Here is a 288,358-nt window from a genome sequence, read left to right on the forward strand (position 1 = left end):
AAAGCAAGAAAGTTTATTTGCAAACTTTATGTGTTCTAATTAAAGTTAAAGATCGAAGGAGAAAATTTAGGATTCACTTGGAGTCGGGATCCCAACGATCCTACGTTGGGGAGAAAATTATGAAGCGAATGAAAGCTGATCCTATTCGACAGGAGAAAGTAACTCATAGTTTGTTTGGGGGGGAGGGAAACTGAATCCGTAACCCATTCTATTTTTGCGACTAACAAAAACAGTATAGATAACACTTTGAAGTGTTTTGAAGCTTTTTCAGAAAAAGAATATGCGGATTTGTCCCAAAAATTATGGATGCTCAGATTATAGAGGAAGTGAAGAGCAGGAAAACTGAGGTCAGTGAAATTGATTTATTGATAGGCGCAGATGTCATTGGCAATTTGTTAACTGACTTGATCATTCTGGCAATTTGTTAACTGACTAATACCTAGAATTACCATCTGGTTTAACTCCAGTCAAAACAAAATTGGGTTGTGCGGTTATGGGTAAAGGAAATGGTACTGTTAGGCATAATTCCCTAATAAATCTTTCCCTACATTTAAAAAATGCTTCTTTGTAATCTTTATGGAAGCTTGAAGTTTTGGGTATTTCCGATACGACGGAAAATACGAAAGGCAAAAATGCTCATTGCGCCTATGATATTGATTTTCAGAATAAATTATCAGTTCACGCCGATGGTAGATATGAATTAAAGTTACGCTGGAAATGCGAATTTACCAATTTATCAGATAACAAGAGAATTGCTTTGATACATCATCAAAAAATGATTAAGAGAGCAAAGGAAAATAATTAAAATAATTCTCTGAAAGAATACCAAAAAGTATTTAGAGAGTGGGAAAATTTAAATATTATAGAAAGTGCCCCAGAAAAGGAATTAAACAATAGATGCCACTTTTTACCATACAGACCGGTTATTAAAAAGAATAGTGAAACCACTATGATAAGACCTGTTTTTTTTATACTTCTTCTCGTGAAAAGGGAAAACTATCTTTGAATCAGCATTTATTGAAAGGACCTAATTTAATAGAATTACTGGCTGATATTTTAGATACAATGAGATTTTTTCCTATTGGTCTGAGTGCAGACATAGAGGGATCATTCTGGCAATTAGAGATTTCTCCGAAGGATAGAGATTACTTGCGAGCTTCTACCCAAGTGATGAGGGAGAAATAGTGTATATCCAGGTATATCTGCAGGTTAGGTTTTGAAGTCGCCTGCAGCTCATATCTACTAGGCGCTTCTATTAAGCATCTCTTGGACAGTTGTTCATCTGATTTTGTAGATATGGCTGACAAATTGAACAATTCATTCTATGTAGGTAAATGTATTAAGGATGGCATATTTCGCAAGTGCACATCTGTGTAGCCACCGAGGGAGTGGCTTCTAGGTTGGACCAATGGGATCCAGTTATATTTCTGTTATGTCAAAATGACCTTTCGCGTGCTTAAAGATTTCAGCAAGATGGTTGAAAATATTTTGCCACGCAATTTTCTGTACAAAATAATTAAAGCATCGCCTATTTCTTATGAAAATTTTCATTGCGAAATTAGATCAAATATAAGCAATTGTGAGGATTTCACTACTTGATTGAAAGAATTTGAAATTAATACAAACACATACTGGATACTCCTCAAAAATATCCATGTGATATATTACTTAATAAGTGGTAAATAAGATGAAATATATGAAGAAAGAAATACGTGATAAACATCTGAGCCCAAATGCTATCTTAAGATAAAACCATGCATATGAGAAAAATATTTACACCAATTATATACGGAAATAGAAGTCAGCATATTTTATTGTAGTCTGTACGAAAAAGATGTTCTATAATAATAGTCAATGCAGAATTTATTCAAAGTGACCATTACTAATTTGCATTCGTATATATTTATTGTATTAAATATCACATTTAATAATAATTGTTACTTTTACATGCACTGTCTAAACAAGAAATACTCATCAAACAGAATTAATTTATCTTATCCACAACGAATGTATTCAATTTATTCACATATAACTTTTAGTGTTAATAATGGATATAATCAGATCATACACAATATGTATTCTTAATCTTACACTTTAAAATTCAAAAGAATGCAAACGCTGAAATAAGAAAACACTATATTCATTGTAACACTTCTAGTCCTTCTCAGTTCAATTAATACTCAGCTCAATAATAAATATATACATTTGAATTCTCTTAATCCACAGGTGTTAGTAAATCTGTAATACTCGAGACTAATTGTAGCTTGAGTCATTTTCTCGATGTAAAGAGCGATAATATGCCGTGAAATTTAGTCCAAATATTAATGAGTGATAAAAATCGCGAAAGTGAAATGTCAGCGATTCATTAAACTCAGAAAATGAAAGCACTACGAGATTTTCTACTATTACGCATTACATTTATAACTGCGAAACAAATGCAAATTAATATATAAGCAACATATACACTCACACCAATATGCACCAAGATTTAGTGTCACAAATTAGCTCAATAGAATCTCATTAGTCCATTTTCGAAAGCCCTCCCTCAGTGGCTACGCTGATGTGCACTTGTGAAATATGCTTACGGATGTTTACAATAAAGAGGAACAAGAGAATTTAACTCGAAAGGTCAAAAGTCTTGTTCCAGAGGCAGATTTAATTTTCGAGGATGGGAGAGCAATGTTGCTTCCAAATATACCACAAAGCATTCTGGGAACACACCTCTTCTAAGAATATTGTGGAATTTAGACAGTGATACATTAAGGTATAATATAAATGCAAATAATGATAACTTGTGATACTAAGGTAACTAAGAGACTAATTCTGTCTATTGTACAATTAATTTTTGATCCAATTGGAATACTTACACCTACAACTTTGCTTCCCAAACCTTTGTTACAAGAAACATGGAAACTGAAATTTTCTTGGGATGAGGTATTGCCTCATCCCAAGAAAGGCTCTATCTTTGTAAGTAAATTTTTCGTGTGGTTATCTGATATACTTTTTTGAAAAATGTGGCAATACCCCGATTCAATGAAACCTGTGCAACAGTTGAATTATGCATGCAAATATGCTTATGAAGGATGTATTTCCGCGAGAAGAATTGATTCGTGTAGTGTAAAAACTGCTCTCTTATGATGAAAATCTAGAGTGGCTCCTATTAAGAATTTGACGATTCCTAGATTGGAATTAATGTTTTGTTCCATTGGATCCCGATTATTATATTCTGTTTGTAAAGCTCTCAATGTTTTTGATATAAATGTAACTTTATGCTGTGATTCTACAGTCACATTATGGCGAATCAGAAATCCTGGTAATTGGTCGAACTTTGTAACCAATCGTGTTAAAGAAATTGCTACGTTGACAAAACCGGAATCATGGAGGCATGTGCCCGGTAATGTGAACTTTTCCGATGTGTTGCTCTGCTAAGAAAATGCTTAACTCGAATGGTATAAGGGACCTTATGTTAACGAAACTGACTTGAAAAAAAGGAAGGTAAAACTCAGTAATGTTTCTTTCTTTAATAATATTTCTTTCTTTAATAATATGTGAAATAAATGTTTTGTTTTTGAACTCGGTATTTAGTTTCAACAAGTATTTAGTTTCAACAACGGCAATAAGGTTGTAGAGACATAAGATATTTTTTGGAAGCAGGTAAGATGAAAAATTAGCAACGCCTTCACAGGAAATCGAACCGCGGACCTCTGGAATACACGCCCAACGAGCAGACCACCACACTACGAAGGTATGCCAAGAAGGTGGGAGAAATACCATATATACTCCCCCTTTTAAAGAGCAACTGGAGTAGCATGAAAATGGGGGTTCTGCGGCAGGAGGGTCAGAGGGTCAGGGGGCGTGGTCAATGACTTCACAGTGGAGTTATGGGAAGGGGCTGGCACCTGGGTATTCAAAAAAACCCCATGACTGTGAAACTGTGAAAGAGAGACCCTCGGGTGTCAGAAAGCTGAGGCTTTCGATAAAAGCCCATGTGTATGTGTGTGTGTGTGTGAAATTTTAATGAGTATTATGTTATTCTTTCCAATATTTTTAACAGTTATTTCTTTCCAGAAAAGCAGATATTTTGTTTCAGGGTTCGATCCTATATTTTGAATAATAGAACATTAAAAAAAAAGAAACTTCTAAAATAGATTATTTTCTTTTTCGTCCCTAGAGGACGCCATGAGCATCTTAAAAATAGATTATTTTCTTTTTTCGTCCCTAGAGGACGCCATGACCCCGTTGCCAATTTTAAAAAAATAACTTTAAATGAAAAGCAGGTCTACAACTCAACCAGCAGTCTACGAACAACTCAACTCCCCTCGTGACCACGCCTCCTAGTGTGATGACGTTACCTTTGTCCTCACCCTCTGTGTGACGTCATTGACCCTCTGACCCTCCTGCCGCAGAACCCCCATTTTCATGCTACTAACTGGGGATTTTAGGGGACCTAGTCGCCAAATCCTAGGTGAGGAGAATCATCATACACAACCCTTTTAGTTCGGGCGCCACTGTACAGACATTAGGTATTTTTTGGAAGCAGGAGAGATGAAAAATGTGCAACACCTTCGCCGGGAATCGAACCACGGATCTTTGGAATACGCGGCCAGCATGCAGACCACTACCCAAGTAGCATACGACTTTGCAAAGACGTTGCAAAGTGACGTGCAAGAGAGGCAAAGTGGTCGTGGTAACGTTTACGATGTCTTTACAACGTAGTGAAGACGCAAAATATTTGCCGTTGCATCTTGGCATTTTGTCGACGTCTCTGAAACATCATGATATGACTGCTTTTAAAAGTAGTCGTTTTAGCTTTTTTTTTTTTTTTTTTTTTTTTTTTTGGTTCATCAGCTTTACTTTTAGAATGAAAAGAGACTAAATCTGCCCTTTCAAGAGTCTGAAGTCCGCATAAGATTTACTTTTCAATGTTTCATTACTTGATTTCATCTAAATATATTAATCTAAGGTAGATTCATCTAATGAAATATAAATTTAATATAAACACTTTTCATTTATTAAATTTAATTAGTACTAAAAATACGTGCTAAATAATTGTTTAAAATTTTGTTAAAATAATTAATACTTAAAATATTTTTTATAAATATTATAGCAAAATATTTAAAAATGAAACAAATCTATAAAGTAAGTTATTAAGTTATGCATTTTATATATTTTAAAAAACCATATTTCCGAAATCAATGCAAATCACATGTGAGCAATTATTTCACTACTGAAATATGACTTTATTTGTTATTTTTGAAGTAAGGGCGAATTTATTTGAATTAATATGGTGACATAATACGAAAAATTTTACTATATGCAGTGAAAAAAGTACAATTTTCGCGACGATATGATTGTGCGTGAAGATATAATTCACGGATAAAAATGGGGTTATTTTATTCCGAGAAAACGTCCAATGTTAAAAGACGATGCATATCCATGCATATTTTAACGGCTGTCCAATATACACTGGTTATCATAAATTAAGGAAAAATCACGATTACTGAAAAAGTTACATGTAGAATTTTATGAAACTTATCCACAATATACAATATATAGTAAGGTATCAAATAACATAAAAATAAATTACCAGACAATTATGGTAGTATAGAAATTAGCACATGTATAAAATGAACAAATCGAAGGTATCAGTTTGCTATAGGAAAAGTACCTTCAATATGGAATATGGTCACCTCTAGAAGTAATACAGCACACACAGCAATGCGTGATGCTTTCAATTATACGGTCTATCAGTTCCATAGGAAGCGAGAGCCATTGCTCTTGCGAAGCAGTTGCAAGCGCAGCAAGGGTCTGAGGGGGCGGATTGAGAGCAGCTAGACGTCTCTCTAAAGCATCCCAAACGTGCTCGATAGGATTCAAGTCCGGGGATCGAGCTGGCCACTCCATGCGCATAATTGCTTCCTGTTGAAGATAATCATCTACAATGGGAGCCCTGTGTGGTCTTGCGCTATCTTTCTGTAACAGGAAAGCATCACCTATTGCCCTGGCACATGGGCGCACATAAGCATCAAGGATGTCATCTCTATAAACCGAAGCATTCACGGTTTACATTGGAAAGACATGGAGGCCTGTGCGTCCACCCAAAGAGATGCCACCTCAAACACAGACAGTGCCTCTTCCGTATGCAACTCTTTAACGGATGTTTTTTTGACAGATGATAACGGGTTCTAGGTTCTCTCCATATCAAATAACGCCTACTATCGCTTTCTAGACTAAACCTGGACTCATACGTAAAGAGAACAGCCCTCCACTGATCAGGCGACCAGTGGACATGTTGTCGTGCCTATTGCAAACGGTCCCTCGTATGGCGTGACGTAAACGGCACGCAGTGGCTTCAGCAAGGGAGGATCTAAGAAGAGTCGGAGTAGCGTTTCTATTCCTGCGTGCACATAATGTCCAATATCGGTCATCGGCGCTCGTCGTAGCAGTTGGCCGTCCTTGACGTAACTCCTAGATGACGAATCTGTGGTTTGAAATCGCCTCCAAAGTCTATGAACCACAGAAGGACTCACATTTAGCCATCTGGCCGCTTCTGTTTGACTTTATCCTGCCTCTAGTCTCCCAATGGCTTTCCATCGTAATTCTGCAGGCAAATGATGCCTGGAGGTCATTGTTACGATTTGGCTATCTCACATTTCTGATGTCACTATCACAGTAAAATATGTCGCTTGCTCTCAAACATGGACTTTTATTCTCCTCGCAGATGACGTATTCCGAGTGCCGCGCCACTAATTTGCGTATTGGAGTTTTACTCAGCTACTCTTACTTGGCAACATATTCAAATTTTACACGGTTTGGCTTATTTTTGAGGAAGTTATCGATATTTTGTGATTTTTCCTTAATTTATGATAACCAGTGTATATGACGGAAAACTCACCGACAGTTAGGAGAAGCCGAACGGAAAAATTAATGGAAAAAAAAAAAAAAAAAAAAAGAAATATTAACACTTTTCATAGAAAATAACAAAATTAATGGATTTGATAAATATCTAATAAATGTTGACATAAAAATTAGAGAAACTGTGAACAAAAATATTAAATTCATTACCTATAAAAATTCTCATGAACTGTTTGTTATGTTTTTACATTTTTGTACATCTACATGTATTCAAAAATCCTTGGTTTAGTCCTATACGGTACATTCGGGATTTGGCGACATTGACATTACATATATATGTTTTAGCGAGCCTGATAAATATTTTTTTGTAAATATAATCTTGTGAACATTGTTCATAATTCTGTTCAGTTGAAATAACTCTTCTAGGTCGTTTAAAAACATTCTATTAAATTATCAGAAGAACCGTCGAAAGGTTTAATGCATTCGTATAAATCGCAGAAAGTTACACTCCATTGCTCTTCAACCGATGACATTCCACGTACATTATTTACTGAATACTTATGTAGTTGCTTGCAAAGTTCTTTTTATAATAATTTGAACGGCAAAAAACAAAAGCAAGAACCAATTTTTTTCATTTATAACATCTTTATTATTCTTTTGTAGCGCTCGCTAACTCCTTGCTGATTTCAGCCCTGACAACCTTCAAAACTAAACTGAAACTGTATGTGAAGTGAAGTAGTAGTTTATCTAGTAGAAGTAATTGTAGTTATTATGACTAATAATAATTGTTGTCTACATCAATGCCCTACCAGTAACAAAGTTACGTTACTCTGAAAACATGGTGGAAGAGAAGATACGAATATCTACACAAATAACACTAATACAAATATATAAATTGAAATTATGTACACAAAGTAAAACATAGTTAAGTTTTAAATTAATATGAAAGAGTTATAAGCTCAAGAAGAGTCAATAACGTCATTGAAACGAACTGGAAGTTTTACTTGTGTTCCACAGCGCGTTGGTTTTTTAGGTAGTTCTAGTTGCTGACTTGGCACAGATGTTTGCTTACTTGGCACAGATGTATGATCACTTTCTGAAGTTGGAGACAAAAGTTCATTAGGTTGTAAACATAAGCTGGTTTTAACCTATCCACAGAGATACTAACTTGTTTATTTTTAATTGATAGAAGAAAATATTTCGGGGTTCTTTGCAGTACCAAAAAGGATCCTTCATATGAGGGCTCCAAAGCTTTTTTTACTCTGTCAACCCGCAGAAACACATGCGAGCATGTGTACAAATCTTTTGGGATGAAAATATTTTGTTTATACTTGGATTTGGATTGATAGAGCTTTAAGAGAACCATCTGATTTCGAAGATTACTTACAAAATTATCATTAGATATTGGAATGTTTGATTCTTCAAAAAATTCGCCAGGCAATTTAATAGTTTTGTCATAAACCATTTCAGCTATTGTATACTTACAGTCCTCATGTAGAGCAGCTCGCAAACCCATAAGAACTGTTGGTAATGTTTCGGTACAATGAAAAGAGTTATGACATCTAATAGCTGTTTTTAAGTACGGTGTAAACGTTAAATTTTCCCATTACTCTGAGGACGGTAAGAAGTTGTACGGTTTACTTTTACTCCTCATAGCGAGGCCAAATTTCGAAACAGATCTGAAATGAATGAAGTTCCTGTGTCAGTAATAAGACAAGAAGGTACACCAATGTTAATCATGTTATCCAATGTTCATGTTATCCAATGTTCAATCATGTTATCCAATGTTCAATCATGTTATCCAATGTTCAATCATGTTATCCAATGTTCATAAAAGGCTCTTGCTATACTTTCTGCTGTGATATTTTTGATAACGATTTGTGATATTTTGCACTTCCATCCAAGAGGTAAACCGATCAATACACGTCAAACAACAAGTGTATCTATTAGAAGGTGAATAAGGCTCAATTAAATCAATGTGCACGACACTAAATCTTTCGTCTGGGGCTTGATATTAAGAATATTCTGATTTTGTATGTTTAGTTACTTTATTTTTCTGACAATCGATACAAGTTTGGGCCCACTGTTTAACATCTTTTTTATATCCGGCCAAATGAATCTTTTAGTAATCTCTTTTACAGTACTTCGGATTCCAGGGTGAGCTAAACCATGAATTGCATTAAATATTTTCATTCGAAAAGTTTTAGGTATGAATGGTCTGATATTAGAAGTAGAGGTATCGCAATATAAGAGTTTTTCTGATGGTAATTAGTGCTGTTTAATATGCAATGATTTGGAATGTAATTTAAACTGTTTCAGTTCATCATCATTCATTTGTGCATCTGCTATCAGATCAAAATCAACAACAGGTGAATCGATGTCCTCAGTTTCTAGATAGGCTGTCTGCAACCACATTGTTTTGACCACTTATATGGCGTAGGTTAATAGAGAATTGTGAGATATATTATAGCTGCCTTAGTTGTTTGGGAGATGCTTTGTTATTATTTTGTTTAAAAGCAAATGTTAAGGGCTTATGATCCGTATAAATAGTAAAATCGCGGCCTTCAAGAAAATGTTTAAAATGTTAAACGAATAAATATATACCCAAAAGCTCGCGATCGTAAGCGCTATAATTTTTCTGGGCATCACTAAGCTTTTTTGAAAAAAATGCAATATGCTTCCATCCATTTGGTTCTTTTTGTTGAATGCCTGACCCAATAGCCAAATCGGATGCATCTGTGAGAAGTGCCAGAGGGTAATCCGAATTGGGGTAGGCCATCAACGCTACTTGAGCAATATCTTGTTTATTCACAACATTGTTCACAACTTTTACTGGTGTCATTATCCATAGTATTTTGCGTCGATCTTTTTTTGTAGATCCTTTCAAAAGTTCATGAAGAGGAGCCTGAGTTTCTGCGGCATTTTTTATGTAATTACGATAGAAATTGATCATTCCTAAGAAGGAACGAAGTTCGTGTATAGTTTGTGGCAATGGATATTCTATGATAGCTTTAGTTTTTTGAGGTAGACGTTTTGAGCCTTCAGCAGATATTTGATACCCCAAAAAGTCTATTACAGGTGCTCCCAAAACTGATTTGCTAATATTAATTCGGAGAGCATATTTATCTAAACACGGGAAAACTGTTTTAAGATGTAAATGATGTTCTTCCTCGCAAGAAGAGGCAATCAACACATCATACAAATATGGAAACACGAAGTCTAGGCCATACAAACTTCATTGATGAACCTCTGAAAGGTTGCGGGGCATTTTTGAGACCAAAACTCATGCCATTTAATTGGTAAAGACCAAAAGGTGTGATGATGGCAGTTTTTTCTTTATCTTCGTCTGCTACTGGAATGTGAAAATACGACTTAAAGAGATCAATTTTAGAAAATATAGTTTTATGAGTTAAAATATGTTGAAAATTTTGAATTCAAGGAATGGGATAATGATCAGGTACAGTTAAATCATTTAGTCTTCTGTAATCCCCACACGGGCAGAAAAAACCGTCTTTCTTTGTCACTATGTGTAGGGGATGTGGTGATGGCGATAAGGAGCGCGCCTTGCACCCTCCGATAAGTGTGGCAACCCTAGAAGAGAAGTCTCTTACGAGTAGCGAGCAGAGCAAAAACAGGCCGGCTGTCGGGAAATGTGCGCGAAGTTCCGAAATAAAGCTTAATTTTTATTGTGCACTATGTCTTGTTAATATTTATATTAATGCAGTAAGAACATAATGTGTGATATGGAATTCGAGGATTGATGGTAAAACATATAGGAAAACACTATAATGGTAACCCGGACTGTGTTAAATCAAGCCGTATGAACAGTTCTCAAGCACTTTCGGTTTTGACTACAAGCCATCACTCAAGATCTCCAAACCAGAAGTAATGGATTACATCGGTTTTCATCTTCCGGATCACAGATGAGTAGTAATTATAGATCATTTTATAATTCTGTTTTCTCCTTATCATTTAATTTCATTTTCATTAGTTAAAACTTTGCTTTTATTTTGGCTTAAAAACCTTGCACAATGTCTGATGTTCATGCCGTCCAAATTCCGGTTTATAACCGATCAGACCCATCTTTATGGTTTATTATGTGTGAAAGTACCTTTACTCTTGCCACCCCCAAACCTATCACAGAATCCATTACTAAATATAATTATGTAGTTGCTCATCTTCCTCCAGATATTGCATCACCAGTGAGGGATTTACTTATGAAACCAGACCCTATTGATCCATATACAAAGCTCAAAACTGAGTTAATAAATCGATCAGAAGAATCTTCTCAGCAAGAAATTCGCCAATTATTATCTGGAGAGGAATTAGGCTCTCGAAAACCTTCCGATTTGCTTAGAAATATGAAACGTCGAGCACAATCTTTAAATGTTCCTGACAACTTAATGTTAGAATTATTCCTTCAACGTTTGCCTTCGACTGCTCAGTCTATTTTGGCAGCGGTTTCCAATTTAACTGTAGATAAAGCTGCAGAAATTGCCGACAGAATTTTAGAAGTAAATCCAACCCCAGGGACTTGTGCCGTTTCTCGCACAGTCGATCAGTCTCTTCAGCATAAATTATTTAAACAAATAGAAAAATTAAACAAACGTATTGATCGCATTTCTCTTTCTCGTGGTCGCTCGCCAAATCGCGGAGATCGCAATAAGGAAAGAAGCAATTCCAAAATGAGAGATTATTCTGTTTGCTGGTATCATAGACGTTTTGGGAAAAAGTGTAGAGATGACAAATGTACAAAACCTTGTTCATGGCAGGGAAACGAAACCAGCAAAGAATAGAGGCGACTTATTCTTTGCCTCAAGTTTCACGTCGCCTGTTCGTTCGTGACCGTAGAACAAACCTTTCATTCTTGGTCGATACCGGCTCTGACGTGTCCTTACTTCCAGCAAATAATTCTCACAAACGGAATTCTCCCCAACAAACACTTTTCGCTGCTAATTCTTCCACTATTCATGTTTATGGTAAAAAAATACTTTCTTTGAATTTCAAATTAAGACGACAGTTTACATGGACTTTTCTGTTAGCAAATGTTAGTACACCCATTCTTGGAGCAGATTTTCTCCATTTCTTTGAATTGGTGCCAGATCTCAGACACAAATGTCTCAAAGATTTAAAAATGCAGTTTAAAACCGTCGGTTGCGTGAAAAATGCAGGTATTTATTCAGTAACAACTGTGTTTAGTGATACACCATATCACAAAATTTTAAAAAAATTTCCTTCAATTACTAAATTACCAGATCCTAACCAACCTGTTAAACACAACACCGTTCATCATATCATAACTAAAGGTCCACCTGTGGTTGCAAAACCTCGTCGGTTAGCTCCAGATCGCTTAAAAATAGCAAAACAAGAATTTCAAACTGTGATGCAATTGGGGCATTTGAGACCTTCGAGCAGCAATTACGCATCCCCACTTCACATGGTTCCAAAAAAGGGCAGTCTGGAATGGAGACCTGTAGGAGATTATCGAGCATTGAACGCTCAAACAATAAAAAACAAATACCCTATTCCATGCTTAGACGATTTTACTGCTGCATTGTACGGTACTAAAATTTCTAGTCATGTCGATTTGATTAAGGCATACCATCAAATACCAATTAACCCAGCTGACATCCACAAAACCCCCATATGCACACCATTCGGTTTATTCGAAAGCACCCGTATGCAATTCGGCTAATGCAATGCATCCGCGACTTTTCAACGTTTTATAGATGAAGTCACGCGGGATTTAGAAGGTGTTTACGCTTTCGTCGATGACTTGCTCATAGCCTCTAAAGATTCTGAGCAACATTTCAGGCATTTGAAAGCTTTATTTTCCAAACTTCAGGAATATGGACTTTGCATAAATGTTTCAAAATGCACCTTTGGTCAAACATCTATTGATTTCTTAGGTTTTCACCTTGGTGAAAACGGAATTGAACCTCTTCCTGACAAAGTCAAATGTATTTTAGATTTTCCTCAACCTACCACTCTCACTCAATGTTTAACTTTTACAGATGTTTCATACCTAAAGCAGCACATATTCTTTCCCTTTAATAGAATTGTTAGAAGGCTATATTAATAAAAAGAAATCTCGTTCGGGTGTTCAGGATTCATCCCCACAATTAAATTGGAACGAGAATGCTGAACAAGCCTTTATTGCTGCCAAAAATGCCATTGCTCAGGCTACCCTTTTGAGACACCCTATTCCCGGAGCCCAGCTAAGCGTCTGGGTAGATGCCTCAGACGTCGCAATAGGCGGCACACTTATGCAGTTGTCTCAACAAACATGGGAACCTATAGCATTTTTCTCTATGAAACTCGATAAAAGTCAACAGAAATGGTCCGCGTACGATAGGGAATTATTTTCAATTTATTCTGCAATTAAGAAATTCCAACACAAGTTAGAGGGCAGAAATTTTATAATTTATACGGATCTAAAACCATTAATATACGCTTTTAAACAGAACCCTCGTAAATGTTCACCTCGACAATTGCGCCATTTAGATTCTATTTCTCAGTACTCTACTGATATTAGGCATGTGCAAGGTTCAAAAAACGTTGTTGCTGACGCTCTTTCAAGAATCGAAATTGATTCCATAACAAAATCTCCATTTTTGGATTTTAAAAAATTTTCGGAAGCTTATCAGGTTCAGTGTTTCTCCTTACTTGCTTGGGGAACATTGAAGAACCTGACTCGGAACAGGGAGCTTACTAAAGCTGTGTCCAATAAAAGTGGGAAGTAGACAAGATACACAGGAAGTGTATACGAAACCCTTTTTTTTTTTCACTCTTTACAATAATTTCCGTACTTCGGAATACAGAGACCAACTACTTGTGGTCTGAACGTAAGAATATAAAAATATTAACTAAACTTTAACTTAAATTTGGCATAATAAACAAGGGCCTACGTGGAAGATTGGCCGTATATTAACAGGAAGCCGTATGTAGTACAGAGAACTGTTAACACTACAATACGTTTAAAATTATCCAGAGGATTAAACCTCTGGCCTGGAAGGCAACCAGCAACCGAGTAAAACTGCTAAGGCAAGCGGCCTGCTTCGACTAACTCCTTCCTCTCTCTTGCTTGGCAAAAAGCCACAATTTAAGTACTTGGCGTTCGCCAGACAAATTTGCATAAATAAGTTAAAGCTTTTAATTCTGGCCGGAAGTAGAAAATAAGAAGTGATAGAAAAGATTTAAAATAAAAATACACGTTAGTAAAACTTAAGATCCTTACATACTTCCCGCCAGAGTTAATTAGTTTGAAACTGAGGTCTAAAACGACCTTGTTGAAAACTTTTAGCTCTAGAATCTAACGCGAGGCCAATCTTTTACAAACATTTCTCACTAGAAACTAGAAATTAAAAAAAAAAAATTTGTTTTTACATTATCAGCTCCATGGACAATCTTTTCATCTGTACTGCATCTAAACAGGAGCTTTTAGTTCAAATCTGGTTCCTTCCAGAGATCTGGAAGGAAAACTAGTTTAATGAAATGTTACACAATTAAATGGCAAGTAACATGAATATTTATATTTCTCTTAACATTCTTATTTCATTCATGACTTAAATTTAATTATCTCTCCCCGTGCTCTCTGACATGTGTTGTAAAAGAAAACACCAAACACGAATGTGTTTATGTATACGTGTTCAACACTGCCGCCTACAATAAAAACACTAACGTGTTAAAAATTCAACATCACAAGACCTCGTAACACACCCTATCTTCATCTCTAAACCCTGAGGTACTATTCTGAAAGTGGCTAACTCTGAAGTGTAGCGTCAGAGAGCCTAACTATATTCATTCAACCTTTAACACATATTCACAATACTTTTTTTTTTTTTTCAGTCACACGAATAAGTTTAAAATTTTTGGCATTACTTTTACTTTTACCGTATCACAGTATTTCTTAACATTTAACATAACAGTTCACATTGTATATAAGAACATATTAACATGCCGTTAATTTTACGCATTTTAAAACATACATTAGTAGTACATTGTTAACTTCTATTCTTTTCCAAGCAAGTGCCAATTCTTCTACATTGAAATACTACATTTCAAAAAGTCTTTCAGACTAAAACTTCTTTCTTGCCAGAATGTTTTAAATAAAATTTATACAATAACTTTTACAATATTCAAGTATTTACACATTCCTATTATACATCAACTTTAGTTTTACACGCGAGTAATTGAAAAACATAATACCAAAATAGGTAACAACTCATTTCTCGCCTTTTTGGCGATAAAGGTAGACCTCACATGAGGTAAAACTTCTTGAAAACTGCCACTTGCAGTAAGAATGAAAGATTAACTTAAGTTTGCAAAATAACATAAAATTTTACTTATCTTTGTGATATTCGGACATTCCTTTCTCAGCCCAGTCATGGAAGGTAGCGAAGATTCTAGTTTGATTTATCCTCCTTCTTGTGCGGGCTCGCCCTTCAGTTCCTTCCTCTAGAAGCTTTCTTTTCCCTCCAGTTCGGTCACCCTTGAATACCTTCTTTTCCGCCTCTGCCTGCGTTCTTGGCCGTTTGATGGCAGCTGGTCTTGGCGGAACCGGGACACTTCTCTCTCGTTCCTGCTTGGACCTCGTTGCTGGCCGTTCAAATTTTCCTTGTATCTTTTCCTCCGCCGCTGGTGGCCCTTCCGCAGTTCGGCGACATTTACTGCGGAGAGTCCTGTCCGATCTTCCGTTTGGTAGCCGGGTTATAGTTGCCGTTATTTCTCCTGGCTCTCTTTGCATTCGTCGTACTTCTCCCTTCTTCATTCTGGGGGTGGTCGTGAGCTCTCTTTCCTGGACTGTGGAACGGCTTCTTTTTCTTGTTACCTTCAATTTTCCAACGGGGAAACTTTCTTTTCAATTGCTCCTGCCTCCTAATGGCTTGCTCTTGTACTTGTCGTTGTTCCACCTCTGGAGCTTCTGCCTGCCGTGACGGATCCTGCAAAAGATCTTTGAATATTTGCATTTTATTACGATCATAGTATGGTTTTATTTGATCAATGTTTGCGGAGCATGTTTCACCATTCCTGGCTTTTAACACCACTACAGCGTGAGTTATTTTTTCTATGACATATGGTCCTTCAAATCGTGGAAACAATTTGGCGGTTTTATCTTCTGGTGCTGAAGAAAGTGAATGCTTAATTTTTAATACTTCATCTCCTACTGTATAAGTTACTCCCCGTCGTTTCAAATCATAATAGAGCTTCTGTTTTCTTTGTGCTACTTCAGTGTTCTTTTTTGCTTCTTTAATTAATTTTTCTATATCACCCATTTTAAATTCTGGGGCTCTTTGTTGCACATAAAATAATTTATCTAACGGCGTTAAAATCTTTCTGCCTAAAAATAACTCAGCAGGAGTTTTGCCCGTTGTATCATGTTTTGCGGTCCTAAGGGCGAAAGCAAATTCATTGACATAGTTATCCCAGCTTTTATGAAAATTTTTAACATAACTACGGATAATTTTCACTATATTTCTATTGACCCGTTCCGCTGTATTTGATTGCGGCCTATACGGGACCATTTTTAAATGACGTATGCCCAGTTTTTGGCACATGTCTTCAAATATATTACTTACAAATTGAGGACCATTATCCGATGCAACTTTTAGGGGCGCCCCGTATTTTAAAATATATTTATTTAAAATAGAATCAGTAACGCGAAGGCTCGTTTTAAGGGAACAATTTCGGTCCACTTACTAAAATGATCAACCATAACAAGGAGATACCGACTTTTATTTAACTGACTTTTTGGGAAAGGGCCCAATAAATCGATGCCAATTATTTCATTTGGAAATTCGGATTTAATACTATTTAGAAACCCGGCCGGGCGGAAATTAATATAATTAACTGCTTGACATGTTGGGCAGGACTGGACATACGCCCTTGTTAACTTTTGCAGTTCAGGAAAATAGACTGCCTCGCGTACGCGTTGGATAGTTTTTCGAATACCAGCATGAGAAGCTAAAGGGCTGTCATGCAACTCCTGCAGGATATTTAATCTAAGACTAGCTGGGATAACAGGTCGAAATTCGTTGTTGGAATTTGTAGTTTTTGTATAAAATAATAGACCATCTATTAGTTCGTAATGGGCCGCCCTATTTCTTATCGCCACAGTATCTTGGTGGCTAAAATTTTCAGGATCCTTTAAATACTCATAAATGCTTCCAAACTCAGGATCCTTACCCAGTTCGGTTATTACAGTTTCTCGGGAATTTATTGTGCATGCTGTGAGCATTGCCACCTTTACAGTATTACCTTCTTCGTCTATTTTTATTCTGGATAGGGCATCTGCTACGATATTTTCCTTTCCGGGGGTATGCTTGATTACCAGATTATATTCTTGTAGCTTGAGTGCCCATCTTATTAACCTTGGGGATAAGTTTTTGCCTGAGTACAATCTAGTTACCGCCGCATGATCAGAATACACTGTTATTGGCGCTCTTCCAAAATAGACTCGGAACTTTTGCACTGCTAACAGAACTGCAAGTGCCTCTCTCTCAGTCGCGGAATACCGTATTTACGCGAATCTAATGCGCATCGTTTTTGGCCAAATGTAGTATTCAAAATTGGGGTGCGCATTAGATTCGATGGCTCATTATATTCGAGTGCAAAGTTCGCCGATGACGTCAACCAAATTTCTCGACTACATTTACCGTTACATTTATCGTTGACACATTATTGCATAGAGGATACAAACTGCAGAGTACGTAGTCACGAAATGGAGGCCAAACAGAGAAGAATGTCATATGACGCTACTTTCAAATGTAAAGAAATTCTTTATGCTGAAAAAAAAATGGCAATAGAAAGGCAGGGAGAGAGTTCAACGTAGCTGAGAGTAATGTTCGCTTGTGGCGGCAACAGAAATCGGCACTGTTTGCAACTAAAGCTAGTAGAAAGAAATTCATTGGCCCTCGCAAAGGAAGACACCCTAAAATTGAAGAAAAGTTTTGGAATTTGTACGTGAAAGGAGGAAGAATGTACAACCTGTGACTAGTGACACCATAAGAAATAAAGCAAAAGAGGAGGCTGAAGTTCTTGGAATACCGAAACAAGAGTTTAAGGCTAGCCGTGGATGGGTGGATCGGTTTATGAAGCGGATGGGTTTATCTCTAAGCCGCCGTACAACAATATGCCAAAAACTTCCTGCAGATTTTGAGGGAAAACTACTAACATTTCAGCGGTATGTCATCACACTTCGGAAGGAAAAGAATTTTTCAATGGGGCAAATTGGCAACGCTGACGAGACGGCAATTTGGTTTGATATGCCTCGTAACTACACCATTACGGAGAAGGGGACTAAGGAAGTTATCATCAAAACTTCGGGATGTGAAAAACAACGCGTAACAGTGATGCTGGCAATAACAGCAGATGGGTGAAAACTTCCCCCTTTCTTAATCTTCAAACGGAAAACATGCCCTAAAACCCCTAAGAATGAAAAGCTGTTCCCAGATGATGTCCTGATTCGAAACCAAGAGAAGGGGTGGATGACGGAATCATTAATGCTTGATTGGCTCCGAAATGTATGGAAACGCCGTCCCGGTGGGCTCTCTAATCCACCATCAATGCTTTGTCTGGACGCATTTCGTGGTCATCTCACCGACGACGTAAAAAAGAAGATGCACAGCCTAGGCAGTGATCTTGTTATCATTCCTGGAGGGATGACGTCTGTGTTACAACCCATGGACGTTAGTATAAATAAACCTTTTAAGGGGTACGTTCAGGCGGAGTACGAAAAATGGTTTTGTGAGCCAAACCGTGTATTGACCCCGACAGGAAAAATTAAGCGTGCTGCACCGCACATTGTTGCACACTGGGTTTCTGCTGCCTGGAAAAGTATCGAAGCACCAATGATTGTGAAATCTTTCAAGAAATGCTGCATTTCAAATTCATTGAATGGCAGTGACGATGACGTGCTCTGGAACGCCGAGGATGACGATGACGATGATGAGGAAAGAAGAAATGAATCTGCTTCTGACGAAGAGAGCTGCGAGGATTCCAGTGATGAAAACATTAGTGAATAAAGACGTTTACACTGATTGTAGAAACTGTCTGAAAAATCACTGATTGTAGAAACTGTTAGGTAGATAGAAATCTTACGATTTATTTCATGTTCATATTTTACGATAGGTACCGTATATACGGTAGTGCTAATTAACAATGATTGTTTCACATGACAATAGCCCACTAATAGGTTAATTCTATGTTCTGCTACTTTATGTATAAATCCATTGTTGTATAAAATATGGTATCTAAATTTAAATAAAATTATCATACCATTAATTGATAGTTTATATACAAATCCATTGTTGTATAAAATAAGATTAAATAAATTCCTCATATCATTGATGCGCATTACATTCACCGACAAACAATTTTTTTATTATTTAAAGTTATTTAAATGTTTATTATTTAAAATGGGGATGCGCATTAGATTCGATGGCGCATTAGATTCGCATAAATACGGTAATTTCTTTGTGTTTGATTTAAAGTTCGACTAAAAAATGCCACGGGCTGCTGATTTTGCGAAAGTACCGCTCCTACCGCATAATCCGAAGCATCCGCTGAAATTTCTAAATTCTCATCCTTTTCAGGAAATTTCAAAACAGGGGCTTGTGTTAATGCTTGCTTTAATTTTTAGAAAGCACTATTGGCTTCGGCCGTCCACGAGAATCTTGCCTTTTTCCTTTTTAATTTTAACAATGGTTCAGCAATAGCTGCAAAATCTTTTATAAAGGACCTATAATATGAACAAAGTCCTAGAAAAGAAGAGAGCTTCTTCGCCGTGTTTGGCGGCGGATACTTGTGCACAGCGATTATTTTTGATTCGTCTGTCTCGATTCCTTTCTGAGATATTTTGTCACCTAAATATTTTAATTCAGGGGCTGCAAATTTGCACTTTCCGACATTAACTTTTAGACCGGCCTCATTTAATAAAGAAAACACCTATCTTAAATCCTGTACATGTTGGTCCAGATTATCACTAGTAATAATGATATCGTCTAAATAGATAAATGTGGACTTTCCAAGAACAGGCCTTAACACAATGTCCATACATCGCTGAAATGTTGCCGGCGCCCCTGAAAGGCCAAACGGCATACGCAGGAATGCATAAGTGCCAGACTTGGTTACAAAAGCAGTCTTAGGCACGTCCTCCGGTCTAACCCCTATTTGAAAATAACCAGTCGTTAAGTCTAAAGTCGTCATATATTTGGTCGACGTTATGTTCCTTAGAATTTCTTCAATAATTGGTAACGGATATACCGGATATTTAGTTATGGAGTTTAATTTACGATAGTCAATCGCGAAACGCCACCTTTTTGGATGTGTTAATGGATAGTCATTATTTTTCTTACATAAAACCACCGGGCTAGCATAACTACTTGAGATGTGCGTTATGATCTTTTTACGTAGCATATCGCTAATGTGCCATTCTATAATTTTTTCTTTATTCTTATCATACCGGTATGCTTTGTGGCGAACTGGCATTGAATCTCCGGTGTCAATTCTATGGTTAGTAACTTGAGTAAATCCCGGAATATCACTAAATAACGAAGCAAATTCACTTACCACTTGTCGGATTCTTTGTTGCTCTTCATTAGGCAGGTGGTCAAGGTTTAACATCGGCGGTTCCGCCTTTTCTTCTCGAACTGGTTTCATCGTCAGCTTAAGGGACGCTTCATTAAAATCCAGCGTTGCTTCTGCCTCTGAACGAAAATCTATTCCTAAGATAATATGTGCTTGCAGATTCTTTACTATGAAAAACATAACCTTTACTTGTTCGTCCTTGATACGGACGTATAGCGGTAATTTACGTATGCACTTACATCTTTCTCATTGCGCAGCTAACACTGTCGTATTATCCGAATTATATATGCGGAATTTCCGAAAATACTTCCTAAAAAAATCTTCTGCTACATAGGAACACTGCGCGCCTGTATCCAGGATTGCGGTGGCTGGGATATTATTCACCAACACTTCAATCTTCGGAAGAGTCAAATTTTTCACCATTACTGTATTTAACTTGAAGGAAGAGGGGTTTTCTTGGCCTTCGGATTTCCGCACCCTCCCGTCAGCAGAAATCCGTTTTAGTTTAAATTATTTTTCATTTCTGTGCTTTCCTTCCTTTTCCACTGGCCTTGAGACTTTTTTCCTGGATTGCTATTGAACTGTCGACGTTCGCCGGCTGTTTTTGGATGCTCGGGTTTCCTTGCCCACTGATTCGCTTTGCTTCCGTAGCCGTGTGCTTGACTTTGCTGTGGTTTTGGCTCACCAAATTGGTTTCGTTGTTGATATTGGCGTCTTCTTTCAATGTCCGCCGTTCTTCTACTTTCAAACTGGATTGCTAGCTCAAATAATTTTTCCAGTGTAGTCAGATTCCTTAATTCAATAAAGTCTTGTACTTCGGGAAGTAACCTCGGCAAAATCACTTGAATTATCTCAGGATCCGGATGGTTTCCATACAAGAGTTTGAAGACGTGAATTTTTCTTAAAATAAAGCTTGAGAGATTTTCGATTCTTTGCTGATATATGCTGAAAAGTTCCGTTTCTAATTTCGCACGATCCCTTACGACAGGGAAGGCTTTTAGTAGGGCAGTCTTGAAATTTTCGTAAGTATAGGTGGGACTTCCTGCTTGACCCAAGAGACTTCTGCCTATACATTTGAACCAGTTAAGCGCTTGGCCCCTCAAAGCGCTGGTAGCTAAGGTCACTTTCTGGAACTCGTGCACGGGATACATCATGAAGTGGTCCTCCAATTTTTCCAAAAAACAGGTTACCGGTGAGTTTCCATTAAACGTTGCTTCTGGTTTCATCGCTGCGCGCATGGTCTGGACGATGTAACCAAATCCTTCCAGGGCGGCAGCTGGCATTTCTGGATTCTGAGCCGCTTCTGCAGGCAGCACAGGTTCTTCTTGAAACTCGGCCATGGTTATTCTTCTTCGTTGGGCGCCACTATCAGGTTCAGTGTTTCTCCTTACTTGCTTGGGGAACATTGAAGAACCTGAATCGGAACAGGGAGCTTACTAAAGCTGTGTCCAATAAAAGTGGGAAGTAGACAAGATACACAGGAAGGGTATACGAAACCCTTTATTTTTCATTCTTTACAATAATTTCCGTACTTCGGAATACAGAGACCAACTACTTGTGGTCTGAACGTAAGAATATAAAAATATTAACTAAACTTTAACTTAAATTTGGCATAATAAACAAGGGCCTACGTGGAAGATTGGCCGTATATTAACAGGAAGCCGTATGTAGTACAGAGAACTGTTAACACTACAATACGTTTAAAATTATCCAGAGGATTAAACCTCTGGCCTGGAAGGCAACCAGCAACCGAGTAAAACTGCTAAGGCAAGCGGCCTGCTTCGACTAACTCCTCCCTCTCTCTTGCTTGGCAAAAAGCCACAACTTAAGTACTTGGCGTTCGCAAGACAAATTTGCATAAATAAGTTTGTAAGGATCTTAAGTTTTACTAACGTTTATTTTATTTTAAATCTTTACTATCACTTCTTATTTTCTACTTCCGGCCAGAATTATAAGCGTGAAGGAGTTTATGCAAAGTTGTCTGGCGAACGCCAAGTATTTAAGTGTGGCCTTTTTGCCAAGAGAGAGAGAGGAAGCAGTGAGTTCGAAGCAGGCCGCTTACCTTAGAAGTTACGCAGTTGCTATTTGCCTTCCAGGCCAGAGGTTTTAATCCTCTTGATAAATTAAACGTATTGTAGTGTTCACAGTCTCTGTGCTACATACGCTTCCTGTTATTATAAGGCCAATCTTATTCTAAAGTTAAATTAGAGTTTAGTTTTATTTTTATACCTTTTACGTTAGACCCCGAGTGGAGGGTCATTGTATTCCGAAGTACGGAAGTCATTGTATATAAAGAAAAATTAAGGGTCTTGTATACCCTTCGTCTGTATCCTGTCTACTTACTACAATTAGTGAACATAGCTTTAGTAAGCTCTCTGTTCCTAGTCAGGTCATTGTATGTTTCCGAAGAAGGTTAGAAGAAACATAGAACCTGATAAGTTAAAGCTTTTAATTCTGGCCGGAAGTAGAAAATAAAAGTGATAGAAAAGATTTAAAATAAAAATAAACGTTAGTAAAACTTAAGATCCTTACAAGCTCAACAGCATGATCCGGAGGTACAAGACCTTCTGAAAAACAACACATCATCTTTGAAACTGGAATTTAAACCGTGCCAGTATTCTGATGGTAGTATTCTTTGTGACATACCAACGGACATTTCTCGTCCATTTGTTCCGAATTCCTTTCGCAGACTCACCTTTAATCATCTGCACAATCTGTCACATCCAGAAATTGCAGCTACTACGAAGCTTATTTGTTCTCGTTATGTATGGCCCGATATGAAACGTCATATCAAAAATTGGGTGAAATCCTGTGAATATTGCCAAAAATCAAGAATTACTAGGCATACTAAAGCACCACTGGGCACATTCTCTCTTCCTGATGCAAGTTTTTCAGAAATCCATATGGATATCGTTAGACCGTTACCTCCATGAGAAGGCAACGTGTACCTTTTGACTCTAATAGATAGATTCTCCAGATGGCCTGAAGCCATTCCCATCCCGGATATGAAAACGGAAACCATTTGCAGAGCCTACTTCAACTGTTGGATATCTCGTTTTGGCTGCCCATCGATCATAACAACAGACTAAGGTTCTCAAATAAGATCCGCAATTTTTGCAGAATTTACGCGCATTTTGGGTACGAACAGAATCACAACAACAGCCTATCATCCAATGTCTAACGGCATCGTTGAACGATTTCATCGACATTTAAAATCTTCTCTCAAGGCTCACGAGACCAATAACTGGACTGAAACACTACCAGTTGTTATACTTGGTATTCGGACAGCCGTAAAGGAAGATCTACAGTCATCTTGTGCTGAACTGGTGTACGGCACAACTCTCAAGCTGCCTAGTGATATGCTAACGTCATCTAAGATATCTCCGTATGACACTCAATTTATCACGAATCTTCGGCATAGAATGCAACAATCAAATCCAATAGCAACATCTGCATATTGACAAGAAAAGTGTTACGTAAGTGCTAACTTAGTCTTGTACGTATGTATACTTACGTGTCGATCGAGTAATGCCACCTCTGTGCCAACCATATACAGGTCCGCATAAAGTCCTTTCTAGAACGAACAAAACTTTTACAATTGATATTAACGGTCTGAAATCTACTGTGTCTATAGACCGTGTGAAACCAGCCTATTTGCTTTCGGACTCTAAATTGCCTGAACTGAAAACAAATAAAGACTTAAAGACAGTTCAGCAGAATAAATCTGCCAACGAACTCTCTAAGACACAAACTGTCACCAGATCGGGAAGACATGTTCACTTCCCTAAGAAACTTGCTTCTTACATAACAATTTAAAACATTTTTTTAAAATTCATATCGTAACATATTTTTTGTTATTTCATGTTTATTATATGTGTCAATACCTTGTTATATATTGAATTGCATTTTGATCTTTCCTAATTTTATATTCTATTTTTGCAATTATGAAAAAAATACCCGACAGTACGGATCCTCTGAGATATTTTCATAACCTGATGTCGTTCCTTTGAATGGCCATCAAAGGAACTGGGGGGAAACTCTGTGGTGATGGCGATAAGGAGCGCGCCTTGCGCCCTCCGATAAGTGTGGCAACCCTAGAGGAGAAGTCTCTTACGAGTAGCGAGCAGAGCAAAAACAAGCCGGCTGTCGGGGAGTGTGCGCGAAGTTCCGAAATAAAGCTTAATTTTTATTGTGCACTATGTCTTGTTAATATTTATATTAATGCAGTAAGAAGATAATCTGTGATATGGAATTCGAGGATTGATGGTAAAACATACAGGAAAACACTATAGGGACTCGCCCATTCTGAACTGGACGGACTAATGGTGTTATTTTCTAGCATATATTTGAATTCTCTTTTAGCTATTTCCAACCGTTTAGGGTCTAATTCTTTTGATTTACAATTTACAGGTTGTCCTTTAGTTATAATATGATGTTTCACATTATGCTTTACAGTAGAAATAAGAAATTGGGTTTTGATATACTAGGATACATAGCAAATAAATCAGAATATTTACATAAGCTGCCCGTTGTATTTACAGTTTCATTAATAGAGATGGATACGATGCCACCATAAATTGCAAAATTCGTCACACCATCAATTAACCTTTTATGCTTTATATCAATCAATAAATTGAACTTATTTAAAAAAAATCTGCACTTAATATGGGTTTACTAATTTTTGCTATAATAAATGGGAATTGAAATTCTCCGCGTAAACCAAGGTGGTGGTGTGGTGTGGTGTATTTAATTATGGCAAAGCACACTAGGGCTATCTGCCTAAGGGGAGGGATGCCTTTCGTGGAGGACTTTCTAAGGGAAACTGGCTCGTATACACGTTACACATGGGGAAAACCACGAAAACGCCCATGCAGCCAGCCCGTTCGCGGGATTCGAACCTCGGACCGAACTACCAGTGTTCAGCGACTTTACCGCTCGGCCGCTGGTGGGCCCCGCGTAAACCAAGATCAAGAATTAAAACTTCTGTACCAAAAGTATCGATTTCTGCATTATTTGCAGCATATAATTTATAGTCACTAATAAATTTGTGTTTATAAGTACGAGGAATAAGGCTTACCTCTGCTCCACTGTCAACCAGAAAATGTAAACCTGTTTTTTTGTCCGTGGTAAATAAGTGGAATTTAACGGCAATTTTCTTTATTTACAGCAGCAGAGTCTGCCACTAATTCTACTGCTGATTTTCGTTTCCTGGGGAGTTGTTCATCCATGCACAGGGGGCCCTTGCATCTATCAGGAAAACACTTTTCCCGAAAACGAAAGTGAAAATAACAGTACTTGCCAACGGCTCCGAGACTTACTTCGATCATTAGACGATCGACTGTTATTTCTTGAGCGAGGACGAGAATTCCTTGTGACAGTTAGTTTTTCGAGTTTATTATCCAAAGATGCAACTTGTCGTAATTCAGCACTAGCATCTGCTCATGGAGAAACAATATTTCTGGCCCGGTATAGTTCTTGTTTCGGTTGCATTTCGATGATACCATTAGAGCCATTTTTTCGGTATCTTCATCACTAACGATTAAATATTGCGCACAGAATCTGGCATTTTCTACAGAAATAGTGTTTTAAGAACTTTACCCGAAATGCCATTAGTAGCAAGATTTCGCATTTTTTTTTTTTTTTTTTTTTTTTTTTTTTTTTTTTTTTTGTACAACTTGACTAGGTTTACTATCTCCCAAGTCTATGCCTGTTAGCAGTCTTTGTAAGCGTTTGTTTTCACTTTCTTTAAAAGTGTTCAACAGACGTTCTTTAGAAGCAGTATATTTGGTTTTGCTATTGTCACTTATAATATCCCACAAACTTTCAACAAATTTTGCTTCCAATTGCGAAACTAAGTAGTTGAATTTAGTTTCCTCGGCAGTTATTCCACAAATAGAAAACTGTGCTTCTACTTGGTAAAACCATATCTCTGCCTTTTTAGCCCAAAAGGAAGATATTCTCACTGTGTGGTGTCTCTCTTCATGAGTCATAAATTCAAAGATCGTTTCGTTTCAGGAGTCAAGGTTGGGAGAGCATTAGAATTTCAAATCAAAACTTCAAGATTTCTTAGAACATAGAAATAACATTTATTAACGATAAACTTATATTACTTCCGCTTATAGCGGCCATGAAACATAATCAAGCATCAAATAAATATGACATGCGTCATTCTTCATGTTCAAGCGTCAAGTGGAATATTTTTCATCGGCGCGCATCAAGAGCGCCACCTATCTACCAAAAAGACGGAACATACTCCGCCCCGATGAACATTGGTTCATTACAACATTATTATAAAGATCTTCAATTTTAGATTTAAACAAGTTTTCCAAAAGTTCAACAGTATATCATATAAAATAAAAATGCATAATGACAAATTTAAATTGAATAACAACATTAAATCTAGCACAAAATTTTACAAATAAAACATACTTACAATCTCTAGAAGGAAAACAAAATAATGAAACTGCTAAATTACCATAATCCACAATTGTGGTCCATTCTCTGAATCTGAAACATAATTGAATTAATAATAACAATAAAGACACAAATTATGAATATACAATTAATGTTTTTTTAGAGTCTCATTCACTCAATGGTAAGCGGGAAAGTTTATGTATAGGACGCTTCATTTCGCCCAATAAATTTTTAGTTTCACAACACGAACTTTTCCATCAGCACCAGGATATAGTTCAATTACTCGTCCAAGTCGCCACTTTAATGGAGGCAAATTTTCGTCCTTTATCAAGACTAAGTCATTGAGGGCTAAATTTGGTTTATCCCTCAACCATTTGGAACGCCCTTGTAATTGTGAAAGATAATCTCTAGACCAACGTTTCCAAAAGCTCTGGAAAATTTGCTGTGTCAATTTCCATCTTTCAGCAGGGGTTAGCTTATTATTTGTAAGATCAGGTTCAGGAATTGCTGTTAATGTAGTCCCAATTAGGAAATGTCCAGCTGTTAAAGGATTAAAATCTTCAGGGTCAGATGAGATGGAAACTATTGGCCTGGAATTCATACACGCCTCGATTTGTGTAATTAAGGTGTGAAATTCTTCGTATGTCAGAACCTGGGTCCCAATAGTCCGCTTTAAGTGAATCTTCATTTGTTTCACTCCAGCCTTCCAAAGGCCTCCAAGGGCAGCAGGAGGATTGAAGATCCATTGAATATTTTCACCGCTCAGGTAGTTTTGAAATGCTTCTTCAGAGGAAAGTGTAGCTTTGTATCTTCTTAATTCTCAATCAGCCCCAACAAAGTTGGTTCCTCTATCGGAAGAGATTTTCTTGGGTTTTCCTCTGCGTGACACAACTCTTTTCAGAGATGCTAGGAATGCTTCAGTTGTTAGATCACAGACCACTTCTAGGTGAATGGCCTTTGTGGTGAAGCATATGTAAAGGGAAACGTAACATTTATATTTCGTTCCCCCTCTTCCTTTCCTAGCTTTAATTAAAAAGGGGCCTGCAAAATCTAGTCCTGTATTCGAGAATGTTCTATCTGGCAATACGCAAGAAGCAGGTAGGTCGCCCATTATCTGACTGGATGTGCTTGTTCGATTTTTAAAACATTTTATACATTTCCAAATTATTTTTCTTACAATTTCTCGGCCATAAACGATCCAATATTTCTGTCGCAGAGCAGATAATGTTAATGTGGCTCCTCCGTGAAGGTTCACTTCGTGAAAGTGTTTGACTATCAATTCAGTAACTTGGTGACTTTTGGGAAGAATGATTGGATACTTTGTGTTTTCTGAAAGATTCGAGTTACAGAGTCTACCACCGACTCTAAGGATTTCTTCTCTATCAAGAAAAGGATTTAATTTCAGGATTTTACTGCTGAGATTCAATTTCTTCCCTGCTTTCAAAAGTCTAATTTCTTCTCTAAATTCGGAATTTTGCATGATTTTAAAAATCAAATTGCTTGCCTTATCCAATTCTTGAACTGTTAAAAAACCCTTGAGTTTTAAAGATGTAGGTTTAATATTGTGGCAGAATCTTAAACACCATGCAGTTACGCGTTTCAATTTTTTCCAGGATGAAAACCTGGATGTCAATTCAAATTCAGCCTCTTGGCTAATAACAGAACATACAGTAGTGTGACGCTGTTCTACCTGTACCTCTTCCACCATAGGCTCGATCAAAGGATCAAAAGATGATGAAGGTAAAATTTTCTCTTTTAACCACACTGGTCCATTGAACCAAAGTTTATTTTCCACTAGATCAGAAGCTCTTAATCCACGTGAAACTATGTCAGCCGGATTGTCATTTCCCTTACAGTATTTCCATTGCGAAGGTGATACAACATCTTGTATTTCACGTACACGATTAGCAACAAAGGGTTTCCATTTATCAGCGGTACCCCTGATCCAGTGAAGAACAATTTTAGAGTCACTAAAACAAAATACATTATCTTCTTGGATATTAAATAATTTCCTTAAATATTTAACTATTCTTGCGGCAATAATGGCTCCCATAAGTTCTAAACGAGGCAAGGTTAATTTTTTAAGTGGGGATACACGGCTCTTTGAAAGAACAAAAGACGTACAGCAAGAATCAGGATCACGAAAATATGCAACAGTTCCATATCCCTTGCGGCTGGCGTCACAAAAGACAAAAAGCTCTATTTTATCGAAATTTACACATTCATCATTTAATATGTATTTTCTAGGAATACACAAGTTGAGAATAACTTCAATTTCAAAGTACCAAGTTTTAAATTTTTCACTCAAATAGCTGGGCAAAATTGTGTCCCAATCAATACCCAATTCCCATAACTCTTGTAATAAGAATTTTATTCTGATAACAAAAGGTGCAATGAATCCAACTGGGTCATAAATTTTTGCCACAATCTGTAATACCTTTCGCTTTGTAACGTGTTTCCAGTCAACTGGTTGTAAAAGTTCTTGTACATCTAATTTCAATGTGTCCTCATCCAAATATGGTCGGTACTATAAACAAACCATCATTTATCATTGAATTACTTCCTGTTTGTATATACCAGAAATGCTCCGCGCCAAGCAGAATATTTATGTTCTCATTAACGGGACTTGTATCCGAAAGTTCCAAGCCCTTTTTAGTCATAAATTCTTTAATGTTTTGACATGTTGATGGCGCCTGGAATTCTATTGATGATATTAATTCTATCCCTATAGCTTCTACAACAAGGCAGCGATCATCGTTTTTATTTTTTATTTTTAGACTATATACATCAAATTCTTGCGAGTTACCGCGCTGATTTCCAAACGAATAAATTGTTAGAAATTCTTTTCTAATGACTTGCAATTCTAAATCGCGCGCTAACTTGTGGGTGATGAAGTTTCGTTCACTACCTGAATCAATTAATAATCTTACGATTCTCGATTTATTTTTGCTTTGAGCAATAACAGAACATGTCTGTAAAAGCACACTATTTTCAGGTTTTAGAGTGTTACAGTGGGAAGTAGATACTAAAGTTTTATTTTGCGTATCTGCGGAGTTAACATCTTCCATTTCTTTCGATTTCAAACGGCAGAAAAGTTTATTATGATTTTTCTCGTTACAATGTTCGCATGGTTGTATTTTTGATCGACAAAACGCCCGCAAATGTGATCTCAGAAAGCATCAGTAACAGCGACCTTAATGTTTCAATTTGTTTCGTTTTTGTTCGTCGGAAAATTTCAAACATCCGGCAGATGTATGTTCGTTTGATTTGCAGAATATGCAAGACATTTTTACCGATGTGTTAAAAGCAGAAGCTTGTGATTTGACTTTATAATTTTTTAACCCTTGTTTAGGATTAACCCCTGTGTATTTATTACCTTTTGAGCTATTAATCAAATTACTTGCTTCTCGGCATTCAGTTTCTATTTTAATGAACTCTATTAATTCATTTACTTCTATATTTTAGTTAGATGTTCTTTTTCTATGGAGCTAAATCTTCAGGTAACAATTTAAGAATTATTGGGTTCAATAACTGTCCGTATGAACCGCTAGTAACATCTAAACTACTTAAATTTCTAACGCAGATTTGTAACTGATCGTAGAGCTTTCTTAACCCAAAAACATTTGAAGAACTTTTAACTGGTTCTAACTGCAACAACATCTGCATGAATTTTGATATAATAACATCTTTACGACCAAACCTCTCTTCTAAACTTTTAATGCATAGATCATAATTTTCTTCAGATAAAGCATAACCAGAAACACAATTATATGCTGAACCAGATAATAAACTTTTCAAATATGTAAACTTATCTATTTTAGATAAACTTGGATTAGAATGAATAGCATTATCATACGAATTAAAGAATTCGAGCCATTTACTGGGATCACCAGCAAATTTTTCAATATTTAATTTAGGTAACTTTACTGAAGCACTACTTGTAACAACATTATTACCATTCAGAGTACTACTAATACCATTACTAGTTGCAATTATACTTCTTTCAACAACTTCATTACTGTTAATTTTCTTTACTTTACTAACAATCTTAGCTTTAAACGTTATAATTTTTTCATCATACTCTTCACATACAAGTAGTTCGTTATCATATTCTTTTTCATCAATTATGAGAGCATCGATCTTTGAGTCAAGAGTTTTAAGTTTATCATGGTATTCAATTAACAATTCATATGATGAATTTAGATCTTCTACATGTTCTTTACTTAATGCTTCCGATTATAATTTCTCAAGTTTATTTAGAAGTGTAGTAACTTTACTACGTACAATAGCACGTTTCTTTTTCTCTTTTGCTAAATCATCCATTATGTTTCGTTTTCAAAGATCGATACCAAGAACAAATACTAAATCAAATTTCTTACCTTTCAAAAGGTAATTCCCCTTGTCGCGGGTTTCAGACACCAAAAAAATGTGTGGTGTCTCTCTTCATGAGTCATAAATTCAAAGATCTTTTCGTTTCAGGAGTCAAGGTTGGGAGAGCATTAGAATTTCAAATCAAAACTTCAAGATTTCTTAGAACATAGAAATAACATTTATTAACGATAAACTTATATTACTTCCGCTTATAGCGGCCATGAAACATAATCAAGCATCAAATAAATATGACATGCGTCATTCTTCATGTTCAAGCGTCAAGTGGAATATTTTTCATCGGCGCGCATCAACAGCGCCTATGGAAATTTCCTGTATGTTTTACCACCAATCCTCGAATTCCATATCACAGATTATGTTCTTACTGCATTAATATAATATTAACAAGACATAGTGCACAATAAAAATTAAGCTTTATTTAGGAACATCGCGCACACTGCCCGACAGCCTGCCTGTTTCGCTCTGCTCGCTACTCGTAAAAAATTTCTCCTCTAGGGTTGCCACACTTATCGGAGGGCGCAAGGCGCGCTCCTTATCGCCATCACCACAGAGTTTCCCCCCAGTTCCTTTAATGGCTATTCAAAGGAACGACATAGGTTATGAAATTATCTCAGAGGATCCGTACTGTCGGGTATTTTTTACATGATTACAAAATTAGAATATAAAATTAGAAAAGATCAAAATGCAATTCAATATATAACAAGGTATTGACACATATAATAAACATGAAATAACAAGAAATATGTTAAGATAAGAATTTAAAAAAAATGTTTTAAATTGTTATGTAAGAAGCAAGTTTCTTAGGGAAGTGAACATGTCTTCCCGATCTGGTGACAGTTTGTGTCTTAGAGAGTTCGTTTGCAGATTTATTCTGCTGAACTGTCTTTAAGTCTTTATTTGTTTTCAGTTCAGGCAAATTAGAGTCCGAAAGCAAATAGGCTGGTTTCACACGGTCTATAGACACAGTAGATTTCAGACCGTTAACATCAATTGTGAAAGTTTTGTTCGTTCTAGAAAGAACTTTATGCGGACCTGTATATGGTTGGCACAGAGGTGGCTTTACTCGATCGACACGTAAGTATACATGCGTGCACGACTTTAAGGTAGCACTTACGTAACATTTTTCTTGGCAATGTGCAGATGTTGCTATTGGATTCAACTGTTGCATTCTATGCCGAAGATTCGTGATAAATTGTGTGTCATACGGAAATATCTTAGATGACGTTATCATATCACTAGGCAGCTTGAGAGTTGTACCGTACACCAGTTCAGCACAAGATGACTGTAGATCTTCCTTTACGGCTGTCCGAATACCAAGCATAACAACTGGTAGTGTTTCAGTCCAGTTATTGGTCTCGTGAGCCTTGAGAGAAGATTTTAAATATCGATGAAATCGTTCAACAATGCCGTTGGACATTGGATGATAGGCTGTTGTTGTGATTCTGTTCGTACCCAAAATGCGCGTGAATTCTGCAAAAAGTGCGGATCTCATTTGAGAACCTTGGTCTGTTGTTATGATCGATGGGCAGCCAAAACGAGATATCCAACAGTTGAAGATGGCTCTGCAAATGGTTTCCGTTTTCATATCCGGGATGGGAATGGCTTGAGGCTATCTCTAGAATCTATCTATTAGAGTCAAAAGGTACACATTGCCTTCTGAAGGAGGTAACGGTCCGACGATATCCATATGGATTTCTGAAAAACGTGCATCAGGAACAGAGAATGTGCCCAGTGGTGCTTTAGTATGCCTAGTAATTTTCGATTTTTGGCAAGATTCACAGGATTTCACCCAATTTTTGATATGACGTTTCATATCGGGCCATACATAACGAGAACAAATAAGCTTCGTAGTAGCTGCAATTCCTGGATGTGACAGATTATGCAGATGATTAAAGATGAGTCTGCGAAAGGAATTCGGAACAAATGGACGAGGAATGTCTGTTGATATGTCACACAGAATATTACCATCAGAATATTGGCACGGTTTAAATTCCAGTTTCAAAGATGATGTGTTGTTTTTGAGAAGGTCTTGTACCTCCGGATCATGCCGTTGAGCTTCCGAAAATTTTTTAAAATCCAAAAATGGAGATTTTGTTATGGAATCAATTTCGATTCTTGAAAGAGCGTCAGCAACGACGTTTTTCGAACCTTGCACATGCCTAATATCAGTAGAGTACTGAGAAATAAAATCTAAATGGCGCAATTGTCGAGGTGAACATTTATGAGGGTTCTGTTTAAAAGCGTATATTAACGGTTTTTGATCCGTATAAATTATAAAATTTCTGCCCTCTAACATGTGTCGGAATTTCTTAATTGCAGAATAAATAGAAAATAATTCCCTATCGTACGCGGACCATTTCTGTTGACTTTTACTGAGTTTCATAGAGAAAAATGCTATAGGTTCCCATGTTTGTTGAGACAACTGCATAAGTGTGCCGCCGATTGCGACGTCTGAGGCATCTACCCAGATGCTTAGCTGGGCTTCGGGAATAGGGTGTCTCAAAAGGGTAGCCTGAGCAATGGTATTTTTGGCAGCAATAAAGGCTTGTTCAGCATTCTCGTTCCAATTTAATTGTGGGGATGAATCCTGAACACGAGAACGAGATTTCTTTTTATTAATATAGCCTTCTAACAATTTTATTAAAGGGCAAAGAATATGTGCTGCTTTAGATATGAAACATCTATAAAAGTTAAACATGCCTAAAAATCGGCGAAGCTGAGTGAGAGTGGTAGGTTGAAGAAAATCTAAAATACATTTGACTTTGTCAGGAAGAGGTTCAATTCCGTTTTCACTAAGGTGAAAACCTAAGAAATCAATAGATGTTTGACCAAAGGTGCATTTTGAAACATTTATGCAAAGTCCATATTCCTGAAGTTTGGAAAATAAAGCTTTCAAATGCCTGCAATGTTCCTCAGAATCTTTAGAGGCTATGAGCAAGTCATCGACAAAAGCGTAAACGCCTTCTAAATCCCGCGTGACTTCATCTATAAAACGTTGAAAAGTCGCAGATGCATTGCATAAGCCGAATTGCATACGGGTACTTTCGAATAAACCGAATGGTGTGCATATGGCGGTTTTGTGGATGTCGGCTGGGTTAATTGGTATTTGATGGTATGCCTTAATCAGGTCGACATGACTAAAAATTTTAGTACCGTGCAATGCAGCAGTAAAATCGGCTAAACATGGAATAGGGTATTTGTCTTTTATTGTTTGAGCGTTCAATGCTCGATAATCTCCTACAGGTCTCCATTCCAGACTTCCCTTTTTTGGAACCATGTGAAGTGGGGATGCATAATTGCTGCTCGAAGGTCTCAAATGCCCCAATTGCATCATAGTTTGAAATTCTTGTTTTGCTATTTTTAAGCGATCTGGAGCTAACCGACGAGGTTTTGCAACCACAGGTGGACCTTTAGTTATGATATAATGAACGGTGTTATGTTTAACAGGTTGGTTAGGATCTGGTAATCTAGTAACTGAAGGAAATTCTTTTAAAATTTTGTGATATGGTGTATCACTAAATATAGTTTTTACTGAATAAATGCTTGCATTTTTCACGCAACCGACGGTTTTAAAATGCGTTTTTAAATCTTTGAGACATTTGTTTCTGAGATCAGGCACCAATTCAAAGAAATGGAGAAAATCTGCTCCAAGAATGGGTGTACTAACATTTGCTATAAGAAAAGTCCATGTAAACTGTCGTCTTAATTTGAAATCCAAAGAAAGTGTTTTTTGACCATAAACATGAATAGTAGAAGAATTAGCAGCGAAAAGTGTTTGTTGGGACGAATTCCGTTTTCGAGAATTATTTGCTGGAAGTAAGGACACGTCAGAGCCGGTATCGACCAAGACTGAAAGGTTTGTTCTACGGTCACGAACGAACAGGCGACGTGAAACTTGAGGCAAAGAATAAGTCGCCTCTATTCTTTCCTGGTTTCGTTTCCCTGCCATGAACAAGGTTTTGTACATTTGTCATCTCTACACTTTTTCCCAAAACGTCTATGATACCAGCAAACAGAATAATCTCTCATTTTGGAATTGCTTCTTTCCTTATTGCGATCTCCGCGATTTGGCGAGCGACCACGAGAAAGAGAAATGCGATCAATACGTTTGTTTAATTTTTCTATTTGTTTAAATAATTTATGCTGAAGAGACTGATCGACTGTGCGAGAAACGGCACAAGTCCCTGGGGTTGGATTTACTTCTAAAATTCTGTCGGCAATTTCTGCAGCTTTATCTACAGTTAAATTGGAAACCGCTGCCAAAATAGACTGAACAGTCGAAGGCAAACGTTGAAGGAATAATTCTAACATTAAGTTATCAGGAACATTTAAAGATTCTGCTCGACGTTTCATATTTCTAAGCAAATCGGAAGGTTTTCGAGAACCTAATTCTTCTCCAGATAATAATTGGCGAATTTCTTGCTGAGAAGATTCTCCTGAACGATTTATTAACTCAGTTTTGAGCTTTGTATATGGATCAATAGGATCTGGTTTCATAAATAAATCCCGTACTATTGATGCAATATCTGGAGGAAGATGAGCAACTACATAAATATATTTAGTAATGGATTCTGTGATAGGTTTGGGGGTGGCAAGAGCAAAAGTACTTTCACACATAATAAACCATAAAGATGGGTCTGATCGGTTATAAACCGGAATTTGGACGGCATGAACATCAGACATTGTGCGAGGTTTTTAAGCCAAAATAAAAGCAAAAATTTTACTAAAGAAAATGAAATTAAATGATAAGTAGAAAACAGAATTATAAAATGATCTATAATTACTACTCATCTGTGATCCGGAGGACGAAAACCGATGTAATCCATTACTTCTGGTTTGGAGATCTTGAGTGATGGCTTGTATTCAAAACCGAAAGTGCTTGAGAACTGTTCATACGATTTAACACAGTCCAGGTTACCATTATGGAGATTTCCAGTTATGTTTTACCACCAATCCTCGAATTCCATATCACAGATTATGTTCTTACTGCATTAATATAATATTAACAAGACATAGTGCACAATAAAAATTAAGCTTTATTTAGGAACTTCGCGCACACTGCCCGACAGCCTGCCTGTTTCGCTCTGCTCGCTACTCGTAAGAAATTTCTCCTCTAGGGTTGCCACACTTATCGGAGGGCGCAAGGCGCGCTCCTTATCGCCATCACCACACGCGACCTATCTACCAAAAAGACGGAACACTCACACTTACCCGTGCTATTTCTTCTATAGTCGCGATTCTTCACTTTCTGACATCTTTATCAATAATTTCGAGGTCTCCAAGAATGCAGTTGCTTGCAAAATTCTTTTTATAATAATTTAAACGGGAAAAAAAAAAAAGAAAAAAAAGAAAAAAAAAAGAACCAATTTTTGGTGAATCTTCGGATTATGGTAACTTGGCTATTTTTGGCGACCAACCCTGCTACAGCAACCTGCTAGTTTTTTTAGGACGCCATTTGACAAAGTAAAGGCATATTTCCCCCCCCCCTCAACATTTTTTTCCAACAATCTGCTAGCCGAATTACGCTTATGCTAGAACTTTTATGGAACAAAAGTGCTTAATCATGACGAGGATTAGGTGCGAAATTGGGGGAAAGTGTAGAATCACCCACTGCTTATCGCGTTTTTAAGAATTGCATATACACAGTATCCATGTACACATCGACCTATTTTCACTTAAAAAGTCAAAGAAAATTGACAAAAATCCAATTCTTCTTACTCTTGTAAAAAGCGCCATACAAATAAGTGGGCGATTCAGCCCTTTAGCAGCGAAATTGTTTCTAAGTGCTTATTAGCTAAAATCCCGATTAGAATTTTCCGGAAAATGTCACATTACATGTCCCATGATGTCTCATTTCTCTGAGACAAAATAATCCGTGATTCGAACTGTGTACTTCTCAGATTACTGCTAAAGTCCTAGCTAGTAACCTTTATTGCCTTACCAAAATGTCGCCAAACTACCTGTTACAATATTTCAAAGATTAGCCCAATTTTTTCCATATATAACATCTTCATTATTCTTATATTTCTAACTCCTCGCTGATTTCAGCCATGACAACCTTCAAAACTAAACTGAATCTGTAGGTGAAGTGAAAGTAGTAGTTATTATCTAGTAGAAGTAGTTGTAGTTATTATGACCAATAATAATTGTTGCCTACACTTATATAAACGACCATCTCCAGGTTTTGCGCGCTTTGGCTAGCTGCCAAATTCGAAGTTGTTAACTACGCAGTCACTTGAGACTCCAGCAGTTGTTTCAAGTAATTTTGGAACCATCTGTAAGGCATTTGCAAAGACTGACTTCATCTTTGAAATTGAATCAAACAATGACTGATATAAATAATTTTGCTTATATTAAAAGTAAACGTAATGCACTGTCAATCAAAGAACGCATTGTGAATTTTCTCATTGTTCTGTCCCTATCTACTTACTTCAACTGCCTTCAGCGAGTGAGTTCCATTGCTGTGAGCTCCTGTCCTCTGAATTGGGGAGAAATCATCGTGAGAATGCGAATTTTGTGTTTATTTAGTTTGTGAATATGTGCACTATAAGAAATGCTACAATGCTAATCGTTAATATAATTTTCGTGAATTGCGTTGTGTTTTGGTGTTTTACGTGTTTGCGGTGATTGGAAAGTTACATGGTGGTGGTCTCCAATCTCTGTGGTTCCAGCGTGCAATATTTGGATACCCTGATCAGCTCTGTTTTTCGGTTATAACGTAATAAGTGCTATATCGTATATCATTCATATTAATCGATTATTGTGTTCCTATTAAAAGTTTGGTTCTCAGAATTAATTCATATAAAACCAAAAATAACATACAACGGTAAGGCACTTTCTAGTTTTGCTAAAAATGCAATCAATATAGAAGCAACAGCAATTCAAGCTGTTACAGTATGTTCATTATTTTCAAAATACAAAGAAATTATTGGACTGGTACCAGTACTTAATATGACTGCTGAAGATGAATTAGATATATGTATAGCAAGAAACAATACATTAAAATTAATAATAATGCACATTCTATAGTATGTTGTCCCTTGTATAGTATGCAGAAAAGGTTAATAATTTTAAACAGTGTATGAAATGTATGATAGAAAAAATAGTGTTAAGGAAACATTAGCATTTCTATAAAATCCCGATTGTCACATAATTTATAATTATGTGACATTTAATTGTGTAATATTAAAAAACACTAAATATTTTTATTGATTGTGTAAGGATTATGCTAATTTCATTAACAGTTAAATTTTTGATTAAACTTCTACCTTGTCAAATTCTTAACTTCAACTTGCTACTTCCGGCCAGAACGTAGTTTTAGAATCACGTCTGAATACATAATGAGGAGGAGTGGTATTTAACCCCGTAGTTCTACTTGTTGAATGAAATAGTTACCAGGTATTCTGTCTGCACGCGTCCGCCTTTTGAGGCTACTCTCGCGTAAGCTATTATTACGCTCGGCCGTACTTAGGCCGTTGATAGTTTCGCAGTCAATTAGCGTTAATGGGCCAACTCGGTTTGTTAGAACTTTTCATAGTATAGAGGGCGGTGTTGCGCCAAAAGAATTCTGTGTTTTTACACTATGTAACTGTGGTTCGCCGTTGCGATGTATCTGTATTACTGTGATATATTTTGGTGCTTTCATTAAATATAAATAAATGAAAGATATATTATATATTAATATAGATTAAAGATATTAATATAAATGAAAGATATCGTCATGTATTTTTGCATCCAAATCCAGATCAAATTTACCACTGATGCAAACTCGTCAAAACAAATTTAGCGTTCGAACAAGAATCGTCAAGTTATTACTCGCCTTTCGAACTACGCATTCGTATCGTTAATCGCTTCGTAACATGTGGTGCTGTCGCCGGGAATTATCGTAATGTTGGGGTGAGTAAATAGTTTTGTTGAAAATTTGCTTGAATAGAATATTTTGTAATTGTTGAAGTAGTAAAGTTGTTTGATGTTGTTGATCTTGTTTGGTAAAAATTTACAACTTTAGGTTTCGCATTTACTGAATATTTGCATTGGTATTTGCAAGTAAGAAAATGTTGTGCTTTCTTAGAATCAGAATTTGTTGTTAATGCTTGAAGTGTGATTTGTTGTTGAAAATTGCAGTTTGTTTTCTTAGAATTCTAGAATTAGAATTTATTGTTAAAGTATTTGAGGGGTAAAATTTGTTGCTAGAAACTGTGAAAATGGCTAAATTGTTAAAGCTTCGAACTAAGCGTGACACACATCGTGAACAAACTTTAAAGTTAGTAGAAAAAATAAACATATATTTGAATGAATCAGATATTGACATAGATGTATGTGATTCATATTTAGAACAGTTGAATAGTAAAATTGAAATTATTAACATACTAAATAGTGACATTGATGAATTGTTGAAAGAAGAACAAGAAATTAAGGATGAAATCAACACAGTAGATGAATATAAAGAAAAAATACCAGTTAAAGTAAAGTTGCAAAACAAAATTAAATCAATTGGAAAAGTTCCATATCAGTCAGGTGAAGAAACAGTAAATCCAGAAAATGTTCACGTAGAAAATAAAACTTTGCATTTAGAAAACAGAACTAAACTTCCTAAACTTTCGCTTCCTCGATTCTATGGTGAGCCTTCAGAATATTTAGATTTTTGGAATCAGTTTGAGAATTCTGTACATAATAATTCTAATTTAACTGAGGTTGATAAATTTTGCTATTTAAAGTCGTTATTAGGTGGTAAAGCCTTAGCTAGCATTAAAGAATTCTCAATTACTCCAGAGAATTATAAACAGGCTGTTAAATTAATTTCAGAAACATTTGGCCAAAAAGACATTTTAATAAATGCTCACTTATCAAATTTATTAAATCTGGCACCTGTAAAAAATGCTTCTAACATTCAGGCCCTTCGTAACCTTTATTTTGAAGCCCAAACTCAAATTAGATGTTTAGAGGAATTAAATGTCAAATCGGAAACATACACAACAATACTGACTAACGTAATACTAAAATATCTGCCAGGACAATTGACTCTTGAATTTTCTAAGCAAAATATAAATAATTGTCATGATTTACAGGAATTGATGAAGTTTTTACACAATGCTATTAGTGCAAGAGAAAAAGCATTCCGTATTAATTCTAATAAAGTATCTTCATATAATAATTTTCATTCTAACCAACACAAACAAAACAATTTTGGAAATCAGAAACGAAACTTCCCTCCGAGTCGCAATAATCCACACGCGTCAGTAACAGAATTTATGGCGAAAACTTCCCAAGTTTGTTTATTCTGCGGTCAAGGTCACTGTAAGACTGAATGTGAAAACATGAGTGTACAGCAAAAAAGGGACAAATTAATTAAGGAAAGGAGATGTCTGTTATGTTGTAACACAAACTGTTTTGTGAAAAAATGTGATGCTAAACAGTGTTCATTCTGCTTGGGTAGACACGCCAAAGCTATTTGTTTTAAATTTGAAAATTCTAGCAAGTGTAAATCTAATTCAAAAGCGGATGAAGAAAAACCAAAGGAAATGGAAATTCAGCCTACTAATCAGTTGTAAATGATAGGAATGTGATTTTATTGCAGTGTGTTAGGACAGAAAATTGTTGGTCGTAAATCGTCAGGTACAGTTATTGCAATGTTTGATAACGGTAGTGAGAAGAGTTTTATTAAAAGAAATGTATCTATGAAATTGGGATTAAAATGTCTAGGGTAAGAAACATTAAAGATTTATTCATTTGGAGCAAAGGATCCTAGGTTGCAAACATGTCGCAGAGTTGAAGTGAGATTGCGAAATATTTTAGATGGAAAAGAAGTCGTAATACAGGCGTTGGAAAGAGATGAAATTTCGAGGGCGGCGATTAATTTGACAAATGGGAGCACAAGAGCTGAAATGGAAGCCAAGGGATTATTAACTTTAACGTGGGGTTATAATCAAGCGTCAGATGATAATGAAATTTCCTTGTTAATAGGTATAGATTTTTATTGGAATTTGACAAAAGGTTTTGAAAGGTTAAGTACGTCATTGGTAGCTGTAAATACTGAACATGGATGGTCCTTGCAAGGAAATTGTGGTGATATGAGTAAAACGGCTGCTGTAAACTTAGTTTTAGGTGATCAAAGCACTGTATCAGCTGAACTCAGGCGTTTCTGGGAACTGGAAAGTTTAGGTATTGAAAAAGGAAGCGGAGTGTTTGACTTTAGTGGAACAGGAGATACTTGATGAATTTAATAATTCTGTTGGGTTCGTAGATGGAAGGTATTGTGTAAAGTTGCCGTGGAAACCAGGTATGCAGGAGAAATTAGCAAATAATAGAGAAGTGGCACGGAAACGTTTCGATGGTCTGGTTAGGAGATTTAGAAATGATATAGCTTTTTATGAGGATTACAAAAAAGTAATTGATGATTATCGTAAGGAAGGTATCGTTGAGAATTCGTCGTCAGATGCTGAAGTGTCATATTCTGAGCAGTCGTTCTACTTACCCCACCACGCTGTCATTCGCGAGGACAAATCTTCTAGTCGACTTCGAATCGTGTTTGATGGTTCTTCTCATGAAGGAGGACAACTTTCAATTAATGACTGTTTATTTAAAGGACTAAACTTGTATCCAAATCTATTTGAAATGATTTTAAAGTTTCGACAAAATACAATCGCCTTCACAGCGAATATAAAGCAAGCGTATCTACAAATTTTGATCGATCCTAGTGATAGAAAATTTACTAGATTTTTCTAGACTGATGATATTGGTTCTAATTCATATCAAGAAATGAACTTTAGTAGAGTTTTATTTGGACTAAAACCAAGCCCATATTTATTAGCTGCAACTCTGAAATATCATTTTGATAAAAGAAAACAAGAATTTTCTGATACTTGCAAATTACTATCAGAATGGTTTTATGTCGACGATTTGATTGGAGGCAAAGAAGACTTGCAAGCGGCTTTGAAAATTACGACTGAAAGTGTAGAAATTCTCAAAAGATGTGGCATGATATTACGAAAATGGAAAACCAATTCCATGAAACTGCGTAAGCTGTGGAAAGATGCTGAGTTCGACATCGATGAGGAAAAGAGCTCAAGTACGGGACTTGACTCATCATCCAAGGTGTTGGGTCTAGTTTGAGATCCAGATGCGGACAGTATATCTTTCAACGTGAAAGAATTATCAAAGTTTGTCAAGAATGGAACTGCTTCGAAAAGGTTTATTCTTCGAATAGTGGGTCGTATTTATGATCCTATCGGATTTCTTGGACCTTTCATCATAAAGCTGAAGTGCATTCTACAAGAACTGTGGAATCATGACATAGACTGGGATGACAAACTTCCATCGTCCCTGGATCACAAGTGGCAGTTGTGGTGCAGTGAAGAACACTTAGAAGATCTCCAGATTCCTAGATGTTATTTTTCAAATTTTAACTTTAAATTTATTTCATCTGAAATTCATTCTTTTTCAGATTCATCTCTTTTAGCCTATGGAACTGTGTTGTATTTAAGAGCTATATCTGAAGATGGGAGGATAAGTATCAGTTTTATTTGTTCTAAAAGTCGTGTAGCTCCTCTGAAAGGTCTTACATTACCAAGACTGGAATTAATGGGAGCTTTATTGTCCGCAAGATTAGTTCATCAAGTAAGTAAATGTCTTAAATTTAATACTTCTAGTTATTTTTGGACCGACTCTATGATTACGTTATGTTGGATTAAGGGACAAGCTAGTAAATACAAAACTTTCGTAAAAAATAGAATAGAAGAAATTCAATCTTTATCAGATACCAATAATTGGGCTCATTGCCCTGGTCAGGATAACCCTGCAGATATCTTGTCCAGAGGAATTTCTGCAGCAAATTTAGCTACAAACCATCTTCGATGGCAAGGTCCACCATGGCTAAGCCAATCACCTGAATACTGGCCTACTGAAAGAGAAAACTTAAAATCTACAGACGTAGACTTAGAGCTAAAAAACGAATTTGAAAGTACAGTGCAAAATAACTGTTTGGTAGAAAATTCGAAATTTATTTTAGATTTAAGGAAATATAGTTGTTTGTTAAAAGTACTAAGAGTAACTGCACTAGTTAAAAGGTTTGTTAATAAACTTCAAAAACGACAAACGATTGCAGGTCCCCTCACAGCAGAAGAACTTCAAAATGCTGAAATAGACTGGATAAAACATGAGCAAAATATAGAGTTGAACTTAGAATTACAGAACCTTAAAAATGGTAAGTCGATTTCTAAAAACTCTCCACTTTCAAATTTAGCCCCATTTCCCGACAGTTGTGGTGTATTGCGCATAAAAGGAAGATTAGAAGAAGGAGCATTTACAAAGGATGAAGCTCATCCTATGCTTCTTCCTAAGCAATCTAAATTTACAGAGTTAATTATTATTCGAGAACATAATAAAATTTTTCATGGTGGAGTTTCATTTACGCTAGCCAAAATTAGGTCTAGATTTTGGATTCCACGAGGTAGACAAATTATAAAAAGAGTATTAGGTAACTGCCTAATTTGTCGAAAGTATAAGTTGAAACCAGCTAAACAAATACCTAGTCAACTACCTAAAAGTAGAATTACTGAAAACCCTCCTTTTACTGTAACTGGCGTAGATTTCACTAGCCCAGTTTTAATAAAATCAGGAAAGGATACGCCTCAAAAGGCTTACATAACACTATTTACATGCAGTGTTACTAAAGCTGTGCACATAGAATTAATCACAAATATGTCAACAAAAAATTTTATTTTGTCATTAAGAAGATTTTTAGCTAAAAGAGGAAATTGTAAAGTTATCATTTCCGACAATGCTAAGAGCTTTAGAGCCACTAATGAAATTCCTAAAGAATTAGCAAAAATTATAATAGATTCAAAATTAAAATTTAATATCAATAAACGGCATAACTTGGCAATATATTGCGCCTCACGCGCCTTGGTGAGGTGGTTTTTATGAAAGGCTTATGAAAAGTATAAAGATCCTTTGAGAAAGATTCTCGGAAGGGCTCTTCTTAACTTTGAGGAAATGATGACTATTCTATCAGAAATTGAGTTAGTTTTAAATCATAGACCTCTTACTGAGTTAGTTTTAAATCATTGACCTCTTACTTATGTCCACAATGAAATAAAAGAGCCAGAAGCTCTTACACCTGCCCATTTTTTGTTTCCAGGGCAAGAAAATATTTCTTATCCTGTACATTTCGCCGACCTTTTCAGGAATGAACCATTGAACAGGCAGACTTTGACTAGAAGAAAACTGTATCAAACTAATATTTTGAAACAAATTTGGAAAAAGTGGAAGGAAAATTATCTCCTCGAATTACGGTCTGCGCATACTTTTCTCAATCCATCTCCTGAAAGGAATCTTAAAAAGGGTGAGGTTGTATTGCTGGAGGAGTCGACGAAATCAAAATTTTTATAGCCTATTGGAATTATAGAAGTTTATAAAGGTAGGGATGGGTATGTGCGTTCATGTTTGATTCGTACTTCTGAAGGACTTCATCGAAGACCCGTCCAATTGATCTATTCTTTTGAAGTTTAAAGTTATATATATATATATATTTGTGTCATGTACTGTATTAATTTGCAATGTAGTTTTTAGTATTGATTCGTCCATATTGATTTGTGATTATATCTAAATATATTATTGATGTGTAAATTTAGTGTGCTCTTAACAGAGCACAGGTGGGGGGTGTTAGAACTTTTCATAGTATAGAGGGCGCTGTTGCGCCAAAAGAATTCTTCTGTGTTTTTACATTATGTAACTGTGGCTCGCCGTTGCGATGTATCTGTATTACTGTGATATATTTTGGTGCTTTCATTAAATATAAATGAAAGATATCGTCATGTATTTTTGAATCCAAATCAAGATCAAATTTACCACTGATGCAAACTCGTCGAAACAAAATTAGCTTTCGAACAAGAATCGTCAAGTTATTACTCGCCTTTCGAACTACGCATTCGTATCGTTAATCGCTTCGTAACAAGGTTACAATCTTGATAGCTTCGGCTATATCTCTTTAGTTTAGATTAGTTTTAGTTTACTTCTTAGCCTCTTAAGTTGAAGCCCAAGTGTCGGCTTTTATTGTACATTCCAAGACGGAGTTCTGTTAAATCTTATCTGAATAATAAAGGGTTATTTACACTTCCATCTTGTTGTTTCTTGTTACACGAACTCAAGCGATTATTCGCTTATCAGTTATTAAGATTCTTCACGTTCAACCGTAACTTAACATTTACAAAGTGGAGAACTCTACAATTGCAAATTGGAGTTCTATTACTTTTCGTTTGGCATCCATTCTTTCAAACACTGTGTAATTCGTGTTTTTTTTTTTTTTTTTTTTTTTTTTTTTTTTAATATTGCCGTTATGTATTGTTACAAAATGTACAGGAGCGGTGAGATAGCTTCCCCGCAAAGCAGTTTTAGGGTTGCCATAAAATGGCAAGGGAAGGCAGGGTTTTCACATTTGGTGACAAAATTGGCGATATGCCATGGACTGATGGAGAACCTTCTGGAGCGAATTCTTACCGGTTTAGCCCAGAATGTTTCTCGAACACAAGTCGAAAGCTTATAAACCCTGCTGGTCCGCAGTCAGTTAGTATCGTGAGTGAGTGCCTCGTCGAGAGAGCGAGTTAGTGTGTTTGCCTTGCCTAGCGAGGTGATAGAGTGTGCCTCGTCTAGAGTGCGAGTTAGTTAGTATCGAGTTGGTGTCTCGTCTAGCGAGTCAATCCCTGCGGAGTTGATCGCGTTGACAGCCGGGCAGCGAGTGCCGAGTGGGTCGTCGAATGCACCAAAAGAGTCTCGTAGTATATCGCGGTTGTTGCATCGTCGAGAGAGCGTGTTGAGCTCCAGGAACGACCGAACCGAAAAGTCGGGAGCTGTGCTCTGTTGTAGCGTGGAGAGTCTCGAGAGTACGTGAAGTTCCGAGAACGACCAAGCAGAGTCGGGAGCTGTACTCTGGTGCTTTGCAGTGAAGCTGTCTCGACCGTTATAACCTGATAGTGTGAAGGCTGTCTCGCTGATTGTGTCAGCGTGTTTATAGTAGTTCTTCGACGACTGTAAAACGTGGAGCTGTCCTGACAATACGGCTAATAATGTGTGTTTCGATACTTTATCAAGTAGTGTCGTCATTATTCACTCCAAATCTACGAACGTGAAGGAAGAAAATAACATAACAGTATGTTTATTAGATTATCTCAATAAATGAATGTTGAAAATTAGGTCTTATTTTTTATTAAATTTAATTGCATTCTATTTTCTTCGCTTACTTTTTATGTACTTGTGATAACAAAGAAATCCATAATAAATAGAAACAAAAAAAAAAAGTTTCATCCTGTACTATTTAACGAAGAGTTTACTTTAACATACTTAGCTTGCTATCCTATACTATATTATTTAAATTATTTCTGTACAGTAACAAAAGGCTTGGCTTTGACTTATTTAATGCAGCCAGCCCGTTCGCGGTATTCGAACCTCGGACCGAACTACCAGTGTTCAGCGACTTCACCGCTCGGCCGCTGGTGGGCACAGTAACAAAAGAAAAATTATTGATTATTAAAAGTGCATGAAATAATCATTGTAATCTACCACTATTCTAAAATGTAGAAACTAAAAATAAGTAAATACATTAACATATGATAGAAAGAAATGGTATTTAACGAAGAGTTTACTTTAACATACTTAGCTTACTATCCTATACTATATTATTTAAATTATTTCTGTACAGTAACAAAAAGAAAATTATTGATTATAAAAAATGCATGAAATAATCATTGTAATCTACCACTATTCTAAAATGTCGAAACTAAAAATAAGTAAATACATTAACATATAATCGAAAGAAATGGTGTTAAGAAACATCAGCATTACTAGTAAATACTGCAATCCATAATTATTGCACTTTTAATTGTTTGCTATTTAAAGAACACAAATATTCTTTTATTAATTGGAAATTTTAGTTCTATTACCTTCCTTCTGCTATTTATGCTTTCAAACACTACTAGTTCATGTTTTTTCTTAAATAGTGCTGTCATGTATGTTGTTAAGTTATTATTTCATTTTTGATATGAATATGGGAAGATTTTTGGTTATTAGATTTAGGTATATTTTTGTATGAAATATTTTTTATCACATTTATTAACTGCTTTATACAGACGTTCATTTGCATATCTTGGAGATATAGAAGTTAATGGTTATATTTTTTACTGTGAAACGCGAATAAATTTACACTTGAGTTCAGGTAAAATACTGATTATGTTACTTTAAGAACCGCTTTCTAATTTATCATGACACGGGAAATTTTCAATGTCTCTGAGATTTAACAGAAATAAATGTGATAATGCTGTTATCAGAAACTCTCTTTTTTTTACCCACATATATATCTTTACTTTTAATTATGTCTGATTGAGTTTTATTTACTCAAAACTTACTATTAATATTACGTATATATATTTATAATAACCACTTTCATAATTACTCTCACTTAAGAAGAAAAAAATGATGAAATCTTAAATAACCTTAACTTAGAATTTGAAGTTATTTAAAAAATATAGTTTAAAGTACTGAAAATAATTGAGGCTATTATTAACTATGCATACTGTATAGGCTCCTATTTTCGCGAGCCCGTCGTAATCGCGAAAATTTAAGCCTCGCGAAATACTTTCTTTATCGCTTCAAATATTAATAAAAAATCAGAAATTTTTCACTTACCCAAAATTTAATGATTTATTGCACAGTTTACAAGCTTTTTCTTCTTATAACTATTTTTTGAATAATATACAACTATATTTCTCGAATATAAAACAATAAAAGTAATGGAAGGCAGCTCATTCACTTAGAATACTATTTATATCAGCTTCTTTGAAGCCATTCAAAATTATCTCATTTTTGGCTTCAATACCGTTAAATACGCGCAGAAGCCAAGAAGCGTGAATCGGTTTTAGTCGTCATATTCGCAAGTCCACAGATTCTTTTTCCTCTAGAAATTGAAGCTCATTAGAATAATACCACTCAATAAACTCATTCTTGAACAAACGCTTGAAATCGCCATTTAGACGGGAACGGGGGGACGAACTTTTCGAACAAAAGGAAGTTTCTTAAAATACTTTATACAAAAGAGATGTACTTTTGGAATTTTTCAACTTTACTAAGGTATTTTTGAAATTTTTCAACTTTCGGTTCTGTTCATATAAAATTCGCGAAATTTTCAACTCGCGAAATCACCGATATATTAATTTTCGCGAAAATTACGGCTCGCGAAAACAAGGGCCTTTACAGTATTTAGTCTAAAGAGAAAAAAATGTATTATCTTCTGGTTTTCAGGAAATGATAAAATATTTAAACTTTAGAAAAATACAAGGAATACAAAATTTTAAAAAAGAAGAAAAATATATTAATTATAAAGCTTATTTTTCTGCATAAATCAATATGTAACACTAGGACATAATAACGACATTTTCACAACTGTTGCAAAAAGGTGAAATTTTGCGAACATTTAGGCGTCGTTAAGACGTCGTGGTACGTGCTTTCACAACCAAAATATCACCTGCGAAAGACGCAATAACGACGTCTATGCGACAGAAACCTCATCTGCAAAGACGTAATAAAGACGTCTTTGCAACGGTTGCAAAAAAATAAGTTTGAAACGACATCCGCGACGAGTTTGCAACGTCGTTGCGACGTTGCCGTACTACTTGGGTACACCACGAAGGCAAGCTAAATAGGCAGGAGAAAGTGAAATACTGAGATAAAACTGTTTAAGCACGTCCATATACTATCGCCTTGCGTAACTAACCAAATTGTGAGGGCGAAAAGTACCATTTGTACGAAATCTCACGTTTATTCTCAGCTAGGAGTCGGATTCATTTTTTTAAAAATTGTTTCCCCCTAACGCACATTTTGTTTGATTGTAATAACTACATCAGTAAAGCTCTTTTACCCGAAACCCTGTTCATTCTCGTTCAAAATTTCACTCTCATTCTGTTTCCAGCATTCACTGTGTTCCCATCAGCGATACTCTAATCATTCATTTTTGAGCTGACAAAATTAAGATTTTTTCCTCAATGATCCCTTGAAATAGTGCATTATATTCCCGTGTGTATGAGACACTATGTAGTATACTTTGCATTACCTTATGTAGTACTACAGTATGTAATATAGTGCAGCTTACAATATTCTTTATTGCAGTAGTCTCAAACTGGTCTTCTGCAAATTGCACGTAGCCCCACCCCTAAAAAGAATTACGCAGCTCGCGAATACATTTCAATCATGTACTTAATGCAAAAATTTCGATATTTTAGTAATTTGAAATCCAAGTTTACAGCGTTTTCAAAATCATTAAAAACGAATATGAATAACGCACCAGAAAAATCTATAAATGAAACTAATTAATTTACAGTATGATATAAACTTTATTCAAAAATGAACTTTTGCGCGTACTTGCCAGTAGATAAATAAGCTCAGTTACAAATTTTTGCACTACTAATAATAATTGTGTAGAACAGCCCTTTTTCACAATCGAAAATTAATAGAAAAAGGACACAACTGATTCATGAGCATCTACGTTACAATCCGTGAAAAAGATCATTTCTAGTATTTTCTCTTTAAAGCTATAGACTTCTTTCAGTATCGAAACGCTATATGTCAAGCTGTAGTAAGACAAAGAAGTTTATAATTATTTACAAATAACATACGTATTTGGATTTGTGTGTCGAAGAAAAATCTATGACAGAACTAGACTAGGTTTTCATTATTTATTCTCAATACTTGAAATTAATATTAGCTTGAAAATTTAATATTTAATTGTCAGTATATATTAATTACACAATGTAACTAACAAAAATTATCTGTGTGTATCAAACTTTAGATTTCAGATGGAAATAAATATAAATTTGAATATTTTTCTTTGAGATATTATTATTGTTTTATAAGATATTTCTCCCGCCTTCTTGGCCTACCTTCGTGGTGTAGTGGTCAGCACGCTCTATGCGAATTCGAGTGGTCCGTGGTTCGATTCCCGGCGAGGGCATTGCTCATTTTTCATCTTTCCTGCTCCGAGATAACCTAATGTCTCTACAGTGGCGCCCGAATTAAAAAGTTGTGGATGATGATTCTCCACCCCCCGGATTTGGCGATTGGGTCCCCCAAAACCCTATTCGCCCTTAGGGAGAGTATATAAGGTATTTCTTCCGCCTTCTTGGCATACCTTAGTGGTCAGCACGCTCGACGTGAATTCGAGAGGTCCGTGGTTCGATTCTCGGCGAGAGCATTGCTCATTTTTCACCTCTACTGCTTCGAAATAACCTATACAACCTCTACAACTTGACAATAATGCCTCTACAACCTGACAATAAAAATACAGTCTTTGGATGAAGATACGATCATCTTTGACTGCGATGGAGACATTACAGTGTCTGTCCTTGCTGAGACAAGGTTCACAAGGATCTGTTGAGGCATCGCGGCCCATTCATCTTGTGGCATCAATTTCAGCTGCGAAATCGTTGTTGGCTGCTGATCACGTGCTACTAAACGTGTACCGAGAATGTCCCACACGTATTCTGTGGGATTTTAGGTCCGGGGATTTTGCAGGCCTACGCATGCATTGTATATCTTCACTTTCCAAAAGCCCTGCGACAGCTACTGCAGGATGAGGTGTAGCCTTGTCTTTCATGAAGAAGAATTCGGACCCACGACACCTCTAAGCAGAAGTATTCGATGCAAGAGAACCCCAGTACAACAGCGAATACCAGTGACTGAACCTTCTTGGAAGATGTGAGTGTTGGTACGGTACCATACACAATATCACCCTAAACGAGAACTCAGGCATCTTCAAAACGGTCCCTTTCAATGATGTTAAAGAGGTGTTTGCATGTTCCTTTCTCTTTCAAGATGTGTATACGTCCAGAATTGCTCGTCACACTCAATAGGCTTTTATCTGCAAACAGCACGCGACTCTACTCCTGTTGTTTTCAGTTCTAGTATTTCCAGCTCAATACGAACCGGCGTCTCCGGTGAGCAGGTTTATGGCACACACCATTCTGGTCGTAGTCCACATAGATCACGCTTGTTCAGCCTCCTGGCTACCGCAAAATGTTATATCAAACGTCCAGCAGTCTGTTATATGTCCTTTGCAATTTCTCCCGCTGTATGCCGCCTGTTTCTTCTGTCCTGTAGGAGAATAAACTGGTTATCCGCTGCCGTTGTTCCTTGTGGACGACCCACTGCTGAATGCTCAGACAGCTGTTTCTGCCGTTTGAAATGCTTTCCAGGTTCATGAAATGATCCTGTGAGCGATTCCAATCTCCTCCGCCTCACTTCGACCTTCTTCTGACTTCACAATGATACGACCTCGGTTAAAGAGTTGGCCTTGGTTAAAATCTCCCAGATGACGTCACCTGGATTCTAAGCTTGCCATATCATACGGCAGTAACAACTCGATGTAGTGAAAATCACTGTACCCGTGCAACAGCTTTCACCGAATTGCTGAGCTTATACCACCCAAGTGTTTCTTACCTTCCCGAAACTCCTTCTCTATGTCATGTGCTACATATGCTCAATTTCTACTATACCGGTTACAAGTCTATCACCTGATTTATCTTTCGGTCCATTCTGTTGCCTTGTTACGCTCTTATGCTATTTTCTCCCGTCTAGTCATTAACTTTTACACGCAAATGTACTTTTATGCGTTATACTTCAACGAACTTACATTTTTTATACTTCAACGAACCTACATTTTTTAACTTACAACACATAAATTCCAAAAGTATACCTCTTTTATTTTAAAATGTTAGGAATAAATTATGTTTAAGTCATATTCGTCACAGCTATTGTTTACTTTCACGCTTATGTGAATATTCACATAATTAAATTACATCTATTCGTTGCCCTGCGTTGGCAACAAGTTTTTGAAATTATTGTTCTTAGAATTCGACAAAAAAAAATTGCCTTTCAAAAATAGGTATTATGATGATAGTGAGTGTCATGAACGAAATTATACCATGTGTCCATTATAATAAGTAACTACATTAAATAAGTTCTTCAACTTATCTAATGATATTCTGAGCTACTGTATTTTATTTTGAAACAACATTATATAAAATTGAGACACCAGCGAGATTGGGAGTTCGCCAGTAGTTAAAAGACAGATAAGTGCATTTTTACTTCTTTGTACGAAGTAAAAAGGAAGTACTGTAATCGCGAAAAATTTCGGGTATCATATCTTAACAAAAATATCCATTTTGACCGCTATCGAATGCAATTTAACGATGTTTTTGCGTGACATCTGTACGTAAGGACAGAATAAAGGGCTCTTTTTTTCACCAAAAAATTTATAAAACTGATTTAAAAAAATTCTGAAGATATTTTTTTCTGTACGTACGTATGTATGTATCTCGCTCAAAAACGAGTAGTCTGAGAACGTTGAAATTTTGTATATAGGACTGCTATAACATGTAAATGTGCACCTCGTATTTTGGTTGCGATCGGCCGCACCAAAAGTACATAATATATATTATATATATCCACTCTGTTACTCGGCTCAGTGAGCTGTTTCTTTATTCTTATATGTTTGTAAATTGTGTATTTTTTTTCTTTAAAAATGATTGAATTATGTTGTTCTGGTTAAGGTTTTTATGCCTTTAGTTAACCTGCAGGCAACAATTATGGAATTATCAACATTTTAAAAGTTTTTAAGTGCGGCTAAGCCTAATTTTTGATTACCATGGCAGCCATGTTTGTTTACATTTGAAACTTAGCAAAATAACGACTTCGTTGCCAATCTAGAGAAACTAAACTTCGCCTGGAACTATCATTTAAGTTATTAACTTGTTTTTGCGTAGAAATTGTAAATTTAATTGTAAAAATTATATTTTTAATTGTTTTAACTGTACTTGGTGTTTTATGTTTTTCTATTACTTCCAATTTTTAATGAAAATATTTTGAATTTTTATGTATTTTTGCCTTGCCGCAAAGGGAGAACTGAATTAATTACTAGCGCATGCGCATTAGGTAAGCGGCGCTGAATCGTCTACGAAAAAGTGTTTCTTTTTTATATGTTTAATTTCTTTTATACATCGTTTTAGATTTATTATAGTGTAGTGATCTTGACAATAACTCAACGCTCTCAACTTGGAAAGAGTTGGAATACCTGAAACTAGAGCAACGGCTTTTGGGCTAGCGGTAAAGAATTCTACTCGTAAATAACCAACTCAAGATCGGGTCCCGATCATGCGATTCAGCCCTTTTTACCGGCGTTAATAAATGGCGACAGGAGCAAGCAACTACCGAGGTTTCGCCGAACCATGTGTTCGCTACATTGATGACCTGGACGTGATTCGAATACGCAACCTTCTGAATACACATGGGTCCCGGTCATGCGATGCAGCACTTCTCACCGGCGTTAATAGATGGCGACACGAGCAAGTAACTCCAAAGGCTTCACCGAACCACGTGATAGCTACACTGGAGATTCCTCCCTCCACTGAGGACAGATGACGAACTACGTCACACGCTCCATTCCACAACCTAACGGCGACACACATGCCAACAAACGAGCACCTCATATGCTTGAGCAAGAAGAGCCAACTATGTTCTCTTTATCCATACATAAAGATGATCTCTTACGAGTAGAAGGACGTCTTCAAAATTCAACTTTAGCATTTAACGTAAAACATCCTGTAATACTTCCTTCTCAATATAAATTTAGCGAAAGAAAGTCACATTACTTACCTTCATGCTCGTCCTTATTTATTATCCCATCTCATTAAGCAATTTTACTGGTTAAGTGGAGAGAAAAAAACTGATAGGTAGTTTTGTCAACCACCGCTTAATATGTCATCGATTTAAAGCTGCTTCAATTCGCAATAGATGGGTGACTTACTTGAACATCGTGTGATTTTGGAAGGACTTTTTTCGCATCTCGTGTTGACTATGCTGTCCTACTACCCTTAAATTCAATAAGGGTCGTGATTCTAAAGCAATGGAAGGTTATACAGCTCTGTTTGTTTGTTGTCAACTAAAGTTGTGCATAAAGAAGCAGTCAGTGATCTGACGGCAGACTCCTTTATTGCTGCATTAATAGGCTTCATTTCGCATCGCGGTGCACCACGGCACATTTACAGTGACAAAAGTGCCTATTTTGTGGGAGAATGCCAAAAACTAACGAACTAAATCAGATTTGGTCTTCTTTGTATACAACAGAATCAGTGTCACGAGAACTAACTCATTCATCTATTGAATGGCATTTTATACCGTTTGTTTCTTAACTTCGGAGGAATATAGGAAGCTGTCATTCGCTGAGCGAAATTTCATTTGAGAAGAGCACTAAAAGAGACTATCATTTAAGTTATTAACTTGTGAATATCATTAAGTTTACAGAATGAATTCCCTTTGACCTACGAAGACATGTCAACGCCACTTGCCCAAATCGAAGCTATTTTACATTCGCGTTCACAAACTTGCGTGAACGATTCCGATACTGACTCTGTTAATGTTTTAACGTCATCTCATTTTATTACAGGTGATACTTTGACTTTCATTCCAGTCACACATTCCCCTGCTCCCACAGTGAGTTCTAGGTGGGAGCTTATTCAGAACTTTCGATGTGGATTTAGGATCCGTTGGGAAAATGAATATTTGTCTACCTTTCCGCAGCGATTTAAATGGCAGCACGTTAAACCTAACCTAAAGATTGACACTGCGGTTCTTGTTTTCGAAGATGGATCTCCATCTTTAACATGTCCTATAGCGTAGGCTTGCCAGACGTCCCGTTGTCCTGGCCGGTTTATTTCTCGTTTCGGTAAAAATTAAATTTGATTTTATAGATGACCAAAAAAGTCTAAAAATAATAACCTGTTAAGTATTACTTAGGATAATTAATTTGTCGGTTATGTCTGTACTGTATGAAAGGTGAAAACTATAGAAAAGTGATGATCTCCCAATAAATAATATTGTCATCGTATTGTCTTGTCACGTCAATCGTGACCATGCGCGATGCGAGAAGCTTTCCGGACTCGGCGCTAGCCGCTTGCGATAGAGATAAGCCGATCAATTGTCAGTCCCTTTCGGTGGTGTCGTGTTAGTGAGCTAGCGCTGTTTTATTTATGCTTTAAGTTAAAATTTATGCGTTCTCTCTTAAAATGCCAAAACGGTCGTGTAAATTCACCGGGGATTTACAGAATGAATTCCCTTTTTTGAAGAAGGTATGTACGGCAATCAAGTTCAACACGATACAGTTAAATGTTCACATTGTAATTCTCAGTTTTCTGTTGCTCACAGTGGTCGATCCGATGTAAAAGATCATTTCCAATCGAGTGAACGCAAAAAAAGTTTAGCATGTGCTGCCGGCTCATCCAAACTGACCAGGTTTTCTTAAGACTGCGAGTTCTAATGATAAAAAGGCCGACCAGCGGCCGAGCGGTAAAGTCGCTGAACACTGGTAGTTCGGTCCGAGGTTCGAATCCCGCGAACGGGGTGGCTGCATGGGCGTTTTCGTGGTTTTCCCCATGTGTAACGTGTACGAGCCAGTTTCCCTTAGAAAGTCCTCCACGAAGGCATCCCTTCCCTTAGGCAGATAGCCCTAGTGTGCTTTGCCATAATTAAATACACCACACCATCTAACGATAAAACTTAGCAACGAAAGAGGCGACTTTTGCTAACCACACAGAAAACCATAGCCTAAGTTTCAATTTGAATTCTTGTTCATCAAAGCTAACTTCTAAATTTCTTTAACCTAAATTCTCACTCAGAAAAACGAAGTGTGAGGCAATAGTTTTAAATGCCATAGCTCCTTTAGCTCAAGAAGAGCTTAAAATCTTGACGAGTCAAACTACGCATCTGTAAGTATGGATGCATCAAACAGAAAGGATAAAAAACTTGTGTCAATTCTTGTGCGCTACTTTAATCCTAATTCAGAAGTGTTAAATTTCAAATCTGCAGCGGGTTAAACATCTAAAATTCTTACAAATTACTTATGCTCTGTCCTGCTGCAAAACGATTTGTACAACAAAGTAGTGAGCTTTTGTGGAGATAACTGGAATACTAAGTTCTGTGGTGTGAAAAGGGCAGGGCAAAACAGTGTTTTCTATCGACTCAAGAATAGCCTAGGACGGGAAATCAGTGGAATCGGATGTGGAGCACAGATTGTGCAAAACTGTGTTAGATAGTCTCCCAATCGATATTGATGCCTTACTGGCGAAGATTTCTAAATACGAGTACTTCCACATATACATAGTCCCTGTATATGTGGACATATGCACACAGTCCGCATATATTCCACATATACACAGTCCCTGTATATGTGGACATATACACACAGTCCACATATATTCCACATATACACAGTCCGTGTAACTAAAAGAATTTTGTGATTATACCGAGATACAGTACCGTACAGTCATTGAATACGGGAACACCCGGTTTTTGTCAACGATGCCCGAGCTGGACAGAATTTTACAGATTTTTGAAGGTCTGAAAGCGTTTTTTTTTTTTTTTTTTTAGACCAAGAAATGTGCCCATCAACAATAAAAAACCTGTTTACTGATTTAGCGGGCGAGCTGTACTTGTGGTTTGTCCACGAACAGCTTGCACTCTAATGTTGGTTTGTGATTGGCATATAAATGGGTACTTACGTATTATCGCAACCAGGTTGACGCGATTTGTAAGTTTGAGTAAAAAAGTATGAATAGAAAGAAATTGTACATTTATTAATTACAGATAATTTTTGTCATGACGTGATGACCACGCATGCGCAGTTTAGCCGAACGGTCTGCAACGCCTCTCTCTCATGAGACTTACTAGAGAAGAGTAGTCAGTAGGTAGTAGCGAAATAACGAAGGAAACGTGTTGTATGTCAGCTTAGATGCAAGATACGAAGTTATACTTGTGTGTTAATCGTTTTTACTTATTATTTTTATTTGTGTGTTAATAAAATTTTGTGCCGTTAAAATGGCTGTTTTATGCAACGCACACAATACGATACGTCTACGGTAGGAAGTAAATACATATCCAGAATCTACACGCCCAAGAAAAAGAAGGATATGACAGTGGTGTCAGAACAGGAGGATATGTCATTCTGCAAAGTTCACGGATAAATGCGTAAGTGAGTCTTCAGAAACGTAAGAAATTTGTTGAATTTATTTTGTGGTAAAGTGGAATTCAAGGTTACAAAAATGGCTGAAGAGCTAACGAAATCTTGTGGTGATGGCGATAAGGAGCGCGCCTTGCGCCCTCCGATAAGTGTGGCAACCCTAGAGGAGAAGTTTCTTACGAGTAGCGAGCAGAGCGAAACAGGCAGGCTGTCGGGCAGTGTGCGCGAAGTTCCTAAATAAAGCTTAATTTTTATTGTGCACTATGTCTTGTTAATATTATATTAATGCAGTAAGAACATAATCTGTGATATGGAATTCGAGGATTGGTGGTAAAAACATAACAGGAAATTTCCATAATGGTAACCCGGACTGTGTTAAATCGTATGAACAGTTCTCAAGCACTTTCGGTTTTGACTACAAGCCATCACTCAAGATCTCCAAACCAGAAGTAATGGATTACATCGGTTTTCATCCTCCGGATCACAGATGAGTAGTAATTATAGATCATTTTATAATTCTGTTTTCTACTTATCATTTAATTTAATTTTCTTTAGTTAAATTTTTGCTTTTATTTTGGCTTAAAAACCTTGCACAATGTCTGATGTTTATGCCGTCCAAATTCCGGTTTATAACCGATCAGACCCATCTTTATGGTTTATTATGTGTGAAAGTACTTTTGCTCTTGCCACCCCCAAACCTATCACAGAATCCATTACTAAATATAATTATGTAGTTGCTCATCTTCCTCCAGATACTGCATCAATAGTACGGGATTTACTTATGAAACCAGACCCTATTGATCCATATGCAAAGCTTAAAACTGAGTTAATAAATCGTTCAGGAGAATCTTCTCAGCAAGAAATTCGCCAATTATTATCTGGAGAAGAATTAGGTTCTCGAAAACCTTCCGATTTGCTAAGAAATATGAAACGTCGAGCAGAATCTTTCAATGTTCCTGATAACTTAATGTTAGAATTATTCCTTCAACGTTTGCCTTCGACTGTTCAGTCTATTTTGGCAGCGGTTTCCAATTTAACTGTAGATAAAGCTGCAGAAATTGCCGACAGAATTTTAGAAGTAAATCCAACCCCAGGGACTTGTGCCGTTTCTCGCACAGTCGATCAGTCTCTTCAGCATAAATTATTTAAACAAATAGAAACATTAAACAAACGTATTGATCGCATTTCTCTTTCTCGTGGTCGCTCGCCAAATCGCAGAGATCGCAATAAGGAAAGAAGCAATTCCCAAAGGAGAGATTATTCTGTTTGCTGGTATCATAGACGTTTTGGGAAAAAGTGTAGAGATGACAGATGTACAAAACCTTGTTCATGGCAGGGAAACGAAACCAGCAAAAATAGAGGCGACTTATTCTTTGCCTCAAGTTTCACGTCGCCTGTTCGTTCGTGACCGTAGAACAAACCTTTCATTCTTGGTCGATACCGGCTCTGACGTGTCCTTACTTCCAGCAAATAATTCTCAAAAACGGAATTCGTCCCAACAAACACTTTTCGCTGCTAATTCTTCTACTATTCATGTTTATGGTCCAAAAACACTTTCTTTGGATTTCAAATTAAGACGACAGTTTACATGGACTTTTCTTATAGCAAATGTTAGTACACCCATTCTTGGAGCAGATTTTCTCCATTTCTTTGAATTGGTGCCTGATCTCAGAAACAAATGTCTCAAAGATTTAAAAACGCATTTTAAAACCGTCGGTTGCGTGAAAAATGCAAGCATTTATTCAGTGAAAACTGTATTTAGTGATACACCATATCACAAAATTTTAAAAGAATTTCCTTCAGTTACTAGATTACCAGATCCTAACCAACCTGTTAAACATAACACCGTTCATTATATCATAACTAAAGGTCCACCTGTGGTTGCAAAACCTCGTCGGTTAGCTCCAGATCGCTTAAAAATAGCAAAACAAGAATTTCAAACTATGATGCAATTGGGGCATTTGAGACCTTCGAGCAGCAATTATGCATCCCCACTTCAATAGGTTCCAAAAAAGGGAAGTCTGGAATGGAGACCTGTAGGAGATTATCGAGCATTGAACGCTCAAACAATAAAAGACAAATACCCTATTCCATGTTTAGCCGATTTTACTGCTGCATTGCACGGTACTAAAATTTTTAGTCATGTCGACCTGATTAAGGCATACCATCAAATACCAATTAACCCAGCCGACATCCACAAAACCGCCATATGCACACCATTCGGTTTATTCGAAAGTATCCGTATGCAATTCGGCTTATGCAATGCATCTGCGACTTTTCAACGTTTTATAGATGAAGTCACGCGGGATTTAGAAGGCGTTTACGCTTTTGTCGATGACTTGCTCATAGCCTCTAAAGATTCTGAGGAACATTGCAGGCATTTGAAAGCTTTATTTTCCAAACTTCAGGAATATGGACTTTGCATAAATGTTTCAAAATGCACCTTTGGTCAAACGTCTATTGATTTCTTAGGTTTTCACCTTAGTGAAAACGGAATTGAACCTCTTCCTGACAAAGTCAAATGTATTTTAGATTTTCCTCAACCTACCACTCTCACTCAGCTTCGCCGATTTTTAGGCATGTATAACTTTTATAGATGTTTCATACCTAAAGCAGCACATATTCTTTCTCCTTTAATAAAATTGTTAGAAGGCTATATTAATAAAAAGAAATCTCGTTCTCGTGTTCAGGATTCATCCCCACAATTAAATTGGAACGAGAATGCTGAACAAGCCTTTATTGCTGCCAAAAATGCCATTGCTCAGGCTACACTTTTGAGACACCCTATTCCCGGAGCCCAGCTAAGCATCTGGATAGATGCCTCAGACGTCGCAATCGGCGGCACACTTATGCAGTTGTCTCAACAAACATGGGAACCTATAGCATTTTTCTCTATGAAACTCAGTAAAAGTCAACAGAAATGGTCCGCGTACGATAGGGAATTAATTTCTATTTATTCTGCAATTAAAAAATTCCGACACATGTTAGAGGGCAGAAATTTTATAATTTATACGGATCAAAAACCGTTAATATACGCTTTTAAACAGAACCCTCATAAATGTTCACCTCGACAATTGCGCCATTTAGATTTTATTTCTCAGTACTCTACTGATATTAGGCATGTGCAAGGTTCAAAAAACGTCGTTGCTGACGCTCTTTCAAGAATCGAAATTGATTCCATAACAAAATCTCCATTTTTGGATTTTAAAAAATTTTCGGAAGCTCAACGGCATGATCCGGAGGTACAAGACCTTCTCAAAAACAACACATCATCTTTGAAACTGGAATTTAAACCGTGCCAATATTCTGATGGTAATATTCTGTGTGACATATCAACAAACATTCCTCGTCCATTTGTTCCGAATTCCTTTCGCAGACTCATCTTTAATCATCTGCATAATCTGTCACATCCAGGAATTGCAGCTACTACGAAGCTTATTTGTTCTCGTTATGTATGGCCCGATATGAAACGTCATATCAAAAATTGGGTGAAATCCTGTGAATCTTGCCAAAAATCGAAAATTACTAGGCATACTAAAGCACCACTGGGCACATTCTCTCTTCCTGATGCACGTTTTTCAGAAATCCATATGGATATCGTCGGACCGTTACCTCCATCAGAAGGCAACGTGTACCTTTTTGAATCTAATAGATAGATTCTCCAGATGGCCTGAAGCCATTCCCATCCCGGATATGAAAACGGAAACCATTTGCAGAGCCATCTTCAACTGTTGGATATCTCGTTTTGGCTGCCCATCGATCATAACAACAGACCAAGGTTCTCAAATGAGATCCGCACTTTTTGCAGAATTCACGCGCATTTTGGGTACGAACAGAATCACAACAACAGCCTATCATCCAATGTCAAACGGCATTGTTGAACGATTTCATCGACATTTAAAATCTTCTCTCAAGGCTCACGAGACCAATAACTGGACTGAAACACTACCAGTTGTTATGCTTGGTATTCGGACAGCCGTAAAGGAAGATCTACAGTCATCTTGTGCTGAACTGGTGTACGGCACAACTCTCAAGCTGCCTAGCGATATGATAACGTCATCTAAGATATCTCCGTATGACACACAATTTATCACGAATCTTAGGCATAGAATGCAACAGTTGAATCCAATAGCAACATCTGCACATTGCCAAGAAAAATGTTACGTAAGTGCTACCTTAAAGTCGTGTACGCATGTATACTTACGTGTCGATCGAGTAAAGCCACCTCTGTGCCAACCATACACAGGTCCGCATAAAGTCCTTTCTAGAACGGACAAAACTTTCACAATAGATGTTAACGGTCTGAAATCTACTGTGTCTATAGACCGTGTGAAACCAGCCTATTTGCTTTCGGACTCTAATTTGCCTGAACTGAAAACAAATAAAGACTTAAAGACAGTTCAGCAGAATAAATCTGCAAACGAACTCTCTAAGACACAAACTGTCACCAGATCGGGAAGACATGTTCACTTCCCTAAGAAACTTGCTTCTTACATAACAATTTAAAACATTTTTTTAAAATTCATATCTTAACATATTTCTTGTTATTTCATGTTTATTATATGTGTCAATACCTTGTTATATATTGAATTTCATTTTGATTTTTTCTAATTTTATATTCTAATTTTGTAATCATGTAAAAATACCCGACAGTACGGATACTCTGAGATAATTTCATAACCTATGTCGTTCCTTTGAATAGCCATTAAAGGAACTGGGGGGAAACTCTGTGGTGATGGCGATAAGGAGCGCGCCTTGCGCCCTCCGATAAGTGTGGCAACCCTAGAGGAGAAGTTTCTTACGAGTAGCGAGCAGAGCGAAACAGGCAGGCTATCGGGCAGTGTGCGCGAAGTTCCTAAATAAAGCTTAATTTTTATTGTGCACTATGTCTTGTTAATATTATATTAATGCAGTAAGAACATAATCTGTGATATGGACTTCGAGGATTGGTGGTAAAAACATAACAGGAAATTTCCATAATCTAAGAAAGAACGGAAAGTTATATGTTCATTACTAAAGTAACAAATGCTATTGAATCATTAATTGCAGCCGGTAACCTTGAAGACCTTGAAGAATAACTGGAAAGTTTAAAAGTAAAAGCTATTTCTTTGAAAGCGTTAGACGAAAAAATGAAAACTTTGACTGATGTTAATGACATTGAAACCGAAATCGAAAGTGCCTTGGAATACGAAGAAAAAATTGCGAAATGGAGCTTTAGAGGTACAAAATTATTGAAAGAAAAAAGAAATAGCAATAATTCGCTAGTTTCTAATGGTTCTTCTAATGATAGTAACAATTTATCTATTTCTGGTGTCGATAAAAGTTCTGATTATAATGTTAAATTGCCGAAGATTATGATTGATAAATTTTATGGGAATGCTGAAATGTGGCAGACATTTTACAATTCTTTTGACACGGCAATAAATCAAAACGAAAAACTATCTAAAGTAGATAAGTTTAATTACTTGCTTAGCCTGTTAGGCGGTGCAGCTTTAAAAACAATAGAAGGCTTTTCTTTATCTCCAGAAAACTACGACGAAGCTTTTAAAATTCTCAAAGAGAGGTATGGTCGAAAAGATCTCCTTATTAATTCTTACATGCATAAACTTTTAAATTTACGGCGTGTCCGAAGTTCTAATGACATTAATTCTTTGAGGGAATTATATGATACCTGCAACGTACAAGTAAGGTCACTAAATTCGATAGGGGTCAAGACCGAATCGTATGGAAAGTTACTATACTCTTTGTTAATGAAATGCATACCTCAGGATATAACGCTTGATTTTGCTCGTCAAAACGCAGATGAGGAAACTTTTAATGTCGACAACCTTATGAAATTTCTGAAACGGGAAATTGAAAGTCGCGAACGAACTTCATTAAATTTATTTTATTCTAAGAGTCACGCTAATTCTCTTGGAAGGCATTCACAACCAAATGAAAAGCGAAACAACTTCCACACTCGGAATTCATTCAACGCCAACAAATTTGGCGCCAGCTATTCCCCTAATGTAAGCAAAATTGCAGTTGTTCGAACTTTCCCTTGCTTATTTTGCGAAAGCGAAAATCATGCTTCGGAAAAATGCGTTATGTCTCCGGAAGAAAGGAAAAAGAGTTTAAGGGCTTCTAATCGGTGCTTTCTTTGTTTCGAAAGGAATTGTAGAATAAAAAATTGCCCTTCTCAATTAAAATGTTCAAAATGTAATTCTAAGTATCATAATATATTGTTGCATGAAGATAAGGAAGGGGTTGCTAAAGAAGAAATTAAGAATAATTCTAACGCCGTAAATGCAAAGATTTTTTCTAAATATTTTACTGCGAATCAAGAGGTTAAAGAATTAATAGATGACTTGCCAACCGTTAAACTTATATGTGATGGTAAATTAATTAATGCAGTAGCAGATACAGGCACGCAATTAAACGTTGTCAAGACCGACATTGTACCAGAAAAATACCGTACGCCACATGGAAGTGTTATCCTCACGTCAGCTTTCGGGCAAGCTTTAAAAGCTCCTCTCATTAACCTACCTTTAGTAATATATTCTGAAAATGATAAATTTATGTCACCTATTTTTGTAACATGTGCAATGGTGGATAAGTTATGTAATGATTTACTCTTGTCGTTAAGTGCTTTTAATGAGTTAAGGGGAGATGATTAAAGAAAGTTTAATTTTGAATGTAAAAATGTGAACATTGCTACTGATAGTTTCGGTGAAATGCCTTTTCATGAAACTGAAAATTTTGACGAAATACTTAACCATGATAGGGAAAACCTAATTAATGAAAAATGTAATGAAACTGTTAAGAAGATAATAGAATGTTGTGCGCTTGTATATGAAGATATAGGTAAGGATGATTCCAAAGGTAGCACGGGACACGATCAATGTGTTTCGGATTCAGAACTGTTTCGAGTGCAACAAATCAATGACCCATCTTTAAAAACATGCTGGCAAAATGTTAAGAACGGAAGTAATAACTTTATTGTTATTGACAACTTTTTGTATCATAAAGTTCTAGGAGAAAGAGTTTACCAGTTAGTCGTTCCCAAAGAAAGAAGAAAACAAAGTTTGGACTTAGCTCATTCTAGCTTATGGGGAAGTCACCTGCGAACCAAGAAGACAGCCGAACGTTTGAGATATTCGTTCTATTGGCCTGAAATCAAGAAAGATGTAAATGAATACTGCAGTGCTTGTACTTCTTGTCAACTTCAAGCGAAAAAGCGTCCCTTTGATGAAGTTCCGATTACGCCAGTAACACGTCCTAAAGAACCATTCCAGGTAATTAATGTGGATATCCTAGGACCTGTAGAGCCGAGCTGTAGAGGTTACAAATATGTTCTTTGTGCTGTTGATCAATGTGCAAGGTGGCCCGAAGCGGTGCCATTGAAGAATTTGAATGCCAAAGCAACATGCGATGCATTGTTGCAAATCTTTTCACGCACAGGAATTCCTCAAATTGTTGCTTCAGATCAAGGAACTAATTTTACTGCTTCGTTGACTCAAGAGTTTTTGAAAAGAATCGGATCGTCCCCAAGGTTCTCGACTCCTTATCATCCAAGTTCAAATGGCCTGGTAGAAAGATTTAATCCTGTTTTAAAGGGAATGATACATCATACCGTTAGAGAACATTCGAAAGATTGGGAGAAACATCTACCGTATTTACTTTGGGCCTACCGAGAAGTTCCTAATGCTACGACTGGTGTTAGGCCGTTCCAAATGCTTTATGGAAGACGTCCTAATGGCCTGTTGTCTATTTTGAAATCGTTATGGACTAATGAAACTTCTGTTCCTCATGGACAGTTAAGTTCAGTTACCGATTATCTGAATGATTTGAAGACGAAATTGGAAAAAGCTGCTGAATACGCAGGACTTACAGATGTTGGAAAGCAACAAGCTTATGCATTCTACCGTAACCGAAAGTCTTGTCATAAAGAATTCAAGGAAGGTGACAGGGTCATAGTTTTAATCCCTGATAGCCAAAACAAAGTTTATGCCAGATGGACGGGACCTGCTACGATCATCAAAAAGCATACTGATTATAGTTACATAGTACAAATGCCTGACAATTCATCGAAGCACGTTCACGCAAACAAGATACGAGAGTTCAATACCGCTGTGAATAATGTCGGTGTGATATATGATACAGATATTGATTTCGGCGAAGTTGAAAACGTTTCAAGAATTGTTCCACGGAAAGCAAAAGAACACTATTCTAATGAGGAATGTGATTTTACACACCTTGAACCGCATAAGAAGAAAGAACTTATGAAAATTTTAAGAAGGCATAAGAACCTAAGAACTGGTATTCCGAAAATCGCCAATGTGGGAGAACACAGCATCAAACTGAAACCTGGAAGTATGCCAAGAAAGCAGAAACCGTATCGAATACCTGAAGTTCTAAGAAATGAAGTTGATCGTCAAATAGATAAGCTATTACAGCTAAAGCTAATCGTTGAATCAAAAAGTAAATATGTGCATCCAGTAGTTTGTGTGTCAACAAAAGAGAACGGTAATATTATGTGTAGACTAAAAGACTATGCTGAGGTTATTGATGACGTGACTTAAAATGACATGATTATATTCCCCAGTGAGTGAAGCATGACTGATGTTATGAACTATGAACTATAAGACATTTTGACTGTTTAGTTTGATTTTTTTTTTAGCTAACATGCTAATTTTTTTTTCTAACGTTAGGTAATGTGTTTATAGATTTAGCCAGGGTTTGCTAAAGCATTATGTTTAATTTTAAATGATTGATTTGTATTGTCTCGTTTATATGATAACTGCTTATATGATTATGATTATGTGAAGGATTTAAGTTTGAAAAGTTAATTGAATGTTACATCCTTTTAAATGAATAGGATTACTGAATTTATGTTGAAGTAATTTTAATTTAAAATGGTAAGAATTGGTTAATTAAGTTCGAAAATTTCATGAATGTTATTTTATTTTGTTTCAAGAAATGTTTATATATGTGGATTTGACAGGTCATTGAAAGACGCAATCAAATCTTTTCGAGGGGAGGTGTCATGACGTGATGACCACGCATGCGCAGTTTAGCCGAACGGTCTGCAACGCCCCTCTCTCATGAGACTTACTAGAGAAGAGTAGTTAGTAGGTAGTAGCGAAATAACGAAGGAAACGTGTTGTATGTCAGCTTAGATGCAAGATACGAAGTTATACTTGTGTGTTAATCGTTTTTACTTATTATTTTTATTTGTGTGTTAATAAAATTTTGTGCCGTTAAAATGGCTGTTTTATGCAACGCACACAATACGATACGTCTACGGTAGGAAGTAAATACATATCCAGAATCTACACGCCCAAGAAAAAGAAGGATATGACAATTTTTTATATTATTTTGTTTTAAAATATAAAATAGAATTAAACCCTTCCGGTTTCGAATTTGAATAAGTTGCAGAATTATTTTTTCGGCGGAAATCTTTTGGCTATTACTTTTAGCACTGATTGAAAACCGTCTTCGCCATTAACAGCTTGAGCTTGGCGCCATATAAATTCGATAAGGTATGAGTCAAGATGATGACGGGCTGTTTCTCTCTGTTTTTTGTTGCGCCATTTGGCTGAGCCCCACATGAGCTCTACATGTTGTGTGTGAACTCCCGTGTTGAGATCCACAAAGTTATATTTGTGATTAACAGTTCCATGCAGAAATCCAGCATTTTCGAACTCACTTGTATTGTATCCTTTCCAGCAATCCGAATAAATGATGCTTCCTTCCTTGATATTGTCGCAAATTTTTTCCATGAGGGTAACGGCGCTTCTGTTAGGTACAGTAAACAAAAAAGTCTCTTTCTTTTCTCGGCAAATTCCGCCGAAAACCCATTGCTGTGGTAGTACACGCCCAGTGTTATTTTTTCTTTTTACAAATAAACTTTCGTCTAAACACGTAGGGTTGCCGTAAGTAGGGTCGCCAAATTTGGCGATTTATGCGAATTTTGGCCTGGTTGCGTTAATACGTAAGTACCTATAAATGATATTCTCTAAAGAATTATCTACTTCTAATAAAACACATTATAATATATAAAAAGAAAACTTTATTAAATAAGATTAGTCATAAGAAACCTTACCGCATTCAACAAAACCATAACAAACTCTCTAGTTGCCAGATACATTTTTAACTGACTCTCTTACAATTTAAGAAAATATCAATTATGTCAAAATATTAAAACTTAAAATTATACTTTATAAACAAATACTATGAATTCCCCCTTATTTGTGTTTAAAGATATAATTTTAATCAGTCAGTCCTGTCCATACTTTAATAGTTCATCTTTCAATTTCACCCTAGGTAGATGCTTTTTTAAAATATCGGCTTCTTGATTTTGTGAACACATAAACTGAGGAATGATTTGATTCATTTCATATTGTTACGAATTTGGTATTTAAAAAGCTAATGTTAGTTCAATTATAAATTAAATGGTTTTATTTCCCGCGCAGTGCAGCGCGTGACGAATATTAAAAGAAGAAAGCTAAGCCGGAAAATTAAAAATACAAGAGCACGTGCATTTAACATTAAATAAATAAATATCTCTTTTTGATTTCGAGAAAGTACTAGAAAATTCTAGCGCGTGATTTTTAAATCTTATAAAAGGAGGAAAACATCTCAGTTAGTAGGAGTTACTTAGTTTGTTGTTGTTTAGAAAACTGCTCTTGTTGATTGTAGCGAATTCGCGGATTAGCTTTCTTCAGCTGTTTTGAGTAAAGTTCTATTGAACGTTTGAGTAGTTAAAAGATAACTACTGTGATATATTGTGATACTGCACGATTATTTGAGGACATTTAATCATATTTGTTGTGATAATAATAAATTTTTGTTCATTTTTCATCGGACTTGTGCATTCATTTTGTAACGAACCCGTACGCACGCAACAATATCCATTCTTTACAAAGAAATATTTTCTATTAATGTGCTTTGAACTACTACTTTGTTTTGGTTTTTTAATCCAATATATTAATGCTGGACAGTCTGTTTTAATTTCTATTGGTCAATTAGATCATCTTGACCCAATTCTTCAAGTAAAAAGATGTACCATTTAACTTCACATGCACATTCACAGAATGCTAAAGTTCAGCTTCCATTGTAGATAGAGTAACTATTCTTTGTTTGTTGCACTTCCAATTTATGAAATTTTTTCCTAATTTAATGAAATAACCTCCAAATGATTTTCCATCTTCAGTGTATACCAACTTGCATTTGATGTAGCATTTAATTTCCCTTTGCCTGAAGTATATACTAAATAAGCATTTTGTGTTTCTTCAATATATCTAAATATCCTCTTCACAGCTTTCCAGTGTTTCTCTCTGGGATCTTGATTATATCTTGACAAATTACTTATGGGAAAAGCTAAGTCTGGCCTTGTGCCTGTTGCTAAGAACATCAATGAACCTAATGCTTCTTGATACTTTGTCTTCGACACAGGTGGCGAAAATGCTATGTCATCAAGATTTTCACCAAATATTCCTTGTGTGTTGAAAGGTTTATATTCATCCATTCAAAAGTTTTTTAAGATTTTAGTTATACAGTTTTCTTGATTGAGTATAAGTTTTCCACATTCTTGCAGGATGTCTATTCCTAAAAATTTTTGTGTTTTAGTGACTTCTTGTAATGTGAACGATTTAAATAGTTCAGAGATGATGTCATTTATCTCAGAATTTGAATTTTCAATCACCATTAAGTCATCCACATATACTTCTATGATAAGATAAGTAAACTTATCTTTATAAATATAAACACACGATCTGACTTTAGTTAAATTCTTTTCCTTAAGAACTTTACATAATTCATCGTACCAGCATTTTCCTGACTGTGGTAATCCATATATACTTTGTTCGGATCTGATATGAATCCAGGTGGTTGTTCCATGTAAATTGGTTTATCCAAGTATCCATTTAAAAATTTAGTTTTTACATCGAAAAATCTTATTTTGTAGTTTTTGTAAACTTCAATCGATAACAATGTTCTAAAGGTTGCAAGTCTCATTACTGGGCTAAATCCATCTTCATAATCAATTCCTTTTCTTTGATTAAATCCGCTTGCTACTAGTCTTGCTTTGTAAAATTGTGTCTAAATTACCCTTTTCATCCCAGAATATCAAGCGGTTTTTAATAAGTTTCTTATCGATCGGCCTTTCAACTAATTCCCAGACTTCATTAGCCTCCACTGAACTTCTTCTATCATTGCATGTAGCCAGAATTCACTTTCAGCAGATTCTACAGCTTCATCCATACGTCTTAGGCAATTCTTCATTTGTATTGTACACTACATAATCTTTTAATTTTCCTGGGGGCTTCGTCATTCGCGCAGGTCTTTTCTGTATAGAAATTTCCTTGACTATCATTTCCAGGTTCTTCATTTACACTCATGTCCATAAGGATAATTCGGAGTCACGCGGAAATCGAAGTCTAAAATAAATATATCACCTGTAAAATCACTACACACATCTTCAAGAATCATATGCAAATTTCAGGAAGTAATCAGATGACACCGATGGTACGTCACAATGACGAGAGTGTAAGAGAGTGATATATAAGGAATACAGGCAAAGAAGTAAAATTGTTCGCAGGTGCTTTATAAGCATCTCAGTGCAATAACCAAATAGCTATGACACAAAAGACGCATTTGGATGACTTTTCGATTTTTCACGTGGTAGAATTATCGGCCGTCTGGAATGTGGGCGTACCCAACTGGAAGTATCAGACGAACTTGGAATTGCCCAGAGTGTCATCTCCAGGCTTTGGCAACGATTCCAAGATGATTGTAATGTGAGTAGACGTTACAGCACAAGTCGCCCCAGAGTTACAACGCCGAATGAGGACCAGTATTTGGCAGTTACTGCCAAAAGAAACGGGCGGAGCACAGCCTCAGACCTGTCTGGTCAGCTCTCCTCAGCCACTGGTACGACAATTTCAAGGCAGACCGTGTACAGACGCTTAGAGCAGGTTGGTCTATATGCTCATAGACCTGTCAGATGCGTTCCACTTACTGCAACTCACTGTCGCCTGCGGTTAGCCTGGAGCAGAGAGCATGCATTGTGGACAACGCAACAGTGGGCTTGTGCGATGTTTTCCGACGAGTCCAGGTTGAGCTTGCAGTCTGATTCTCGCCAGACTTTCATATGGAGAGCTTCAGATACCCGTTACCACTAAGAAAACATCATTGAACGACACCGTTACGGTGATGCAGGAGTGCTCGTTTGGGGTGGAATTATTCTTAGTTCCAGAACTGACCTGCGTGTTAAAATTGGAACCATGACAAGCCAAATCTATCGGGACGTCATTCTGGAACAGCATGTACGTTTGTTTCGGGGCGCCATGGGCGCACAATTTGTGTTTATGGATGACAACGCCCGTCCTCACCGTGCAAACATCGTAAGCGAATGCCTTCAATCGGAGGATATCACCCGTATGGACTGGCCAGCATGCTCACCGGACTTGAATCCAGTAGAGCACGTGTGGGACATGCTTGGCCGACGAGTTTCAGCTCGTCAACCTCCTCCTACATGTCTACCGGAACTTCGGAGAGCATTGCTTTTTGAGTGGTGTAATATTCCCCAAGATGAGATCGATAATTTGATACTCAGCAAGCCTAGGCGTTGTACGGACTGTATTGCATTGTCTGGGAGACATACAATGTATTAACAATCATACCAACCATGTAATATTGTTTTTTTTTTTTTTTTTTTTTTTTTTGTAAATAGGTTTTTTTTTTTGTAATTTGCTCCAGGGAGAAAAAATCGCTTTTTTTTTTTTAATAATATCAAATATATAGCATCTTTTTTTGATCTTTACCTTTTGTTTAATAAATAAGCTTTACAAATAAGTCAAATTTGTTTTGCTTCTAACTCTTCCTTTGCCTGATTTTGCATTATCCTTAATTTATGGACATGAGTGTATTTGTTGATACTCTGTTGGCTTTTCCAAAGAATTGTTATTTGTTGTATCCATCATCAGTGTTTGACGGTAAAATTTTCTCAGTTTCTTCATCTGTTGTATTATCTTCTCTATGGTATTTGTCAGTTATTTCTGAATTGTTTGTTCCTTATAAAAACTAATAAATTCTTCTAACATTTGATTTTTATCGAATTTTAAAGAATTTTCTTTTAGTAAAGGTGATCCAAGTTTTTGTTCATTGAATTTTACATCTCTCACTTCTTGAATTTTATTTAGTTCAGGGATATAAATTTTATGTGCTTTTCTCTTCATGCTATAGCCTATCATAATTCCTTTTTGAACTTTTAGATCCATCTAGAAAGATGTACAGAGAAGAGAAAACTTAGAAACGTTTTTAGAAAACCTCTTCTTATATGAACGTATGCTTTACATCCAAATCTTTTAAGATAAGTAATGTTAGGCTTGCGTCCTTTATATAGTATATATGGTGTACACTTTTTATCATTTATGTGACTCCTGTTATTCACATGTACAAGCTACTTTAACGCTTTCAGACCAAAATTTTGTCGGTAATTCTGCATCAATTATCATAGTTATAGCAGATTCAATTATAGTACTATTAAAACGTTCAGCTTTTCCATTACTTTCCGGAGTATAAGGGGTTGTAAGTTCATGTTTAATTCCCATTTTTTTTCAAAAAATTCTTTTATACTTTTAGCTAAAAACTCACTACCATTATCACTATGAATTCCTTTTAGCTTCTTTCCGGTTGTGTTTTTTCTTGGATGATAGGCTTGATTAGTTAGCTTGTTAAAAAATAAGAGCTTTCATCTATTGATTTCTCAATTGGTCCAACTAAATTCATGTGCCATAATTCTAAAATAGCTTCAGATTGCTTAAATTTCACACTTTTATAAGATGTTCGTGTCATTTTCCCTAATGTACAAGGTTCACAGTTGTTTTGAGAAATTTTAATATTTTCTAATGCAATGACCGATGAGGTTTTTTTTTTTCATTTCTATCAGCATTTGACAATTTATATGACCTAGTCTCTGATGCCATAGCACATCATTAACATAACTAATTTTAGCTTTTTCAACTATATTTCCTTCAACTTCAAATTTATTTCCTTTTCTGTTAACTATATATAGAATGTTTCCCTGTTTATTCAGCACTTCTGCTTTACTTTTGGTAAAAATTACTTTTAAATCATGATCTACAATTTTTGATACTGACAGCAGATTTTCACTTACATTCGGTACTTGCAGAATATTTTCTACTCTCAAGATGTTCTTATTTCTATCAGTTTGCATTTTAATGCTACCAATACCAACTGATTTGATCATAGCGCCTTTTTCAGCTGTCATTATTTGTCGTTCTTCATCTTTAAAATTAGTAAATACTTCTTTACTAGTTGCCATGTGAAATGTGGCTCATGAATCACTAATCCATTTAATTTTTCTATTCTCTTGTTCATTTATTTTACTCTTTCTATCATTTCTATCTTGATTAAGACATGAGCTTTCTATTTTCTTATATACTTCAGATAAGCATGTAGCTGATTCATATTCTCTTTCCTTGCTTGACATTCTATAAGTTTTATTTGTTAAATTTCTCTGCTTTCAATGTTCTTGTTTAATTTTCATTTTACATTCAGTTGATTTGTGGCCAAATTTTCCACAACTAAAGCTCTTTAGATTATTATTATTATTCCGACATTCTGTTATTAAATGTCCTATTTTTTCACAATTAAAGCATCTTCTTCCATATTTCGATTTTATCCAGTTTTCTTTTGCCTTAGAACTTACTTCTATTTCTTTTCCTCTTTGTTTATTTTTCCCTTCTGTTTCTTTCAAACCTTGTCTAACTGAAGCTAGATCTTTCTCTTTATTGCTTTTAATAATTTTAACATCAAATTCCAATTCCTTTCTAAGTCCTTCTAGTATGAAGTTAATTAATTCTTTATCTCTTATTTCATTCCCAAATTGAATACTTTTACTTTTCAGAATTACAGCTCTGTTCATATAATTATCTACCGATTCATTTTCAGTTAAGCTAGTTCTATTCTACATTTGATTTGAATATCTTCTGTTCTTGCCGCCATTTATTTTTTATTTCCTCCCATAACTTCTTTGCGTTCTTTTCATTCGCATATTTTAACGCTTATGGAGCTATCATAGTTGGATTCATTACATTTATTGCTTTCGCATTATTATCACCCCATATTTCCCAAGTTTTTATTTCATTTTCGAAATTAACATTATCTCTTTTATATGGTTTTCGTGATTCATCAGTTTCTATTCTACTTCTCCATATTTTCAAACTTCTTAATTCACTTTCGATTCTATTTGCCCATATAAGGTAATTTTCATCAGTTAATTTTTCGGTGCTACTTTGGTAGACAGTTGCACGGATTTTTGGCGATTTACGTTGGCGCGATTTTTACAATCGTCAGCCATCTTGAAAAACGCTGTTTTTACGCATAGTAAAGTATTCGAAACTTAAAAAAAAAAAAAAATAAATATCGTTAAAAGTAATGGATTAATTTTTTGTTGAAAATGTCATTTTTTAAGAAGGCAGGCAAGTGTAAATAAATACATTTACTATGAGTATAAAATACTAAAATAAGGCTATTATTACTTTCATATAGCAAAAAAGAAAATAAAAACACAGCTATAAAACATTGTGCCAACGTTTAATTAGATTAAAATATTACTGAAATTGAATATCGAATTAAAAACCATCCTACCTACATTTAAAAGAATTAGAATATTATTAAATTCAAATACTTTAAAATACGTTATATAAAATATAATTAACATTAAAACATATGTGACAATAATTATCTCAGCAATTTTTGAAAATAGTGTATTAATTTTTTTAACAAAAATTGAAGTATACAATTATAAAATAGAGTAATTTAACCTCTTGTTTATTGATAAGTACCACAAAAAAAATCGAAATCATAATTGAATCGGCTCTTTTAACCATCTTCATCTGTTATCCACATATCTCGCACTTCATTGAGGAAGCAGTTAGCGAAGTTTCTTCCAAAAATTTTAAATAAATTTCCTCTAACGCTATTAACAATTTATAAATAAATCTTTGATTAGGAAAGGCAGGTTGGCCAAAATAAGGTCTCAAAGGGTAATTTTTTTTATTCCAATACCAATAATTTTTGGTAATTACCAATAACAACATTCATCTTCGAAACAGAGATATCCATTCCATTTGAAATCTGACGAATTCAAAGAGATGAATAATAAAATTTTAAAATGGCGCGGTAATGCACAAATATTCAGTAACTAATCAGGGAGCTGATTACATCACGCATAGAATTAAAATTATTTAAATAATCATTCATAATAAAATCATTTTTAAAACAAATGCAAAATTAAATTGTATTTTAATATTTAACAGCCATAAATAATGTCTAAAACATTAGATTAAATTTATAGATAATAATAAAACCAATTACTTTTTAAGTAAGGTGACGTCATTGATTACATCATCAACAACATAAAATTATATAAAATATTATAAACAACAAAATTTTTATTTCAAATAAAAATGTAAAATTAAATTGACTTTTAATATTTAGAAGCCATAAATAATATTTAAAACACGGAAGTTATGCATAACGCATTATTTTTTTAATAAAATGACAACAAAGTATCGGTTACCATAAATAACTTATCCAGCAATGGGTTTACCATAAGTTGTATTACTCGCCAAAATCCGTGCAACCGTCTACCAAAGTAGCACCCTAGTCTAATTTATCTCTTAGAGAAATTGGCGATTTTGTTAGCCTAAAGAACATCAATGTTCTATATGAAAGTGCATCAACAGAGGGGACAAACCCGCTCTGCTACCAAATGTTGGTTTGTGATTGGCATATGATATCCTCTAAAGAATTATCTACTTCTAATAAAACACATTATAATAATATATAAAAAGAAAACTTTAGTAAATAAGATTAGTCATAAGAAACCTTACCGCATTCTACAAAACCGTAACAAACTCTCTAGATGCCAAATACATTTTTAACTCATACAGTTTACTCTTTTACAATTTAAGAAAATATCAATGTTGCCAAAATATTAAAACTTAAAATTATACTTTATAAACACATACCATCAGATTTATAAATACTTCCATATATACACAGTTCGTGTAACTAAACTAAAAGTATTTTGTGATTATACGGAGATACAGTACCGTAAACTCATTCAACACGGGAACACCTGAGCTGGAAAGAATTTTACGGATTTTTGAAGGTTGGAAAGCGTTTTTTTAGACCAAGAAATGTGCCCATCAACAATAAAAAAATTGTTTACTGATTTACCGGGCAAGCTGTACTTGTGGTTTGTCCATGGACAGCTTGCACTCTTTAACAAGGCCGTCCTGGTAATGGGAAAAGATAACACTACAGCTTTTGAGGTTGCTGAAGCTCATAAAGCTCTCAAACGAAACCTGACAGAAAGAAAGGCTTCAAACTTTATCCCTATGGGAGCAAAGAACATCTACAGGAATCTAGACGAGCAAGTCCGTAACACTGTGAAAGAAGAATTTGATGGCTTTTACGAAAGATGCAAAGCATACTTGGACCTCTGGGAGAATAGTTTTGGAAATGCTGAACAGTTTTCTTGGCTCAATCTGACTTCTGCTGAAATGATTAACAGCAGTCTTCTTGATGTACCCGATATGCAAATAAACACTGATCAGCTGTTGGGGAAAGTGCAGAATTGCCCACTGCTTGGCGCGTTTTTCAAAATCGCAAACTTGGCGCGTTATCGCGTCTTGTCTCCTGGATTTGCAAACCCTCCAAAAGACACTACGCAAGGAGCGACGTTTACAATGGCGAACAGATAAAATAAATATAAAATAAAAGTTGAAGCAAAATTTAAAACTGAAAATCCTTTAAAAACAGCATAATAATTTTAAAAAACAAACATGGTTGAGAAAACATAGTAAGCTTCAAAAACTTAAAATTGTTACAAAACCCTGAAGAATTAAAATTCATTCCCCTATAAAAAGATTGGGGAAAGTGCAGAATCCCCCACTGCTTGATGGGTTTTTAAGAATTTTACAAACTCGGTATCCATGTACACATCGACCTACTTTTACTTAAAAAAACATCCCAGAATTGCACAAAAATGGCATTGCGCACTCCCTTGACTTTATCCATGTACACAACGACCTATTTTCACTTAAAAAGCCAAAGAAAATTGACAAAAATCCAATTCTTCCTACTCTTGTGATATTAAGTGGGAACAAAAAAGTGGAAAACTGGAAATAAATAAAAAAAAAAAAAAAAAAAAAAAAAAAAAACTAATAACTTTAAAAACTAAAATCGCTTCAAAAACATAGTAAGTTTAAAGAACATAAAATCCTTACAAAACCCTGAAAAATTAATACTTTCACTTCCAAAAAATTTTAAAATATGAAAATCCAGTCCTTACAAAAACATAATTTTAAAAACTAAGAATCGTTTCAAAAACATAGTGAGTTTCAAATACTTAAAATCGTTACAAAACACTAAAAATTTAAAATACTTTCACTTACCTGAAAAGGGGCAATCCACTCCGCGCAGCCGATGAACGAAAAGTAACGAATTTTCAAAATGTTCTCGAATTAATATTTAAAATAACTGCACGTCTACCATCTATTATCGTCTACATCAATCAGAAATTCTAAATTTTAAAATACATACCGAACACGCGCGAAAATTTCCTAATTTTGCACCCAAAAGAAATTATCGCAGTTATCAATCTCGTAAAAAGCGCCAAATAAGTGGGCGATTCTGCACTTTAGGTTAGGTTAGGTTATTCAATTACGGCAAAGCCTCGAGGGCTATCTGCCTAAGAGGAGGGATGCCTTCATGGAGGACTTTCTAAGGGGCTCGTATACACGCGATTCTGCACTTTAGCCCAGCTGTTTCACAAAGTTGTGCTTGCTAAGGAGTATTTGCAGTCAAATAGGGAACACTGGAAGCAAGAAGAGTCTACCAGAACTGTGATTACCTCAAGTGAAGAAAAATGGCTCAGGCTGTTTGATCATTTCAAGGAGAATTACATAGCAGTCCCCAATCTGAAAAAGATTGTTGTGTAGGTCTTCTGCTTACCTGGGACATTAGCACCAGTTGCGAGAGTATTTTCTTTGATGAACAATGCATGGACTGATGATAGGGGTTTGATGAAGGAATCTACAATTAAAGGTCTGATGACATGTAAAATTAATATTGGATTAACTTGTGAAGATTTTTACAAGATTAAAACCAAAATAAGACTTTCTAAAAAAACGTCCTAGCCAATGAAAAGTACATGTAAATATTGTTCAAAAATTTTTTTCCCTCATTTAAAGTGTTTTTTCTTACTTAAGTAACTTTTAAATATTAGCATGTAAGAAACAAAATGTTTAAATTTATATGCTTGTGTTATTTATTATTTATTACCTATGGTTTAGGTTCCTATTAAGTAACCATTTATTCATAATATTGTGAATAAACAACCCTCTAACCAAACTCCAAAAACTCGCCAAGGGTGTGTACCTTTGAATACCCATGACGACGGGGGGCATTCCGGTGTCCCGGTTGAACATTTTTGAAATCTGGCAAGGGCATGTCATCGATGTTCATCGTGGCAAGAACAGTGTAGTTAGAGCAGCTACAGTCAGAACTAAGTCTAGTAAAAGTCTTCAAAAAGCCTACAAACATACTTTCAACTCTGCCATTTGTATCAGGACTGAAACTGATAGGGTGAGAGTATGTCTACTTTCATGCATCACATAATTAAATTACTTCTATTCGTTATCCTGCGTTAGGAACATACTTTTGAAGTTATCGTCCTTAGAATTTGATCAAAAAACAAACTGCCTTTCAAAAATAGTGTATCATGATGATACTGTGTGTCACGAACGAAATTATACTCTGTTCCCATTATAAAAAAAATAGCTATATTAAATAAGCACTTCAGCTGGTCTAATGATATTCTGAACTGCTAAATTTTATTTTGAACTATCAAACACAGCTAGGCTATAAATTTTTTTTCAACAAATGATAAACATACTTAACAAATGACTACCCGACCTAAAATAATATGATTTTTTTTTAGTCCAAAGGGGCAATTTTCCCAGATGGGCTATTAATTTTGTTTTGGTATTTTGCGTCGTCTGCTATAAAACGGCATTTCACTTTTCAAATTGTTGCCACCAAATATTAGAGCTCTGCATTATATATAAAGAAATTAAATAATGAAGAATCTGCATTAATGTATGTATGTTTCTCACATTGTGAGAAAGCAACGGTACCTAGAAACATCACATTTTGATTAACATAGTCATCCGCTCAAATATGCGCATCTGGAAACCCAAATTTGGAATTTGTTTTATAATCGATTTCATATTTTGTAAAAGTTTAACGAATTCTTTGTAAAAGTTCAATGATTTTGAAGTGAGCAATGGCAACACTGTACGAGGGAACAAAAAATATCTTCAGTGCACGAGACTGTATCAGAAATTCTAAAAATATGCTCCTTTTAAATAATTTGTGATATTGCTGTTGAACTGAATTTTATGGTTTAAGTGAAAAGAACATGATATTTAAAAAATAAAGGCAACACACAAAATGTTAAAAAAAGCCCCTTTGGGCTTAATATAAAATTTTCACATTATTTATTGGCTGCTATGAAAGCCCAATCTATACTACTTCTCAGATCTCTTGATTTTCGACAGTGCATTAACAACTCTGATAAACTTAAATGTAAATGTCAATACTCTTTACAGAACAGAATACATCATCTATTCTTTGGCTAATTTTTATGATACTGTGTGAGACATAAAGAATGCTATCATTACTGCAAGAAAGATAAAATTTCAGTTTTTATATATTTTCAAATAGATTTTTTAAAAAATTTATTGAAATATGCCTAAGATTCTAAACACAAATTTCTTCTACATAAGATGTTAATGAAATACAGAATATACAAAGAGAGAATATTTATTTATTTATTTAGAAACAACAACAAAAAAAAAAAAAAAAAAAAGTATTTTAGCTAAACTTTTTTTTTAAAAGAGAATACACAATTTATTAATAATAACTTAGCATTTTCAAAATAATTTTTTTAGCTTCATTGTCATAAATTTGGATACACAAGGAAAATCACTTTTTTAAACAATTAGCTTTTATCAAATATGCATTTTTTTATGAGTAACATTATAAAAATTAAATTTTTCCATCAGGTTTCATCTTAGAAATTTGTTTCAGAAAACATGGCTTAGAATACTATGAATATACAAATATATGGATAATAAAGAGACCACATAATATCTTTAACATTGTGAGAGAAAGTTACTTTAAAGAAAATACTTCAGGGCACAAACTATCTGTTACAAACAGAAAACTAAACAAACAAAAAGGGGGGAATTAAAAATATTTGTTTTATAAAAAAAGGAGGGCAGAAAAATAGAAGAAATGCACTATTAAATTAAAAATGGAAGAAATGCAGTATTAAATTAAATAGTCAATATAGTATTAAAGTAGTAAAATGAGAAGTACCTAAAAATATTATTAAATATGTATGCATATATATAATATTTTAATCTTTCAAAATGGCTAAAAATACAATTTGTAACTAATTCTTTTCAGCAGAACACACATGCGGTACATTTTTTAGGAATTAAATGCACTTTGTAAAGAACACAGAAATTCGAAAATTCGATCTCCCCCTCCCTCGAAAGAAAAGTGTTAAAATACTTTTTTTACCCTTTTTTATAGTTATTAAAATATACTATAAAGTACAAAGTCCGTAATCCAGACACATCGGGACTTTGGCGATTCCGCATTAAGGTTTTTTATCCGGATTATAGATCATCAATTTAAATCTGGTGAGATGGCATACAGAAATTATACAGTTAAAAATATGAAACCGTAATTTATGAAATAAAGAGCAATTATGATCTAAAGGGTATCAAGTTTTACACACACACACAAGCAAAAAAAAAAAAAAAGCTTAATATTTATTTGTTTACTTTATTAGACATTTCTTTCAATGCGCGCATGCATAATGTATGCACATTTTCTACGTGCTGCGTAAAGTTTGTGGCTTTGAGGTCCGGATTATAGATCATTCCGGATAATGAACGTCCGAATTACAGTCCGGGTAATGTACTGTATAATGATAATTAAATTATTTAAGTGCAAATCAAATGTAAATAAATCAATGAAATATTTTGTTGTTAACAGAAAAGTCAAGAAATGTCAATACCAGCATATATGCCTTAGATTTTGCACTATGTTTTTCTGATACAAGCTTTAGAAAGAATGTTTATAGTAAAAGGATGTAACATTTTAGCTTCAAGACCACCAATTTACAAGTAAAAATTATAGTTATTTTTAATAATGCTTGTAAAAGGATGATATCACTTCTTTAGCTTTAAGATCACCAATTTACATGCAAAAATTCATAATTATTTTTAATACACAGATGACTGATAAACAAGCTTTATAATATTACCTTTCAGTTATTAAAGATAAAATAATGGCACTTTCATTAACAACAGTTATAATAAAATTTATTCACAAATATTCTTTTTAGCACTAATTCTAAAACCTGAGATAAAAACCAAACACTATCTTTTACAAATCTCAGACTTACAAGAAAGAATTAATGCTGACTAGTTTATTTTTGACAAACTGAAATACCTGATGCATTGTTTCTCGACTGGCATTAGATGGACAATTCATTTCCATTATAATATTATTTTTAGTTTTTATAATTTTTAAACAACAAAACAGCAAAAATTTACTTTCAACACCTGCAGCATTGTCAAAGTCTGTTTTTATTTTTTTTGAAGAAGTGGAAGATTCAAACTCATTTTTTCTCTTATATCTTTTTGATATAGCTAATACTTCAGAAGAATCAGTCTCGGAAGCACTATCAAAATCTGCTTTAATTTTTTTTGAGGAATTGAAAGATTCATTTTCTCTTTTACATCCTTGTGATGCATTTAGTGCTTCTGTACAATCAGTTTCATTAATTATATTTTTAGAATTATAATTCCCACTTTCACCTGCAATTCTATTTTCACCAAGTTTCAGTACCAAATTTGAAGATGAAGTGCTTTCGGTGCCATCTACAGTGTGAATACTTCCATTTTCATTAAATATTTTCACCATGTCAGCATTATTTGTCACAGCAGTACTTTCCAAACAATCACTTCGTGACAGATTTACTAGAGGTATTGGAATATTTTTAGAAACCAGTTCATTTTTTAACTCCGGATTTCTTTGTTTAGATTCTTTCCTATAAGAATCAGGAAAGGGTACATTTGCAGAATCACTTGAGATCTTATGTATTTCAACATCTTGTTCATTTCTTACTTCACTGAAAGTTTCACAAACCAAAATATCTGGACTAGAATGAAGAAGAGGAGAATTAGAAGATGCATCAAGTTCACTCACATCTGACTGTTTCTGTCTTAGCATTTCCCTCCTTTTTCTTCTTTGATGTGACCAAGTATTTGTATTTGATTTCATCTCTAGAACAGCAACTTTTTCTGAATAATGAAGAACATTTAATTCAATCTGAAATGATAATAAATAAATGAATGAAGAATTATAATGAAAAACAAACAAGTTACATAGACAATGTTCAGTATAATGACCACTTGTAGCATCTATGCCACTGATTATCATATACAATGAAACAAAAAGTTCTCAAATGTAGACATACATTAAATTAGTTTAGTGTTAAGAGCTATTATTCAATACAAGACCCTTTTTCAATGGGATATAAGTGGTCATTAAAATGAGTATTAACTATATATCTCTATGTAATTTTAAGCAGTAACAAAATCACTCATTTTAGTAAACAAAATTCAATAACATTTTTAACTACACTTGTGTGCAACAATAATGCAACTTTTCTGATTTTGGCTATACTTCCGGAAAAGAATCCACTGGAAGACATAAAATTCACACTACAGAGGACCAATATAGTATTTAAAAGATGAGGAAAGTATACTATTAAAAAATTAATATGGCATACACAGTACGGAACGAATAGAAAAAGGCTTTATTGACAGAATGGTATTGGTACAAAAAACTGTATGGTCGAGAGGAAGTACAACAAACCAAAGAGCCTCAGTAAAGGATATGACCTCCCCTAACTCTGCAATGGATGCATTGCACTATCTATCAATACTCAACAGCAGATTATCTAATGTTCTTATTATTCAAGAAGCATCTATGTCAGTTGTTTGGTGTTCTCTGGAGGGTAAGATCATGTAGCTAGGTGTTACTAAATACTTACCTAAAATACCCCACACATATTTAACAAGATTTAAATCAGTGAAGCACATTAGCCAATCCATTCTGTGGAATCTTCCAAAATCTCATGCTAACAGCATGAGTTTTGTTTGCCTGTACATTATCATCCATAAAAACAAAGTCAGGTCCAATGGACCCCAGAAAATGGAGGATAACTTCATTACAGTAACAATCTCTGGTAAGTGAACCTCAGCCAAAAATGTGAAGCTCCGTCTGTCCATTATTCATAGTACCTTCCCATACAAGCACGTCCAGGGTCACCCCAAAGGTCTCTTTTCCTGATGTTAGTCAGATGAAAGGTGTCCCTACCAAGCTCGTGAAATAACACTTTTACCAATTCCTAACTCTTGGGCTACAGATATCAAACTATGACCTTTGTCAGGTTTGCCAATGATTCTACTATGTGTAAACGTGTCCTGGCATTTTATTGCTGCTATACTGCAGGTACAGCCTTACTTCCACTAGCAGTGGAATGCTTGGAAATGGACCTTTTTTTCTGTTTTTAAGTTACCTTGTACTGTGCCCTCTCACTCCCTGTGTTTTGCAGGCTCTGACATAATGGTGCTGTTATTTTCATAAGCATTATCTTTCTACTGAGTTGCCTTTTCACTGTACTGATCACAAAAAATCCTTTTCAACAATTTCATGGTTGCATGTTGAAAAATGAATTTGTTGCTTAAATTTTGCACACTAATGTATATACATTTAACAACAGTTGCTCTCAGCAATATATTTCCTTAGCCTCTTTTTTATTATCTATTATTTTTCTTTATTATTTCACAAGGGTTATAAGGTTTTATTTAATCAACTAGTGAGTTTTTTTATTTTGGCTTTTCAATAATTTTCTACTTTTATCAACTTCCAACAGCATGCAAATCCATTTAAAGAAGCATTTTTCAAGTGAAGACCAGTTTTGTAAATTAAAATGTTCTGTGAACCACCTCACTTTTGTTCCCTTCAAAAGCAATTTTTTTAGCATACATTCCTACCATCATACTTATATTTTAAAGTGCAATTAATTAAAATTTATTTAATTTTGTATAGTATGAATCAATTAAGTTAATAAAATAAGTGTTATACAGTCAAAAGTCGTTAATCCGGACACCCATAATCCGGACCTCAAAGCTACAAACTTTCTGCGCATGCCTCAACGCATAATATGATCACGCATGCGCGTAATACTTTTACGCATGCTCATAATACGTTTACGCATGCGCATTTAATGTATAACGGATGGTATAAGCTAAGCTAAAATTATCTAATTATCTATTTCAGTTAATGTTGCAGATTGCATTGTTCCTTAATCTTTCAATTGGACCAAGCTTATTATTTTTTGCAGACTGTTAGAGCAATTTTATAAAAGTAAGCTTGAACTTTTGATTATGTCAAATAGAATTTCGGATATATATTTACTAATATGTAAAGGATCTACAAAGCGAAAGTATGCTTCGAAGTCCATTAAACAAAAAGCGGGGGTAGGGGGGGACGTCGCGGTGCGCAATGAACTGTAAGTTGATCTGTCAGCACTATCCTTATCTTCAAGGCAGATGTTTTTATTTTATTCAGCTTATAATTTCCTTACTAAATGTAGTATTTCATCTCGACGTACTCAGTCTTTGATATGATTTAAATCAAATTCCTCGTCATTATAAATATCACGAATACACGTCAAATGGTTTCCTGGTTGCAATTTTCTAATTTCGACTATGCGTAATGTATGCTTTACGCATGCGCGCGTTCAAAAAAATTTTTAATAAAGTAAACAAATAAATATTACGTTTTTTTTTTTTTTTTTTTAATTTTGATACTTTTTAGATCGTGATTCCTCTTTATTTCATAAATTACGGTTTCATATTTTTAATTTTATAATTTCTGCATGCCATCTTACCAGATTTAAACTGATGATCTATAATCTGGAATCACCGAAGTCCCAACAAGTCCAGATTAAAGAATTTTGACTGTATTTGTTTTTAATAAGTCAATGCTATTAGAGTTTGGATAATCTTGATCTTATTAATTAAAAATTAAATAAATCTTAGGACTCACATTAATGACAAGGATAAGCCTGCCAATTCTTGCACAGCTGTTTTATGGTTGGATACATGCTATTAAGCTTAAGTCTGAGATCAGCACACGTCAATGTTGGTATTTTGTTTTTATTTGAGTTAATGATGAAAATCCTTTCTTGCACAGATACATTAAAGCAAACTGAATTATAATTTTAACTGGTAATAAGCTTCAGAAATTAACAATACTTTCTGCTTGGAACTTCATTTTACGTCTGTTGTCATCAGAGTTCAAATTAACTGTTCTGTTTCATTCAATGACAGCCTAGCAGCAATCAAGTGGTAAAGCCACAGACAGTGGTTGTTCAATGAATGCGTATCCGTCAGCATGCTCTTGAATGGGCCCTTGGTCTCCTATACAGACTGGTTGAAAACCTATCAGAAAGTGATTGGCAGGCTCTCAAGATATAATCAAAATTTTAAAGCCATTTAAAAGCAGTTAACCAAAAAAAGGTCATCTCAATACAAACAATATTTCAATGGTCTTAGCTGTCAATGAAAGCATAATTAGCATCTCTGTAAATTTATATATAAATATTATTTCAGAAATAGGGGAAAAAAATCTATCCGGCAAAAGAATAACAGAATTCAAATCCAGATTAAAAAATTGTTATAGGCATCCAGTATTTGCTAACACAGTGCTATTAGACCCACAGTTTAAGAAGCTGGCATTCTAATTTGCATGTGAATCTAGTTATGTGTGTGCCAAAAGGGGACTCAAAAGTGAGCTTTAAAAATTTTTAATATTAATAAAACAACATACAGTAGAGCCAAATGAATCCACACCAGTAATATCTACTGATACTGATAATGACTGAATCTGGAAAGACTTTGATTCAAGGGTGATCTCAAACTCCACTGTTTCCAGCATCATCACTACAAAGTAATACCTACAGGAATGCCTTCTTTCTAGGAATGAGTGTCCATTAAAATGGTGGCAAGCACAGGCAATACTGTACACTTTCAGGCTTGGATGAGAAATATTTATTGCTCATGGTTACCTCAGTGCCATTCAAAATAACTTTTCCAAAGTCAGGCCAAATACTAAGTGAAAAGCACTAAAGTTTTCTTTTTAAATATAACCCAGAGATTCCTTCATTATAAATTGTTGTTCCTCAAATGCTTAATTATTTTTGTAAGTTTTTAAAAATGTTTAATGTTGTTGTATGTTATTTAAAACAAACCAATTATTATGACTCAGCTGATTGCACATAATGTACTATTTACTTTTTATCATATTATAACGTGTCACTTATGTATCATATAATTATAGTCTACTTATAAATAGCCAACAAAAATAGATCTAAATATAAGTAACAAGATGAAAATAGTTCAAAGTACAGTAACATGCAAAGTTTGTATAATATGTACACTACATATATGCAAAGTAAGAACGAAGTCATATGTGGTGTGACTTGATGTGATGCTAAATGCCAGCATTTGTTTGTACCAAAAGTAATGAAAAACAATATGATTGTTAACAAATACTGATTCTTTTAGTAACGAATACATACAGGTATACATTTTCTTGTTACTTTACGAAGTCATATGTGGCACAACTCAAAGCAATGCTTTATACTATTACTTGATTGTATCAAAACTAATGAGTAATGATATGCCTCTAACAAGTACTGGTTTTTTAGTATTGAATACATACAGGTATACAATTTCTTGTTACTTGTACTATAACATGTAAAATTTGTATAATATGTATACTACATATATACAGTCAAAAGTATTTAATCCGGACCTCTGCGTTTACGCATGCGCATAATACCTTTATGCATGTGCATAATATGTTTACGCACGCGTGTTTAATGTATAACGAACGGTATAAGCTAAGCTAAAATTATCTAATTATCTATTTCAGGTCAATGTTGAAGATTGCGTTGTTCCTTAACCCCTTTGCGCCGACTGTCATGTCTACGTGCCAGCAACGAACACACTCACTTCCCGGCCGACACGCAGGCATGCCAGAGCATTTTCCCGTTCAGCCCTGACTGTCACGTATTTGTGCCAGTGTCCTGGAATGTTTTAAAAACTATAATTTTTGCCACAAGATGGCACTGTATGTCCATATGGTTTCAGATACATGTACATTAGACCTTCTACTCGAAATGAGAGAAGCATGACCCACATACACATGTTTTTGATTATATAAACAAAAGGGGAAATAAATGTTTCCGAATGGCATGATTTATGATGTCTCTTTAAATTCTCACGTGGTAGTTGTTTATTGTAAGTAGAGAAGTTTTCGCTAAAGTGTTCGGTATTTCAGTTTGCAGTTCAGTTTTTAGAAAATAATTAGATCTTGTTAGACGTGAATTCTTTCTGTTTTTACCGTTGCAATGTCGAAGCGTCGAAAATGTTTAACAGAACATGAAATAGCAGAAATGATGCAAAATATTTCAGATATTGATTCTGAAACAGATTCTGATAGTAGTGATAGTGATACTATGATATATTCTGATCCATTATATATTGAAGACATTTTCCAAAATTTTGTTCAGAAGAGACTGGTAAGAAAATAAGACGATGATGCTTCGTTTGTTCACATTCCCGGAAAAATCCTCCAAAACGGCAAATGAGTTATTATGAGTGCAAGGAATGTAACGTAGGACTGTGTGTAGATCCCTGTTTTCAAATTTTTCATTAGAAAAGAGAATTTTAACTAATATATTTAGTTTTCAGATGTATAATGTTAAAAGTCATAAAATGGTGAGTAATGAAAATAAAATGTGTAAAATATGCATTTAAACAAGAAATAAGTTAATTAAAGTATATATAAAAATATCTATAAAGCATAAGCCATTTAAATACTCTATAGAGCATTATTAAAGAATGCATTGATACTTTGGAAATTTCATGGATTTAAGCTTAAGAGCAAAAAAGCCCCCGGCCCTGGACAGACGCTCGCGTAAGACTCTGCCGGCCTCCGCGATAAGCGCGCGTTAGCGCTACCCAGCGCGAAGGGGTTAATCTTCGAATTGGATCTGGCTTATTATTTTTTTGCAGATTGTCAGAGCAATTTTATAAAAGTAAGCTTTAACTTTCGATTATGTAAAAAAGAATTTCCGATTCTGGAGCTGCCAAAGGATCTACAAAGCAAAAGCATGTTTTGATGTCCATCAAACAAAAAGTGGAATTGCTGCGAAAAATGGATAAAGGCATATCCTTTGTTTCTCTAACCATTCTGAAATCTGTTTATCAATTTCACGCTGCTCTGTGTGTGCGTGTGGGGGGGGGACGTCGCAGCAGACAATGAACTGGAAGTTGATCTGTCAGCACTATCTTTATCTTCAGGGCAGATGTTTTTATTTTATTCGGCTTATAATTCCTTACTAAATGTAGTATTTCATCTTGATGTACTCTGTCTTTGATATGAATTAAATCAAATTCGTCATTATAAATATCACGAATACACATCAAATAGTTTTCTGGTTGCAATTTTCTAATTTCGACTATGCGTAATGTATGCTTTATGCATGCGCGCGTTGAAAGAAATGTTTAATAAAGTAAACAAATAAATATAAAGTTTTTTTTTTGTAAATTTTGATACCCTTTACCCCCTTAGATCATGATTGCTCTTTATTTCATAAATTACGGTTTCATATTTTTAATTTTATAATTTCTGCATGCCATCTTACCAGATTTAAATTGATGATCCATAATCCGGAAAAATCTGTCACTGATGCTGCAAATCTATATTTTTTCATCAATATCAAGTGTTAAATCCCTCAAATTCCATGTTATTTTTAGATATTGCTTTAAGTTCTTCAACTTCCTCTATTTCATCATTTATTAAAAGACTGGAATGCTTAAATCAGTTCTCTGTTATTTTTTCTGAGATGCAGTTCCAAGATATGCAGTCACAAGTACATCAAGAAGGCTAGTCTTCCTTGGTAATTAATTTCCATTTATATACATATAATCTATGTTATAAAGGACTTGAACACTTATTTCACAGTGAAAATGTTCTTTCATCTCTCTAATAATCCCCTGATCACATGACTGAATTTTGGTTGTTGTAGTACTTGCTGGTAAATATGCAATTTCAATGTTTCTAAAAGAGACCTATATATTACGAGCTGTGCAGTTGCCAATAAAAAAAGGCTATCACTTAGTTCATAATCCTATTTCAAAAATCATTCATTAAAAATTACTTACATCATCCACATCTTTGAATTATACTTAGAATTTACCTGTAAACTCTTTAGTTCTTTGAGGTATCAAAGATTTTCTGTTTTTGTTTTCCCAGTTACTAATAGTCTTTTCTTCACCACATCTAATGACGCAGCATTCAATGTTTAATACTTCTTCAACTTCCAGTTTTAAATAAATATGTAATATGTTGAGGTAATGCACCATAAACTGGCTCATTGGCATTATAAATGTATTCAGGACAGCAATTCAATGATAGTTTAGGCCAGGCATCAGCAACTGTTTTTAGCTGTGAGTCAAAATCAACCAAAATGTGTGTATTGAGAAGATGTGTCAGGTCAGTGGTAGTTAAATTTTAGAATGGTCTTTCTTGATGAATAATAAGATACATTTTATTCAGAAAATAATTGCAATATGCTTTATACTTTATAAAAAGAAACATAACTGAATTAATTTTATTTTTCTCTTCAATATAAATGGACCGATTGATGCTGGACTTGTGATGTCAATTTAGTCAAGTCTGGCTTATAGTTAGTCGTCTTAAAAGAACACAAACATCTCAATTTTCATTGTTAAAATGCTCATGTTCTTACTTAAAATAAATTTCATACCTAAAAATGTATGTTCACATTAATAGGTTGAACCGAGTGAGAAAAAATGGCAAATTTTTGGAATCATGGATTGATGTTGCAAAACTCACTGATTTCTCTTTGAAATTATGTTAAAATTTTTATTTTTGCTTCTTTGTACGAAGTAAAAAATGTATTGCAATCACAAAAAATTCCATTTTTCAGATTTCAACGGAAATAACCATTTTGAGTAGATGTACCATGACATCTTTACGTACATTATTGCATAATTCAAAAAAGGTTCGCCCCAGAGTGTTCACATTTTGTATTTGGGACTTCTGACTACTTTCGGTGTGATGTCTATACTTACATTCTGACACGCATATCTCACATAACTCAAAAATGATTGGCCATAGAATGTTGAAATTTTGTATAAGGGACTGCTATAACATCTAGCTTTACACCTTTCCTTTTTATTGCAATCAACAGTGCTAAAAGGGAACTTTCAATTGGAAGTATGTATGTCTCTTCCATATTAAATTAATTTAAATGAAGTGCAGAAAAAAAAATCTGAAAGGTTTCAGATTTTAAATTACATCCAAATTTGCATTTTTTTAACATTTTGTGTGTTACTTTTATTTATTAAATATCATGTAATGAGCATATCTTTAGAATTTCCAATACACAGTTCCGCATATTGGTTTTTAAAAATATAAAAAAGGTTTCCCCCCCCCCGTAGTGTTGCCATTGCTTGCTTTTAAATCGTTGAGTTTGTTAATCAAAAATTCGTTAAAGTTTTACAAAACATGAAATCGATAATAAAACAAATTTCAAACTTGGGCTTTCAGATGCCCATATTTGCAGCAGGATTACGTCATTCAAAATTAGATGGCTCTAGGTAACGCTGTTTTATAACAATGCGAGAAACATACATACGTTTATGCAGATTCTTCATTATTTAATTTCTTCAAATATAATCAGGGCGATAGTATTTGGTGGCAACGATTTGAAAAGTCATACAGCCTTTTCAACTCAAAATGAAAACAATAGTCCATCAGGAACAAAGCTCCTTTGGACTAAAAAAAGATGCATAATAAGTGTACAAAGAAGTCATATGGTGTCCACATCAGATTAAAAAAAAAAAAACACGTTTCTTGCTGCAAATTTGTAATAAAAAAATTATTATTTATTTTCGGCTCATTTTTTATGTATTTTTTCAAACGCTCATTTCATATTTATGTTTTATAATTTATTTTAATATATTATATTTTATTTCCTGAACTCAAGTAGGCCACTTAAAATTTTAAAACAGGTCAACCACTGACCCATCGGTCATGGGTTGCCAAGGCCTGGTTTAGGCCATTCATTTTACAACCATTTTTTCGCAGCAGGTAAATCAGCATCTTTTTCTTCACTATGAATGCACCTATGAAGAGCATTTTCTCTTTTCTTTTAACTAAATCAGCTATCCGTTACAACAAAATCATCCAATTTTCATGGCTAATTCTTGAGCTTTCTGCCATATCTTTTTTCATGAACATATGCAAACCAAATCTTTAATTTTTTCTTAATACTGTGATCTTTTCTGCTAAACATCCATTTCATGTTTTCATTTTGATTTTACTTCATTTACAAAGAATATCTTCATGATACTTCAAATCCTGTATAAGAGGGATTGAGAAATATTTAACTCAACAGCAGTAGTTCATTGACTCATTTTTGGAAATTGCACTTTGTTAAACTATATAATCCAATCAATCTTTTTTAAACTTGGAAAGAAGTTCTTTTAAATCAAAATCAAATAAATTCTTTAAATCACAAAATGCTTGGCAACATGTCTTTGCCAATTGACAATTTCTATATTCCATTTTGATTTTGTTTAGCAATTTTATCTTTTATTTGGTGATTTTGCTTCAAATTAAATAACTCATTCTATAATATTATGATAACATTAGCCGATTTGTTGATCACAATAAGCAATGTATTTTCCATGTTTTCATATACAAATAGGTAGAGCTTTGGCAATTCAATAACAGTATTTGAATCATAACATTAATAATGATACTCAATGTGATATATAATACAAATTTTTGCAGCTTTATTCCATATCAGATTAAGTGTTACTTACTGCATTTTAATCACGGTAATTATAGGTATTTTAATCATTTTAAGTTTTAGAGAGTAATTAATTATTATTTAAGTATTTATAGGTATTTTAATAATTCTAAGTTTAAGAGAATGGCATTTGCTTATTGTGGCCAGTAGTTTGAAGATTCATTTAATGTTTTTTTTTTTCTTTTATCACAGCTTAAAACATTGTCAAATGGCAGATTTTTTTTTTTTTTTTTTTTTTTTTTTTTTTAAGATTTAGAATAGAATAATCATGCATTATGTATATTTTGTCAACTACAGAAAAACAAAAGATTTAAGGACAATGTTAAATATTTCATTTTTAAAGAATATTCTGTTTTCAAACTAGTGTAAAACATGAATGTTTTGTTTTACTAAAATATAACATTATATGAAATTACAAACTGGTAAGTATGAAATTAAAAGTCCTTAAAATACTAGGAATACCACAATTCTTATAATCAGGATAGGTTTCTTTTCTTCACTGTTAGATCTTAATAAACCAATTTGAGGCTAAATGATCAAGAAATTATTACATTTCTTTCTTTGAAAAAACGGGAATTGCTTCCAAGTTAGGATCCCCTGATTTAATAGTAACAAAATCTCTATCAGTGTACATAACTCTTTCATTAATAACTTACCTTTAAATTACTTAAAATTTGTTTTATTTTGTTAAATATTTTCTTCACTGAATACACCATTTCATTTGTTTCCGGTATTTTATAAACCAAAGGAGGCTTCTGCTTGGGTTTCGGCTTTTTAACCTAAAAATAAATAAGTAAAAGACTTTAGAACAAAACACCAAATAAACATAAAACTTCTTATGCTTAAAAAAAAAAAAAAAAAAAAAAAAAAAAAAAAAAAAAAAAAGAAAGAAAGAAAGAAAGAAAGAAAGAAAATATTTTAGTTTTGTAGATTTTATTTATTTAATTCATAATTTTAATAAGGCAAATGCCTTGTTCTAGCATGGTGAAACTTGTTTTACTTTGGAGGGAAGAAGGACTTTTTGGAACTTTACAGAAAAAGATATTTAATCAACAGTTCAGCTTTGTAAAATCAACAATTCAATTTACTATTAAACAATTTAATCAACAGTTCAGTTTACTATAAACAATGTAATCAACAGTTCAGCTTTCTAAGCTTTGTAAAAGCAAAAATATGATTTAAACATTTGCAACATATTTGAATGGTTATAATAGACTTCATTGTGTGTCTATTTTTTAATGCAATTCTTTAATTTTTAACTGCTTCTTCCTTTATTATCTTAACTGTTTGCTGAAATTAAAAAAAAAAAAAAAACCATATTTATAAAGTTCACATTTTACAATATTAGAATATTTTTAATGGGTTATTTAAATTTAAAAAACTATATTACTGTATGAAAAATGAGTGGATCTGCATATTAAATAAGTACAACAAATTCAAGTAAAAATATCTGTGTATCAATATTATTCATATAACATGCAAATGCACATTACGAGATTTCAGAACAGAATAACAGTATTATTTTTTTAATGAAATATTTTTTATCTGATACTTAAACCTGGTTGATTTCATTGAGAAAACAGAAAATTCAATCTTCATCATAAATGAAAATTTAGGAGGAAGGCAAAGAAAAAATAAAGATACTTCAGTTTTTTTTTTTTTTTTTCCCTCAGTTTTTACTGTATTATACACTTATATTACTATATAAATTGTAAATTACATTAACAGATATGAAAAATAAATATAACATGGTAGCCCAACAATTAATAGGCTGAACACTATTATATTACAGTAACTTACGTCTACTATCATTTCCTGTCATTGTTTATTTCTGATATAATAAAATGAATGCCATTTTTTTAATATGGCATTACAAAAAAATTAAACTTTTACAGGTTTGTATTATAAATTATATATCTCAAACAGCCTTAAATAATTTCAATATATTATCATCTCCCTTTAAAAAAATAGCTCCAATAGCTCAGTATACATGGAAGTTTCTTCAAAAAAAAATGTCACTGTGATTATTTGATGAGTTTTATTTTGACTTTATGATACACTAGTACAGTACAAAGTCTGAAATCCGGACGTCTACTATCCGGAATGATATAAAATCCAGACCTCAAAACCACCAACAACGTTTTTCTTGTAGGCATAATGCATGCGCAATTGATTCCCCTCCCCTCTGCACATAATAAACATCCACCGAGTCCCCATTCTTGATTTCACTTTAACACTAAATAAAATACCTAGTTGTTGAAGAAACAATCATTTTAGCATAAATTTGTATGACTAGTAATTTGGCTCCGTTGCTGCATATCTGCTTGGCACACATCTCAAATCGAAATATTCCACATAGATACATCGTTGATCTGAAGCCAACCTGGGCAAATCATTAGTTATTATACTTTTCTTTCATCACCACGTGTTTATCAAAACATGACAACTTGAGTAATGACTCATGTAGCGAAGCCTAAACAATTTTTTTATGTTAGTAATTGAATAATAAAGGAGTATGGTAACCTTGTATGTTTACTTTACGCTTGGCGATGATTACAGATTTAAGTTAAATGCACTAAAAATGTTGACGAGAAAAAATTTTCCAAAAATTTCTTTCCATATGCTAAAAATAGATTTTGATGATGATAATTATAGACCCAAAGATTATATTTAGGGTTATTTGAATCAAGAATAACCGATTTGTTTATTCATATAAACCCAGAACCAGTGCCAGGCTTGTATAGCCGCACCAAGTCGCAGAATTTAGAATGCATCAGGCAGTAAGATAGCTAGCTAGCGCCAGCCCTCAATAAGGCTTAAGTATATGTGGGAATTTATTTATTCATAACTCTGATACGCCTTAAGCATGTGCAAGAAATAGACATAAGTATAATAAATAATTAAACTAGTAATACAATTCAGGCTTAATTGTTTCAGTGAATGATAGAAGCAAGAGAAAATTTAATGGATCGCAAAACAAAGGTGAAATTTTCCAATCAATGGTTTTTAGAAGAAAAAGAAGTTTTTCATTGTAATGACAATGCTTCCTCAATCATCAATCAATGAATGGCGAAATCTGTAGTATGGTTCTAGATCCAGATAATACCGCTACCGATAGTGAAGAAAGTGACAGAGAAGGTACTGAAAACGAGAAAATTTTAATTGACAAGTTAGTCGGAATTCTCGAAAATTAGCAGTTACAGGACTTCAACAATGTAACTAAACAAGAGATTATGTCTGTCTACAGAATTGAAGAGAAAGCATTGTCACAAAAAACGAAGCAACTTAATCAACTTACATTGAAAGAAATGTTTAATAAGGTAAACAAATAAATATTAAGCTTTTTTTTTTTTTTTTCTTCTGTAAATTTTGATACCCTTTAGTTCATAAATACTTCATTATTTCATATTTTTAATTTTATAATTTTTACATGCCATCTTACTAGATTTAAAGATGATCTAATATCTGAAAAAATCCCAAATCCAGAATCACTGAAGCCCTGACAAGTCCAGATTTCGAACTTTGTACTGTATTTAATTTTTCAGTTCAAATGTGTTATTTTAGAGAACTAATAATAATACAGATTAATTCTTATTTTCAGAGAACAAACGATGCCAAATGAGCTACTAGTGAGGAAAAGGGGAAGAAATTTATTTTAAATAAAATATTTTTATAAAGAAATAAAACACATTCAGATGATCTGCAGCCCCTTACAATCCATCCCGCCAAAAATTTACCAAAAATTATTCATGAAACAATGAAAAATATTGCCAAAATCATTGCATGGCAACCCAAATATGCACACAGTACATGCAGTTTTCATGCTGAGTTTGTTTCATGCTCTTATGTTTCTACGGCAAAAACAGATCATTGTGTAGACTGGGAGTGGAAAAAGCAGGATTTCTAGAAAAGAGTATGTGTTTTATCACTGATATTTCTTTCTTTTTTGCTTTTGATTGATTGATTGCTCTTGTATGGAATTTTTAATGTGTCACTGTTCTGAAAATGACTGCTGCCTTTTATAAACAGTTTGGCAAACAATTAGCTGACAACGAGTTTGTGACTTTTTAGTAGGGATGTAGATAATCAAAAAGTACTACAAATAATAATAAACTTGCAATATGAGAACTTAATAATAAAAGAAAGAAAACAAAAGAAATTACAGCTGTTAAAAAATAATTTACAATTTCATACATTAAAAAATAATTTACAATTTCATACATTAAAAAAGAATTCATCACTAAGAATTAAAAAAATAGGAAAAATAAATAATTTGCTTCTTTCTTTGAATAAAGAGCAATGATACTTTCTGATCATCCAAAGCCCCACCAAAAAACTGCAAAATTGTTGGGAACTAATTTTTCACCAATTTAATGCACGAAAAGCAAAGAGCTATTTAAGAAAAAGAAAAAAAAGGGGGGGGGAATTCTTACCTTTTTGAGAAATCCTTTGTAATTTTTTTGTGCTATTGTTTCCCAATGTACACTGTGGAGGAAAAAAGAGGGAAGGACAGTTCTATATTTCTCATTCTACTGGGCCGATTGACAAAATTCAAATTGCATTTTTCATGTCTCAAAAGAGAGATTTAAGATATATATTAGATTTATATACAGCATTGTTCTAACATAGGTATTTTGACACATAGGTATTTTGAAATCCGGCGTTTTATGATATAACATACCAATTTTTTTCCATATTTCGATTCTACGACTAAAATTATGCCTAGATATTAAATTTTGTAAAATTTGGTGTGAAATTTACAGAGAAATTCAAAAATTTATCTTAATGCAATATTTTCAGTTTGTGACAAGAATAATTCACTCGGCGAACTTCTTAATATATGGCAACTAATTTTCCTTTCCCTTCCATTATGCTAGAGTGGAAAAAAAGACACCTCATTTCTATCTTTTTACATTGTGCATGAGCGGGAAAAAAAATCGCATTGCTCTAACTTAAATTTAAAACTAACAAATAATTTTAGCAGTGTCTAAACCATAGTTGATGTTTTACCACTTTCTACAAATATGCAAAATTTCAAAACTCGCCAATATATAAATTCATGTATATCTTCGGAAAACTATAATTTTTTGCAGAAATACTTAGAAATACAACTACTTTAAGACTTTAAGATGATGGTAAAATTTTTATAGATTATAATTCAAAATTATTTTTGAAAAATTTGTAAAAATTATTTAAAAATGAGTGAATTTTATTTGGAACGAACCTGAATTTCGAAATGTGAAAGGAAGAATCAAATTAATTTAATAAAAAAAGAGAGATTAATAAATATATACCAAACTCAATCAACACTGAGGAGCTAAAATTTTGAGAGCTAATTTTTTAAAAACTGCTTGTGCGATTTTTACAAAACTTGGTAGTTGACTCGTAATTTGAGTTGTAAAATTGAAATATGGAAAAAAATTGGCATGTTATTTCAGAAAAAGTCCGATTTTTATATCAAAATACCTATATTAGAACAACATTATATATAAATTCAATACATATCCTAAGTCGCCCTTTTGAGTCATGAAAAACGCAATTTGAATTTCGTCAATCGAACCAGTAGAATGGGATATATAGAATAGTACTTTTTTTTTTATTTATTTTAAATTTTGCAATTTTAACACTCCAGTGAATAATAAATAAAATTGATTAGCTGTAATAAATGAGGTACGACTATGTTTAAACTAATTTCTGAGCTGTATTCTAAAACTTTTTTTGCAGGTTTTTACATTGTATTTCCATAAAATTCAGTTGTTTAAGAATTACAACTTTACAGAATAAGCCTTTTTGCATTCTCTATTGCTGGACAAATACATTTCTGCAGTAATGTAGTGGATTGTTTTACCATCAAACTCCACATTCCCATTATGATTTGTTACAAGAAAACAAATGTACTCAATGCAAAAAAGAAACAAGGAACATTTTGTATCATAACTTCTGTTGAATTCAATTTTTGAGTTGTTTTAGAGTTAAATAGGCATGATGATTTCAAAACTGTCGATAGTTTTTTTCTACCACATCAAGTTTCTTCTCTACACCTTATGTGAATAAGACCACTCTCTGCTGTATCAGAATACAGGAATACAATCCTGTTGAATATTGAATTAACTCCAATGATGAAGATTTTGAAACTGAAGATGATTCTGTTCATAAGGAATTTGACCAGCATGAGTTTGAATGATTTGGCATGAGATTTGAGACTATGCAAAAAAGTTTTGGAGCTTTTAGCATCAAGACTATATGAGAAAAACTTGCTTGAAAAAGTTAGGTTATCCTATTTTTGATCAACAGAAAATGCATTTCTGTACTGCCGTAATGAACATGGTTTAATGAAATGGTTTATTGTAATAAACATTGTTTAATGAAAGAGTTGGGAATTTCAGCCTTTAAGGTAACTCAATGGCGACTCCTCTTCGATAGCAGAAACAGAGACTGTAGTGTGTCCTCCTGCACAATGGAAATTTATTTGGTAGGCCACTCAGTTTGTTTGTGTGAAGAATATGAAGAAATAAAGAGAGTTATTGATTTGTTTCAATATCACATGCATCAATGCATCATTTGTGTTGACCTCAAATGGTATGCTTCCACTTTGGCCAGCAACAGAGATATACCACATATCCCTGTTTTTTGTGTATGTGAGACAGCAGAGCTCATGAGAAGCAATGGGTGCAATCGGATTAGCTGCCAAGATCTGACCTGAAACCTGATGATTCAAATACTCTACATTAGCCACTTGTCGATAAAAAGAACATTACATTTCCAACTTTGCATATAAAACTGCATTTAATGAAGCAATTTGTTTTTGAAGCTCCTTAAAGATGAACATTTTTCATTGGAACAATGCCAAAACTTCAAAAGAATACTTATTAGCATTCAAAAACTCTGTCAAAGACTTTCTTGGAAATACACAGGTACAGAATTACAATGAAATTATCCTTTTGGATAACTTCAAAATGCTTGGTTGCAATATGAGCATTAAATTGCATCTGTTATTTAGGCATCTTCATAGCTTCCTGAAAAATCTTGGTGCGGTCAATAAGGAGCAGAGTGAGTGATTCCATCAAAATCTGAAGGTCATAGAGGCACTGTACCGAGGTAGATGAGATGTGCATATGATAGCTGACTACTGTTGGACTATCATACAAAAATGTCCATACACTCAAGACTCAAAACATTATGACCAGCCCTACATTTTGCGATGAACGCGCCTGGATGACGTGGAGGGCATGTGATCAGGTGGAAGTGGTATTTAACTGCTGCTGGAGAGTCTGAAGAATCATTCTTTCACTTACTTCTGTGTGTGATGGGAAAGGTTGTGAATCTAAGCAACTTTGGTAGAGGGCAGATTGTAATGGCTCGAAGGCTCAGAACAAGTATTTCCGAAACTGCACGACTCGTGGGTTGTTCGCAATCTACAGTTGTTAGTACATATGGAAAGTAGATGAATGACGGTGAAACCAGCAGATGACATGGTGTTGGACGTCCACACGCTATCAAAGAAAAAGGTCGTCGGAGACTGTCTTGCATGGTGAAGCAAAATCGGAGCCAGACAGTGGCTCAGCTGACAGCCGAATACAATGCAGGGCCAAGTAGAAAAGTATCGGAGCACACTGCTCAGCGAACACTGTTGGATATGGGGCTACGCAGCAAACGCCCCACTCGTGTGCCTTTGCTGACCAAGCATCATCGCCAACTGCGCCTGCGCTGGGCACAGAAACATTGCGACTGGTCCATGGATGAGTGGGAGAGAGTTGCCTGGTCAGATGAATCATGGTTTGTCATTCATCACGCTGATGGCCGTGTCAGGATACGCCTTCTTTCAGGCGAACAGTTGCTCCCTCAATGCACAGTAGGTCATACACAGGCAGGTGGTGGCGGTAGTATGCTCTGGGGGACGTTCTCTTGGGCGTCTCTGGGACCTGTGGTTATGGTAGAGCAGACCATGAATGCTACAGGGTATCTGAACATCATTGCGGACCAGTTGCACCCTTACATGGCCTCTGTTTTTCCAGCTGGAAATGGAATGTTCCAACAGGACAATGCCCCATGTCACAAGGCTACAATTGCGTTGGAGTGTTCCAGGAACATGATGCTGATTTCCAGTTAATGTCCTGGCCGCCTAACTCACCGGATCTGAATCCAATAGAACACATGTGCGATGTCATGGGACGGTAGCTCAGAGGTCAAAGACCACCAATTTGCAATATCTCAGATTTGCGTGACCGTTGCTACAACATCTGGTACAATCTGTCTCCGGCCATCTATCAAGGACTTGTGGCATCCATGCCAAGGTGGGTTGAAGCAGTGTTGCGCGCCAAAGGTGGCCCAACTCGTTATTGACAGGTGGTCATAATGTTTTGGCTCTTGAGTGTAGATCAAACACTAAGGGGGTGAAAGAAAAGAAAATTTGTCCCTTAATATGGATGCTTACCGATTGGTTTTAAAAAAAACTTTACTATTTGAATGAATAAAATTTAACTTGCAGTAGCTATATATAGCCTTTGCATGAATAATACTAATCTTTGTAAACAGCATATTTGGTAAGCTTTCCCTTTATTTGGTATTTCAGAATTATGCAGTTTATTTTGTAAGTTACATAAATTTTATTTGCATTATCAAGAAAGTACTTATTATTTTCACCCACTTATTTATTAGTCAAGAGGTTATTTCAATAATTAATTAACAGAACAAATTAAAAATACAGTTCTCACATGCATGTTTTGTATGACTTTGACATGATTGAAAAAAAACTGAGGTAAGTTTTGGATTCTGATGCCAGAAGTTAGTCGAAAAGAAGTGAGAGATCTGAGGGAATGACATTACTGTTCCCCGCGTAATGAGAAAATTAATGGTTGAAATTCAAAAGTGCAAATCTAAGTGTATCTACACAGATGTCTACTACCTGCATACATAGGTTGCTACATAAATACTTTTTGACGACATTGTAGGTGGCCACATAACTATATTGGTGACATGATGTATTGCCTCATGAACACTTTTTCACAATTTTTCAGCGAGGGGCAGATAATCACAAAGTACCAAAGTAACACTTATTGTTGCTTATTCATAAGACTATATCTTAGTCTTTTAAAGGATTTTTCTACTTTGATTGAAAGATAAATTACACAGTTTCCAAAAAAATAAAAATTTTACCATGCTGCACTTTTCAATCTTTATTTTTAATTCAACTCAAACATAACTCAAACAACAAAGTTAATTTTAAAAACTCTATTGTTCTTTTTCAACTCTTTCCAATATAAAAGAACATTAATAGAAAAATGTGAAAAGGATTAAAAAATTGTACCATCATATGAATAAAATTTAATAAAAAATGTATAAAAGGGCTTGCAATCTCTATTTTACTATAAATTTTTATCATAATCATTCAATTTTATTTTGGATGCTGATGACAGCATGCACAAGAAGATTTAAAAATTTTGCAACTGACCTATTATATAGCATCAAAAAACCCTTACTGCCAACAAAATAAAAATTTTATCATGCTGCATTTTTCATGAAAGATCTTTCTTTTTCTGCACTTGAATGATTATGATAAAATTTTATAGTAATATATAGATTGCCAGCCCTTTTATACATTTCTTATTAAATTTCATTCATATGATGGTAGTTGTTTGATCCTCTTCACATTTTTCTATTTATGTTGTTTTATGTTGGAAAGAGTAAAATTGAAGTTCTGTTTGGGTTGAATTAAAAATACAGATTGAATTCATGATATAAAATGAAAAATTATATATACAGTCAAAAGTCGTTAATCCGGACTCGTCGGGACTTCGGCGATTCCGGATTATCGATTTTTCCGGATTATAGATCATCAGTTTAAATCTCGAAAGATGGCATGCAGAAATTATAAAATTAAAAATATGAAACCGTAATTTATGAAATAAAGAACAATTATGATCTAAAGGGTATCAAAATTTGCAAAAAGGAAAAGCTTAATATTTATTTGTTTACTTTATTAAACATTTCTTTCAATGTAAGTTGTTTAAGTTTTGCTTCGTTTCATGTGATAATACTTTCTCTTTAATTCTATTAAACAGACATAATTTCTTGTTCAGTTACAAAGTTGCGCCGTTCAAGTCCTATAATTGCTGTGTCAAGAATACCGACTAATTTGTAAATCGAAATTTTTTTGTTTTCAATAACCTCTGTCACTTTTCTTCGCTATTGGAAGCGAATTATAATGACAAGGAACTTGTTTTAAATCATATCAAAGACGAAGCATATCGAGATGAAATACTACATTTGGTAAGGAATTATAAGCCAAATAAAATAAAAACATCTGCGCTGAAGATAAGGATAGTGCTGACAAATCAACTTCCAATTCATTACGCGCCCGCCGCCGAGCAGCGTGAAATTGATAAACAGATTTCGGATTTCAAAACATACTTTCGCTTTAGATCCTTTACATATTAACAAATATATATCGGAAATTCTATTTGATATAATCGAAAGTTTAAGCTTACTTTTATAAAATTGCTCTTACAGTCTGCAAAAAATAATAAGCCGGATGCAATTCGAAAATTAAGGAACAACGCAATCATCAACATTAACTGAAATAGATAATTATTTAGCTTATACGTCCATTATACATAAAATGCACGCGCGAAAATGTATTCTGCACTTGCGCACACTCATATGCGCAGTCGTAAAAGGTCTTACGCGCATGCGTGAACGCCTCTGCGCATGTGTCAACGCGGCACATGCGCAGAAAGTTTTTAGTTTTGATGTCCGGATTATAGATCATTCCGAATTATGGGTGTCCGAATTAACGACTTTTGACTGTATATATACAGTTATGATGTACTGGAGTAATTCGGTTTTATGGTACCATTGTTAAATGAAAGATTTGCATTGCCATTCAGGATCAATGTGAATTTATTACAGACTGAATTTCACTGAAATGAAAACAATCAAGCCTTCAAACAGAATTCTTTGAAACCAGGCTCAGAGGCATGAGAATAAGTGAGTCTGCATTAATCACCATACAATGATGTTTTAGAACAGACTAACAATAATTAATTAAAATATTCTGGTATGGATTACTAAATGCATTTTTAAATAAAATTTTAACAGCTGCAATCTGATTTAGAAAGGTAATTATTGCTAATAGCACTTTAGTGTGCTTAGGCATTTAATTTAATTATTGTTTTTTTAAACTTTGATTTGCTCTCAGAAGTTTCTTCAAATTTGTTGCATCAGAATTATGTAGTTTATTTTGTAAGTTATATGGATTTTAATTTGAATTATCAAGAGAGTTGTTATTATTTTCTCTCACTTATTTATTGGTCAAGAGCAGGGGTTCCCAACCGGTGTTACGCAAGAGAAAAATAAGTGGTATGCAAAGAAGCAAATTATTTTTACCTATTAAATTCAAAAATTAAAACCCAACATCCTGATTGAGTTTTTTCTCTAACACTTGTAAACTTATGCGATCTGAGCTTTATTCAAGAGTGGTGGTGGTACTAAAGGTTTCCAGTTTTTGTTTAGGTGGTACACATTAGTCAAAAGGTTGAGAACTGCTGGTCTAGAGGTTATTACAATAATTAATCAACAGAAAAAGTTAAAAATAGCTTTTTTTGGTTAAAATCTGATAAGTAGTTTGAAACAAAAAATATGAGCAACACACACAATTAAATGCTTCATTTATAAGGGCATGATTAATTTAAGATAAGAAAAATCCATCTACACCTGAAATCATATAATTTTTCATATGTCAATAATAAAATTTACAAGACAAGACTGCAAAAATAAAAAACTTGGATTCTTGCTGCTTGTTGATTAGGGATAATGGAAAAAATTATGTTGAAGCGAAGAAACTGAGTTTAAACAGTAATGTTAGATGACTCTGCATTAAAACTGTGCTCCAGTTAGGAATATGTATGCGGCTTTTGTGATCATTGACTACAAGTTTTATTGTACACACACTTAAGCTCATATTCAGGCACTCAGAAATTCCTATAGCATAAATTTGGAACATAATAAATTATAAAAATATAACTTTTTAATTAGTACAAAATTAACCTCAAATCTCAAACACTGAAACAAAAACAAATTTCATTAATTAAAATAAATTATCACAGAAAATGTTTAAAATTCTCACGGAACTATGTAGTTAACTTTTTGAACAAAGTGGAAAAATCCTTTAAACTATCATACGTATTATACAGTAATAGCTGGAACTAATGGGAACAGCAGTGGATTTCAAACATTAGAGAGCTAAGAGTGACACTTTTACACTCCTTTGGCAACTGTAATATTCAGTTTCAAAATGCAAAAGATCAAATTTTACTAACAGGTTTTCCTCATGGAATACTGAAGCATTGCCAAACAAATATTTTGTTAAAACTTGCTAAATCTGAGCACTTAATTAAAGACTATTCTTTAGTTGTTTTAATGGAACAAGATTACAGTAGTTAGAATTTTTTATTTCTATTACAATCAGAGCTTTAAAAAAGTACTCATCACAATGGCGAGTTTTGAATTGTTGGAAATAGAAACTTGCATTTCTCCTGTTCATGATTGCACTGAGCAGAAAAGGTGAACTATATAACTGTGCAGAAGGTTACAAATGAACAGTGAAAAATTAAGAACGAATGGTTTCGGAGATGAACAGACAGAGAGAGAAAGGGTAGTGTGTCTTCCCGATTCTGATGGTGTTTGCCAATGTGGCCAGCAGCTGTGATTCTTTCAAGTGTGGAGCAGAAATTTAAGTCCTCACAAGGAACAGCACAGTGAAAATAAGGAATATACTCAAGCATTCTGGATTATCTTTCTACATCACCAAGTACCTGCTTATATGAATGGACTGTTAAGCAGGATCAAATAATGTTGTACCAATCTAGTACATTCGTACATTATCTATCGTACAATTTCATTAATGTGTCATAGTCTGATACAATATGTTCATCTATGTTGTTAAAGTCACTGATTAAATCTATGTTAATTTCAACTTAGTGCAATTTATACTTCTGTATCAGAGAACCTTGACTGTACAACTACCACTATCCTACCACTACACATAACTCTCCAGGTTCTTTAAAAAACACAAATTTTTCAAAAACAGCATAAATAAACTAACAGTTTTCTTGTGAATACCAGTGTGAAAAAAACGAGTTTAGAATAATGAAACTGAGCTGTGCATAAAGAGGGTATAATTTGCAGAAGGACTTGGTATAATTTGTGGAAGGGGGGTCTCACAAACCTACAATATTCTAAACCTTTAAATCAAACTATAGTTAAAGAAATGTTTGAAAATGTAAAAAGTAATTTTTAAATACTTTTTATCTTTATTTTTCATACAAATTTATAATATATTTAATACATTACAATATTATTTCTCTATGAAAATGTAAAAAAGTTAATTACTTTCAGATTTTTTTTTCTTTTAATTTATTCAGGCTTTTTTTACATCCAGTAATATTTCATTATGAAATATTACTGGATGGAAGTAATTACTGGTCTACATCCAGTAATATTTCATTATGATTTGAAATCCACAAAACTCTCATCTGCACTACCTCAAGTCTGAACCAGAGAAGAATTTTGTGTTTTCACTGTTTTATTATACCAAATGTTTAAATTCCTACTTGTTTTCATATTTACATTAGGGCTCTCATAATGTAAGCATATAAAAATTACTTTAAACTATATTAGCAGTTACAAAATATATTAATTAATGCTTTAACTACTATCAGTTTACAATTTGTGCTTCTTGCCTTAACAAATAACGTATATAGATAACATAAATGCTTTCGGTAACTTAAATGCCATTGAACTTACATGTTTATTTTATTAGGAGATGGTTTTTAAGCATAATTCATCTAACAAATTTACATTCTTTATGCAATGAAAGTAATTAAATAACTGAAGAGCTTTTAAATAAAGTACGTAATATGCATAGTTATGCATCCTTTATGTAAAATGCATATAAATAAAAAAAATAATAAAAATAAAAATCTTTCACTTCAAAAATGAAAGACAAATATAATAAAATACCTTTACAAACTCGATGGATTTCAGGAAAGTCCAAGCAATACCCCAACGAATAGTATTCCCTTGACAGAATTCAGTTGTAGTAAATGTTACATCCTAAAAAACAAGCAATTTTTTTTTAAATTATCAAAAAATAAATAAAACAGTATATTTTATATTAGTTTTAGGACTTTATAAAAATATTTCAGTGGCCATAATTTTATATAATACAGAATGAAAAGTGAGAGGAAAAAAGTCAAGGTACAACTTAAACTTTTCAGACTTTCATACAAATAACATCGCAAGAAATTCAATACAAATATGAAAAATTGCATTTCACTTAAACAATTTTAATTGTGTATGAACAGGTTGCCCCTTCACCCCTCCCCCTCAAAAGTGCAAACAAAATTGGTAAACTTAATATCTCAGATATTAATTTTTATCCTAGATAATATATTAATTTTTATCTATCTTTTTATCTTTTTTAGTGCTGAAACATAAGCAAAACAAAAGATACACAAACTTACTTTCAAGAGTTTAATTTCTTTTTGTATTGCCAAGAAACTTTTCTTTTTACCAAACATTGAGGTGTATAAACTGTAATGAAGAAATTTGGTATTTACTTATTAAAACAAGGACTACTACTAAAAGAATACAGCTCTAATTATATATATATATAAGAATATGAATTGTATTATTTACTACTTAAATCCATTTAAATACCAAACTGAATATATTTTCCATACATATAAGCAATTTTGTAATTTCATTATGAATATGTAAACCACATATCAAAAATAGATAGTGAATAATGTCTACATTTCTCCAACTGCTGCTGAAATACATTGTGCTAAAAGTAATAATATACATAAAATATTTTTTCTTAACAAAAAAGTGACATTTTAATTCCTCATTTCTGGATAAATCCAAAATAAAACTAATATACATAAAATATTTTTTCTTAACAAAAAAGTGACATTTTAATTCCTCATTTCTGGACAAATCCAAAATAAAACTATTTTGAAACATTAAAAAATTATACAAAAGTAGATAAATTAAATCTAATATTTCCTTTTAGAAATAAGCATTGCAGTGATAAAACAAAAGTGTAACAGAGCTTTTCATAGGAATGATTACTTTGTAATCAAGACATATGACAACAGAAATGCCCTTAATTTAATTACACTAATGATGTAACTGTTAGTAAAAGTGTAAATTGGATTCATTACTCAAAACATAAAAAAGATGTGAAAATTATTAAGATGCTCAAATACTGACTATATTTAAATCACTTAATCTGTAACAATGATAAGCATAAAAAATAGTGATGTTTTTGCAACACGGAATGGCAAAAACACTTTGGCAGCTTATAAAGTCAAAACGGCGATAATTATTTCATTTCCGAATAAAAGATTAAAAAATATTTGATTCTAGGCATCAATATTTTTTCTGTACTCTATTTGACTTGTTCTTTTGCATCACACTTAGTTATCCAATTTCAAGTTTCTATACCTTTCAGTTCATATAAATTCAGGAAACCACTGTTTTCATTTACAGTTCATCTTGTTTTCCTTTAAATTTATTTTACATAGTTTGATGTAATAAATAAATCAAAGAAATCATTCTAATCACTATATAAAATTGTTTACTTTGCTAAAAGCAGATTATGAAGAGTGCACCAAAGAAAGCAATAAGTCAAGAGCTTCTATCTTAAAAACAGACAAAATAACATGCAGTGATTTTTATTTTTCCAGTTAAATGAAGTTTTAAAAAATTATTAATTTTTCTTTTCAAAACTTGGATTAAAAAAAAGACAAATTTTTTAACTGCTTTAAAAAAACAAAATATATAGAATATCAAAATAAATATTGAATAGATTCCTGAATGCAGCCATAATAATTCTAATGATGACATTAATGATGGTATTTACCAAATTCCATTTTATCCAAGGGAAAAATTAATAATCTTTTCAAGATTAATTAAAGTTATTGTTATAGACTCTTAAGTAACATTTTTAAAATGATTGTTAAAAAAGACATCAAACTTGAAGCAATTCAATTTTTTTATTGCTAAGGATCTTACGATCAAACTTAAAACTGAACGACTACAAAAATGTTATTGCAAAGGAAGTAAATATTACATTTCAGAGACTAAACTTTATCTATAGTTTAATGTGACAAATAATAAAAATTTCATTTAAATATGGAAAAACTAAAGCCAAAGTAATAAAAATAAAATTCTGAAGCATATAAAATTATTTTTATTTTGTTCATATGTAAAGAGGATTAAAATAATCAAACAATAACTTTTAACCCTTTCGTGGGCCATGGGAAGATTACTTCCCACCTACATGATCCTGGGAAATACACCTGTGGAAGTGCAAAACCCACTATAATATATTGGCTTTGGTATTATAACGTTGGGAACTCTAATTCCCACTTCAGTATTGTGCTACCATCTGTGTTAAATTGATTGAAAACAGAATTACCACATTTGTTTTGAAAGTTTGAACGTGTTGTGCGAGATCTTTTCCACTGAGACACCTGTTTTGATTTGACATTTGCATTGCTATACGATTCTGCTACAAATGTAAGTAAAGCACTGTTTTTATTATAATAATTTTCTCTTATTTTGTATATTTCTGCAAGAACTATCTAATACTGAATAATAAATAATGTGTGGAAAGTGAAAATGCTACTGCATTGTGTATAAAAGCCACATGCAATAGGTATGTTGGAAAAATTAGAATATTTTTGAAAATACATTTGAAAATATCTTTCAATTCTACTGAGAAAGAAAAGGATTATTTTGGCATGATTTTTACAGAGAAAATTTTACAGAATATTGTTGACGGAACTCATATGCAAAGCAGCCTAAGAAAAGGAAGAGATTGGGTCATACCACAAAAGACTTTATCCTGAACTGGAAAGAAATCACATCAGAAAAATTGAAAGCATGGTTAGGTATGCATATACTCATAGGTAAACATCAATTGCCTGAACTAAAAAACTACTGCAGCATAGACCCTATTCTCAATGTTCAATCAGTAGCAAGAATAATAACCACAAACACGTTTAAAAAAGTAACTGAGATTTTACATGTAAACGATAACAGTACAAATCCATGTGGGCAACTTGGGCATGATAAACTCGATAAAGTCAGACCAATCCTCTCACAGCTCAATGATTCCATACCTAAAATCTACGAACCTTCGTCAACATTATGAATAGATGAATGTATGATAGCTTTCAAAGGAAGAACTTCATTGAAGCAGTATATGCCAATGAAGCCTATAAAAAGAGGTTACAAGGTGTGGTGTTTAGCAGACTCTAAGACTGGATATATTCAAATATTTGAAATTTATTGTGGAAAAGAAACTTCTGATAATAAGGGTAAAATATTGAGCTTAGGGGAAACAAACTAAACTAACGGAAGATGTGAAACAGACAGGTAATGTTATAGCCTATGATAATTATTTGACATCTTTTAGGCTCACAGAAAGTCTACTTATAAGTGGTCTGTTTTTTGTGGGGACTGTGAGGCCGCAAAGGAAGGATCTTCCACCAATGCTGAAGGCTAATAACAAACTACAAAGAAGGGAATCAATGTTCCTAACTAAGGAAGGTGTTGCTGCAATAAAGTGGATGGACAAAAAGGCTGTTACATTGTTGACTACTGCACACAATTCAGTGATTATTACATCATGTAAATCGTACACAAAAGGATGATACTAAAACAGAAGTACCTTGCTCTAAAGCTGTTGCAGTATGTAATGATATCATGGGAGGGGTTGATTGCTTCGATCAAAGAAAAGAAAGATACCAAATAGGAAGAAGATTGTAGAATGGTGGCATCGTATTTTTGATTTTCTTATTGATCTTGGCATCGTAAATAGTTTTATACTGTGGCAAGTAAACAAGAGAAACAGAAGTTTAGACCAGCTAACATTCCGTATCGCATTAGCTCGTCAACTAATAGACGGATATTCCTCGAGAAAGGAAAGGCCATCCGGCTAGCTTCCAAGCAAAAAGGTGTGCAGTTCCGGATGATATACGCTTAGCCAAATTGGGAAATCATATGCCAAAGATGGTTTCCAACTATAGACGATGTAAGAAATGTAGCACAAAGGCCCAAGAAAAGAGGACCCGCTATATGTGTGCAGTATGTGATGTACCCTTGTGCATTACAATATGTTTCTCATCTTTTCACGGCAAATAATCGCCTTTAAATTGAATTTTCTCTGTGACCATAAAAGGTCCCGTGGGAAGTATACTTCCCACCACTAGAATTTAAATGTAAACAAAAAATTTGGCAAAATAAAATATATTTCCTTAAATGCTATTGTTTAGTTGATAATAAAACATAAAAAAAACGGGAGAAATTCAAAAGAGAAATAAATGGCCCTTGAAAGGGTTAACTACATCTCATGTTTATTACTAAATTAATATCAATTACTTCCTTTCCACTGAAAATGCAGGACAAAGCATATTTTATTGAAGAAGAGATGAAATTATGCTGACTTAAGCACACATCTCTTTTGTAATATCAAGTTAGGGAGATTTTTCTTCACAAATGCCTAGTTCAAAGAATCAAGGAGGTTTCAGCTTAAAAGGATCTCAAGAACTGCTTCTTGCATTTCAGAAATCCTTTTTTCATTTTAAGATTTGGATATCAATGAAAATTATAACAGATTTCTATTTAGCATTTAAATGAAGTATTAACTAAAGACTAGATATTAAGCAAAATTCTATAAAATTTTGAGGCTTACACAGATTTATGTGAATTTATTGTCTGATTTAATGGGGTTTTAATATGATCACCTACCCAGAAGACCAAATTGTGATAAAAATTATTTAAAAATATAATTCTTTCAGATCATATATTGTAAATTACAATAAATTAAAACGATTTTTAGCTATCATGATATAAAAAAATTTATAATCTTGGGCATTTTGTACTGATCCCTCTGCCACATACTTTATTCTGTTTGAATCAAAATCAAATAGTTAAATAAATAATTTTTTCAGAACTTTTTACAAGAATCTTTTGTGTTTTAATAAAGTCAAACTTTCATTTTGATTCTATTTAGGAATAATTTCCTATCTTCTCAATAAGTGGCTTCATGTACTTCTTGAAGCTTGCTGTCAGCATTCCAAGTTCTTCAACTAGCCATTTTTAAATTATGGATAACACCATATATAAAACAATTAAAGTATTCAAAATTCTAACAACTACATAAGTGATTTAGTAGTCAAAGTCATAATGCACTTATTTTTACATAAATATGATGTGTTAGGAGAAAAAATGAGAAGATGAAGAAAGGGGTATCTAAGACCTTAGATAATCCATAAAACAACAAAGAGTAGTAGCTCACCACAATGAGCATAAGCTGGTGGTTCGCTTCAGCTCTTCAGTCAGTCCTCAGAGATTGAATTCTTCAGAATCTTTAATATTCCATGCTACTTTAATATTTAGAATCTTTAATAATCAATCATCAATACTGATAACAGAGATTCTGCTTCCTGTTGTTCAAAAAGAACATGACAACAGTGCATTCTTTACCATCAAGATGGCCTAACATTTTCAGTTAACCTGCACAGGAAATGCTTACATACTGCAGGAAACGAGGACATTATATTTTCTTAACAGAAATCTCAAAAGATCAGGAAAAAGAAGGCAGGCAGATGAATACTTTGCTCAAAGATAGAAAAGTTTCATGATATTATTTTTAAGTGCAGTGGCAAATAGAAATGCAAATTTCTGATACACTACTAAATTATTAGGAAAAAAAATTACTAAATATCAAATATGCATTCAAGATTTATTTCTTTTTATTATATGAAATACACGTATAAATTTTTTATTCCAGTTAAATGAAAGTATTTAATGGTTTTAGTGAGCCCACATTCATAAACATAATATGCACACATTAAAAAAAAAGGTACCATATTCTGTCTTTGTAGACAAGACTATCCGAAATCAGTTTGCGTACAAAAGCAACTTCTCCTCCTTCTACCACAATTTCATCCTTTTTAGCTGTTTTAGCAACTGTTTCTTTAACATGAGCATTTTTCTTTCTGATTTCATTCACATCTTCAAAAAAGGGAGGATTGCAGAGACAGAAATCATAGATGTCATCATTTTCAGTTAAAACTTGATCCAATATACTGTTTTTTCTGACTTTTATAACTGTAAAATAAAACTGCATTTAAACATTACAAAAATAAAAATACAATTATTGAAATCTCTGAATTTAAATATGAAATATAATGAGGACAATAAAAACTTAATAGTTTTTAAATACAGTCATGGCTAAACCTTTAAACAATATGAATATCCTTGGGCACACATATTATTCAACTGAATGCCATTTCATAGCAAAACAAGGCTGGTTAACAGAATACTATGCCTTTGCAATGGAATCAGTCTTCAAAAATAATGAGTCTGTGTTTTTAATTTAGCACTCATTTAACAACACTTCAATATTGATTTTAACAACCGTATTCCTCTTCACAATATCGTTAAATAACAGGTGAAAAATTTAAGAAAATGTGCAATCATGTTTCTGTTTTAAAAATCCTCCAGAAAGACCATGAATTTCATATTTGAACCTATGTCAACCGTAAGAACTGTCACAACTAGCTGCTGAGAACTCTCATTTAAATTGCATCCCAAAATTTTTAAGTATGTATTATGTTAAAGTTTCATGTCATGTAACAGGGTCTAGAGCGATTAGCTACATTTCTTGAAAAATGAAGATAACAAAGCTTTAATAACTACAGCTTAATGCACTATGATATTCTGCAGCTCTGTTAAATTATAATGTTGCTACCATTATGACGAATACCACAATCTTTGGTTTCAAAAGGATATGGTAATGGTACACATATTGAGGATTTTAGTGGAACTCTTCCATGAAATATTCCCAGGTAGAATATTCTCATGATATAGGGGTGTTGAATGGTCTCCATAATCTTGACTTCAATACCTGTGATCTATGTGAAGAATGCAAAATATTCATTGCAAAATCTTGCCAATACATGAAACTTCGTATGCTCTGAAGTAAATTAATCAAATACTGTAAATGCAATGATTAAGGACATTATTAATTTAAAAATTAATTGAAGATATAAAGCTAATGTAATATTAATATCTTTACCAAAATGATTAACCCCATACAATTATTAACTACAGTTGGATGAAAAATACTAATTTTTGTTTTGTATATGAAGCAACAGAACTTATGCAGAACTGGATTTAAATCTCAAAAAATCACATTTCAGTTTGTTCAATTTCTTAAATAGTTCCTCATAATGAGGTCAATTTTTTTTATTTTTCATCTTTTATTTATGCTTAATGTAATAAATGCAAGTATTTAATCTGAAAAATTAATTGTAGTATTGCTTTTCTGCATTTTAAACATAAAAGTAATCGTATTTTAAACTTAAAAGTAATCGTATTTTAAACTTAAAAGTAATCGTATTTTAAACACAAAAGTAAACATAACAAAACATATATATTTATTAATATATATGTTAATAACAAACATATATATTTGTAAGAAGCAGAGCATTTCAATGAAATCTTTCCCCAAATGAGTGGAGGGGGAGAAAAGAAGCTACAGTCAAAAGTCGTTAATCTGGACTCGTCGGGACTTCGGCAATTCCGGATTATCGATTTTTCCGGATTATACATCATCAGTTTAAATCTGGTAAGATGGCATGCAGAAATTATAAAATTAAAAATATGAAACCATAATTTATGAAATAAAGAACAATTATGATTTAAAGGGTATCAAAATTTACAAAAAAAAAAAAAAAAAGCTTAATATTTATTTGTTTACTTTATTAAACATTTCTTTCAATGTAAGTTGTTTAAGTTACTTCGTTTTATGTGATAATACTTTCTCTTTAATTCTATAAACAGACATAATTTCTTCTTCAGTTACAAAGTTCCGCTGTTAAAGTCCTATAATTGCTGTGTCGAGAATACCGACTAATTTGTCAATCGAAATTTTTTCGGTCTCAATAACCTCTGTATCACTTTCTTCTTTATCGAAAGTAAAGTATAATGACAAGGAATTTGATTTAAATCATATCAAAGACGGAGTACATCAAGATGAAATACTACATTTAGTAAGGAATTATAAGCAAAATAAAATAAAAACATCTGCTCTGAAGATAAGGATAGTGCTGACAGATTAACTTCCAATTCATTGCACGCCACGGCGTTTCCCCCCCCCTGCCGCAGAGCAGCGTGAAATTGATAAACAGATTTCAGAATGGTTTGAAAAACGAAGTATATTCCTTTATCCATTTTTTGCAGCAATTCCACTTTTTGTTTAATGGACTTCTAAACATACTTTCGCTTTGTAGATCCTTTACATATTAGTAAATATATATCAGAAATTCTATTTGACATAATCGAAAGTTCAAGCTTACTTTTATAAAATTGCTCTAATAGTCTGCAAAAAATAATAAGCCGGATCCAATTCGAAGATTCAGGAACAACGCAAACTGCAACATTAACTGAATTAGATAATTTTAGCTTAGCTTATACCGTCCGTTATACATTAAACGCGCAAGCGTAAACGTATTACGCACACGCATATTCGCAGCCGTAAAAGTCTTACGCGCATGCGCAGAAAGTTTGTAGCTTTGAGGTCCGGATTATGGGTGTCCGAATTAACGACTTGTATTATCATTACTTTACACTGAAAGGTGATTTGTGTATTCCCATATTTTATATACTAAGTAAAAAATGTTTTCAAATTATACCAAACATCTCTTAAAATCTAAAATAATAGCAAGAGATACTACAGTACAAAGTCCGTAATTAGGACAAGTCGGGATTTCAGCGATTCCGGATTAGGGGTTTTTCCGGATTATAGATCATCAATTTAAATTTGGTAAGATGGCATGCAGAAATTATACAATTAAAAATATAAAACCGTAATTTGCGAAATAAAGAGCAATTATGATCTAACGGGTATCAAATTTTACAAAAAAAAAAAAAAATGCTTAATATTTATTTGTTTACTTTATTAAACATTTCTTTCAACGCACGCATGCGTAAAGCATATGTGCGTAATGTATGCGCATTCTCTACGTGCATGCATAAAGTTTGTGGCTTTGAGGTCCAGATTAGAGATCATTCTGAATAATGGACGTCCAGATTACAGACTTTGTACTGTATAAATGATAAATATATAATATAAAATAAAATGCCATACTATAAATGACAAATATATAAAATGCGTAAATAGAAATAATATTAGTAAAATCATCTTAAAGTTCATCTTCCAGATTTGAAAATAAGAAAAGAGCAAGCAACTCCATAATAGTACTGATAGTGAAGTGTTAAAATGTCAGGTATTCAGTAGAGGGAGATAAAAGTAGGTTTTCAGTAGGGTTTGTGGTGCACCAGGCAGAGGACAAAGAGCAGCTTTTAACATTTTATTTGTATCCATAAGATTGCTTGTCTGCTGTATCGGTCCCTAGTAAATCTCATGCTGAAAGTTAAAATTTTTTATGCTTTCTCTAATGTGAAAGTCTAGAAATTATATAGTATGTTTAGTAGCCTCCCATTTTCTGTTCTACCATACAATAACATTTTGTAAAAATTTGCCTTAATAGTATATGCTATGTAACAATTAACTATAACTTTCAGCTATTATTTCATAATAAATATTAAACAATACTTTTAACTTTTCTTTATGAAAGCAAAAATTCTCTATAGATTTCCTTCATTAAGATTTAAGTCTCCTGCAAAAGCATACAAAGAAAAAGTTCATAAAGTGGTCAACATCTATGAATACCGGAAGAATAAATTTATGTATACTGATTCCTTAAAATTCCATTCTATTTTTTCCTTCTTTTTTTCATCTTATTTATTACAATTTTGAAAGGTCTTTAAAAGCATCAAAATTAGATAATTAAATTAGAAAAGCAATTTTATGCACCAAATTTTTCCACTATCCTCTAAAATATCAACTTAACAACAAATCTAATAATTTACAATTCATTTTTATAAAACTCTGAGGTTTATAATAAAATGTTCATTTGTTTAAAAATAAAACTGCACTTTGTTCAAAGCTTGACTGGATGCAGAAAATTAAAGTTCATTGGGATTAAATCTGACTTATTGGTTAAGAAATGTTTACAAATATGAAACCATATTTCCGAGAAAATAACCTAAAAGAAATTTCATTTATTGCAAACTAGCATCTTACCTTTTATGAAAGATTGCAAATTATTAGCTTCAATGTTAGAATTTGCCCAGGCTATTGCTTCATCTGAACTTTCTGTTGCAAAAAATTTCCAGCTGTTTTTCTTTGCACCCAATAATGAGAATATTGCACATGGACCAGTTCCTAAAATAAAATTTATATGCTAAAACTCTGCAATATGTTACAATGAGACAAAATATTAAAAACTGAACAATAAATTCTATGCCTTAGAAAGCAACTGTAAATATCACAGGTTATCACAAAAATCATAAATGTAAAGTTAAAGGCATAATAAAACCTTTATTTTTGCATTACAATACAATGAACACTATTAACAGTCAAAACCATCAAAAATATCTTTAAGTCTGCTATCACATGTCTGTTTGGTTCAGAAGAACAACTATTTGGAATAATTTTTCTGCTTTGTCACAAGAGCCAATCACCACAGATCACTTTGTGGTTAACATGTAAAGGGAACACTGGTTCTCCATTACAAACAAGCTGATAGCTGATTGGTTGAAAATTAACAACTCTCAATTTTTTTTGAAAGGAAGGGGGAAAAAATTGTTCTTCTTTCTTTCAGTAGTAAACCAGGCAGAAAAAATTGTCCAAAACAGTTGTTCATATGAAACAAATGCATGTGCGATATGGGATTAGCACACTAAGTCTCATGCTGCTCATGGCTCATTTCCATGAGATCAATATCATCAACAGTGATCAACAACAATATATCAAACACGATCAATATCATCAACAGACTGGACTTGTAACCACAGCCACCAACCGGGCATTTTCTCATGTCACCTCAGAAATGCTTTGGCGAGTTTTTAGTGATTTTGAGAGTTCCCCGATGCTGGCACAATTTGAAAGTCAGAATTCTTGAAGCTAACACACAGAATATTTTATGCACTAGTGACAGCAAATTTGACTTCCATGAAACAGATCCAGGATTGAATCTCAAGGTCATTATCATCTCGAACTGACAAGTGAAATTTGTGTGTTGCTGTAGTTCTCACTGGTGCTAATAGATGGTGAAACAAGCAAACAGCTACATATCCAAAGCCACCGAGGCTTCTCATACTATGCGATCACTACAGTACAATCAAATAATGCTTCAAAATGAGACAAGCATGTTCCCATTGACAGACACTTGATCCATGTAAAAGTAACCTCACAACATCCTCATTATTATCTTAACCTAACTGCTGAAACGTTCTGCCCTATTTGGCATTTAGTTTGATCTTGTTTATAGCTTTAACTATTATACTTAAGGATCAATGGAGACTTGTACTTAAATGATTTATTTAAAGATGCCTATGCACCATACAATAAATATAAACATTTGGCAACTTCTTCTCCAAATAAGAAATAAATCCACAATAGCAGCTTACCACTAATGGTACTCCATTTGAAGCTACAATATTGTTCTAATGTATATTATTGTTTTTAAAGTATGATTTTACAACATTAAATTTGATAAACTTAAGTTTAATATTTACAGTAAGACTGCATGTTCCCATCTAAATATTGGATTAAGTATCATCTGTGGAAAATGAGCCTTTTTTTTTTTTTTTTGTGTGTGTGTGTGTGTGTAGGAGCATGGAAGTCTCTGACTAGAGTAATCAATAAATTTTCTCTAAATTTTTAATCACATCTTTTTGATATTTTTCTTTGTAGCATATTCATTGAATAAAATATACAAGTTCAAAATGGAAGTTTCCAATTCCCAGAAAAATTACTTTTGCCACAATTTCAAATTCTTCCTCATTAAACAATAGTATGTAGCCTACTGGTCATTGAAGTCTACAGCATCCATATTTTTTATTATAATCTAATATGATAGTCAGTTTGTTTATTTATTTATTTATTTATTTTTTTCACTAGCATTTTCAGTCGTCTTTGATCTTTTTCTTGCAGGATGTGAAATAGAAGATTCTTTTGTACTATATATCCAACAGCTAATTTTTTTAATTTGTTCAGGCAATCCTTTTTTATTGGTCATAATTGTTCCAGTTAGAATGCAGTTTGGCTTTAGAAGTTCTGCACCTAAAGTGGGGCTCGTATAAAATCTGTCAGTAAAAATATGATACCCTTTACCTTCAGGAACTGAATTTCGTAAATTTCGATAGAGTTGCATCACCATTCTGCTAATGAAATTAAGATTTGGTCTAATTAAGCCATCTGTTGTAATTTTACCATAATATGGAACAAATGCATATAAATAACTTGTCTTAGAATCTGCTAAAACATAAACTTGAAGCCCTAATTTTGTTGGTTTTTTAGGGTTAGACATGAGAAAGTTTTTTTTCTCTTTTGAACAAGATTATAGATTTGTCATTTGCCAAATTTTCATGAGGTATATAATTTTCTATAAATTTTTGGTTTAGCTAATCCAGAAAGTTGCTCACGCTTTCTATCCTTGTCCCCGTCTTTTGAGTGTTTGGTGAAATTGTTTCCAAATGTAGTGACCAAAATAGTTGGAAAAAACGTTTGTGTGAAAAAATGTTTCTAAAAAATGACATCTTCAAAGGAAATGCTTGAGACCAGTATGATTCCAAATTTTTGAAACAACAAGGCCCATATTTATGATGACACTAATAAAGGCTCTCATTTCACTCTCAGTTACATCTTTCAGATTTTGCCAAATGGAATATTTCAGTGTTTTTTCTGATATTATTTTTGCTGTGTATGTATTAGTTTCACTCCCTACTTTTTTTAACAGGAGCCAAAAACAACTTGAAAAATTCTAGAGCTGATGTGCAACTGGATGGAACTTAAGGCCCAACAACATTTTCACCAACTCAGAAATTTATGTTATGATGATAATTGTTTCCTTCAGCAACATTTGCCCATAATTTTATATCATTTCCAACAAACTGCCTATTATATGTAGAAATAGATGGTTGCTCATTGCTATCCTCATTAATCGCTTATAAGTCTTCTAAATTTCTTCTTCTTTTTACAATAATTTCTTCATCAGAATTGGTCTCGGTTTGAAAAGGAACCAAAAACAATAGCTCAAACGCTTTTGTAAAATTTATACAGTACAAAGACGTTAATGTGAACTCGTTGGGACTTCAGCGATTCTGGATTAGGGATTTTTCCGGATTATAGATCATCAATTTAAATCTGGTAAGATGGCAAGCAGAAATTATAAAATTAAAAATATGAAATCACAATTTATGAAATAAAGAGCAATTATGATCTAAAGGGTATCAAAATTTACAAAAAGCTCCACAAAGGAGTTTGTGTAAGAAATATGATGACAAGCCAAACTCAACATAGGAGTCCTAAGGCTTAATAAAACATTATTATCTGCAATAGCAGACTCATCCAATTGCATAGAAAATGAAGAGTTTTGGCAAATATCTATAAGTTTATTTTCAACATTAAATGCCATTTTTTTAATTCAACGCTTTACTGTGTTACCACTTAAAGGTAATGGGTGTTGTTGATTTAAGGGTTTGTTGATTTAAGGTGCAAGTTGATTTAAGGGTGCCCCTTGGATTTTTGCGAAGATGTTGTTTCATTTATTGCCAAATTGTTGTTCCATTTATCGCCAAGTTGTTGTTTCATTTATGGTAACCTGAGCAGTCGAATGCTATGGAAACCCTATTATGACAAAATTGGTTGCGCTGAATATGAATACTGTGAAAGTGGCGATGCCAGTATACAGATTCTAGTTCAGGTAATTTTAGGAAGTTTTTGGATGCTATTAAGGAATTTTGTTTAACTGAAGACACATAAATTCGTAAATAAGATAAATGGATATTTCCTTTGTACAGTGCTATGTAGTTTATTGAGATTATATATTTTTTGTTGGTGCTCCTTGACTCTTTAAGTGAATATAGATTGCTGTGTACATGGACAAAGTCAAGGGAGTGCACAATGACTAGTTTGTGCAATTCTCTGATGTTTTTTGAAGTGAAAATAGGCTGATGTATACGTGGATACCGAGTTTGTTTAATTCTTTGGTTTGTTATTTTGGATTTGTGTGACAAAAATGCTACAAAACCAAAATAATGAATGTCAAAGAATTGCACGAACTTGGTGTCCATGTACCGCCATAAATCACCAATTATTGCCAAGGGGCATTCGCAAATATATTTTTACCAGGTAATGATTTTAAAGCATGGGGTTTAGTAAACCCTTGCTAAATGCAGACTGGCGGAACACAATTTTTGCATATATGCAATGTAATTTTTCCTGCACGAGAATTTCGATTATACATGGTTATGATGCACAATGTTGACCACGCTGAAATAATACTTTTTAATAATGGTTAAAAATTCATTAATTAAAAAAATACACATTGCTTGGAACAGCAAAATCTGTCCTCCAGGATACAGTGCTGAAACCCTCCCAACACTGTATCCAAACATAGAGGTTTCATTCCTATCACCAAAAACCACTTGCTTAATCTAACCAATGGATCAAGGAATCATAAAAGCATTCAAAGCTAGGTATGTTTACATCTTTACAAAAAAGCACAAGATGAAAGAAAGCATAGCACACTAACGGCATTTTGGAAGCAATTCAACAGAAGACACTGTATAAAAATGATTAAACTCGCAGGGAAACAAGTGAATTTATCAACAATAAATGCTTGCTGGCATCAGCTCTGGCTAGAAGTTGTCAACAATTTTAAAGGATTTTCATTGACTGAAGATGAAGTTGAGGAAATTGTACAAATAGCAAAAGCAATAGGGAGTGAAGCATTTTCAAGTATGGAAGAAAGAAAAATAAAAGAGTTAGTTGATAATGATGATTATATAATGCCAAATGCAAAACTGGATGATCCAAAGCAGATGACGAAAGCAGAAACAGAAGACAAAGAGTCTTTAATGTACAAGAAGTTAAGCCAATTGTTAAGAAAGGCACAACTGTCTAATTTTTAATGAGACAATGACAAAAGAACAGGATACTTTATGAAAGGCATTGAGAAACTCTGCATTTCCGTGAAACATTTAAACAGTTTCTACAGTCACTGTCCCAAGGAAAAATTACAAGCTACTTTTAAAAATAATTTTATTATGTACCTACATATTAAACAGTAAAAGAAATTAACATTTGTTTCATTTTTACCTTTTCTTACTACAATATTTAGGCTTGTATAAATTATACATACTTTCTTAATCTGAACTATACTTAAACTATTTTTTCCACTATACCTAAACTATTAAGTTAATTTTGTGAAACAAAATTTTGCCATACACACAATGTGTTAATGACGTAACCCCGTTTCCCATTTGGCAAGGGTTTCCTGTATATCCCAATGCATTACTGTTGAGATAAATTCTAGTACAGATTGTGCAATTCTCTGATTATTTTAAGTTAAAACAGATCGCTGTGTACATGGATTCTTGTCAAATATTTCTGGTTAGAAACTTTACGTTTTTGCTATGCAAATTTTTTGTTTTTGTTTCAGATTTTTGGTGTAAATTGTGTATTAAAAACGTGGTTTTTTGCATGTGCTAAAAATGTGTTTTTGCAGACATTTTAGGCTTAAAGTTCGAAATGTAGGCAAAGAAATTTAGTAATATGGCGCCATGGAGTTTCTTGTTGCCAACCGAGGGCGTGTATAAGAGTAGTTCTGCCTTTTAATATTTTTATAGGACTTGATATGGACAGACTTATAATATAAACTAAACATAATACATTATGAAAAGAATTTTAAAAAAATTCCTGTCACATCATTTTTCCTGCATTAGAAATCATCAGTATTGTGGCCAGAATGAGAAAAGGATATTTAAGAAGTTTTAGATACTAAATATAATAGAAACATTATTACTGATCTCTCTTTTAACCATCAGTTTCTATTATCTGTCAATACTCAGAATGAACCAATGTAAACCAAAAAAACAAAAATAAGTAAATAATAATAATAATAACTTGAAATAAATTATATTGTTTCACAAAACATAACTATTTTGTTATTATACATAGTATAAAAAGCTTATCTATTGTTTTACGGAAAAATCTGAAGTTTACACACGAAAAATTTTCCATTACACATCACTGTGCATGTTAAATCACACATAACAAACATTTGGTAATGTTAAAATGCATATAGTATTCAGATAAGCTTTGTATTTTAATTATATAATGTTATCTTAATTGCAGATGTAGAAATAATAAGGGGGGGACTTTTTTGTTATATAGGAAGTATATTGTATAATTTTAGATACCTTTTATTGCATAGTTTTATACCTTTTTAGCTATTACAATAAGTAAAAATTACAGTATTATACTTTATTTATTTACAATTAAGGTGAAAGTGAAAGCATTTAAAAATATATATATCTGATAATTAACATGTGATTATTCGACAGTTTCAGATTTACTTTATAACATTTGTAGGTACTCTTCCGTTTCACTGGCGCAAATCTCACCAAGCAGACTTTATTTGCGACAACAAACAGTATAAACATAAAAAATGTTAACTAATGTTAGTTCTTAAGAATTTTTTATTTTGAAGGCATAAACATTTTAATATGTAAAATTTTGTATAAAGCCAATAAATAAAGACAAATTTGTAAAAAAACATTAATTTGAGAATTTACTTTGCTTTTATGGTTCAACAAGCTGATTCTCCGGTTAATATCACGTAACCCCAAGTGATTTCATCTCACGTAAACTACGCTACAAAAATCGAATTCTCTCAGTAATTATCTACATTAATTTCAAGTTAAATCTTAATTTGGAACACCAGTTTAAATGAAAGAATTATTTCAATTCGTATGAATAGCTTACTCAGAAATTATGTAAAACCCTACTGCTTTACTTCGCTAGTGCATTCTTGTTAAGAATGGATGAATTTAACCCTTGTCTTTGCCTTTTCTATATTTTCGCCTTCGAGTGAGTGGTGTGACTGCATGCTAATTGACTTAATTACCGTGAATGGCCTTAAGGCATAAAATTGAATTATCTGGTAAAAATTCTATGTAATTGTATGACAGTATTGAAAAAAAAATCGTTATAATAAGAAATAGCTGTGACTTGTTTTCAAAATAGGCCGTAAAAGGTTATCAGCGAGGATATTCCGTTTGGCATCAGTTGTACCATTATTGGTGACTTTATAGCCTGTGCCAGCAAAATGGAAAAGTACCCATTTGTACAGTAAAAAGTCGTTAATTCGGACACCCATAATCCAGACCTCAAAGCTACAAACTTTCTGCACATGCGTCGCATTGACACATGCATGTAAGACCTTTACGGCTGCGAATATGCGTGTGCACATGCGCAAAATTCGTTTACGCATGCGCGTTTAATGTATAACGAACGGTATAAGCTAAGCTAAAATTATCTAATTAAGTTAATGCTACAGATTGCGTTGTTCCTTAATCTTCGAATTGGATCTGGCTTATTACATTTTGCAGACTGTTAGAGCAATTTTATAAAAGTAAGCTTGAACTTTCGATTATGTCAAATTGAATTTCCGATATATATTTACTAATATGTAAAGGATCTACAAAGCGAAATTATGTTTCGAAGTCCATTAAACAGAAAGTGCAATTGCTGCAAAAAATGGATAAAGGCATATCCTTTGATCATCTATCATTCCGAAATATGTTTATCAATTTCACGCTGCTCAGCGGGGGGAGGGAAACGACGCGGCGCGCAATGAATTGGAAATTGATCTTACAGCACTATCCTTATCTTCAGGGCAGATGTTTTTATTTTATTTCTCTTATAATTTCTTACTAAATGTAGTATTTCATCTCGATGTACTCCGTCTTTGATATGATTTAAATCAAGTTCCTCGTCATTATAATTCGCTTTCGATAGTGAAGAAAGTGACACAGAGGTTATTGCAAACGAAAAAATTTCGATTGACAAATTAGTCGGCATTCTCAACACAGCAATTATAGGACTTGAACAGCGGAACTTTGTAACTAAACAAGAAATTATGTCTGTTTAATAGAATTAAAGAGAAAGTATTATCACATAAAAAATGAAGCAACTTAAACAACTTACATTGAAAGAAATGTTTAATAAAGTAAACAAATAAATATTAAGCTTTTTTTGGTTGATCTTTGGATTATGGTAACTTGGCGATTTTTTGGCGAAAATTTGGCGACCAACTCTGCTACAGCAACACCCTATTTTTTTTTTGCCGCCATTTTGTTTTCACGAAGTAGACATTTTTATTTTCTTTTTATTTACTCAACACTTTTTCCAACAACCTGCTAGCCGAATTACACTTATGCTAGAAATTTTATGGAACAAAACTGCTTAATCATGACAAATATTAACTGTAAAATTGGGAAAAAGTGCAGAATCGCAAACTCCTTGCCGCATTTTTCAAAATCGCACATACACAGTAACCATGTACACGTCGACTTATTTTTACTTAAAAAAAATCCCAGAATTGCACAAAAATGGCATTGCGCACACTCTTTATCCATCTGCACTGTTATTTTCTCATAAATTACAAAAATTTGCACGAAAATGCAGGAAAATTTTGTGAATCTTTAAACTCGGTAAAAAGCACATATATGAAATTACCTATCCAAGTATATACCCTATCCAAGGATGAACATTTCCACGTATAATATAAATAAAATATCCAAAAACTTTTACCTCTAAATTATCTATTATAAACGTCACCAACGAATTCATAACGAAACATTAAAAATGGTTACAAATACTTAGTGTCAAATATTTAAATTATTTCCATGCACGTTTACTTCCACCTAAACGTATACCAAATTGCTACAAACATATAATTCACAAAATAACTATCATTTAATTAAAATATAATTAAACCATGTACACGTCGACTTATTTTTACTTAAAAAAACATCCCAGAATTGCACAAAAATGGCATTGCGCACACTCTTCACTATATCCATGTACACTGCTATTTTCTCATAAATTAGAAAAATGTCACGAAAATGCATGAAAATTTTGTGAATCTTTAAATTCGGTAAAAAGGACATATATGAAATTACCTGATCGCGAAAAAGTATATACCCTTTCCAAGGATGGACATTTGCACGTATAAAATAAATAAAATATCCAAAAACTTTTACCTCTAAATTATCTATTATAAACGTCACCAACGAATTTATAACAAAACATTAAAAATGATTACAAATACTTAGTGTCAAATACTTAAATTCTTTCCATGCACATTTACTTCTACTCAAACGTATTCCAAAATACTACAAACATATAACTCTCAAAATCACGATCATTAAATTAAAATATAATTAAATTAAAAAACACTACTTAAAATATAACTAAGCACATACATTAAATTAATAAAAATTAGCTTACAATCCTAATTACTTTAAACTAAATCATTGCTAATAACAATTTTCCAATAATATCATATTAATTTATTTACTCCTTACATTTAGAACAATGCATAAAAATAATATCCTCAAATAATTAAAAATACTAACTTACCTAATCTTCTACAGAATCTTGAGTGCATGGCGGATCACAAAATGTCCATTTTCACCAGGTTTCTTGCACTGCCATTCAAACTATCTGTAATATCCTTCCTTTCACACAATCTCATTTCATTCCCACATATTGGACATTCATACTTATCCACAATTAAGCAATTCTTTTCAATTACACATAAACGTAATAAAAATTTTGGATTTACTTTATATATGGCCATGGGATCCCAATATTAAACAACACTGTTTCACAGAACATAGAAGGAAACTACTGCTATAAAGTACAGCAGATATTTTTACAAATATACCCCCTTTTCCGATTAAAGAACAGTGGTTCGTCCATTAATGTCACATGACATATCTCATGATCTCTCATTTCCCTCACACAAAATAATGCATAATCGGAACTGAGTACTTCTCACATTATTCCCAAAGTCCTAGGTAGTAACCTTTATCGCCTCCAAAATGTCGCCAAACTACGTGTTACCATATTCCATAGATCAGCCTTTTTTTTTTTTTTTTTTTTTTTTTTTTTTTTGTAAATTTTGAATCCCTTTAGATCATGATTGTTTTTTATTTCATAAATTACGGTTTCATATTTTTAATTTTATAATTTTTGCATGCCATCTTACCAGATTTAAACTGATGATCTATAATCCGGAAAAAACGATAATCCGGAATCGCCGAAGTCCCGACGTGTCCGGATTAACGACTTTTTACTGTATTTATTATTGAAGTGGCAATGCCATATTTGTATGATGTAAGAAATGGAACTACTCTGATATGCGCCCTCAAGTCGCCAAATATTTTTGGTGAGAAACTTCACGCTGCCATATTACTATCTAAATTTTTTGTCTACATTTTGAACTTTTAGCCTAAAATATCTCCAAAAACGTGGTTTTCGCACATGCAAAAACTACGTTTTGAACATACAATTTAGCTAAAAATCCAAAACAAAAACAAAAAAATTATATAGCAAAAACGTTAAGTTTCTAACCAAAAATATTTGACAAGAATCCATGTACACAGCGACATGTTTTAACTTAAAAAAACACCTACGAATTGCACAATGTAGGCAACGAATGAATCTACAAACTACGCAGACCTCGCATTAATAAATTAACATAACAATAAATTTCAAAGAATACCATGTACACAACAACCTGTTTAAACTTTAAAAAAATTCTACGAATTGCACAATTTAGGCAAGGAAGGAATCCACGATCTACGCACTCCTCGCTTTAATAAAATAACATAACAACAATAAATTTCAAATAAAACCATGTATACAGCGTTCTGTTTCAACTTTAAAAAACATCTACGAATTGTACAGTCTAGACACTAAACAACAAAATAAACTAAAATAAATTTCAAACAATTTAAAAAAACAACAATAACGACAGAAATTCATACTAAAGAACCAATGAACATAACATTCTACAAAATAAGAACAAGGATAAAATAAAATGCACTTACCATGAATTAATGCGTTTTCGAATAGCAGAAATATAAATTTCATACCGCCACATAATCACTATTTTATTTACATGACAGCCAGACACACTATCCAGAAAATTTATACTATGGTTCACAAATAAATAAAATCACAAATCCCTACTTCTATCATGCACTGCCATTAAAAATAATCTCCCAGACCCTCTTTCCACACTTCTAAATACCCACTACCCCTCAACAGGATAGCCACAATCATATTTCCTTTTGAAGAACTTGAATTCAACAACTACCATTTTATCTTTCCCTCCCATCTTCTCAGACACAGAGGCGAACCAACGAGCTCCAGCGAAAGATTTTTCAACGTCAACAGGGTTGCCATAGAACACGCAATCTCGCCAAAAACCAGCGCAGAACACATAGCCACATTTGGTGAAATTAGGGCGTATATTAGAGTTGTACCTAAGAAATTATTTAAAATGATAATTCTGAAGTTTTACCAGCTAGTAGTTATATGAAAATTTTGCCACTAAACAATTTGGTTGATCTTTACATTATGGTAACTTGGCGATTTTTTGGTGAAAATTTGGCGACCAACTCTCCTACAGCAACCCTCTATTTTTTTTTCCCGCCGCCATTTTGTCTTCACGAAGTAAAGACATGTTTCTTTTCTTTTTATCTACTGAACACTTCTTCCAACAATCTACTAGCCGAATTACACTTATGCTAGAAATTTTATCTAACAAAACTGCTTAATCATGACAAATATTCACTGCAAAATTGGGAAAAAGTGCACAATACCATACTCCTTACGCGTTTTTCAAAATAACACATACACATAAACCATGTACACGTTGACTTATTTTTACTTAAAAAAACATCCCAGAATTACACAAAAATGGCATTGCGCACACTCTTCACTATATCCATGTACACTGCTTTTTTCTCATAAATTAGAAAAATTTCACGAAAATACATGACAATTTTCTGAATCTTTAAACCCGGTAAAAAGAACATATATGGAATTACCTGATCGCGAAAAAGTATATACCCTTTCCAAATATGAAGATTTCCACATTTAAAATAAATAAAATATCCAAAAACTTTTACCTCTAAATCATCTATTATATTATAAACGTCACCAACGAATTCATACTGCAAGCATTACAAATACTTAGTGTCAAATATTTAAATTATTTCCATGCACGTTTACTTCCACTTAAACGTACACCGAATTGCTACAAACATATAATTCACAAAATAACTATCATTTAATTAAAATATAATTAAACCATGTACACATCGACTTATTTTTACTTAAATACCCTTTCCAAATATGAACATTTCCACGTATAAAATAAATAAAATATCCAAAAACTTTTACCTCTAAATTATCTATTATATTATAAACGTCACCAACGAATTCATACCGCAACCATTACAAATACTTAGTGTCAGATATTTAAATTATTTCCATGCACGTTTACTTCAACTAAAACGTATACCAAATTCCTACAAACATAAAATTCACAAAATAACTATCATTTAATTAAAATATAATTAAATTCAAAAACACTACTTAAAATATAAATGAGCACATACATTAAATTAATAAAAATTAGGGTTGATCTTTACAATATGGTAACTGGTAGTTTGGCGACATTTTGGAGGCGATAAAGGTTACTACCTGGCACTTTGGTAATAATGTGAGCAGTACTCAGTTCCGATTACGCATTATTTTGTGTGAGGGAAATGAGAGATCATGGGATATGTCATGTGATATTAATGGACGAATTACGGTTCCTTAATCGGAAAAGGGGGGAAATCGGGAAATAATCTGGAAATTTTGTATTTGGCTTTATTCTGTGTTGTGTGAAACAGTGTTCGTGAATTTTTGGATCCCATGGCCGTAACTAAAGTGAATTCCAAATGGGTATTTATGTATGTATTAATTTAATGTATGTGCTCATTTATATTTTAAGTAGTGTTTTTGAATTTAATTATATTTAATTAAATGATAGTTATTTTGTGAATTTTATGTTTGTAGGAATTTGGTATACGTTTTAGTTGAAGTAAACGTGCATGAAAATTATTTAAATATCTGACCCTAAGTATTTGTAATGGTTGCGGTATGAATTCGTTGGTGACGTGTATAATGTAATAGATGATTTAGAGGTAAAAGTTTTTGGATATTGTATTTATTTTATATGTGGAAATGTTCATTACTTTTTCGCGATCAGGTAATTTCATATATGTTCTTTTTACCGGGTTTAAAGATTGAGAAAATTGTCATGTATTTTCGTGAAATTTTTCTAATTTATGAGAAAAAAGCAGTGTACATGGATATAGTGAAGAGTGTGCGCAATGCCATTTTTGTGCAATTCTGGGATGTTTTTTTAAGTAAAAATAAGTCGGCTTGTACATGGTTTAGTGATATTTTAATTAAATGATAGTTATTTTGTGAATTTTATGTTTGTAGGAATTTGGTATACGTTTAAGTTGAAGTAAACGTGCATGGAAATAATTTAAATATTTGATACTAAGTATTTGTAATGCTTGCGGTATGAATTCGTTGGTGACGTGTATAATGTAATAGATGATTTAGAGGTAAAAGTTTTTGGATATTTTATTTATTTTATATGTGGAAATGTTCATATTTGGAAAGGGTAAATACTTTTTCGCGATCAGGTAATTTCATATATGTTCTTTTTACCGGGTTTAAAGATTGAGAAAATTGTCATGTATTTTCATGAAATTTTTCTAATTTATGAGAAAAAAGCAGTGTACATGGATATAGTGAAGAGTGTGCGCAATGCCATTTTTGTGCAATACTGGGATGTTTTTTTAAGTAAAAATAAGTCAGCGTGTACATGGTTTATGTGTATGTGTTATTTTGAAAAACGCGTAAGGAGTATGGTATTGTGCACTTTTTCCCAATTTTGCAGTGAATATTTGTCATAATTAAGCAGTTTTGTTAGATAAAATTTGTAGCATAAGTGTAATTCGGCTAGTAGATTGTTGGAAGAAGTGTTCAGTAGATAAAAAGAAAAGAAATATGTTTTTACTTCGTGAAGACAAAATGGCGGCGGGAAAAAAAAATAGAAAGTTGCAGTAGGAGAGTTGGTCGCCAAATTTTCGCCAAAAAAACGCCAAGTTACCATAATGTAAAGATCAACCAAAATTAGCTTACAATCCTAATTACTTTAAACTAAATCATTGCTAATAACAATTTTCCCAATAATACCAAATTACTTTACTTCCACCTTACATTTAGAACAATGCATAAAAATAATATCCTCAAATAATTAAAAATACTAACTTACCTAATCTTCTTCAGAATCTTGATTACGTGTCCGATAAACATTTCTTATTTCTGTTTCAGGATCTTTAAAATCATACTTATAGTTCACAGCAAGGTACCAGGTAAAACAAATAACTTAATAAAACATCTTTACTTCTATTTTGCAGAACCTTAAAGAAACACTTATTACTACCCCTTTCAATCCCACTAAATACCCATTTCGAATTCACTTTAGTTAGGGCCATGGGATCCAAAAATTAACGAACACTGTTTCACACAACACAGAATAAAGCCAAATACAAAATTTCCAGATTTCCCCCCTTTTCCGATTAAAGAATCGTAATTCGTCCAGTAATATCACATGACATATCCCATGATCTCTCATTTCCCTCACACAAAATAATGCGTAATCGGAACTGAGTACTGCTCACATTATTACCAAAGTCCCAGGTAGTAACCTTTATTGCCTCCAAAATTTCGCCAAACTACCAGTTACCATATTCTAAAGATCAGCTAAGAATTTTATTCAAATTATCTATCTCCGTAAGCTAAAAATAAAATTTACATTTTATTAAGAAGATAATCTGTTATTTTGTCAATTACTGCAAAATACTTTACAATATATTTAGTGATCATCAGTCTGAATAAGAAAAAGTGTGCGTCTCTACAGAAGACATTCCTTGTGATCAAACTGACTATTTTGTTAGAAAAGATAAAACAACAAAATGGAAGAAAGAACCCTTTCAAATTCAAAGATTCCTATAATATCATAAAAAAATTACCTGGCAATACACATATATCTAAAGATGTGGCTTCACCCATCAATGCATGAAAGCTAATACTGATGACACGATTGAAATGATTGCGAGATGCTTTAATATTTATGTAAAAAATATTTCAGGAAATTTTAAAAGAGACGCAAAACCTATGGAGAAAGAAGAGTTTCTTGCTTTTTTAGGACTCTTATACATAGCTGGATTGCACAAATCCTCCCGTGTAAATGTTAGAGAATTATGGGCGACTGATGGAACAGGACTGGATATTTTTCATAAAACAAATGAACTGTAAGCGTTTTCATTTCATTCTTCGTGCCAATTGATTCGATAATGTCGGAACACGGGATGACAGAAGAAAGTGATAAATTAGTTCCAATAAGAGATTTGTTTGAAAATTTTGTCGAGAATTGTCAGAAATTATATCATGTAGGGGAATACGTGACTTTGGACGAAAAGCTAGAACCTTTTCAAGGACGATGTTCCTTTTGGCAGTATATGCCTGAGAAACCTGCAAGATATGGTATAAAGATATTTACTGTGGTTGATTTTAGAACCTTCTATACTTTCAACATGGAAATTTACTCTGGTCAGCAGCCAGATGGGTCATACAAGAAAGTCAACAGTTCTTGTGAAAAAGCAAAGTGCATCCTAGCTCCATTATACAATTCTGGAAGAAATGTTTTTCAGAATTGTCATGTTTTGTTTGACACAGACAGTTGGTATACCGGTTATGAGTTGGCTAATTTCTTACAGAAAAATAAAATTTCTATCATTGGAACAATATGCAAGGATAAGAAGATTATCCCACCTGAATTTGTGTCAAATAAGAATAGAGAACAGCATTCAACTCTCTTGAGTTTTCAGAAGGATATAATGCTATTTTCTTATACGGCTGAAAAGAACAAATGTGTTAAACTTTGTCAACTATGCACAATGATGACCATACTGATGAAAGCACGAGAGATTTGAAGAAATCTGAAGTAATTACATTTTATAACATGACAAAAGGAGCAGTTGATATAGTCGACGAAATGAGTGGCACTTATTCTGTGACCCGAATATCAAATCGATGGGCATATTTTTTTCGCTATTAAATATTGCTGGCATAAATTCAAGGACCTTGCTTTTATCTACTAAAACTCAACCAGAGAAGTTCAGGAATAGGAGACATTTCTGATTTGGCCTTTGCAGTTTTAGATCCTCATTTGAAATCACAACAGAAACAGTAGGAATACAACGAAAATCCTCTTGAAGATTTGCAAACAAAGAAAAGAAAATTATGTTACTGGAGATGTTACATGTGCTCAAGAAAAAAAGACACAAAATCAAACACTGTATGTGTGAAGTGTAAAAAAAAAATATGTCAAGAACACTGTGAAATAGAAGCTTCATGTATAAACTACAAAATACCTAATTCTTCTTGAGCCTAATTGATTTGAAAATTAATTATATAACTCATTGTCCATGTAATAATTCTGCAGGATTTAGATTATAATTGCATTCAAAAATAAAAAACACAAATTTCTCAGAGAAATCAATGATTCCTAGTCATCTAGAAAATGTAAGTACTTTTATTCGTTATTAATTTTAAAATTAACATTATTTTTAAGCTATTTTATATAATAAATGTTGCAATTAATACATAATGCATTATTTTACTGAATTGTAATATGTTTCATTTGTATGCAATTTAATTGCGACGCGCGTTCTCGTGTTAAATAATACAGCGTGCGTCCTCCCGGGTTAACCATACACCGCTAAATGTCATTATCAACCTATTTATTTTACTTCTTTATGCTAAATATCTTATAACTTGACGGAAACGGGTTCTTTCCCGGAGCGCCAACGGGTTCTCTGCGGATGAAAACCCTCCCTATTAATAAAAATGTTACAAACATACATATATAGCACATACTTCTAATAATTCAAATTTGTACAGATATATCCAAATCTTACCAATGTCAACACCTTTGATTTCGGTACATCTCAGAGGTAGAAAAGCTAGTAAGTCTTCGATCCACAGTATATAATTAAGTCTTTGTGGTATTGTTGGTATAAGAAAACCAGAAGGAATTTCAACATTAAGATTAAAATCTTTTTTTAATAAAAGTTTAGTTACTAATCTCAGAGCATCGGGATCAGAAAAATCCACGTGAATTTTTCCCCTTTCATCTGGCACAGCATATTTTCGAAATTCGGGATATTCCAAGGCAATTTCACCAAAATTTGGACGATTTTTATATATATTACGTTCATGCATACGAGCATTAAACGCCATAATGCAGACCTCAAACGTAAACAAACACAAAATTTGCCGGAAATGATGGTTTTTGAAGTTGAGGTAGATGTTAGCAACTAGATGTTAGCTTATTTCCAGTTTTGGATGTAAAAAATTTTTGCCTTTATAATGAACTATAGAACTTTATAATGTGCCTTCTATAACTGTAGATTTCAGAATTCGAACTTTTAATCTTTAATTTATTGAAAAAATACATAAAAAGTTGTCTTTTTTTAATTTGCTAATAGGGAAAAGAGATTCAGTTAGTTTACAACTCATCTTTTGTATTTCATGTCCGTTAGTTTTAATTTTGTTTCTGGTAATTTTAAAATTTAGCTATACGATAAAAATATGGGTTTAAAAAAAATAACAATTGTTCCTTCAGAATATGAAAAATATGTAGCAAAAAATATTGATGAACACTTAGCTGCAGAGAAGGAATCCAAAAGACCAGAAATAAATATAGAAAATTTTTTATCTCTTATTAGTGAAGGTGCATTTAGTAAGTTTAATGAGAAGGGATTTAGATTTTTGCATTTCTCTCTGGATGAGCAAGCATTTTATTTAATTTTTTTTGATACGAATCGTTGTTTAATAGTTAATTTAATAAATTTTTTTTAGAAGTTGGTCACATTCATGAATTTTTGGAAAAAAGTGAACTTCATATGCATTCCACACCAATTGAATCTAGGGTAGGTTAAAATAAGTTTCTTCTATTTGGTAATAAACTCACTTGATGTCTACATTGTATTTCTGGTATAAACTAATTTTTAAACAAGTTTCTACTATTTTCTACATATTTTTTAATTGCTTAGATAGCAGCTTCCCAATTTAAATACAACGTTTTTATCATCGACACTAGAAGAAAGACTCTTTTATGATTAGGAAGACTATAAATTGCCTGTTGCATGTGCATTATTAACGAATTGCTATACTATTTTATGTATTGTTTTTCTCTAATGATTGCAATATGTGTTTATTTACTCTTCTTAATTATGAATAACCTTATTTGGCTCTTGTGTAGAATTGGGAGCCCCTTCGATTAGCGACAAATTTTTAAAAAATTTTGACTATGAAACCTCATTTCTGGTTACCATGATAGTTTTAACTTTGTTTTAGCTTCCTGATTTTTTTTTTAATGAAAATAGATTGATGTGTACCTGGACAAATTTAAGGCATTGCACAATGTCTAGTTTGGGCAATTTTGGGATGTTTTTTTAAGTGAAAAAAAGATCGATGTGTACATGGACACAGAGTTTGTGCAATTCTTTGATTTCTTATTTTGGTTTTGTGTAGCGTCCATCTTGAAATTGTGCCTTCCTGGCGCCGATCTTGGCGTCAAAAAAAAAAAAAAAAAGAAATGTCAATAAACAAGGGGCACCCAATTGTAAACTTTTACTTAATGCATGTAATCTATGAGTTACAAAGTTTCATAAATGCATACTTTTTCACACAAAAAAAATCATAATTTACAAAATAACTAAAATATGGAAAGGGAAGAAAAGAAGCAGAATCATCTTATAGAACTTTAATAGTATTATATTTATTGTTAATTTTGTCATGTTTGATTTTGCTGCAACACCAGTGCTTCATTAAGTCAGGTATCTTAAGTGCAATGTAAAAGTTGCATGGAAGCACGTTTGTTTTCAATTTATTTGACTTCAGATTAAATATATGAAGCAGATCCTGAAAAGTGCTTTAAAATGAATAAGTTTAATGGAAAATTGATGTTGAAGAAGTGACAGATTAATTCGTTAAGAGTTGGAAATTAATATGAAAATTGATGAAATTTAAAATGTTTTATATGCAGAGTCGGTAGTCAAAAACATTTTCTATAAAGAAGATAGCAAAAGGGTAAAAATATATTTACGGGTACCCTTTGGCGAAAATTGGCGGTACATGGATACCGAGTTTATGCAATTCTTTGACTTGTTATTTTGGCTTGAGTAGCGGTGATTGCCGCTACATAAGTTTTTTATTAAAAATTTCCTAAGATATATGAATTTACATTTTGGCATATTTATTATGAGCAATAATAATGAAAATGTGGTTCACACACTCTGTTAAAATTATTGGTAAAATCCTAGTTTACGGTGCAGCCTTGGCGCGATTTTAAAAATTATCGCTAACACCAAAAATTACCAAAAGAACATCTATGTATTATATATAGTGATAGTACACTATATACATAGTATATACTATGTATAACTATATATATTCTTTGAATACCCATTTACTACTTATCGTATATGTCCCATTTTTTACTGCTCATCATAAAAGTCGCCAAAAGTAGCCAAATCCCGTGTGCACCGCATACTAGGATTAAACCAAATTATTTGAAAGTATGAATGCTGACTTCTTTCCCTGCTTGTGAATAATGAAAAAAAGGAAAGGAAAATAGGTTGCTATAAATTAAGAAGTTCGCCAAGTAAATTATTGAAAAAAATCTGCCAAGATAAATTTTTAAATTTCTCACCAACACTTACAAAATTTAATTTCTAGGCATAATTTCTGTCATAGAATCAAAATGTTGAAAAACATTGCTACATTATTTCAGGAAAAGGTCCGATTTTGTGTCAAAAAACCTATATTAGGACAATGCTATATATAAATCTAATACAGTCAAAAGTCGTTAATTCGGACACCCATAATTCGGAATGATCTATAATCCGGACATCAAAACTAAAAACTTTCTGCGCATGCGCCGCATTGACACATGCGCAGAGGCGTTCACGCGTGCGCGTAAGACCTTTTACGACTGCGCATATGAGTGTGCGCAAGTGCAGAATACGTTTTCGCGTGCGCATTTTATGTACAATGGACATATAAGCTAAATAATTATCTATTTCAGTTAATGTTGATGATTGCGTTGTTCCTTAATTTTCGAATTGCATCCGGCTTATTATTTTTTGCAGACTGTAAGAGCAATTTTATAAAAATAAGCTTAAACTTTCGATTATATCAAATAGAATTTCCGATATATATTTGTTAATATGTAAAGGATCTAAAGCGAAAGTATGTTTTGAAATCCGAAATCTGTTTATCAATTTCACGCTGCTCGGCGGCGGGCGCGTAATGAATTGGAAGTTGGTTTGTCAGCACTATCCTTATCTTCAGCGCAGATGTTTTTATTTTATTTGGCTTATAATTCCTTACCAAATGTAGTATTTCATCTCGATATGCTCCGTCTTTGATATGATTTAAAACAAGTTCCTCGTCTTTATAATTCGCTTCCGATAGCGAAGAAAAGTGACAGAGGTTATTGAAAACAAAAAAATTTCGATTGACAAATTAGTCGGTGTTCTTGACACAGCAATTATAGGACTTGAACTGCGCAACTTTGTAACTGAACAAGAAATTATGTCTGTTTAATAGAATTAAAGAGAAAGTATTATCACATGAAACGAAGCAAAACTTAAACAACTTACATTGAAAGAAATGTTTAATAAAGTAAACAAATAAATATTAAGCTTTTTCTTTTTGCAAATTTTGATACCCTTTAGATCATAATTGTTCTTTATTTCATAAATTACGGTTTCATATTTTTAATTTTGGAATTTCTGCATGCCATCTTACGAGATTTAAACTGATGATCTATAATCCGGAAAAATCGATAATCCGGAATCGCCGAAGTCCCGACGAGTCCGGATTAACGACTTTTGACTGTATATATTCTAAGTTGCACTTCCGAGACGTGAAAAACGCAATTTGAATTTCGTCAATCGGCCCAGTAGAACAGGGGATGTAGAACTATCCCCCCTTTTTTTGCGTAGTGTACCTTCATTGAAAGCGGTTCATTGGTTCTCGTATGTTTGCTGCTTGCTGCATCGAATACGTTCATACTCCACGTTCTAGCAGTCGCGAAAATTCTTCATTCAATTTGCCAATTTTCTATTACTTGTGTTTTTGTAGTAAAAGTAGTTTGGTGTGCTATATATGTGATGCATGTGTGACACTTCCAAAGAAAGGAAACACTGAAGGCATTTTAAAAACATGCATGGAAGTTTTCATATATTTAAAAGTGAATTGCATAAATAAAAGTTAAAATTTAAATCACGGTTAATTGGACAACAATTAAAATTTTATTAAACCCAATACTATATCTAAGGCTGCAACAGTTGCATATTTTCGTGTCAGTCATGTGTTAGCAAAACATAAGAAAGCTTTTGCAGATGGAGAAAGGATACAAAAAGCGTTTCTGGAAGAAAATGATTCATTATTTGATTCATTCAAGAGCAAAAATAAAATTATCCATGCAATTAAAGACGTACAACTTTCAGGTAGAACTGTCACATGTCGTATAGAAATGATGAATTCTGATCTGATCAGATGTCTATTATGACTTCACAAAATATGTAGAGGAAGAAAAAATCCAATTTATAAAGTTGTATCAATGACAGCTGATAGGGCCCCATTAATGACTGGCACAGTCAAAGGGTTTTTAGCTATGTGTATCAGAGATGATGGCATACCTCATTTCCTTTCTAATCATTGCATTATTCACCAACAGGCTCTCTATCATAAAATTTTAAATATGCATCATGTTATGGGAATCTGCATGAAAATTGCAAACTCAATTCAAGGAAGAAGTCTTCAGAGAAGAATGTTTCAGGCCAAACAGGAAAAAAAAAAAAAACAAATCTGCTTATGGGGAATTGTTAAATCATGCAGATGTTCCTTGGTTAAGTGGGAGTGTATGTTTATAAAGTTTCAGAGACCTACTACAAGAGGTAAAAGATTTTTTGGAATCAAATCATAAAACAGATGTTGGAATTGGTAATGATGTTTGGTTGATGGATTTAGTTTTTGTTTTTTTATAGCGAGCAATCTTAATGAATTGATCTTACAATTGCAAGGAGAAAAAAAAATCAAACAATAGGAGAATTGATTAGATTTGTTAATACTTTCAAAAACAAGTTAATATCTTCCCAGTTGATGAAGAATGAACCTTTTTAAACCTATTTCTGGCAAGCTGTTTAAAAACAGAAGGACATTAAACAAAGATAAATACTATGATAAAATAATAAAACCACACTCTGAATCTGAGAGATGTTTTCAAGAATTTACTAGAGAATAACTTTTGGAATCTAATGGATGAAGTAAAAAGTCCTAATTTGAAAAAAAAAAAAAAAAAAAAAAAAGTTCCATTACATTTAACATCATTCTTTGGCTCTACCTGTGTAAATCTGCATTTTCAAAGATGAATATAATTAAGACAACATATCGTTCCCATCTCACAGACGACCACTTAGAACCAGTAAAAGATTAGCAGTTACTAATTATAACCCGAGATATTCAAGATTGGTGGACAGTATGCAGACTAAGTCTTCTACCAACTGTAACTATGAGAACTAACTTTAGATGAAAATGATTTATTTTTTAATGTACTTTGAATTGTTTGATAAGAAATGCATCATTTGAAATTATAATGTTTGTGGCTTATTATTATTATGTTTGTATCGTGCATTTTGCTTTAAACGCAGTTTTAAAAGTGTAAGTTTAGACCTTTACTGTAGTACCATACCTACACCACTGAGTGTACCGCAGCACCTTGAAAATATTTAGAAGCCCATACCCTAGAAGTCCGTCCACCTCTGCTGTAAATGTTGAGTATTTTTAAGAAGGGCACTTATTATGTATTATTATACCATAGGACATTATACAAAACATTAATTGTTTGAATGGAGTATATTAAATAATTTTTGAAAGAAAAATGTCTTAAGTCAGAAATAATGTTTCCTCTAGCAAGGAAACATTATTTCTTTATAACTTTAGATTGGTTCTAAAAACAAAATTAAGCTAATCCTCTCTATATATGTTATTTTCTATAAATTATCCCCAACAAAAAGGGGGAAAAAGTGAATTATTAATGATTGAATGTGAAGTTTTCAATCACCAAAAGTAAATTTGTAAATTTGCTTACAGAAATTTTTCAGCTATTTGGAATAATGGAAAGTCATAAAACAGCGGTGAATCACCATTTTTTTTAAACTTCTGGTCTATATTAATTAAGCTGCTATTTTTTTTTTTTTTTTTTTTACATCATGCCTATCTAAATTAACAAAACTGTTTAAAATAATTTGTGTCTTAATTTTTTCATAGCGTTATCTAAAAAAGAATTCAGAAGTTAAACCAGTATTTCAATGGCGACTTACAAATGTAGAACTATGTGAATTTACATGCTTTGTAATTGGCACATTCGCTAGATTTGGTGCACGGTTAAATGGGTGCTTTTGCACATATATTTCATTGCAGTTTTTTGTGGTCCTTAAAATAGAATTGTACTGATAAATATAATACATATATTCCACAAACTAAAGTGACAGTAAGAATTATGTCACAAATGATAAAATAATAAGCATAACTAATGAGTGAAATTCATTAAAGAACAGATACACACAGTTTACATTTTCCCGTAGAGAATCAAGAATTTAGAAGTTTTGAAAGTAGCAAAAATAGGGCTACATCATCATATATTACTCTTTCTTTCTTCCCCTGCCCCCCCTTTTTTTTTTCTTAATCTGCTACTTTGCATTTCAACTTCTATTTATAGCCAAGCAGATCCATATATATTTTTTTTCAGACATTTGAAGATGTTAAAGTTTAGAGACCTTCCTTGGAAGCTGCTGTTCTTTGATATTTGTGAGCTTATACACAGAGATGCTTTTTCTTTCTGCATAGAGTAGAATTGCAAAGTTATGCAGTTAAGTTAAAGTTATGCAGGACTAAAGTACTAAAGACAACTTCAAATGTGAAAAAAATAGTATTGCGTAAATTTTGCTATTCATATAACATTTGCCATTTTCTGTGACTTTTGTCTATCTTTTAGGTAACATTTCAATATCCCTTTTTTGGAGTAGTTTATTTTTACAGCACCTCTTAGGCTGCTATCACACATCCATTTGTTTCAGAAGAACAACTGTTTGGAACAACTTTTCTGCTTTGTCACAACAGCCAATCACCACAGATCACTTTGGGGTTAACATGTAAAGGAGAAACTGGTTTTCTATTACAAACAAGCTGATAGGTTGAAAACGAACAACTTGAAGTTTTTGCAAAAGGAAGGGAAAAAATCGCCCGTCTTTCTTTCAATAGTAAACTGGGCAGAAAAATTGTCTGAAACAGTTGTTTGGATGAAACAAATGCATGTGTGATATGGGCCTTATCACATATGCATTTGTGGCCTTATCACATATGTTCGTGTGCCTTATCACACATGCATGTGAGAGGGGCATGTGATATCTTACATGATGATAGATGATAAATGGTAGATTTTTACCAGCAAGTAAATGTCACCTACTTCACCAGAAAGGACTATATTTTTGGAAGTGTACTCTTGCACTCTTGAAACTGTACTCTTGCAAGTGTATACATGTCACAATGATTCTTGATGTTAGTTATTAATATCTTTAACATTTGTTCCTTGGTGTGTTGCTTTTATTACATTTGTTATATATTAGTTTTTTTTTTTTTTTTTTTTGCTCAATGGTTAAAAGCTATTTCAGTTTATCTGAATGATGTTAGGTGAAACATTAATGATTTGGTTGTTATTGGCAACAGTTCAAAATAAGCTTCACATACTGTATATGCATTTTTTTTTTTTTTTTTTTTTTTTTTTTTTTTTTTACACTTCCTGAAAGTAATAGTTTTACAAAAGGTAGATTAATCAAAATTTGCCAAAAGCTTTCCACACGTATAAAATGAGTTTGATAGAAATTAAAAATTTCTTGAAGGGAAATGAACTTTAAAATTATGAAAATGAAACAACTGTACCTTTTAAAAAATGTTGCATATATGAAGTGGAAATGACAGCTCTTTGATATATCAATTATATGCAACTTTTTTAATATCATCAGATATCTTGTATCATAAGAATAATGGAAACTCTTTAAAATCGATTGAAGTGCTTGTCAAATTTAATACTTTATTATGTCTTAATTTTTCTTCTAGAAATATATGTAGAAAAAGCACCACAATAAAACTGCTTTTTCTGTTACTCTTGTAGACATATATAAAAACAACAGTTTTATCCTAGATAAAATAAAATTTTACAAATTTCCAATGGTTTAATAAATTGAGAAATTTTTCTTGATTCAATTACTGTTCTATGATGATTGGCTATAAATGTGATATATGTTAAACACAGCACAAGAAAATTCTAGTAATGTCCTTTATTTGGATTTTTAAAATCTTGAAGGTTGTTTTGTTTCAAGTTTAATCTTGTTTCTACAACTTCTGTAATACAAATGAAGGGAAATAACGCATGGTTTCAAAAAAGTGTTTTTGAATTTGTAATGTCTAATCAAACTGTTCTTTTTGTATAGCTTTTAGCAGAATACTTTTCTTTGTAAATGTAATTTAATAAGATTTATTTGACTAACTTGTCACACACACACTTTTTTCCCCCTTTTGCTGAAATATTTTATACCTTGTAATATATTTTGATTTTCCAGTTATATAACAATTATCTTTAATTAAAAGCATGTTTTCTATTTTTTTTGGCAACAATCATTTAAAAACTGTTCTATGAATTACCAGTTATGACTCTTTTTAAATAACTTTTATCAAGCAGAGAAAAGCATAAATTGAACGTATTGTTTAATGCACTTTTCTTTCTCCATTTAAAAAAAAAAAGAAAATAATAGTATAAGACAAAACTTTTCTCTGATTCTAAAAGTCTTAATGAAAGAGTCAAAATCAGTAAAAACTTTAAGAATTATTGCATAATAATGACTGAAAGGTCATTCATTATTCGTATGCAGCAATAGTTAAACATTTAGAAAGAAATGGGATATTTTTTTCATGGGCTAATGATATAAATACAGAGCAGATATGAAAGATGTAAAAATAAACTTCAGAGCTTGCACTGAAGCATAAATTGTAGGGAATTTTATTCTGTCATGCTCACATGCTAAATTTAATAATAAATTATACATCAAAATATGTACTGTACATCTACTGTAGATGTTACCATGCTTCTCTTTTAGTGAAGTTTTGCATAATATTTTTTATCCATTTTACTGTTAATTTAATAAATAACAGTTCTACAGTTACATTACTGAAAAAGAGGAAAAAAATGACTTAATATGTTGATTCAGGAAAACAAGGAAATTTTTCTAAAGGTTTTACCATTATTGCTGGATTCTTTTACTACAGAAAACTTAAAATAAGGGAAGCATGATTGTAACACTAATCATAACTATTGCTGGATCATTCATAATAACACTCCTGTCATTAATACCATTCATACCATTAACATCCAAAACATTAACTGCTATGATTTTGAAAACTTATATACCTCACTTCCTCTAGAAGAAATCTATACCAGCCTACTTGATCTACCAAAACTTTTCCCTAATATACTCAATATCATGACTCTTGACAAATGGAAAACCTACCTAAAATGCACACTTTTTCATAACTACATCAAGTTTCAAAATCAACTTTTTAAACAAGTCAGAGGATTGCCAATGGGCTTACATTCCAGCACCTCGATCTGTAATATCTTTTTATTTGTCAAAGAATTTAACTTCCAAAAAAATCTACAACCACAAGAGTTAAATTACTACAAACACACCTACAGATTTATTGATGACCTTATTACAATTAATAATTTTGGTAAAATTGAAAACTCCGACATTTATCCGAATTGTCTTAAACTTAATAAAACTAATAATTCACAAAATAGCATAGACTTTCTAGATCTTCAAATCATTAACTACAAAAAAATTTTACTTTTTGACAAAACAAGGAACTTCAATTTCAATACTAACAAATTAATAAATTGAAACTCCAACATATCCAAAAAAGTAATTAACAATACTATAATTAATCAAATACAACGAATTAAAACTATATGCACAGATACAATAGATTTACAACGCGAAATTTTGATCCTTATCAAAATTCTCAAAAATAATCTAATTCCCTTTCAATTTATGAACCATTGCCTTAAAAGAGCAGGCGTTAAATACTCACTCTAAATCATTTAACTGATAGGGATATGATAATTTATTCCTAAACCTGAGAAGGCGGTATAAGTTGGATGACTGTCAGTTGAAAGATTTGTATATAGTGTAATTACTCAATTGTATATATTGTAAAAAGCTAATTGTCTTCAGACATATACTGTTACTATACTGTTACTAAAAAAATGGGCCTATTTCCTGCCTTTAGACTGTTTACTAGCTCTTGGACAGCGAAAATGCCTTTTTCCTTTCTTAAATTCTTAATCATTGCGACACGACAATTAGCCAGAAATTAATTAATTTCCATTCACTAGTATTTTTAAAAAAATCTTAACAGACGGTCTCTCTCAGATAAGAACTCCACAAAATACATCCCTCAAGAATTCCAAGTCCCACCCACTACCATAAATTTCTTCACCCAAGTCTTACCGACTGATATAATTCAAAGCCCCTACTGCCGCTAAGAATTTTCGGACACCCTACACTTCTGAGTCAGACACGAAGAGAACACATTGCCAACTCCCCCACTAGAAAGAATGTAAGTTACTTAATACCTTTCTGGCCTTTATATCTTCATGTACATTCACTGATCTTATTTATATTATTTTCTATTTTATTTTTATATTATTTTTATGTTCTCTTTGATTTGTTTTTACAAAGTTTGCATTATTTATCTTTTTTATAATCTTCTATGTTTATTTCAACTTTACTTTGATTTCGATTGCATAATGACAATTTCCAATGTTTAATTTCTACAAATAATATAGTACTCAAATACATAAAGATGATAGTGTCGGGGACGATTACTCGAGTTTTACAGGATTTCTCTACAGTAATTGAATTTTACTCCAAATTGAATTGACTAAAATGCTTCATGAGAATAAGTTCTTTGAGTAACAACTATTCCCGGAAATATTTGGCCTGACTAGAATTGCCGGTTTGGCTTTAACTTATAACTCGAGTAAAGACGAAACACTTTCATATTTACGTATTTTTATCAATTATTGATCATTGAACGGGAGTTGGTTTGTTCCCCTTGAAAAGTCAACTAATTTCCGATCAATGACAATAATTACATGTTTTAATTTTTACTTTTACAATTGTAATATTATTCTTCGTGATGATTTAACTCCAGTCCCCGTTAAAACATTATTAACATTTTGCTTTCAAATTACTTCAAAACATCTTTCAAAATATAACTTACCAGTATGGATGCACACTTTTAAAATAATTCTACTTTAATTAAACTTAGGAGATAATATAATCAATTAATCAATACTGTTTAGGAAATAAATTATTATATATATATATATATTTGGATTACTATCAGAAATGTGTTTTAACCCCTATTTTTAAAGAAGAAATTCTGTTTCTTTATCTAAACAATCTTCACTGTGTTAAGTTCCATCGGGATAAGGTTCCAAGCCATACCTTTAATTCTACTGATATATTTTTTGAAAAATGAGAAATGAAACCGGAATTGAAGCTGTTCCCTTGAATTGCATTTCACCTAAGTCCCATGATGTATCTCCTATGGATTACTATGCATTTGGACTTTTAAAACAAGCTCTTAAAAGCGGCATCCCAAAACATTAGATGGACTCTGTAAGATTGTGAAGGAGGACTGAACTAAAATCAACCTTGATGTTTAACTTAAAGGACTTTTATCTTGGAAATAAATATATAATATGATAGTTCAACAAAAGATCTATCGGATTGAACATTTTAGAAAATAAAATTCTAAGGTTTGTTTATATATAAATCTTTGCAAAATCATTACAAAAAGGTGTGAACAACCCTCTGTATATGGGAAAGTTGTATGATTTTATAGATATGCATTTATACCATCTAGTTAAAATAAATAATGTTCTGTATAAACATATTTTTAACAAAGCACATTTTTAACAAATTCATATCTACATGATATCACTTTATGAAGTTTCGTGTATTTTGTAATACTCATTCAGAAGTCAAACAACAAAAATCAGCGTTATGTTTTCAAATTTTCACAGTCACATTTGCTGTGAAAATTTGAAAATGTAACGCTGATTTTTGTTGTTTGACTTCTGAATTAGTATTTGTTTGGTGTGTTATTGTGTATTAATGATTTTGTAATGCTAGAATATTTAAATGTTGACCGAATTTAGAATTCTTATTTTATTTATTTATTTATTTTTATAGAATCCTGAATTAGAAGAGAGAATTCAGAAATTGAAAGCAGAACAAGCCAATGAAGAATACAAATCAATGGTAAAAGGTCTTTTTCCCCAACAGCAGAACAAAATTCCTTTATCTGAAGAGGGTTTGTAAATGTTGCTAATTATATATTTACAGTAATTTTGCATTAGAACAAACTGTTGAAAGGAATATTTGGTACTTTCTAATATTCACATCTATAGTTTCAACATATAGTGCAATGTGTTTTTAATGTATTTTTAGTATGCATGCAACAGTAGCTAACTCATGCATGTGTGTACCAAATACATATTTGGCTACCAAATATGTATTTGGCTACACATAGATTTACACTTGAAGCATTATTTTGCTGAACTGTTAACACTAGCTGTAGAAATTAAATTGTCAAGTATATAGATTTTTTTCTCCCTTGTAAAATTTCTATTTCTTAGAAAATGTCTCTTTATTATCATGTATGAACAAAATATTACTTATGAGCCCTAAAAATAACCAAACAAAACTAAAAAATAGCCAAAAAAACAATTACCAATGACTGCATATAAAAATGAGTACATATTATTGTATAATTTTCACCAATTACCAACCTTATGGGCTAAGGTAGTCAGAAAATACCGAACACTTTAATGAAATGAAGTATTTTGACAATGCTGCTTTATATCAGTGAAATGAAATATGACTCTAAAACTTGTGCATAACAGTGTTTAAAGTAAAATAGATTTTTGATGTTATGAACTGTTATTCTTAAAGTAAAAATTCACAATTTGATTCATTTCTCTTAACTTTTTCTTAATGTGAGGTTAAAGGTAGTAAGTTTGTTTGTTACTGCTTGGAAAAAAAACTCAGTAGTTTTTTTAATGAGGAAGATTTGCATTTAATTTAAGATCAAAATTTATTGTTGAATATTGTACTATATGATAAGAGAACTCTAATGTAGTATTTTGATTACACTACAAATTACTTTTCTGTCTTTGAAAATAAGTTAGCTAAATGAAATGAAGTTGACTTATGCTTTGAGCCAAAAGTAAATGCAGTTTATTCAAAAATATAAAAAAAAAATATACAAACCCAAATAGGTATAAATTTGTCAAAATTGTAGTTATGAAAATTGGTTCTAGTTATGTAGAAAGCAACGTGTAAGTACATAAAAATGTCATGTGGATTAATACTGGGAAAATGTTTCTGTATGCCTGATATTTTTCTATAACTACCACTTTGAAATATACTGTTATAAGATAGAACTGACTGTGTCTTTTGTAAGACAGTTATCAGTAAATTAACTCGAATTATCATCATTAGTTTATACTGTAATGCTGCGTTTAGAAAACATTTTATTAAATATTTGAGAGGAATGTCAATTTACCATGTTAAATACTGTGTTCAATATAATATAAGTAATTAACCCTCTGAGCGTCATGACCGGGTTTAGGCGGTCAAGACGGCCTACCTCGAAAGCGTTACGGACGCTTCTAGGCGGTCACTGGAAAAGTGTTCGAAAGCGTTACTGACGGTTCTAGGCGGTCAGTGGTGAAGACCTCGAAAGCGTTATGACCGCCTTAAAGCAGCCATGCAGATGTCTCCTGCCCCCCTTATTTCTGGAACCCTGGAGATCTCTAAATGACAGTTCTTAGTAGGAGGCAAAGAGGGTTGCTCTTTTTCGTTTTAGACCGATATGTTTAATCGCCAAGAAAACGCTTGAGCATGTAGTGGTTTATAAAAACAAACAAACGTGGACATTCTTCACGAAATAAAAAAGTAGCATGTAAGCATGTTTTTTCAATACTCTCTTTAAACAGATAACATTTTCATAAAATATCTTTTAGTTTTTAAATTGAATGTTCAGAAATATGCGAAATGCTCTTGAATTCAATTAAAAAATAGCATTAGGAAATATTTAAACAAATTTACTTTTGGATATATAGATACATAATTAAAATCGACAAGTTATAAATTTTAATTATTCGAGCGAAACGAAGCGCATTTAATTACTGCATTTAATTTAATACTGCATTTAATATGAATTATATATAATTACATGTAAAGAATAACATAATTAAGGAATAATTCAAATAAAAATTAGCCATCAACAGTAATTTATAATAAGCGTATTTTGAACGGGTTTATGAAGCATAATCTAATTTGATAGTAAAAATAATAATGGCGAATTATTTATTCATTTTGGAACAATATTCATGGCTTATACTGGTTTGATGAAGTTCTGTTCAAATTCATTTCAAATATTCCAAATCTTTTTATGTACATTGATTTCAATGCGATTTTTATTAGAAAAACATTCAATGAGTTTGATTTTCTTACATAATTGTAATTGCATTGTTCAACGCAAAATAACTACAAGCATAAAGGCAAAGATGTGTTAAAATTTCTGCATTTTGCTATATAAATTATTAAAATAACCAACCTACAGCCTAACAACTGTCCGAAATATAACCCGCAACTTTTCTAAAAGTAACAAATTTCAGTTAAAAAAACCGCAGTAAATAAATAAAACGAAATACTATTAAGAAAAGAAGCACGAAAATTTATTTTTTTATATTTGTTTTTAGTTCAAAGGGGCAATTTGCCCTGAAGGACTTTTAATTTCGCTTTGGCATTTTTCATTGAAAACTATAAACGGCGAATCACTTTTCAAATTGTTGCCACTAAATATTATCGCTCTGTATTATACTTAAAGAAATTAAATATTGAAGAATCTGCATGAATGTACGCATGTTTCTCGCATTGTGATAAAACAACGGTACCTAGAGCTATCAAAATTTAAATAACGTAATCTTGCATACAATATGGGCATGTGGAAGCCCTAATTTGAATTTGAAATTTGTTTTATTATCGATTTCATATTTTATAACACTTCAACGAATTTTTGATTAAAAAACTATACGATTTCAAAGCGAGTAATGTCAACACTGTACGAAAAAAATCCTATTTTTATCTCCAGCGCGAGAGACTCTAAGATACGGTCATTTTAAAATAATTTTGAGATATTGCTGTTGAACTGAACTTTATGGTTTGAGTACGTAGAACATGATATTTAATGAGGTAACACACAAAACGTTAAAAACGCTCCTTTGGACGTAGTTTAAAATCTGAAACCTTTCATATTTTTATTTATTAGTCCAAAGGGACGTATTAGTATTTAAAACAATAGTCCGTGAGAGATTATTGTTTTAAATACTAATACAGTTTTCGTTTTTGCGATTTTGCGTTGAATCACTAGAAACGGCGAATCACTTTTCAGACTGTTGCCACCAAATGTTATTAGTCCCGCATTACATTTGAAATAATTAAATAATGAAAATCTGCGTAAATGTATGCAAAATTCTCGTATTGTGATAAAAAAAAAGGTTTGAAAAAAGGCCATCCAAGTTTGAATGACGTAATCCTCCTACGAATATGGGCATGTGGAAGACCAAATTTGAAATTTGGAATTTGTTTTATTATCTATTTCATATTTCGTGAAACTTTAACGAATTTTTGAGCAACAATCTCAAAGATTTCAAACCAAGCAATAGCAACACTCTACGGGGGTGGAAACCTTTTTATCTCTAGCGCGCGGAATTGTGTACCGGATATTCTAAATATATGCTCATTTTAAAATTATCGACATTGCTATTGAACTGAATTTTATGGTGTAAGGGCAAAGAACATTGTATTTAATAAATAAAGGTAGCACACAAAACGTTAAAGAAATGTCCTTTTCGACGTTTTTTTTTTTTTTTTTTTTTTTTTTTTATTGTTTTTTGAATGTATGTTGTTGGCGAATGACGCACTAGTCGTGTATAATCTGAATATATAATAATTATTTGTGCTATTTTTTATTTGAAATGCATAGAATTCTCTAAAATAGTAGCATTCTTAGATTGAATATTGTCTAAGCAGGTGCAATGATATTTTAACTTCATTACCATATCAAATACATTTTCTTTTTAATTTAAAAACTTCGGTCTGAAGCACCTTTTTGAATCATAGTATGAGTTTTAATAAAATTTGTAGTAGTCCGAATTTTTAAAAGTATTTAGAATTACTGAAATAAAAAAACCTAACCTTTTTAGAATTTCTTTATCAAAGTATTACATCTTAGGCCAGCAAGACTTGATTAGTAAAATCTGGGAAAGGATCTATGATTGTTTAGTAAGAAGTAAAAAAAAAGTATTCTAGGTCTAAGCAGTAAAAAAAAAGCTTGTCCCTCTATAGAAAATTGTTACGTATGTTAGAAAAGATTTTGCAAGAAATTAATATTTTAGCTTAAACATGATTTTTTTTAAATTTAGTCTCTTGTTTTGGAGATAGTGTTCAAGCATTTTACCATAATTTTATTTTCACATGTGCAGAATTTTTATATTCTTTATTGATTGCTGTATTTTTAACTTCCATAGCATAAATTAAAGAAATACACATAACAACTTCAGCCATAAACAGATGACTTAAGAGAAATTTGTTTTGACATATTATGTGAAAGACTAAATAAATATTAAATGCTTTTGCATTTATGTTACATGACAGTAATTTGAAAACAATAACTGTAGATGCGCAAAAATCCTGTACTTATAACCTTCTGCATTTTTAAAGAAAGTACAAAATAGTTCAGAATAGCAGATGGCTTTCAGATCATTCAGTAATGTCGTCGTAAGTATATTCTCTTCACGTTTCGGAAGAACTGCAGTAGTTCAGATTTGTCGTAAAAGACTAATTACACCCCTGGGGATTGGCGTACTTAGGGAACGGAAAAACAAGCTTTGAAACATACTCATACAAAAGTCCTACCTTTTCTTCGACAGATAAATGACAGATGTGATATTTGAACACATGCTTTCAATCAGTTGTTTCCTTCTAACAAAGCGTCTTGCGCGGCTAGCAGGATCCTAGCAAAGTCTTGTAATAGTCTCTTGTTTTAAATATGCTGTGTTCGAACTCAGACTCAAAGACGGGCATTTAAAGATTTTATTAATGCTTTTTTTTACATTCGACGATTCAACATTTGTTTACAAAATAAACACATAAATAAACTTGCATAGCAGATCAAAATTATGTTGCTGTGGAAATGTTTCATCAACAGTTATTAGTAGTTATAACAGCATAACTAAATAAGCCCATTTCGAAATATGGATGATATTGCATTCATTATTTTTAATCTGAAACAATATCATGTTGTTATTACTAGATAAAATGGCTTAAAATAAGCTGACACATTATAAGAAAATTTTTTTAAATGAAAATTGGATTCACTTTCTTTCACATAATTTATGACCAGTTTTTCCAAAATATTTTAAAGCTTACTTTACTACATAATAGAAATGTCTCCACGTTCGTTGTTTTTAGTTAGTTAGCAATTTTAATTGGAGCTGTTATATAAGAAGACTATTTATCGTTGTTGTTGTGTTACAGTATTTATTTTATTCTATAATGCAAATTTTGATCAATTGGTTAATTTTATAATGTATAGAGGAACTTCAAAAAGAAAAAAAGTAATTTCCACCGTTATAATATGTCCTTAAATGGTTCCCCCAATAAAAACATAGTTAACTAAGTAGTATACTACATTATATTAATTAATTTACTAACCAAATAGCAAAAACATTTCAAATTCGAAATCCATCTTTTTACTAAGTACTTTTTGCAAAGTAACAAAAATTCTAATCCCTTTGCTGTTTAAATTAATGATAAACAAAAAATGTTGTTGTTTTTTTTTTTTTTACCATGAAATGCTAATTTTATGTTATTTGATAAAAACTGGGAAGTGCAAAATCAAAATCTGGCGAAATACATATATTTATGAATGAACACAGCACACAAACATTTCTTCACCCTAAGCACGAACACAAATAATATTTTAAACAGCTTAAAATGAATCCAATTTCAAGGTATTTAATTTGTGATAGATAATGACAGCTGAAAACATTTTCCAATATTACAAGATAAAATGAGGGTATTTCTCACATAGTTTCACAAATAAACTCACAAAATAAAGAACGCTTTTTTAAATTTTTAATTTGCAGTATGTTAGATGCTTTATTGAAGAATTTGCAATAATATCGTTCTGATTTTTATTTTATCCAAGATTGCCATTATTTTTTCCTGATGAGCAACTTGCTAATTATTAGTCCAATGTAGAGTCCTCCTTCTGTTTTCTCATAAAATCGACTTTGTAAATTTAGAGTTTAATTTAGCAAAACGTTTTCCACCTAAGTGGTAAAATGTCTTCGTAAATGATTCCCTAAAGAAATCTGCCTTGTATTTATGTTGCATTTAGGGATATTTTCAAAAACATACGCTGCTGATTGTTATTTTTAATAGGTGAACAAAAGAAATATTTTTTTAAGAAAGAATATAACTTAACTGCAGCGCTATATCTTATTCCTAGATAGCGAAGCTTGATTACAAACTCAATTTTTAAAATACATTTAATTATCTGTATGCTTTAAAAAATGCCTTGTCTGGTAATTGTAAATGCATAAATCACTTGTTTTTTAAAACTAAGTGATTCACTCTAAGTTGAATAATTACAAATAGCATAATGTGAACGATTAATGAAGCTAGAACCGCCAGTTTATTCTTATGTAATTAATAAAAATTTCATTGTTTCAGCATCCTAGTATCTTTCTTCTTCCATACTAAAGCTCACATTTAAGCTTTAGAAAATAATCATATTTCTTTCAATTACCATCCCTCAGTGGAAACTGATGAATAATAGTTTTCATGCATAACAAAGGTGTTTTACTGGGTATTCGGATAGAAAAAAAAAATTCTCGAATAATCTGAGTTGTTAATATATTTTTGGATAACATCCTGAGAGGAATTCATTAATAATAATAAAGCCATGAAACAGGTAAACTCAAAACGTCCTTGGAAGTATCAAAATCATGATCGATTCAGTTATTTAAATAACGCAAAGCTGCGAGGGCTCCATGCCTATGAGGAAGGATGCCTTCGCAGAGGACATTCTGAGAGAAACTAGCATATTATACAGGGGGAAAACCAAAAGAACCAACCATGCAGCCAGTCAGTTCGCTTGTGATCGAACCCAAAACAGGTCAAACTGCCAGTATTCAGAGGTGTATCTTAACCACTGATGAGGCTTGGATCACAATCATGAATCTTCAAACTTATTCATCTAGACGTGCTGTCAATTTACCTTACAAGGGCAGCCCCCCCCTCGAAAAAAAAGATCATTCCTTATATTCTCCTCCCTTAAGGACCGGGATTCGAACCACAGATCTTCCAATTTTACTAGCTGGATCTGCTACTACTTGCACCACCACAGGACGCAAGGTAAACCAGTAAGTCTTTATAAATGTACTAGCACGACAGCATTAATTATATGAATTGTTGGGCATTTTAACTTCAAAAATTAGATAGAATAGTATTTGAAAATGAATATTATGTTCAATTATTTTTAATTTTGTTTGTAAACTGATCGTTGCCTTTCCAATTCAAAAAAATTTCGAATCATATCTAGATGCTAGATATATCATTAAAACATTTACTTGATTTGGCCACCCACTTACCTTACACGTTGACCATTTAAATAGAGCACTACCAATTGGCACATTCGCATCTCTTTCTCGGAAACAAATATACCTCTGTAGTAGATTAATGTATAGGTAGCAGACATTCTGTCACTGTCAGCCGAGCGATAAAGTCACAAAATAGTCGCAGAATACCGAGTTCTGACTTAAGTTCGATTCTAGGAGAACGGGCTGGCTGCATGGGCGTTTTCATAGTTTTCCGCATATATAACATATATACGAGCAGTTTTTTTAAAAAATCCTGGGGCCCACCAGCGGCCGAGCGGTAAAGTCGGTGAACAACACTGGTAGTTTGGTCCGAGGTTTGAATCCCGCAAACGGGCTGGCTGCGTGGCTGTTTCCGTGGTTTTCACCATGTGTAATGTGTATACGAGCCAGTTTCCCTTAGAAAGTCCTCCACGAAGCCATCCCTCCCCTTAGGCAGACAGCCCTCGAGGCTTTGCCGTAATTAAATAACCTAACCTTTAAAAAGTTCTCCACGAAGAGACCCTCCTCTTAGGCAGACAGCTCTAGCATGCTTTGATGTAGTCAAATAAGCCAAAACATTCTGTTGGCGAAAAAGCAAGATTGCATTTATCGTGAATAATTTCTAATGCAAAAGTTATACTTGTTACTAAGGAAAGAATTTATTTTTGTGTAAAATTCAGATTGCCTGAATTTTAACAATTCTCAGAAACGAAACACAAATAACAAGAAACTAAAAAAATATTTATAATTAATTAGGATATATAAACGATGTAATCATTAAGCATATTTTTAGTAAGAAAGAATATTTTGTAATAAATAAATAAAAAATATATTTAATATTAAAGAATCCTCTATATATCTCTACAAAGTATAAAAATTACAAATATTTTTGAAGGTGCATGTGTATATGTACCTGATAAAAAGATTTACATTGTTTATTATTCTAGCGATATTTTTAACCAGATGCATATTTTCCGTGAGGCATTTTCCGGAGATTTTTTTCACCGATATACATTTTCAGGATATTTTCTTGGCATTCGTTTTACTCAAGTGGTTAGATTAAAGTGTTATTTTGTATGCTGTGAAACCTAACTAGAATTTATTTTCATTCCATAGTTGCTTCACATAAATTTTCGATTTCATGTAATATTCAGTTTCATAATGGCATTTTGAGATTTACTATACTTTTCAGTTTTTTTTTTATTAAATGTCGTCTACAACTACTTTCAATAAAATACTGATATATAACAGGGAAATATAACATACACGCGCACTCATGCTCACAAACATACATCACCATATGTATACACAGTGTTTTGTTCTGTGTGTTTACATATATATATATATAGTTTACATACAAAACCGTTTTAATAATTCCTACGAAAAATGTGATAAATTTTCACGAAATAAACTGCTTGCATTTTCTATAGTTTAACATATATGAAGATTTTAAAGTCTGAATTTAAATAATGATATTGTGTTTATATGTACTGTAATTACTGATGAAAGGATGTTTCTGAATTTAAAGCCAGGGTAGCTTAAATTACTAACAGACGGCAAATACACAACTTGAAATCAGTCTTTGGAAAAAGCAATAAATTTAGAATTTACGTCAGCTCCATTTCTTGTCATAGTTAACAAAAGGAACAAACTGAGAAAGATCAGAATTATAGATTGTCCTTGCACAAAGGTAATGGTCTCCCATACAAAGTAGAAAATGTACAAAGGCAGGGCTAAAGGGCTGCCTCATCAGCTCCTCGCCGCTGAAACCGGAAGAAGAGAGTGATGACGTAGATGGGTTCGCTTGCTGCTTTGAAAGAGTGCCTTATACCACCTTCGGTTTCATGAGTATTTGCTTGAAAATCAAAAGTTTTTGAACAACTGTTCGGTAAATAATATGAGGAAGAGATTTTATCTAATGAAATTACAATGTGTATGGATATATAGCTGACCTAGTAATGTAGCTATGGTCGATTTAATTAAACTATAGTACGCGTAAAATATAAGCCTTAAACTAATATTTAAAGTCGAATAGACATTAAATATGGTTAATTTTTTTCTACAATATTTTTTTAAATGTATGTAAATAGTAACTTATCGATAAAAAACATTTACAAATTTCTATATTTACGAATAATTCTTTTTGAGTTAAAATATCACAAGTTGGATTATAGAAATATCAAATAAAATTATGCAAACGTATTTTCAGAATATGTTCTTACAAACTCATCTGATTAAAAGCTAATGAATGCTAACAACAAATTTCATAATATATTAAATCCAAACAAAGTTATTTGTATTTCGGTATATATGGTTAAAACATAAATTTTCATTTTCCTTAATTTTCCATTTTCTCGATTAATTTTTAGGCCCGAAAGGGATGTTATTATGCCCGAATGGGATATTAGTCTCGATACGGCATTTTGAGTTTAATAACTGTAAATGGCGTATGCGTTTCAAATTGTTGCCACCAAACATTATCACACTGTATTATATTTAAAGAAATTAAATAATGAAGAATCTGCATGAATGTATACATGTTTCTCGAACTGTGAAAAAACAACTGTACATAGAGCCACCAAATTTTGAATAACATAATCCTCCACCTGAACATGGCCACCTGGAAGCTCGAATTTTGAATATCGTATTTGTTTTATTATCTATTTCATATTTTGTAAAAAGTTTAATGAATTTTTAAATAACAAGCTCAACGATCACAAAGCAAGCAGTAGCAACACTGTACGGAGTAAACCATTTTTATCTCCAGCGCGCGAGACTGTCTGTCGGAAATTTTAAAGAAAAATGTTTTTAAATATTTTGAGATTTTGCTGTTGAATCGAATTTTATGTGTAGGAGGCGAAAAGAAAGGGATGTTTGATAAATAAAGTAAACATCAAAACGTTAATAATAAAAAGGCAAAAAAAATTTGTAAAGCCAACTCAGTAAGAAAACTGAACATTGATATGATGAACTGATTAAATACTGGACCCCCACCTTTGCACTTAAACCATAAAATTCAATTCAACAGAAATATCGCAAAAGGGTTTTAAAAATGAGCATCTCTTTAGAATTTCCGATTCAGATTCTCACGCGCTGGAGATAATTTTTTTTTGGGGGGGGGGATACAGTGTTGCCACTGCTCGCATGGAAATCGTTGAGTTTGTTAATCAAAAATTCATCAAAGTGTTACAAAATATGAAATCGATAATAAACAAATTCCAAATTAGGGCTTACAGATGCCCATATTCGGTGGAGGATTACGTTATTCAAAATGTGATGTCTCTAGGTACTGTCATTTTATCACAATGTGAGAAACATGCATACATTCATGCAAATTCTTCATTATTTAATTTCTTTAAATATAATGCAGGGCTGGCAATAATTTGAAAAGTGATACCGCGTTTATAGTGATTCAACGCAGAATACCAAAACGAAATTAATAGCCCTTTGGGCTTAAAATAATAATAATAATAAAAATAAAAACAGAAAATGTATGCTTGCTATGCTGCCATTCTTTCGTCTACTGAAGATTTCTGTACGGAAATTGTTGAAATATCACGTTTGTTTGTTTCGTATTATGGTACGCATTACCGCAGGTAGCAACGGCACAGGGTTCCATTTTTTTCAATAATTTCCTGTTACAAACACTAATTCATTTAAAAAATATCCTCAGATATAATTTTCAATTCAAAGAAACCTCTTTCAAAGAAATAAGAAGTAAAGATTTAAGCTTTCGCACTGTGAAGCTCTGGTCAGTAGACGAGGCGACGAACCCAGCGACGTCACACTGCTTCCCAACTGGGTTTGTGTCGGCATCGTTCCCCCTCAAACGGATGACCTAGCCCTTCTTTTTCTTTAGCCCTGGTACAAAGGTGGTAAGCTTTTAGTTCAGTACCCCCTGGAGGTATATTTACGTTGAAGTCAACTTGAAGATTCCGCTATTAGGTGTTTTCTTTGAAATGGGTAATATCTTTTTCAGCACATAACCAGAAATAAGAGTTTATGTTTTCATTACTTAATCTTCAAAGCTGTATAATTTGGAGCATCTGCTCGGAAAATTGTTAACTTATTTTTCATCATTTATGAAAAGAATACACACCTGCGTAAATGTCTTGGAGAAATAATATCGTTAACAATTTTGCTACAAAGAATTTTTTTTTTTTTTTGGTTTCTATTAACATCTCGATAATGCACGTAGTATCTAAATACTTGCATTGTAACTATTATATAGTTAATTACAAGGAAATTGCGTTGTAACTCAAACTGTAAAATTCAGTTCAACAGCAATATCTCAAATTACATATCTTTAGAATTTCCGATACAGAGCCTCGCGCTGGAGATAATTTTTCCCCCGTACAGTGTTGCTATTGCTCGCTTTAAAATAGTTTCGTTTTTTTAATCAAAAATTTGTTGAAGGGTTACAAAATCTGAAATCGATAATAAAATAAATTTCAAATTCAAATTAGGGCTTCCACGTGCCCATATTCTATGGAAAATTATGTTATTCAAATTTGGGTGGATCTAGGTACCGTTGTTTTATCACAATGCGTGAAACATACGTACATTTATTGAGATTCTTCATTATTTAGTTTCTTTAAATATAAGACAGAGCGATAATACATGGTGGCAACGATTTCAAAAGTGATTCAGCCTCTTAGCAAAATGCCAAAACGAAATTAATAGTCCTTCAGAGCCAACCTGCACTTTTGGACTTTAAAAAAAAAAAAAAAAAACGACCGAATGATGTAAAATGCACAATTTAAGGGAAATTTCCTTGCGTGACAAGGTATTCCAGATTACCTCAGCTTAAAGGTAATAATTTTATCAGATTTTAAATAATGAGAAAAGGGAATTTAGACTCCCAGGTATATGATATACCGATGAGACAAATAATATGTACGTATGTCCAATCTGTAACAGAACTGCTATAGGCAACTATTAAGTTGCATTATACATAAAGTTTTGCTTAATTTAATAACATATATAGTGAGACATCAGATAAATAAACAGCTAATGAGCAATATATCGAACAACTAAGCAGTGAAGAAAATCACGTCGTATCATATGCTCCTTTTTTAGAAGGCGGCTGAAAAACCGGCAAAAATATTTTGTAATTACATTAAAATTGCATAATTGAAACGGCGATAACCGAAGAATCGAATTATCGCAGTTAATTTTATATACAGTTTTAATTTAGCTGTATTAAAATTTTTAATACTTATAAATTTCATTACATTATAAGGTATTTCTCCCGCCTTCGTGGTGTGGTGGTCTGCACGCTCAGCGCATAATTGAGAGGTCCGGGGTTCGATTCCCGGCAAAGGCGTTGCATATTTTTCATCACTCCTGCTTTCCAAAAATTACCTAATTTCTCTACAGTGGCGCCCGAACTAAAAGGGTGTTGGATGATGATTCTCCTTCCCCTGGATTAGGTGACCTAAAAACCCAGTTGCCAAATCCCACCTTCTTGGTATGCCTTCGTGGTGTGGTAGTCTGCACGCTCAGCGCATAATTGAAAGGTCCATGGTTCGCTTCCCGGCATTGCTTATTTTTCATTTTTGCTGCTTCCAAAATACCTAATGTCTCTAGAACGTAAAAAATAACAAAATTGTGTTTATGATTTCTCATTCATGAATAAGTTTTTTGATAAAATTATTCAAGCTAATTTGTTTTAAGTGCATTCTGCACTCTGATTTATCCCAGTTTGGAAAGTGTGTCTAGAAGCAAAATATTGTTTGCATTTTATTCTCCTTCGAAAAAAGTTTCAACACTTCAAATGTATTTACTGCCTTTTTTTATGTCATACTTTCTCTGTGTATGTATATCGTACTTCCTCGGTCCTACTTTTATATCGCACTTTATCGGAAGCTCATTTGATTTAACTGTAAGCGATGAAAAATACGAAGGTTATCTGCCTAAAGAGCGTAATGCTTTCGTGAAGGATTCTGTAAGGAAACCTACCTCACATTTGTACTCCCTATGGAGAAATCCACAAATGCAACCAGGCATTTGCCATGATTCTGGCCCAGGTCGAAAACTCAAATTCTTTGGGCTTATCCAATCGGCCATCAGAAGGCCCAGTTTTATAGAAAATTACTTGAATCAAGTCATTGAGAATTTAGTAATTTGTTGTTACATAATATCTGCTAAATAACTTAAAGATGACATAGATTTAAAATTCTAACATAGTACAGCGGTAATATCTCTGAACACTAGTACTTCGAGCCAGTGTCTAGTTCTGGCGAACAGGCTGACTCCATGGAGGCTTTCATGGTTTTCCTTATGTGTTGACGTCAGTGCCAACCAGTTTTCCTTAAGCAGTTCTCCACGAAAGCATGCCTTCATTAGGCAGATAATACTTACGAATACTTGTTTTGCCGCAATCAAATAAATAAAACTAAACCTAAAACACTTATGTGTTTTTGCCACCTTTTAAAGGACGTTTTACACACAACATCCTCCTGTAACAGCAATGAGATAATTTTACTTGATCGCATATTTCATATTGATATATTTTACCCGTTCCAATATTCAAAAGGATAATTATAACACTATTTTGGCTGATTATAGAGTTAGAAATAGATTATAGAACAGATGGACATAGATGATAGAACTCGATCTTTACACAGAGCTTGTATCATTAATACATTGTAGTTGAACTGACTGCTTATATTATATACAGGTAGATAACATAAATTTAACCAAATTAAAATAACATACCAAATTTATGAGTAAAAACATTACTTTAGAATGAATATTACACAAATATTTTTCAGAAAAACAATTTAAGGTGGAAATATTGTGCGATATGCATTCTAAAACAATATTTTCCTCCTTAAATTGTATTTCTGAAAACCGTAACTGGTTTTATATGTAATATTTTATAAAAGGATTTAAAGAAAATTTAATCAGTTATTCTTTAAAATTTCAACTTTCCTTGAAAAGAAAATGTATTTAATGTGTTTCTTCTCAAGGTATGCTATTTAGATTATTTCTTGACTTCCTTGTAGAATATTTACAAACAAATAAAGCTGATACATTTGAGATCATTTGATATTCAAACCATATATTTATTTATTTTGAAACATCTTAAAAAATCTGATGCGGACACCACATGACTTCCTTGTACGACAAATAAATGAAACACAATTTTTGCTAAACTTCATTTAAACCTATTTCGTTTGAAAATGAGATATGATCTTCCATTTCAAAATGCCCCTTTGGCACTGCCGAAAGCAATAAAAAAGGGAGGTGCACAATTAGATGTTATACAGATGCCCCATGCAGAAACTTTCAACATTCTACGGTTAACCGTTTTTGAGTTATGCGATATACATGCATACATACGTACAGACATACGTTGCGCTAAAACTAGTCATAAGTCCCAAACATAAAATTTCAACATTTTATGTTAAGTTATGCGTCATACGTACGTGTAAACGTCATGATGGAATTATTCAAAATGGAAATTTCCTTTGAAATAGGAAAATCGAAATGTTTCGCGATTACAATACTTTATTTATTTCTCACAAGTCAAAACGGTGTCATCAATAACTAACTACTAATAAATTTATGATGCAATCTAAAGAATCATTTAAATCTAACACTTTAAACTGGAATAAACTTATAATATTTGAAAATTAAATATAAACATAATACTAAAATAAGTTGCGAATAATTTGTATTCGAAAAATTGGAACACGAGAGAAACAAATTCTCACAAATTCCCTTTGCATATTAAAAAGTATTTCCTCAGAAAATAAGGATAAAAAAAATGCAAGATTAATTTTTCACCATTATCGAAGCAATTCCTTAAAGAAACTGAAAATTTAAAGCATTTTACGTAGTTTCTCTTACTGATGTATATTGACTAACTTTCTGTATTCGGCACACATCTTGATTTAAGGTACGAGTAATATATAGCATATGTGTTAGTGTGCAAATTATAAAGTAGCCAAACAGGGGATAAAATACTATTTTAGCAACCAGTCTCGTGACGAAGATACCATAGGGAGAAAAACTAATTTCACTCGCTAAATTCAACAGAGGGGAGAATTAGCTTAATTATATCCACATGGTAAGGGGGGCCCGCTTTTGAAGCAGTTTGAGTAAAAATGCTTGCCGCTTTTGCGACAGTCCTGGTAAGAAAACACGATTATTTTTACGTCGTTTTCTGAAAAAACCCGTAACGCTCGGGGGGTTAAAACAATTTCTACCAAACAAACAAAACTATATAAATACACTTTCTGAATTTTGTTAGAAAATCGTGCTAATAGAATCAGGTTTTGTTACAGATATCATAGATACTGAAAGATTATAAGTACAGATATCAGTATTGACTATTGAGCGTGTTATTGCAAGATATGAATATAGTGTATTTTTGAGCTTTGAAAAGGAGGAATGTTAGAAAACTGCATTTATATTGCTAAAAAAATATACTTTGCGATATAAAAAAACACATATATGTGTTTTATATGTCAAGTCAGTTTGAGGATCATGATAGGAATGTTTTCAGTTTTCATATAAGTCAAAGAATCAATTTCTGAGAGAAAGTTTTGACCTGACTATAACGTTATCATGACACAAATTTCTACATTTAAAAAATTTTAGGGCACTTTTCTGCATATCCATTTTTCCAGATTTTTATTATAATTGATTGATTATTTCATACATTTAATTTTATCTTTGCTAGAATTATATGAAAAGTATTCTGTAAAATAGTTTTGTTTTTATGTCTGAATAACAATTTCTACATGCAAATTATACAATTGATGGTCGCTATACTGCCTGGTGTAGAAAATCTTCAATTAATAAAAATATGTTAAATCCATTTTTGTTTTAAGCCTCTTGTTAGAGCATGCTATTTCTTTAGGATATCAAGGATCATTATAATGAGCATCATATTGAAATGATGTTTATACTATCTGGAAACTATAAGGAAATGTTGGACATTTCCAACAGTCATTTTGTTAAGTGTTATACATGCTATCAAGTTGCTTCAAAATGTTTTTATACATTTTTTCCAAAAATAAAAACCATTGATTTTTTCCAACAAGTTAGAAATTTCTTCAGTGTATGTGAAGTGTTGATTTTGATAAATTTACCTTTCAGAGCAGGAGTTTTCAGAATTGAAGTACTAGAACAATAAGCATTATACATCGAAAGAAAAACTGTGCATGTGCTATGTAATGATGTATTAAAATGTCATTCACTTAAATAAAATTGTTAATCTCAGGTTTTGATAACAGTGCAATAATTTGATTGGTTTATAAATGTAAGTATGTACCAGGTTAAAAAATACTATATGATACTTATGCAGTTATATGTTAGGCTTTTATATTACTGCTCCATGCCTGATGGATGTTTTTTAGAAATACATATTCTCATCTATAAAATTTTTACAATGTTGTCAATTTAAATTCTCAACCATGAAATTTAATTTTATCATGACTGCTCAAGAATCTGTACTTTTCCTATTGTTTGATAAAATTACCTAACTTGGAATAAATTGAATGAAAATTCTTTTTATTCACTGTCCTAATTATCAGTAGAACAAAAGATCTTCATGTATGTCAGTATGTGCCATATATTCTGGCACATATAGCATGCACTTTTAATACAAAAAAATAGATCGAAATTTACGGATGTGCATTATTTGCCAGATATAAAAAAGTGATAGATTTAAAAATAAGGAAAAGATGAGCGTACAAAAATTTGATTTCTACGTGTACCTAAATACTGTTACTGGTGATTATTCTAGGGCCCAGTTCGCAACACTTTCTTCTAGGATAGGCCATTCTGTTCCTTCTTTCCGAAAAGCACATTCATTTCTTTGCCATATTAATTATTGTGATATAAATTTTTTCAGTACTCTTCTGTTATCGGGACCGGATTCAGATATGTATGTATGGATGCACATTTGAATGTATATATGTGTATGTGTACATTCACATATATATGTGCATATATATATATATATATATATATATGCACATATATACATGTATATATGAGTACATACATCCATACAAACATGTATACATATCTACATATCTGAATTTAGTTCTGATAACAGAAGAGTACCTTTTTTTCCATTAACATGTAGAGCTTTCACCAATGCTAAACATACTTGCTGCAGCAGGATTTCCGTTTTCGTGTGCAAATTGAATGAATTTGCATTTGAAACCAGCACTATGTTTGTTTCATTTAGCAGGAGCAATATTTACTGCTAAAAAGAACCCTATATCAACTGCATTTCAGCTAAAGCAAATGCAATTTATTAAAGTCTTCAATGAACACGTCGAAGTCACGTCTTCAAATGAATACAGAAAGAGAAAACATTGATTCCTAATTCCATGAATTATTCGGGTCTTAAGTACATTTGCATCACAAATTACTTCCCCCTTTTCTTGAAATCATAGAATAACATTTTTGTGCACAGCTGCATTGAATAAAACCCACCCTCTTTGCGGAATTATTTATTTCCTGAAGCATTTTCCACACACACATATTGTTTCCTTTATCGTTTATTAGTTCAGTATACCATTGTTAAAAAGCATGGGAAAAATCTTTGTATGAATGACCTCAAAAGATAACATCATTGCACATTTATGAATATACCTAAAAATTAAAAACATTTAGTGTGAAATTACAGGTGTGCATTATGCGCCAGTATGCGTTGTACACTGGAATATATGGTAATTGTCCATTTTTGATAAAGTTATAACTTTTTCAATATCATCTATTTATTTCCTGTGTATCTCTGCAATGATTACTCTGACAGCAGTGTATTTTAAGGCCCGTCCACACGACTACGCTCGAAACGTAGTTGACGAACGCGCTTTTACGTTACCAGCAAAAAAGCGTCCAAACGAGTACGCTTGTGAAGAGTGCATTTAACCAATAGAATTTTTTTGCACAAAAATCACATGGCACTTTAATAAAGTTTCAACAGAGCTGTGTCTTGTTGTGCTTCTATATGTTTGTGGCAAGTTGCCCGAACCAGATGATTTTTTTATAGCTGAAACTTTACTTCATTAAGCAGAGGCAAAACCACAAAAAAATGACGAGAATGGTTCTGAAAGATTTATTTAGAGCAACCTGTTCAAAGAGATTTTTTTTTTTCTTTACTGCCTCGTTTGCAAAAGGAATATCTAGAATTATTAAATTCCTACTATTATTCGTACTATTCCTACTCCACTCTCCGTATATCTTGTTCAAATTTTCAGTCGTTAATAAAATACTTTTTTTTTTTCATCCACTCAAGTTCAAATACAATTTTTAAACTTGTAATGAATGACACTTGATGTTAATACAGCTTTTTCACATATTAAAATTTTTAATTTTAAAAAATTCTGTTTGTATTTTTAATTTTTTTTTTTTTAATTTTTCTTTGTGGACCTAAGTAGTAATTGATTTAATTTTTTTGTATATTACTTATTTTTTAATTACTTCAGGATGAGTATCGACCAATTAGACAGATTTGCAAATTCTATATTGTATGAAAATTAGGATTTATAAAATTGGTTTGAAATACAGTATATAAAGAAAATTAAATTACTTAATTCTCTTAATTCTCTTTATATACACCATCCATCATATAATAAAACCAACTTCATATTTTTCAAAATCCCCCTCCCTTGGTCTTTTGTTTTTCTTTTTATTTATTTTTGAATTTAAAATGAATTTCAAACTTTGGGCAGTTTATGAGAAATTATGTGCATGATAAAATATGCAATAAAGTAAAAGTAAAGAGATAATTTATACAGTCAAAAGTCATTAATTCGGACACCCATAATCCGGACCTCAAAGCCACAAACTTTCTGCGCATGCGTCGCATTGACGTAAGACCTGTACGGCTGCGAATATGCACGTGCGCATGCGCATAATATGTTTATACATGCGCGTTTAATGTATAACAGACGGTATAAGCTAAGCTAAAATTATCTAAATCAGTTAATGTTGCAGATTGCATTGTTCCTTAATCTTCGAATTGAATCTGGCTTATTATTTTTTGCAGACTGTTAGAGCAATTTTATAAAAGTAAGCTTGAACTTTCGATTACGTCAAATAGAATTTCCGATATATGTTTACTAATATATAAAGGATCTACAAAGCAAAAGTATGTTTCGAAGTCCATTAAACAAAAAGTTTAATTGCTGCAAAAAATTTATAAAGGTTTGTTTCTCTAACCATTCCGAAACACCTGTTTATTAATTTCACGCTGCTCTGCGGCGGGGGGAGGGGAAACGCTGTGGCGCGCAATAAATTGGAAGTTGATCTGTCAGCACTATCCTTATCTTCAGGGCAGATGTTTTTATTTTATTTGGCTTATAATTCTTTACTAAATGTAGTATTTCATCTCCATGTACTCATACTCTGTCTTTGATATGATTTAAATCAAATTCCTCATCATTATAATTCGCTTCCGATAGTGAAGAGGTTATTGAAAACGAAAAAATTTCGCTTAACAAATTAGTCGGTATTCTCGACACAGCAATTATAGGACTTGAACAGCGGAACTTTGTAACTGAACAAGAAATTATGTCTGTTTATAGAATTAAAGAGAAAGTATTATCACATAAAACGAAACAACGTACATTGAAAGAAATGTTTAATAAAGTAGACACATAAATATTAAGCTTTCTTTTTTGTAAATTTTGATACCCTTTAGATCATAATTGTTCTTTATTTCATAAATTACGGTTTCATATTTTTAATTTTATAAATTCTGTATGCCATCTTACCAGATTTAAACTGATGATCTATAATCCGGAAAAATCGATAATCTGTAATCACCGAAGTCCCGACGAGTCCGGATTAACGACTTTGGACTGTGGATGTTGTATGATAAAGAAATGCAGATATATTATTACATAAGGGTTTCTATTTGCAATGCACATTTTTAAACTAAATTAAAAACAATAATAATAATGAATAAAATAAGAAATTAAAACAATAATAATAATAATAGGTGAAATAAGAATATAATGATTCATAATTAAACATAAGAAACACGTTTCAAAATGAGAAAAGCTAACTGAATTATATACTGTCTATGGGTGAGGTTCGAACTTGCCACCTTTTCATTTGCAAAGCAGCGCGCTGACCACTCAGCTATCTGTGATAGCAATGGTTGTGAAAAATAATGTAACAAGTAGAAGTCGCTGCAAAGGTAATTTAATTAAACTTCAATAAATTATTGCTGTATGACACAAGTTGTAACTTTCCTCCAAAATTTCGTAATTGTATTTTATTGATTACTCTTTCACAGTCAACTTTATTTTAGAAGTTGTTATATTGCTGAAGTTAGTTTCTGGTGTATTTATTATTGGATATTTATATAGCTTTTTATTATGTATGATATAGCCAATGTTTATTATAATTAAGGAGAATTTTGTAAGGCAGAAACTTTGATTTCGTAGAAACTGTAATTTATTTAGGTTTTATTATGGTGTTATAAACAGGTGAAGCATATGGATATACTGGTCAGATCATTGCTTTATAAATATACAGTTTTCCCCTTTAATGAGAATTTGAAATTTATACCACTATATATGGTTTGAGAAATCTGAAGAAGGCGTGAACAATGCTGATTATGTTATTGCTGTATATAGTTATGATATTTCTAAGCAAAAACTCATCTCTTTGTGGTTCTGACACCATATTGAAACAGGTAAGCAAGAAGGTTTTCTGATTATGACACGTGATAAGAACTCGGTCGGCTATTGGCTGTTCGTTCACGTTACAGACATAAAAGCTGAACAGGAGCGAACTCACTTTTACGTCTTCTGCATCACGCGAAGTTACGCTGGCGACAAAAACGTTGCATCAACTACGTCGCGAGCGCACTCTTGTGGACAGGCCTTTAAGTCAGACTTCTTACAATATTTACTATATTAATTCTTACAATAGTTACTATATTTAACTGATTATAGACAGTTTAAAAAATGTTTAGCCTTTTCTTTAACTAATTTTTTATAGTCAAATTCTAGTAATGTAGTTTAGTGCCTAAAATGTGAGATCAAGATATCTGTTAAAATGAATGGCAACTCATTACACACATATATTTGATATTTAATGATAAATAATCAAATTTATATATATATTGCTCATTCATAGATTTTCTCCATTAATTGGCATATTTTCAAATTTAGTGTAAAGGGTTGTATACAGGGTGTTCCCAAAACATTGACCTAGAGTCTTATTCCTTAAATATGATCGTAGACATATAATATAAATTACAGAGATACATAAAAAAAGGTACTGAATTATGTGAAATCAATTTAAATTTTCAAGGAATTAAATTTAAAGAAATACAAAATTTACAATTTTATATGGCCCTTGTACAGAAAAATTCTCAGTTAGCAAAATGTGACCCGTATGCTAATAAGGTCATGAAAAAAAGTCATCATTTTATCACAAAAAACTGCAGAGATATGAAATTACATAATTGCTGACTTGAACCATGTTTTTATGCCTGGATATGATTTCTGGAAGCAAAATTTTATAAATTTGTAAATAAAATTACAAGATAAGAGCCATATTTTATATGCTTATGATGAATATCTGCATCCCATCATCTGCAAACTAGCTGTAAGCATTTACATTTTAATTTATAATCAACCCCTCACCAACTTTGTATAAATACAAGGTAGTATTCAAAAGTTCTTGGACTAAGTCTGTAGCGTAAAAAAATATTATGAATTAAATTGCAGAAACACATCCTCCTTCGGAATAAGACCCTTGTGCAATAACACACTTTTGCCAGCACCTGTAAAGTTCATCGAAGTATTCATCCATTTTTGGCCTTGTCCTTCAATTCAGCTTGCGATGCACATTTAACTTCGTCTGAAATTGACTATCCTGCAAGCATTTTGCCAGTTCAGAAAATAGGAAGAAATCACAGGGTGCGAGATCAGGTGAGTAAGGAGGCTGAAGCAAAACAGTTGTTTTCGTTTTTGCAAGAAAGTCATTAATGAGTAGGGATTGGTGAGCAGGAGCGTTGTCATGCAACAACAGTACCCATAACTGCTCAGCCCACATTTTTGGTCTTTTCTTCCAGATTGACTCCTGCAAACAATGCAGGATTTTCACATAGAGATCTTTGTTCACAGTGCTTCCTTCAGGGATAAATTACAGATGCATAATGACCTGGATCTTGAAGAATACCTTTAGCATGATCTTTCCTATTAGAGCGATCTTGGCAGAATTTCTGCTTCCGTGGAGATTGTGAAGATTTCCATGTTGCTGATGCTCTCTTGGTTTGCGGGTCCTACAAAAAACACCATTTTTCGTCTTCAGTAACAATTCTGCCAAGTAGGGAAGAATCTTAGTCAACAGCTGAGATTAAGTATCCTGCCCTTCCATTTGCATTCCCTTCTGGTCTACGTTTAACATGCGGGGAACGATGTGTTGCCACACCCTATGCATGGTTAGATCCTTAGTCAGTATCCACTGACATGTGGCCTCTGGTATCCCAGCTGATTGTACTGTTTGGCAAATTGTTTGTTGCCTGTTCGCACGTACCGCTGCAGACACCTTTTTGATGTTTTAATCGGTGTGCAAAGTCACGGGACGGCCACAGCGTTCGTCATCTTTGGCACTTTTCTTGGCTTCTCTGAAGTGACGATGCCACTCAAAATCTTGCATTCTTGATAACATTTCATTTCCGTACGCATGCTTCAACATTTCGAAAGTCTCCATACCACTCTTTCCCAAGCGAACACAAAATTCGATATTGATTCTCTGCTCAACTGACGCCATTTCCTTCTATCGCCGGTTACTAAATTCACCTGCCTACAAAAAAAGATGTCGCTGTGAGCTTTCGACCACATGATTTGGAATAAACCACTTTTGGAAAAGGGGGAGAATGTAGTAACACAAAAACGTTCTCGTAGTCGCACTACTGCAAAAAATTTTTACATTATAGACTCAGTCTGGGAACTTTTGAGTCCTACAACATATATCTCTGTGAATTTTTCTGTAATACTTCAAGATAATATTAAGCTTTATGCCCATATAATATACAGTCAAAAGTCTTTAATCCGAACTCGTCGGGACTTCGGCGATTCCGGATTATAGATCATCAGTTTAAATCTGGTAAGATGGCATGCAGAAATTATAAAATTAAAAATATGAAACCGTAATTTATGAAATAAAGAGCAATTATGATATAAGGGGATAAAGGGTATCAAAATTTACAAAAAAAGAAAGCTTTATATTTATTTGTTTACTTTATTAAACATTTCTTTCAACACATGCATGCGTAAAGCATGCATTACACATAGTCGAAATTAGAAAATTGCAACCAGAAAACTATTTGATGTGTATTCGTGATATTTATAATGACGAGGAATTTGATTTAAATCATATCAAAAACAGAGTGCATCGAGATGAAATGCTACATTTAGTAAGGAATTATAAGCCAAATAAAATAGAAAAATCTGAACTGAAGATAAGGATTGTGCTGACAAATCAACTTCCAGTTCATTGCGTGCCGCGACGTTCCCCCCCCCCCCCCAACAGAGCAGCGTGAAATTGATAAACAGATTTCGGAATGGTTAGAGAAACAAAGAATATGCCTTTATCCATTTTTTGCAGCAATTCCACTTTTTGTTTGATGGACATCGAAACATACTTTCGCTTTGTAGATCCTTTACATATTAGTAAATATATATCGGAAATTCTATTTGACATAATCGAAAGTTCAAGCTTACTTTTATAAAATTGCTCTAACAGTCTGCAAAAAATAATAAGTCGGATACAATTCGAAGATTAAGGAACAACGCAATCTGCAACGTTAACTGAAATAGATAATTAGATAATTTTAGCCTAGCTTATACCGTCCATTATACATTAAACGTTCATGCGTAAACGTGTTGTGCACATGCGCACATGCATATGCGCATGCATAAAAGTATTATGCGCATGCATGAATGCCTGTGCATTGAAGCATGCGCAGAAAGTTTGTAGCTTTGAGGTCCGAATTAACGACTTTTGGCTGTATTAAACGAAGGGGCACTTTATTTGTCTACCTATCACAAAGAAAACTCATTTTGGATGAAAGCACATTTCACTACTGAAAATCACTTTGGGCCTTAAGGGGTAGATATATACATTCACCAAAAAGTGTGTTTTTGTTCTTAATAATTTTTTGGAAGAATTATATGTATTGCACATTAAATATTGATTCAGTTTTGAAAATACCTGGAATACTATAAAATAACAGAAGAGGAAGTATAATAGAGTTACAAATTTTGCATTAAGTTGGCTATTTTTAGTAGAATTGTAATTAAATTGTTATGTTTCCTCATGCAACACAGTGCGAGACAGATATTTGAGAGAAAGCTATGTACATTTAACATTTAATAAATATATATCTCTTTAATTTGTATTGAAATTGAAAAATTTAATTGACTACTGTGTTAGCTCTAACCGTAATTACATCCTCTTATTGCTTTCCAGAAATCTGGAGAAGTGGAAAATGCTACAGTTGTCTCGCTCAGTTGATTGAAAGCTATTTAAAGCTGGAGAGAGACATCTTAGCTCAGTTGTTTAGTTAACTGCTGCTGCTATTGTTGTGAATTCGCGCTGAGATCGGATAAGCTTTCTCTTTAAATTTGCTGTGAATTGCGTTCTATTTAACATGTTTTCGTACTACCGATTGTTACTGCTTTATATTATGAACACTTGTACGACTATCAGGAAAATTCCAGCTATCTGTTATACGAGGGTTGGCACTTTAATAGTGGCAACTATTTATTTACAAGGAATACAAAAGTGACTCATGTCACCATGTTTTACAGTCCTTCAATATAGTCGCCAGCATTATGTACAACCCGTTTCCAACGATGTGGAAGTCGCAGAACCTGTTTTGTTGATAGTTTAAATGGACCGGTCTACTGCCGCAAGAATCTCAGGAATTTGAAGAAAGAGTTTTTGCCATTCAAGAACAAATCAAGGACAGTGTTTCTGCTGCTATCACCAAAGATGTTGACACCTTAAAGAAATACATAGCGACAACAGGAAACAAGTTGTATGATTTAAATTTTTACCTGTGCCTTTTCATTCCTCTTTGAAGCTATCCACCTATGATAGTAAGACCTCCTCTCAAGTTTATAAGACAGTTTTCCATAGTAGCGGACACAAATGGATGAGATTCTCGGGCTAAGGCCTGTCATCTCACCGCTTCTGTGAGAGCAGTTGCAGCGGATATCCTTCAGACTCTTCCCGGAAACCAAAGGCTAGATTTTGAAGCTCTATCCAGCGTGGTGGAGCTATGCTTAGGGGAGATATGTTTAAAAAACTACAGCAGGTTTCAATTAAAACCTCGCCAACAAAAGCCCATGGAAACACTCCAGGAGCCCAACACGGATGTTGAAAGGCTGTCTCATCTCACCTTTTCGGTGTGACTGACAGAAATGAGGGAAATCCTGACCCCGCAGACCTCATTCCGGCATCCGGGATCTGGAACTACAAAAAGCTCTGCAAATGGCTTAAAAAAGGCATTTGCAGAGGGACTTAAAAGAGCACTTTTAAGCACTTAAAAGAGCACTTTTCGAGGCAGCCCAGCAAGCAACTCGTAGAGACCACCACCCAATCAGAGCTGCGCAAGTCCACAAGCTAGTGGATCAAGTGATGGCTCATTTAGATTATTCATCCAGGCAAGTCAATGCTTTGGTAAAGAGTAGGAGTGAGAACAAATTGGCTCTAAAGTGTTGGATATGTAGTATACACACAGCAGAATTGCAGAACACCCAGGGCACGGGTGGGGGGGGGGGGAAATACTTTTCAGACAAGTCAATGCCTTAAGATGGAAGAGGAGTGAAAAGAAACCAACCCTAAAGTGCTGGAACTGTGATGTTGAAGGCCACATATGGAGGAACTGCAGAACACCCTAGGGCATGGAAAAATAAGGCCATTCCCCAACAACAATGCAGGAAATAAATTAATGGCCATAATGCTAAGAGGAATTTGAAGGATAACAAGAAGACCAATTTCTAAGCGCTTCAGATTTCTGCAGTGAGCGGCAGCAATAATATACTCTTCATCATGGGGCATACCAATGGAGTTCCTTATAATATGGTGATCATTACAAAAGTGAATGTTACCATCACTCAGATTTACCTCAATAGTGTAAACATAAACTCATTTGAACACCATTCTGTGTTACACTCCAGACTGCATCTAGTGATAAAATCGACATAAATGGAAAGTTAAACGTAACTGTCACGTTTGGAAGTACTGCCTACTATCACACGTCATATCTGGCAGATATTACAGATCCTTTTATGCTCGGATTGGGCTTTCTAAGAAAATACTAGTTTTCCTTGGATTTAAAAATGACGAACTGCTTTCAGCCTCTGAGGACATAACTATCCATCATCAGAAGGGATCCTGACCTGGAAATGCCGACATCTTGTCTGGTAGACCCTGCTCAGAAAGCTGCTGATATCGAAATATAGGGTTGAAGAGAAACATGAACTGCTGAGTGCAGTAACACAACATATTACAAAATCAACATCGGCTGATCGAGACCCATGGTGACAAGGAAATCAGGAAAGACTAGCTGGAAAACAGTGACATTAAACCCATGAATGAATAATAATTGAATTAATGGAGTATTCAAACAGAAAAATCTACCTGGCAGGACATATCGATATATAGTCCGACGACAAAACAATAATGGGCTCTCTGGGACTCGCTCCATATTTGAAACGGCATATTGTACCGGAAATTTGAATCAGATGATGGAAAGATTTATGGCAGCTGACACTTCCAAGATCCCGCATTCTGGACGTCCTTAAAAAACTACATAGCAGCCCTACTGGAGGCCACTTTGGAAAAATGAAGACCTTGCAGAGAGTTAGTGAGCACTGGAGGAAGGCAAAGGATGACATGCAAAAGTGAAGTTGACCTTGTGATGCCTGTGCAGGTCAGAAAGAAACGAAGAAACAGGAAAAAAGGAAAGCTGCAATGTTACAGTGTAGGAGCACATTTTGAATGTATCGCATTTAACATCCTGGTACCTGTGCCATGAACTACTGAGGCAACAAATGCATCCTCATTTTCATAGATTACTTCACCAAGTGGCCTGAAGCGTATCCTATTCCTCATCAAGAAGCTGTCACAGTAGCAGAGGTAATGATACAGCTCTGGATTTCCAGATTTGGAGTGTCTCTTTAGTTACATTCTGATCGAGGAAGAAATTTTGCATCAGCTGTAATTAAAGAACTTTGCAAACAACTCAGAATTGACAAAACCTAAATGACACCTTTACATCCTCAGTCTGATGGCATGGGAGAGAGATTTAATCGAATCATCCGTAGAAACCTCTCATTGGTAGTTTCCAGAAACCATCAGGACTGGGACAAGAAGTTACCACTGTTTGTACTGGCTTAGTGCAGTGCTGTCCACAAGACTACCGGCTATTCCTTATTTCAGATGCTCTTCAGTCATGCCTTTCTTTTGGCTTATGATCTCTTGTTTGGTTCACCCTCCAGACGTGCCTTCATCCTCTGAGGAATACATCCAAGATCTCCTCATCCAATTGATACACAATTTTGCACAAGAGCAAATCAATTTACCAATGGAGAAGATAAAGACTCGATATAACACGAGAGCTACTGGACATCGATTCAACGAAGGAGACAAGTTGTGGTTATGGAATCCTCCTTCGATGAAAAGGACTCAGTCCTAGACTACAGTCACCTTGGGATGGTCCTTACACAGTCCTAAAGAGGCTGAATGACGTTGTAGTTCAGATCCGCAAGTCATCGAATTCTAAGCCCAAAGTCGTACATTATAACAGGCTATCTCTTTGCTATGGCCATAGTACATAGTGTATATAATATAAATACCATAGACTATGGTCCTTTTCATTTCTAAATTTGTAAATTTTTGCACTTATTTATTGATTTAGTATTTGATTTGCTTTATGATACGTATTGCATTTATTTTTTATTTTGTTTGTTATTGTACTGTATTGCATTATTACATTGATGCCTTAGTTATAAGTATGGCTTTCTGCCCAGGGATTGTACTGCCCGAGATGTGCAGTCCTTGGGAAGGGGGCAGTGTTACAAATTTGTATTTAGTTAGCTATTTTAAGTAGAATTATAATTAAAATAGTTGTATTCCTCGTGCAATGCGGAGTGAGACAGATATTTAAGAGAAAACTATGTCGAAAAAGTAAAAAGGCAGGAGCACATGCATTTAACATTTAATAAATAGGTATCTCTTTAATTTGTATTGAAATTAAATAAATGTAATTGACTACTATGTTAGCTGTAACCATAATTAAATCCTTTTATTGCTTTCCAGAAATCTTGAGAAGCGGAAACTGCAAGGACTATTTCACACGGCGTTTGAAAGCTATTTAAAGCTGGAGAGAGACAGCTCAGTTATTTAGTTAACTTCTGTTGTCATTGTTGTGAATTCGTGATGAGATTGGATTAGCTTTCTCTTTAAATGTGCTGTGCATTGCGCTCTATATAACGTATTTGTGTTGTGATTATTATCGACCGATACTGTGAACACTTGCACAAATATCTCAGGAAAATTTTAGTGTTTTTTTATATTTCTTATGATAGGAATAAATATTATTAACTTTTTATCAAACCTTTTGAATTCAATCTATTACGAACCCTTATGTACGACACACAAGGCACGTTAAATATTGATTCAATTTCGCAAAGACCTGGAATACTATAAGATAATGGAAGAGGGAGTATAATAAATAGATATATGCTTGGATAGTAATGTATCACATTATTTATGAAGTATATTTCAAAGAAAGTGTTAGATCTCATTACGTCTCACATTCTAAAGCAAGCTAATGTCAATAGAAAAATATAATTTACACTCATATAAGTCTGATCAGAAATTTTATTTATGAGGCTATTATGAATATTTATTGTGTCATGGGGAAATCACATTTTTTTAAAATTATTCAATCAGTACTTATACCATCACTAAAAAGCTTAATGTCTTCTAATGTTCAGACTGCAGAAATTTATTTAAAAGATCTAAAATTAATATGTATGCATACTGTTTTTATTGTATTCTTTCTTATGTACAGGGTGATTTATGATCATGGGACAAACTTGGAGGGGTGGTTGAGCATACTAAAACATGCATTTTGTGTATAGGAATGTAGGGTCTAAAGAAGTAAAATGACATGGAAGGCAAAATGAGTTTATTTGCAAAGTTAACACAAAGCACTTCTTTGCAGCAATACAGTATTCACAAGAAATATTGAAAAGAATGATCACCAACAATAATACAAACTACAGCTGTGACTGGCTGGCAATGGAGTGGGTAGAGGGCGGTAGTGAGCCGAGTAAACCACGATCCTATTGCATCAGTGGAAAAATTACTTGGATGCCGATTTTGCAGGGTGATGAATTGGGTGGGGTGGACCAGTCCAGTGGCCGCCCTGTTCGCCAGATTTATCCAGCGTGTATTTCTTTTTATGGAGGCATATGAAGAGCATTATTTACGAGACTCCTGCTGACTCACTGTAGGACCTCCTTGCACGAATATCTATTGCGGCTGCAAGCATACGCGAATTGCCTAACATTCTTCAAAATGTTCGATGAACTCTTCTACAATGCTATCAAGCATGTATTACTGCTTGTGGTTGCAATTTTTAATATTTTTGGTGAATATTGTATTACTGCAAAGAAGCAATTTACATTGATTTTGTAAATGATCTAATTTTTCCTCCTGTGTCATTTTTTGCGTTCATGCCTTAATGTGTCACTTTAGACCCTGCATTCCTGTACAAAAAATACATGTTTTATAGTATGCTTAACCACTGCTGCAAGTTTGTCCCATGATCATAGAATCACCCTGTGTAATGTATTCCCCTTTTCTCTTAAATTTCAGTAATTTGATTGTTAAACTTCTTTAACTTTAGTAAGTTATTTTAACATCAGTTTTAATTTAAACTAATTTTTTGTACATTGAATTAAAATCACTTTCAAATTTAATTATTAAATAGTGGAATTCTGATTTTTTTTTTTTTTTTTTTTTTTTTTTTTGGAGGGGAGGGGAGGCTGTTTATTCCAAAAAATTCCTGAGTTTGTTCCTGAACAGTGTTTCATGAAAAACTCGTACTTAAAAATTAACTGTAGTTTAAAATTTTCAGTTTCATGCATGTTTAGTATTACTTTTGTTAAGCACTTGTTTCCTTCTTTTACAGTGAAATCTGTGACTTCTCAGGTTACTGCTGTTATAAATTTTGTTCTATCTGTTGGAGGCAGTTTCATATTTGCTTTTAAGGCAGTTGAATATGCATTACCAGAACAAAATATTCCTGCTGTAAGTATAATTTTTCAAAGCATGTATGCAAATATATATTAAAATTATTGAAAGATTATTATTATAAAGACACAATTAGTTGTTAATATCTTAACTGCTATTTTGATATTTTGTAACGTTTAAAAATATGGATGTTTTCAAACATTTATGATTATTTTTGTTGTTGTCATGGTGTTTTTCAATGAAATCTTTCTTTTAATGTACTGAATTAATGACATTCAAAAATTATTATGTATGTAAAATTTAATGTATATCCATCTCTACAACTGACAAGAAACTTATTTTTGTGGCTTTGCAGTTTTTATGTATCTGTTTATAAGTTGTGTGCTGACAATGGCTAAATGAATAAAACCATGAAATAAAACTATAGTCAACTTAAATTCTATTCCCAGCAGTTAAAAAAAAAAAAAAAAAAAAAAAAAAAAACAGTATAAAAGTAGGGACTCTTATATTAGTTAAAGAGCATAAACTACCTCCATGCACTTCGATAGTAGGCTGAATCTATGATACCATCCCTGGAATGTTAAAAGAACTAATTTTAAAAAAATAAAGAATAATTTAACAACTTAAACCCAACGTAGCCTAAACTTATGGCACCATTGCTGAAAGAAAGAGTTTTGCTATGTCCCTCCTTTTCTGTAACTGGCATTGATTCATGCGGATCCTTTTATATAAAATGTAAGAACCGACGAAGAGGTAGTTTAAATAAGATATATGTTGTCATATTTGTGTGCTTAGTTATTCGAGTGATACATCCTGATTTTGTTACAGATCTAACATCGCAGGCTGTAACTGCAACATTAAAAAGATTTTTTGTGCAATGTGGCTTTAGCTAGACTATATATTTGGATAACACCACCAAGTTTGTTGGAGTCAACTCCATCACGGAAAAGCTGTTAAACCTTGTCAAAAGTTCACCTAGTCTGTCGTCATACTTATATTGTTTAGTCTTTCATCGTATTCTGAATCAATCATTTGAAAGTTCAGTCCACCTCGATCTTCTAATTTCGGTTTTATTTATGAGGCCAGAAAGAAATCCTTTAAACATCATATAAAATGAGCAATCGGAAACTCAGAATTAACTGTTGAAGAATTTTTACTGTCATAAATCAAATTGCATTTTAAAAAGTAGACCTTTGTTACTTTTGTCTTAAATTGCTAATGACTTCGAAACTTTGGCCCTTGGTCATTTTTTAATCAGAAGACCCCTTAATACTCTGCCTGAAACTTGCATTTCAGAAATTCCAGAAAATAGACTTTCCCACTGGCAGAAAATTATCAAAATTAACCAAATAATGTGGAAGAAATGGCCCAAAGACTATCTAAATAATCTTCATTAGAAAAGTAAATGGTTCTTTGAAAAGTACAACATAAAAAAGGTTACCCTGTGCACTTGGATAGCAGGCCGAATCTATTATACCATCCCTGGAAGCATTGATAAAATCTGTATTGTTGTTATCAAAATCCCTCAAGGACTGATAAAACATGGAATATCTAATATGTATATTCTGCCTACAAACGACTGAAGTAGTGTAATTGTATTATAATTCTTTGTATTAATATTGCATGTTTCTTCTTTAGAAAAATTCAGTTTGTTGAATAGATATATTGCATTTAATTGTTTAGAATTGATATGTATCTAACTTGAATGTTCATAAATTGTGTATATTAGTTTTGAAATTAGTATTTCACCGTCAGGCAGGATATTGGTGCCTGACGGTCTCTCCTAAGCGAAAACTTTCCCTTTTATCAACATTGCCTAACAATGAATCATGTAACACGTAATGTACCTCATGAGTGGACTGTTGAGCTAGAGTGAAATCCCTTAAGCATAATATAAATTGATCTAGTTGCATGAATTTCTTTTTTCTTTTTACAATACAAATGTCTTTAGTAGAGTCTTTTGAAACATTTAGTATTAGTTTGTTGTTTTACTTCTAAATGAATATTTAGTAGCTCACTAATGTCTGAGTAGTAAGACTGTTGAACACTGGTAGTTCAACTTAGGTTCAAATCCTGGCAGATAAGAGTTTTTTTTTTTTTTTTAATTTTTATTTTATATATATATATATATATATATATATATATATATATATATATATTTCCCCATATGTAGCATAAATATAAACCAGCTTCCTTTAAAAATTCCTTATTCTTTGCCATAATCCAATCTGAACTGTTAGGCTGTTATATTATATTGTGTTGCATGACTTGGCAAGTGCTTGCAGTTGCACAATACATATTTTTGTCTTTCTCATAATCTAATGGACAGCCAGTGTGTTGTTATTTGTAACACGCGTTATCATGTAACACGTAATGTACCAATGTAGTTTTCTTTTGATATTGGTATTTTGATCAGCTGATCTTTGTTTTGCTTCTGAATGGCTGCTTATTGTGTGGTTAGATGATGAATTTGAAAAGAAATTAGTTTCGTTGTTTCGTAGTTGCAAATCTTATGAGTGGTAACTACGACATAAACCTATGTCATAGACGTTCCACATTTTGAGACATAAAATCTCAAATTTACATTTCAAATTCTAACTGTGTATTGCTTAGCAAACTGAGCAATTTAAAAGTAATAAAAGTGTTCTTTAACAATTAAAATATTTTTCCATAATACTTTATCTAATTCGTTTAATATAAAATATAATGATTTTATAATTACCAACCATGATTACCTGAGATAATTGGGTACCTGATATAAACATATACTCCAACTACTACGGATTCTCCGCAGTTTCTACAGAAATTCATGATAAACTATGAGCTACGAAAAGTATGGAAAAAACTACAGATTTTACAGAAACAGAGTAGGAGAACCAGTACGCAAAACGGAACCAACTAATTCATCCAATGATTGGCTGAATACTCGTGTCATCATATATCACGTGTTGAGTGCATTGCTGATTTTGAAGAATAGCCAATTGTAGTAACTCCAACCGTTAATGACTGGTCGATAGTCCCCACCACAACATCTGGTCTTACAGGTTCGTTGCTACTGCGTGATTAGCTTGCCTTCGGCTCCATTGCTTGTATTACAGCGAGAGCTTAGTGAGTGTCTTGTGAACTGGGATTCAGGTGGAAGTTTTTTAATAATGCTACATTGGATGAAAGAGCCAAAATTTTCAAAGCAGAAATTTAAAGATTCATATTCTTTAGAATTTCCATGCATTAAAGCATCCGTAATTTCTGTGAATCACACACACTGCAGTGTATGCAACAAAGACTTCTCAGTTGCACATGGCGGTAAAGATGACTGTAAACGGCATGTTTTTTCTCAAAAACATATAGAACTTGCCACTGTAAAATTTAAAGAAATAACGAATTTCTTAATAAAAGATGACAAAACAGGTCCTATAGAAGCCCAATGCTATTTTGTTCGATTTTTAATTGAACACAATCTACTGCTTTCTGTTTTGGATCATTCCAAAGAGCTTTTCAAAGCAATGTTTCCGGATTCTGCCATAGCAAAATAATTTAGCTGCGGTCATACCAAAACTGCCGTTATTGTGAAAACGCTTGCAGAAAGTACTGTTGCTGATATTATAAAATCAGTGTGCAATGCATCGTTTTCTCTAAATACTGATGGAAGTAATGATAACAAACTGTATCCATTGATTATAACATATTTCAATAAAGAAAAGGAAGTGATAATTACGTCATTGATTTCTATTTTAGAGAGCACGAATAATACCGGAGAAGGTATTTTTAATTATATAAATGAAAATTTTAAAAGCAAAAGTTTAGAATGGAAAAATTGCTTATCATTTTCTTCAGATAATGCTAGTAATATGATTGGAAAGTTTAAAGGTGTAGCATCATTTATCAAAATGCATCAACCAAGTATAATAATCCGAGGTTGTCCATCCCACCTTTTCCATATAGCTGTGAAAAATGCTACTGAAAAATTAATTGGCTCAGAAATCAAAATGTTGTTAATAGATATATATTTTTATTTGGAGAAAAGTTCGAAACGGAAGCATAGCTTCAAAGTTGCTGAACAAATTTTGGGACAGAACACAAAATCTCATAAAATTTTGGAATATTGCAGTACGAGATGGTTGTCTCTTTTAGAATCTATAACAAGGATTTTAGAACAGTGGGATGCCGTGATAAATTTTTTTGGAGATCAACCAGATAACAGTGAGAATGAAGGAAAGAGATTGCAGAACATTAAAAAAATGTTACAATCACCTTCCACCAAATTGTACTTGTTATTTTTGAAAATACTTTGCCTTTGTTTATAACAGTAAATATTAATTTGCAACAACAAGCTCCTTATATACATAAATTGAGAAGAGAACTTGTTGAAATTTTAATGAATTTATTTGTTAGATTTGTAAAACCATCAATAATTTCTAAAGAAAATGAAGATTTTACTCTAACATCTCTTTCATTTCAAAAGTATAGTAAACAAAAAGAAAATTAAAATTTAGTGATTGGTGCAGAAACAAGACTATATTTTAAAAACGCCAAATTGAATGAAAGTGAAGTAAAATCATTTTTCAGTTCTGTGCGAGCTTTTTTTGTAACTGCATGTTCATATATAACAGATAAATTTCCACTAAGTGATCCATTTCTAAAACATGCTGAAGTTGTTGACATCAACTTGAGGACTGAAGTTTCACTTTCATCTGTTCTTTACTTGATGAATACTTTTCCATCCATTATTGATGAAAAATATCTTAATCAAGTGGAAATTGAATTTTCCATGTATCAAGTAGATGATTTGAAAGAAATTGTAGATTTGCATATTGATATAGCATGGGAAGAAGTTGCTAAATTAAAAAATATCAACGGGTGTATTAAATACAAAGTATTGCCTACTGTAATGCTTGTTTTCTTAATAATACCTCATTCAAATACAGCTTACGAAAGAATTTTTTCTATTGTTAAAAAAAATCAGACGGAATTTCGACCAAATTTAGGTCCTAAAACTCTCGAAGCAGTTTTGATTGAAAAAATAAGTATGCAGGCAAATGAAGAACTGTGTAATAAAAAAAACATTCTCAAAATCAGAACTTAAGCTTGCTAAGCATGCTAAATATAAATCTTTGCATTCGTAAATTATAAGTATTTTTTAAATACTAATATGTATAACTCTTGGTTATTTAAATTTTATTTCCCTGCGGATATCAAATCCAGAATAAAGATGTATGATTTATGAATTCTGATTTTTTCTGATTAGTAGTGATTTAAAATACTTTCTTTTTTCATCTACAATCAAAAGTCGTTAATTCGGACACCCATAATCCGGAATGATCTATAATCCGGACCTCGAAGCTACAAACTTTCTGCGCATGCGTCTCATTGACGCATCCGCGTAAGACCTTTACGGCTGCAAATATGCATGCGCAAAATATGTTTACGAATGCGCGTTTAATGTATAACGGACGGTATAAGCTAAGCTAAAATTATCTAATTCAGTTAATGTTGCAGAATGAGTTGTTCTTTAATCTTCGAATTGGATCCGACTTATTATTTTTTGCAGACTGTTAGAGCAATTTTATAAAAGTAAGCTTGAACTTTTGATTATGTCAAATAGAATTTCTGATATGTCAAGGATCTACAAAGCGAAAGTATGTTTCAAAGTCCATTAAAGTGGAATTGCTGCAAAAAATGGATAAAGTATAATGGATTTGTTTATCTAACCAATCCAAAATCTGTTGATCAATTTCACGCTGCTCTGGGGGGGGGACGTCGCGGCGCGCAATAAACTGGAAGTTGATCTGTCAGCACTTTTCCTTATCTTCAGGGCAGATGTTTTTATTTTATTTGGCTCATAATTCCTTACTAAATGTAGTATTTCATCTCGATTTACTCCGTCTTTGATATGATTTAAATCAAATTTCTCGTCATTATAATTTGCTTCCGATAGCAAAGAAAGTGACCTTCTTCGAAAACAAAAGAATTTCGATTGACAAATTAGTCGGTATTCTCGACACAGCAATTATAGGACTTGAACAGCGGAACTTTGTAACTGAACAAGAAATTATGTATTTTTATAGAATTAAAGAGAAAGTATTATCATATAAAAAACGAAGCAACTTAAACAACTTATATTAATAGAAATTTTTAATAAAGTAAACAAATAAATATTAAACTTTTTTTTTTTTTTTTTTTTTTTTTGTAAATTTTGATACCTTTTAGATCATAATTGTTCTTTATTTCATAAATTACGGTTTTATATTTTTAATTTTATAATTTCTGCCTGCCATCTTACCAGATTTAAAGTGACGATCTATAATCCGGAATCGCCGAAGTCCCGACGAGTCCGGATTAACGGCTTTTGACTGTAATATTAGATTTAGTGATATACATGTGTGAGGAGTTAAATGAAAATTTCTAGTTAAATGTGCGTATACTTTACAAGTACATATTATTTGTAATTATTCAGTTTTATATGTATATGGATTTTAAATGTAACAAAATTTATTACAATTATTAATTAAAATTAATGAATGGTTAATTACAACATGCGTTACGCACGCATTTTCAAAGTTGTGAAAATGTTGTTCGCGTGTTGACTATTGACAAGTTCTGCTGCAGGTTGGAGTCTATGTATAAATCATCTCAAATAAACTCCATTAATGGAAACTAAATTTTGTTATACCAGTTTTTCTTTCCACAAAGATTTTGGATTGCTCATTTAAAATTCTAAAAATAAAGAGTGAACTATTTTATTACTATTTATTTCATATTGCATTAATAGAGACTAGATTTTAAATTATAGTAGTTTTTCTTCTACAAGGATTTTGAGATTGTTCATTTAAAATTTTAAAATTAAATGGAGTAAACTATTTTATTCGTAAATAAAATTTGTTTCCTTCTATTAAACAATAATTCATGCAAGATTTTATTTCATGATAAAAAAAAAATATTCATGAAAATGTGAATTCAATGAATTCAATAAAATTTTTGGAAATTAATGAATTTTGTCGATTTTCTTCTATGCATTTTAAGTTTTGGGGGGAGACAAAGCCCGTTATGCCCCCTTTTCTTTTCTTTCTTTTTCTTTTTGATAAAGCCCATTACTCTTTTTTGTGACATTCCTATTATTCCCAGCATCTGCACCATCATCCGAGTTTTTGATCAACAAAAGATTTGCAACAGAAATATCAAAATGTTACACTAAATATTAAATAGCTTTCCTTGAGGCTTCAAGATTTAGCTAATTATCACATTACACATTTCCATTTCATCATCATCCTTAGCTTCATTTTCATTACTGCAATTTTTACTGTTTTTCATCCAAGATGCGAATGATTCCTCATTGCTAAAAATTTGAAAATACCATCTTGAGCACATCTTTTTATCCTTTGAAACATGTCTTTAAATTCATTGTCAGTTGTTGTCTGATTGGTAATATTACTTTTGTCTTTAATATATGTAAATCACATTTTTATAATAATGAACAAAAGGAAAGCTGTTAAATGACCCCTCACTGATTAGAAAAGATGGTTTCCTAATGTTATTAATTTTTCCAATGATTTCTCTGAACTGTTGTCAGTTCAATTAAACCTTGCTGATTAACATTTTCAACATTTTTGTAATTTAATAAAGACTTTTATAATGTCATTTATTAGATGCCTTAGTACAGGATCATTTTAATTTTAAGTTAAAAGATAAGTTGGAAGTTTTTGTGAGTACTGACGTAGTATGTCATCTACCACTTTTGCTATGATATCTGAATCCAACTATAAATTTCCAAAAGAATTTTATCCGTTCTGGAGACAGCATAAACACTCAAACTGGATCATGCTAAAGCGTTTTGAAACTAAATATTCTACACAATACATCATTTTCTCTAATTTCGAATACCTTACTCATAGACTCCAACTATTACAGGTTCTCCGTAGTTGCTATGAAAATGCATGAAAAACTACGATGAAAAGTATGGAAAAAACTACGGATTTCATAGAAACAGGGTAGGAAAACCAGTACACAAAACGGAACCAACTGATTCATCTGATGATTGGTTAAATACTCATGTCATGTTGAGTGCGTTGCTGGTTTTAAGAATAGCCAATCATAGATCAGTAACTCCAACCATTGATCACTTGTCAACAATAGTTCTCCGCACTCCCAGGTTCATTGCTGCTGTACAAGGCTTGTTTATCCTGCCTCAGCTCCATTGTTTAGTAGTGTCTGTCGTGTGAGCTGTGATTCAGCTGAAAGTGTGTGTTTTTTTTTTTTTTTTTTTAATTATGCTATCTCCATAGAAGAAGCTAAAATTTAAAGATTCATATTCTTCAGAATTTCCATACATTAAAGCATCCGAAATTTCTGCGCGTCATGCACATTGCAGTGTGTGCATCAAAAACTACTGTCATGCATGGCAGAAAGGATGACTATAAACGTCATTTTTTTTCCTCAAAATCATGAAGAACTTGGCACTGTAGAAAATAAAGAAATAATTAATTTCTTTATAAAAAATGATGAAACAGATGCTATAAAAGCTGAATGCTATTTTGTTCGATTTTTAATTGAATATAATCTACCAATTCCAAACAGCTTTTCAAAGCAAAGTTTTTGGATTCTGACATACCTCCTCCCCCCAAAAAATATATATTAGCTGTGGCCATGTCAAAACTGCTGCTATTCTGAAAACGCTTGCAGAAAGTACTGGTGCCGATATTATAAAATCAGTGTACAATACATCATTTTCTCTAAATACTGATAAGAATAACAAACTGTACCCTTTGATCATAACATATTATAATAAAGAAAAGGCAGCGATAATTACTTCATTGATTTCTATTTTAGAATGCACGAATAACACCAGAGAAGTTATTTTTAATTGTACATGTACTTTGCTTTTAAATGAAAACTTTAAAAGCAAAGGTTTAGAATGGAAAAATTGCTTATCATTTTCTTCAGATAATGCTAGTAATATAATGGAAAAATTTAAAGGTGTAGCGTACTTTATCAAAATGCATCAACCAAATATAATCATCCAAGGTTGTCCATGCCCTTTCTTGCATATAACTGAAAAAAAATCTGCTGAAAAATTAATTGCCTCAGGAATTGAAATGTTGTTAATAGATATATATTTTTATTTGGAGAAAAATTTGAAATCGAAGCACAGCTTCTAATTTGCTCAACAAATTTTGGGACAGAATGCAAATTCTCGTAAAATTTTGAAATACTGCAGTACGAAATGGTTGTCTGTTTTAGACTCTATAACCAGGATTCTGGAACAGTGGGATATTCTGATTAATTTTTTTTTTTTTTTTTTGTTGATCAGATAACGTGAGAATGAAGGAAAGAGATTGCAAAACATTTAAAAAATGTTAGAGTCACCTACCACCAAATTGTACTTATTATTTTTGAAAAATACTTTGCCTTTGCTTATAACATTAAATATTAATTTGCAACAACAAGCTCCTTATATGCATAAATTGAAAAGAAAACTTGTTGACTTTTAGTGAATTTATTTGTTAGATTCGTAAGTTAATTTCTAAAGAAAATGAAGCTGTTACTCTAACATCTATTCCATTTCAGAAGTGTAGTATACAAAAAGAGAATGAAAGTTTAGTGATTGGTATAGAAACAAGATTATGTTAAAAAAATGCCAAGTTGAATGAAAGTGAAGTAAAATCATTTTTCGATTCTGTGCGAGCTTTTTTCGTAACTGCATGTTCATATATAATAGATAAATTTCCACTAAGTGATCCATTTCTAAAACATGCTGAAGTTGCTGACATCAACTTGAGGACTGAAGTTTATTTTCATCTCTTCTTTTCTTGATGAATACTTTCCCATCCATTATTGATGAAAAATATCTTAATCAAGTGTCTTTGAGTTTTCTATCAAGTAGATGATTTGAAAGAAATTGTAGGTTTGCATATTCATATAGCATGGAGAGAAATTCCCAAATTAAAAAATATGAATGGGTGTATTAAATACAAAGTATTGCCTATTGTAATGCTTGCTGTTTCAATAATACCTCATTCAAATGCAGCTTGTGAAAGAATATTTTGTATTATTAAATAAAAAATCAGACTGACTTTAGACCAAATTTAGGTCTTAAAACTCTCGAAGCAGTTTTGTTTGAAAAAATTAATGTACAGGCAAATGAAGAACTGTGTTATAAAAAAACATTCTCAAAATCAGAACGTAAGCTAAGCTTGCTACTTGTAAATCTTTGCATTCATAATTTATAAATAAATTATGATTAAATTATAAGTATTTTTAATAACTTATAATAATAGCATAGTAACTTCTAAATAAATTATAAGTATTTTTTAATAGGTACATGTATTATTCTTGGTTATGTAATTTTTTTTTTTAATTTTACTTCCCTGTGGAGATCAAATCCAGAATAAAGATATATGATTTATGGATTCTAATTTTTTTCTATGATTAGTAGTGATTTAAAATACTTGCTTCAATCATGTATAAGTAGATTTAGTGATATACATACTTGAGGAGTTCAATGAAAATTTTTAATTAAATGTGCATGTAATTTACAAGACATATTTTTAATTATTCAGTTTTATATATATGTGGATTTTAAATGTAATAAAATTGATTACAATTAATGATTAATTAAAACACATGCATTAAGTGCCCATTTTCAAAGTTCTAAAAATGTAATTCACGTGTTGACTACTGCCAAGTTTTGCTGCAGGTTTTACTGCAAATGCTTCCACATTATCTCGCAAAAACATAATAGAGGTCCATTAATAAAAGTGGTGGATTAGTTCTTGCCATGTGACATACTTAGTGTTTGAGCTGAATGATTCATAAAAGCGACCTTTTCAATGGCCATTCCTGCTTTCATTTTGTAAAATTGAGGACAATTTAAATGTAATGGAATTGAAAATGTAATACGTTATTAAATTGATTAATGGAATCATTTTCATTTATGTATTCTTAATTATTTGTATTTATTTTCATACTTAAAAATAGCATTTTAGTGGTGTCATCTAAGGAATAAATACCGTATTTGACAGCATATAAGATGCACCCTTATTTAGACCGGCACACACAAGGGAAAAAAGTTCAATAGCGTGGTTTCTTTTAGTTCTCATGTTTCGTAAAAGCCAAATAAACAATTATTGAATGCAATTACCTTCACATATAAGACTGTGTCCTTCAGGTATAAGACGCAGGTAACTTTTTTTAGACCAAATTTAGGAAAAAAAGTGCGTCTTATATGCTGTCTAATACGGTAAATAGCTGAAAGCAGTAGGTCGCATACTGAATAATACCATCTTATGCCATATCAAATGACAAAATATTTGAGAACTAGAAATTGGTTTCAGCACAAGAGAAATAAAGATCATGTCTCATGTAATGGCTATACTTACCAGACTGTGTGAATAATAAATACACTGGTTATAATAAATTAAGGAAAAATCACAAAAATAGCGATAACTCCCTCAAAAATAAGCCAAACCGTGTAAAATTTGAATATGTTACCAAGTAAGAGTATCTGAGTAAAACTCTAGTATGCAAATTAGTGGCGCTGCACTCGGAATACGTCATCTGCGAGGAGCATAAAAGTCCATGTTTGAGAGCAAGCCCACATATTTCACTGTGATAGTGACATCAGAAATCTAAGATAGTTCGTAACAATGATATCCAGGCATCATTTTCCTGCAGAACTACGACAGAAAGCCATTGGGAGACTAGAGGCAGAACAAAGTCAAACAGAAGTGGCCAGATGGCTAAATGTGAGTCCTTCTGTGGGTCATAGACTTTGGAGGCAATTTCAAATCACAGATTCAGCACCTAGGAGATTCAGCCAAGGACGGCCAACTACTACGACGAGCGCCGATGACCGATACTTGACATTATGTGCACTCAGGAATAGAACCGTTACTCAGACTCTTGTTAGATCCTCCCTTGCTGCAGCCAACCGAAGGTTGGTGTCAACATCAACTGTGCGTAGAAGGCTTCACGAAGGTGGTCTGTATGGGAGGCGAACAACCATTTGCGTGCTGCTCAAGTCACGCCATAGGAAGGACCGTTTGCAGTGGGCACGACATCATGTCCACTGGTCGCCTGATCAGTGGAGGGCTGTTCTCTTTACGTATGAGTCCAGGTTTAGTCTAGAAAGCGATAGTAGGCGTTATTTGATATGGAGAGAACCTAGAACCCGTTATCATCTGTCAAAAAAACATCCGTGAAAGAGATGCATACAGAAGAGGCAGTGTCTGTGTTTGGGGTGGCATCTCTTTGGGTGGACGCATAGACCTACATGTTTTTCCAAGGGGAACAGTGAATGCTCATGTTTATAGAGATGACATCCTTGATGCTTATGTGCATCCTTATGCCAGGGCAATAGGTGATGCTTTCCTGTTACAGGACGACAATGCAAGACCACAAAGCGCTCACATCATAGATGATTATCTTCAACAGGAAACAATTACGTGCATGGAGTGGCAGCTCGATACCCAGACTTGAATCCTATCGATCACGTTTGGGATGCTTTAGGGAGACATTTAGCTGCTCTCAATACGCCCCCTTAGACCCTTGCCGCGCTTGCAATTGCTTTGCAAGAGCAATGGCTCTCGCTTCCTATGGAACTGATAGACCGTATAATTGAAAGCATCACGCATTGCTGTATGTGCTGTATTGCTTCTAGAGGCGATTATATTCCATGTTGAAGGTACTTTTATTATAGCAAACTGAAATCTTCGATTTTTTCATTTTATACATGTGCTAATTTCTATACTACCGTAATTGTCTGGTAATTTCTTTTTATGTTATTTGATACCTTACTATATGTTGTATATTGTGGGTACGTTTCATAAAGTTCTACATGTAACTTTTTTCAGTAATTGGGATTTTTCCTTAATTTAGGATAATCAGTGTACATTGTTAGGGGAACACAATGCAACATAATTTTTAAAAAGGGGGAGAAGGAGAGACTAGATTATAGATGTTTCTAATTTTAAAATTATTGCCGATAATACAAATCTAAATCGTATTTCAAATCAGCATATATAAATAATTGGAATTAAGATTTTCTTATCTATCATGCTTATTGTAAATACATTGCAGTGAAAAGCTGGCTGCATTGGCATTTTTGTTGTTTTCCTCATGTGTTATGTGAACACAAGCCAGTTTCTTATAAATGAGTTATTTAGATAGACAATCCTAATATGCTTTGCTATGAAAAAATAATTCAGTTTGAAATGAGAAATTTAATGTGTAATCCCTAGTAATAAGGCACTACTTGCATATTTTTATGCTATTACTTTGCTAAACAACTTATTTTCAAGAAAAGTTAAGGAAGCAAATAACTTTATAATTTCCATTTTTGTGAGGTTCTTTTTGCATATAAGTATATTTCCTATTATTTTTAAATATCAATAGTGGATTATAATCGATGCTGTTTTCAAAAATTAGTTACTGTTGTCTACACGCAGGGTTGGTCAAAATGTAATTGCAATTACAATTGTAATTAGATTATACAATTACCTTGTAACTACCGTTACAGTGTAATTGCTTTTCAGTTACTATTTACATAGTAATTGCAAGATTTTATTACAATTACAATGTAATTACAGTCACATCATTACTGTAATTACAATGTAATTATAATTGTAGCTGCAGTAGTTCATTACAATTAAGTAAGTAGGAAAGTAACTAATTTCTGTAACATAGCCTAGTGGAATTGTGTTCATAATTGAAAATTACAGTAAATGACAGTATATCCAAAATGGGTCACCATTTTGGATATACTAGTGAGTTGTTAAACAATGCAAATCGATTGTATATAAGAAAATTATTAGTATGTTCCATCTGGAATCATCCTGCTTAATTTCTGCATGTACTGCAACTTGTAATAGCTATATAAATTAATTATTAATCCTTTGTTAAATACTACACGTTTTCTGTAAATTTGTAAAAGGAATATAGTTAAAGCAGGATGTATTTACAAGAACTAATTTAATTCATTTTGGTTGTTTTATATAGAACTAAATATGCGTAACTTAAACAGTTAGTTAGACAATATGTGTATTAATGTGTATAGTTAAACAATATGTGTATTAATGATGCTTACAGACAGATATGTAGATTTGATTTTAAGGGAAAGCAAACAAAGACTGTAGAATGAGATGCTTTTGTGTAGGATTTGTTAAGGGAACTTATCTTTTTTTATATGACACAGGAAATAAATCACGGGAACTTCATTTAGTTATCTTGGTTGTATTCCTGCTTAATTGTTATGTGTACTAAAATTTTCCATTATGATGCTGAGTGTGAATTAGTTTAATTACTATATACAACACATGTTTTCAATAAGTTAATATTAAAAACATTTACTTAGTGCTTGCATCTATATTATCTGTTTTCCAGAGCTCTGGGTAAAAATAAACAATTATAGATGACTGTTATGGTAGAAGGTTGAGTTATATGGATTATGTCAAAGTACACAGTGGCTATCTAAGGAAACTGGCTGGTTTTCACATTACAGTGGGGAAAAACACAAAAAGGCCTATTTAGCCAGCCTGTTTGCTGATATTTAAACCAGAATCAAAATAATAGTGTTAGTGATCTTACTGCTTGGCCGCTATTGGATGTTGAATGCAGAAAAATTGCTTTACATTCCATCCAAGACCATCCTTCATAATTATTGAGTGAACTCCACTTTACAATAATGATATTAAGTGTAGGCTTTTATTTAATATAACTCGTATTTTTCTAATGTTAATAAATGTTTAAAACATATTATTTTTTATTGGGGATGCATTTGCCCAAACTAGTTTCCATAGCTTCAGTAAGAAATAAACAAGCATGATATTATTAAAAGCAAGTGTCTGAAAGTCAGAGCTGTAGGTAGAAAAATGGAATTATTTTCTAAGACCATCCTACATAATTATGAAGTGAAGTTCAATTTACAATAATGATATTAACTATGAAATGGGCTTTTATTAAATATAAATCATAGTTTCAATAAATATTTAAAATATGTTGTTTTTTATGAATTGTGCACTTGCCTGAATTTAAAATAACGTGTGAACTGCAACATCTAATTATGTTTAACTATGAATTAGGCCTTTATTAAATACAAAGTATATTTGCAATAAATAGTAAATTTTACTGTAATTTGATTGCATTTGCAGAAAATATTTCAGATAAATATATATAGATTTGTTAAGCAAAAGTGCATGTTGATTGTTTATTTAATTCAGTACAACAAAGCACGTGAGGCAGGGGTTCTCAACCCATTTGTCCCTGAGAGCACATTCTAAAATATCTGTTGAACGGTGGGCACCATTTACTTTTTCAAGGTAAATTATATTTGGATAGAGTTAATAACATACGCATATAAAAAAAGAAATCAGTCGCATTTCGCTTTGTGCTAGTATCTGTGCTGGACGCATTTTCTATTTCATTAAAAATGAGAAAACTTTCATATAGAATTTTATTGAAAACTAAAACATTTTTATTGTGATCCCACAGCGTCGTTCACACGTTAAACAATCGGTGGGGTGCAGGGTTGAGAACCCCTGGTATAAGGTAGGGATATTGTCATGGTTTACTTTCTAATGAAAACTTTTTTGAATTCATGGAATAGAAACCATTAATATACCCAATCATCTAGATTGTTCACCGCAATTGAAACCTGAATTTATCTACCATTGTTAACAAAAAATAAACTATTCAGTGACTGCTAAGATAAAAATTAAATTGTGTTTGCAGTTATTTTCTAATTCTAAATGCCATTTGCTATAACTGCAATTATACCTGCTTTAGTTATACTTTTAATGATAAAATTACCTACTTTGAATTACCAAATTTGTTGCTTTGCTGAATAACTGTATTCTGAGAAACTGCTATATGCGAGGGCACGTGAATGTTAAATTAAGATCTTACATTTCATGCACTGACGACACTTCTGATACATTCTTCTATTTTATTTACATTTATTTCATCTATCAGTTTCAGAGGTGTAACTGTATCTGCAGATTTTGTTTTCTCAAGGGCAATACAATTTTATGTAAGTAAAAATAATGCATCTTCCTCAAGGTGTAATGAACAGCAAGTACTATCAATTTATCTGTATCAAGTAACAATTTTATCTGTAATTATTTATATTGGAATTCTAGTTAACATACATATACACTATAATTATAACTACAGGTATAATTTTATTGGTGTAATTACAATTATTAAATTATAACTGAATTATCAGCAATTACATTTATGTTGTAATAAATTGTACAATTTGTAATTCAATAAGTTGTAATTAATTTGGTTAATTCAGTTACATTGTAATTAAATCAACTGCAATTACAGTTACATTAGTTGTATGGTTTTGTGGTGATGGCGATAAGGAGCGCGCCTTGCGCCCTCCGATAAGTGTGGCAACCCTAGAGGAGAAGTTTCTTACGAGTAGCGAGCAGAGCGAAACAGGCAGGCTGTCGGGCAGTATGCGCGAAGTTCCTAAATAAAGCTTAATTTTTATTGTGCACTATGTCTTGTTAATATTATATTAATGCAGTAAGAACATAATCTGTGATATGGAATTCGAGGATTGGTGGTAAAAACATAACCGGAAATTACCATAATGGTAACCCGGACTGTGTTAAATCGTATGAACAGTTCTCAAGCACTTTCGGTTTTGACTACAAGCCATCACTCAAGATCTCCAAACCAGAAGTAATGGATTACATCGATTTTCGTCCTCCGGATCACAGATGAGTACTAATTATAGATCATTTTATAATTCTGTTTTCTACTTATCATTTAATTTCACTTTCTTTAGTTAAATTTTTGCTTTTATTTTGGCTTAAAAACCTTGCACAATGTCTGATGTTCATGCCGTCCAAATTCCGGTTTATAACCGATCAGACCCATCTTTATGGTTTATTATGTGTGAAAGTACCTTTGCTCTTGCCACCCCCAAACCTATCACAGAATCCATTACTAAATATAATTATGTAGTTGCTCATCTTCCTCCAGATATTGCATCAATAGTACGGGATTTACTTATGAAACCAGATCCTATTGATCCATATACAAAGCTTAAAACTGAGTTAATAAATCGTGCAGGAGAATCTTCTCAGCAAGAAATTCGCCAATTATTATCTGGAGAGGAATTAGGCTCTCGAAAACCTTCCGATTTGCTTAGAAATATGAAACGTCGAGCAGAATCTTTAAATGTTCCTGATAACTTAATGTTAGAATTATTCCTTCAACGTTTGCCTTCGACTGTTCAGTCTATTTTGGCAGCGGTTTCCAATTTAACTGTAGATAAAGCTGCAGAAATTGCCGACAGAATTTTAGAAGTAAATCCAACCCCAGGGACTTGTGCCGTTTCTCGCACAGTCGATCAGTCTCTTGAGGATAAATTATTTAAACAAATAGAAAAATTAAACAAACGTATTGATCGCATTTCTCTTTCTCGTGGTCGCTCGCCAAATCGCGGAGATCGCAATAAGGAAAGAAGCAATTCCAAAAGGAGAGATTATTCTGTTTGCTGGTATCATAGACGTTTTGGGAAAAAGTGTAGAGATGACAAATGTACTAAACCTTGTTCATGGCAGGGAAACGAAACAGCAAAGAATAGAGGCGACTTATTCTTTGCCTCAAGTTTCACGTCGCCTGTTCGTTCGTGACCGTAGAACAAACCTTTCATTCTTGGTCGATACCGGCTCTGACGTGTCCTTACTTCCAGCAAATAATTCTCAAAAACGGATTTCGTCCCAATAAACGCTTTTCGCTGCTAATTCTTCCACTATTCATGTTTATGGTCAAAAAACACTTTCTTTGGATTTCAAATTAAGACGACAGTTTACATGGACTTTTCTTATAGCAAATGTTAGTACACCCATTCTTGGAGCAGATTTTCTCCATTTTTTTTGAATTGGTGCCTGATCTCAGAAACAAATGTCTCAAAGATTTAAAAATGCAGTTTAAAACCGTCGGCTGCGTGAAAAATGCAAGCATTTATTCAGTAAAAACTGTATTTAGTGATACACCATATCACAAAATTTTAAAAGAATTTCCTTCAGTTACTAGATTACCAGATCCTAACCAACCTGTTAAACACAACACCGTTCATCATATCATAACTAAAGGTCCACCTGTGGTTGCAAAACCTCGTCGGTTAGCTCCAGATCGCTTAAAAATGGCAAAACAAGAATTTCAAACTATGATGCAATTGGGGCATTTGAGACCTTCGAGCAGCAATTATGCATCCCCACTTCACATGGTTCCAAAAAAGGGAAGTCTGGAATGGAGACCTGTAGGAGATTATCGAGCATTGAACGCTCAAACAATAAAAGACAAATACCCTATTCCATGTTTAGCCGATTTTACTGCTGCATTGCACGGTACTAAAATTTTTAGTCATGTCGACCTGATTAAGGCATACCATCAAATACCAATTAACCCAGCCGACATCCACAAAACCGCCATATGCACACCATTCGGTTTATTTGAAAGTATCCGTATGCAATTCGGCTTATGCAATGCATCTGCGACTTTTCAACGTTTTATAGATGAAGTCACGCGGGATTTAGAAGGCGTTTACGCTTTTGTCGATGACTTGCTCATAGCCTCTAAAGATTCTGAGGAACATTGCAGGCATTTGAAAGCTTTATTTTCCAAACTTCAGGAATATGGACTTTGCATAAATGTTTCAAAATGCACCTTTGGTCAAACATCTATTGATTTCTTAGGTTTTCACCTTAGTGAAAACGGAATTGAACCTCTTCCTGACAAAGTCAAATGTATTTTAGATTTTCCTCAACCTACCACTCTCACTCAGCTTCGCCGATTTTTAGGCATGTTTAACTTTTACAGATGTTTCATACCTAAAGCAGCACATATTCTTTCTCCTTTAATAAAATTGTTAGAAGGCTATATTAATAAAAAGAAATCTCGTTCTCGTGTTCAGGATTCATCCCCACAATTAAATTGGAACGAGAATGCTGAACAAGCCTTTATTGCTGCCAAAAATGCCATTGCTCAGGCTACCCTTTTGAGACACCCTATTCCCGGAGCCCATCTAAGCATCTGGGTAGATGCCTCAGACGTCGCAATCGGCGGCACACTTATGCAGTTGTCTCAACAAACATGGGAACCTATAGCATTTTTCTCTATGAAACTCAGTAAAAGTCAATAGAAATGGTCCGCGTACGATAGGGAATTATTTTCTATTTATTCTGCAATTAAGAAATTCCGACACATGTTAGAGGGCAGAAATTTTATAATTTATACGGATCAAAAACCGTTAATATACGCTTTTAAACAGAACCCTCATAAATGTTCACCTCGACAATTGCGCCATTTAGATTTTATTTCTCAGTACTCTACTGATATTAGGCATGTGCAAGGTTCAAAAAACGTCGTTGCTGACGCTCTTTCAAGAATCGAAATTGATTCCATAACAAAATCTCCATTTTTGGATTTTAAAAAATTTTCGGAAGCTCAACGGCATGATCCGGAGGTACAAGACCTTCTCAAAAACAACAGATCATCTTTGAAACTGGAATTTAAACCGTGCCAATATTCTGATGGTAATATTCTTTGTGACATATCAACAGACATTCCTCGTCCATTTGTTCCGAATTCCTTTCGCAGACTCATCTTTAATCATCTGCATAATCTGTCACATCCAGGAATTGCAGCTACTACGAAGCTTATTTGTTCTCGTTATGTATGGCCCGATATGAAACGTCATATCAAAAATTGGGTGAAATCCTGTGAATCTTGCCAAAAATCGAAAATTACTAGGCATACTAAAGCACCACTGGGCACATTCTCTCTTCCTGATGCACGTTTTTCAGAAATCCATATGGATATCGTCGGACCGTTACCTCCATCAGAAGGCAATGTGTACCTTTTAACTCTCATAGATAGATTCTCCAGATGGCCTGAAGCCATTCCCATCCCGGATATGAAAACGGAAACCATTTGCAGAGCCATCTTCAACTGTTGGATATCTCGTTTTGGCTGCCCATCGATCATAACAACAGACCAAGGTTCTCAAATGAGATCCGCACTTTTTGCAGAATTCACGCGCATTTTGGGTACGAACAGAATCACAACAACAGCCTATCATCCAATGTCCAACGGCATTGTTGAACGATTTCATCGACTTTTAAAATCTTCTCTCAAGGCTCACGAGACCAATAACTGGACTGAAACATTACCAGTTGTTATGCTTGGTATTCGGACAGCCGTAAAGGAGGATCTACAGTCATCTTGTGCTGAACTGGTGTACGGCACAACTCTCAAGCTGCCTAGTGATATGATAACGTCATCTAAGATATCTCCGTATGACACACAATTTATCACGAATCTTAGGCATAGAATGCAACAATTGAATCCAATAGCAACATCTGCACATTGCCAAGAAAAATGTTACGTAAGTGCTACCTTAAAGTCGTGTACGCATGTATACTTACGTGTCGATCGAGTAAAGCCACCTCTGTGCCAACCATATACAGGTCCGCATAAAGTTCTTTCTAGAACGAACAAAACTTTCACAATTGATGTTAACGGTCTGAAATTTACTGTGTCTATAGACCGTGTGAAACCAGCCTATTTGCTTTCGGACTCTAATTTGCCTGAACTGAAAACAAATAAAGACTTAAAGACAGTTCAGCAGAATAAATCTGCAAACGAACTCTCTAAGACACAAACTGTCACCAGATCGGGAAGACATGTTCACTTCCCTAAGAAACTTGCTTCTTACATAACAATTTAAAACATTTCTTTTAAAATTCATATCTTAACATATTTCTTGTTATTTCATGTTTATTATATGTGTCAATACCTTGTTATATATTGAATTGCATTTTGATCTTTTCTAATTTTATATTCTAATTTTGTAATCATGTAAAAAATACCCGACAGCACGGATACTCTGAGATAATTTCATAACCTATGTCGTTCCTTTGAATAGCCATTAAAGGAACTGGGGGGAAACTCTGTGGTGATGGCGATAAGGAGCGCGCCTTGCGCCCTCCGATAAGTGTGGCAACCGTAGAGGAGAAGTTTCTTACGAGTAGCGAGCAGAGCGAAACAGGCAGGCTGTCGAGCAGTATGCGCGAAGTTCCTAAATAAAGCTTAATTTTTATTGTGCACTATGTCTTGTTAATATTATATTAATGCAGTAAGAACATAATCTGTGATATAGAATTCGAGGATTGGTGGTAAAATCATAACTGGAAATTACCATAGTTTATAATACAATTACATTGTAATTGAATTAATTGTAATTGCAAATACAGTGAATTATCACACTGTAGTTGAATGACTTATAGTTGCAATTACATTTCAATTCAATTATTAATCAATTACATTGTAACTAAATTATGTATGCGCAACTCTACTTACAAATACAATGAGTTTACAAGTGTTTTAATACAAGTGTGTTGGAAAATATAGCTTATTTTTAAACCTTTTAATGCATCATCTCTCCTCCTTGAAATGTTTATTTAGTTTAGTCCTTATTTTAATATAATATAGTAGTTACTTCTACTTCTTTTCTTGCTGCCACTGTTTGCATTGAAAACGGACTGTTTCAACCTAATTGAGATGCAAAAACGAAACATGATTTACGTCATCTGAAAAGTCGATTCGTGCCGATAGCTGATTGGTTGCCGTGAGATGACGTCATTCCTACTTCTGCTATAAGTATCTCGCGTCGCTCTCAGGTTAATCGTGGCAAATAAAGCAAGTTGGAGTTGGAGTTGGCTCAACGTTTCTAGTTCCTGGTTTCCCGGCTGGTGTGTGAGCGGTTGAAAAATGCCTTGATTCCGGTTTGCGAGATGATGGTTCCAGATTGAAGTTCTTCGGTTCCGGGGGCTACCATGTTTCTTCAATGAAGGCGGAATTAAAAATACGTGAACGGCGATTCCTTGTGCAAACGGAGTTAGGCCGGTTTTAAATGTTTTCACATTTAAATTTTTCAGGTGTTTTCTTGACCATTGATTATGGACTTATTGAATGGGTAGCCAGTTTTATTTTTAGGCTGCATAGTCACTATTTAGGACATTTTCATTTTTTGTTTTTGTTTGTATAGAATGCCAGTGTTTTGGAGTACAGGTAAAAATATTTGATGAATGATGATGATTATATTATATTTTTCCTAATACTCTAATATTGTTGACATTTATTTTTGTGTTTTTATTCTTTATTATATTGTTAATAAATTGGTTAAGTTCAAAATCTTTTATTGTCTTCAATGTCTGCACAACATATCTCAGTGAGCTTTCATTGCTACTACTGCTAAATGTTTAATTTCTTTAAGCTTTAAACTTTGCTTTAGCATCAAAGTGTTTTAATACATATTTTTTTTCTTTTAAATAATCCTTAAAACCATTTATAAATTCTTTGTAACTCTTTTAAAATTTTATAGGTTTTCTTTATGTATATAAAAATTATGTATGATTTGCAGATGTAAATTTTTTCAGTCATATTCTGAGGATGTAATAACTGCAAATAGCGTGGAAATGGGTGTGATTGTTAATGTTTTGTCACACTGGATAGTCGCAATGTTTTATTCCAAAATTTAGTAAATAACTTAATTAAATTTAGAATTCTGCATATTCATTGCAGAGAATTAATTCTTATGTTCAAAATTCAACTTCCAAATGTTGCTCTCAGACAACCAAAATGTTGCTCTCAGCACTGAATTAATCATAACAGCCAACCAAAAAGAAGGTAGATGTTTGGGAAAAATAGGTAGTAGTTTTTTTACTTGGACTCAGTCACTCCACCAGTGAAGCTTATATTGTTGAAAAATCCAGGTATGTATTTATGTGAAAATAATCAAATCAGATTTAGGGAAGTCAAATGAAGAAAGTTTTTGGATTGATGAGAAATTCAGCAGATAAATTGCGTATCGTGAATAGTTAAAGCTTCAGCTATATTTGCAAATTAGATGAATATACAATATCAGCTCAAAACAAATATAAATGAGGGCCGTAAAGTTTAAATTTTTAATACAGTACAAAGTCTGAGATCTGGACTCATCAGGACTTCTATTCTGGATTGGGGATTTTCTGGATATGAGATCATCATTTTTAATGTCATGAAAAGTGCTATTTTTACATAACACATATTGCATGACTAATGATATGGCCATGGATATTGTATGCAAATGTGTATGATTGTAAATGGAACATTATGTATGTTAAATATAATAAAATTATAGATATCTTGGTTCTTCCATATATGGGCAGTGAATATATATTTGAGTAACGAGGATCTATTTAAAAAAGTTGGGGGAAGATAAAATATGCTTAAAGAATCTTAAAAGGGTTGGAAATAGTGGGAAAGATTATAATCAGACATATGAAAGTAGGAAAATTTATTAAATTAAATTTTACTATTTTGTTGTCTTGTGTATACTTAAGTTCTTTTGAAAAATATCTTTCCCAAAATACAATTGCACTAGAAACCATCATTATCCAGCATCAAGCAGAGATCTTGTCTCTAAATGATTTTCTATTACAATTTTGTAATAATTTTCAATCAAATCCATGGTGTTAGGTTTTCATTTTGCATCCCAAAGAATTCTTCAGTATCTTCAAACCGAATTTCAGCTTTAATTTCCTTGCAAGGTCAGTAACATTTGATGATTTTTCTTTCATGCATTCTCAAAATCTCTAAGTCTTGCTCCTTAAATAAACTCCTTAAAAATACAATTCAGAACTGCTTCTTTAGTTTCTTCCCAAGCATTCCCCCCTTTCAAGCTTAAAGATTATGGGAGCATATTAAATGAAAAAATGAGCCAATTAAATGTATGATACTTAGTTATTACTGCAGATAATTGAAAGTATTGATTATTGAAAAGTAGACTGCTGAAAAGAGGATTCACTTGTATTTTATATTAACAGTTAATAATATTTAACTCAAAACCTGTATTATTGTTTACTTGTGCTTTAAGTATTGTTATGCAATGCAATTATGCCTTATTTTTAATCTATCATTTTTCTTTTCCATACAGCAAGTCATGATGGGAATAGTTACATCAACGGTTGTTGCTCTAGCTGATTTGTACTTTCTTGCACGAACAATATAGAGAACATACTTTCCATGGTTGTTTGATTAAAGATGTAACAGTTTTTCACATTTGTATATATAAATAGAAAAATTTGTGTCTATCAGTCTTTTTGTAAACAAAGTTATTTACTTTCAGTCATGTTTATAAGTGCTACAATTATATGTAAATCACACATGTACAGTGAGTCAAAAAGAAATGACGGTTCTGTATCTCCTGTTCTGTTTGGTCATTCAACAAATTTAAAACTGCATTTATCCTGTCTTAAAAGCATGACTTATTTATATATATTACTGCTCTAATATACATATTTTGGCATAAAATTAAACTCTTTCTGAGATGACATGCAGATTTTTCTCCCCATAGTTTGGTTCTTCACTTCAAATTATGCATAAATATCTTTTTTTTTTTTTTTTTTTTTTTTTTTTAAATACAGTAGGCATTACTGAGTTATGTAAGTGTATGAGTCCGTAAATGTTTGCTTAATTTGAATTTTACATACCATATATTTATGAATATAAGCCAATCTGTGCATAAGCTGAGAATGTTTTTTATTATTATTATTATTATTTAATTTATTAGTCCAAAGGGATTTGAATCCCGAAGGACTATTAGTTTCGTTTTGGCATTTTGCATCGGACTCATAAATGTCGGTTCACTTTTCAAACTGTTGCCACAAAATGTTAGAGTCCTGCATTATATTTGAAGAAATTAAATAATGAAAAATCTGCATAAATGTATGTATATTTCTCGTATTGTGATAAAACAACGGTACATAGAGTCATCGAATTTTGAATAACGTAATCCTCCAACGAATATGAGCATGTGGAAGACCAAATTTGAAATTTGTTTTATGATCGATTTCCTATTTTTTAAAACTTTGACGAATTTTTTGATTAACAAACTCAAGGATTTCAAAGCGAGCAATGGCAACGTTGTGCAGAAAAAACATTTTTATCTCCAGCGCGTGAGTCTCTGTATCGGGAATTCTAAAGATATGCTCGTTTTAAAACTATTTTGCGATATTGCTGTTGCACTGGATCTTATGGTTTAAGTGCGAGGAACATAATATTTAATAAAGAAAGGTAACACACAAAATGTTAAAAAACGCCCCTTTGGACGTAATTTAAAATCTGAAACATTTCAGATTTTTTATTTATTTATTTATTTATTTTTATTTATTTTTTATTTTTTCCCCCAAAAAATTTAACCAGAATTCAAAATTTGTACTATATAAACAGAAATGAATAGAAAAATCCTATAACATTCAAACATGTTGCCAAATAATTATAAGTGGTGGAAATTTTCCAATGAATTTCCTGTAAAATAAAGGACGAGATAATTTTCACTCTGGTAACTGTTATCTGAAACTAGGACATTCTCCAATTATTTTGTTGTCTTGTATACTATCTGTGGTGTCTGTGCTAATTGTATTTTCTTTTTGTTTTGCGATGATGCAACAAACCAACAGTATATATAAATTCAAGGGGAAAAAAGCTCATTTTCATAAAATAAATTAACTCAGTATTTTAAATTAATTTTTTCTCATATGCTTAAAAATAAAAAAGTGGCATATTTGGCAATATCCATCTGGCTAATGGAAATGTATCTACATTTTTTGAGAGATTAGTAGGTTCATATGTAAGCTGACCCCATATTTAGCTTTGAAAATATTCTAAAATTTATTGCCCTATATATAGAAATATATGGTAAATCGAATCCTTAAATTGTGTAAGTGTAACTTTGTAAGAATCTGTTGAATTTATTTCATAAATGAAACATCTGCAGCGTTGAATTTATTTTATAAATGAAACATCTGCAGCAGTATTAACTTAGCTATAAATTGTAAAAGTATGAAAAATATCATCCAAATCATTATCAAATATAAAAAAAATCATAAAAAAAATCCTCTTCTAAAAATCAAGAAGAGAAAATTATGCCAATAAGTTAATTTGTGAAGTACGAAGTTCAGTAACAACATAAGACATGATAAGTAATCATGGATTAAACTACAGGTACCTCTCACAGTATTATTTCTTTCAAAGAAATACACATTCCAATAAAAATACGTATAATCATAAGTAATATGAACATCGCAATATCTAATAAGATAACATCATTTCTACTTCTTGAACTTGAATCTCGCCCATTCACATTGTTGTCTCTGCTACTTCTTAGGCTTCAAATTGTCTGTAATTAATTATAGAAGGTGAATGTGCAACTTATTCACTGAATGTCAGTTATGTTTGCTTCACTGTGATTGTTTGGTTTGTGTATTAGGCTGGCATAAATTTTAACAGTTTTAAAAGTTGTAACAAAGGTTTGGCATGACCTTTGCAGGTAATTTATGAGGGATTGTTTCAGTTGTTTAACAAACAAAGGCAACAGTGAGGCAAAAACGACTATGAGGATAAAGCCATTTTAAAATGTAGGGGAGCTTGTTCTCTGAATGCATTGAGGAAGGGTGAAACAGAGCTGGCCTTATATGACAGGCAAATGTCTGCTTTGTTTAAAATTACCTCATCTAGAGTGAAAAAAAATAAAATTAACACAACCTATACAACAATATATTTTGACTGCTCGAGTCTAGAAAATGAATAGTAAAATCAAAGACAACAGGAATTGACTGGTTTCTGAACATTCCTATATTTTGAGTTGCACTAAACTGCATTTAACAAGCTTATTGAAATATTACAGGAATAGGCAGGCTTCTGAGTATTTCTATATATAAACTGAGATGCACTAGCTCTGCAGAGAGAATTCAAGAAACCTTTTCCACCCCCGTATAAAAGAAGAAAATTTAAAACAATGCTTGCTTTATCTGGTATCACATCTGGTTGTGATAGCGATACAGTTATTGCCCGACTCCTAAGAGTTTAGCTTATTAAGTTTTTGAAATGAGATTTCTTTTAAAAAAATATCTGGAAAGGTAGAACAATCTAAGGGGTGAAAAGTGGACTATAAACTGCTATAGTATTTTGAGAATTGAGACACTTTCTAAAAACCTATGTATTCCTATTCAGCAGGTTCAGAAGAGTACACCTGCTGCAACTAGTGTATCGATGAGAATAATTACATGCGTAAACCAAAAAGTTAATATATTCCCTATCCTTTCTACTCCCGGAAAATGAAGCAGACCTAATAAAAACCAGAATGTGCTCAATCAAAAATTTAAAAAGAGCCAGAAATTTATCCTTGATTTCAAACTATAATTTCTAGTTTAAAAAAAGGACTAACTTTGCTTATCAGGAAGCCAGTACGGTTATGTTACCATGGAAGTATTACCTCTAACCGTATTTGAAAAATAGAATTTGACTCGGACGCATTCTTCCCAAAGCCTATCAGTAGTAAATAGTGAAAGTGATTTTTATTGGTAAGTATAAGTATTACTTGTTATGCCCCTAACATTCTGAATTCACTCAATATTTTTTTTTCAACTGACTTCACTTTTTATGTATTTAATGTTTAATCGTGATTTGCTAAAGAGCTGTTAAACAGATTTCAATAAAATTTTCGCTCTGTATCCTCAACGATTTCTAACATAGGTGTTAATAAGGAGAACAGGGGCTACTTACCTGACCCCCAAGGTTGAAAGATTCAAGATATGTTCCAAAATAAAGTGAAGTATTGAATAAATATACAGAATGTCTCAAAAATCTAGCAACAAACTTTGAGAGGAAGTAAGGCACATCATAAGAATTGAGATTGCATAGCAATATATGGCCAGAAATAGAGGTAAGTGGTAGCAGAGGTAGAAAATCAGAAAGGATACAAGAAGGTGATTAATTTTAAATAGTTATTGGACATTATGAGTAGAAATGTCATATGAGATGAAGAGACCTCTAATGTTCGAAGTTTGCACCATCAGAGGCTAAGCTTGCTGGACACGGTCGAACACATTGGTTCTTTGTAGCAGCAGCGCATACATGATATTTCTGAGGGTTCCCTCCCCCAGAAAAAAAATCAGGTGAGCATAGGGGCCAGAGAATTGGTCCACCATGACCAATCCTTCGATGCAGGAATGACCAGTTCAAATGCCTTCGAACAGCTAGTCCAGAATGAGCAGGCACCCCATCGCGTTAGAACCCTATATTGCGCCTCACACTTGCAGGAACATCATCAAGTAAGCCAGGAAGAACCTGCACCAGAAAGATCTGAAAATTTGCGGGTGAATGGAAAAGGTACAGCCCGATTAAGCAGTCGCTGACCAATCCCACTCATTTAATGGAAAGCGATGTTATGTCTCACACTATGGAGGTTCTCTTGAGCCTACAAGTGCGCCTACTGACTGAATAAGCCATCCCTATTGAATAGAGCCTCATCAGTGAACAACACATAAGCTGAAAAATTCACATCTCGAACATTTCGTTGCAGATACCATGTGATAGTGCCTTGTGCTGGATCAGTTGGTAGATAGCCTGGTCAAGGGCGAACAACCGCATCAAAAGACTTTTCTATCGTTGTCGGCTTGAAGAAACTGCGAAATAAGCGACAAAAACCAATGATTTGTGCCCCACGCACTCCTACTTCCAGAGGGGCCGGCTGTCACCTTGATCACATCCGGAGGAGTAGGGACGACTTGCAGAAATTTAACATTGGTTGCCTATTGCAGCGTGTATAATTGTCAAGAAAAAGCTGGTTGTAGCGCCTCATTTCCCAAATCAGAATTTCTACATATTTTTATTATTGAAATTGAGATTGATTTTTAAAAGTTTAGTATATTTATCAAGCATAATTAACGTTCAAAATAATTATAAAGCTATTGCATGCTTTCAGGGCTGGATATTTTTCTAGCTTTTCCTATGCTGTAAGGAAATTTGTAACTAATTCTTTTAGAAAATAATATTTTAAATCTGAACTAATAGAAAATTTCAAACAATTTCCCCTTCACGCCATCTTTAGATTTCTCAAACCGTATATATTGTTATAAATTTCAAATTCTTATTAAAGGAGAAAACTGTATAAAGCAAAGATCCGGCCAGTATATCCATATGCTTTACCTATTTATAACACCGTAAGTAATAGGAACCTAAATTAATTACAGTTTCTACGAAATGAAAGTGTCTGCCTCACGAAACTCTCCTTAATTATTATAAATATTGGCTACATCATGTGTAATAAAAAGTTCTATAAATATCCCAATATTAAATACACCAAAAACTAACTTCAACAATATAACAACTTCTAAAATAAAGCAGTTGACTGTGAAAGAGTATTCAATAAAATACAATTACGAAATTTTGGAGGAAAGTTACGACTTGTGTCATACAGCAATCATTTATTCAAGTTTAATTAAATTACCTTTGCAGCGACTTCTACTTGTTATATTATTGGGCCCACCAGCGGCCGAGCGGTAAAGTCGCTGAACACTGGTAGTTCGGTCCGAGGTTCGAATCCCGCGAACGGGCTGGCTGCATGGGCGTTTTCGTGGTTTTCCCCATGTGTAACGTGTATACGAGCCAGTTCCCCTTAGAAAATCCTCCACGAAGGCATCCCTCCCCTTAGGCAGATAGCCCTCGAGGCTTTGCCATAATCACACACACACACTGTTATATTATTTTTCATAAACACTGCTATCACAGATAGCTGAGTGGTCAGTGCACTGCTTTGCAAACGGAAAGGTGGCGAGTTCGAACCTCATCCCTCACAGTATATAATTTTGTTATCTTTTGTCATTTTGAAACGTGTTTCTTATATTTAATCATGAATCATTATATTCTTATTTTACCTACTATTATTGTTTTCATTTTTTATCTTATTCATTATTATTATTGTTTTTAATTTAGTTTAAAAATGTGCATTGCAAATAGAAATCCTTATGTAATAATATATCTGCATCTCTTTATCATATATCATCTATAAATTCTCTCTTTATTTTTACTTTATTGCATATTTTATCATGCACATAATTTCTCATAAACTGTACAAAGTTTGAACCTCATTCTAAATTCAAAAATAAATAAAAAGAAAAACAAAAGACCAAGGGAGGGGGAGTTAAAAAAATATGAAGTTGGTTTTATTATATGGTGGATGGTCTCTCTATATACTGTATTCAAAACCAATTTTATAAATCCTAATTTTCATACAATATGGAATCTGCGAGTCTGTCAAACTGGTCGATACTCATCCTGAAGTAATAATAATAAAAAAAAAAATTAAGTCAATTTTTACTTAGGTCCACAAAGAAAAATTTTAAAAATACAAAAAGAATTTTTTTTAATTAAAAATTTTAATATGTGAAAAAGCTGTATTAACATGAAGTGTCTTTCACTACAAGTTTAAAAAATTGTATTTGAACTTGAGTGGATGAATAAAAAGCATTTTATGTACTGAAAATTTGAACAAGATATAGGGAGAGTGTGAGCTAATAGTAGGAATTTAATAATTCCGGATATTCATTTCGCAAACGAGACAGTAAAAAAAAATCTCTTTGAACAGGTCGCTCTAAAAATAAATCTTTCGGACCCATTCTTGCGGTTTTGCCTCTGCTTAATAATATCACTCAATAGTAAAGTTTCAGCTATAAAAAAAAATCATCTGATTCGGACAACTTGCCGTAAAACATACAGAAGCAGAGCGAAGCAATTAGATACAGCTCTGTTGACGCTATATTACAGCGTCACGTGATTTTTGCGCAAAATAATTCTATTGGTTAAACACTCTCTTCGCAAGCGTACTCATTTGGACGCTTTTACGCTGGTAACGTAAAAGCGCGTTCGTCAGCTACGTTTCGAGCGTACTCGTGTGGACGGGCCTTATTACAGCGTCAGATAGGCACAGCAGCATCTCGGATGGGGATGAGATGAATGGAGCAACGTGCTCTTTACCGACGAATCCCACTTTAGTGTACAACCTGACAACAAGCGTATTCTTATATGGAGAGGACCTGGTATACGGAATACTCCTGCAATTTGTGCATGAAAGTGTTTGATTTGGCGAAGGCGGACTGATGGTCTGGGTCGATATTTCTATAAAATGGCCGTACCGACCTGCACAATATCAGAAACGGAGCCCGTATGGCTCGGTGATATAGGGATGAAATCCTTAGATCTATTGTGGTGCTTTACGCTGCAGCAATCGAGGATGAATTCATTGCCATGGATGATAACGCCAGGCCACGTCATGCTCAGCTAATGGACAATTTCCATTTCTACCAAGGAATCCTTCGAATGGATTGGGCAGCTTGTTCTCCAGAAATTAACACAATAGAACATTAAGAAACGATAACACGCCGAACAAATACTAATTCAGAAGTCAAACAAAAAAATCAGCGTCATATTTTCAAATTTTCACAGGACTAGTTTCGATGGTTTTACCGAACCATCATTTTCAGCTACAAAAGCGCAGACGTCTGAATTAGTACAACAGAACATGTTTGGGACGTGCTTCGGGAGAAAGAGCTGCTAGTCGCTTATGATGCCTAGAAACAATTCAGCAGTTGAAAAGCTCTCTTCTAACGGGACTGGGAGAGAATACCCCAGTCCCTCATTGATTCTATGTGTCACAGATGTGTGACATTGCTTTCGGTCAGGGAAAACTATACCCCTCATTGAAACACATTTGTATCCGAGAAACCATATTTTTGTTTGTTTGTTTGTGTAATATGCACAACTGTGCATTTTTGTTTGCCGACAAATATTGTCAATAAAATGTAATAATTCCTTGTTCATTGGCCCACCAGCGGCCGAGCGGTAAAGTGGCTGAACACTGGTTGTTCGGTCCGAGGTTCGAATCCCGCGAACGGGCTGCAGCATGAGTGTTTTCGTGGTTTTCCTCATGTGTAACGTGTATACGAACCAGTTTCCCTTAGAAAGTCCTCCACGAAGGCATTCCTCCTGTTAGGCAGATAGCCCTCGAGCCTTTGCCGTAATTAAATAACCTAACCTTGTTCATTGCTCCTTTTTCTTTTCTCATATCTTACAACACCAATACATCACATATCAGTAACTAAAACATTTCTTCATCCAAAAGTTTGTATCCAAAATATAATATTCCCTAACTGTTTTGAGCAGTGTACATGCTTTTGCACTTTTACTTCAGGCTATACTAATATATTTTTTCTAGTCAAAGTTTTATTCAGGATTTGTACAGCGATAAAAGCTTTCAGTTTTTATAAAAAAAAAATTTGGTATGGTGGTATAGCTACCATAACCAGTGCCGGATCTTTGATTTTTCTGATGTGGGGCAAAAGCTAAAACTGCCGCCCTCACCCATCATCCTTTAAGTTTCTCTAACAAGTTTTAATTTGTATAATAAATACAGAAATAGATAGGGTTTGAGGTAAAACACCTAAACTCCATTTTATACTAAATTCTTTACGTACTTTTTTTTTAATAAAGGAAAAATACGTACCAAAGCTACATAATTAGAAAATTGTCCCCTTCTAGGAGAATCGTCTTTCTAGTGAGCTTACTTTTGGATTTAATCCTAATCCTAACTAATCCTCCAGTCCTCCCCACCATTTCTTTTTCCGTTGTAGGGGTAACGGGCATCTCCTGAGCTTCTCACTATTCCGCATTATTGCATACTGGTTAAATTAGGTTAGGTTAGATTATATGAATATGGCAAAAGCAGGATGGCTATCTGCTTAGAGGAGAGGTGCTTTCGTGTAGCAACTTTTTAAACGAAACTGACTCGTATTCACATTACACATGAGGAAATCCATGAAAACAAACCATGCAGCCAGCCCGTTCTCCTGGGTTTGAACCCAGGCAAGGTCGAACTACCAATATTCATCGGTATTAATCACTCGGCCACTGCTGAGGACATTTGTTTGATTATTTACTGTGGGTTTTGCCATTAGGCATTGCATAAAAAGGGAGGAATTCCCCGTGGAAAAATTGTTTAAGGGAAACTGGCTCGTATTTGCTAGAGGAAGGTGCTTTCATGGAGGAACTTTTAAAGGAAACTGGCTCGTATTCACGTTACACATGAGGAAATCCACCAAAACAAGCCAGCCCGTTCCGCCTGGGTTTGAACCCAGTGAAGGTCGAACTACCAGTATTCAACGGATTTGTCTGATTATTTACTATGTGTTTCTCCATTAGGCACTGCATGGTAAAGGAGGAATGCCCCGGGGAAACAAATTGTAAGGGAAAATGGCTCGTATCTATATTAGGGCCCTATCACTTCTATGGACTCGCGCGCTTACCCGGGACAATTCCGAGAAACGAGATTCTAGTAGTACAGCTTTAAGGAGCAGGCTTCCGAGAAGTGTTTCGTCTAGCTAGGAGGAACCTGTTCCGGCTACGAGCAACATTTTAAAATTTGTCCGAAAATGTTCCGGCTGGAGACGTGTTCCTCGAACGCTCAACCAATCAGACGAAAGTTCTGCTTCTGAAGGATCACGGGTAAATTTCAATATGGCGATGGCTCTCACTGTGAAGTGATGGACGGTGGAAATAGAGGCCGATTTAATTATTGCTGTTTTGTTGTAATACAACTGCCTGAGTCATTTTTTAAATGTGTATATATTCATTAAATATATAATCGTGGAAATTTCAGAGTTGACAGTATTTTACGACGTTCTTGCAGTTCGGATTTGTTTACAAATTGTTCGTCGCCAAAAGTTCGCCAAATTTGTCGTATTTCGTACTGATCGTGTATTATCACTGTTATATAATAGAATTTTATTTCTTAAATTTAAGTTGAATAATTTTTTAAAATCCGTTTGTATATGCGCGGCTTTTCTCCTAATTACTTATCTTTTAAATTGTTAATTGCATAATCAGTGACACATTTTAAATAGCATAAAAGATGCATAAAAAAAGAAAAGCATAGCTTATGTAATAATGAGAATACTCATTAAATTTGTCTATTATTTTTATGTTATTAATGAAATACTTTTTGGATTATAAATACATTAGAAACTATACTTTTATTGTAAATGCTACATATTGAAACATTGGAAATTTATGGATTTATTATTATGCATGATGAAAAACATTTGTATATACATTCATTAATATAAATCTTATTCATTACATTAATACTAATAAATATATATTAACAACTTCTAAACCATCGCATCTCTCTATCTGTATGTAAATATATGACTTATTAGATATGTATGTATGAATACAAAAATGAACATGGCCAAGAAGTTTATTTGAAGTTGCTTTTAATTCAGATAACGATTGTGTAATTGGCAGCAACTATAGTTATCAGTTCTTTGCAAATTATTATGGGTATGTAATAATCAGTTGAAAAATAATTGATGAGTATTTGAGTACTAAAGAGTGTACACATTTTGTTATTGGGTTAATTCATAATTATATCATACGTATGATCTACGTAATAAAAACACGTAAATTAATAAATAAATAATAAGAACTAATAAATAATAAGAAATGAACTAATAAATAATAAGAAAATAAATACTAATAAATAATAAGAAATGTAACAGCTGTGCATTTATAACATTTGATTACTTAAAACAGTGCACAACTAATTATCACCTTAATGTCTGTTTTCATAATGAATTGCACTTTCCAATTAAGTGCACGGGCCTACTAATGGCCGAAGCGTCGTTGAACACTAGTAGTTCTGTCTCAGGTTGTAAGGATCCTAAGTTTCACTAACGTTTATTTTATTTTAAATCTTTACTATCACTTCTTATTTTCTAGTTCCGGCCAGAATTAAAAGCTTTTAACTTATTTATGCAAATTTATCTTGCTAACGTCAAGTACTTAAGTTGTGGCTTTTTGCCAAGCAAGAAAGAGGAAGGAGTTATTAGAAGCAGGCCGCTTGCCATAGTAGTTTTACTCGGTTGCTGGTTGCCTTCAAGGCCAGAGGTTTAATCCTCGTGATAATTTTAAACGTATCGTAAATTTAGCAGCTCTCTGTACTACATACGGCTTTTTGTTAATTTACCGTCAATCTTAAAGTAGGCACTTGTATATTAATCCAAAGTTAGTTTAGTTAGAGTTTTAGTTAGTATTTGTATATTCTTACGTTCAGACCACAAGTGGTTGGTCTCTGTATTCCGAAGTTCCGGAAAGCTCTGTAAAGATAGAAAAATAAAGGGTTTCGTATACTCTTCCTGTGTGCATTGTCTACTTCGCATTGTCTGTCAGCGAAGAGATTTTAAATTCAGAAAATTTCCTTCGCTAGGTCGAGTACACTTTGTGAACAGGCTACTTGGGATTTCATCAGACCCCCCCCCAAAAAAAAAAACGACAATTTGTTGAAAGATGCAGTACCGCATCCATGATTATATGTAATTTCTTTCCATTTTTCTCTGTGTGAATGAGTCGCTCAGTGTCGTGGTCGATGCCTTGGCACGATTTCTTTTGTTGTACTCGAATTTTGCACTTAATCATGCACCTCTGTGGATTCCAGACACTTCATGCTCAGTTAATCTTGCTAAAAAGTTTTCCTATTGATGAATCCTGTAGTACGGTGTAGCGGCAGCACCAAGTTTCTGATAAATCTTGCAAGGTGTACAAAAAATTGCATTCTTGTTTTTAGATATGTAAACCAAGATCTTCTAAGCTTTTTATTATTTACTAATGTTCTGTATTACATGTCAAATGTCTGCAATGACGTTCAATGGGACTGAGATTTACCTTTTCTGGTATTTACCGGCTGATAATACTGACTGACTGTTTAAGAAAGATTGGTGATCGTTCATTTTTTTCTATGACCAGCCAACTACATGGGTCCAAAGAATAAAAAATTTTTAGTTTTTCGTCTTTCTGTTGCCCGCCCCCATCTAATTGAAGAGATCTTTATATCGTGGTTTCATATCCTCAAGCTATTCGTTTGATGTCGATGAAGAATGTTGTTCTTTCAAATGCTGACTTGTAGATTGTTTGAGGATGATATATGCAGTCATGTTTTGCCGCGCAGATTGCAATATTAATACCTTCTAGAATGTTAGCAGAATCGGAACTGCGACAGAGTCTGACGGTTTACTTCTTCCGAAAAAGTTATTTTTTCATCTTAGCTGAAATTTGTTTTCTCTGTTTGGCCTTATTTTTGGCTCGTTTTCTATATTCCGCTTTTCTCCCCCTCAGCTCGCAGATGGTTTGATTTAATCTAAATGAAATTCACTATGAATTGTCTTAATAAGAATAACTAAGAATTGACGTAATTACACTGGGCAGTCCTAAATAAATGGTCGCGTCTCGCTTGCTGGTTGTTGAAAGCAAGCATATCTAAGCAAAAAGAAAAAAAGAACGAAAAAAAAGTACAGAAGAGACCTGAAAACTTTAAAAAAACCATACAAATAATAAATCTAGCTTTAAAATCCAAAATGCACTCCACTGTTCCCAGTCAAGCCAAAGATGAGCCTAAGTTGCCGACTGGCTGCAAAAAAATCTAAATGCCTTGCTTCATCTTGAAGACATAGTGACGGTGTCTTGTATATACTCGACGAATATTAATTCGAACTATTTCATTTGTCCAGAATGCCCCAAGGTTAATGTTTTGGGTTAGCTCTTAGAAAATAGTTACAATGCTTCTCTATTTCCCAGCAGACGTTGCTATGGGAACCAGGCGACTTTTTCAACAAGCTATCGTTCTGTTTCTCATTTGAATACACCCCTCCCAGACAGAAAACGATAGAGGGACTCCAGACGTTACTGATAGGTTCAGTCTGATTCTATCAGTGACGTCTGGAGTCTCTCTATAGGCCTCTTTCTGATCTTATATTTATAGCTGTAATCGGCTGCACTTTATTTTAACTCATGTTCCTTTAAAAGGGTTTTTATTATTTAATTAGAAATCTTCTTAAAAGAGGTTTTTAAACTTGGCCTTAAAACTACACTGAAGTGCCACTGAATTAGGGATTGGTAGTCAATAACGAGTTGGGCCTCCTCTGGCCTTTATAATGGCTGCCAAATGACGAAGCATATATTCAATAAGTTTCTGGAAGCCAATTTATAACAGAGAAGTCAGAAGAATGCTCATCGACCAGGCAGTAGCCAACCAGAACCTGGGAAAGGTGCAGTTCCGAGATTCTTGTTGGGATACTCAATTTCCGTGTGAATGACAGGACAACATGAATGGATGGAGATGATCGCCCAGCAACTCTATGTACCGAATCATATTAAGGAAGGTTGTTACTGGTACCAAAGATCCCAAACACTGCCAAGAGAAAACATCCCACACCATGATTAAGCCACCGTGATTCCTTTTACAGTTCCAATCTGCCATACAGGAATCCTGGATTCCAAATTCTCAGCCTCCCATCGGTCGGTTAATTAGTCAGAATCAAGACTCATCACTCCTTGCTACTCATTTTAAGTCCACTAGAATCTATTCTCTGTATTCTCTTGCCCAGGCAAGAAGTGCAGCTCGATGGCATGCATTCAACAAAGGTACTCGCGTGGGTCTGTGGCTTCCGAAGCCCATATGGTGAAGCGAGCGTTGCACGATCCTTTTACTGACTGTACGACTGCCGCCCTGATTCAGCGGAGTGGTAATTTGAGCTAATGTTTGGCTTTGTTGACTATGTCCAATACGGCTGAGCCGTCTCACACCACGCTTGTTCTAGGTTAATTGTCCTTAGAAATTTCCCCGATCGTTAGTTCTTTATCTGACCATCCGTGTATTCCCAATATACTCTTGTTACTGTCGACCTTGAGAATCCTACCCCGCTGAGGATTTTGGAAATTGAACGGCCCATGCGTCGAGTGCCCACTATCTGTCCGAGATTGAAGCTGTCTAAATCAGAAGTTTTACCCATCCTGGTAATTGAAACAACTGATTAACAACAGCCATAGTACTAGCTGTATGTGCATTTACCACAATTTCCTCACGTGAGCACAGATGGCGCGAAGCGCTATAAAATTTGCATAGCCATGTCTATCCCTAATTCAGTGGCACTTCAACGTATTGACATTGTTCTAAAATTAGAGAGCTGTTTTAGCGAACAAGATACCAAATACGATCCAGAGTTATATTTGAATTTGCCGCCCTGGACAAGAACCCCGGCTTGCCCCCCCGCTAGATCCGGGGCTGGTTATACTTGACCAAAGATTAACATGGAAGCCTCACATTGCACATGTAATCTCTAAGTGCCGGAAGTGTAAATCTACTCTTCACCTCTTAATTTGCCAGAATTCGGTTTTATCTCGTTGCACCCTATTATTACTTATATCTGTCCTGTCTGGGTTTTTGTATGTAAAACCATGTTTCAGAGACTGCAAATTAGTCAAAACATTACGCTACGCCAAATTGCTCGTGCTCACTTATTCTACCATGATGCAACTATAGAACTATACACGAAGAGCTTGGCATAAAACCTATTACTGTATTTATTGCAAAAATTTCTAAAAAAAATTTTAACAAAATTTCCAGGGTTAAATGAACCTTATCATGCAATTAACAGAAGACGGCCTGGAGCGTTCTTGGATATTTAGATTGATTATTGTATTCATTTGTTGTGCTTTTATTTCATTTTACTTGTATACTGTTATAACATGTTATTCCTTTTTGTGTTATTATTTGTATTTTATTATTTGGAACAAAGCCTGTAATTTTCTGTGCTTTGGAGGTTTCCTTACTTTCAGCCAATAGCTAAGCTTCCACTTGTTCATCGGTGCTTTACATACAAGCTTCAACATCGACGGACATGCTTCATTTCGTATAACTTTTATTACGAACAATTTGCCATTGTGTTTTCACCCTACAAGGACTATACTGCTTATTATACGCTATATTTTCATACTATTTTTATCACATATCTTGTTAGCCTGGGATAGGGCTTCGGCCCAAGAACGCGTGTTTCGTAGACTATGACCACCTAAGAAGAGGTTGCCTAAGAAAGGCCCGTAAACCTTTGATGAAGATACCACACAAAAGACGTTTACTTCTGGGGAGTTCCTTACATGTTCATTGTTTCCGATCCTCCAGATTCGCACATTATGGCAATTTACTTTCCCACTTAAATGAAAGGTGGCTTCAATCATTAAATATGAATTGATTGCAAAAATGCTTCATGAAAAGGCAGTAGTTTAGACATTGCAACTCGTCACGAGGCTTCAGAGCTTTTACGCTTTGCAATTTGTGAGGCTTAAAATGCAATTTTTTTTCTCAACACAGTCTAAATGGTATACTAAAGTACCCCAAGTTCACGATTGGCACAAACCGTCGATTTCTTCAGACTCTTGCACTCTTTCAACATTCTCTGCTGAAAGACCTAGTTGTTCTTGACGTTTCCATCACCTTTTGGCACTCTAAGATATCGGTGCTTTATATGTATGGTACTTTCTGCTAAATTCACGCTGAGTAGTGATTACTGACTGATTTCTTGCACAGGAGAGCAGACGAAAAGCCTTCTTGTGCTTAGAAACCATTTTCACTTCTTTTCAAAATTTCAAAAACAGCTTAATGACAACAGTGTTGCTACAAATTGCAAAAAGACAATGCTACAAACTAAAAATTTAACATTTTCCCTTTACAATGACATATTAATTATAATTTTTTGTTTGTAATCATGGAAAATATTAAATTTTGTAATTGGATGATTCTTTCCTGATAAACCTGCACATACACATTTTTAAACAATTTCAATAGTCAAGCAAAAACTACAATTTTCTAAAAATTTATTAACAGTTAATTTATGTTTCACTATATTTATCACAGAATTATCTACTTTTTCGTTTTCATAACATTTTTGTAAATAATTGCAAAGTTTAACTTGCTTTTTTGGGGAAACTGCTGCATTTACATTTTGCTTAGCAAATAATTTAAAGTTCAGAATGATCAGCAAGACATTTTGATGCAAACTAGAGTTTCCCAACCTTTCTCTTGGATCAAACCCCTTGCATTTTTCTCTATAATATACAGTAGACAGTATAATCATAAAACAAATAACTTAAAGATAATAATTAGATGCAGAAAACAAACAAATAACTTAAAGATAATAATTAGATGCAGAAAACAAACAAATATTTTGAAAAAAAAAAGTTTATTAAATTTATGTTTTGCTATTAAAAAATTTTTCAGAAACAAAATCACAGGTTCTAATTGTACAAAATTTCAATATTTATGACAGTGATGGTATCCCTAGAAGTTTTGATGCAAGTTTTTGAAATATTCGCGTAAATCTCTTTAACGTAATCCAAAAATCCCCTCGTTCAAGAATATTCAACTTGTTTCTTCTTTTCCGTAGTAAATTACTGACTTGATTAAAGTCTGCTTCTGCTACATAAGAAGAGGGAAAATTAAATAATGGTGACAACTTTTATAATGAAATATTCCCATGGATGAATTTTAAACTCCTAAACTCAACACACCCATATGTTTTCAGTAACACATGTGCTTTAACATCTTCATTCAATGCAATCAGCTCTTTTTGCAACACAATTTTAGTATATTTTCCCCTTATATTTATTTTATATAATTTCTTCCTTACTACAGGATGCAGCTTTATATCACTAAACAATTAAGTATCAGTTTTACTAATAATGTTCTTTTAAGCAATGCTACCTTGATTATAATGATCAATTTTCAGTGGATATTGACCTCTAGATCATTATTGACCCCTTTCAAAATTCCATTGACCTCCAGGAAGTCAGTACTGACCCCCTTGGAAACATCTAGCTTAAACCTTTAGATTAGAGTTTGAAGATTGTATATCAGCAAATGCTGGAGATGAGGAACTGCGAGAAAGAACAGAATGGTTCATGGAACGCAAAGAATTTTTTCAAGCTGGTCCAGTTATTCAATTAGTTATCCCTAGAATATTTACCAACAATGTTTTGAGAGAGATTTGATGTCCCAAAAGCTTCATATGTATTTTTGTGCAGTGAGAATAAATAATATTTTATAGTTTATGCAGGCTAGACTATCAGTGTTGGAGGATGTTCAGCATTCTATCATACACTGCTGACCACCCAAATTGCAACACCAAGAAAGACGAGATATCACAACAAAATTTATTTAGTAGATAACATGTTGACCAAGTATCAAATGATTAAATTTATAGACTTCTGTGAAGTGTGGTTCCTTCCAGAATCAGTAGCCAGAGTAGCCGCCATTGTTGGAGATCACCGCTGCCACACGCCTCGGCATTGATTCGAGACTTTGGGTGTTCTTGGGGTACAGCAGACCGAGCAGCTTCCACACGTTGCCAAAGTTGATCTGGTGTGGCAGCTTGGTATGTAATCTGGGTCAATCGTTCAGCAACCATGGACCACATGCTTTCTATCGGCGGAAGATCCGGAGAGCGATCCCGCCAGGGAAGCAATTCAATCTGGCCATTGACGAAAAACCCTTGGACAATGCGTGCCACGTGTGGTCGCGCATTATCCTGTTGAAATATAACAGTGGGCAAGCCCTGAAGGTAAGGAAGGACAACTGGCTCCAACACCTCGGAGATGTAGCGCTGGCAGTTTAAAGTACCAGCAATGCGTATTAGAGGAGTGCGAGAGTGATATCCAATACCGCCCCATACCATAATACCCTGTGCAGGACCAGTGTAGCGATGCATAACGCAGCTGTTCAGCATCCTCTCTCCACGGTGTCTCCAGACTCGTATTCGACCATCGTGGTGTTGCAGAAAGAAACGTGACTCGTCAGTAAAGACAATTTCATTCCATTCTGCCGTCCACATCCTTCTTTCATCGCACCATTGATGGTGGAGACGTCTGTTGTTCTCAATCAAGTGTAGACGAAGCAATGGACGTCTTGCGGACAGGCCACTCTGCTGTAAACGGCGTCGAATGGTACGCGCAGACACTGGATGATGCGTTAGAGACTGAATGTGCTGTGCTATGGTTCGTGATGTGACTGAGCGATCCGTCACTGGCATGCGCACAATGTTCCTGTCATCACGTGAAGTGGTGCACTGAAGTGGATGCGATTGAACACGTCGGTCCATCGTACCCTCTTGCATCCAATGGTCACATACCCGCATTACAGTTGTTTGGTTTCGTCGAACACGACTAACGATTTCCCTGAAAGATAATCCACACTCTCGGTAGGCCACTATCCTTCCTCTGTCAAACTCGGATACTTGATCAAACTATGATCGCTGTTTACTACAAGGCATAATTGATAGTTTTTTTTTTTTTTTTTTTGAAAAAAACCACAAGAAAAACAGAACTGTCGAACTTGAAATCGTCGAAAACTCCAAGCTTTAAATAGCGCTTTGAAGTGGCGCCACAGGCACGCGTGATGTGCGTCTGAGTTGAAATTCTAATCATTTGCATATCTCACCTCCGCTAATGCATGTTGTAAATTTCATGTTATTTGCATGCTTCCTTTAGGGTGTTGCATTTACGGTGGCCAATGTAATATCACTCATAAAATTAAATGAACTTTCAAAGGTCCATGTAAGCAAGATAAAGCAGATTTAATCAGTTTTCTAAATACAGTACAAAGTCCTAATACTTTCTATTTAATTCTCTAGACTGTCTAAACAGACTAATTTCTTGTTCAGTTACATTGTACTATAATTGCTGTGTCGAGAATTCCAAGTAACTTATCAATCGAAATTTTTTCATTTTCAGTTAATTCTCTCACTTTGTTCAAATCGATAGTGGTATTTTCGTGATCTAGAACCATACTACAGATTTTGCATTCATTAATTGATTGATGATTGATGAGCATTGTCATCAAAATGAAAATCTTCTTCTATATCATCTTCATTTATTACCGCTTCTCCACATTTCTTTACAAAATCCTTCAATTGGGCATTTTCACCGTTGGCTTGTAATATCCGAAAATCTTTAAAATTTGCGGCTATCATAATAAAAATTCGCTATCGTTCATTTTACATAGTTGGCTATGTATCATGACATTGGCGACTAAAGACAAGTTGTTCCGCTAAATTTTATTTTGCTTCTATCGCGCACTGAGACAATTAAGTCTGAATTGTATTAGTCATTTATTATACTTATGTCTATTTCTTGCACATGTTTAAGGCTTCTCTGTGTCCTGAATAAATAAGTTCCCACATATACTTGAGGCTTATTGAGGAACGGTGCTATATATCTTACCGCCTGGTGCAGTCTCTGTGGCTCCCAAATTCTGCCACTAAGCGCCTCCCTTTGTCTTCCCTAAATTCTGCCGCCCGGTGCGGCCATACAAGCCCTGGCTCTGAGTTTATGTGAATAACAAATCAGTTATTCTTAATTTAAATAGTACTAAATGTAATCTTTAGGCCTATGAGTATCATTAAGAAAATCTATTTTTAGCATATGGAAAGAAATTTTTGTTATATTTTTCCTCATCAACATTTCTTAGCGCATTTAATTTAAATGTGCAATCATCGCCAAGCGTAATGTCAACAGAAAAGGTTACCATACTCTTTATTATTCAATTGCTAACATAAAAAAATTGTTTAGGCATCGCTACATACGTCATTACTCAAAGTGTCATGTGTTAATAAACATGCGGATACAGTCAAAAGTCGTTAATCCGGACTCGTTGGGACTTCGGCGATTCCGGATTATAGATCATCAGTTTAAATCTGGTAAGATGGCATGCAGAAATTATAAAATTAAAAATATGAAACCGTAATTTATGAAATAAAGAACAATTATCATCTAAAGGGTATCAAAATTTACAAAAAAAAAAAAAAAAAAAAAAAAAAAAAAAAAGAGCTTAATATTTATTTGTTTACTTTATTAAACATTTCTTTCAATGTAAGTTGTTAAGTTGCTTCGTTTTTTATGTGATAATACATTCTCTTTAATTCTATAAACAGACATAATTTCTTGTTCAGTAAGAAAGTTCCACTGTTCAAGTCCTATAATTGCTGTGTCGAGAATACCGACTAATTCGTCAATCGAATTTTTTTCGTTTTCAATAACCTCTGTCACTTCGCTATCGGAAGCGAATTATAATGACGAGGAATTTGATTTAAATCATATCAAAGACGGAGTACATCGAAATGAAATACTACATTAAGTAAGGAATTATAAGCCAAATAAAATAAAAACATCTGCCCTGAAAATAAGGATAGTGCTGACAAATCAACTTCCAATTCATTGTGCGCCGCGGCGTTAAAGATAAACAAAGTTTAGGTAAACAAACGTTAAAGTTTAGATAAACAAAGGATATGCCTTTATCCATTTTTTCCAGCAATTCCACTTTTTGTTTAATGGACTTCGAAACATACTTTCGCTTTGTAGATCCTTTACATATTAGTAAATATATATCAAAAATTGTATTTGACATAATCGGAAGTTCAAGCTTACTTTTATAAAATTGCTCTAACAGTCTGCAAAAAATAATAAGCCGAATCCAATTCGTAGATTAAGGAGCAACGCAATCTGCAACATTAACTGAATTAGATAATTTTAGCTTAGCTTATACCGTCCGTTATACATTAAACGCGCATTCGTAAACGTATTTTGCGCACACGCGTATTCGTAGCCATAAACGCATGCGGCATGCGCAGAAAGTTTGTAGCTTTGAAGTCCGGATTATAGATCATTCCGGATTATGGGTGTCCGAATTGACGACTTTTGACAGTATAAAATATTAGTAGGTGTAAAATCTACGAGGTATCTATGTAGAATGTTTCAATTTGAAATGAAGCAGATTGGAGCCAAATTCTCGATCATACAAAATTTATGCTAAAATGATTGTTTCTTCAATAACGAGGTATTTTATTTAGTGCCGAAGTAAAATTACAATTTCACTTCGGCACTTCGAACGTGTTTTTTTATGCGCGGGACAGGGAATCAAATGCGCATGCGCAAAGCATACGGGAGGGGGAAATAAAAAAGAGTTGATGGTGGCTTTGACGTCCGGATTTCAGGTCATTCCGGATATTGGACGTCCGGATCTTGGTCTTTGTACTGTACTACGTATTTCTGTTTTCCAGCTTCTGTTATTCAAAAATTTACAATATCTGTTCCTGCACAAATGTCTACAGGTGTCTAATGTTTAGAGCTTACACAGTCTAAGAGTTTTTATTTTATGTAACCTTTGAATGAGATGTTTTATCGAAAACAAAGTTTGAGAAAAGTAATGAGTGAACATTTCACAAATCTAGAAATCCAGCGGTATCCGGACCACAATTACCCCTGAAGGACATCTATGAAACCAGTGCTGTGTGCATCCAATTCTAAAGATGAAAAATATGTTGAAAGAGCAAAAGAGAAACTAAGTTCCTCAAATGTCTTCTCTTCATGGCAAAGATTAAGGACTCTGTATGGAAGAAATCAATTATTTTTTTATCCCGGTTTTTATAAATGACAGCAGACACTAGAGAGAATGTGACTATTCCACAAGCTGATATAGCCCAGCATTTGAATGGGCACCTTCTGTATATGGCTCCATCCTTATGTTTACAAACAGTGAATGGAGATAAAATGCCAGTGCATGAAAAAAAAAATATTGTGCAGATCAAGTTTTCCTTCTATGCATACAAGCACACAGTCTATATGGCTAATACCGCACATCTAGACTTGATGTTTAAAGAATTATGTACTTTTTTCACCTCTAATGCAGAAATATCAATACTTGGAGTAGATGAAATGAGCTGTTGTAGGATAATTACTTATGATAATATCACTGTCCGTCCAAGAATGGAATGAATCATCAGCAATGAGTTGAAAAAATAGAAAAATACACCCTGAAGATCGGGAGAAGACTGCATTTACGACCAGTCAAAGACTTTGGCAGTTTAAAGTAATGCTTTTTGGACTTTGCAGTGTTGTTATAGCACTATTTGAACATCTAACAGTGACAATTCTGAAAAGTATCTCATATTAAGCATGACTTGTGTATCTAAACGACATTATTATTGTTTGACTCCCTTTTAAAGAACATTTGGAAAATATCTGTACAGAATAAAGAAACGTAGTGGAGAAACTCAGAAAAGGTAATTTAAAGCTCAGACCTTCAAAATGTAAATAATTTTATTGAGAAGTTAGCTATCTCGGCGAAATTATCTCTGCTGAACGTGTATGCCTACATCCTGAGAAAATCAAAACTGTTCATGATTGCGGTCACATTCAAAATGTTCATCAGTTACGAAGGTTTCTCTAACTTTGTTAACAGAAGAAAAGCAAAGGTTTTCATGGATTGATGAGTGTGAAGAAGCATTTAAAATACTAAAGGATGCTTTGACCTCCTCTCCTGTGCTGGCTTATCTCCAAACAGAATAAGACTTTATTCTTGATATAGACCCAGCAATAAAGCAAATGGAGCTGTTCTTTCACAAGAAACTGATGACCAGAAGTACGTCATTGATTATTTTAGTAAAAGCATCATAAAATGAAGAAGAAATTATTGTGTCACCAAGAAAGCATTGCTAGCCATCATGAAGTCTACAGCCGGAAATTCCTGTTATGCATTGACTATGCACCATTACGTTCGCTGCTTAATTTTAAAATCTGCAGAGTCAAACGACTAGACATACACAATGATTACATGAATATGACACGGAAATTCGACATCGCAGAGGAGCTTTATTTGGGAATGGTGATACACTTTCAATAAGACCTTGAGCAGAAAAGTGCACACACTGTTCAAAAGCCAAGTTAAAATACAGCTTTGAAGTTCAAGTTGTCAGTCAAATGTCAGACCCAGAGACTGATTCCTGAAGCAGTGAAGAACTGAGAAAGGCCTATATGGAAAATCCTGAATTGAGGCAATTAATGGAAACAATGAACGAAAAACCGAGCTATCCAGAAATGGTATCCTTTACTCTAACAATGAAAATATATTAGGCTTTGTGCAGAGCCGGGACAAGGGTGAGGCATTTGCCTCGGGTGAACAACTAGACAGGGTGCCAAATTAGCTACACAAATTTAGGAATTCATTCTGAAAAAGAGATTCTGATCTGACTTTGGAAACATATCAAGAAGCAATGAAAGAATTTGAATTTTTATAAATCCTCCAGCTGAATTAAGTGAAGAATTAATAATAGTACTAATTTTTCTCAAAAGAGCTGAGGTGTGCATCAATGTGTATACTGTTGAATCTAATTTAAGCTTGTTGCAATCAACTGCATAGACTAAATTTGCCAAGAAGGCGCAGGCGTTAATATTCCCTACTATCATTCTTTAGTTTAGACTACAAGTTTTTCTTCACCATAACAAACTATCCAAAGTTTACTAAATTTATGCAGTATCGCAACAGCCTAACCTTTGTTGCGGATGACCTAAGGCATAAAGTCATAATGGAATAGTATCCAAAGATCAAACGAAGAAGTTTGCAGATGAAATGTACCATATTATCAGGTTTTTTCTTCTTTTGTATAAAATTTGTTGTTGAACAAGACCCATGGTGCGAGGTTGTGTCCATTGCAGCGGAACTGTGCAGTTGGTTGTACTCACGATTATTTCTGAAACATATTCCTGGACCGATTAAGTGAATCGTATATTAGTCTATCTCATTCTTTGTTATGCCTGGAATGGAAATATATCTACGGTAAGACATGACTTTTTTCCTTCGTTTTTGATTTGTTTTATTGTATATAATGAACTAATAAAATTAATTTAGCATCATAAAATAGAAAAGGAGGTTGGAAGATTTAAGACAAACCATTGCGTCTAATTTTAATATAACTGATATTGACATAAAGAAGCATGTTTTCAAAATTTAGTTCCTCTACGTTCTATATAAAACCAGTATAATATATATATATATTTAAAAAAAAAAAAAAAAAGTTCTTGTAAAAGGAATTTAAGAAAAACAGTTTTGGAAAGATTGAAATATGAAGGAAGGAAAATAATTGAATGTGATAAAGATGTTGATTTAAAGATTTGAAAAACGAAAACGAAATCAAAACATAAAAATCAGTTAGACCAGACGGGCAAACTTGCTTATTACTGCGAACGAAAATTACTGTCAAAGCACTTAACATTTGTAAAAGTTCATGCATTGAAACCTCTTAGCTGACTGATGACCTGGAAAAAAGTAAGGAAGTAAATCTTATTGTACGGGCAGGGCATGATGAGAAAGACAATCTATGAAAACATTTTCAGACAGCCCATCTATTGGCCATATTTAAATAAAGAGTTAGCTAGCAAATAAAGTTTTCTTCAAGCTCAAATAAAGCCTTTCTTGCTATAATAACTGATTTGAATGATAAACTGTATGCACATATTAACCCTTTCCAGCACGCTACCTTTTAAAGTTGGAGTTTTTATTAAAATAAAAAGGTAAGCAGTCTAATTAGGCCTGGAGGAGTACACAAGTAAAATTTTTTTGAAGATAGCAGTTATTGTTTTAATTCTGTGGGTGTGCCCAAAGTGGCACACTGATTAAATAGAGCTTCAAAAAGAGTGCTGAAATGAGCATTGTTGTCAATGAACTGATGATGAGATGTGGACAAACAAAGAATACAGATTCTCAGTTGTCCTAGATTATCGGTAAGCCTGGTCTGGACACACCTAGGGTTCGCAGTTTGATTTTAGGCCAGATTTCAAGGTAAAAATTTAAAACTAATATAGAATAAAAAGATTAGCATACAGAAAAAAAAAAAAAAAAAAAAAAAAAAAAAAAACATAGAAATTTTTTTTCAAAAATTCCTTTTATACCCTAAAAAAAATCTGGAAGATTTCTTTGAAAAATGAGGGTCTTAAAAAAACTAAACATGGCTAAAATATATGGACTGCTTTGTGTTGAGCTGTCATCTACTATAAATAAAGAAGGTTCAAAGTAACCTATAAATCCTTTTTCATTCAATTTTTCTGTGCGTACAGAAAGTCTTTAGGTGTGTCCAGACCGGACACACTGTGCCGCAAAGAGTTAAAGAACTGGCTCATTGATTAATTGACTGTAGTAAAGTTTGGATTTTGAGGCAGAAATAAATTTATTGTGTGAACAAATTATTGCAGAATTTATGTAACAAAATTACAGTTCATATTAAAATATGAGATACTGTTAGTTATAGGACAACATGTGCCAAACAGTTTTCTAAAGAAACATAAATGTATCAGTGTTGCCTATTAGCCACCACTAAATTAAATATGTTATTCCAATCTCTTATAACAGTGCTCTTATTTTCAAAGAAAGTATCGCCAGTGAAATGTTTTTAAAAGCATGTTATTCTGTTTCTTTGCTCATTGAAATAAATGACTTTGAGATATATTCTTCATATATTTTTAAAAACTTTACCGCTGTTGAAATGATGCAGCTACATTCGATTTTTAATTCTTGCTAAAATCAAGGAAGTGAAATGTTTTTCTTTGATATTTGACTTTATACCAAATATTTGGCATCAGGAACAATTGTGTTAGATTATTCGATAAGTATAGATATAGTTAACTTGCTTTTTGTATGTATATATTTCTTCTTCCCCCCCCAAATGTTCAGAAAACTTGTATTGCATACAGGGGCTCGAATTTATCGCTTCGATTCAGGTGAAAAATTGTGTTGGCAAGGCTCTGGCTTTGTGGAATTCCCTGCACTTGCAAGATGAGTTTTCTATTGCAAATGGAAAGCTGATGATGGAATAAGTTTTAAAGGCAGCTTACGATGCTTATATCCCGACTGCATAGTGTTGTTATAGCAGCCTTACTGGAGGTCATTTTGGTGCAATAAAGACACTTTATAAACTTCATGAACATTTCTTCTGAGGTAAGACCAAAGTAGATGTAGAAAAGTGATGCGAATCCTGTGATGTGTGTGGTGCTCGAAATGACATGCAAACATCTACACGAGGAAGATTACAGCACTACAATGTGAGAATACTGTTCAAGAGGGTTGATTTGCACATTCTTGGACCTTTATCTTGTGCAACTAAGGGTAACAAGTACATTCTAGTAGTTAGAGACTAATTCAGTAAATGGCCAGAAGTTTTATGCCCTCCCTGATCCAGAAGCTTCAACTGTAGCAAAAGTTATAGTGAACTGAATCTCACAAGTTGGAGTATCTCTCCTTCATTTTGATCACAGAACCAACTTCACATTTTTCATATTAAAAGGATTTTTTAAAATTCTCATAATGGAGAAGACTCAAATTACTCTTTTGTATCCAAAATCAGATGGCATGGCAGAGAAATTCAATCCAACAATCCTGGGCCATTTCTATCTCTTTGTATCTCAGAGCCAGCAGGACGGACTGCCACATGACTTTTGACTCTGCATCTTTATTTTCCTAATCAATACAACTAAAGCAGGCTTGTCTAGTAGATGGTGCCACATTGAACAGCCTGAAATGTTATTGACAAATTTGGACTTAGAAATTTCTATAAGAGATAGTGTCTCACTTTCTTTTAATTATCTCTTCATGTTCCCTTATTTTGAGAAATTTATTCAGGTACCTCTCATTACAAGATCCATCGTGGAATTAGCTAAGGGTACTGTGAAGTACTACTTCAGTAACAGAACCCCAGTATAATTACAATTTTATCAAAAACTGGGATAAAAAACTGCTATTGTTCCTTCTAACAAGTGAGAGTGCTATTCACGAGAGCATTGGACTTTCTCCATTGCAAATTACATTTGGCTATGTCTACTGGATGCACCCTCTTTGGTTGAGCAGTAGCTGGAAGATCTGTAGGCATATTTAGATATTCATCAATTTGAGGGCAAGGATCAAAACAGCCACTGAAAAGATGAAGACAAGATATGATGCTAAGTCAATGAAGAGGGAATTTAAGAAAGGAGATCAAGCCTGGTTTTACAACCCCATTATCATGGGATCTCTTTGATGCTACAGATATCCTGAGAAGGCCCCTACCGTGTGATTTAGAAACTGAATATAGTGGTGCATATTCAAAGAACTTCTTCATCTAAAGCTAAGGTTATACACAAAGATATATTTGCATCTTATTACGATAATGAGATTTAGTTATCCCTGATCTTGGAGATTACACAAGATTTTAAGGGGGCAGTGCTGTAAACATTTGCAAATATAGTCATCCTTTCTGATTGTGTTTTTATTTTTCTGCACTGTTGTGGGGTGTTTTGCATTATTTTATTTAATTATTGTTTAACTTGATAATTTTTGGATTTGTTTTGTGTTTAATCTAGTGGTCATATCTTGAATTTAAGGGTTTACCTTTTACAGAGAATTGTAGGTCATTTAACTCTTTCTGGACAGATGTCCTATATCTGCATTCCTACAAAAATCTCTCACAGCCATGCATTACTGGACAACTAATGTAAGGGACATGGGATGCATATGTGCATTTTAAGGCAAAACATGTTTTAAAGACCACTAAATGGCATCTTACGTTCATTACCTGAACATAGTTTTTAGGATCCTGACCTTCAGCGTGATCACATTCTGCGTAATGTTTGTATCAGCTGTTGCGGGAGAAAAGGAAAAGTGTAATGTAAACAAACAGAGCTTGGACCTTCGAATCTTTTTTTTTTAATTCTCTTTTTGCTACTATGTAGGGTCTTTTGGAATTACTACGTGGGGTTCTATTATGCTTCGCACAGCTTTTATTGCTTATATTTTGTGTACTTCCCTTTTTATTTTGGAAAGCCTTGGCTTCAGTATATTATGGCAAGCAAGCATTATTTATCAGAGGAAGGCTATACTCGCAGGGTGAATGACCCAATTAGTGACACAGATGAAAGTGATCATTCATTTTCTTTCATCAGCCAGAGAAAAAATATTTCTAGTGATTCTCATATAGACATTTTATCAAAAACTGAGCTCACTGAATGTCTGCCTTCTACTTCCTTTGCAAGATTTAACTTCTTGTAAATAGTCTTTCTTATATTTTTTTAAATTAATTTTGATTTTGTTAATGTATTCTGTCAATTAAAACTCTGGAATAATTTAAATAGTGCTTCTGAAAATTATTTGTTAAAGAAAGCAATTTTTTTTTACATATTTTCATGTAAAAAAAATAAAGACAAAAGATTATCAAATGCTAATTTTAACGTATATGAAAGCTTAAGTAACAACCTAAACTAGTATTAAAAAAACATGACGTTAGGACATAAAACTTTTTTTTGGTGATGCCCCCTAAAGTTAGGCTTAGTCATGTAAAACCTGTGTCCTGTGGAACAATTCGTCCCAATGGAACATCTTAAAGAAATGCACGCTATCTTAAAAGGTTAAGTTTGAGTGCAATGATGTTAGAATTGTAAAAATAGCTAAATTAGAATGCGAGATATAATATAATTTCAATTGCAACAATTATGTCGTTAAGTTGGCAATTATTGCCAATTTGGCAACTTTCTGGAAGATTCAGAAAAACAAGTGATTTTGAATTAAATTAATTTTATTTCTGTAATAGCATATAACATATACACATACAAATATAAAAAATGCAATATTAATTACAAGTTTTATATATATACACATACATACACACAATGAGAATTCAAACGAATGAGTTCATTTTCCTTTATACGAAAGACAGGGAAAAAAGTCATTTTACAGTGAATAAATTTTTACATGCACTTTCTATTCATGTATGTCAATCATTATTCCAACATTTTCTACAACGTTATTTGGAGAAATATCTGAAACTTGACCATCAATAATTTCACTGAAAAACAAGATATCAAAATAAATTCTTAAGATCATGCTTCATTAAACACATTTACAATAAAATTATGACTTCAGCTTTGCAATTTTAATTACTGAAGTGTTTTCATATATATACATTAATCAATACTACATTTCAGTCTGTTCTCAAAGCATTTTAAATGATTTTGCAATTGAGAGGTTTATAATTTGGGGGAAAAAAAAAAAAGATTCTAGTTGAATCATGTTTCATTATGGTAAAAACTTGTCAATTTCAGTTGCAACAGATAATAAAGAAAGGTACAAAAAAGTTCTTGCCATTTTTTATATGACATAAGAAGAGTGAACCCCACATAAAAATAGTTGCCAAACCTGGTGATGAAGTGGTTAGGATGGGAGTTTGAACATTGATCAAAAGTATAAAAGCGTGCTGCATCGGTACTTCAAACATAACTCACACAGCGATTGATTGAAATGGACACATCAAAGGCTCTTGTTCAGAGTTGTTTGCTGTATGATTTTAAAGTGGGCCTGTCAGCAGCAGAATCAAGTTGCCGAATTCGCCAGGCTTTTGGGGATGATGCCATTAACAAACGAACCCCTAGGCAATGGTTCCAGAAGTTCACGTCAGGGAATATGTGTTGTGTTGAATACTCAATATACTAACAACATAAGTTAAATACAGTACAATGTCCATAATCCGGACACATCGGAACTTCGGCGATTCCAGATTAAGGGTCTTTCTGGATCATCACTTTAAATCTGGTAAGATGGCATGCAGAAATTATACAATTAAAAATATGAAACCGTAATTTATGAAATAAAGAGCAATTATGATCTAAAGGGTATCAAAATTTACAAAAACAAAAAGCTTAATATTTATTAGTTTACTTTATTAAACATTTCTTCAATGTAAGTTGTTTAAGTAGCTTCATTTTTCGTGCTAAACGCACATGTGTAAAAATTAAACGCACATGTGTAAAAATTAAACGCACATGCGTAACATTAAACACACATGCATAAAGCATACAGGGGAAAAAAAAAAAAAAAAAAAAAAAAAAGATTTGTGGCTTTGAGGTCCCCGGATTATAGATCATTCCGGATAATGGACATCCAGATTACAGACTTTGTACTGTAATAATAGAGAACATACACTTAAAAAATTCACTCATAACGAGAAGGTTTGACATTTTTTCTGCCACATCTAGTGTTTAGTTCAAAATCAGTTCCTTTAAAGTCACTGTCCCTCTTAACATTTTCAGATTTATGAGGAATGTTCCTTTTATGAGAAACAGTTGGCACGAAATTTCGTTCAAGTTCTTTAGCTCTAAGTAAAATGTTCGGATTAGTAATCTCTAAAGGGTATAACCATTGGACAGGGCGTATGAGTTCTCCTACTTTTGTTTTTACTTTCACTACTCTCACATGATTGTCCTTTCCAGGAAAGACCTCTGTGACTAACACCAAAGGCCAGAATATTCATTTTTTATTATCACATCCAACCAGAACAACTTCACTGGAACTTATCTGTTCTTATTGAAATTCTGCTGAATTAAAAGACCTAAGTATTCTTCTTGTCATAGCTTTTGTGACTGTGTGCCTTAACACTGCAAGACCTTCTCTCCACCCCCCGTAAGATCATGCTCTGTATCTGGTGGACAAGTTGCCAAGTGGTGCACTATGAACTCCTTCTAAAGGGCCAAACCATCACGGCAGGCCTGCACGTGCAGCAGTTGGAACGTGTGCATCAGGCACTGAGAGCCAGCATTGGTCAATCGTAAGTGTGTACTTCTCCTCCATGACAATGCAAGGCCACATGTGGCTCGGGAGCCCAGGGCCACCATCCGGCGACTAGGCTGGGAGACACTACCCCATCCACCACACTCCCCAGATCTTGTGCCAACATACTACCACCTTTTCCATTCCCTGGACAACAATCTTCGTGGAACATCCTTCAAAAACTGGCCAGAGCTCAAAAAGACCCTCACGGACTTCTTTGCATCCAAGACTCACGAGTTTTACCGCAATGGCATTGCACAGGTAGCCACTCACTGGCAAGAGGCATTGGATGCCGATGGTGATTAATTTGAGGATTAGTTTGTTATTTGTTTTATGACTTTTCTTTCTGACTGTCCAAAACGGCAAGAACATTTTTGGTTACCTTCTACTAATGCAATAATTATTACAAATGATGTGATAATTTCACATTTGAATGGATTATGTTAGAGTAATGTACAATGTTAACTAGAAATAAAGCTTTTTGAATGAGGGCTAAAAATCAAAAGGAATTAAAGCTAATTAACTTATCACAAAACAATAAAAATAAGAATTAACACACCCTTAAATCAATTTAATGCAAGGGTAAAGAATTGCTAATTTGTAATTAATAACACACAGCCTGACTTTATTTTTTACAATGCAAAGTTTTTTCCTTAGATGTAATATTACATACAGTTTTTTTTAAATTATTATTTTATTCTTATATAGTTTTTGGGTATATAAACTTGAAAAAAATTTTATTCACGTGTATTGTGAACCTACTACTTTATTAAATTAGTACATTTATAATGGTGGTCCTTATATGTTTGCCAATAATTAAACAACTTTTTTTATTCTTAGTATATTTAAAAACTGTTTTTCTAAATAAAATTGGTAAATTTAAAATGTAAAGAAGGCAAAGCAAAACACGGTATAAAGATGTTCGTCATAATTAGGATGAGGAAGATATTATTATGTTAATATATATAGCTTTCTTTTAATCAAACCATAAAACAACTGTTTAAATAATGCTTTCAAAGAATATACAACGATTTTACTTTCTTTGTAATGGATTTAAAAATTAAAATTTATTTTAAATTCAATAATTATTTTTAAAATGATAATAGAGAAAGAAATAGTAACTATACATATTAATCAATTATTGATATAAAAAACAAAGGATATTACACAGACCATTCCATCACTGATGGTTCATTGCTGAACATCTCTGCTGGGACTGTTAATGGCGTTTTTTCTGGTATTAAATCTCGTAAGGATTGTTTTGCTTCTAAATGCCTTTCAATCTCTTCTGATGTCATATGACCATCACCATGGCTAATAGCTAAACCTTCAATTAGTGCATTTGAAGAATTCTGAGGAATGCCTGAGAAATTAGAGATTCAGGTTTAGATATCAGATGCTTTGTATTATTATTAGAAAAAAAAATTTCAAATAATTAACTGTACATACAGAATACTAGATTAACTTAAAAAAATACTTTTTCAAATTATTAAATGTAGCTTAATAGACTAGATTCCTTTTGAAACATGACTATAAAATATTTTAAGAGTTATAATTTATACTCTATTCTTTTTGTCAACAATAAATAATCATACAATATATTTACAGCAATAGCTTTTTTTTCATCTCACTTAACTAATTAATGAAGCAAAAGTTAATGATTCCAAACTGAACAAAAAAGCTGAACAATGCACGAACACAAAATTACACAAAAACTAATTGCACACGCGCAACCTTAAAAAAAAAACACATTTTAATAAAACATCAATCTTTTAATATAAAAAGTATTAAACATATACATATAATTAAACTAAAATAATACTTGTACTTACTATTTTGCTATTAATTTTATCTTCCACTTGTGTATATATATATATATTTAAAAAAAAAAAATTACCAAGAGATTGTAATGAATTAACCTTCTTTAAGATGCCCTTTATGTAACTTAATTTAACTGTTGATACATGAATACTGTACGCAACATTACAACACACTAATATACATTATATGTTATATATTACTGCCCATTTTCAAGCAATGACAAGTTTTAGAGATAAAATATATATATAATTGTTACTATAGCTTTCAATTATCTTCACTTTTAACTCAATAAACAGTACTTTATATAACACCAGAAAAAGTAGTCATGTAAGATAATATAGTTGCAAAATAACATATAGTTAAAGGAGGAATACAAAAAATAGCTATTTTGTCTGTCTCACTCGATCCTGATTAAAAATTTTTAGGGAAAAAGCTTTTTCTTTTTTGCTACTTTTGCAGCCAACTTTTCTAATTTCCGTTTGCGAGCTAGTCTCAATTTCTTTTCAGCAGCTTTTATACTTCTTTATTTTCTGCAATGTTTAATTGCTTTTTTTTTTTTTTTTTTTCCTAGATTCTCGTTCCTCCTTTTCAATCTCTAGTTCTTCTTTGTACAGTTTATGAGCATTCCTTAAATTTTTACATAGAGTTTTGTGTACTGGAGAATGCAAGTGGTTATCCGTATGTCCAACAGATGGCGCCAGCACCGATCGCTGAAATTATTGAAGTCAACTCTCGTTTGACGGTTGCTTGCTCTTCTTTGATTCGATATTCGTACGCGTCTAGTTCTGCCTCTCCACATAAACCCCACCTACTTCGCCTTGATGTTAAACAACGTATTTCGCGATCTCAGCTCAGGCAAACTCGAAAAATTCACAACAAGGGGTACCCGCGTTTGATCGCTAACACGGCGTAATATTATACGATGACATGATGTAAAGTTTTTTTACAAAGAAAAGAGGAAGAGAGAGAGAGCATGTCCTCCATTTACCCCCCCCCCCCCCCCAACATTTGCCAGTCGCGATTTCTCAATGGTTCTGCATCGATCTCAGAAACAGCCCGGGTGACATTCAAAAAAGCAGAATTCTGCGAAAACATGGAAAACTTTCATGCCTGAGGTTTTAACTGATAATTTTATATGTTGTACTGGATTCAAATTTGGTACGTTCATAGCTTTGCGACAAAAAATTTTTGGAAAAAAGAAAAAAATGTTTGTATATCTTATACTTTATTTTCGGAAATAAAGTGGGTCACTTGAAATTACCAAATGGGCCACTCGGTGACCCACAGGTCATAGGTTGCTGACATCTGGTATAGACCCTTACAAAGTTTTTTAAAATTTATTATATTGTGTCTCGAAGACAAACTATAGCTTAGAAAATTAACAATAAAGATGTGGAAAAGTTACTAAAGGACCATAAAAATGAATTCAACAAGAAAGAACTACAATAACCACAGAACCAGAACAGTACACAATTATAGAAATTTCTTCAAAAGAAGTGAAAGGGAAAAAATGATCCTAGTTCTCTGGTTTGCAAAATCCCTGCAAAATGGAGCAGCTGCAAAGTTTTCATATATTGATGTCACTCTGATAAAGCAGCAGCAAGCTACAGTATAAGCACTTTTTTTGACAATGCCATGTCTAACTTTAGAAACATTTTAAAATCTAAGCAGCAACAAGTCACATTGAACAAATTTTTTATGAGAAGGAGGCCCAAATGAGTCTCGCTCAAAGTCAAATACCGCTTAGAGACAAAGAAAAGCTAAAGATGACGTTTCATAAAGTTGATTTTAGGGAAGGGAATAATACTACCAAACAGTAATACCTCATCATTTTCCATTTTCACACCATCCATCTTCTTTTGTACAAGTAACAGTAAAATCAAGTTTTTATTTATTTTGTCTGTTTAATTTTGTTTTTATCTTTAGTTGGAATTCTAACGGTTAACATGCATGCTCAATATATGCCATCGATAATACTTTACCCTTGGTTTGCTGCAACGCCACCACTTTTGTGTGATTCACCCAGTTTTCAGGCACAAAATTTTAAAGAAGAAGCACATCTTATACACTGGAAAATACTGTGAGACATGGTTCTATTAATAAAACATAGTTCATAGTTCCATTAAAAAAAGAATTCTAGTGCTGTATGGCTCTCCTGTATAAAATATACTTTAAAAAATTTAAATAAATAATTATATTTATAATAAATAATGATTTTGTTCTGATGTGCAATACTGTTATAACACATACAGTGCAAAATGAAACTTTTTAAATCATATCCTTTGCTGTTAATAAATACAATAAACCCTTGACAAATGTGGGGATTATGTCATTAAAACATTGTGTGCAGGGCAAAATTGTATACTGAAAAGTTAACTTTCTATGCTAAAAATGCATTAAGTATAATGCATATTAAGAAAGTATGTATAAATTAAACAAACTTAAATATTGCTGTAATTAAAAGAGAAAAATGAAACAAATGTTAACTGAAAGGATTTTTACTACTGCTTAGTACGACATAACACAATTACGCTTTTAAAATGCTGATTTTTACTACGGGCGATGACTGAAGCAACTTTTTAAAACTTTGTGATAAGAGCACAAAGTTTTTCAATAGCTCTCATAATGTGTCTTCTTTCTTTGTTTGGATCAATCTCAGCAAAATCAGATAGTCATCTTTTTAACAACTTGTTAAACTTCTTGCATATTAAAGGCTCTTTTTCCTTCACCATTTTCACTGTCTTCTTTGACTTCTCCTTATCTGAAAATCCTTTGCCACCAATATGTTTTGCAATCTGTCTAATTTTGTTGTTTCATTTTCAATCAGTTCAGTTGAAGATGAATGGGGATATATGGTCTTTGGTCTAGAATGGTTAATAGGTTTTGTACCACATCTATCATTAACTAGATTTATATTAATTTAAAATAATAATTATTTAAATTTTTCATTTTATAGTGCATAACTTAAGTGTATAAATTTTGGCGATGGAAGTTCTTTAAAATTGTTAATAACATCTTGCCAGAGTTATTCCAGCAAGCACTCAGTGTTGACGGATGAAAAATGAAGTATGTATGAAAAAAATTAGCAAATTGGACAAATTAAATGGGAACAATTAGGATATCATGCATATGAGAACTCATTCCACACATCTGCCCTTGGCAAGGGTTTATTGTATCACATATCCACCTCATCAAGTGATAATACAAAACAACAAAAGTTTTGCAAACCTGGTTTAGAAAGACATGTTTTTCTGCTTTTCTTCTTCTTCATATCACCACTTTGCTAAAAAGAAAAAAAAAAGAACGCATAAAAAATATAATTTATATTTTATACAAAACGCATATAATTAGTATTTAAGATTGTTTTATATATCATTGAAGATGAATTCACAGAAATACCATCTAATTACAGATCTATTTAAATTAATAGTACTAAAGTATTATTGCAACCATCTTAGTAGACATCCAAGTGTCAGACTGTGGTCATCTCTGGCAACTATATGCACAACAATTTTCAGTTTTATGGCATAATTTTCACATGCATTCTTTAATTTGTTACATTCCAAAATCCAATGGAATTTTATAATTTTAAACATGTGCTGTCTCAAACATAATTTGAAACGTGTGCTTGTGTGATTTGCCTGCTCTGGAGCAACGTGCAGTAAAATATGCGCAGAAATACAGTATTTTGACACAAAATCACTAAAGGAACAATTGCTTTGAATTTCTTCTTAAAGCCTATCTTCATGAAATTTCCTCCAGAGCAAAGCGAAAAAAGCCTGTTTGTTAGTAGGTTTATTATTATTTTAAATAAGCATCAATCTTTTTTTTTTTTTCCCCCAACAAAATTCACAAAACTGTGCTAAGGTGGTTGCCCTAATAAATAAGTACCATTTAATTAAGACACAATAAATAAGTAACATTTAATTAAGACACAATAAATAAGTAACATTTAATTAAGACACAATAAATAAGTACCATTTACTAAAAATCTCCTTCAAAGCAATTCTAAAGCAAACAGTTATTTATTCTCATAATTGTACACTTAAAGGATACATAACTATTACACAGAATTTTAAACTTGTAAAGAACAACCCCCCCCCCCGACAATTAATAAAAACCTTTCTCCAGCTCAGAAAAGCCAGCATAATGACCAAGATTCATATTAAAAAAAGAAGCTATTAAATAAGAAATTTTATTGAATTTTTCTTCACATGAAATTTTATTATACTATGATATGAATAAATAAATTTTAACTTACTTGCAGAAAATTCTCTTTTTACAGTTAAGTACTTAATACCTTAAATAAGTGTTAAAATTATCAAATGGCAAAAAATGACTGATGGCTATCAGAAAATAGTTTAATACAGTACAAAGTCCATAATCTGGAAGTACATTAACCGGAATGATCTATAATCCGAACCTCAAAGCCATAGACTTTTTTCTTGTATGCTTTACACATGCGCGTTTAATGTTTACGCATGTGCGTTTAGAACACAAAACAAAGCAACTTAAACAACTTACGTTGAAAGAAATGTTTAATAAAGTAAACAAATAAATATTAAGCTTTTTTTAAAATAAATTTTGACACCCTTTAGATCATAATTGCTCTTTATTTCATAAATTATGGTTTCATATTTTTAATTGTATAATTTCTGTATGCCATCTTACCAGATTTAAATTGATGATCTATAATCTGGAAAAACCCCTTATTCGGAATCACCGATGTCCCGACGAGTCCGGATTATGGACTTTGTACTGTATATTTTTTTATTGCATATATATATATATGTATGTAATTAAGAATTTGGGTATTGTTTCAATTATGAATTTATTTAATTGCTTATCAATTAAAAGAGAGAGAGTGAGAAAGAAAAAAAGACTATAAAAAGAAGAAAAGAAGGGGGTAATAGAAGAAAGAAAAAATACTACGTTGGCAATCTAAAATTTACTCACTGCATTATTAGCTGCTGAATTTGTAGCATTTGCATCTTGATTTTCAGCATTCACTGCAGTTCTTTTTCTGTCAAGATAATAAAAATTTAAATTTGTTAAAAACATAAAACACTACATTTCATGAACATATTTGCACTTTATTTTCTTTTAACTTAATTCAGTATATTTAGATATTAAAAATTGACATTAAAAATGAATTTAATAAAATCAAACTTTTGATCTTTAAAACTTGATACCTCAGTCTTTAAAAACTGCTTTAGATCTTATTTAAATGAATACATGCTCACTTTTTGAGAGTCAAAAGTTCTGCCCTGAATTCATTATCTGAATCACTAGAAACAGTTGCCTCAGAATCACTAGATGAAGACTCAACAGTTTCATATCTGAGAAGGCGATCTAACAAAAAGCTAAATAATAGAAGAGTAAAAATTTATTATTCACAGTAAGTATGTATAATCCCAAATGAACTGAAAAGCATTCTTTTTAAAAATGTAAATGGAAATTTAATCATGAAGCCATCATAAACTATAATAATTATTAAATACAAAGTGCAATTAAAAAAAAGACTGCTAAAACAGTTGCTTCAGAAAACAATGCTTATTGAATGTTTCTTATTTTTATGTATTTTAATATAGATAGAACTAATGGATATATAAAAAAATTATAAAGATTGGCAATAAAATAGAAAATTACAGTCAAAAGTTGTTAATTCGGACACCCATAATCCGGAATGATCTATAATCCGAACCTCAAAGCTACAAACTTTCTGCGCATGCGTCTCTTTGACGCATGCGCGTAAGACCGTTACGGCTGCGAATATGCATGTGCGCAAAATACGTTTACGAATGCGCGTTTGTATAACGGACGATATAAGCTAAGCTAAAATTATCTAATTCAGTTAATGCTGCAGATTGCGTTGTTCCTTAATCTTCGAATTGGATCCGGCTTATTATTTTTTGCAGACTGTTAGAGCAATTTTATAAAAGTAAGCTTGAACTTTCAATTATGTCAAATAGAATTTCCGATGCTGGAGCTCCCAAAGGATCTACAAAGCGAAAGTATGTTTCGAAGTCCATTAAACAGAAAGTGGAATTGCTGCAAAAAATGGATAAATGCATATCCTTTGATCATCTAATCATTCCGAAATATGTTTATCAATTTCACGCTGCTCTGCAGGGGAAGGGAAACGACGCGGCGCGCAATGAATTGGAAGTTGATCTATCAGCACTATCCTTATCTTCAGGGCAGATGTTTTTATTTTATTTGGCTTACTAAATGTAGTATAATTTCTTACTAAATGTAGTATTTCATCTCGATGTACTCCGACTTTGATATGATTTATATCAAGTTCCTCGTCATTATAATTTGCTTCCGATAGTGAAGAAAGTGACACAGAGGTTATTGAAAACGAAAAAATTTCGATTGACAAATTAGTCGACATTCTCGACACAGCAATTATACGACTTGAACAGTGGAACTTTGTAACTGAGCAAGAGATTATGTTTGTTTATTAGAATTAAAGAGAAAGTATTATCACATAAAAAACGAAGCAACCTAAACAACTTACATTGAAAGAAATGTTTAATAAAGTAAACAAATAAATATTAAGCTTTTTTTTTTGTAAATTTTGATACCCTTTAGATCATACTTGTTCTTTATTTCATAAATTATGGTTTCATATTTTTAATTTTATAATTTCTGCATGCCATCTTACCAGATTTAAATTGATGACCTATAATCCGGAATCGCCGAAGTCGCGATGAGTCCGGATTAACGACTTTTGACTATATACACAATCAAATAAGATTAAATGGTACTTTTCCGTTTTGCCGGCATAGGCGTTAAAGTCACCAATAATGGTACAACTGATGCCAAATGTAATATCCTTGCTGGTAACCTTTTACGCCTCATTTTCAAAACAATTCACAGCCATTTCTTATCAGATTGTTTCTTTCAATACTGGCATACAATTACATAGAATTTTTACGAAATACTTCAATTTTAAGCCCTAAGGCCATTCATGGTAATTAAGTCAACTAGGATGCAATCACACCGCTCACCCTAAGGCGAAAATATAGAAAAGGAAAAGTCAAGGGTTAAATTCATCAATTCTAATGAAATGCACTAACAAAGTAAAGTACCGCAGATTTACATAATATCTGAGTAAAGATAATTACTGAGAGAATTAGATTTTTGTAGCGTAGTTTATGAGATGAGATCACTTGTGGTCATGCGATATGAACCGACGAATCAGGGTGTTGAATCATGAAAGTATAGTAAATTCTTAAATTAAAATTTTTTACAAATTTATTGTCTTTATTTATTGGCTTTTTTACAATAATTTTAAATGATATTAAAATGTTTATGCCCTCCAAATAAAAAAATTTTAGAACTAACATTTGTTAATATTTTTTATTTGTATACTGTATGTTGTCGCCAATAAAGTCTGCTTGGCGAGATTTGCTCCGACGAAACAGAAAAGTACCGATTAAACTTACCACTACACTTCTAATAGAAATTTTAAAATGTTAAATTAAAATATTTTATTATAATTAAATTATAACATACTTATAAATGTATCTACAAAATTATTATAAATACAGTAGAACCCAGATTATCTGAAATAAATAAAATCATAACCACTTCAGATAATTGAAAACTTGACTAACACAGACTACATTTGAAATCTCAACAAGATTGGAATTCTCAAAATAAGAGTCTGAATGCTTTTTAACATTATAAGAAACTGTTTTATTAATAATCAATATTGTTTCCTTCAATTAAACAGATAATCCTTAAATTATAAAACATTAATAAAAAAACTAGAATAAACAAACTTCATCGAAATTTATGCAAACTGTAAAACACTGTGAAGCTGGGCAGTCAAATGAATTTTTATAGGAATACTTTTGTCTTACTCTTTTTTGTAACAAACTGATAACCCTATAAGCTGCCACACAATTATGACAGTTTTGATCAACAGAAGAAAAGAATTGGCATGTTGCTCTTAATATTGGAGAGCTTTGTTCTACAGTATGGCTAATTTTCACACTGTTCTTTTCCATGCCATAATCATCACTCTCATCATTGTAATTTTTGTTGCTCTCTGGATCTCTGATGTGAATGATTTCTTCATCACTCCAAACTTGAAAGGCCCACCAGCAGCCGAGCGGTAAAGTTGCTGAACACTGATAGTTTGGTCCAAGGTTTGAATCCAGCGAACGGGCTGGCTGCATGGGTGTTTTCGTGGTTTTCCCCATGTGTAACATGTATACGAACCAGTTTCCCTTAGAAAGTCCTCCACGAAGGCATCCCTCCCCTTAGGCAGATAGCCCTAGTGTGCTTTGCCATAATTAAATACACCACACACCACCAAACTTGAAAACCAGTTTATTGTTAATGTTTATCCATTTCAAAACATCTTAAGGGATGTCTTCACATGCTTTTACCCTTTAATTTTAAAACATGTCTTCACTGCTATTTGTTGTCTGGCTATTAGCATTGCTTTAATTTTTTCTATTTATTTTTTACTAAACTTTTATCAGAAGGTTTGAGAGATTGCCTATTTGACTTTATTATGCACATAAATAACATCTTCTGGCACAATGTGGTTTACTGCTTTGCTAATATTACCTTCAGCATTTAGAACATGTAAAAACAAGTGCCCTTCCTCATAATTTCACTTCATAGTTTGAATTACACAATGATGCTCTATAATATAAGTGACATTATTAGAAGGTAGAAAAAATAATTTTATTTCGCCTGACACCAATACCTCTTCATATGGTTGATGTAAGGCACTTCTGATAATCAATACACCTTTTCAAGGACTATACATTTCCAAATATTAGCTGATCTGAATATAAACCAGAAACAAAATTCAAAACCCACATATTGGGGGGGGGGAATCCCGCCAATATGTGGGATTAGCATTAAAACATGTCACTATGAGGGCGAAAATGTTGCCAAGTAGGTAAAATGGGTGGAATATTTTCCAATCAAATTGCTGTTCAAAACTAAATCAAAACCAAAATGCCAGATGCCAATTGATAGTAGTTTGAACATTTGTAATTCTATCTGAAGCAAACACATTTTCCCCACTCATTTGTTGTCTTGTATACAATCTGTGGTATCTGTAATAGTCTTATTTCCTGTGCCACTTTAATTTCTGTTTGAAAGATGAGGAGGAAGAGAAATCAAATTTCAAAGAAAAGGGCAATTGGGTTTGCTGAAAAACAAGAGTATGACTGCTTGGCATTTCTCTTTAAATAAAAAACAAGTTTGAGAGTAGAGAAGGGAGAAAACCACCTTGAATTAGCAGAAATGTCAAAATAAAAAAAAGGGGTTTGTTGTTGGTTGTTTTTCTATTAGTCTAGTGAAAATTTGTCAATCTCAAATTTTTCATTTCAGCAAAAATACAATGAGAACCAGCAATATAAAAAATTTTGAAAATAAAACAACTCATTTTCATGAAAGAAATAATTCATTTAATTTAAAACTAATTTTTTTCCTCATAAATTTCATATATACAGTGAAGCACAATTTACATGTCTTTTCAATGAACCATTCACAAAGGACGTATAAACCACACTTTAATTTACAATGTGAAACATATATATATACTGTTTGAAATTATGAACTATGTTGAAAAAATTTAAAAATATTTTAAACAATTAAAATTTTAAATTAATACTTTGAAAATTGATTCTAATACAGATTTAATATTTTTTAAATCATAAGAATGCAAATTTTTGCATGTAGTTATGTTGTACGGCCTATTTTAATTATGAAATCCTTTCCTATCAATTTTTGTTTCCATTTACAACTCCCTACCAGAATGAGTTTTTATAATTGCGTTGTATGCAAATGAGTTAGAAGAAGTATTTAAGGAAGGTTCAACTTACTTTGATAGAGAGTGCTAGGAGTCCTTAGTACTGCGTGCTTGCCATCTGGCTAACTCATTCTTGAAACTGTTATGCTCGGCCATATTATACGTACCTACTGCTCCTCGCTGGTAATTTAATTTAAGGGTCAACTACATTCATTAGATAAGTGTGTCTAGTTTCGGATAAGTGTAGTTTAGTTAACAGTAACTTAGCTTCTTACTTTCTTACTCTGAGTTAAAGTCCGAGTAGAGGCTTCCTGTAAGTCCGAGAAGGGGCTGACAGTTATTCTTATTTGAGTGAAATATAATTGAATTTTAACCCTTCTCAAGTCTATGTCTTAGCTGTTTTGAACTCAGTGATACATTGCTACATAGTTCACTAGGTTCCACGATGTTCATCTTAGACAAAGGAGTTAGGAACCCTACAATGTAAAATAGAAAAAAAAAAAGTTTTATTTTTATTTAAATAAGCAACATTTTTTTTCCAAAAATATTTTAAATCAGATTTAAACTTTTTTAAAGAAAAAGTCTTTAATAGTCTTCTGACTTGTTTTTTTTGGTCCTGAATCGTAAGCAAAGCACAATGAATCAAATTCAGTTCTTGAAACGTTTCCTCACTTGCATTATTACACACAAAGAAAATTTTCTGATTAAGTCAATGCAGTAGACAGCATTTTGAACAGAAGGTGGGTTTTTTTCATTTATTTTCATCTTCCTCCTCACTACTTAAATGTTCATCCGGTAAAGTGTTTTCAATCAATTCTTTACATATGCATAAATCTGATGTCATTACAGCATGTTCCTTGATTGTAATGTCTAATCCCATAGTTTTTAATCTTCTTCATCCATAATTACATTGCATTACCATTTTCAAATATTTGAAAATAAAGTAATTTTTAATTGTTTGTGGCTTTACTTGAATTCAGGCACATAAAATCAAATTCACAGCCTGAAGAATATTAAAATTTTTCAGGGTAGTTCCTGTAGTTATATTTTGAAGGGCTATTTGAATCAACCTACATTTATAGAATATTTTGAAATTCTTAATGGCATCCAAATCTAAAGGCTGCACTACACCAGTGCAATTTGCCGAGAGGAACAACATTCAAATTTTGCAAGAAATCTGTTATTTGATGATAGTAGAGACACTGATCCATAAAAAGAGAAATTTTTCAGTTTTGTTTATTTTCTTGAGCCATTCTGCCCCACTTCCAAAACTATAAAATTGTCCATAGTCATCCATGCTTTTGTATTTGCTTTATATTCTATTCACAGAATTTTAACATGTCTGAAGCACCTTGATTTTTGTGAGTTTTCTAGGAGTAATTGTTTCCATACCATGAGTATTTGCACAAAGTAACACAATAAGGCAGCCTTTACTTTGCTTAGCTCCATAACACTCACTTTTAAAAGCTAGAGTTTTGCAGGTTAAAGAAAACAGCAGTTTTATCAACATTAAAAATGTCTTTTAATTCATATCCATCTACTTTGGTAAATGAATTCTTAAACTACTCTTCAACTGACTCAGCAGGAACACTTTTCCATTCTCCATTTATTAGACATGAGATTCCATTCCACAGTTTCAATTTATGCAGCCATCCGGTTAAAAAGGATGTTTCCTTCACATTCATTTGAAGTGTCATTTCTTTTAACGTCTTGATTAACATGGGGCTATTCAGTGAAATATTGGATGCAAGACACTGAATGAAAAATTTCAGCAAAATGGCTTCAACATCAGAAAACTTTTCATCTTGAACCCTCTTTGAAGCAGACTGTCCATAAATTTCTACTCTTTCTTCAAAAAAAAAAAAAAAATTTTTTTCTATCATAAACAACCGTTTTTTATGTTGCCACAGGAATATCCAGTTTCTTTGCTAACTCAACTTTCATCAAACCAGTAATCTCATCAAATCAATCATATTCTTTTTGCATTTGTGACATTTTGTATCAGTTAACTTTGGTCCACCTAGTTTGTTTAACACAGCATCCTGGTCAGAAAGGGGGTTAAAAAAAGTATCTTATTTTTCCTTTTAAGTATTTTCTGTATTCAGGAACCAGGTTGTGATGTTTCATTCCTTTGTTTTCTCCTCTGGGAAATTCTCTCCATATTTCTGGAAAAATACTTGATTGGTGGAACTGCAAAATGCAAAACTAATGTAGTAAGTAAGGCAAAAGCCACATATAATTGAAGTTAGGTGACATATAAAAGAAATACAGTCAAAAATCGTTAATCCGGACTCGTCAAGACTTCGGCGATTCCAGATTATAGATCATCAGTTTAAATCTGGTAAGATGGCACACAGAAATTATAAAATTAAAAATATGAAACCGTAATTTATGAAATAAAGAACAATTATGATCTAAAGGGTATCAAAATTTACAAAAAAAAGAAGCTTAATATTTATTTGTTTACTTTACTAAACATTTATTTCAATTTAAGTTGTTTAGGTTGCTTCGTTTTATGTGATAATACTTTCTCTTTAATTCTATAAACAGACATAATTTCTTGTTCAGTTACAAAGTTCCGCTGTTCAAGTCCTATAATTGCTGTGTCGAGAATACCGACTAATTTGTCAATCGAAATTTTTTTGTTTTCAATGACCTCTGTGTCACTTTCTTCCCTATCGGAAGCGAATTATAATGATGAAGAATTTGATTTAAATCATATCAAAGACGGAGTACATCGAGATGAAATGCTACATTTAGTAAGGAATTATAAGCCAAATAAAATAAAAATATCTGCTTTGAAGATAAGGATAGTGTTGACAGATCAACTTCCAATTCATTGCATGCCGTGGCGTTCCCCCCCTTTTCCGGCCGCAGAGCAGCATGAAATTGATAAACAGATTTCGGAATAGTTAGATAAACAAAGGATATGCCTTTATTCATTTTTTGCAGCAATTCTACTTTTTGTTTGATGGACATCGAAACATACTTTCGCTTTGTCGATCCTTTGGGAGCTCCAGCATCGGAAATTCTATTTGACATAATCGAAAGTTCAAGCTTACTTTTATAAAATTGCTCTAACAGTCTGCAAGAAATAATAAACCGGATAAAATTCGAAGATTATTGAACAACACAATCTGCAACATTAACTGAAATGGATAATTAGATAATTTTAGCTTATGCCGTCCGTTATACATTAAACGCGCATGCGTAAACGTATTATGCACATGCACAAACGCATATGCGCAGTCGTAAAGGTCTTGCGTCAACGCGACGCATGCGCAGAAAGTTTGTAGCTTTGAGGTCCGGATTATAGATCATTCTGGATTATGGGTGTCCGAATTAACGACTTTTGACTGTATCGGTACTTACATACTAATGCAACCATCTTAGTAGAAGTCGGCAAATTTTCAGAATGTGTCAAACTCTGGCAACCTTTACATAACCATTCTTCCGGCAACTATGCTCATAACAATCCTTCAGGAAAGCAATGCTGCCATTTTTTTATACTTTCATTTTTGTTGTATTTCATGTTCTAATAGTTTTTATAAACAAATCATGACACTTTATGCTTTAAACCTAATTTTAAAATATGAGATTGTGGAATTTGCCAGCAATGGAAGAAACTGTGGTAAAATCTCTGCAGGAATACAGAATTTCGCTGAAAATCTTCTAACGGGAAAAAGAAGAATTTTAGAACATTTCCTACACAGCCACTGTTGCTGAGGATTGGATTGTACAAAGGTGAGTCTCTGCGATTCTCTAATTTTTTTTAAGTGAAAACATATCACAATGTACTTCATAAGAAGAATTTCAAAATGAAGAAGAATGTATTCTATTTTTCAAAGTATCACATAATAAGGTTTATTATAAATAAGGATTATTATTTAATAATTCAAGTTTGTATTTTAAATTTTTAAATTATGTTTTCTTTTCATATATTGATAATGTTTACTGACTTATGATAAATATTGATAGTTTGGGAAACTTTCTAAAAAAAAAAGGGGAGCACGAAAACCACTAACTTGCAACCGATAAGCAACTTTTACATTTCCGTCAGTAAAATATCACCAAGATGGTTACGTTAACCACTTGCGCTACAACTAAACTTCCCGGTTGTGTGCTGTACGCTACAATATAACAATATAACAAGCGGTAAAGTAACAATATAACAAGACAAAATGATGTGAAGATGAGGCTCCATTGTATAAACAAACAGAATTAAACAAACTTTTGCTACACCTAGTGATTTATCACTTGCACTCAGCTAATGGAAAAGATCTTATGTTTTTTGTAAGATTAGTGGATCTGTATATAAGACCACTCCTGTAATTTAGCTTTAGGAAATAGTTCCAAAAATTCTTGGCTTATATATGGAAATAAATATACAGCAAATTTCATTTGTTTAAATGCAGTTTCACATGTGGAACAAAAATGAATTTTATGAAAGAAACAAAGTTTCAAAAATCTTTTCACTTTTTCTTCTTCTTCTTCATAATCTCCACAGCCAAAGACAGGCCAAAGGCTGTCTCTCCAAGTTTCCTTCACCTGCCCCCATTCAGCACAATAGCCCTCATCGGTTAACTCCAATTAACCTTAAATCTTCCTCGACATCATCCATCCATCTAATAGATGGTCTTCCTTTTCATCTTACTCCCTCAATTCTCGAAAAGGTTATCTTTTTGGCTATAAATTCATCATATCTAAACATCCATCTGATACGATATGCCTTTACGTTTCTCACAATATCAGTTTCACCTTATTTCTTTTATTCTCCATATAGTTACTGATTATAGAGAATCCTCCACATGTCATTTTGTTGCACTGGTCCAAAGATCTTTCTTAGGATTTTTCTTTCAAACGTTGATGTCAGGTCTTTCTCTGCTCTGTTAAGTATCCAACATTCACTTCTGTTATGGTAACAGGCCTTATCCAAGTTTTAAGGTCATAGTAACATATATTAGCCATAACTATTCCATTTTTTATTTCAATTTTCATATCATTGCAACTTGTGATCAATGTTCCCAAATATTTAAATTGTTTTACGGTTTCAAGGGGGATAAATCAACAGTTTTATTAGATGCCATCATAAATTTCATTAATGATAATAATTTAATTAATTTCATTAATTATCTTTATTAACGATTTGACCCATCTTTCTTGCTGCATTTTCAAGTGAGACAAATGCCTCAACCAGCTCATTTTGATCATCCAATGTTATCAATATGATCAGCAAAAGCCAGCAGTTGAATGGGTTTATGAAAGATGGTTCCACTTGTGTTTATTGCAGAGTCTCTTATGGTCTTTTCTAGAGCTATATTAAAGAACAGGCAAGATGACTCACTCTGTCTTAATCCATTCTCAGTATAAAAAGGTTCTGAAAGATAAATTGAAATTTTTATTCTACATATCACTTTTTAAGAGTCATTTTTTTGTGAGGCTCATCAGTTTATTCAGGATATTAAATTCCAACATCACTTCAAGTAGTTTTTCTCTGTTAATACTGTCATAGGCAGCTTTAACGTCAATGAACAGGTGGTAGGTGTAAATGTTATATTTTTTAGTTCTTTTTAGATTTTTCTGATAGAATGTAATTGACCAGTTGATTTTTCCTTGTGGAATCCACACTGGTAATTCCCAATAAGATTAGAAGGTCACTTTCTCTTAGACTTTTGATTTGTATATTGCACTTGCACAGAACTGACAGTAAACTTCTAGAATGCCTTGGGCTTAACAAGATAAGATTTCCGATAGAAAGCAATTGTAAAACTTCAATACCATTAGTATTTCTGCAAAAAAGAACTGAGACCCAATTACATTTTCTATATCCTTTCTTTCAGAAGGGCCCAAAACTCAATCACTATAAGAAAATTTACGAGTGTCACTTATTTTCACTGTATTCACTATATGTAATGTATGATTTTCCCAATAATTTAAACAAACAGGCAGCTCAGTTAGCAGAGACCTTTGATATTACATGCTTGGTTAATACAGGATCTATTGTATATTATCATATAAGTACTACCTAATAACAATATACAGGTAAACCACAAAAATATTAGACTAAATATTTAGCATACTTTAGTTTTGAATATTTACATATTAAACAAATGAATCATAGATTCTTTTTCTTGGATGATGGAAGGCAGGAAATTTCTCTTTACCAGGGTTCGTACACATTTCTGCACACGGAAATTAAGTACTTTTAAGGACTTTTAAGGACCATTAATAAAAAAAATTAAGGACCTATGAGCAAACGGGAACTGAATAAATTCAATTGAAGATATTATCTATGCCTGAATTTCACTTTTGTAATATCATCCTAAAAATAAAATAGATCCCTAAGTAGTACTAAACATGAATTAATTAACACAATTGTTAATAAGTTTGAGAATAAAATAAACTATGCAATTTATCAAGTAGCATTAAATATTTTACACTTATGATAGTTGGTCATATTTGAACGTTTGTATCGATTTCTTTCTCTTTTAAGCATCTTTTCTAACAATTAAGAGATTTGTCTCAATATGCAAACCAATGTTCTGACTAGTTTCTGCGTGCTTCATCTCCTAACTTGTCAACCTCTCCATAATGTACCTATGAGGGTTTAATTGATCTGGTAAAAGTTAAATAGTCCAAAACCCCGACAGACGTGAAGCATATTATGGCTATGTCTGAAATTAACTACAATATCAGACAAAGTTTTAAATAAGCCTCTTATTTAAAAAGAACCTAGAACATAAAGGTCTGATGCTAACAAAATCAATTACAGCTCACGGTGACGTAATTAAACAGGAACAATCAAATTCAAACTAATAATGTGGACTAGTGGTCAAAGATTATACAATTTAATTGTAATTTAATCTGGCTCAATAACTCTATCATATGAGGAAACAGAAATGGGAAATTATAGTAAAGGTTGAAATCATAAACAATTGGGTAATTTACATAATAATAACTGCACATATCTTTGAAGAATAATTTCCTTTATGTACTCAGTTTCTTTCTTCAACACGTTTGCTTTTCATTTCAGAATTCTTGAATTTAATTAAGGATTTCAGTTATTCTAAAAAACACTAAATGCATTTAGAATGTACAGAAAAAGCGGCTAATTTTATTTCTTTAGTAATATGAACATTCAGAAGTTCATATGAAATATATAGTAAAGGACGGTTACAGAGCTGATGTGGCAACACCCAACAACAAAATCTAGAAATGGTAAAACTTAGAATTTAGAGCAAGCATTGGAAGCAGAATTTAGAAAGGCAGTAACTAGCAGAATTTAGGATCCACAGAGATTGCATCAGGTAAAAAAATGCCTAGTGCCAGCTATGTGTATGATGCATTAAGAAATATTAGATGAATCTTTTAAATTGCAAGTTTTCAATTTCTTTATTAATAAAAAAATCCCTTTCTATAATGCCTGCCCATGTAATAAGATCAGAAGCATTTTTGATATTTTCCATGCTTCTGTCTAGAGAAAAGTAGAGAAAATAAAGAGAAGATATACATGTTAAGATTCTAGTATCAGAAGTAATACATTCAAATATTATGTTTTCATTGTTCTTCCAGATGTTCTCCCAAAATTAAGAAATTCATTGCAAACTTTCTGTAAAATACATCCACTAAGTGTTGATACTATGGAGACATTTTTCATTTTGTCACATATTTCTCGAAACTTCTAGAATCTAGGGTCTATAAATCTTGCCTTCAAATCCTTCTAAACTTTCCAAGCTGCAATGTCTAAAATCCTAAAGAAAAATTATCCCTACCATTTCTCTAACAGAAAAAAGCCAGAAATATTTTGGAAAAATGTAGGAGGGAAAAAGTATAAAGTTAATTTTATAGAGAAAACTGATGTACATTCTGAGAATTTTGAGTATTCTGAGAAAATGAGACATGGGAAAAACTCTTACTATGAAAAAATTAAAAACAAGACATTTTTAATTAATTACATAGCTAATGTTGCTTTTGCTAAGAGCTGTTTCGTAAATTGTGCTTTATAGCATTATACCCTGTTTATTTTTCAGATTTAAAATTATACCTTGTTTATTTTTCAGATTTAAAATTTTTTATAAGTTGCCAAAATGAAACTTTATAATATGACAGTGAAAAATAAAAATGTTTTATTTTAATGTTATTTTTTAAATATAATTTCAATATATTACCATTATTTCAATAAAATTTATCAATGTTACGATGTTTTAAAAAAATCGTCGAAAAATTCTCAGATTTTGGAATTAAAAATTTTCTATAGAAACTAATCTTAAAATCGCCAAAATGTTGAAAAGTCGCCAAATTTAGAAAAGTTTAATAAAAGAATTCACATCCCCAAAAGCAAAAAGTTGTTTAAGAGCTATTTACTTGAAAAAATGAAATGCTTATGATTCACTTCTTGCTCAAGTATCCCATCATTTAGATTAGAAATAGAAACCAATTATAACTCATGAACCCATTCAAAAGATTACCATACATAAGGCAGTGAATCGCCAAAAATATTCCTCAAAATGCTACTTCATACTCAAAACGACACTCGTAAAAACAAGACAGAAATTTCAGATGATTAAAATTAAGGACCTTCTGTTGATTTTGGCCAAAATTAAGGACTTTTAAGGACCAAAAATCGATTCCAAAAAATCTAATGACTTTTAAGGATTCTTAAGGACCATACGAACCCTGTTTACACATGATTTTCTATTTATATATATATACAGTTTCCAGGATGCAGATGCAGCCAAATTAAAAACAGGAATTAAAAGGGATATTGCTAATTAAGTTAGTAATTTATTATTATAGAGGTAACTCTGAAATTTTTGAAATATGTGCAGATGATAAGTAGTAATAACAAATTAACAGATTTGAAAATATGAACTATTTTAGCCTCGCAGACAATATTTTATTGGCCAGTTGCAAGTGGTTTAGTGCAGAATAAATTTTAGACAGAAGGAAAAGTGGAGTTGATGCAAAAACATCACAGTATGATTTTTCTACAATTTTAAAGTGGGATTAAATCAAGAAGAATGCATTCAGTATCTACAGTTAGCATTTGGAAATGAAGGTTCATCTCATGTTACTGTATTCAGATGGTTTACAGAATTTCGCACAAGTCACAGCTCTCTTTAAGATGAAGAATACTCAGGAAAGCTGTTGTCAGCAGTAATTCTGGATTACGTGTCTGCCATACGGAAAATGTTAATCGCTGATAACAGCTGCACCTATCAAGTGAAACAGAAAGAATTTAACATAGGATCCGTTGCCATACATAAAATTATTCATGAAGGATTGCATATGAAAAAACTAGTTTGCCATTGGATTTCCCATAATTTGAGCTCTGAAAACAGGAGCATGTCAGAAAACAGATACCATTAAATTACTTAAAGATGATACCACTGCATTATTTCTAAAACCATAATGTGATGAAATGTACATACCATTTTTTGATGTTCCAACATGTTAAGAAAGTAAAGTATGGGTCTCTGAAGATGATCCCATGCTCATAATGGTCAAAAAGACAATGTGCCATTTAAAAAAAGTAATGTATGCCATTTTCTTCAGAAGTATAGGACTGGTCAAAGTCATGAAGCTGCAAGAAAAGACAGTCACAGCTAACTGGTATACCACTAAGTGTCTTCCAGAAATTCTCCAAAATGTGAATAGGACAGGACTCGTGCTCCACCAAGACGATGCATCTTCTCATTCAGGAAAACTGAGTTTCTTGAACAAAGACATATCAAAGTGATATAACATCCACGCTATTAACCCAATCTAGCTATGTGTGACTTTTCACTATTTTTTAATCTAAAGGGGAACTTATGTGGATGTTGTTCTCATTCCGAAGATGAGATTGATGAGGCTATAAATGTTATTTTTTAATCAATTCCGAGAAACGAATGGCTTGAAGCATTTAATCTTTGAACAATTCACTTATAGAAGTACACTGATGTTGAGTGCTATATCTCCCGTTCTACTGGGCCGATTGACAAAATTCAAACTACGTTTTTAATGTCTCGAAAGCGCGACTTTGGATATATATTAGATTTGTATATAGTACTATTCTAACATAGGTATTTTGACACAAAATCGGACTTTTTCTGAAATAACATACCAATTTTTTTACATATTTCGATTCTAAGACTCAAGTTTGGAGAAGACTACTTTGAATACTCCAAAAATTTCGTAAGTATAAGTTTAGAAACCTATATGTATCTAAAAAATTTCAGTGATCCTTATAATTAATTCTCTTTCATATTTTATATCTTACATATATGTATTAACAATCCAGATCCAATTAGACAAGAAACAGCACAATCTGCACCATTAACTGAAATGCCTTAGAATCAGTAAAGATAATTTTAGCCTAACTTATACCGTCCATTATACATTAAACGCACATGCATAAAGCATACAAAAAAAAAAAGTTTGTGGCTTTGAGGTTCAGATTATAGATAATTCCTGATAATGGATGTCCAGATTACAAACTTTGTACTGTACACTGCTCAAAAAAAAAAAAAAAAAAAAAAAAAAAAAAAAAAGGGACAGTGCTATATCTCCCGTTCTACTGGGCCGATTGACAAAATTCAAACTACGTTTTTAATGTCTCGAAAGCGCGACTTAGGATATATATTAGATTTATATATAGTACTATTCTAACATAGGTATTTTGACACAAAGTCGGACTTTTTCTGAAATAACATACCAATTTTTTTACATATTTCGATTCTAAGACTCAAATTATGCCAGAATACCAAGTTTTGTAAAAATCGTACGAATAGTTTTTAAAATATTAGCTCTCAAAGTTTTAGCTCCTCAATGTTAATTGAATTTGGCAAATATTTATTAATATCTCTTTTTTTATTAAACTTTTTTGATTTTTTCTCTCACATTTCAAAATTTTGGTTCATTCCAAATAAAATTTACCCATTTTTTGCGTTTTATTTTTTAAATTTCTATTTTAAAATAATTTTTATAGATTTTTCGAAAAAAATTTTGAATTATAACCTATAAAATTTTTACCATCATCTTAAAGTAGGTGTATTTTTAAGCATAGCTGCAAAAAATTAGACTTTTTTATTCAAAATTTTCTAAGATATACACGAATTTACATAATTTCGCGTTTTGAAATTTGGCACCTTTTTTTTGAGCGATAATAACGCCAAATGGATTTTTGTTACACTGAATTGCCACAGCTATTTTTAACCTTAAACTTCAAGTAAAATTTTACGAAGAATTAATTATATGACTTTTCCCTCAATGACGCGTAATAAATATTTATTAATACTATATGAAAGGCTATTTTTTAAATTATAGATGATATTATTCAAATTTTTAACTATTTTTTTTTAATTTCTCTCGTATCTTTTCTTTTTTTAAAAAATTTAAGAGTAAGTTTTTGTAAGAGTAAATTTTTACCTTCGGCGTTTTATTGTCTGCTACTTTACTTCGTTTAAATCGAATTGTCTAAAAGTGAGAATTTTCGTTTGATATTTATTTGAATTTTATGACATTAACTGCATAATTTATTTCTAAACAAACTGTTGCTTTTGAAGTGGCTGAAAGAGCGGCTGATACTATTATCCATATTTTTAAAGCACAATATATTTTTATAGAAACATAATATTTAGAATAATCATTTTTTATAAAAGTCAAATTATGATATAAACATACAACCCTCTAGAGACTGAATTAATGGAAGTTCAATGGTTATGTAGAAATGATCTGCAGCTACTTAATGGCTGGATAAGTCAGCAGATTCTGTGGACAAGTAAGAATAATTATATAAACGACACCAACATTCTGGATTCAATAAACAACGAGGATACGATGTTTACTAAATGAATTTAAGAAGTTTTAAAACATAAAAAATCAACTCATTTTTTTCCCTAAAATGTATTTTTGTGCGTAGCGTATTTTCATTATATCCTTAAAATTCTAATTTAGAATGTAATTGTCAAGAATTGAATCCTAATCATCAGTAATATAATAAGTAATTATTACGGTTATTAATAAATCCTTCTTATAAAGTAATTGCAAATATTTCAAAAAACTTTCTGTCTGAATGCAAACATTTTTCTATGCAAATATTTCTAATTTTATATTAATCAAGATTGCACACCATATTACTTATTTCCACTTCAATTCTTACCGTAAGTTCTAGTAGAATTTACAAATCAATTATATTTAATTAAGGATTGGATTGGATTATTTAATTATGGCAAAGCACACAAGGGCTATCTGCCTAAAGGGAGGGATGCCTTGGTGGAGGACTTTCTAAGGGAAACTGGCTCGTATACACGTTACACATGGGGAAAACTACGAAACCGCTCATGCGGCCAGCCCGTTCGCGGGATTCGAAACTCGAACTGAACTACCAGTGTTCAGCGTCTTTACCGCTCGGCCGTTGGTGGGCTATTTAATTAAGGAATGACCATCTAAGTTAAGAAACAGCGTACCGTAACAACATTTCAATTATTGGTTCCATATCTTTCATGTTACTCCCGATTGGCTAGCTACATGATTTTTAATGAGTATTCGGATTTTACTAGTAACTTCACTTGGAAATCGCGCTTAAACTAGGTTAGTTTGTTATTTGAACATAGAAAGAACATGGGAGCTATTTGATTAAGATGCTTTCATAGAGAATCTTTGTAAAGAGAACCTAAAAAACTATGAAAACCAACCATGCAGCCTGGGTAAGACCGTTAGTAAACTACCAAGCCGTAGTGCAAATGAATATTCAATTTCTTTGGCAATAATTGTATTCACTTAATATTCTTGGAATATGAGCTAAAGAAGGAACGTTCTCGGAAGATTAAAGAAGTGTTTAAATCCAGTGATATTAGGTTTGTCTTACAAGCTCAGGATCAAAACGATTCTGCAATTGCCCGAGTAGTTGACTTGTAAATGGATGTGAATTAAGCAGATGACTTTTAATCTTACGTTATTCAGCCAGAAAACGTATTCCAAATGTTTTGTATTGCATGACAATGCACCTTTTCATTATTCAATAACCAGTCGGAGAACTGCTTGTGTTCGGAAAATAAGTATGTATATTCAATCGTCCTGCATGTTCTTCAAATTTGTCTTCTTGTGATTTTTTTTCTTTCTCAAAAACTAAAGTTGCCTCTCAAAGGAAAGTTTTTTGACATTGAAGAGACAAAATTAATATGACATCTACTTTTAGAGGCATGTCAAAAACAGATCTCTACAAACCTTTTCTTCCATTACATGTTGTGCAGTCAGACAAAAAGTTACATCAGCGTAAATTCTATAATCTATTTTTATTACACACGATTACTTTATTAACATACAGTGAATATATACTAAATCTTTTACTTTAGCTTAAGTAATTCGGAATTTTTGACGGAATTGTTGTCGAACTAGGACTTAGAAGATAAGTCAAATTAAATATTTCGATAACCCAGTAAATTCAAGTTCAAAATTTCAATATTTTATTTTCGGAGGGAGGAGAAATGTTTTCAGTTTTGGTCCATTATACTAAGTATATTTGCTTCGATTTTTTATTTTTCCATAAAAGTGAAAATTTTACGCATGGTATACATATAACGCATAGCTTCAAATTAAAATTTAATAATATACAGAGTGGTTATAATTAAAGTTCCACATTGAAAAGGTCATAAAAGGAAAACTACTGGATCAAATGTTATCAAACTTGGAAATCGTGTAAAGGAGGTCATGGGAATTTATTTTCCGCGAAAAAAGGGAAGTTCGAAACCTCACCACCAGGGGGGAAATGGCGCTGTATGCAATATTGTTAAACGAAATATGGGTCGGAATCTGACTTAACCTTTTAAACGGGTTTTTTAACTTTTGTTAAATGGGTTTAATATGTTGTATACCCTTAAGAAACTTTGAAGTAGGCAAATTACCATTTAAAGACGTTAAATTCGATAAATGTCGAGTGCGCCATTCCTGTAAGTGAGAATTTCGTCCGTGAAAACCACGAATTAGCGATTAGAAAATGTGAGATCGCAAATCCCTCTCTCAAGTGCGTACAATCTGGAAATCGTTTTTTTACAGATCGCTAATTTGTAATTTTTTAAGCCTGAATTCGGCACTAAAACATGAAGATACTGATTCAAAACGCTTTTAATCGATTTGGGCCAAAGAAATCTCTCATGTTATCTATCTAGTTCCATTGCATTCTCCTACTGCATTCGATTGCATAACAGTCATTTCACACCGTTTACTGTTGAATGACAGCTAGTTTTATAACTGAACCATTTTTTTCTGAAGAGCAGTCGACAGCTGGATCACTGCGATTGCAGCTCACTTAAGAGCCAATATTAAAATGTTTCGTGATACATGAACTGCAGTAACGTGGCATTTTAGATACTACGATTTTTATGCAGGCCTGGGCACCACCTCAAGAGTGTCGCATAGTTACTTAGGCAACATTTCACAAATGAACTTCTTATAGGCCAACACTTCCCCTCTTCCCACCAGACCTCAACCTCTGTGGCTTTTGTCTATGAGGTTATCTCAAAAGCACTGTTTATGGTGATAATCTAAACAATTTGGCAGAAATGAAAAATGTGATTCACTGATAACATTCCTCCTGATATGCTATGTGTAACGTGTATACGAGCCAGTTTCCCTTAAAAAGTCCTCCACGAAGGCATCCCTCCCTTAAGGCAGATAGCCCTCGAGTGCTTTGCCGTAATCTAATAATCCAAACCAAAACCAAACCTGATATGCTAAGAGATGCTGTTGAGAATGCAGTAACATGATTTAACTTGCTTTCGGAAAATGCTGGACGCTACATTGAACATGCTTTGTAACACGTTTCGGAAAATATTAAACACATTTTAAACAGATGTTTTCGTGTCTTATTTCATTTAACAATATTGTATACAGCGCCATTTTTCCCCTGATGGTGAGTTTTTGAACTCTTTTTTTTTCCGCCGAAAATAAATTCTCATAACCTCCTTTACACGATTCCCAAGTTTGATAACATTTGGTCCGGTAGTTTTCCTTTTATGACCATTTCAAAGTGGAACTTTAATAATAACCACCATGTAAAATAAGCTTTAAAAGTCTGACAGTTTGGTTCAAGTCCCAACTTTAAAATATATATATATATATATATATATATATAAATTTTTATATTAATCCTCTTAGAAAGAATGTTTTAAGAAGCTAATTTTTCTCTTGCATTATAGATTGTATAAAAAAACATGATCTTTAATATGATTTAGATTGTTTCAGCCGATATAAGAATCGGGTTACTCTGTGGTACAGAATAAACCCTGCTGGACTGTTTTATTTCTTTGTCATTTAGCAAAAATCTTTTAATTAAAATATTTATCCTTTGGACTTCGCTTTAAACTTTATTTATAGCTAAAATGACTAGAAAATGAAAAGCTGTCTTTAGCTGAAACGCAATTCATATAATTGATATTTTAAAAAATTGACAAGAATGCAAAATGTATGGAAGTCTAGCAGTCGAAAAATCTTAATTTTCTTGTGTGAGCACTGAACTGTAGAAGGAAAGAAGAAAATTAGGGAGAAAAGTAAGCAAAAATTTGCAGTGAAATTTGGCTGTCAGACGTACCAAGATGTTCAAAAAGTTGGACGCTTTCGAATATACTTTCAGGATACTTCAAAGAATTTAGGTGTTCAAAGAGGAAACACTTGGACGAGTACACCAGCAAATACCATCAATTGAGCTTGTGTTAACAGAAAAGACAAAACGATATCATTGCAGATTAAAGTGAAGAGTGACTGGTTTTAAACTATATGGTTGTGTAAATTACGTTATAGAACATCATATCGTATCATAAATGGTGAATCCCATGATTTCCTCAGTCGAATTATTTGAAGATTCAGGAGTTTATCCAGTGATGTATGTGGATGTCACTTAAAGATTTTTTTTTTTCCCTTCCTGATGAAACAGTGGCCGAGCGGTAAAGTCGCTGAACACTGGTAGTTCGGTCCGAGGTTCGAATCCCACGAACGGGCTGGCTGCATGGGTGTTTTCGTGGTTTTCCCCATGTGTAACGTGTATGCGAGCCAGTTTCCCTTAGAAAGTCCTCCAGGAAGGCATCCCTCCCCTTAGGCAGATAGCCGTAGTGTGCTTTGTCATAATAAAATAAACCAAAACCTTTTGATGAAACCAGTCTTTCCTTTCATCTCATAGCTTCAAAATGTTTAGCCTCTAACGACTGATAAAGGCTCTGACAAAATACTTCGTGAAGAACTTTCTAAGGGAAACCAGCTGTCATATGCGGTACCATGAGAAAATCCACGAAAACGCCCATGCAACCAGCCCGTTTACCGGGGTTTGAACCCCGGAGTGAACTACCAGTGTTCAGCAACTTTACCGCTCGGCCGTTTGTGGGCCTTTATGAAATGGAAGGCGATAACTTTATTTAAAATGATTGTCAGAAATACCAAAATGTGTCGAAAAGTTGGATACTTTTCAATATACTTTCAGAATGCTTAAAGAAACAGAGAAGAAAAATAAATTTTTTCGTAAAATTTAGTATTCGTATTTTTTTAAATTTAAAACTTTTCAATCTTATGATATTTGATTCTTGCGATTTCAAAACTAAAATATTTGACTAAAATATGAATAACATTTTAAGAAACCAAATGTAGGATAAAATTGTGTAAAGCAATGGGCACAATGATAAAACTGTTTAAAGCAGTGTATGCAAGTCATCCTAAGTTAAAATATCGGTTATATATCTCTCTTATTTATATATATTTTTTTCTGAACGGAACATTGAAAGGCGTGTAAAACTGTGCTTTACTGTATTTTCTCTTTTAATATAGTATGCAGTTTTCAAATGCATCGTAGTCTGGGTTACAAAGTATTCTTCCGAAAAAAACGCAGTTCAAATAAATAAAATCAAATTCTGGAAAATTGATATTAATATATTTAAAATGCTCAGTTCGAAGGAATAAATAGAAAATTTTAAAACAATTATCTGAAGAGACAATGCAACACAAACAATTAAAATAAAAGTATAAAAATTTAAAAATTACCTAAAATAATAACTATGACGAAAAATATATATGTATAAATAAAACTATTTGAAAAAAAATAAACGCTGCACCTTTATTTACGCAGTTCGAATAGGTAAATAGAAATTTTTAAAACAGTTATTCGAAATAACAAAACGTGCAACTTAAACAATTAAAATGAAATTCGAAAAAGAAAAAATTACTTAAAATAATAAGTTATAATTAAAAATATAATATAAAGAATATTATTTGGAAAAAAGGAACGATGGTGACTTTTTTTCCTCTCACGGAAAAGGAAACTAGGTTGCCATATATTAAGAAGTTCGCCAAGTGAAATATTCTTGGCGTAAACTGATAAAAAAGTGCCAACATAAATTTGTGAATTTCTCCGTAAATTTCGCTCCAAATTTTACAAAATTTCATATTTAGGCGTAATTTGAGTCGTAGAATCGAAATATGTAAAAAAATTGGTATGTTACTTCAGAAAAAGTCTGATTTTGTGTCAAAATACCTATGTTAGAATAGTGCTATATATAAATCTAATATATATCCTAAGTCGCGCTTTCGAGACATGAAGAACGCAATTTGAATTTTGTCAATCGGCCCAGTAGATCGGGAGATATAGGACTGTCCCATTTTTTTTTTTTTTTTTTTGAGCAGTGTACATTGTAATGCGATCACCATCTCAGCTATGATTGTAAAATTACTGGTGCCTTTTCTAGTAAGTTGTCTCATCTACATGAAATTCCACCTAACTGTGATTTCCATCCACTTATTTGTGAGCGAGCTACATCTCTCTACATGGCTGAGGGCCATGACTGAAAAGTTAATTGGTTTCATCTTCTGTTAAAATTACTACATACGTATGAATGATATAAAATATGAAAATAAACTTCTAACTTTAATTTGACAATAGTCCTTTTGGTTAAGGTATGTTGAAGTGTGCCCCTTGGATTATCGTGAAGTTGTTGTTTCATTTATGGTAACCGGAATAATTGAATGTTATGGAAACCCTATTGCGACGCAATTGGTTGCGTGATTGCGGTGAATTTGAATGATGGGAAAAGATTTGTAAGTGCTTGAGTGTGTTGGATGTTGGTTAGGAAGTACGTTGCTTATTTTGTGATTTACAAGGTAAAATGGCTGAATTGGTAAGATCAATTTGAACTTATCTACAATTTAGAATTAAAGGAAAAAAAAACATTAATTTACTGGTGTGTAAATGAAGGTTTATTTAGCAGCCATAAGTGTCCTGTTTGTAAGAAATAAATGTGTAAGGTCGAACATCAGAGGATACGGGTACTACTGAGGATATTTTTGACTCTTATTTTTATGAATTTGTGTGGTGATGCCAGTATACAGATTCTAGTTCAGATAATTTTAATAAGTTTTGGGATGCTATTAAGGATTTTTGTTTGACTAAAGGCATGGAAATTTCTAAATAAGGTAAGTGGATATTTCTTTGTGTAGTGCTAAGATGAATTTCTTTTTTTTACGTTATTTCATTTTTTGATTTAAAATGTAGTTTATTGAGATAAAATATATTTTTTTGTATGGTTCTAGTGTAGAGTTGGCTGGTCCTTTGATTTTTTAGGTGAAAATAGATCGATGTGTACATGGATAAAGGGAGCGCACAATGCCAAGTTTGTGCAATTCTCTGATGTTTTATGAAGTGAAAATAGGTCGATGTGTACATGGATACCGAGTTTGTGCAATTCTTTGACTTATTATTTTGGCTTTGTGTACTGGCAAGTTTTGATGCAAAAATCGCCGCAGCACAAAGTGAAAATAAGAAGTGAAAGAACTGCACAAACTTGGTATCCATGTATTGCCAAAAATTGCCAAGTTTCGCCAAGGGGCACCCATAAATATATTTTTATCATCCTTTTAATTCCTTATTTCAATTTAGTTACATCCACTTTCTGTTATAAAACTAATTGTTTATAATATATGAATCTAAAGGGCATCAATCACTTTGCACTTCATACAAAACTGCTTGTACACTTTGCAAAAGGAAGTAAAAAGAAAAAAAGGGGGAGAGACAGTTCTGAATTTCCTATTCTACTGGTCCAATTGACAAAATTTAATTTACATTTTTCCTGTCTCAAAACTACAACTTAGAATACATATCAGATTTATATATAGCACTGCTTCAATATAGGTATTCTGACATAAAATTGAACTTCTAAAGTGACATATTTATTTTTCCCCATATTTTGATTTTATAACTCAAATTATGCGAAAGTGCCAAGTTTTGTAAAACTTGTATTAGTAGTTTTGAAAAAGTTAGCTCTAAAATTTTTAGCTGTTCAATGTTATTGCATTTGGTATGCATTTACTAATCTCTCTCTCTCTTTTTTTTTTAAAATTACATTTACTTGATTCCTTTCTTCCCAATTTATGTTCAATCCAAATTACATTTGCAGATGTTTTCTGACTTCTTTCTTTCTTTCTTTTTTTTTTACTTTGTATTTTTTAGTAACTCAAAAAATTAAAAAAAAATTTTTTTTGAGCTAAAATCTATAAAAGTTTTACCATCACCTTAAAGTATATGTATTTCTAGGCATACAGTGCAAAAAAAAAAAAAAAAATAGAGTCTTTTATTCAAAATTTCCAAATATATACATGATTTACATATTAGAGGATATATGTGAATTTATATGTGATATATGTGATTATATATATATATTGTTGCATTTTTCTTTTCTGACACCAATTGTTACGTTATTTTCTTCCTTCACGTTCGTACGGGGTTCATGAGGATTTGGAGTGAATAATGACAATACTACTTGATGAAGTATCGAAACACACTTCATTGGCCAGTTCTGTCAGGACAGCTCCAAAAAACATTTTTACAGTCGTCGATGAACTACTATAAACACGCTGATAAGATCAGCGACACAGCCTCCAGGTTATCAGGCTATCACGGTGGAGACAGCTTCACTGCAAAACACTAGAGTAGAGCTTCCGACTCTGCTTGCTTGTTCTCAGAACTCCACGTACTCTCGAGATTCTCCACTCTACAACTCACGATGCACTCAGCAACACACAGAGCATAGCTCCCGACTCTTCAGTTCGGTCGTTCCCAGAGCTCAACATGCTCTGTCGACGATGATCTAACCGCGATACATTACGAGGTCTTGGTGCATTCGACGACCCACTCAGCACTCACTGCCTGGCTGTCAACTCGATCGACTCCGCAGAAATTAACTCGCTAGACGAGACACCCACTCGATATTAACTATCTCGCACTTTACCAGGCACTCTCACTTGACCTCTCGACGAGGTACACTAACTGACTGCAGACCAGCAGGGTTCATATAGCTTTTTCTGGTGTTCGAAAACATTCTGGGCTAAACCAGTAAGAATTCGTTCCAGATGGTTCTCCATCCGTCCACAAGCATATCGCCAAATTTGTCGCCAAATGTGGCAACCCTGCCTTCCCTTGCCATTTTATGGCAACCCTAAAACTGCTTTGCAAGGAAGCTATCTCACCGCGCCTGTACATTTCGTAACAATATATATATAAACATATTGAAGGGTTTTGAAATTTGACATATTTGTTATAAGCAATAACAACAACAAATGTGGTTTATGTGCTTTGTTATAATTATTTGAAAGAATGGACAATGGGTTAGAGTAGACTTTAAGGTACCCTTTGTATTATGGCGAAGTTGTTGTTTCATTTATGGTAACCTGAGTAGTTGAATGTTATGGAAACCCTACTGTGATGTAATCGGGTGCATGATTCTGGGAAATTTTGAATAATGGAATGTTTTGTAAGCACTTTTGTGGTGTGTGTTGGTTTTAGTGTTTAGACGGTAGAATGGCTGAATGTAGTAAGATTAATTTGAAGTTTCTGTACAATTTGGAACGAAAGGGGAAAAGGGCGTTAATTGACTAGTGTGTAAATGAAGGTTTACTTAGTAGCCATTATAACTGTCCTGTATGTAGGAAGGATATGGGTCTTGTCGAAAGTAAAAACCGTTTAGATGGATTTGAATGGGTTTGTAGGAAGAAAGTTTCAGATGTGGCGACGCCGATATACGAATTTGAGTTCAGATGCTGTTAAGGAATTTTGTATGCCACAGACTAAAGATGAAGGGGCTTTTAAATAGGATAAGTGGGTATTTGCTTTTTGTAGTGCTTAACTGTATAACATGTTTTCCTTTTTTTATGTTATTTTACAGTTTGGTTTAAAATGTAGTTTATTGAGATTATGCATTTTTTGTTTGCCTGTATTGTAGAATTGGGTGCTCCTTTGACTTTTTAAGTGAAAATATATTGATGTGTAATGGACAAAGTGAAGGGAGGGCGCAATGCAAGTTTGTGCAATTCTTGGATTTTTTCAAGTGAAAATAGGTCGACGTGTACATGGATAAATTCAAGAGAGTGTGCAATGCCCTTTTTGTGCAATTCGGGGACTTAAGTGAAAATAGGTCGATGTGTACATAAATACTGAGTTTGTGCAATTCTTTGTCTTGTTATTTTGATATCGTGTAGCGGCAATTTTTGCCGCAAAAAATCGCCGTTATACAAGTCAAAATAATAAGTCAAAGAATTGCACAAACTCGGTGTCCATGTACCAGCCAAAATTGCCAAGTTTCGCCAAGGGGTATCCTAAAATATACTTTTACCGGACAATGCACTTTTTTTTTTTTTTTTTTTTTTGCTCATACATAATGAAAGGGAAAGGTTTCTATACAGTAAGAGAAAATAGAATTTCAGAATATTTTTTATAGTAAAGGATTCCAAGTATTAAAGGTTAATTAAGAATTTCGCCATATGAATTACTCTTAGCGCAAATTGAAACGAATTGCACCAAGATATTTTTTTTAAATTTTAAATTCAAGCTTCTCAGCAAATTTTACAAAATTTAATATTTAGTTATAATGAGTCTTAGAATCGAAATATGGAAAAAAAATCAATGTCATATAAGAAAACATCCGATTTTATTTCAAAATACCTATATTAGAACAATGCTATATATAAATCTACTATATACTACACATTATGTTTTTGAGGCAGGGAAAATGCAAATTAAATTTCGTCAACTGGCCCAGTAGAATGGGAGCTATAGAACTGTTCCACATTTTTCATTGTGCAAAGTGTACATCAGATTCCACTGCAACACACATGGCAACATCATCATCTGCAATAACAAACTTCTCAAATCTAACACCAGCATTTCTTTGTACAATATTCCATTTGCTCTTATGATGATCATCATTTCCAAGTAATGTTACCCGTGCTGACTATGTTTCAAAGTTTGTGTTAAATAAAAAAATCTAATAATGCAATGGACTAAAAAACCGTTCCTAATTCAAGCTAACTGAATTTCACGTTAACCTCCAAGATTAAGTACTTTCCTGCTGGAATCAGAATTTTGTTCATGTTAACCAAGTGTTTGCTTTAAGCAAGTTCATGTTAATAGGGGGTTACTGTATTTACTATGACAAATGCTGAGATACGAGAAACTGGTTTCTTAAGAGAATGCAAGAGGTCTTTGTCAGTGCAATGCCTGATCAAAACAAACACTACATCATTTTTATGAACACCAGAATACTACATGCCTTAATAAAATCTGTAAAAAATTTTTTCATGATTAAAATATACCATTACACAAACCATAGCTGGTGTTCAAATTTTATTACATTAATTCTTTAAAATGAATAAAAGATTCACGAGAAATTTAAATCAACCTTTTAAGTCATATGGTTATATTTTTTAGTACAAATTTCTAACACTTCTTTTTCCCTCTTTTTTAATAACAACTTGCATATAACACAACTTTTTCCATTCCTGAAAAGAATAAAATTCACATGGCTTCCTCAAGTGTCATTGTTTCTTTTTTTGAATTAAACATCTGAACATTTTTTATGCTTATTTCCTTGTGATAAAAATAGTCTAAGGTTCATTTAAAGAACTATTCTGATATTTTGAAAGATACTTTCTTGTTAAGGCAGCCACTACATATAAAATTTGTATATAACAGAACAGGCGGTTAAATATGCCAATTATGGTTACTAAGCATGGTAGCTGTTTTTACAAGGAAAATTACCAATTGAAATATTTTTCCTGAAAAATATAGCAAAATGTTACATTTTACTCCAATTTTACACAAAAATAAATTCTGAAATATTTTATTCCTTAAAATTGTGCATTAAAGATAGAATGAAAACATATACAAAAATTGTAATACCTCTTGTCTCGAGATACTTTGAGAAGCTTTCGCTGTGCTTTCTTCAGTTCCTCTTGAAAGCATTCATTTTCCTATAATGAAATGGAACATGATAAATCAAGTTGAAGGGGAAAAAAAAAACATATATAATTATCACAAAATTAAAACTAAAATATTGACTAGATTGTGTGGCTCTGACCACAATATTACCAATATGCCCTAATATTACGAAATGTGGCGATGATTGCGTGTTGTATGGCAAACCTGTTGACGTTGAAAAATCTTTACTGGAGTGGGTTAATTGCTCATTGGTTTGTGTCATGCGTGTTTTGAAACAGCCTATGTTGCAATGATAGACGTGGTGGCAAGATTTCAGTTACATATTTTAGATTGTGTGAAAGTAAATTTAGTATTAAAAGGTATGATGTTGGAGTTGTTAACAAGTGTTTAGTTCATGGGTGTGTTTATGAGGACTGAAGTGTAGTTTTGGAATTTCCGTGAGACTTTTAAAATGGAGTCCGAAATGTGAAGCTGCCATGAGAACTCAAACGAAGAAGGGCGTTTCTGATAGTTTTTGTGTGGATTTGCAGTTATATGGTTGCTGGTAAAGTTTGTGGCTGTCAGCGGAGTTTAAGATTTGAATTGTGGTTTTCCTGTAGTATGCTAACTAAGTTTTTTTTATAGTTACTTTCAAAATTCTGAATCTCGGAAAGATATGTCATATAGCAAAATCGTAGCACTTTTGTTCAGAGACGTTGCATGACTGACGAAATTTTATTCAGGAATGTATTATGGTAAGTGCATTTTATTTTACTGCTTTTATTTTGATGAATGTTATGTTCATTGTTTTTTTAATATGAATTTCTGTTGTTATTATTTTTTTTAATTGTTTGCAATTTAGTTTAGTTTGTTTGGTTGGCATGTGCTCAATGCCTAGATTGTGCAATTCATAGATGTTTTTTTAAGTTTAAACAGAATGCTGTGTACATGGTATTCTTTTAAATTTATTGTTGTAATGTTAATTTATTGAAGCGAGGTGTGTGTAATTCATAGATTCCTTCGCTGCCTAGAATATGCAATTCGTAGATGTTTTCTGAAGTTAACTTATCATTGTGTACATGGATTCTTGTCAAATATTTTTGGCTAGAATATTTACGTTTCTGCTGTCTAAATTTTTTGTTTTTGTTTCAGATTTTTAGCTTAAATTCTGTCTTTAAAACGTGGTTTTTGCATGTGCGAAAAACGCGTTTTTGGAGATATTTTAAGCTTAGAATTCGAAATGGAGAAAAAAAAAAAGTTAGGTAGTAATATAGCGGCGTGAAGTTTCTCGCCAAAAATATTTGGCAAGAAATTTGGCGACCTGAGGGCGCATATAAGAGTAGTTCCATTTGTGTTTTCTTTAAATATACAGTCAAAAGTCGTTAATTCGGACACCCATAATCCGGAATGATCTATAATCCAGACCTCAAATCTACAAACTTTCTGCGCATGTGTCGCTTTGACGCATGCGCAGCCCTTTACGGCTGCGAATATGCGCGTGCGCATGCGCATAATACGTTTAACGTATAACGCGTTTAACGTATAACGAACGGTATAAGCTAAGCTGAAATTATCTAATTCAGGTAATGTTGCAGATTGCGTTGTTCCTTAATCTTCGAATTGGATCCGGATTATTATTTTTTGCAGACTGTTACAGCAATTTTATAAAAGTAAGCTTGAACTTTCGATTATGTCAAATAGAATTTCCGATATATATTTACTAATATGTAAAGGATCTACAAAGCGAAAGTATGTTTCAAAGTCCATTAAACCAAAAGTGGAACTGCTTCAAAAAATGGATAAAGGCATATCCTTTGATTATCTAATCATTCCGAAATATGTTTATCAATTTCACGCTCGGTATAAGTCGGTATTGCTCTGCGGGGGAAGGGAAACGACACGGCGCGCAAAGAATTGGAAGTTGATCTGTCAGCACTATCCTTATCTTCAGGGCAGATGTTTTTATTTTATTTGGCTTATAATTCCTTACTAAATGTAGTATTTTATCTCGATGTACTCCGTCTTTGATATGATATGATTTAAATCAAATTCCTCCTCATTATAATTCGCTTCCGATAGTGAAGAAAGTGACACAGAGGTTATTGAAAACGAAAAAATTTCGATTGACAAATTAGTCGGTATTCTCGACACAGCAATTATAGGACTTGCCAGCGGAACTTTGTACCTGAAGAAGAAATTATGTCTGTTTATAGAATTAAAGAGAAAGTATTATCACATAAAACAAAGCAACTTAAACAACTTACATTGAAAGAAATGTTTAATAAAAAAAACAAATAAATATTAAGCTTTTTTTTTTATTTGTAAATTTTGATATCCTTTAGATCATAATTGTTCTTTATTTCATAAATTACGGTTTCATATTTTTAATTGGTTGATCTTTACATTATGGTAACTTGGCGTTTTTTTGGCGACCAACTCTCCTACAGCAACCCTCTATTTTTTTTTCCCGCCGCCATTTTGTCTTCACGAAGTAAAGACATGTTTCTTTTCTTTTTATCTACTGAACACTTCTTCCAACAATCTACTAGCCGAATTACACTTATGCTAGAAATTTTATCTAACAAAACTGCTTATTCATGACAAATATTCACTGCAAAATTGGGAAAAAGTGCACAATACGATACTCCTTACGTGTTTTTCAAAATAACACATACACATAAACCATGTACACGCCGACTTATTTTTACTTAAAAAAACATCCCAGAATTGCACAAAAATGGCATTGCGCACACTCTTCACTATATCCATGTACACTGCTTTTTTCTCATAAATTAGAAAAATTTCACGAAAATACATGACAATTTTCTCAATCTTTAAACCCGGTAAAAAGAACATATATGAAATTACCTGATCGAAAAGTATTTACCCTTTCCAAATATGAACATTTCCACATATAAAATAAATAAAATATCCAAAACTTTTACCTCTAAATCATCTATTACATTATACACGTCACCAACGAATTCATACCGCAAGCATTACAAATACTTAGTATCAAATATTTAAATTATTTCCATGCACGTTTATTTCAACTTAAACGTATACCAAATTCCTACAAACACAAAATTCACAAAATAACTATCATTTAATTAAAATATCACTAAACCATGTACACGTCGACTTATTTTTACTTAAAAAAACATCCCAGAATTGCACAAAAATGGCATTGCGCACACTCTTCACTATATCCATGTACACTGCTTTTTTCTCATAAATTAGAAAAATTTCACGAAAATACATGACAATTTTCTCAATCTTTAAACCCGGTAAAAAGAACATATATGAAATTACCTGATCGCGAAAAAGTAATGAACATTTCCACATATAAAATAAATACAATATCCAAAAACTTTTACCTCTAAATCATCTATTACATTATACACGTCACCAACGAATTCATACCGCAACCATTACAAATACTTAGTGTCAGATATTTAAATTATTTCCATGCACGTTTACTTCAACTAAAACGTATACCAAATTCCTACAAACATAAAATTCCCAAAATAACTATCATTTAATTAAAATATAATTAAATTCAAAAACACTACTTAAAATATAAATGAGCACATACATTAAATTAATACATACATAAAAACCCATTTCGAATTCACTTTAGTTACGGCCATGGGATCTAAAAATTCACGAACACTGTTTCACACAACACAGAATAAAGCCAAATACAAAATTTCCAGATTTTTTCCCGATTTTCCCCTTTTCCGATTAAAGAACCGTAATTTGTCCATTAATACCACATGACATATCCCATGATATCTCATTTCCCTCACACAAAATAATGCGTAATCGGAACTGAGTATTGCTCACATTATTACCAAAGTCCCAGGTAGTAACCTTTATCGTCTCCAAAATGTCGCCAAACTACCAGTTACCATATTGTAAAGATCAACCTTTTAATTTTATAACTTCTGCATGCCATCTTACCAGATTTAAACTGATGATCTATAATCTGGAAAAATCGATAATCCAGAATCGCCGAAGTCCCGACGAGTCCGGATTAAAGACATTTGACTGTATAATCTTTCAGTTTTGTCTATATTAAACACATTTTCACATTAATGGGCATGCATCACTTAAAAAAAGGGTGGGGAAGAAGCTGTACATGTTTTATATCTTTACATGCAAATGCAGTCAAAAGTCTTTAATCCGGACTCGTCAGGACTTCGGCGGTTCCCGATTATAGATCTGGTATATATTTAAATATTATATTTAAATCTGGTAAATGACATGCAGAAATTATAAAATAAAAAATATGAAACCGTAATTTATGAAATACAGAGCAATTATGATCTAAAGGGTATCAAAATTTACGAAAAAAAAAAAAAGCTTAATATTTATTTGTTTACTTTATTAAACATTTCTTTCAACGCGCGCATGCGTAAAGCATACATTACGCATAGTCGAAATTAGAAAATTGCAATCAGAAATCTATTTGATGTGTATTGGTGATATTTATAATGACGAGGAATTTGATTTAATTCATATCAAAGACGGAGTACATCGAGATGAAATACTACATTTAATAAGGAATTACAAGCCAAATAAAATAAAAACATCTGCCCTGAAGATGAGGATAGTGCTGTCAGATCAACTTCCAGTTCATTGCATGCCACGATGATCCCTTCCCCCCCCCGGCAGAGCAGCGTGAAATTGATAAACAGATTTCGGAATGGTTAGAAAAACAAAGGATATGCCTTTATCCATTTCTTGGAGCAATTACACTTTTTGTTTGATGGACATCGAAACATGCTTTCGCTTTGTCGATCCTTTGGGAGCTCCAGCATCGGAAATTCTATTTGACATAATCGAAAGTTCAAGCTTACTTTTATAAAATTGCTCTAACAGTCTGCAAGAAATAATAAACCAGATCCAATTAGAAGATTAAGGAACAACGCAATTTGCAACATTAACTGAAACAGATAATTAGATAATTTTAGCTTAGCTTATACCGTCAATTATATATTAAATGCGCATGCGTAAGCGTATTACGCACAAGCATAAATGCATTATGTGCATTGCTAAACATTTACGCATGTGCAGAAAGTTTGTAGCTTTGAGGTCTGGTTTATAGATCATTCCGGATTAAAGACTTTTGACTGTATTAACTAATAGTTACTTCAAAAGCATGGAAAGTATACAGTGGCAAAATACAAATAAGATTAATACACCTGTGGGAAAAACTCTATTTCCTATATTATAAGTTAAATGAAATACATATAAACAAATTTCTTTTAAATAAAACCTTGGCATCATAAGTTTTATTGAATTTTAATTTTGTTTTCTCTTTTAAAAATCAATGAAAATTGTTATTTAAAAGATTTTGCACAAACTATTTGAAATGAGAAATGAAAACAATTAAAAAAATTGAATTAATACACCAAACTTTCCAACTGTTTTCATCTCTAACTGACAATCTATAATGATATTAAAGATTAATAAAAATATAAAAGTAAAATTAATCCAGTGTCTTAGCTGCTTACATTTTATAAGAAAAATGCATTTGTCATCTATCAGTATTACATTTTATTATGTGACATTAATTCTTAAACTATTAAAGCCCTACATAAACATTAATAATATTTCCTTATATATATATATATATATATATGATGTATATATATTAATACATCAGTGCTCCGCAACCTTTTCTCACCTGTGACGCACAAAAAATCTTTCTGGAATTTCGTGGCACACCAAAAGCTAATGTATATATGTATTGATTTATACACAAAATTTACAATAAATTTTTGTTTTTAATTTGAAAAATATACAATTATAAAACCATAACATATTTATTTATATGCAATCATAATAATTATCAATGTGATACCTGCGCTTAAAAAAAGTTATATATTTTTGAATTCCAAGTTATCAAGGAAGTGCCGAAAAAATTCAAATGCTGACACACTTACAATCACACACACAACCACACAACAGTGAAATATATAAAAACATATAAAATAGACATTATTGAGGAAAAAAAATTGTCATTGTGTATTAACCTTAAAACGAATGAAACCCACACCCTGAGTTTTGGGTTAGCAATCAGCCTCCACTAACTACTATACTCTATAGGGTGGCACTTGTAACAAATCATTAAGCTTGCATGTTGCTATGACAAATTAAGGTATAAAATTCAAAATACATTATAATAAAAGTAGGTACTTTTCTATTATGCACCTGCCACAGATTTTGGCAGCACTATTGTAATAATATGTGTATGTTTAATTATATTTATTCACATGCATGCATAGTCCCTAGATGGTATTATCAGTGGGTCTTGGCATGTGTTTGGCTTCTTTTTAATAGCGGCCCAGAAGCGAGGCAGGAGCACAGTAGAAAAATACTCAAAATTATAATCAAACGATTATGCTTTTACTAGAGGAGACTTGCACATAAGACTTCAAATATGAGTCTTATGCTTAATTCACTTAATTTACAAATTATTACTTAATTCTAAAAGAATTCTTCACTACATGTAATTCTTCAATTAATCAATCAAGTAACATTACATAAAATCATTATATCATTTTATTAAATGAAATTAAAATTATATGAATTATAAAAAAAAAAAAAAAGCATCCTAAAATCCACAATCCAGATTTTGGCAGCACTATTGTAATAATATGTGTTTGTTTAATTATATTTATTCACATGCATGCATAATCCCTAGATGGTATTATCAGTGGGTCTTGGCATGTGTTTGGCTTCTTTTTAATAGTGGCCCAGAAGCGAGGCAGGAGCATAGTAGAAAAATACTCAAAATTATAATCAAACGATTATGCTTTTACAAGAGGAGACTTGCACATAAGACTTCAAATATGAGTCTTATGCTTAATTCACTTAATTTACAAATTATTACTTAATTCTAAAAGAATTCTTCACTACATGTAATTCTTCAATTAATTAATCAAGTAACATTACATAAAATCATTATATCATTTTATTAAATGAAATTAAAATTACATGAATTATAAAAAAAAAAAAAAAAAAAAGCATCCTAAAATCCACAATCCTAAAAAGTTCCTTATGAAAAATTTGTTATCAATATAAGCAAACCTTTTTTATTCTACATCTGCAGCTGCTAAATGCTTTAAAAACAGTATAAAGTAATATGTATAAGAGGAAACGATATACATTTATATTCTTATACTTACATATATAAGAACTTTAAGCTTCCTCTTAAGATTTCGGTATTTCTGATGATAGTTTTGAAAATCAGATTCTAAGATATACAGAGAAAAAAATATCTTTTAAAACTTAATGACTTTTCATTAAATGACATGTTTTTGGCAATATTCTATCTAAATTACATGAAGGTAAGTATTTTACCTGATGAAGGCATCTTCATAACAAATCTCTACACAACTTATAAAAATATATTATTTTTATAACATTTATTATCGCAAAGGATATAAATTTTCTAAGCAATCAGGCAAAAAGTTGATCAAGATCCAAAATGATAGAAGAAAATGAAGGCGAAATATTTACGACGTCTGATTCAGCAAATAAAATTATAACAATTCACAAACTATCACTTAATGTACAAATCTATTTTAAACACGATACACCTTTCCTTAAGTTAACAAGTAAAAAATCGCGTATTTATTATGAGGTAAGACTTCAATACTCAAAATATTTATTGCATATATATTGCCACCACTGTACACCTAAAATATCTCAAATGTCTGATAGGTAACGCTCTGATGTCCAGCCCAAGAAAATATTGTTTAGGTCATGGTTTCTTAAACGTTTTTCAGTCGCGACCCCTTTTTATCGCTGAGATTTTTTGCGACCCCCAAGACCGCATAATATTTACAAAAGGTTTGTGAGCCCCCCCCCATAAGTATAGCGCAAATCTGACACACGCGTGAGTGAAACTGTCAATTTTTTCACTTGTACTCTAATATACTATTGCAGTTTTCGGTTATTATTTTCTAATTTTAAGACATAGAACAAAGTGAAAATTTTAAATAAGTAACAGACGAAATGACAGCGTCACGTGCTGCAGGTCCCGCGACCCACAGTTTTAGAAACCCTGGTTTAGGACAATAAACCTAGTATGCATCCACTGTCACTTTAGGCAAGGCCAACTCCGATTCTGGAAGTGATGTTGGTACCTGGGCCGAAGGGCCTACCCCATGTAGAACAGTTTAACTTTCCTAATTGTTGCAAGAGAGAACCAAAAAGAGATTGCAGCTGCACAAATTCTTTCACATGGTCCCCACATATGCACTCTATTATTCAGAAGTTTCGGGTTCGTATAGCTGAATTCAACCCCTAAATTGCAGCGTTCTGTCTATAGATAATAAGTTAGTCATTTATAAATCCCTTCTGCGTTCCATGTAGTGTTTTACGCTTGTCCAGTCTGGACGTATTCATGTAAAAAATCTACATAAAAAACTGAAAAACTGCCCAGAATGTTGTTCTGCGGCAAATTACAAATGCTCCATCCTGTATTAGAAACAATGCAATTCATGCGGAATCAAGCATAATTACACTGAGAAATTTTTACTACCACTTGGGCAGACAGTTTCACGTTCCTTTACGTACTACAAGTAACTCAGAATTTATAATTACGATTATAATAACGGTACTTATAACAAGAGGCCAATGTCCATACTCAATCCAGATGTAATCATAGAAGTCTGATTTTTATATTTACTTTATCATGTTATTCTTTTGTTTATATTTATGTATATTTATATTTATATCTTGTGTGTATTACATGTATTTGTTCACCACTTAAGACCTATTGATTCAAAAGTACCTTGATAACATATTCAGTTAGACAGCATTGAAGCTTGAATTTACAGTGCATGAATCTCTTCAAATTGAAATTTAAAAAAAATTACAATATCTCAAATAAATTATTTCTAAAATATTTCGAAACTTTCAACTATGTTCGACTTGGGGTAAAGCGTTAACCTAGGCACCCAGGTGTATCAAACTCCGTTTTCCAAAAAGCTAAGAGATTGTACCTGATTGAATTTACAGAGATGTAATAAGAATTAGATAATTGAACATGAGACAACACACTACAACGGCAGACTGATCAGAAAACCCAGTTCGAGCCGGTGATTTGGCTAGAAACATACAAATAGAATGTTATAGGCAGTTACGAGTCAATTAGCGCATTAGCTAATTGCATAAACAGAAAAGAGGTGAGGAGCAAACGTGCATAAGTGAGATATAAAAACAAGTAATATATAGCTACATAGGTATAACAAATACAAAAGAATACAGTTTTACATTATATAGTTGCTGAAGACAGTCATTGGCCTATTACTATTTGCTAAATCATTGTAATCAGTAATCATAATAATTTTAGTAACGGGTTTATCTATAGACCTCTGCCTCTCATGAAATCTCTTTGCAAAAAAATAGTAATGATCTCGAGCTGAACAATATTTAGTTCTTCGTGGATCCGGTTATTACGAAGGTACCACTGGGCATCTACGATCTGCCGCAGAACGGAGTTCTACGCTGCCTGCAACTTTTTCTATTACATTTGCAAGCATACGCCCAAAGTTAAGGGGTAAAGTTTAGCTTTACAAGCTCGAAACTTCTGGATGATAGATGTAATGTGTGGGGTCCATGTGAGCGAATTATTGAGGATCACCCCAAGGTAATTGATCTTGCTTGGCCCACAGGATTGAGATTCCATAGAAATTGACATCTACCAGAATTTCCGTTTCCTCGCGAAGAGAATAGCCTGTATTTTATCCACATTCACCATAATTTTCCATTTAGGGAGCCAAATCTCAAGTGCATTGGTGTGTGCTTGTAATAGTTGAATTACTGGGCTAACAAATGCACTTTGGGCTAGAATCGCTGTGTCGTCTGCATACATGGCTAGAGTAGTGTTGGGCATGGTCGGAATGTCATTCCCATAAATACTGAAGAGTGTGGGACGCCCGCTGAAATAGCACGGCTGTTGGAATAGGGGTTTCAAACTTGAACGACAAAGTGTCTACCGGTCAGGTACAATTTAATTAAGTTTATAATATAGCCTGGGAAACCCAGGCGGTGTAATTTGTATATTAGTGCAACCAGCCATTCTCGGTCAAAAGCTTTGGCTATACGACTATATCAGTGAAGATTCCTGCAATGATTTTGCGAGACTGCATGCCCTCTGAAATGGTCTCAACAACTCTATAGAGCTGATTTGCTATGGAAAGTTCTCGTCGAAAACCAAACTGATGCGGGATGTGAATATTTTATTTCTCAGGTGAAGTTTGAAAAGTTTTCCAGGTGCTTTGCAGATCTTGCTAAGCTTTGCAACAGGCTGATGGGTCTATAACACTCTGGCTTGGTATCAGGTTTGTTAGGTTTCAATATATTATCAGGTTCAATGTTCCGTCTTACTTTCTTCGGGAACATGCAAGGACCTGACTCGGAACAGAGAGCTTACTAAAGCTATGTTCAATAACTGTGGGAAGTAGACAGGATACACAAGAAGGGTATACAAAACCCTTTATTTTTCTCTATTTACAATAACTTCCGTACTTCGGAATACAAAGACCCACTACTTGTCTAAACGTAAAAATATAAAAATAAAACTAAACTCTTAACTTTGAAGTAATAAACGTGGAAGATTGGCCTTATATTAACAGGAAGCCGTATGTAGTACAGAGAACTGTGAACACTACAATACGTTTAAAGTTATCAAGAGGATTAAACCTCTGGCCTGGAAGGCAACCAGCAACTGAGTAAAACTTCTAAGGTAAGCGGCCTGCTTCGACTAACTCCTTCCTCTCTCTCGCTTGGCAAAAAGCCACAACTTAAGTACTTGGCGTTCGCCAGACAAATTTTGCATAAATACATTAACGCTTATAATTCTGGCCGGAAGTAGAAAATAAGAAGTGATAGTAAAGATTTAAAATAAAATAAACGTTAGTAAAACTTAAGATCCTTACAATATGTATAATCTTAGCTAACTTTCATGCTCTGGGAAAATGTTGCCACTGAAGCATAATATTGAAAATCTTGACGAGGAAAATGGTCTTAATAGGAAGTTTCTTAATCATGAGCTTCCTGACGTTGTCGAGGACTTTTGTTTTTCTTCATTTTTTTTAATATTGCCAATGATTTTAGACGGCATTTTATACTGAAATAATGTCCGTGCTTGGGTTTATAGAGTAACTGGTGTGAAAATTAGGGACGTGGTGTAGGATCTGTTGTAGGATCATGAATGTTCTTAGTGCAAAACTGAGATTCCAGATGCTGATCTAAGAGTTCTTTCTCAGTTTCGGTGTAATGGACCCTGTTAGGGCCGACCGAGTCAGAATCCGTTATAGCCTAAAGGCTATTATCGTAGTTTTTTGAAGGCTGTAAACGTGTCTTTCGAACTCTCCTGTGTAATACTGATGAATAAATTGTGTTTTCGATTCTTCATCAAGTGTTTTTCTCAATTACTACAAATCCACAAACACGTAAAACGCAACAGTATTATTGTTTCTAACTGTCTTATTTCATGTTAGATGGTTTATTATGTTGATGTTAACAATGCTGATTATGCTTCTGTGGTTTAAAGAGGTTTCGTAAATATTCTTACGTTATTTTCTCCCTTCACGTTCGTACGGGGTTCGTGAGGATTTGGAGTGAATAATGACAATACTACTTGATGAAGTATCGAAATACACTTTATTTACCAATATTAATCAGATAGCTCCAAAATCACTTGTACAGTCGTCGAACTGTTATAGACACGCTGACACGTTTAGCGACACAGCCTTCAGATTGTCATGCAATAACGGTGCAGACAGCTCCACTGTAAAGCACCAGAGTACAGGTCCCGGCTCTGCTCGGTCGTTCTCGGTGTAATATTTAATAATTTGTAAATGGTAACATTTAATATTTAGTAACTTGTAATTGGCAACACTTTGGATACAGATATGAAAAATAGAACTATGCTGGTATTGCAGTTCTCTGTGATTATACATTCTAAGATTGTAAATAAATAATTTCTAAAAGCTAAAAGTGTACCCTCATAATAATATATGGTGTCAGGAAAATTTTGCTTTCAAAATGGAAAGTTTAAAACCACCAGAGCCGATGAAATTTGATGAAAATCTAGCTTCGAATTGGCAGAAATGGCTGCAATCATTTGAAATATATGAAGTAGCTAGTGGATTACATAATAAAGAAGAGGAGGTAAGAGTTAATACTTTTCTTCATGTAATAGGAATTCGTGGTCTTGAAATATATAATACATTTCCTACAGAAGAGGGTAAAGAAATTAAATTAAGTGAAATTAAAACAAAATTTACGGAATATTGTATTCCTAAGAAAAATACTACATATGAAAGACATTTATTCTTTATTAGAAATCAAACCGCGTCAGAAACCATAGATGAATACGTAACTGACCTTCGAAATAAAACTAGAACATGCGAGTTTGCACAATTAACGGATAGTTTAATAAAGGATAAAATTGTTTGTGGTATTAAAGATGATGTAGTGAGAGCAAGATTGTTACATGAAACAGAATTAACATTAGAAAAAGCTCTTGATATATGCAGATCTGCTGAAATAAGTGCACATCAAATGAAAGTCATAAAAAATGAGGAAACTGCTGTAAACTTAGTGAAAAAGAAACTAAGTAAACATAATAAGAATACCTACAAAGAGGTAAATACCGATAAACAAAAGACAAAAGTTTGTTCTAAATGTGGAACATCTCATGAGTATCGAATGTGTCCAGCACATGGAAAAATCTGTCATAAATGTAAAAAGGCAAATCATTTCGCGAATCAGTGTAAAAGCTATATAATAAAAAATGAAGCAGTCAAGGTAAACAAAAAAGATAGACAAATTAAATTAATAAATCATGACTCTGAGGAAGAGTTAGAATTTTATGTTGGCACATTAAACCTTAATTCAGATAACAAGGAAGAGAAATGGACTGTTGACGTTAATGTAAATAAAAGTAAACTAAATTTGCAGTTAGATACTGGAGCAATGTGCAATGTTATTTCTAAAAGCAAAGTGAAATTGCTAAATGTTCCGATACAGAAGTCTGAAATTAAAAGATTAGTTACCGTATATACCCGCGTATACGTCGATACCGTGTATAAGTCGACCCCTCACTTCGACATAAAAAATTCGTAGAAAATAAGAAACCCGCGTATAAGTCGACCCCCCCCCCTCACTTCCGAAATTGATCGAGAAACTTCGAAAAAATTTTTTAAGTACTACATTTATTCAAAATCATCTGAGGAAAAAAAAGTAAATATACGATAAAAAATACCTTGGTAAATAAACAAAATCAAAATCCTTCAACGTCCGATTCATGGTCAGATTTGCCAAACATTTCATAGAACGCAGAATAATTGGGGAAAAATGATCGTATGTACCTTCTAGAATTTGTTCCGGAAAAAGATTCGCGTACGTAAAATCTATCTGCATTTTCCCTTTTTAAAAGTTAAAAGTATTCAAAACTGTTCAGTTATTACGTGGGCTATTTTTTTAAATTTTGACGTGTACGCCTGTTAAAAAAGTATTTCATGAATGAACAATAACTATTATAGGCCCGTCCACACGAGGACGCTCGCGACGTAGTTGACGTAACATTTTTGACGCCGGCGTAAATTCGCGTGACGCAGAAGACGTAAAACTGAGAACGCTTCTGTTCAGCTTTTTCGCCCGCGACGCGCGTGTATAGCCAATAGCCGACCGAGTTCTTATCACGTGTCATAATCAGAAAACCTTCTTGCTTACCCGTTTCAATATGGCGTCAGAACCACACAGAGATGAGTTTTTGCTTAGAAATATCATAACTGTATACAGCAATAAAATTATCAGCATTGTTCACGCCATCTTCAGATTTCTCAAACCGTATATATTGGTATAAATTTAAAATTCTTATTAAAGGGGAAAACTGTATATTTATAAAGCAATGATCCCACCAGTATATCCATATGCTTAACCTATTTATAACACCGTAAGTAATAGGAACCTCAATAAATTACAGTTTCTACAAAATCAAAGTTTCTGCCTTACAAAACTCTCCTTAATTATAATAAATATTGGTTACATCATGTGTAATAAAAAGCTCTATAAATATCCCAATATTAAATAAAAACTAACTTCAGCAATATAACAACTTCTAAAATAAAGCAGTTGACTGTGAAAGAGTATTCAATAAAATACAATTACGAAATTTTGGAGGAAAGTTACAACGTGTGTCATACAGCAATAATTTATTGAAGTTTAATTAAATTACCTTTGCAGCGACTTCTACTTGTTACATTATTTTTCACAACCATTGCTATCACAGATAGCTGAGTGGTCAGCGCGCTGCTTTGCAAATGGAAAGGTGGTGAGTTTGAACCTCACGCGTAGGCAGTGTATAATTTAGCTTTTGTCATTTTGAAACGTGTTTCTTATAGTTAATCATGAATCATTATATTCTTATTTTACCTATTATTATTGTTTTCATTTGTTATTTTATTCATTATTATTATTGTTTTAAATTTAGTTTAAAAACATGCATTGCAAATAGAAATCCTTATGTAATAATATATCTGCATCTCTTTATCATATATCATCTATAAATTCTCTCTTTATTTTTGCTTTATTGCATATTTTATCATGCACATAATTTCTCATAAACTGTCCAAAGTTTGAACTTCATTCTAAATTCAAAAATAAATAAAAAGAAAAACAAAAGACAAAGGGAGGGGGAGTTAAAATATGAAGTTGGTTTTGTTATATGGTGGATGGTGTATATAAAGGGAATTAAGTAATTTAATTATCTTTATATACTGTATTCAAAACCAATTTTATAAATCCTAATTTTCATACAATGTAGAATCTGCAAGTCTGTCAAACTGGTCGATACTCATCCTGAAGTAATTAAAAAAACAAAGAATATACAAAAAAAATAAAATAAAATAAAATAAAATAAAGTCAATTCCTACTTAGGTCCACAAAGAAAAATTAAAAAAAAAAAAAAAAAAAAAAAAAAAAAAAAACAATTCTTTGAACAGGTCGCTTTAAAAATAAATCTTTCGGACTCCTTCTTGCCATTTTTTGCGGTTTTGCCTCTGTTTAATAATTGCACTTAATAGTAAAGTTTCAGCTATAAAAAAAAAAATCATCTGATTCGGTCAACTTGCCGCAAACATACAGAAGCAGAGCGAAGTAATAAGATACAGCTCTGCTGACGCTCTATTACAACGTCACGTGATTTTTGCGCAAAATAATTCTATTGGTTAAACGCATTCTTCGCAAGCGTACTCGTTTGGACGCTTTTACGCTGGTAACGTAAAAGCGCGTTCGTCAGCTACGTTTCGAGCGTACTCGTGTGGACGGGCCTTTATAAAGACTTATACGTGCGTAAAAACTATCTGCATTTCTCTTTTCTTGGCGTGTTGGCGAAACTTTTTTATTGCTCGATATTGATCGGTTGTTCGGGGGCCGAAAACTCTTTGGTTTAATCGAAACTTACTCTAGTTAAAGTATGAAACTCTGTGATTAGTTCGTCACATAATTTAAGTCATGAAATTACTTCAAGTCACTTACTTGAAGTAATTTCATGACTTAAATTATGTGACGAACTAATCACAGAGTTTCATACTTAATAATTCATAAGTCGTCCAATTTGAGTGCGGGAAGAAAACAACTGCATTATATAAAGAAATTTTTGAACTTCCAATTCTTTTAATTTTTATGGCCCCGCGTGTAAGTCGACCCCCCACTTTGAAGCCTTTTTTTTGTTCAAAATATCTCGACTTATACGCGGGTATATAGGGTACATTCTCTGGGAATAAAATGGATACTTTAGGAAAAGTAGTACTTAACTGCCAATATGGAAAAAATTATTATGTTGTGGAATTCCAAGTTATTGACAAAGAAGTACCTTCTATATTAGGATTAAAATCATGTTTGCAACTAGGTTTGATTCAGAAAGTAATGTCTGTTTACACTGAAGACTTACTGGAGGAATACAAAGATGTATTTGAAGGCTTAGGTTGTTTGAATGGAGAATATAAAATCCAGTTAAAACAAGATGTAACACCAGTCATTCATCCTCCAAGAAAAATACCCATAGCTATACGTGATAAAGTTAAGAGAGAATTACTAAGAATGGAAAATTTAAATGTTATTGAGAAAGTAAGAGAACCAACTGAATGGGTAAATTCAATGGTCACAATTGTCAAACCGAACAAAATAAGAATATGTTTAGATCCTAGAGATTTAAATAAAGCTATAAAACGAGAACATTATCCGATGTTAACCATTGACAAAGTTGTCACTAGAATGCGTAACGCAAAAATATTTTCTGTTTTAGATGCTAATAGTGCTTTTTGGCAAATCCAGCTTGAGGAAGAAAGTAGTAATTTGTGTACATTCAATATACCTTTTGGCAGATACAAATTTAAAAGATTACTTTTTGGCATATGATCAGCTCCAGAAATTTGCCAAAGAAAATTAAGCCAAATAATAGAAGGTCTAGAAGGCGTTGAATGTATTATAGATGATATCTTAATATGAGGATCTAGTGAAAAGGAACACGAGTTACAACTTAAAAAAGTACTCCAGAGAGCACGAGAAAATAATTTGAAGTTCAATAAGGCTAAATGTAAAATAAAAGTTAATCGTGTGAATTATATAGGGCACGAGTTAAGTGAAAATGGACTAAACTCTGATTTTTCTAAAGTGGAAGCAATTGTTAAAATGCCAGAACCTACAGATGTGCCTTCGCTACAAAGATTTTTGGGAATGATTAATTATTTAGGCAAATTTATTCCTAACTTAACTACTATTACTGCACCATTAAGACAGTTATTTGAGAAAAATGTTCTCTGGCACTGGACTGAAAAGCATCAAAAAGCTTTCGAAACACTTAAAGAATTGATTGCGAAAGCACCCGTATAAAAATTCTATGATGTTAATAAGGATGTAACTCTTTCAGTAGATGCAAGTTCTGAAGGATTAGGTGCTGTTTTACTACAAGAAAACCAACCAATTGCTTATGCTTCCAGAGCTCTAACAAAAAGTCAGAAAAATTATGCTCAGATAGAAAAAGAGCTTTTAGCTATTACTTTTGGATGTTCTAAATTTCATCAATATATATATGCAAAACGTATTACAGTTGAAACTGATCATCGACCATTAGAAAGCATAACTAAGAAACCTCTTTTTAAAGCACCACAGCGATTGCAAAGAATGCTGTTAAATTTACAAAAATATGTAGATGTACGATACAAAAAGGGGAAAGACTTATTAATAGCAGACACTTTGAGTAGAGCATATTTGAATACAACAGCAGAAGATAATGATGAAGATACAGAAATTTGTACACTGATTTCAGCATCTGATGACAAAATTTATGAATTGAAGAAAGAAAGTGAATGTGATGCTACACTACAGTGCTTAAAGAAATATATTCTGAGAGGCTCGCCAGAAAGGAAACATCAAGTAGAACCTCAAGTCAAAGTATTTTGGGACTACAGAGATGAGTTGACAAAGGAAAATGACTTATTTTTCAAAGGAGGAAGGGTAATTATTCCTTTATCTATGCAAAAGGAAATGTTAAATTTAATTCATGAGGGTCATTTTGGTATAGAAAAATGTAAGAAAAGAGCTAGAGATGTTTTGTTTTGGCCACGTATGAACAAGCAGATAGAAGATAAAATTTCAAAATGTTCTATATGTAATGAATACCAGAACAAAAACATAAGAGAGCCTATGATACCACGTGAAATTCCCAATTTACCTTGGCATAAAGTTGCGACAGATTTATTTGAGATTAATAAAGATGTATATTTATTAATTGTAGATTACTATTCCAACTTTTTTGAAATCTCCAAACTACCGGATACTCGAAGTCAGACAGTGATCAGTTACATGAAATCTCATTTTGCAAGATACAGTATACATTAATAGTGATATCTGATAATGGACCTCAGTTTGCAAGTAAATAATTTGCAGAATTTGCAAAGAAATACCAATTTAAACATATAACAAGCAGTCCATACCATCCACAGTCGAACGGATTAGCAGAGCGTTCAGTACAAACGGCGAAGAAATTGTTAAAGAAAGCTCAAGCAGATCATGTTGATCCTTATTTAGTATTGTTAGCTCATAGGAACACTCATACTAATGAGATGCTAGGATCACCAGATCAACGACTTATGAGTAGAAGAACAAGAACGATTCTTCCTACATCTGAAGAATTACTTAAACCTCAAGTTTTGAAAAATGTAAAAGAAAAAATCAACCAAGAAAGAACTAAACAGAAGTCATATTATGATCGTCACACAAAAACATTACCATCGCTAAACAAAGGAGATTGTGTTCGGGTATATCAAGATAATCGCTGGAAACCAGCAGTTGTAGAAGAAGTGCATAAGACGCCTAGATCATATATACTTAGATCAGGTGAATCAGTATTGAGAAGAAATAGAAAAAATATTAGAGAAAAACAGTTCAGCTGTTGAAGAGAATATCAGAGGAACAGAACAAGGAGTTAATACACAGAAAACAGATGTAAGGATATGATTCCAGATATTCTCAAGGGCAAAGTTTAGAAGATCAACTACCAAACTCTGCTCACTCAGAAACAAGAAACGGTGAGCTAAGAACTAGAAGTGGGTAGAGTGATTAAAAAGCCGGCCAGGTATTTGGACTTATTTTAGACTGTTAAAACTTTTGAACTCTTTAAAAAAACGGAAGATGTAATATTTAACAATTTGTAAATGGTAACATTTAATATTTAGTAACTTGTAATTGGCAACACTTTGGGTACAGATATGAAAAATAGAACTATGATGGTATTGCAGTTCTCTGTGATTATACATTCTAAGATTTTAAATAAATAATTTTTAAAAGCTAAAAGTGTACCCTCATAATAATATACTCGAAACTCCATGTACTCTCGAGACTAGCCACGCTACAACTCGCGATGCACTCGATGACACACAGAGCATAGCTCCCGACTCTTCGGTTCAGTCGTTCCCGGAGCTCAGCACGCGCTCTCGACGATGCACTAACCGCGATACACTACGAGACGCTCTCAGTGCACTCGACGACCCACTCGGCACTCGCTGGCCGGCTGTCAACTTGATCGTCTCCGCACGGACTAACCAGATGAGACACACTAACTCGCACGGCGGACCATGAGGGTTTATACAGCTTTCGGCTTGTGTTCGAGAACATTCTGGGCTAAACGGGTAAGAATTCGTTCCAGAAGGTTCTCCATCCATCCATGGCGTACCACCAATTTTGTCGCTAAATGGGCGATTTCTTGCCAAATGTGGCAACTCTGCCTTCCTTGCTCTTTTATGACAACCCTAAAACTGCTTTGCGAGGAAGCTATCGTATCGCGCCTGGACATTTCGTAACACTTTTCCTTTCCAAAGACTGCGCGTCCCGGACAGTACAACCCTTGGTCAAAGCCAAATTCGGTATACACAAATTATAATAAAACAAACAAATAACTTAACTAAAGAAGCAAATATTTACACTATATACAAGTTATATGCATAAATTAGAACATAACAATTTTAAATTATACAAATTAAAGTTCTGAATGAATTTCAGTCTTAGTCTATTTATTAAAATATTACCCGCGTCAAATACTTTTCCACTGCAGTTCTTATGTTTTGCATATCACAGTCTGAAGATTCGGTCCTTTCAGACTTTTCATCCACAGGGAGATGTGAAACAGTTTGTTCACCACTCTGTAGTTCATTCGCAGCATACATACAGTTCACCTCGGTATTTTTAGCAGCTGGTACATACTGTTTTCCCCCGTTTCCTGGAACCAGCTTCAAATTCTGCATCAGAGTCATGAACGGAGCCCGATTCTTCACAAACACAAGTATCCAGGTTTAGAATCAAGTCCTTGTCTGCACAACCTACACTATGAGGCACACACATAGTTTGCGAAGTGAGTGAATTTTCTTGCAATACTGGAGCGCACTGCTTAAGCTGCACATAGGCCTCTCCCATCTCTGCATCACATGCACTTTCAGATGGTTCAACACTTGCTACCTGCGACTTCGTAGCTTCACTATCAGTTTCGAAGAAATTAACAATCGCATTTTCACTTTCTTCCACTTCAGGCACTTGAGAATAAAAATCTTCTTTCTCATCTTTTATTTCTTCATGTTTTCGTTCTTTTTCTTTAATCCCGTTAGATGTTTCATCCTTCATTTCTTGATCTTTCTCAGACAGTTCATTAGCTACTTCTTTCAATTCCTCAACCTTTCATTCTTCAGATGCCACTTCTCTCATTTCCACACCGTCTTTTATGGCTCTAGTTTCTTCTGGAAAAGCTTGACTTTCACCTGTTGGAGTTGCTCTCGGACCTTTTCTTGGCCGACATTTATTTCTTCTCCTCGGGCTTTCTTCTCTTCCAGCCTGGCTTTCATCTCTTTCAATCCGGCTTTGATTTCAGACGTTATCTTCTCCTGTCCGACCTTCAACTCAGCTAAAAAGTCCATCAAAGTCTTCGGTTCTTCCGCCATGGCTTTCCTCTGCAGGCGGGTCACTGGCATTCACTTGCAAATCCCAATTCTTACACCAGTTGTTACGTTATTTTCTCCATTCACGTTCGTACCGGGTTCGTGAGGATTTGGAGTGAACAATGGCAATATGACTTGATGAAGTATCGAAACACACTTCATTTACCAATATTAATCATATAGCTCCCAAATCACTTTTACAGTCGTCGAACTGTTATATACACACTGACGCGTTCAGCGACACAGCCTTCACACTGTCATGCAATAACTGTGGAGACAGCTTTACTGCAAAGCACCACAGCACAGCTTCCGACTCTGCTCGATCGTTCTCGGAACTCCACGTACTCTCGAAACTCTCCACGCTACAACTCGGGATGCACTCAACGACACACAGAGCACAGCTCTCGACTCTTCGGTTCAGTCGTTCCCGGAGCTCAACACGCTGTTTCGACGATGCACTAACCGCGATACACTACGAGACGCTCTCGGTGCACTCGACGACCCCTTCGGCACTCGCTGCCGGGACGTCAACTTGATCGTCTCCACACGGACTAACTAGATGAGACACACTAACTCGCACTGCGGACCAACAGGGTTTATATAGCTTTCGGTTTGTGTTCGAGAACATTCTGGGCTAAACAGGTAAGAATTCGTTCCAGAAGGTACTCCATCCGTCCATGGTATATCGACAATTTTGTCGCCAAATGTGTGATTTCTCACCAAATGTGGCAACCCTGCCTTCCTTGCTATTTTATGGCAACCCTAAAACTGCTTTGCGGGGAAGCTATCTTACCGCGCCTGGACATTTCGTAACAATAGTGCTGGATGTGAAAGAAGTTCTGATGCAAACAAGTTTACTAAGGCAAAAATACACCAAAGCTTATAAGGTAAAGATTCAGTTGGAGGACCGCCCCAAAAACTGAATAAGGTCCTTCTAAATGTAGATGTTAGCAATAAATTCGGTGTATTAAAAGATGTTTGTAAGGATAATTCTTAGTTTGTTGATAATGCTATGGAGCAATATTCTGTACCGCGACGTATGGAGGCCCTCCAAATTAAGATTAAGCCAATTAGGCTTATCCCTCCTTACAACTTCAATGACTTTGTTAAGAAGTTAACTGCAGAAATCTCAACCATTTTCATGGCAAATTTGAGGGAAAATGTATAAGAATCAGCATTGGGAGTGAAAATAATCTTACGCAATTACACGATGTTAAATCTCACAAGTAAAAATATCACCGACTTTTCTAGCTTTCAATACTTAATAAATCACATTTCAGCATGAAGTAGCCTTTAATTAAAGACTCGCATCGTAGATTTAAAAATAGTCTCTATCATTAAAACACTATAACTGCAGTGATTATGCACAGAATAGAATCAGTTTCAACGAAAACTATCTTTATTATCACGAAAGGAACAATAACGCTGCTAGCGCTGTTACATTGTTCTCAAATCTTAATATCTAGTACTGTTGCCATACACACATTACTAAACTATACTAACAAAATCTGAGTGAGGTTTGGTAATGAGACAGGAAATATAAAATACAAATAATAAACATTAAATGTAATATTAACACACGATACTAAGTCAGAATAACGTTCAGCATTTTGTTGTACACATAAAGTTGAACATAGAGGTTTACTCTCAGATTGTGTCGTCGATGAAATTAAAGAGGAACTCAATCGGGAAGATTCAATATTTTTAAAGTTGCACAACTGATCGAATTAATAACTTCCGATCTATGCTGATGTTTCAGTTTCAATTAGTCAGAGAGCCTGGTGCTAAAAAAATCTATTAAGTAGAAAATTAAATGTTCTTCTCTGTCTCCGTGGAGCACTACAAATTCAAGAGTCATATGGTCCAGTGCCCCAACTGCCAATATTTTTTTCATTCCTCGGACGAGTGAAAACTCGCTCCAACTTGTATTAAGTGCGGTCTCCCGCTCAAAACTTCAGAATGCCAAGCAAAATGGATTACAAAGTTAAGCTGCTGTACGGGTCTAGAACTTTTCGCCGTCGCCATTTCACCGTGGCTAAGGCTCCTCTAAACCAGGCTGAATCACCAACTTTTCTCTCTTGGCGAGGGAGTGAACGCGCTGCCAATTTTGGCGCGTTTATCGCACACGCTGGCTGAATGTCTGCTAATTTATTAATTCTCGAATAGTATATAGACGTTTTCACTTAAATAAAAATTTCGCGTATATTTTGTAAACATATTCAAAATAACTTATTCTTTAGATGTTTCAGTTTCGTTAGCAGACTAAAATAAATAAGATATGAATAAAAACTTTTAATAGTGTCAAATGCGGAAATAGTTAAAGCGTAGAGTGTGCAAATAATTTATCTTAATGACATTTTAACAAAAATTTCCATAAAAACACTGTAAATTCATACTAAAAAAATAACTTAAGAATATGTTGTCATTTAAGTCTGAGGTATATGGAAATAATTGTGCAAGACTCTGAAGAAACACTTTCTTTTAAATGTGTGAAATATTTCATAACCTATATGGAAGAAGAAAGTACAGCATTCTGTGTTTTGGATGCTTTTCACCAAATATAATATAAATACGAACTAGAAACCGTAATAAAAAGTCCTTCCTCTCCAATCAGATCACCTTTGTGTTGCATTGTATTTGTAATACTTCTAAAAATCCAATTTTTACCTAAATTAAAAAACAGTTATTCCATAAAAGATAATAACTTTGAACATATATAGAATGGATTTTGTAATTTGAGTTATGTTACAAAATAATTCATAGTTTATATATTTTATACTAATAATTTAGATAAAACCTGTCCAATTTAAGAATGTGTGTTAACCACATTCTTAAATTGTAAAAGGACGACTTAACCACACGTAATTCATTTCAAAGCATAAAAGAAAGCTTATTTTTTATTTTACACAGCAACAGCATTTTCATGCAGTCAAGTTTTTTTAACTGCTAGTTATTATACATAATACTTAATTTTAAACTCATTCTTATTAGAAAGCATAACTAAGAAACTTCTTTTTAAAGCACCACAGTGATTGCAAAG

At 33.2% G+C, this 288,358-nt stretch overlaps 3 protein-coding genes across 3 annotated transcripts; 1 reads left to right on the top strand and 2 right to left on the bottom strand.

Annotated features, from left to right (window-relative positions):
- Window positions 1–79,215: 79,215 nt before the first annotated feature.
- On the bottom strand, window positions 79,216–132,925 carry LOC118189118 (RNA N(6)-adenosine-methyltransferase mettl16). Its single transcript, XM_035359660.2, has 7 exons — window positions 132,561–132,925; window positions 115,666–115,806; window positions 111,380–111,623; window positions 105,962–106,031; window positions 105,459–105,551; window positions 92,096–92,218; window positions 79,216–81,784 (listed from the first exon to the last, which is right to left on the bottom strand). The coding sequence occupies exons 1-7, from the start codon at window positions 132,880–132,882 to the stop codon at window positions 80,852–80,854; spliced, it is 1,926 nt and encodes a 641-aa protein (XP_035215551.1). The 5' UTR covers window positions 132,883–132,925; the 3' UTR covers window positions 79,216–80,851.
- Window positions 132,926–133,167: 242 nt separating this feature from the next.
- On the top strand, window positions 133,168–199,963 carry LOC118199597 (vacuolar ATPase assembly protein VMA12). Its single transcript, XM_085822394.1, has 5 exons — window positions 133,168–133,384; window positions 133,504–133,574; window positions 145,032–145,152; window positions 175,761–175,879; window positions 199,809–199,963. Exons 1-5 carry the CDS (start codon window positions 133,234–133,236, stop codon window positions 199,881–199,883), a joined length of 537 nt encoding a protein of 178 aa, XP_085678520.1. The 5' UTR covers window positions 133,168–133,233; the 3' UTR covers window positions 199,884–199,963.
- Window positions 199,964–227,940: 27,977 nt separating this feature from the next.
- LOC118199596 (uncharacterized) lies at window positions 227,941–272,490 on the bottom strand. Its single transcript, XM_035371489.2, has 8 exons — window positions 272,174–272,490; window positions 271,999–272,066; window positions 264,785–264,855; window positions 237,053–237,172; window positions 236,766–236,832; window positions 235,038–235,092; window positions 231,162–231,351; window positions 227,941–228,231 (listed from the first exon to the last, which is right to left on the bottom strand). The coding sequence occupies exons 1-8, from the start codon at window positions 272,190–272,192 to the stop codon at window positions 228,147–228,149; spliced, it is 675 nt and encodes a 224-aa protein (XP_035227380.1). The 5' UTR covers window positions 272,193–272,490; the 3' UTR covers window positions 227,941–228,146.
- Between the last annotated feature and the right edge of the window lie 15,868 nt (window positions 272,491–288,358).

The sequence above is a fragment of the Stegodyphus dumicola genome, chromosome 8 (assembly GCF_044657685.1).
Source record: "Stegodyphus dumicola isolate Sdum_Otavi_A_Nest chromosome 8, ASM4465768v1".
Lineage (NCBI taxonomy): Eukaryota > Metazoa > Arthropoda > Arachnida > Araneae > Eresidae > Stegodyphus > Stegodyphus dumicola.

Coding starts and splice junctions, on each gene's coding strand:
- LOC118189118 (XM_035359660.2), bottom strand. CDS start 132,882: ATGGCGTTTAATGCTCGTATGCATGAACGTAATATATATAAAAATCGT. Junction 111,624..115,665: donor TTTGCAATCTTTCATAAAAG/GTAAGATGCTAG, acceptor TTTATTTTACAG/TTATAAAAGTCAGAAAAAAC. Junction 106,032..111,379: donor GTCTACAAAGACAGAATATG/GTACCTTTTTTT, acceptor TCTTCATTACAG/TTTATACACCTCAATGTTTG.
- LOC118199597 (XM_085822394.1), top strand. CDS start 133,234: ATGGGTTTAAAAAAAATAACAATTGTTCCTTCAGAATATGAAAAATAT. Junction 133,385..133,503: donor TATTAGTGAAGGTGCATTTA/GTAAGTTTAATG, acceptor AATTTTTTTTAG/AAGTTGGTCACATTCATGAA. Junction 175,880..199,808: donor CAGAACAAAATATTCCTGCT/GTAAGTATAATT, acceptor TTTTCCATACAG/CAAGTCATGATGGGAATAGT.
- LOC118199596 (XM_035371489.2), bottom strand. Junction 236,833..237,052: donor GAACTTTTGACTCTCAAAAA/GTGAGCATGTAT, acceptor TTATCTTGACAG/AAAAAGAACTGCAGTGAATG. Junction 231,352..235,037: donor AACATGTCTTTCTAAACCAG/GTTTGCAAAACT, acceptor CTAATTTCTCAG/GCATTCCTCAGAATTCTTCA.